At 39.8% G+C, this 288358-nt stretch overlaps 2 protein-coding genes across 2 annotated transcripts; both read right to left on the minus strand.

Annotated features, from left to right (window-relative positions):
* Positions 1-23775: 23775 nt before the first annotated feature.
* Positions 23776-197640, minus strand: zmat4 (zinc finger matrin-type 4). Its single transcript, XM_011479572.3, has 7 exons — positions 197272-197640; positions 164910-165011; positions 133543-133632; positions 109607-109763; positions 81763-81993; positions 47320-47416; positions 23776-24896 (listed from the first exon to the last, which is right to left on the minus strand). Exons 1-7 carry the CDS (start codon positions 197482-197484, stop codon positions 24869-24871), a joined length of 918 nt encoding a protein of 305 aa, XP_011477874.2. The 5' UTR covers positions 197485-197640; the 3' UTR covers positions 23776-24868.
* A 50878-nt stretch (positions 197641-248518) lies between these two features.
* On the minus strand, positions 248519-262439 carry sfrp1 (secreted frizzled related protein 1; the record flags this gene model as incomplete). The annotated part of the gene is given in 3 exon segments (NM_001104837.1): positions 248519-249887; positions 257474-257554; positions 261879-262439. Coding segments are annotated over 3 exon segments (921 nt in total). The 3' UTR covers positions 248519-249561.
* Between the last annotated feature and the right edge of the window lie 25919 nt (positions 262440-288358).

Genomic DNA, 288358 nt, shown 5'->3' on the forward strand with positions numbered 1-288358 from the left:
TAGATTGGAAAGACCTAGAGGGTAGTGGGATACAAACGAGCACCCACCCCATTACCACTTAGGATTTAAGTTTCAGTGGACCAAAACAATTATGGTTTTTATAGTGCACACAGCATCTTCATAGTTACTCTTCAAACAAAAAAACAGTCTCATGGAGACAAAAAAAAAAAAACAACGAAGGCAAACCTTTCCCAGAACATGTCGGACAAACCTTACACCTATCCGCTGTCAGAGGATAGCTGTCAACAACTCATAGTTGACGCATTCACTCATCCTCAATATTTGATAGTCCAGATTCTACAGAATTTAAGACCCACATTGAAACCCAGTGACCATCAAAGCACACACTGAGTAACAAAAGTTAACAAACATTTGCCATCCACATAAGATGATTTAGGGGAAGAGTAACCAAATCAAATCAAATGAATGGGTCCGATTCAAACTTCTTTACAATGTCAATTGCTGTTAAAAACAGGGAAAGAACAAACCTTGAGACGTGTGGTCAGCCATCTAAAAATTATTATAACAACAGTGATTGGTTTGTTAGAATTATGGACTGGGCTCTGCACTATTTCCTTGTACATTTAGCTGCTCCTTAATTTGTACTTAAGTAGGTTCGACCCTTGAAAAAATTGATTTCAATATATCCAGAAATTCTTTTCTTTTTTTGCATCTAATTATGATCAAGTTCAAAGAAACAAATTATTTGCATGTACATTTGCAACAAAAGAAAGAACTAGAAGTAAATGAACTTTAAGATTCTATATGGTTTTTATTTAAGGCAATGATGACTAAATACATTTTTTCTAATGATCAAACGGCTGAAGCTGACATGCCTGTGAAAACTTCGCAACTGTACTTAGAAATGTACAAGTGGTGCATAGACAAAAATCTGTGCAAAAATGTTTAGGACTTCCATTGATTGATCATGGCCTATTACTTTTGATTAAATCAGTTAATTGGAGTCCCCTTGACTTCCACCGTCTCTCAAATAGCAGCATAGAATCATTAAAGTATATTTGGTAAACAGTTGGATGCAGTTTTCAAGTGAACTGTGTTGGAAAAAATGATTTGTTGATCAAGATGCATAGCATGGTGCACTTTAGCAATTTCATGTAATCCTTTATATCAAAAAGGTAAAACTGACTATTTCTTACAGCTGTATGTGGCATAATCATCCCAAATGAATTGTAATTGTAGTAGCAGAACAAGTTGCAATAGATAGACATTATTTCCTGGTAAACTGACAAAGCCTCTGGCTAAACAAACAGTTACATGTGTTCAGCAGATTCGATTCTGGCAAACTCATTATGATCCACTGGCAGTTTTCTGCATTTCTGAAAGAATCTGACAGGAATCCAGACAACCACTTGACAAATTGCTGGAGACACGTCTGATGAGCAGAAACAAATGATTTGCAGCTAAAGGTCAGCCTCCTGCTGCCTTTGCGTGCCATGATAATCATCTTGAAGGATTCACTGATGGTCTGTTTTCAAGCTCAATAGGGTATTGAGATTGGGTGCAATTTAGAGGGCAATCATACTGCTGCCCTTTACAGAAACATTAATTATGAATAGTCTGTATTTGTCACCAAATTAATGAAAGTCTGAAGGTGATGTTTTCCAGGGAGCATGGTATGAGCTTTTGAAGACTGCAAACAATAATACATTTATTACAACACGTGTTTTATTGTATTATATTGATAGATTTAAATAATAAGATTAAGATCAACTTTATTAATCCCCATTGGGAAATTCAGTAAAATAGCCATCCAATACTTTTGTCCATTTGCATTACCTAACAATTTATTAGCTTTTCGCGTGCGTTCTTAAACAAAACTGCAGAGCTGTTCAGACTCCAACAAAGCTGTGATGACCAGTCACGATGTTAGGCCGATCACAAAATTCAAGAAAACAATTAAATGGTTTTCTATTAACGGAAAATGTCAGCATTCATAAATAAGATTGAAGAACAACATTATTTTTTTATATAAGAAGCAAAGAGCAGTAGCTTTTTTTTTAGCCCCTTGTTTACCTCATGATACCCAGATAGCTCACAGATATGATACATAATATATATATATATATATATATATATATATATATATATATATATATATATATATATATATATGTATATATATATATATATATATATATATATATATACTTTTTAAATCTTTTTTGCTTTTGGAAATGGTGCCAGAATCGCATACATTGTGCACCATTTAAAACAGTGGCAAAAAATGTCTGGCTCAGAAGTTATGTTCATAGACTAATAGGAGAAATACAACTTTAACTTTTTGTTTAATCTAAGCAATATAGATTTTCAGTTTAAAAACTGAACATAAATCCATCGATGTAGTCAAGGTGCTGCTGCTTATGTCTGAGTAAAGGACTAACCAATCACAATGGTGTCTCCGCCTTGTCTGGTTTGATTGACAGATAGACTCATTCTCCTGAAAAAGCTCTTCCTGAAATAAATAAGTCATTCTGAAAAACAGCAACATGAAATAAAAACAAAGCTACGTTGGAAAATATTGATTTTGAAATCCGAGGTTCTGAAAAAAGACGTAGAATTATAATAATAATCCACATGATTAAAAATGAATATTTAAAAATGCTTTTTTACAATAATGAACAGGTTTCTAAAACAAAATGAAATATATTGAATAATATAATGGCAAATTTAAAAACTGTGTGCAGGTTTTTCCCAATTTTATGATCTTTTTATATATTTATGAGCAATTTATTGGTTGATTTGTGTATTTGCATGAGGTCATATATATTTACTTAATTAAATATTTATTTATTTAATTATGAACAGTATAGGACTCCATAAAATACATGTGTGTGTGTATATATATATATATATATATATATATATATATATATATATATATATATATACACACACACATAGAGACTAAAATACTTTTCATAAACATGGGGTTATGAACAAATAATACATTACTTTGTTTATGTACTGATAATTAAAAACTACACAGTAAGGTCACACAAAGATACTTTAGTATTATCCGCTGAGGCGTTTTATTACAAAAACAAAAAGCAGTGACTATCGTATGTCATTTTCGCCTGTAAACCGTGCAATGGTGGGAGCATGGCTTTTAAGCCTGCTGGCTCCGTGAAGAGCGAATGCCATGGAAAGGGGGGGGACTACGGGGGGGGGGACTATGGAGCAGCTGGAGACACACGGGCCACAACACTCCAGTCGTCCGGAGTGGTCTTTTGCTGGGTACTTGACGTGCCGTGGGGCAAGTAGCGACTTTCTGATGACAGCATTTGTGCTCGGTGTATTTAAACAGTGATGTATGTATCAGAGGGTGTTCAATTGTCCGTTCTGCATGTCAATCAAGTCCCATATTTCTCGGTGAGGATTTTGATTCGCTGACTGATTTTTTAGAATTACTCTTTCAATTTTTTGGTTATTTCAGTCAGACAACTCTTGCAGCAAGAAATATTTATTTGACATTTTCCACATTCTTTAAGTTGGCATTCACATATTTTCGTTTGGCATAAGGCTCCGTTCAATTCCATGAGAAATTTCCATAACACTTTCGGGTAACAAAACCCCCCCTTTACGGAGCCCACAGTTGGAAGCCGGGGAGGAGGGTGGGGCGAAGAATGAGCGCTGAAGGTAAGAAAGAGAATGAACGACTGCGCACCTGGGCTTAAATAGGACGCTGAGCAGGTGAGTTAATTGACTGAACCGCCCTAGGGTATTTACCTGTAAAAACACTGCAGCGAGTATCTGCCCGAAATACGATAAATCGTCATTTCAGTCAGACAACTCTTGCAGTAAGAAATATTTATTTGACATTTTCCACATTCTTTAAGTTGGCATTCACATATTTTCGTTTGGCATAAGGCTCCGTTCAATTCCATGAGAAATTTCCATAACACTTTCGGGTAACAAAACCCCCAACACTAAAATCATCCAGAAGAAGAAAAATCTGAATGTATAATCAGTATGTAATAAAATGGGGTGTGTTTTCGGCAGCATTCCATTTTCATTTCATTTCCCAGTATGACTGCTATGTGTGACCCGGCACCATTGACCGTTTGGGCCGCCCCCGTTCGAGTACAGCGCCACGAAGGGAACATGCTATCTAGTGGATCTGCTATGTGTGTCCCGGCACCATTGACCGTTTGGGCCGCCCCCGTTCGAGTACAGCGCCACGAAGGGAACATGCTATCTAGTGGATCTGCTATGTGTGACCCGGCACCATTGACCGTTTGGGCCGCCCCGTTCGAGTACAGTGCCACGAAGGGAACATGCTAACTAGTGGATCTGCTATGTGTGACCCGGCACCATTTACCGTTGGGCCGCCCCCGTTCGAGTACAGCGCCACGAAGGGAACATGCTATCTAGTGGATTTGCTATGTGTGACCCGGCACCATTGACCGTTGGGCCGCCCCCGTTCGAGTACAGCGCCACGAAGGGGACATGCTATCTAATGGATCTACTATGTGTGACCCGGCACCATTGACCGTTGGGCCGCTCCCATTCGAGTACAGCGCCACGAAGGGAGCATACTATCTTGTGGATCTGCTATGTGTGACCCGGCACCATTGACCGTTGGGCCGCTCCCGTTCGTGGAAACCACTAGGGGAACATACTATCTGAAAGAGAGAGGGAAAGAAATAAAAGGGGAGCCAACATAAGCATTACTCATACCTGATCTTAGAACGTAAGCTCACGTCCACAAACGCTGTGCGGAACTATAATTTAAACCGCCCAAAACAACCCGTATGAGACACTAACTTAACATCCAATCCAAAGCTTCCGATGGCGTATTATGACATGCTTAACAGCCATTATTCAAACTTCTATTAAACTAAGAACAAGCTTGATGGCCATAACTTCTTCCATTTTGGCAACTATATATATATATATATATATATATATACACGCGCTTAAGTAACATCCATTATTTCGAAGCTCCCAACGACAGTACCACGAACGAGCTTAATAGCCATAATTTTCTCCATTTGGCATATCAATTATAAGCGCTCAAGGAACATCCATTTAATTGAGGTTCCATCCATATATTAATAACGAGTTCAACGCCCATAATTACTATGCTACATTGGCATACTATAAACAAAAGAACTTAAGAATCAGATTCGAGCTCGCGCATACTATGATACAACTTAGAACATCCTAAATTTTGAGGCTTCCACCTGGCTATAATTTTCTTTTAACATCTATAATCGAATAATTTACATTCATTCTGCGGTTGACATTGATTAATTAATTCAGTCAGAAGTGTCATTGGAACGCAGAGGAGGTCCACCGCTCCGTCACTTTCAGTGCAGCAATAGGTACGTCGAGCAGTCATCGTTGCAGCACCAGATCAAGGAATGCATGGGTGACATCATTTCCTGGAAACGGAGAAGCTGATCGGGGCGTAGGGGTTCGCAGGCTCAGGATGCGATGCATAGATAAAAACAAAGCAGTATTAGTCTTGACAAGAATATATAAATAACCCAGAAACTGATCAGTTTCAAAATGGTTGAGATAAATTAAATAACAGTGCTTTTAAAGAACAAATCTGAGAAGTGAAATTTAGTAGATAGTTAAGGTAAAGACCCATTGTGGATTTATCGCACCCTAGAAACCACCATAATTACAAGTTCCGACAGTGAAATGATAGTGAAATATATAACCTGCACGAAATCTTAACACCAATTTTTTATATAATCAAATGATAAGAAAAGTAAACTTTGACAGTTTCAGAGGGACGCACCTTCAGGAGGCCAATCGAGGAGTAGGTGATGGGAAGAGTAGCCAAGGAGATTTGTAGATGAGGAAGGTCAACATCCCACGTAGCAAAGGATTACAGCTCAGTTGGATTTTATATTAGTGGTTCTCAAATTGGTGGACAACAAAGTACAGACTACTAAAATTTTAATTAGCCAAGGGCGTCTGAATACTGCAAAAGAGAACTTGAGAGCCATGAGGGATCATAGGTTTTGATAGTATTTTTGCTAGACTGAACCTTAAGCATTTAGAGGCGGAGTAAAACAAGACTCTAAATGGGGATGCATCTAGCAGAGTGTCATCTGCTTAAGCAAGGCAGACAGAAGACTGACTTGTGGACACAAGATTTAACACTTGAACTAAGCTTGAGAGCGCACGTGATATATTTCCTACGTTCAGGGTAGAAGTTGCTCAAGGTGTTATTTAAACATTAACCAAGTCAACCGATGACACAATACTATCATTCAATATTGAAACAGCCTTAATATAATCTCCAAGGATTAAATAACCGGACGACCCCTTAAAATCATTAGAGCTGTGGATTCTGGCGGCCGGACAAACACAAACCACTCTTCTTAAATCCTTTTCCCCCAAACCAGTAGGCGCAGACTCAGAAGAACAAGTGGAGGGAGCCTGAAGACACAACAGTCATCACAAAACCACTCCAGGCATAGAGAGGGAAAGATCAAACGCAAAACACGAAAATCCAGAACAGGAACACGTGGCCCAGGATCGAACTACCCAGAACAAGAACACAAGATGAACGGATGACCATAGGACCAAAGCTACAGCAAATGTCAGGTGGCCCAATCATTGACAAATCATATTCAACCAAAATTTGAATAAACGACATGCTGCACAAAAGCTAGAGATGACATAATGGGGAGAGACAAGCATCGATGAACCACCCAAATCCATAGAAGAAAAATAAATCCGGACGGGTGGAGGACCATACATTATAGATAACGTGGAAACCCAGATTTGAAAATAAAGTTTTTCCACAGAGATTCAAAAGACCAGGGATACAGAGGAAAGTTGGCCACCAAGAAATCATCAATAACATGCAAAAATGAAGGGCACCCATCGCCTACAAATATCCAGTACAGGGCGATAATAAAGTCGATTTTATGAGGACTGCCACGACAGCGGAAAGGTAAACCGACAAACACCTCGAGCGCCAACTGAAGGCCAAGAGACGCTACTGAGAGGCATAGAGGCAGAAAAGTGAGACCATCAGTGAGAGTCATCCTCAGCCTTATATCGCGTTCGGAGGAAATTCGTGGAGACAGCATGGGGAAAATATGAAGAAAATATACACCAATCCTGAAGGCGCATGGGGAACCAGGCCACTGATGCCCAGAAGATTAACTGCGAGGCGCTAGCAGGTCCAGATCAAGTCACGTCAACCTGAACACTTCCTAGGGGCCACCCTCAGTGGCGGCTTTGAAAACGATGCCCCGGAAGAATCCATCACATAGCCCCCACAAACCTCCAACCAAACTAGAGAGAGAATAACAAATTAACTGTCCAGCCGAGAAAACAAGGCCGCGACGAGACTAACACACTCACTAATGCGGCCGACGCAAGTCCCTGAAGCCAGGGCAGGACCCACTGGGGTACACAGAGCGGGGAAAAACAAGCGGAGCAGAACCAGATGCAGAATGCGCGGGGGGCAACGAACGACAATCGCTGAGTGAATAAAATGAGCCATAGACGCTGCATAAGAGAGACCAATCATAGGGGAAAATGTCCACAGAGCAGAGACGGGTCCAAGAGAGACTGATTCACATTCTAACTAACCAGCAGCTACAACAACGAAGAAAATAAACAGAAGAACCGCCATAATAATAAAGCCAGCATTAAATTAAAGATAATCAAGATTCACACTCAGCTCCCAAAGAACAAAACAGCAACAGAAAACAAATGCTAAAAGCCACGATAAATTCAGCCAGCATGAGAAACCTGTCCGAACGAGGACTGCCAGCCTTCACAACCACAGAAAGGACCTCACAACCCCTGAAAAAACAACCGGATGACGCAGAACTACGCAGCAGAAAAGGAATCAGAAGTGCAACATGAAGGACCCGGAGACAAAACTACAATTCCCAGGGTCCTTAGGGGCGTGACGTCACCGAAGTAAACAGGAAGCAAAACGCAGCCTTAGAAAACTACACGGGGAAAGAACTGCATGCCGCTCACCGCAGAAAGTCGGCTGACCACGGCAGATGAGAAGACCCGGACTGCTCCTGATCAGGGGCCACGGACATCCCAAACATCGCGGAAAGCACACTCCCCGCAGATGCACGCGACCGCGGCGAAACGAACGCGCTGTGCGCCGTCAGCCGCCCGCTGATCACCGCAAAACAGGAGAGCAGACGCGGCGAAACGAAAACCCCACATCATAAAAAATGGGGATCATCCATCCGAAGAACGGTGGGAACACAGCAAGACGCCGAAAGAGACGGAGACCCGCGGGCACTGAGACCGGCGAAGAATGAGCGCTGAAGGTAAGAAAGAGAATGAACGACTGCGCACCTGGGCTTAAATAGGACGCTGAGCAGGTGAGTTAATTGACTGAACCGCCCTAGGGTATTTACCTGTAAAAACACTGCAGCGAGTATCTGCCCGAAATACGATAAATCGTCATTTATTTTTGCTACCCTCATTTCTTTGAAGATCGAACAATCGATCCCAATCGACGTAATGAGCATCCTTGGTCAAAACTATAACAATAAGCACTCGGAGTATGAACATGTATGCTAGGGTAGTACATTTGTGCCAATAATTGTTTTATACCTTTCTAGCCTGGGCTAGATGAACTGCTTTAATAAACTCCTGAGTTGCTTTGGCTGTATGTTTCTAGCAAGTTAGCCTATTGCTAACTTGTGTATCTCAATGAATCAATTGATATCTTTAAGCCTTTTAGCTTATCACTTTTAAATTAAAAAGTTTTTCGATGATGATAAATAAGCCAGCCAGCTAGTACAGCTAATGTTTTAGCACTTAATGAAATGTGAAGAATGTGTTATATTACTGTCATTTGTCTTCAGTTGCTGATTTGTTGTTCTGAAATTGAATATAGTGCAATTTGTGCTATATATACTTTTTATAAACTGTGTGTACACCTAGAACAGAATATATGTTAGCTTACTTGTTATGGGTTTTATGTTAACATGAGATATATTGAGACTTTGCTCCTGTTAGCCAGGCCAGGTCCAGGATGGTGAGCTAGACCCTAGGAACCTAAACCCAGTTCACTCCACTCAAATGTGGAGGAAACATTTTGCACACCCAAGTGTCAATATTTTTCTTTATTTTTTCAAATGGCAGTGTCTATGTTGTTTATTTAGAGAATCTTTATGTTTATTTTGGTACCTCACATTGTCTCTAAGTAATGCCTTCCTAGAGCCAGCCTGTCAGCTTGAGCTAGAAGTCAATAATTTGAAGTTTGTCATCAAAATGCAATTTTTAACACCGTGCTGGTTCTTTAACCGTACAGATGAAGACAGATGGTATTTACGTTTGGTTAACTGCAACATTATGGCTGAAGATATCCAAACATGTGTTGATGAAAATACCATTCAATGTTGTGTCTCATCAGTGAAGCAGTGCTACCAAGAGCACACTGGTGGAAGTGGGTTGATGAACAGACAGATAAATCCTAACATGCATGAATTTCCACTTAATACTTTGGTGGACTTTAACCATCCAACCATGAAAATTGGATGAGACGGTCTGTTAATCTATTTCCCAACAGTAAATGACAGATGATAAGAAGTGCAAACCACATCAAACTCTGATTTAATCTTCTTGTTATCCAAAAATCAAATTCCCATGGTTATGGAGGAGGAAAACAGCAGTGACATATCCAACTTTTCCAGTCACCAATGCAGGGGGGATGTCTCATTCATAAAATTTCTAACCTCTGTATGTTGAAGTGTTAGTAAATGATTGGATTCATTTGGGAAAATCAACAGCAAAATTAAATATGATGGACTGCAGCCATGTCCAAGTTGCACCTTACCTGTTTACTGTTCACAGCAAATATGTATTTTAGAGTTTCTTACAATTTTTTTTACGTAACCATGATATTTTTAGGAGCTAAATAACCAGTACACAGCCTTTTGGCCTCTACACACAGGCAGGCCTGGCTTGGTTGACGCCCTGGGCGAAACACTGGACGGCAAACTTAGAGCACCCGAGACTCCACGTTAGTAACAGATTCTCTGCCCTCAGCAACACACCTGCTGAACCCTAAACTCTGGTTATCGGCTCTTTTGTTAGACACATGGAGCTCCCAGTGGCTATAGTCAGGTGTTATCCGGGGGCCAGAGTTGGGAAACTTTAGGATGTTGGCCCAGAGTAAGTCCAAGTTCCGTGGAGTTGTGATTTACGCAGGTGTAATGATGCCCGACGGAGACAATCAGAGGTTCTCAGGTTAAACATAGCTTCGGTGTGTAAACTTCCTAAGTCGATGTCAGACACTGTAATTTTCTCTGGTCCCCTGCCGAACTTAGTCAGTCATGAAATGTACAGCCGCTTTTCATCACTTTACCGCTGGCTTTCTAGATGATGCCCACAAAATGGCATTGGTTTTGTGGATAATTGGAGCGCGTATTGGGGAAAGCCCGGTCTCATACGGAGAGATGGCATCCATCCTACTCTGGACGGTGCCGCTCTTCTTTCTGGGAACATTTCTGCTAGCCTTAGTCGTGCAGCCTGACAACCCAGAGACGAGACCCGGGCAGAGAGCAGCAGTTTAAAACTCTCCTCTGAGCCTCCCTTGGTGCTGGTGCAAAACCCTTGCAGGGAAAGTCAAGCAGTTCCTAGCTTTAACTTATGTGCTGAAAGGCAAGTGAAAGGAGTGAGACACAGAAACCTTATTCAATTCAATTTTATTTGTATAGCCCAAAATCACAACAACAGTGGTCTCGAGAAAAACACAATCCATGTCAGATAACAGAAGGACCAAGAAGTCAGTTAATAGTACAAACACTTTGAACTATACAGACCACAGACTTACATTTTTGAAACATTTTCAATTGGTGATTATATTAAGGAAAAAATGTGCATACGTTAAAAAAGGTTTGAAAATAGTGACAGACACCAGTCCTCTCAATAACAACAGGCATAATTAAGATGTGATTAAATGTGGTTTATTAAACATTAGATCAATTTCCTCTAAGTCTCTCTTAGTCAATGAGTTACTTTATGATAACAAACTTAGACTACTAGCCTTAACAGAAACTTGGCTCCAACAGGATGACTTTGTTGGACTGAATGAAACAACCCCCCCAGTTATAATAACTATCAGAAATGCAGGATTTCAGGGAAAGAAGGTGGTTTGGCAGTAATATCACAGTCTAACTTACTTCTCAGCCCTAAAGTCAAACATGTATATAACTCCTTTGAAATCATCATATTGTCCATAAATAACCCAAACAGGAAGACTCAAAAACCTGTTTTATTCATAATTATTTATCGCCCCCCCGGTCCGTATTCAGAATTTTTAACTGAGTTTTTGTTAGACTTCCTATCGACTAGTGTTTTAGATTCTGATCAAACTCTAATAATAGGGGATTTTAATATTCATGTTGATGACCCCAGTGACTTTTTAGGAAATGCTTTTGCAGCTTTATTAGAACATGTTGGTTTCACCCAAAATGTAAATGAACCCACTCACTGTCACAAGCACACCCTGGACCTTGTTTTAACCCATGGTATAGAAATTAGCCAGCTGAGTGTCCTTCCTCATAACCCCATCATTTCTGATCACTTTCTAATTACCTTCCAGGCTACTGCCCCAGTGAACAAAAAACAGCTTTGAAGAACATTATCGGACCCTTCTGAGTCTGAGTTTAAACTCATAGTTCAACCAATACTTAGTAACATTCTGAGCAAATACTCTGAGACCAGCTCCAATAGCATCCGTCCTAGTATAAATGACCTGTTTGTTAATAATGCCTTACAAGCCCTCAGGTGTTTGCCTGCCTGAAATCTAAGCTTGTTAAACAAAACCGTGTAGCACCGTGGTTTGACGCTGAAACACGTTCTCTTAAACATGTAACCCGTAAACTGGAAAGAGAATGGCGCCCCTCCGGTTCAGAGCAGTCTCTGAGTCCCTGGAAACATAGACTATTTAATTATATTTAAAAAAAAGCTCTGCATAGAGCTAGAACCCAGTACTATTCAACATTAATATCAGAGAATGGAAATAATCCAAAATTTCTTTTTAGAACGATTGCTAGAGTAACTCGCAGTCAGAGCTCAGTAGAAACACATACTGTAATTTCCGGATTATAAGTCACTACTTTTGTCACACGCTTTCATCCCTGCCTTTTTATTTAATGAAGCGGCTAATTTATGCCTTTTTTTTTCTTTTAATGCATTTTTTTCTAACGACCACTAGGGGCGCTCAAGCAGAAAGGGTAAGAGTGAGACAGGGGGAAAACGTTATATGTGTCGAGGAAAACGCAAGTTTAATGTAAAATCCTGCTTTGTGAATGAATAGCACGAACAGACCCACATCATGGAAAATGTAAGAAGAAATGCATATGAAGCAGCTTTCAAGTTAAAAGCAGTGTGAAAAAATCCACCATCACCAACGGGTTTTGAAAAACCGGTCTTCTGTGTGACGGAGAGGACAGCGCAAGCTCAGGAGTGAATTTGCCTCAGGATGAGAAAGATACTGACAGCGACAACGAAGGAGAGACTGAGAGAGTGTGTGGCCAAGAATGTCTGACGCTATTCCAATCCGACACTAAGGGGGAAGTTTGCCATGGTTTCCCCAGCTTCAAGCTGGGGAAACTATGGTGCATCGGGGTTCTGTCTTCTATTCTCGTCTACTTCTACTTTCCTTCTCTCCTCTATTCTTGATCATTATTTATCATTTATTTCACTATGCCTCTGTTTGGTGCAGTGCAATTCATGAACTGTCCCTCTTTAAGCAGGGACAGTACATGTTTTAAGCACTGTTTTAAGCACACGCAATAAAAACATGTGCCTCCAGATTCCAGTTGGATTCCAGTTGGCTCATCCATGCTCCTGTACCTAACCGTGTACCTCGTCTCTGGCTTGCCTCTACTACTGCTCCTACACCTGGTTGTGGATCCTGTCTCTATCTCGTCTCGCGCTCCCAGCCGTCCCCCAACTTCAACTGGATGAAGATCATTTGCTGGACTTTAAATATGTAGTTGTAGAGTTTGATAAGTTAATTCTTCTCTATCAGTTCTGGTTCATTGCCTGTCCGTCCTGGGGGAGGATCCCTTCTTCATGTGGGCACCCCTGAGGTTTCTTCATTTTTTCCAGATTCCGTTTTTATTAGGAGTTTTTCCTTACCATGAAGGAGGGTCTAAGGGCAGGGATGCCCAGTTTAGTTTAGTCTGTTTAGTTAAAGCTTAGTATTATCCTATTGAATTCTATGCATTTATGATACTTTTTGATTGTATGTTTAACTTACAATTACCGGTACAAACCCCATTGAGACGACTGTTGTTGTGAATTTGGGCTATATAAATAAAATTGAATTGAATTGAACTGTCTCCAGAATTCTTAGTGCACTTCATATCCCAGTAACCCCAGCGCACAGTTTCTGGATGCCACACACCTGACTTTCATTTACAATCACTGAGTGTGAAGTATTGTGTGCCACTCTACCTGCATTACCGAACATTATAGCCAGACCTGATCTTCTGATCTCCTGACCCTGTTTCATTTTCGACTTAGTTTACCCCTGCCCCGACTCTCGTTGGGATCCTGACTATTCTTGTCGTTTCTCTGATGCTCCCATGCTTGTTTTTGACCCCTGCCTGACCCTGACCCTTTGTGAACTTTTTGCTGAGCTAAAAAACCTGCTGCTATTGAAACCAGTTGTCTGCCTGTTCTTGTGACTGCAATTGAAAAACTTGATTTAAGACTCAAACTGGACTGCAATTTTTGTTTCAATTATAAGAATGTTATTTTAAAGTTCAATACGTGTTGAGGTTAGGCTGGCGTTCATTTTCATCATTTAGGAAACAAAAATGTACATTTCTTTTCTATGATTAGGTGCTAGTTTTAGATTTTATGAATAGTTATTAAGATAGACCAACTTAACCTAAGATCAAATTCTCTTTTTGTACACATTTTGTTCTATTAGTCATTTCCACTTATTACACTAGTTTTTTTTGTCACTTTAATCAAAATGAACCACAATTAGGTACATACAAACTCAAAAAAATACTTTTTGCTTAACACTTGTAAAATATACTTATTATTGTGCTGTATAACACTTAATTTGAAGTAATTCTTTTTTTTTTTAACTTGTCCTGTCCAACAGCTGGGCAAATAGATGACAACTGAAGGCCACTTGTGTTGGACATATTTTACTTTAACAACAGGGGTTATGAATCTTCTGACAAACCAGAGGTATGTCTGAATAAACCCTTTTTGTAATCGAGGCCAAACTTTATTCATTTTAATCGTATTTGAAAATCTTTTGTGTTGGACCGGACGGAAAAGGAAAGGAGGGAAGAAGACAGAGGGATATTAGAGAGGCGGGGGTAGGAAGGTGATGGGGGGTGGGGGGGTGGGGGTGCTAAACCAGGAAGCAGCATAAGACAACAAGTTTCTGGATGTTTATCATTACAGTAAGGTTCAGATGTAATACAAATTTAGAAGGGGTGGGGCCTGTCCCCACACACAGATTCAAATGAATGTTATAAACATATCTGTTGGCTGGAAAAATGTCTGCATGCCAACATGTACACAATACAAACACTGTTCCCACTGTGCGTTCAAACCAACTAGTGTGAGATATTTCATTATAAAAGAGTAGCTCGTTTGTGGATGTAGTGAAGAGGAGCTTGACGGTTGTTGGTGAGCACAAAAAAAAGTGCAGAAAAACGAGATAGATCGAGGTGGTTGATTTGCTGTGGTGACCCCTAAAGGGAGTTGCTGAAAGACAAAGAACACTGAAGATAAACTGTAGAGATATGTGGTATCTTTCACTTAGATAAGCTATTAGAAGGAAATACAGATAGAGTGGATAGAGTGGAGGGAGAGTGGATCAGACAAGAACAGTTCTGACGTTGCAGTGTTTATTAGTGGGCTGTGGTAGGCACCAAAAAAAAAGCAACCTTAGGTTTTTTAGAAAAGTTACTTTTGACTTCCCCCATTTTTTTCTTAAACATTAGAAGTGACTGATCAGGTTTAGGAAGGATAAACATTAGAAGGGCTTAAGTGGTGTCGACACTTTGTGGTGTAACAATTAATGGATCAAGACATCATTACAGTCACAAACACTTTGAATTTCGCAAAGACATGTGACCATCCAGCGTGGTAGGATGTTCTAATAATATTCCGTTTGTATTATTTTTATGTGGAATGTAGCCTAAGTCAGGGTCCCATTGTGCTGGTCAAGCCAAGAAAAATACGGGGGGGGGGCACAAAGGGCATCCAACGTAAAATCTTTGCCAAACCAAACATGCGAATCAAAGCCATTATATCCATACCAGGTTGGTCGAGGCCAAAGTTGACAACATCCGCCACCGGTGCTGAACACCAACAGGGTCCCGGTGGAGATTGTACTGCTGTTGGTCAAAGGAGAGGGGGAAGTGGAGACTAGAGACTTTGAATGTTGGAACTATGACAGGAAAAGGTAGAGAGTTAGTTGACATAATGCAGAGGAGGAAGGTAGACATACTGTGTGTCCAGGAGACCAGGTGGAAAGGTAGCAAGGAAAAGAAGTATTATTTTGATTTGGACAAAAAACAGTGGGCTGAACTTTAAGAAACTAAAATGTGAACGGATTTATTATCAATTCTTGTTTACTGGTTGGTCTGTATATTATATTCATTTAACACTTTTATCTTGCAAGAAATCCAAGGAATCTGGAAAATCACCTGCACTGTTCAGTACCCAGGTATTTATCTCTGAGTCACACTTGTTGAATTTTTGGCTCAAGATGTCCTAGATGAGCTCAGTGAATCGGATTGTTCTATTCTTTCTCTTTCGGCTTTTCCCATCAGGGGTCGCCACAGCGAATCATCCTTTTCCACCTCACTCTATCATGAACATCTTCTACCCTAACGTTAGCCAACTTCATGTCCTCTGTTAAGACATCCATGTATCTCCTCTTTGGCCGTCCTCTTGCCCTCCTGCCAGGCAGCTCCATCTCCAACATCCTTCTACCAATATATCCACTATCCCTCCTCTGAACATGTCCAAACCATCTCAGTCTGGCTTCTCTGACTTTGTCGCTAACACAGGCAACATGAGCCGTCCCTCTGATGTACTCGTTCCTTATCCTGTCTAACCTGGTCACTCCTAAGGAGAACCTCAACATCTTCATCTCTGCTACCTCCATCTCAGCCTCTTGTCTCTGTCTCACTGCTACCGTCTCTAACCCATAGAGCAGAGCTGGTCTCACCACTGTCTTGTACACCTTTCCTTTGAGTCTTGCTGGCACTCTTCTGTCACACAACACTCCTGACACTTTCCTCCAACCGCTCCAACCTGCCTGCACTCGCCTCTTCACCTCTTTTCCACAATCCCCATCACACTGAACTGTTGACCCCAAGTACTTAAACTCCTGCACCTTCTTCACCTCAGTCCCCTGTAACCTAACGCTTCTACCTTGATCCCTCTCGTTCAGACACGGATTGACACGGATTGAATCGGATTATTCTATATGAACTAATATCGACTATGAATCGGATCGGCAACCACAAATTATGATATGAACTGAATCATTGTTAAAATGAATCATTATAACTCTATCTACTATGCTTTGGTCTATAATTTTGGTTTGTGTTAGGTCATACAATCGTGTGTACATAAATCTTCCTAAATTTTAAAGTTTATTTGTAAAATGTGTTTGTTTCCGCTGCCCAATTCCTGGTAGTAAGAGGGCAACGATGAGCATAGGTCAGTCTATGTAGCTTGTTCGCGTTAAGGGGGGTTTGATTGAGGTGTTGACCACATACTGATACTCTGCGGGTCTTCTAGCCATTCGTGGCATTTTGTCTGGCTGAGCAGGTTAGATGGAGGTTCATTTGTCATGACAGAGTATGATGCATTGCAGACCCTAAGCACTCAACTTCAGACAAGTAGCTTTCTGTATCTCACAAAAGTGCATAACTACAAAACACAAATCAAATCAAATCGAACTTTATTTATAAAGCACTTTTCATATACAAATATAACACAAAGTGCTTTACATTAAAACACAACAAAATATAAAAACAAGCATTGACGATTTAAAAATAAATAAAATAAAAATAAATAAATAAATAGGGCCCCCCTCCCCGTACCTAGCCCCCCACTCCTTTCACACCTCCCACCCCCTAAGTGATGGCAAAGGACAATGAGAAATAGGCTGAGCACAAAAACAGGATGCTGGAAACGCTAATAATTGGAACCTCCCCCTCCGTGAACAGCCGCATAGACAGCCAAATGCAGCTTCACAGGCGGGGACCGCTCCTCCACAGCTAAGTGGTGATGCAGGTCCCCATCTAGAGCCGCAGTGGCTGAACAGCAGCCGACCCAGAGGGAGAGGTTCCAGCTGAGGAAGCACCAGAAATAAAAATGAATAAAAATGAGAATAAACAAGTAAACCTATTGATAAAAACAATAAAACATTAAAATAAGGTAAATTAAAATAACGCGTTAAAATCAGATTCAAGTTCATAAAATAAGATAAAATGGATGAATAAATAAATAAAATAAAAAGTACATATAAATAAATAACTGAATAAATACATAAAAGTAGTAAAAAATTAGCTAAAAGCCAGGTTAAAAAGATGGGTCTTGAGCCTTTTCTTAAAAGCATTAATGCTCTCTGCGGCTCTCAGGTCCTCCGGCAGACTGTTCCATAAACGGGGACCATAGTGCTGAAATGCAGCCTCCCCATAGGTTTTAGTTTTTACAGTTGGAATGGTTAACAGACCAGTGCCAGAGGATCTCAGGGTCCGCGAGGGTTCATATCTTACTAAAAGATCGGATAAATAAGAAGGCGCAAGACCGTTAAGACATTTAAAAACTGTTAAAAGTATCTTAAAATCAATCCTGAAGCATATGGGGAGCCAATGCAGGGATTTTAAAATTGGGGTGATGTGAGCTCACCTCCTGGTCTTTGTAAGAACTCGTGCAGCAGAGTTCTGGAGAAGCTGAAGGTTCCTAATGTTGGTTTTTGGAAGACCAGAAAGCAGGGCGTTACAGTAATCAACTTTACTCATGATAAAAGCATGCATTAGCATCTCCATATTAGCAAGAGCGAGCAGTGGGCGGATTTTAGCCAGATTTTTGAGATGATAAAAACCAGTTTTAACCACCTGTTTCATATGGGGGATAAAAAGTAACTTAGAGTCGAAGATAACACCCAGGTTTCTGATTGTTTCTGAATGACTTAATGAAAGTTCCTGTAGCTTCAGAAACTGTTTCTCCCTCTTGGCTTCAGGGCCGATAACTAAAATTTACGTTTTGTCCTGGTTGAGCTGCAGAAAATTATTTGCCATCCATAATTTTACATCTAAAATACAGTTAAAAAGTGCTTCTATTGGTCTTGTGTCATCAGGAGACATAGCTATGTACAGCTGAGTATCATCAGCATAGCTATGAAAGCTGATGTTGTGGGTTCTGATGACATTCCCCAGAGGAAGCATGTAAATGTTAAAAAGCAACGGCCCAAGGATGGAACCTTGAGGCACACCACAATTAATTTCATGGACCCCAGAGAAGTGTGTGTCCATGCTTACCATAAAGTTTCTCTCCATGAGATACGATTCGAACCACTTGAGAACAGTCCCTGAAAGGCCAAGACTTTTAAGTCTGTTTACAAGGATCAGGTGATCAACAGTATCAAAAGCTGCGCTTAGATCTAGCAGAACTAGTACTGAGATCTGACCTGAATCCAAGGCACATCTGACATCATTAACGATTTTTAACAAGGCTGTCTCTGTGCTGTGGTTCGTCCTAAAACCAGACTGGTTTATCTCAAAAATGTTGTTTTGTAAGAGAATCTCATTCAGCTGAATAAAAACAAGTTTTTCTAAAACCTTGCTTAACAATGGCAAGTTGGACACAGGTCTGTAGTTATTAAAAACTGAAGGGTCTAAATTAGTTTTCTTGAGTAATGGTTTCCCCACTGCAGTCTTATAGGCAGCAGGAAAAATACCTGTCTGTAGAGAGGAGTTCATGATAATTAAAATCTCACTCTCAAAAGACCTGTAAAAGGATTTAAAAAGTGATGTAGGGATGGGGTCTAAAAAACAAGTTGTTAGATTAACTTGGGAGAAAACTCGACCAAGTGTTGCAGCTTCAACCAGGTCAAAACTGTCCAGTGCTTCCTCAGGTAAAATCAAGCCATCATTTCCAATAAAAAGGCTTTTCTGTCCTTTTATGATGTTCACTCTGACAGAATCGACCTTGCTCCTGAAGTGGTCTGCAAATTCCTCACACAATGAGGCAGAGGCTGGCATTGTGTTTTTGTTTGCATTTGAGTTGATCATTGTGGTGAAAAGGACTCTGGGGTTATTTTTATTTACAGAAATGATGTTAGCAAAATATGAATTTCTGGTCTGTTTTACGGTTTGATTATATAGTTTTAGCTGGTTTGGTATAATTGATAGTTTATTTCAAGTTTGTGTTTTCTCCAAAGTCTTTCGGCAGATCTACAACGTCTCTTCAATTGTTTAATTTCCTCAGTTCTCCAAGGGGGTGTGGCTTTGATTCTTATCTTTTTAGACGTCAGTGGAGCTACTGAGTCGAGACTGGATTTTAATTTACCGTTAAAATTTTCAACGAGTAGATCACAGGGGGCCGGCAAGACAAGCGGAGAGTAGGAGCGAACAGATGTAATAAACTTTTCGACCACTTCAGGAGTCAAGTAGCGTTTCTTCACCGTTCTCACAGAGGTCTCTTGCCTTCTAAAACCAGTGATGTTAAAAAGCACACAGTAATGGTCAGATACAGCCAGGTCCCCAACAGCGGACACACTGGTAGGTAAACCATGACTGATGACGAGGTCAAGAGTGTGCCCCCTGTTGTGAGTCGGCTGCATGACGTGTTTAAAATCAAGAGAGGAGAGCAAGTCCAAGAACTGAGTGGTGCAATAGTCCGACTTCCCATCTATATGCAGGTTAAAATCACCAGTTATTAAAATCATGTTAAAGGAAGTGTGGACAGATGCTAAAAACTCCGAAAACTGTGATGCATAAAACTGGAGGGCTGTTAAAAACAAAGGCGTGATGTTCAAAGCTGGGGTATTCATCCAATGTTATCTGCTTTACTGCAAAGGAGTTGGACATTATAGATGCAGTACCCCCACCCTTTTTGCCCTCCCTGGTTGAAAAAACAAAGCTAAAGTTAGGTGGAGAGGCCTCTGTGAGAACAGTAGATGCATCCGTGCTCAGCCATGTTTCAGTTGAAAAGAGTCCATCAATTTTATAATCATGGATAAAATCATTTATGATAAATGTTTTGTTGGACAACGACCGAATATTCAAAAGTGCCATGTTAAAAGAGGGGGGTAGAGTGGTTGTGGAAGCTGCTTCCTCAGGTTTTGGTGCTTCCTTTAGTGGACGAAGCCATAAAATATTTGCTTTTCTCCCAGCACTTCCCCTCATGGAAGACCTGTCTGTAATAATGGTCTTAATGGGATAGACTGGGGGGGCTGCAGGTCGTGGCAAGGAAGCACTGTCAATCGAAGCAGTTTTTTGGGGAATGTGGGGGGGTGATACCACATCCAGTCAGTCACTTCCACAGACCGATGTCTGCACGGATGAGGAGGAGGTCTGGACTGGTGTGGGCATTATGGGGGCCGGTGATGTCTGGACAGAGTGTCTGATGTTGGCAGCTAAAATATTGCTGCCCAGTGGGCTGGGGTGAATCCCATCAGTTTTATAGAATGACACACATGACAATAAAGATGAAGCGAAATAACAAAAATTAAAAAGAACACATCCCAATTTCTGTTGTTTCACGTGTCTTTTATTCTCTGACAAAAAACAAAGAAACAAAGAACCCGAAGCACAAAGGAAGAGGAGGGTGTATGAAAGCTGAACATTATGCAATGTAGAGGAAACAGCTAATCAATCCAGAGCATGAGCAGAGATGTTATCACTCAAGATAGGCAAAGCAATTTACACAAGGATTTTTGTCTTTTTTGCTTGCAATAACAAATCATGCCTGCACATTAAAATTGCAATATTACTATTAAAAAACACACATTTCTATAAATTAATGCTATTGTAAGTCTTCACCATAAACTGGCAGCTTTGACATCAGCCAGCAATAGTATTTTCAGGTTTCTGTCCATAACGTCTTAACAACGACTGACTATGTTCAAGTGATTCCAGCTGTCACAAACAAAAAGGTCTCTGCAGAGAGAAATGCTTTTATGACACGGCCAGAGCTAAATTGTGATCAAAAACACGTTTGCAGTTGACACGACAGAAAATGACAGTAAATAAAAGCACATCCACTGTAAACATTTATCAGTCACAAATTAGCCCAACCAACAACAGTAATATATTGATAATTTATCTCTTTGCTTATACTGTATTTCTCAGTTATACCATACCGCCGTTTAAGCCAGTCATTAACATGGCGTGTACAAATGAAAAGTGCTACATAAGCTTCAGGTAATAAATAAAGCTGAGTTACCCTTTTATTTACCCTACAATGTCAAAATTCAACCATGAACCATTTCAGTTATAATCACACCTTTCTGCCATCACATTCTACAATGCTCAATTCTACAATGTTTTCAGAAAATGTTGATCACTCTACAGCAGTATATTTTTTTCACAAGACAGTTATACACCTCCCTGAGATAAAGACCACACTGAAAGGAAAGCCTAAACTGTCATGCTACGTTCACACTGGGCTCAAAACTCATGTTCAAGCAACTACTTTCAATGAAAAGTCTTCGTAAATGCAAGTTAATGCAGCTTTCTGGCCTCCGCGTTCAGAACTCTTGCGTTCACGCATCGCTATGCAAGTTTTAAGTCCGTTTTCTTGTTCTAGTTACAAAAACACTCAGTGATTGGGCATGCATCAGAAGTTAGACCAGTTGAATTTTGACCATTCAGGGACCCAGATTTGGTCGTAATGCATGGAATTGCAGACTGTTAGAAAATTGATAGAGAATAGAGAAATAAATAATTGGCCCGAATCGACCCGAATAGAACTGTGAAATAAAAAGCTTAGAGCAATGAGATTTGCACCACTTCGATATTTTGTAGCAAAGCTTTTTCCAACTATGAGTACATGTGCTAGTATCAGGTAGACAGTCCAATGTGATAACGTTATGCTGAAAGCACATTCAAATACCCACGTTCAGCATGTTCTTGAGTGCGCCACACATGCCCAATCTGTACGTAGCATCAGTCTGAGATGCAGTACCCAGAAATGTTACGACTTTTTGTAAAGTTTGTGAAAGAGAAAACATCTGCTAATATTTTGCCATTTATATTTTAGCATGTTTTTTCTTCAGTCCAGTTTTTACAGTTTTGTATTTAATTTCATCAACAAAGTTTTTTTCTAGTCTAAGACTGCATCAGTCACCATGATGTTGGAGGTTGGTATAAGTGAAATGCATTCAGATCAAGCTTTTGAACTGCAGGTCACATTTAGCAAAACAGCCTGAGGGCTTTGCCCAAGGACACATCAACAAGGATACTCACAAGGCTAACAGTTGAACTGGGGACCTTATTAACAGCTCCATCTGTAGCTACTACCACCCCCAATGTTTTGCATTCAAATCAACGGGCGGTGTGGTCAAACATTGGGCAAGCCTTCCACCTCAGTTGAATCTTTGATTCTGTGCATCACTTTAAACCTTTATCTGTGTGTCAGGGACTTGTACTTTTATATTATTGACTTTGGTGCCCATAGCTCTGTGTTTGGAATGTGAGGTGTTAGGTGTAGAATTATTGATTGTGGTCTGAGGGAAACCAGCGGATGACTGTCATTCTGTATGGGATTGTGTCACGTACCGTTGGGTCATGTACAACACAGAGGGTGAGGTGTATTGTGAGCCAGATGGATGACTGATAAAGTGCTTTGGGAATTAACTGAATAAATAATGAATCTTGAGGCTAGAGCAAGCCATATGTTTCCTGTAGTGCTGACAAATGCAGGTATTCGTACTTCTTGTCTTTTTCATTGCAGCTTTCTTGCGTATCTAGCTGTTTCAGGTTGCAGAGTATTTTTAAATGAGAATCTGAGGATGTCAAATGGCTTGAGAGTGACTTAACTTTTTTACAGTAATGGGTGTCCAGCTGGAAATGGCTTTAAAATTTAGAAAGAGCTACTTGTACGTCTAGGTAAGAGTTTGTTGGTCTGAAAGCTTTTGTCACTTTTATTTTTGTTGCACAACAGTTATCTTTAAAGTCCCACTCCAATCGTCTTTTGATCTATTTTGAAGTGTTCCCAGTGGTCTTTTAATTATGGTTATGCCGTGATTAGGCAAAATAATAATAAAAAACTGTCCTCTTCTAGGACATAGTTTCTGCAGAGCGGCAGTACTTCATCAGAATTTACCCACTGACTTGTGGGCGAGACCGTTGGCGCGAAGCTGCCCCCCCGAAGCAGAGCACGGAGCTTGTGGCCCACCCAGTGTATTTTCCAAGTCACAAATAATATCTTTTTCGAACATTTTTTGTTTGCTCTTGATATACAAGAATTTGAATAAATGAATAGTCAGAAATGCTATATTAAGCTTAATTTTCTTAATATGTTCTCCATCATAGAACATATCAAAAACACCAAAAACATGAGTTGGTCTTTAACCTTTGTGCTATCCTAGGTACTTTAACATTGGGAGTTGGGTCATCTAGACCCCACAAGACAGTGCACTGAACCTTTTATCATCAATGATTTGTGATTTTCACTGGTTTCCCTGAATTACATGAAATCCTTTTCACCTTTATCCACCTTTGTCATGATAGGGAAAACACGTCAATGTAAGGGTGGGGGTCTTAGGATAGCACAAGGGTTAAAGACATTGTTAATAATATTAATCTAATTTTTTTTTTTTTACTTCTTGTCCAGCACGCATATGTAGTGCTTAAATGAACTAAAATGGAAGGAATTCTTAAATTCTTTAAGTTTACTACCTTTTGTTCTTGTTTCAATCCAAAATCTCAATGATATGCACAAAGCTGACCTACATCTGGAAGAGAAAATTAGTTATGGTGATGTTTTTTTCTATGTGGTTCATCTTCTGTAAAGCTACTGTCACTGACTTTGACTAAGAAAGGACTAAGAAAAATGTTTAAAAAAACATATTCTGAAATCTGTTCATCAGGAATGTTTCAGCTGTGTTTCTGTGAATATGCAGACAAACTATTTTTGCAAGACAAACTAACAGCTTTAGTTGTACATTTTTAGTTCACTTTTTGGGTGGTGGAGCTAACTTTAGACAAAACTTTTAAAGCAAAGAAAGGGTTCAGCCACTGTCATTATTGCTATTAATCTATTTTATGCAGAAAGGGCATTTAGGTCCAGTTGAAAATGTGTTACATAAAAAAAATCCAAGCGGTGTGTACCATGCAAAAATAATAAACAAAGAGAGTTATGTTGCTATGTCAAGAATCAATGTAGGTATAATCACAAAAAATATGCACCATTTCATTTAGGAGTAGGCAAACAGTGTTTAAATCAAATGTAAGCATTATAATTCCTAACATTCCTGTGAAATAAAATAGAATTCAAACCATGCATTTGTAAAAAAATAAATAAAAAGGCAGCTGTGTATCAGATCCAGTTTTGAATGCTCTTAAACTATTTCTATAAGAGAGGAAACACGGATCACAGCTGTAGATTAATGTCACAGATCAACTATGGAAGGGTGATGGCAATGTGGAAGAACTGTCGATTTTCGTCAAATGTGAGATCTGATGTCATGCTGGAGTGTTCAGAACAAATTTCTTTATTTCCCTGCTTGTCAGGGTGGCCGACACCACTAAAGTCAAATGATGGAGCGAAAAAAGGGGTTGAAGAGATGCTGAGAAGAGCAGAGGCAAAAAAGCAGGGCAAGCTGCTGACAGCTTGTCTGACATCAATCCAGAAGTTGTTGTATTTTATTGACACCGTCCCATGCTCACTGGACACATATCTGGTTCTTCAGGCTGGTGGAGAAGAAGAAGACAAAGAAACATATTGTTAATTCTTGACTCTTGTTTCTACGAGTACTGCAGTTTCAGCACTTACGCAGAAACTGAATGAATGTTTGAAAGAAAAAAAAAGAACAGTGTAGTCAGTAAAATGGTCTCAATTTCTGTCTTGAAAGACAATCTGATTAAGATTTTTTTCAATAGTAAAATAATCATAGTTTAAGAAAAAATGTTTTAGAGACTATAATTTGTTTCTAAAAATTAAAATTCTTGGTAAGACTGTACCCCCCCCCCCCCCCCCATTGGTGTTTTTGCTTATTTAAAGAGGATGTTTTACATTTTAAGAATTTTTGACTGAAGTCAACCAGTTTTCTTTACACGAGTGCAGCCTCTTCCTCACAGTTTACACAGCTTGCACACCTCTGCTAAGACAGATCAAAATTCCCCCCTATATCTTGCAACTAACAGTCATATTTTTACATTTCACATGTGATACCAAAAAAACAAAACAGTAATTTGGGAAGTTTGACAGGGATGAGCTACTTTTACCAAACTGCATTCCCCAAAGCTAATGGTTTCATACAAATACATTTTTGGTAAGATTCATTAATCGTGACCTTTAAATAATTAATAATGCTAGTTAATCAATTTTTATCAGACCTAATATTTTTTGTGAAAATTCTAATTTTGAGGTATTTTCACTTACATTTGTGACATTGTGGTACAGTAAAACATCAAATACCATAACACATATGTTGGCATAGACATCCTATTCCACAGTTAACAATCCAACACTCTGCATTGCTTTAGGAAAACGAACATCTTGTAGGGCTTTATCTACAAAATAGATAGTAGCTATTGAGTTATGTCTTTGTTTCGGGTTAATTCTGTCGTGATTCTCTTTTGTTCCTTTGCTATTACAACAAAGTTGCTCATTGATGACATCACACAGTAGTGACGAGCGCGCACTGTTTACAGGAACCATGTCTACGAAATAATTTCAAATAAAACGTTCATGCAAGTAGACAGGTGGACCTTTGTTTTTATACTTGAGAACACGACAATAGCTGTAGATTAAAAACAAGATTACCAAGAGTTTAAAAAAATAACTCGCTAATTTGGCTGTAATTAATTAATTGCGACTAATGCAATATTTTTACACCCCTGCAATAAGCATCAAAAGTAAATATACTGTTTTTCTAAATTAAGGAGATTTGTAGGAAATAAATGAACACTAACTGTGGTTAAAATTAACTACAGTTACAATTTCTATTTAGCTGTTTTAAAAATATAAGTATTTGTTTATTTTATTTCTTCTGCCAGAGTGTCTAAGTTTTTTGGTCAGAGGGGAGTTAGAATCAGTTTCATTATTTCAAAGCAAGCGAAAAGGTCTTTTCATTTGTCAACCTTCCAGTGGAAACCCACTTTCAAGTGAGTGATTTTTTAAAGAGGAAAATCTCATGCCTTTCATTAAAATCTTAAACTGACATAGGTGATTGATGCGTTTCCAATCGTTCTGCTGTGTATCTTATCAGCAAAAATGTCACAGGACTTCCCTCCGAGGTACCAACTGCAGAACCTTTGGAAACATTCAGAAAATGATGACCTTTAGAAAAACTTTTCTGCTGCATGAACAAATAGCTCCAGCTGAATGACTGCATTGAGAGCAAATCCAATTCTTCTATTTCTCACAGTGGCTGTAGCGAAACAACCCTGAAGGGAACAGCTCTCTTAGCATGCAGGTGATTAGTTTCAGCACTCTTATCCAGAACTATAATCTTTTACCCTTAACATGAAGTACCACGAAGCTAAAACAAAATGTTGTATAATCATATCAACAATTTATGTTCTACATCCATATTTTTTAAAATTATAAGAAGCATGTTGTGATGTCCTTAGCGTCTTTTTAATTTAAAATGAAGCAACGTTTCGTTGTTTCTCCTGACACCTGCTGTCACAGTCTGATTCCTAATCTCGGTTGCTTGTGACTGATCAGCCTTTCGTGTATTTCAGATGATTTCCCTTTATTTATTTAATATCTCACAACTGTTGCTGTCATCTGTCTGCGGCTTTAACCTCAGATGCACTTCTATAAAACGGTGACATCAACGCCCAGGCGGTGTGGACAATGACAAAAACCTACTTTCTGTTTCCCAGCACAGATGGAGACTAATCCAGCAGAATCTTCTCTTCTATTCCGGTGGGAGAAAGTTCTGACTGTGTGATCAAGTGGAGGAAACATGACTGTTGTTTATTTTTTGTGTCAATCCGCTTAGGATGACTGTGCAAAGAGAACGGCTCTGGTCCTCATGTGATGTCAGCAAAGTAATCCAGGACTGCAATAAAAAAGGAACATCCCAACTTTTAGCTCGTTATAAAAACAAAGCAGGTGTGCTGAACTATCTTTCAGGCTTTCTTTCCTGGAGTTTAACATGGTCAAATGCACACAAGAACATGCAAACCTGTACGCTGGCTGCTTTTTTGCAATACTTGAATTTGTACTGTTGAACAATGCCTTATGTGCATGGATTAGTAAATAGTATATGTGTTAAAAATATGAGAATAAAATAATAGTTTCTTATTAGGGTTAATATATCAATTAAATTCTTGACTTTTGTGTTTTAGATTCTTTGCTTTGTTTCAGTTTTAAAAAGTTTTCTTTTTTTTGTGGTAGTATTCCACTGGTGTGTGAGGATGTAAAAAACTCACCAAAGACACCATCACATTTTTTTTTCCATGTTTTGATTAACCTTGTACAAGAATATTCTTTTTTGTGTGTAAAATAAATAAAAATCAAAGTTAAATAACAGTAGCGCTAAAAACAGACATAACTTCACAAACAAAGAACCAGATTGGAGCAAAAACGCTTTTAGTCAGCCACCAATTATGCAAGTTGTCCACTTTTGTTTGTCCAATTTTTCCCAATTCGGGTTGATTTATTTTGACAGCACATTCAATGGTGAAATCTATCTTTAAACCCAGATGACTTGTGAGTTCGGCTGAGTTTTGCAAGATCAGATTTCTAATCAGGTCGTCAAACTTAATAGAATTGTAAACCAGGTCATCGTGAATTAATCGTCTAGGTTTTAAAATAAACTCTGCAGTTTATCCAATCAGTGCCTTTAGTGTAAGTACATCATTTGGACTTTTTATTTTAGTTATATATATATTTGTAATTATCAGTCAAATTAAACATTCCTCACTTGTATACTTATATACACAAAATTGCAGTTTCTTATATGCATTCAAATTATGCTTTTTTTGCAGACTGCTTAAGTCTGGTGCAACTTCGGGAGTGTTTGTATTTCAACCAAAGTTCAGCAGTTCTTGTCTTTGTGTTTTGGTGAATGTTGGAAAAGTAAACCCATAGGAATAACAGAAACAGGTTTAAGCAGTTTCACAAATGCCGATGAATGCCATGAGATGGATGGATCTGTGTCAATGTGTCTTACAGAGCTCTTTTGTAGAAACTTAATATTGACCAGCTTGAGTTGCATCTGTGCAAAAAGAGACAGAAATAGATTTTTGTAAGATTGAAGATATGCACATTTGATTCATTTTCTTCAAAATGTTTGGGAAGGTATTTTCTTCAAAGGTGTATACCTCTGTGAAGAAGGATTACTTTTAGGTAAGTTATTAAGCCTTACTCTCAATTGCCCTCACAGGTGAATATGGGCTGTCCACAGGCGAAAAATGGGCAAACCTGTGACGAGGCCCGCAGGAAAAAGCAAGATCCTGGGTTCCTTGGTGAGCTCGTAGAGTGAAAATGTTCATGCACATTTTTTGTTATGGACATGCTGCAGGTGTCAGATCGTAGCAAACACTTCGATAACATGCAAGGGTAACGTAAAGATGAAGTAGGTGAGATCCAGACGTGTCATACGAATTTCTCACACAAAGCAAGGTCCATAAACACATGGATGACTGAGTCTGGTGTGGATGTACTTGACTGGCCTGCACAGGGTCCTGACCTGAACCCGATAGAACACCTTTGGGATGAATTAGAGTGGAGACTGAGAGCCAGGCCTTCTTCACCAACATCCGTGTGTGACCTCACCAATGCGCTTTTGAAAGAATGGTAAAAAAAATCCTAGAAACACACTCCTCAACTTTGTGGACAGCCTCCCCAGAAGAGTTGAAGCTGTGATAGCTGCAAAAGGTGGATCAACATCATGTTGAACTCTATGGGTTAGGAATGGGGTGGCACTTCAGTTCATACGTTAGTCAATGCAGGTGAGCAAATACTTTTGGTAATATAATGTATCTGACACATTTTTGGTTAACATCCTGAGCAAAAGATTCACTCAGCCAATTTTAAGACATATTACTTTTAAGCTACACTTCCCAGCAACTAAATCTTTTTATTTGGTCTAGAAATCTTTGACAGTGTCTGTCTTTACATTAAAGGCCAATTCCTAGTTAGCAAGAAGATTGAGTACAGCCCTATATTTTTGCAGCTAGAAGGCCCTGGTTAAAAAACTGCCTTGGTTCTTTGTGTCTGGAGTTTGCATGTTCTCCTTGTGCAACTTTCTACCACAGTCTTAAAATATGCTTCATAGGTTTATCGATGACACTAAATTGTTCATGTGTATAAATATGAGTGTGTGCAGTTGTCTGACTTCGCGTTGCCCTGCAATAGATTGACAAACCATCCAGGGTGTGCCTTTGCCCTTGTGTTATTGGGTAGACTCCAAAAACTCTGTGACCCTTAACAGGAATAAGCACATTCAGAAAATTGATAGAAATATTTCATAATATTCTGAAATATTTTAAGTCCCCTTCGATGAAAATCATTTCATTTTTGCATTTGTGAGTATTTCTCCTTTTGAATTGCAATCATTCAAATTGTCGCGAAGATGCTCTTTTTAAATTGTTGGCTCATTGTCATATCACAACGGCCCAGTATCCCATCGCATGAGCTCCCTGATTTGCCCCGTCCAGCATTCACATTAGCTCAGGTGCAGCAGAAAAGAAGATAGCAGATTGCTGCATTCCCCGCACACATTTTAAGTGGGTCAAACGCTGGATTTTGTTGTTGGGCCCTCGTATTTAAAATTAAACTTAGTGTTAAAGTCCCATGAACTGGCACGCACCTAGCTGTGTAAAATGTGTGCTCTCTCTGACCAAGTTTGAAGGCTTGCTGTCCTGCATTAACCAGAGAGGGTCAAAATAAAAATAACATTAAAATCAGGAGACCTTTTTTATTATTGCGTTGATGAAAATAAGAAAAAATATCATAAAGTTCTGCTAGTCTCCTGGGAGCCGGCATAATGTTCGCGATAGCTCCAGCTCCAACGGCCCTGCGGCAGACTGTTCAGGGTGTACCCGCGATTTGGTTCAGATGGGTATCAAATGGCACCGCTCAGATCGCATCATGTATGATGCTAAATGCAGCTTGCAGCAAGGGGGGGTTGATCAAGGGAGGAGCTACTCAGCTCAGCACCTATGGCCACGCCCATGTAGGGGAGATTTTGGAAACAGAGGCTTCAGATAAACATGAAATATGGCTTTTTAAGACCTTTAGGTTGTGGGATTTTGGTTAAAAACGTCATAATCATACTTAAAACAAAGCTGGGATTATTTTTACAAATATAAAAAAAATCGTCAAAGGGGGGCTATTAGGGAAAGGTTGTTTTTGATCAAGCTACCTCCACGCTGTTCAAGACTAGGAGGTGTCTTATTATCCACTCTGTAACTCGAGTACATTTCACAGTTGCACGGCCTCCATTGGCCCAAAGCACCAAAACAAACAGACTTTCTCATCTGCTTGATCACAGCCACCCTGGTATATACACATTCATTCAGAATGTGACAAATAGTGTCAGCACATTTCTGTAATGAAGCATTTTTTTACCCAGAAATAATCCTCAAGCCTACGTTCTACATGGACATTTTAAAGCCCTTTGAAGTTAATTCCCTTGTCATGGTAAATAGCCGCGCCGGCTGCAAATGATTTTCTGTGGGATACAGTCACCTGCTTGGAATTATTTCTCCCTACAAAAGCAGAATATTGCGAAGACTTCGTTTTTAAAAATTGCCACGCATAAAACTTTGCTACCATTATTTGTGGGTGAGGAGGACATCACGCTAGGTTTATAAAGCTGTTATTTTATAATAACATCTTTTATTATATATAATATAATATATGTTATATATATAACATATTTTATTATCTGTCAATACGTACGCTAAAACGCTAACGACCGACCGGTGCAGAATCAAAGATGGGCGGGGCTTTTTTCGTCACCTGTGTGAAAGCAAAGTCTAAAGGCCTGTTCACACCGGGACGAATTTCGCCGGCGATTTTCGCCGACGTTTAACGCCTCGTGACTAAACAAAGGGCACCAATGAGAGTGTGCACACCGACGCGTAAAAACGCCACGCGTCAAAAAAAAAACGCCTCGGGTTCGTTTTTTTTTTTCGACGCGTCGCGTCGAAATCTACTCGACCAATGAGAATGGCGCTTTTGCTCACGTGTCTGGAGCTTCTGAAGTTACAGTAAAACACAACTTGGGGGCGCTCAAACACAAAACTGCCTTGCTGAGCACACATACCAGCGAAGAAGATAGACGCCAAGTAGCGTCTACACAGCCGCGAAGCAATAATGACGGACATTCTAAAACATCCCCGAACCAAGTACCAGTTGGAGCTACTGGTGCTTGAAATATTCATGTTTTCTTTGTTTGATTCTGACAAGCGTGTAAATACTTGCTCTCTTCTTCTGAGTGAAAAGCGACTTTAAGAAGCGTAAAGTTGCGCAGCGCCACCTTGTGTACAGGAGTATTTCTGTTTTACATTAAGCGCCATCTAATGTCAGGGAATGAAATTGCATGTTCACTCCACTCATCGTCAGCGAAAATCGCCTGGGTGTGAACACAAAAAACGTGGCGAAAAACGCTGGCGAATAACGCCTGGCGAATATTCGTCCCGGTGTGTACGGGCCTTAAGAGGCCATTCAATTGGCTGAAAGTGAGCACGCCTGTTTTGCTGATGAGTTTGATTGACAGATTCATTAGCCAATGGTGACATTAGTTTACCTGCCCATCTTTGATTCATAATCAAAGATGGGCAGGTTAGCGTGTTAGCTTTAACATGGCTCCTGTAGGTTTATTGTCTTCGTTCTTCAAAAATCACTGGCTTGTGCAACTTTCTTGTGGACTTTGAAGCAAGGCAACCGTGGTTGGATGCAGTTGCAGTGAATGCAGAGAACTGTCTCCTGGTGATGGGATTTGCAATGAATGTTTCACTCAGGATAGATGTTAATACTTTATCCTTATTAGCTATGATGCTAGAGTCATCCAACACCAGTATATATGTTTTAAAAAAAATATTTTTCTGAATTAAATTATTATATATCTTTTACAGAACGATTTGTGTATGTTTAGTCTGTTTTAATGTCATAAAGTTCTTTTTACAATCTTTATGCTTTGTGGTTGTTTGTGGTAAAAAACGTCCACACTTTAGATGAGGTGCTGCAAAACAATTAATAAACTATTAACAAAGTTAATTAATACATTTGTAAAGCTTATAAGCAGTTTAGTAATATGGATTTAGAAGACAATGGTCTGACTTTAGATGTTAATAAATCTTATTAACACTTTCAGGTATTTGCAAGACATCTATAATGCTAATAAATATCCTACTAGCATCTGACACATTAATAAAGCCTATTAATTTGTTAAGTTAGTTAATAAAATTTACTAAGCTTATGAACACTTAGGCTTGTGTGAGACATCTATAATGCTAATAAATATCTTACTAGAACCCCAAACAATAATAATACTTCTTAATTTGTTAACAAAGGTTGTTAATAAATCTTATTAAGCTTATTAACACTGACACATTTGTAAGGCACCTATAATATCAGTAAATGCATCATTAACATCTTGAAAACATCCTAATAATAATGCTAGTAAATGTGTTAACTAAGTAATTTAATAAACCTTATTAGACTTATTGTACTAATAAATGTCTTACTAACACCCTATAAATTCATTTATAATGCTTGTTAATGTGTTAACAAAGCTTGTTAAGGAATCTTAATATAAAGTGTTACCGACAACTGGACTGAGCGAGTGTAATGTCACCCATGGAAATGACTTACAAGTCAAATTTGTCTGAGTTAACATTTCTACGGCAACCATTCTCTTCAATCAGGAGTAAGCTTGTTGGAAGTCCACACCCCTTCCACTGGAAGCAGGCTGCTTGAGAGAATCTGTCAATCAAATGTTTTAAATGTTTAAACGTTTGATGGAGGGGGCGGCGGGGACCACAAAGTTTCATTGAGGCATCTGATTGGCCAGTTTATACCTTGAATACCTTACATTAAATAAAAAATGTGTGTGTGTGTGTGGGGGGGTAGTATTATCAAAAGCATGTTAAAAAAAGGTAATAAGAATGATTATTCCTGACTAATATGATAAATAATAACATATATTTCTTAACAGAAGTCTATAGGATTTTGGCTTCTTTGGTGCTAGCAGGTACTTTCTATTTGAAACGCCAGGGGGGACGAATCACTCAGTTCAGTTCTCAAATTCAGTCAATGGCAATAACAACCAAATGTTCAAATGTTGTTTAGGCTTTTAGGACTGCAGACCCCTCTTTGTTCCTTCCCGCTTCCTTCTGCCTGTGTGTATTAACAGCAAAAGTTTTGGAGTTTTTCCAGCAATCCTGGAAAATTGAGTAACCTAAAATGTAGGACATCATGTCAATTTGTGGAACTAGGTAAATAGGACAAAAGCTGTACAGTCTCACTCAGAAATAATTAATAATGTAATCCTATACATACATCATCATTACAACAAAACACTAAAGAAAGTGAAAGCATTTATGCAAAAAGCATTAAACTGAGGATTGGTTTTCAATATTTGAAAAACGTGTAATAATAGGGAAAGGAGAAAGCTTTTTTTCTCTGGATGGAACTGAAAACTAAAGCATGTACTCGCTCTACCACTGTGTTTTTGGACCTTCTTCAGCAGTGATAGGTTAAATCCAGTAACATGCATTGGCAAGAACAAAAAGAGTAAATAACTGATTGTTCTCCAGTGAAAAGCAGAGAAATATAAAAAGAAAAAGAAAGTTGGAATAGAGCCCGGAAAGACAAAAAGCAGGACAACATGAGGAAGAGAAAAGAAGGTGAAGTGAAAGGCATTGCCCCACTGACAATTGCTTCCTCTAAGATATTCATGTGCACAAGGGAATTAATTAGAGGCTTGATGATTGGGAAAAGTGAGGCTGAATTATGAATGCCCTGACAATGTTTCTTTAATTTTGCTTCTTATGTGTTTTTTCTTTCCAAAATCACGAGTATTATTGTGTCTGTGGAATAATATCAATTTACTGAATGGTGCCTTGGAAAATTGCCCTGCAGTCAGTATAGACAAGATCCTCTGCAATGTTCCGATTGGATGTTGCTGGAAATCCAAAGCCACTACACTGTAGTTTAGTGCTCAAATAATGCGGGGCATCCTTAATTGTCTTTCTTCTGCTTTACATTTTTTGTTTTTCTTGAAATGCACTAAGCACAATCAATATTTAACCTCTCTATGACCTTAAAACCAACAGGTACACCACACTATTTTCCACAGATGAGATCAATTCCCACAGCTTGTTTTTGTCTTTTTCCAGGAGGACTTTGTTTTTACAGTTATGATGACTCAGCGGGCTACGGGAGCAGAATTCTATCATTTGTCTCAGTTCAGGCACAAATTTCATCCTGCTGAGTTTCTAAAGCACAAATGTAAATAGTGCTTTTGGAGTTTCCCACTGTGACAGCATGGTGTTAATGTTCATATCAGGGTCAGAGCTATGGGGGATACAAGGGGGACAGCCCCCCCAACACTTGCCTGCCAATTTTTGAGTCAATACTAGTAACATTATAAACAAAGACTACGAAATCATCAATTCAAGCTTCTTCAAGGCTTTGCAAAAATAACAAAGGGCAAATTTTTCGTTGAAATCTCTTAAAATTTCAAGATCTTTCAAGAATTTCTACAAGTTATGTGATATATTTTTTAATTACGACTTTTAAGTCGTAAATGTACGAGAAAGAAAGTCATAGCTGTTATATTATGAGATTTTAAGTCGTAAATTTACGAGTTTTTATCTTGTAGATTTACAAGTTTTTTCTCGTAAATTTACGAGAAAAAAGTCATAGATTAACGAGGAAAAAACACCAAAGTTTTCCATTTATCGGAGCCTATGTGCAGCCTTTTGTGAAGCTTTATTACGAGAAAAGAACTCTTAAATTTACTAGATTAAAGTCGAAGTGAGCATACAGTGCAGCAGCAGGTGAACGCCGCGCAGCAGCAGAGCAGACCGACTAAACTCAGTTGAACAGGTGAGCTGAATGTTTAGTGATTACGTTCCAAATGTTTCATAGCTCATTTGTTTGATTTACGATTTATTAATGTTTTATTTATTGATGGGTGGTTTGCAGGATCTCTGCAGCCCGATGAAGCCATCAGTATCCCTGCACCTGTCCACTTTAAATCTTTCTTCCTCCACCAAAGACAAGATCTCGATGTCAGTCTGATGCTTCCTTCTGAGAAGGAGCACTTTTTGTCAATTTCAACGTTGTAATGCTAATATAACAGACTATCGTCATTCCTCTTTATTGTTTTATGTTAGAACGGGACGTTTCATCTGGAGGAGGGGGCGTATGTAACACTGTTTACTTCTGCATTGGTGTTCGGATGACAGGTTCATTACGTAAGGTGACAAATGAACTTTAGGTTATGTGAATGATAAGGAAAATAAAGGCTGCAGCGATCCTCTACACCCAAACGTGTCTCTGAGCTCCTTATTTTACAAATAAAACTCCCCTTTACTGACACCGAACCCCAGAAAGCCGGCTTCACTGATAATAATCTGATTTTGAGTCTGCAAAAGGTTCAGAATCCCTTAGTTTTTAAAACCTATCCGGAAAATTTGTTACTTAAAATCTCGTAATTTTATTTATGTATTTATTTATTTATTTTGTTGGCCCTAAAACTCTCTGGTATTATAGAATTGCTGTTTAAATATTAATAATAACTGTTTGAAATACACATTTTTGATCCTTTGATTTGTAATGGACTTCCACTCTGCTGTTTTCCTTTGCGGCCCTTCCAAAGTTTTCTGACCCCTGCAGCCTCTAACGTCAAACGATTCATATTGAAATCCCAATATCAGATGACTGATAGTCTGGTAACCTATAGTGATAAAATGTGTACATTTTTTCATTTAGGAAAAATAAAATGCTTGTGTGTTATAGATGAACTCTGTTTAATATGTCAGTGTTTGGGCATGTTCAGGGAAGAGACAGAGATCATCTGGAGAAAAGCATCCTAAGGCTAGACCTGTCAGGAAGGATTAGTAGAGGAAGACCAAAAAGGTTTCATAGGACAACATTAGGTTTGTATGAGCGAGGAGACAGAGGATAGAGTTAGAGGGAGATGGACAATCTGCTGTGGTTACATTTAAAGGAAGCAGTCGAAAGACAAAAAAAGGATTTTCATTTAAAAAAAAAAAACTTTTCGATTTCCCAGAAGGATGTACGTTTTCTGCAACCACCTGCACATACAGGTACAGTCCAGAAAGTAGCGTAAATCCCCTCTCTTAAGTAATTCATAGGAGGTGATTGCTCCTTGTTGCTTCCACCATCACATATAGGAACATGGTGGTATTTCCTCTCACTGTGTGTGTTGGTAACAAAATGTAAAGTTTCAGTCTTTTTGCAAGTATGAGGTGGAAAGTGCGTTACCATTGACATCACAGTTGTGTTTGTGTTCGTACTTCAAAAACAACAGTTGAACTTGAAGAGATGAAGCTTTGATATGACCTTAGGAAAAGCTTCATTGCTCATTGGCTGTGGCACTATCATCCGTACCACACCCACCACCTGATGTACAACTCACGTAAAGCAAAAAAAATGTGTATTTATCAAGGGGGAAGAGTGGAACTAGTATGTATACGTATCATTGTTCAAATGTAAAAACACCATCAGAGAAAAAAAAGTGTGGTTAGTGTAAAAAGGTTATAGCATTAACAGTATTGTGCTGAAAGGTACATTGGGGTTAAGGTACAGGAAGTCAATCTGAGTTAGTGAGAATCTGGCTGGGAGGAGTTACTTGATGATGAGATGGGATCCATTGATTCGCTGGGCTTGCAACTTAATTCTTTTAGATATAAAACTCTACCTGAACAACTATCACCAGTAATTGTTATTGTCACCACAAAAATCAAACCAAACTGTAAGAATTTGTGAATAATCATAAAACAAAATGTGGAAATTATCTGTTTTTTTATATTTGTCAATTTTTCAACACTGGTTTGTTGCAATGGATCTTTTACAATTTGAAAGCCTTTTAATGGTGACAATAGGTCTGATGTTCGAGGGAACAAATAGAAAGCCTCTTGGTCTGTAGTATAAAGCAATTTTGAACTGCTTGAACGTGCGTTGCAGAGAGCGGCTAGCTTCAGTCTGGCTGAGTGCAGTATGTCTTGAAGTGATATGACAGAGAACGATGCCATATCATCCTGCAACCCCTGACTGCAGACCTGTGGCAGATATGAACCCAATTGGGCATTGGTCTGGAAGCTCCTGTGAGCCCCTGAAGTTCAAATGGGAGTCTTTTGTGACAGCAAAGTTAACAGTTTATCAGTGTCAGAGAAAAGTTGTTGTTTTTTGTTGTTTTGTTTTTTTAATTTATAAATGTATACCCGCTCATACCTCACATGCATGTTCCTAACAAACATTGCGCCAAACTAGACACAGAATTTCTTTACACATCTTTTGCTTCCTGACAGGATCCTGGTCACCTCCCACACCTACCGGTTGACAATCTGCTCACCTGCTCCCTATCATCTCATCAGCCTGCACCCTTTATCTGGGCTACCACACCCTTAAACCAATGTCAGTCCGTCTGCTTCCTGTGGTAGAGTAAACTCACCCATGTTAAGCTCTCAGGCCAAGCTTTATGCCAAGTGTACCCCATCTGCATCTGCAGCTCTGCGTTTTGCCTTTACAAGAATTCCTACCAACCTCGTCTCCACCACCTTCAACCACTCATCATACCACAGGAAACCAATTAAGGCTCCAAATCTTCTGTCATCGCAGTTTCCACCAGACCAGCAGCTCATCTGCTGGTCTCCATCACCTACCAAAGCCACGCAAATTGAAATCTAGAACCCTCCACCGCTACTGGGACTCAATAAAACAGCTATCAACTCACTACAGTCTCTGTCCTGCTTCTGGGTCTGCCCCTTTCCAACATAACACTTCTCCTAAGAAAATATCTCATATAAAGTGAATTGTAAAGAAAATTCAAGGGAAAATGTGAATTGTAGTTCCTAAAAGTCAAGGTCAGATATTCCTTTGACTAAAAATGTTATGCAAAAGAACTGTTTGTAAAAAGCAAAACCTATTTAAAAAGAAAATCATTATTCTTACCAAATTTCAGAGTTAATTCTAAGAGAACTGCCCCTCAATTGAGTCTGCATCAAATAATGTGACTTGAAATTAAATTACACAACAGATAAACTGTATATAATTTATGCCGAAAATCAACAGATTCTGTGATCACCAGCTCATTTTAATGGATAGAAAGCCAGAAGGAAATGTGGTTTGTGGCATGCTGCCCCATGAATCTTATTAAATCCAGTTTAAAGTTGTTTGGGTGGGATGAAAAAAAAAAAAACACTTTACATGTGCAGTGTTGATTGTACAGGAATTAATTGAATTGGAGGTGTGTAGGGATATACAAATGGATCTGTCCAAATCATCACATGAAGTGTGTCTGAGGTTGTCCAGCCAATCAACAAGTTGGCTCTAACCTGGAGGTGCAACAAATGGACAGACTGAGGAATAAATTTAAGTCAGAGAATGTATTGCTTCAGGTCTCAGTGGAGAATTGGCACACTCTACGAGGAAGGCTGCTGTGTCTGTTGGCAGGGTTTCCAGTCAGATTTGTCCTCCTTCCACTCAACTCACATTAACTATATATTTCAGTGGCATGGCATGGGGCGCTCTGTGAGTCAGAGCAAGCACCCTGCAAGCACCGTGTCATCCACCGAGTCAGTGACACTGGACAGAAATTGGCAATGAAACCGAGACAAAAGAGGCCTGCATATTTTTAGACATGCCTAACAGCTGCCAGTGTTGGTTAGGGGGATAAAAACAAGACATTGGAAGAAACGTCAACCCAAAAAAACATGTTAATCAGGTAAAAAATCCTTTCAAAGAACAAGATAATGGTTCTTTAAGCTTTAGAACATGTTAGGTGATTTTTTTTTCTTTTGTTCCCTAATGCTTGAGTTTATTTTGTTCTGTTCGCTTTGGATTTTCTTTAACTAAAGTCATTAAAAGCAGCACAGATGAACAGAATAATACTTAACATGTTTTGCCATTTCAAGTAGATCAAACACTGAAGACATGTCACAAGTGACATGGTTACACTTCTTTTGTGGACACGGTGGTAGGTTAAGTGTCAAGCTCCATGTTGCTGGATTCTGGAATATGTCACAAATGTCTACTTTATTTTACATGCAGCACTGTCAGGGCTACATAAGCCCTGTTATAACAAAATATGTTTATGCTTCTTACTATGTCTATGTTATTATGTGTCTCAGAGTTAAAACCTCAAATTTCTGTAGTATAAAAGATCTCCCAGGACTAGAATTTCAGAAAAAAGCGGTCTGTGCCTTTTTGTCCCAAATGTTTGAGGATATATTGTCAACAAAAAGTAATGTTACATTTTTTCAATCCACAGGTCTCATGCATCGTTCTGTAGAGAAGTGTAAGTTAAATATTAAAAGCCAAAGCAATCCAATTAAATATATAAGGAACTGACAGTACAAATCTTTTAAGTGGAAAAATATCCACACAGGAAAACATCAACACAGAAGAACCTGTGTAGGATCCCAGCAGCCTTTTAAATATGTACATCTGTAAGCATACATCTTTGACTGTATACATCTAGACTGATTACTCACAAAATTGTCTTTGATGGATTTTTTTTTTCTGGGTAAGATGATGGTTCAATTATTGGGCTGTTAGCTTGAGCTGACCTATTGATTGCAGCAAAGTCAGCTTACTACATAGACCTCCAGTGCTCTGATCACAGTATTGAAATAAATGAAAAGTAAAAAACGTAGTGTCAGTTACATATGCTGAAATGTGGTATATGTTGCCACAAACCAGGATCAAGTTTATTTTTTATTAGCAATTTGCCTTAAAAATATAAAGTACCTAAAAAGGAACTATGCCCAAAATCTGTTAATGTCAGTAATTGTCAATAATTAGTCATGACTGGCCTTACGAGTAGACATTGGGTGTCTGCGGACAAAAAATGGGCAAACCTGTACAGGGCATGCAGGCGGCTCAGACGAAATATCAGAGCCATAGACTGCTTGGTGAATCCCATCAACAGGTCGTAGCAAACACTTAAACATTAAATGTAAGGGTGAAGAAGAAGAGGCGGAAGCACATTGTGAGGATTTGTCTTTTTTTTAACCCCCCTGAAACCTTCAGTGCTGTTCAGTTCTGTTTCAGAATTAAGGAAATTAGAGTGTAGATTCAGTTTTGTTTATAAAGTTATATCTATAGTAAAGCCTGTAAACCTTGTTACTGACTCTTTGAAATTCTATATAATAATCGAATCCCAGTAAGATACCACAAAAAAAAAAGAGCAGCAATGATTACTACTTGAAAACACCATTGATCGACCAATTGATTGTTGCCTTTCCTTTGCCTGGTCAGTCTTGAAGAGAACAAAGAAACACAGAGAGAGGACTCCCGCGGTTCTCCTGATCCACTGCATAAATGGCATCTCTTCTTCCCTCTCTACAGTAACAACCATGACATCCTGGGTTAATCTTTAGGTCCCATGCAACTAAAATGTGTTCTTTCTCCTGTTTTCTTCAGTTAAAGAGGACAAAGTGCATTTTGCTTTGAAGACTCTCACAAATGAGAGTGCGACAGAAATTTCAGTGAAGGAACTGTGCCTAAATTCAAGAAGTCTGTTAGATTTGTAGGCTATGCACGATAAAAGGAACCATCAAAAACATTGCAGGTTCTCATTTTAATGTCTAGACAACACCACTAATTGGTATGGTTGTTTTGTACAAATAATTTATGTCCTGTAAGGTAAAGGATTTGAATTTTTTTATCGATTGACTGACCTCATGCCCTGCAGCACTGCCTGAAGCATGAGTTTTTTTATGGAGTCCATCATATGAATGTAACCCAATCAGAGCCGCAACCTTATCCACAAACACCATCTAACAACAAACACCTCAACCTGTCCACACAAGTAAAATACAGCTATTGGGAAATTAAACCTCAGATATGAACATTAGTTAAGCAAGAAAACATATTTTTAACTTTGGTAATATTAAAAGTGGATTAGATGGTCCAGACTTCGTACACACAGAGCCACATTGTGTTGAATTAACTTTGATTTTTTTAAACATTTTAAACCTAGATTAAAATACCTAACAGATGAAATATAAACACACAGTTTATTTAACTGCAAAGGAAAAACAGCAATGTAAATGTACCCAATCTAAACCAGGGGTCCCCAAATCCAGGCCTCGAGGGCCAATGTCCTACATGTTTTCCTACCAACCTGCCATCGAAGCTCCTTATCGGCTGAACACACCGGATCAAGGTAATCAGCAGCAAATAAGGTAGGGTTTCTGGAAAACCAGCAGGACACCGGCCCTCGAGACCTGGATTTGGGGAACCCTGCTCTTAACACCAAGAAAAGGTAATCATGTTGACAGGAGGTTGCTTTTTTTGATTATGTAACAAATTTATGTCCAGAGCAAAGTCCTGTTCCAGTCGAAACCGTGCCGTGAGAGTAAGACTACTCAGCTGTCTTCATTGGAGTTTTCAACTACATGTCAGCTTTTCTGGTTGTACTTGCTCTTAAACCAAAGAAACATAACAGCTGGTCATGACTGCAAAGCTTAGGGAATAATCCTTTGGGCTGAATCATAATAATCAATGTCTTGCAAGTGTTTTGTTGTAAAAAAAATAGTACTGAAAAGTTATTCATAGCATCTTTAAAGAGAGCTTGTTTGCTTTGGTTGATTGTTTGGATAAAATCGCAGCCCATGACTTCTGTCAAAAACTAAAAAGTCCCTTTTTTGTACCTTCATATCTTTGTAAACACAGCCATGCTTGTCATCAGGGACAATTTAACTAAGGTTTAACATGTTTTTTGTCAAGCAAAATGGCTCATATTAAGTGATTTTCCCATCAGTGTTCTGCAAGTTACATCCAAACTGTAATACAAGTAATTTTTTAATATAATTTAAAACTAATTCCTTGTCCTATAAGATTACTTTTTTTGGAAATGTAATCCTTCAGTTTCTTTTTCATACCTGTGGAAGCTGAATCTAAAGTGAAAAATGCACCACAAGGTTTTGCACATTGAGATTAAGGGTAATATGCTCACATTTTTTATACCACATGGTTTCGCTGGGTTAAATAATTAAATTTTTTGTGGTAAGTCTGTTGCATGACACAAAAATACTGCTCAAATTTAATCAGTTTCCTTTGTTACCGTTAAAATTTGGTTTTTGTAATTTTAAACCAACACACGCAAGAAGCACACACTTCTGCTATCCACACCAGCGGATAGTTTCAGACCCAGAAAAGGTGGAAAACAGCCCGCATTCTGGGCTGTTTTCCACTTCGCTCTGTTGGCCTGTTGGCATTCCAGAGGGTCGGAAGAGGGGTGAAGGCAGGCTCCTTCGTTGTCCAGATAGATATACAGACAGACAGGCAGACAGACAGATAGATAGATAGAGTACTTTATTAATCCCGAGGGAACTTGCATATCCATCCATTGCTACTCAACTACACAAACATTCAATAGAAGTTTAAAAAGTGCATGAGTAATAAATAGTCATAAAATCATAAAATAATCACACTCACTAAAAATAGAATAAAAAAATAAAAATATAAGAGCAATAAAAACAAAATAAAAGTAAATAAAAGCATAAAAGTGGTAAAAAGTAGATGCCCTTTTAGTGACTCCTCCTCATGCCCCCTCCCCTCCCAGCGGTATTTAACAGTCTAATTGCACTCGGTGCAAAGGACTTCCTGACTCTTTCTGTGGAGCATATCAGAGAGCGAAAGCGGTCGCTGAATGCACTCCTCTGGTCACTGAAGAGTCCATGTAGGGGATGACCAGCGTTCTTCGCTCTGCCACCACCTCCACTGTCTCCAGGCTCCGCCCCACCACACAGCCTGCCCTCCTAGTCAGACGATTCCGTTTTTTATGTCATTTTTGTTCGCGCACCCCCCCAACACCCCACCACATAAGACAGGGCACTTAAAACAATAGACTGATAGAACATAAAAAGGAGATCTGAGCATACGTTAAAAGAGGCAAGTCTTTTTACAAAGTACAACCTGCTCTTCCCCTTTCTGTAAATGGAGTCCATGTTTGCCGACCAGTTCAGCTTCTTGTCCAGGAGGACTCCAAGGTATTTGTAGCTATCCACTACCTCCACCTCTACTCCAGCAATGAGGATGGGCTGAACCGCAGCAGGTGTTCGTCGGAAGTCCAGCACCATCTCCTTTGTTTTGGATGTGTTCAGGTGGAGGCAGTTTCGTTGGCTCCAGTGCACAAAGTCCTCAACCAGCTGTCTGTCCTCCCCCTCCTCACCCTCTTTGATACATGCCACAATTGCTGCGTCATCCGAGAACTTTTGAATGTGGCATGCATCATAGTTGTAGTGGAAGTCAGTGGTGTAGAGGGTAAAGAGGAGAGGTGAGAGCACTGTGCCCTGTGGAGCCCCCGTGCTGCCAGTCAGCATGGAGGTACTGCAACTCCCCATTCTGACAAATTGTGGCCTGTTTGTCATATAGTCCGTTATCCATGACGCCAGTTGGAAGTTCATACCAAAGGAGAGGAGCTTCTGCTGGAGAAGGAGGGGCTGGTTTGTATTAAAAGTGCTGGAGAAGTCAAAAAAGAGCATTCTCACAGCACAGCCCCCTGTGTCCAGGTAGGAGAGGGCCCGATGTAGAAGATAGAGGACGGCGTCCTCAACTCCTACTTTTGGTTGATAGGCGAACTGGAGAGGGTCCTCATCCTCTGCACCTGGGGTCGCAGGCGCTGCAAAACCAGTCGCTCCAGCATCTTCATGACATGAGAGGTGAGGGCAACCGGCCTGCAGTCGTTCAGCTCACTGGGGCGACTTTTCTTGGGCACAGGATCGATGCATGACGTTTTCCACAGTGATGGGACCTTACCCAGCTGCAGGCTCAGGTTATAGGCCTGCTGTAGGGGTTCTCCCAGTTCTGCAGCGCAGGCCTTAAGGAGCCGTGGACTCACTCGGTCTGGGCCAGCTGCCTTCCTGGGGTGGAGCCGTCTCAGCTCCCTGCTCACTTTATCCGCAGTGATGGAAAAGGGGTGATCATCGGGATTTGATGACTGAGATGGGTGTAAAGAGCGGGCAGCAGGAGGGGGAGCAGAAGCAAGATGGTTGGGGAGATCGGTGGGGCACTGCAGCACCGGGGAGCAGGCAGCATGGGGTGTAGCCTGGGGGGAGCTGAACCGGTTGAAGAAAACATTGAGATCATCGACTCTCTCCTGACTGCCACTTGTCGCACTGCCCTCTTTTTTTGCTGCATCCAGTCATAGCCTTCATGGTGTTCCAGACCTCACGCAGGTTGTTTTCCTTCAACTTCTGCTCTAGCTTCCTCCCGTGTGCTTCTTTGGCCTCCTTCATGCAGACTTTTAGTTCCTGTTGGACCTTTCTCATCTCCTCCTGATCCTTGCTCCTGAAAGCCCTCTTCTTTCTGTTCAGAACTGCCTTAACTTCACTGTTCACCCAGGGTTTGTTGTTTGAGAAGCTCCTGACAGTTCTGAAAGGCACCACCAAGTCCACACAGAAGTTCATATAGTCTGTCATGCAGCCCACAGCTACCTCAATAGCCGCGTTTACATGGGCAAAAGTAATCGGAAAGAACGCCTGATCGGAAAGAAAATGCGTCATGTAAACGCGCCATTCGGAATACTCTGCCCCGGTCAGACTCGTCTGGATCAGAATTTCTTTCCAATCGAGATAGGTGGGTTATACCGATCGTTTATCCGATCGTGGAGCATGTAAACGGTCATTCCGATCGTGTGTCACTACTCCTCTGGTTTACGTAACGTCACGCATAGATGGTGTTTCGCTGAGAGAAAGCTTTAGAGCGCATACAGGACCGACCAGCTGCTCTGCGGATGCCCCGTGAAAAGCGCCGCTCCGCTCTCGCCCCGCTGGCTCTTCGCCTCTCTTTCACCCCTCACGAGGGAGATGCGGGGAAGGAGCGCTTCGTGCCCCCCGACGCTCACTCGGGTCCACTGGCACCCAAGTGAGCAGAGGAGCTGGATTAATAACTTCGTGTCTGAGGGGAGGAAGATGCTTGTTACGTGTGCGTTTTTTGTTTTGTTATGTGTGGGAGAATTCAGACTGCGAGCCGTCCCGCTGCTCTGGGTTGCGGCTGCTGGACTCAGGAGAGCCGTCAGCTCACGCAGCGAGTTTGGGGAAACAGAAATAAATGTCGCCCAGTCCTTAGAAACTGTTCAAACAATCACGTGGATTTGTGTTTCCAGTTGTGACCCGACAAAATAAAGACTGATGTTATTCCCATACATTTACGTGCAGCGAAGATGCAGATTGCAGGGTTTCATGGTCCTGGATTTTGTGTCCATCAGGCTAATGTTGTTAGCCTGTGTTTATAGCCTGTCCTAACCCTTCTTCCAGCACTGATCACACGGATTAAATAAAACGATGAGCGAACAGGCGCTTCATACTATTCATGACATTAATAAAAGCACGTTTGGAAGATCGTCTCGTATATTACCGAGCTGCTGCATAAAATAAATGTCTGTGGCAGCTGTTTGTTTAGAACGGGACCTATTTCCTCATCCAGGAGTTTTTAACACTACTGCGCATGCCCAAATGATTCATTCCGACCGAAAGTTGAGCCATGGGAACGTTTGTTCTAATCGGAAAAAGGTTTTCTGATCCCATGTGCACGGGTGAATTTTAACCCGACCATTGATCCGATCAAGATATTCTGCCCATGTAATCGCGGCTAATGTCATCCCCATGAGACCCAATCAGTTCATTCCAGTCCGTGCACCCGAAGCAGCCTCTGAGGGCCTCCTGAGCTCCAGCAGGCCATCTCCTGACCTGTCTGATGGTGGCCGCCTGCCTCTTCACAAGAAGGGTGTAGCTAGGCTGCAGGTGTATGAGGTTGCGGTCAGATTTTCCAAGGGGGGGGGTAGCTGAGTATGCTTCCAGAGTGTTTGCATACAGAAGATCAATAGTTCTGTTATTTCGAGTGGGGCAGTCGACATATTGGTGAAAGGTGGGCAGAGTGGTTTCCAGGGATACGTGGTTAAAATCTCTAGAAATAATCATGAACGCCCCTGGGTGCTTGGACTGCAGTTCTGTGGTTGTGTTGTATATTGTCTCCGCTCTCGGAGGAATGTAAACACAGAGCGCGATGACGTGGGAAAACTCACGTAGAATGTAATAGGGTCCGATGCCCACCACTAGCAGCTCCAGATTACGGTCGCAGATCGCCTTTTTGACGGTCAGATGATTCGGGTGACACCATCGTCTGTTGGCATGCAGGATGAGGCCACCCCCCTTGCTCTTCCCGCTGGAGTCTGGGTTGCGGTCTGCTCTCACGGTGGTAAAGCCGGGCAGATCCACGTTAAAATCCAGCACATAGCTGGTTAGCCATGTCTCGGTGAAGATAAGGAGGCTGCTCTCCGTGTAGCAGTGTTGTGTCCTGATCAGTCCAGTAAGCTCGTCCGTCTTGTTGGACAGGGCGTAAACATTTCCCATAATGACGGAGGGGATGAATGGTTTGAAACGCCGCCGCTTAGCCGCCTTAGCCTTCAGCTTCGCCTTGTGTTTGCAACCAGCTCGGCATCCCCGGTATTTCCGCCTAAGCTCCGATGGAATAACATGACGGATTCCGGGGTTTTTATGTTTCCTGAGCATCAGTGGTTCATTCCTAAGATAAACTATTCTACTAATGCTGGCTTGCATTAGTAGATGGAAAAGTCTCAAATGTACAAACATTCACACACAGAGCAACGGATGTACAGCCTCGCGCAGGCACAATCCAGTCTGTGTGCACAAATTTTGTATTTGTGCATTTATTTCTAATTGACAGTTATCTTACCCCATATTTAACCCTTCTATCCAACACCTTCATCAACCAATTTTATTTAACTGAACTTGACTTGGAGTCTGCTATTTATCCACATGCAGGAAGTACCACAGGTTTATGATTTAAGTTGAGTTATTGTATTCTTGTTTTTAATATTTTTACAGGACCTTTCTGGGTGATGACATTTGACATTTAAAAAATGGGGCAGTTAAGGTTGTTGAAAATGTATGGCATGTTGTGTTCAGTGCCTTCTGATCTACTTACTTGTTTTGGTGCTTTGAGCCCTGCAGATGTGCATGGTACTGCGCCACAGAGTTGAGCGTGACACTGCAAACTTCACAAGTGTAGCTTTTTTTCAGTCCTGGAATCAAACAAAAACACATACATTGATATGAGATTTGCAGGAGGGTTTATGGCACACCGCTCACTTTTTCAGAGGAGTGACATTTTCAGCTCAAACTATGAAAATATGACTTGCAGTTCTGTGTTCTTGCATACGTTGGTGGGGTCAGTCAACCTGTGGCTAATCTCCAGCTAGTTCAAAATGCTGGTGGATGAATCTTAACCAGCTCTTCTAAATGCAAGCGCATATCATTCACTTTGTTTCAATTGCTCCCTGTCTATTCAGGAGGCTGAATCCAGTGTGGGGCCTTAGGCAAGACCCTTCGTGCTACTGCCTACCTACCACAAAGGGACCCTGGCCTGGGTCTCCCTGTGCTGGTCCCCAGCCTGCAGAAAATACCGGATTGTGGAAGGAATAGCATCCAGCGTGAAAATGTTTTCCAAACCAAATGTGTGGATCAGTGAAAGCCGATTCACTGTGGAGACCCCTGAGTGGATATGTCTAAAGGGAACAACAACTTTCTAAGTGACCTGAGTCCTTTTATACCTCACTGAGCTTAAACACCAGTACACCACTGCTCAAAAACCCAGGTCAGCAGGGCAGATCCTTCTGAGTGTCCTCAAATCTAAGCGTGAACGACCGTCCAATAAACATTATACTGACATCTTCTGATTTTAAATTAAACTTTCAATTTTTTTTCAATTTTCAATCTGGCCACTAAAACCTGGGCTTGATATAGATAGATAGATAGATAGATAGATAGATAGATAGATAGATAGATAGATAGATAGATAGATAGATAGATAGATAGATAGATAGATAGATAGATAGATAGATAGATAGATAGATAGATAGATAGATAGATAGATAGATAGATAGATAGATAGATAGATAGATAGATAGATAGATAGATAGATAGATAGATAGATAGATAGATAGATAGATAGATAGATAGATATTTATTTTTGGTTTTAATATTTTTTACAGCCATCATAAATATATTGCATCTATAAATTAAGTATGTACTGTAGTTTTATTTTGCATTTTATAATGTATTTTATTGTTTGTTAATCTGGTGTTTTGATGGTCAAATGCTTTATCAACAAAGAAATAAAATGAGTTGGACGACCATAATGCAAAACTTTTCCACAGGTATCTTACAGATTTTGATAAAAAAAACTGTAAAAGCACATACACATCCAGAATGCATTTAGACAATGTCTGACATATTTTGCAATATACTTAGTCTAATGCAGTGTTTTTCAACCAGTGTGCCGCGGCACACAGATGGTCAGGTGTGCCGTGGGAAATTGCCCTCATTAACTGATCTAAAAACATTTTCCATCTCCATGATATCAGTTCTGTGTTCATCCAAACAGGCCCTGATAAAACACTGAGTAGTTAGGAATATGAAAGATCATTAAATTCTTTTTTCTTTGTGTTTATTTGATTCTATTAAAGACATTTTGATAAGAATGGCGGTACCGCGATTTAGCCGTAGCTTTAGACGTTTTCGGAAAACTGTCCACCAATCATTCTTGAAGGCCCAATCACACGTCATCAGTCTGACCAATCAGAAGTGGTTCAAGTCTTCACTTCCTTTTTCAGATTCTGCTCATGAAGTCTCTCAGTTCCAACAAGAATAACATCTAACGCTCGTATTTAGCAGTGTAGCTTTCCACAGAATCTGGTATCAATAGTCTTTGTGGCGTTCGGCCGCTATTTGCACTACATCTCCCATGACGCATTGGGTTAAAGTGACAGCGTCTCAGCGCACAATGAGTTGTTACGCGTCTTGAAACCACAACAAACACACATCAAACAGTTTTTAAATCTTTTATCTTTACTTTTGTTACATCTTTTAGTAAAAACAGCTGCAGCTTCCAGCTTTTTCTGTCACAATAATCACAAAAATGCGCGTGAGATTGCGGAGGGGCTTTAGATCAATACAGACTATGAGTTTTTTTTTTTTTTTTTTTTTTTTGGGATGCTGGTGTGCCGCGGGATTTTTGTCAAGGTTAAAGTGTGCCGTGGCTCAAAAAAGGTTGAAAAACACTGGTCTAATGTATATGTTTTTTGTGCCTTTTCATAATTGATAGTAGTGAGGCATTGGGCCTTTTACAGTATAGTGGCAATATTTGCATCGATCATTAATTGCATTATTCAAAATGTAGATTCTCAGTTGTTACATGCAACATTTTAACCAATTTTCTCATTATAAAAAATACAGATTGTCGAGCTTTAAGGTGGTGGGGAAAGCCTCCCAGAGGCCTTTAGGAATTGTATTCATTTAGTGTCGATAAAAGCAAATAGGAGGCAATGTTTCTGATCACGCTCTGACATCCCCTTGAGTGTAATTGGTGTCATGAGTCTGTGCCTCGCTGGGACACATTATGTTCTCTCTGCGTAATCGTCATCATTTTGTACTAATCTCGTTTTGGGATGAAAAATGGCCATCTTCATTGATTTCACAATTAAGTTAGCTCCTACATAAATATGCCTTGCAGCAAAAGGCCAGGAGAAAATAAATGTCACTGAGCACTCATTTAATCACATTTACATATCCCCCCCCCCATATTAAATTTCCCCCATGAATAAATGTTTACCAAAATGTGTCACATAAGATTGAGCTGTTAAAAACTTTGAAAGTGGTTATTTGACTTTTTCAGGGCTGTGACAGGTTGTGGGGGACATCTGCAGTGAGCTATCTATTCACACCTCAAATGTTGGTGTCAGCTGTTTCCTTTCTGTTGTTTTGATTGAACACTAGCTTCCCCCTTCACTTCCTTGCTGATAAGTTGTGCAATAACAGCTCTGTCAGTCAGCTACTAGTAGGATGGAGACTTGAATTTCACAGTGGCATCCTCAGATGCAGTTAAAGGCTAAATTCAATGTTTTACTTGAGACACCAGTCTGCTTAAAAAAAAATAATAATAATTTGAGAGGCTGCTTTACAAACAACCTTTGAAAGAGCGCCATATTATACCCCAGCTCCAGTATCTATTACTGCAGCCACATAGGGCCCTTTCCTCATGATGCTGCAATGCAAGAGCAATGAAGCACTGGGAACCCCTCAGGCATCTGCAGTTCTTCCCTTCCATCACCTTTACTACCTGTTCTCAAAGGCATTGCAGATGAGTCATTGAAAACTGGTTTGTTGAGATGAGAAAAAAGACAGCCAGCTCAGGGGAGAATGCAAAAGAAGAAAAATGTGCACTGCAGTCTCATCTATTTGGATTAGTCTGGAATTTGAAGTTCGTTCCTTCACAAAAAAGAAAAAAAATAGTAACAGGTTGTGGAGCTGATGAATGTGGAGAAAACCCTCTTCTTTTTAAAATTTTATTTTAGGAAGGGAGGGTCGAAAAATAAAGAACATGCCACTCACTATACTGTTAGATCTGGTAACTTCAGCTTAGCTGCTCATTCTCTTTTAAGTTTAAGGACACACTCCAATGAAAATTGTGTTTTTGGTTTTTTTAACATGTTCTTGTGGCATTTTCTCACGTTGGAGGACATACAATATGTATGTATTAAACTTAAAACTGCATTTCTTAGTATGTCTTCATTCAAATCGCGGTGAATCAGGGGCAGACAAACAAATGACTTTTAAAAGAGCTTGTAGCACTGACATAGGCTACAGTCGGCAGCCCGCAAACTCCCTGCTCTGTTTCATTCTGATGCACTTGCATACAAACAGATCCATGAATGTCTTTTATTTTCCTTGTCTGAGCAGATATCAGGCTCAAAACTTTACAGCTGTCTATCTCCGATATGGTTTTCCATTATTGTTGCATCGGTTATGTTAGTTTGGGAGTGTGAGGGGCTGCAAGCTGGGGGGGGGGTATAAACAGATGGATGACAGGAAATGGGATGGACATACTCCATGTCAATAAGTTCCACCCACAGCTCAGAAGCAAATTTCTGTTAAACTCCTGGCGCTCTGCAGAAACCTTATCCTGAAAACTAACACAGGTTTTTAAAATTGTGTCTAAAAATGGCAAAATCATAATTAAAAGACCACTGGGACTGCTTTTAAAATAGATCAAAAGATGATCTGTGTGGGAATTGAAACCATGTTATATTTAAAGCGGCTGGGTAGCTCGGTTGGTAAGGTGAGAGGCTACAATGCAGGAATCCAGGGTTCAATTCCCAGAGGGGGATAAACAATGGTACCGGGTCAATTACCATATCAATAGCGAGCAATGAGCATCCCCCAGTGAGCCTCAGGCAAGACCCTTAACGCTACTGCCTCCCAAGCGCGGTTAGGCTGCAGCTCACCGCTCCCCCAGGGGATGGGTCAAAAAGCAGAGAAGAATTTCCCCATTGTAGGATCAATAAAAGTATCTATAATAGTAAAATAATAATAGTGATCCTAAAAAAATAGTTTTGATTCTGAGATAGTAAACTTGAAGGGCCAAGATCATTTAAAAAAATACAACCCCAAAGCGGTATTTTACTCCATTCACACGTTTCTGAATATTCCTCTAAAGCTCTGCATTCTGAGCACCAGCCCCTCCCAATCCACAAAAATGACAGGGTCCTCACATTCATACTTGTGAGTGTGGGGGAACTGCCCCTTCCAGGATATCTGCACTGCCAGTACTGCCCCCAGACTAACACACACCCACTTTCATTTTGTATGCACAACATGCAGATCCATCTTAGGAAAGGCTCAGATGTTCTCTGTCTTCAGGGGGCAAAACACAGTCAGGCTGCAGAGGCCGGCTCTAGGTTGATGTCATGAAATGGGCAGCACAGATCAACACGTCTTACTTCCTGGAAGGAAAATGACCTGCAAAAATAACCTGTATTTCATTCTTAAAATCGTTTTTTAGCTTGCCAGGAGGGGAATGAAGGAATGAACAATGGTAATGGAGCAATTACCATATCAATAGCAAGCAATTAACATCACCCAGTAAGGGTCCTTGGGCAAGACCCTTAACGCTGCTGCCTCCCGAGCGCGACTCGTCTGCAGCTCACCGCTCCCCCAGTGGATGGGTCAAATGCGGATGACAAATTCCACACACTTAGGTGTGTGACAGATAATGGAACTTTACTTTACTTTGTTTTACTTTAAATATGGCTATAGTTTACTCTTAACCCTTGTGCTATCTTAGATGACCCCACCCTTACATTGACGTGTTCTCCCTACCATGACAAAGGTGGATAAAGGTGGAAAGATTTCATGTAATCCATGGACACCAGTGAAGATCACAAATCATTGAAGAAAAAAAGGTTCAGCACACTGTGTAGTGGGTCTAGATGACCCAACTCCCAATGTTAAAGTGCCTAGGATAGCACAAGGGTTAAAGGCTTAAGATAGCATGATAAAGACCATTTAATTAAAATGCAAATGTGATAAGAGAGACAAACAAATAATTAGTATAAAGATCTTTATGGAAAAATAGTTTCTTCAGATTTGGACGTCACTCCTACTTGATGACGTCATCACTAGTCAGCGGTCAGCTCCAGTAGCGCGGAGCTGCTTACCCTCGGATATACATAAGAACTTCGGTTTTATAACTTTAGAAGGTTCATACTAAAACAAAAAGTCATTGCTTACATTTAAATGTTACCTTCTGTGCTTCAGAGCACACCCACTAAAGACATGTGCGATGCAGAACACCCTCGTGGTGGAGGGCTTGGCATCCCTACGCCGCGAGGGTAAGCCCTTAAAAAAACTATTTTGGACAACCCTGCACCTCTAAATGGCCCTACAATTGGAGGGGTAGGGAGAAGCCGTAGGGGTTGGGGAGGAATTCGGATTCAAACGAAGTTGGCAGTTATATGCTAAACAGTGTCACCAACTCAGATAACATCCCAATCCAATCATCCAGTTTATCAATAACTGTTTGGATTTCAATGGAACAAGGGGTTATGTCCAGATTTGCAATTGCAAAAACCATTTTCTGTTCTGGAAAATCATGAAAGCTTTTACACATTCCTCTAATAAATCCAAACCTGCAGACAGCAGTGCATAAATGCATGTGGTTTGTTCTCCATCAGCTCTCTACCCTAACAAACAAGAAAGGAATAGGCAGAAATAGGAGAGGTAAGGGGGGAAAGGAGTGAGATGAAGATGTGCTCCTGGCAGAGCAGAGGTGGAACATTGAAAACGTTCTCTTGTGGATAACCTTGTATTTCACACAAGGTTTAAGCAAAGAGTGAAGCAGTGCACAAAGGCGCATAGCCATCTTTTTCTGTGAATATTTTCTTTTTAAATGCTGACATTTCTTCAGCTTTTTATGCAATTTCTTTTGTGTAGAGGCAGCAACAACACAAGTATTTAATCATCTATTGTTTCCAGTATGGTGATTTATTTAATCAACAATCACAAAGACTTAAATGCTAGATAAATCTTTTATTGTATTAGTGAATACAAAGGCTAGTTCCAACAAAGGGGACTTTACTGCAATGGATGGAGTCAGTCAATACAGAGAGAGAGCTGAGATTTAGACTTTGTCAGAGAAAGGCTTTAGGCAATTGTCAGGCTTAGAAAATTGACAATTTGAAAATTTGTTTTGGTGTTGTCATTTTACTTCTGCAGGTCTTACATATGGTCTCTATGCATACATACCTATCCCACTTTAAACCTTACATTTTATGTTTCTATTTCAACTGTAATGTATGCTATTTTTTATATTCCATTAATTTTTTATAGATTGATAGAGCAGCTTTGTTGGTGGTTATGTTTTTCCTACTATTCATCTTCATCCACAACATCCACATCTCTTAGTCAAATCTATACTCAAACTCACCCCTACAATGTTTAGATGGCGGACAGTTGTATATAGCATTTCACTGGATGTTATGCTTCGTATGTCTTATATATCTGACTAATAAACATTAAATCTAAATTTGAAATGTTGTCAATCACAAGCTAAGCCAGGCACCATGAACCATCAATGGCCAGCCATGTTTGCTCCAACTGAATCCCATGTAACGTGGGGAACCTAGCATCAGACTACTTGAAGAGTAAATAAGCAATGGCAACTAGAAATGGTAGAACTTTTATGTCAAAATTAAAGCCAACAAATAACAGAAAACCCCATGACTGTTGTGAAGGTAATAGAATGATCCTTGTTTTTAAAAAATGTCATTGCTGTAGTTTTAGCAAAGCAAAAAATATATATATATTTTTGAAAAATATAAACATCTACATAGCACTTTGATCCCATTTAAGTGACCTTGCAATTGTTAATTTTTGATTTTTGTTTTTCAAGTACCATCGCTTTGAAAAACAAAAATCATATGGAAGAGAAAACAAGAGACTTAACACGTTAAAACGTCCATCCATCCATTATTTCATCCATCCATCCATCCATCCATCCATCCATCCATCCATCCATCCATCCAAAGATGGACCCATCCACAGTTGAATTAGATATGTCAATTTTAGTATTTTGTTTTTTAATCAAGTCTTTACTGCCCATTTTTATAACAGAACTAATTCAAATGATTATAAAAACACTTGTGTAAGTATGAATGTTTATTTGCAATCTTTGGCAGTTGGTACTGATACAGTTACCTACATGCTTTTACAAATTAGAATATTTAGAACCATTCTACAGATTAGATTTGAATTATTTTGTGTATTGTATCATAGCTGAAGCTAATGCTGAATATTTCAGTTCAATCACAGCTAAACAGAACATTGTAACTGCTGCTTCACCTGATCATTGACCCACTAGTTAGCCACCAATTGGAGGAAGGGAAGTTTCTCATTGTTCTGCTATAAATATCTTGTTGTCTTTCAGTTAATTGAGCTCTATTACCTAGAGCTGCTGGGAGGGAACATGTTGGCACTATGACGGATCAGCAGTGCAACCGTTTGTGTGTATACTGTTTATTAGCAGGAAAATGTTCCAGCGTTCATGCTAAATTAACCAGCAGCCATCTGGCCCTCTCAGATGGCTTAAGCAGCACATTCCATCTCTGGCTGCAGCAGTTTGAAACAGCATGTGCTAATTCTGAATCTGCAAGAGTTACAAGAGTAGATAATTACTGCTTTGGCAAGTGACTTCCACAAAAAAGTCGTCACTAAAGATTAATTTCTTCCCTATAAGCAAAACCAACTAACCAACCACACAAACAAACAAAAATCTGGTGTGCCCTTTAAATCATCTGGAGGACTGGTCTGTTTGTTACTGGACAAATCCCACTGGAAGTTGCTTCATCTGTAAGATTCTATCAATGGCGCAATAAGATATTTTGCAACTAGACAGATGTCACTGCAGGGAGAAGCCCCTTCAGCTTGGTGTTATAAATTGAAGCTCTTCATGGCAATAAACCTCACACAAAAGTGAAGTCTTGCTAAAATACACATTACTTCTTTGCACATATTTAAAACAGCAACTCTCAAAAAGAGTACAGTGCATTTACTGTTTGTTACAAATAATTTACACAGCTTCCTTAGAGTTTCCTTAGAAATTTGGTAATGTATTTTGTCTTTATCACTAACTGACAAACTGCTCCTACAGGTTTATTTATCACCACCATATGTAAAAAACTAAAGCCAGATTATTTATGCAAAGAAAATAGTACTTTCCTACAGATTGGTCGTGGTCCAAGTTAGCAACAACAGTACTTTCAGGGCATTCACATGGTACATTTTATGGAATTTATTGGGTACTTACAGGGTATTTACATGGTACATTTTTAAGGGGACTTACTGGGTACTTACATGGTACTTTTATGTGTCTCCTTTCGGTACCTACATGGTACTAGCTGTGTATTTATGTGGTACAATTTGGTTCACACTTATGTGGTATATAGTGGGTATTTATAATGTACTTACTGGGTATTTACATGTTGTGCAACGGTGTCTTTTGTGGTACTTACAACATGTAAGAACAAGGTAAATACAAATAAAGTACCGATTTTGGGATGTGGTCGCATGCTCAACTGTCTCGGCTGACACTGCAGCTCAAACCACACTAATCCAGACCTTTATATCCTTAAAAAAGGACAAAACAACATGCACTGCTTAGACTTTGTTAGCACTGATCCTGTCACAACAGTGCGGGAGTATAGCTGGGTACTTACTGCACTAGGGTTTGTTCTACCCTTGATGGTGGTGTTTATTTGAAAGCAAGAAGGCTGGCAGAAGTGCCGAATCCATCCATCTCTTGCAGGAGCCGGGCACAGAATCTGATTGTATTTATTGTGGTGGTTTTTGCCATGTGTTTTCTACCGTATCACATTTTGTGTGTGCTGTGGATAGAAACACAATATAATGCAAAGACACAATGTACCAACACAACAATGTACAGCAATCACATTATACAAGCAGCATACATCATCTTCAGGCCCTTGGCTGCAGTCAACACATTTTTTAACCTGGCATTGTGCACTCTGGCAGGAAATAAGTTCCAGAGAGCCTTCTGGAGTGTTTTTTTGTTGGCAATGTTGGCTCATCAAGGTTAGGTCTGTGCTCCACCTGATTATTGTTAACAAGGAAGGGACCAGCATAGCTGATCCTTGACTGATACAGACTCAAGAATACAAACAATGTAACAGATTACACTTTATTAAATTCAGTTTTACTTTGTTACTGAGTCAAACATGCTCCCTTTAGTGGCTGTGAAATATTTTTAAATTTTTTCAAGTCTTGGATCCCTGTGAGAAATATCTTTCTCCCCATTTATTTTCATCACATTGTTTGCAGCTATACAAAAAGTACTCATAAAAAAAAAAACAAAATAAATAAGTATTTGAAAAAAAACGGTCCAATAACAGGTGCAATCAATCAGGCAAATGTTTATGAGGATTAGTGCGGTACATGTGGTTTTCTTAGCTTTGGTTCTTTAAGTTCTGTATTCAGGATATGTTGTATAAATTCCTTTTTTATGCTCCTGGGCTTCCCCCATGTTCAGCAAAGGTTCAGGTTTTGCTTAAGTTCAAGTAAGGTTTTTGTCATATTTTAAGGTAATTTATTAACATAATTTTATGTACACTTGTGGATGTCTTTTGCACTTGTGTAGTTCAAAAATACCAGTTTTAGTGACAGTTTTTTTATCTGTTAAAAGACGCGGATGTTGATGTCTGATTTTTAGCTTTTTTCAATGGTTCCTACACCAAATCAAGTGTACAAATAAAGTGTAAAGAGGCAGCAGATATTTGACAGAGGATAAAGAGTAACTTTATCCTCAAAGGTTAAGGGAAACTGGAAGCTATAAATATATACTTTAGCCTTGTCTATGAAAATGTTGTCTGACAGTAAACCAGTATTTTTCAAAGTTTATGGGTTCATTAATACGACGGAGTATTACGGCCACCAAAAAAAAAAAAAAAAAGTAAAATTACGAGTTTTTATCTCGTAAATTTAGGAGACCAAAACTCGTAATTTTACTTTTTTTTTTTTCTTTGGTGGCCCTAAAACTCCGTCATACATTAAGATTGTCGATTGTCGATTCATCAACATCAAAAACATGACATCAATAATGGCCAAAACAATGATCAACTACGTAGTTCATGTGGAAAACATAATTTATACATTAAAACATGCAAATCATGGTAACCATCCCTTAATTTACATAAATACATTTAAGCTGGGCTATTTTATAGTAATATAAAATTTCAAAGATTTATGTCCTCAATCCAATGACTTTACTATTAAAATGAGTTTCAAAGATGGACCAAAATACTTTATTTTTAAGTTTTCTCAACATCATTTGACACCTTCTATGAGTTTGCACAAATTACCTTATTTCCAACATGACTTGCATTGGGAGTTTACTTGTAATGATGCAAGAAGTGCACCATGTGGAAAAATCCTACTCCTGCTGAATATATTGCATAGTAAGTACGTAATTACATTGGCGTGCTTCATTGACCAAGATAATATAGTATTTTGACTAAAGCATGCCATAAACATTTCATTAAAACTTTGCGAAATTTTTATTTGTAAAGAAAGTCCATGATTTTGCCTCTCAAAAACTAAGCTACAATATTCCTTAAGATTTAAACAAAACATTTATGCAGTAACACTCCTATCAAAACCTCTAAAACAGTAAAAATATTCACAGGGGGGTGATGCTGTAGTATCGCGAGACCCAGCGAGACGAGTGTGGTGAGTCGACTTGGCGGTGCGTAAGCATTTGAACAAACATTTTCGATCTTGTTTCATTTTTCCGCCATATTAAAATATTTCCTGCTAACTAACACAACCTGTTAAGAGTATTAAGCTTCTGTCAGCCTGGAGGACCTGGAGAATTTCATTGACGAGTGTTTTAATACCTGCAACATGGTGAAGCCCAGAACCGCCACCACCACCCCCTCCGCCAAGCGTGAACGGCCTGAGGACTCTCCCGGGGCTGTGTCCTCTCCGGGCAGCGGAATGAGCGATATCCTGGATTCGATTGACAAAAAGCTCTCCAGCTTTGATGGCCGCCTCAATTTGCTGGAGATCCTCCATAGAGAATTTCAAGGTCTGCGGGAGTCTCTGGAATTCAGCCAGCAGCAGGTGCGGGAGCTCGCAGCGGAGAACCAGGCCCTCAGAGAGACCGTGAAGACCCTGAGCAATGACACCGCCCGTCTCTCCGAGGAGAACCGATCCATAAAGGAAACCCTCCTGGATCTTCAGTCGAGGAGCATGAGGGACAATCTAGTGGTCGCGGGGGTTCCAGAGGAGGTAGGAGAAGACCCCGAGGCCACCGTCAGATCCTTTTTACAGGTCCACCTGAAGCTCCCCAAGGAGGAGGTGCAGAAGATCTCCTTCCACAGGGTTCACCGCCTCGGAGGAAGAAGGTCCGACCACCAGCGCCCGCGTCCTATTGTGGCTAAATTCGAACATTTCAAACAGAAGGAGTTGGTGAAGGGCCGCGGACGGGAACTGAGAGGCACGCATTACAGCGTTAATGACCAGTTCCCGGCAGAAATCCTCCGTAGAAGGAAGATCCTGTTCCCGCTGAGGAGGAAGCATCTTGCTGCTGGTTCGAGAGCGATTGTGGCCGTTGACAAACTTTACGTGGACGGCCGGCTGTTCCGGGACCCGGAGATCACCCCCTGGCTGTGCTGAAGGCTTTCAGATCCGCGCTGAGAACATCTGCGCTGCCCAGAAGAAACCCGCTAAACTTACTTCAATGAATGGAAAACCGGATCATCAATAATCCACACCTCGATCGCAGGAAAACAGTCTTTTTTTTTTCTTCGTCACCTCAGTCCCACTGATGTTTCTATTGTTGTTTTGTTGTTGTTTTCGTTTTCCCTTCTATCTCTTTTTTTCTTTCCTTTACTCTCCCCCCCCTCTCCCCCCTCATTATATGTAAATCACCTGGAAGCAACTCATCCTCGGTAAGTATTTATTTATGCACGGAACGGGCGCGCGCACACACAAGCGCACACAGGGGCGTGCACATGCGATCCCGCACACACACGCCGACATACTGCAATCACCTCACACAGGCTCTCATAGGACGCACGCGACACGCAGCTCACATAGCCAGAAAACGTTCACGCGCACAGCGCTTCTCAATGCGGGCACGCGCACACGGACTGGTACACAAGCACTACTTAGCTTTACACCTTTTCAGTCAGAGCAGTTATGAACAGTCTTAACATCGTTAGCTGGAATGTGCGTGGACTTGGCTCTGAGCCAAAGAGACTGAAAGTGTTAAATCACCTGGATGGTCTAAAAGCAGATATAGCTCTACTGCAGGAGACCCATTTATCAAATTCTTTGGATCACCTTATGTGCTGCTTACAATTTCCAGTTATATACTCTGCCAGTTACAACTCCAAACAACGAGGAGTTGCTGTTTTAATTAATAAAAATCTTAATTTTACTCATAAGGATACAGTTACTGACCCAGAAGGCAGATTTGTAATCATTAATATATCCATTCAGAATAAGGACTTTTGTATAGTGAGTATTTATGGTCCTAATGTTGACGACTCTTCCTTCTTTCACAGATTCTTCACCTCACTCTCAGTTCACTCTGACTCCACAATCATTATAGGAGGAGACTTCAACCTTGTTTTGGACCCTGAACTTGACAGACTCAGCACAGCAGCAAATCAGCGTACATGGCGATCTGCAAGTATTCTAAAGCAGTACATGAATGATCTGGGTCTCTGCGACGCGTGGCGCTCATGTCACCCAAACACTAAAGGGTTCACCTTTTTTTCTCCAGTTCACTATTCACACTCCCGTTTAGACTATTTATTAATCAGTAACTCTCTTTTAAAAAATATTCAAAGCTCCAATATCCATCCAATTATTATCAGTGATCATGCACCAGTCTCTGTAAACATTTCTAGGGAAAAATCCATACCCTCTGGTACAACCTGGAGGTTTAATACGTCTCTGTTAAAGGACCAGGAATTTCTTGAATTCTTTAAAAAAGAGTGGGCAACCTTCTTAGACTTCAACAATACTCCAGACATCCCACCGTGCGTTCTTTGGGAAACAGCAAAGGCAGTCATGAGAGGGAAAATCATTTCTTATTCAACGCACAAAAAACGCAAAGAGAAAGCAGATTTATTAGAATTAGAAAATAAAATCAAAACCCTGGAGACTGCTTATGCTGCTTCTGCACAGGAACACATTCTGAGAGATCTGAAAAATTTAAAGCTGCAGTTAAATGACATCATTAATAAACAAACACAATTTCAAATACAAAGGCTACGACTTGAAAGATTTGAAAACTCTAATAAATCTGGCAAATTTCTGGCTAATCAGCTTAAAATTAACAGAGAAAAATCATCAATCACCTCTATTATGGACCAAACAGGAAATGTCACCCATGACCCGGTCAAAATTAATAACGCATTTGAAAACTTTTATAAAAACCTGTACACACCGCAGATCAATCCGTCAGAGCAAAGTATTGACTCATTTCTTAATAATGTAAACCTACCCAGGCTAAATGAGGATCAAATCACAAACTTAGATTCTCCGCTCTCGCCGTCTGAACTTCATGAAGCTCTGTTACTTATGCCCAATGGTAAAGCACCAGGGCCTGACGGCTTTCCTGCTGAGTTTTATAAAGAATTCTGGGAACAACTGGCACCAACATTTTATAAAACTGTCACATCTATTAATGAGAGCCAATCAATGCCACCTAACATGAACTCAGCCAACATAATTCTTCTTCTAAAACCAGACAAAGATCCCACTAGTCCTTCAAGCTATCGCCCTATTTCTCTAATCAATGCAGATGTAAAAATTATCTGCAAAGCACTAGCACAGAGAATAGAAAAAATCACTCCTCACATAATTCACTTCGACCAGACTGGATTCATCAAAGGCAGACACTCGGATGATAATGTCCGTAGACTAGTTAATATAATAGACTTTGCCACCATTAAAAACCAGGAAATGACGGTACTATCGCTGGATGCTGAAAAAGCCTTTGACAGAGTTAATTGGAAGTTCCTTATTGCTGCCCTCCAGAAGTTTGGTTTTGGAGAAGCATTCATCAATTGGATCAAAATATTATATCACAACCCCAATGCATCAGTTAGAACTAATAAACAGACCTCAAACAGGTTTTTTCTTGGAAGAGGAACCAGACAGGGCTGCCCACTCTCTCCTTCTCTTTTTGCTATATTCATTGAGCCTTTAGCTGCAGCAATAAGACAGAATGAGAGCATTATAGGAATAAAAACCAAACACAGCCATCATAAAATTAGTCTTTATGCGGATGACATATTACTGTTTTTAAGGAATTTACATTCTGTAAATGAAACAGCAATGATCATAAATGAATTCTCCTCCATATCAGACTATTCCATTAATTGGAATAAGTCTGTTTTATTACCACTCAACAGGAATATGGAACAAAAACTCACAATTCCAGTTAAAACAGGAAATATCAAATATCTGGGTATCTACTTTTCCCCCAAACTATCAGAACTGGTGCAGCTAAACCACACCCCATTACTGAAAAGCATACAGGACGATCTAACACGCTGGACCAACCTGCCTTTGTCCCTTATGGGCAAGGTAGCCACGGTTAAAATGAAAATCTTACCCAAGGTTAATTATCTCTTCTCAATGATTCCCACACAACCGCCATTAAAATGGTTCAAAACATTAGACTCATCCATATCAAGCTTTCTATGGAACAACAAACCTGCAAGAATTAGTCTAAAAACTTTAAAATCTGCAAAAAACTGTGGAGGATTAGAATTACCTAACTTCCACAAATACTTTCTTGCAAATAGATTACAATACATCTTAAAATGGTTAAAAAATAATCCAGAAACCAACTCATGGTTAGACTTGGAACAGGCGTTATGTGGAAAGATCAACCTGTCACAGCTACCATTTATTAGCCAAACAGTTAAAAAACAGGATTGTTTCAAAAGCATTAATATAAATGCCACCTTAACAGCCTGGTGGGAATTTCTCAAAATATCAAAATCATCAATTCAACCGTGCAAAATGACACCCATCTGGAACAACCCGGACATCCTTATTAACAAAAAAATGATTCACTTCCCAGCTTGGCATGCAGGGGGCATAAAACAACTAGAGCACGTAATTATTGATAGAAGATTCATAACCCCCCAGGAACTTCAAGACAAACATGGAATAAATAACTTCTTGGAATATCAGCAACTTAAATCAAGTATTACTAAAAAGTATAAAATTAAAGACGACGATTTAAAGCTACCAGATGTAGTTACCACTCTGATTAATTTTTCAATGAATAGAACTCTCTCCAAAATATACAAACTTTTATGTAATTTAGATAACAATATTGCCCTTCCAACAAAAAAATGGGATGCAGATTTGAGCATCAGCACAGATGAAAGCTTCTGGTCAGAACTTTGTCTAAACACCTTTAAACTGACAAAAAGTCCAAATCTGCAGCTAATCCATCTCAAAACTCTTCACAAAATTTACTACACTGGACAGAGGATGTTCAAGATGGGTCTCAGTAACTCAGACATTTGCGAGCACTGTGATAATAATCTACCCGACAGCTACATGCACGCACTGTGGTTCTGCACTCCTGTCCAGGCTCTCTGGCAGCAGGTATGTGCCGATTTATCAGTCTGGCTTAAGGTTTCAATCACTGCCTCACCGTCACTTTGTGTGCTTGGTGACATGAGTGCCATCGATATAGAAGAAGGATTAGCATCTATCATTTTCATAACTCTTTGTATTGCCAAAAAAACTATTTTAATAAATTGGAAAAACAAGAAAAATATAAACATAAGTCAACACAGAAATCTGCTGTTTGATCATATCAGCTTGGAAAAAATGTCAGCCCAAAGCTCAAGTAACTTTGAAAGAATTCAGTCTCTCTGGTCTCCTGTGGTTGACTCCATGACTTAGGGGGTGGGGGGCTTGGTCGTCGCTGCTCCTTGCCCTTCTGCCGTGGTTTGGGGTGGGGGTCGGGGCTTCCGGTGCCTGGCGGGGGCGGTGGGGGGCTCCGTTGGTCGGGGGTCGGGTCCGGTGCCTGGGTGGGGCGGGCTGGGGCGCTGCGTGGTCCTCTGGGCTTGGGTGTGGGGGTGCGTGGTGGGGGGGTGGGGTGGTGGTCTGGCTTGGCTTGGGGGGGTGGTCCCTTTGCCTGTGCTGGGGGGGGTTGGCGGGGGGCCCTGCTCGGGTGGGGGGGGCCCAGCGGCGCCGGATGGGCTGCCCATCTGCACCTGGGGCTGGGATCGGCCCTTCCCTGGCTCTGGGACGGGACGGGACCACCCTCTCGGGGCCCCCGGTCGCTCTGGGTGTCACCCGCTTCGGCTGCGGGGTCTGGGGTGGGGTGGGGTGGGGGGCTTGTCGGCCCTGTCCTGTGGGGGGGCGTTCTGGGGGGGAGGGGGGGCCCATTATTAGTACGGGTCGGGGGGGCTAGCGGGTCGGGGTCTCCGCTGAGGCAATCAGTGGTTGCCTCGGCCGGTTGGCCTCCTCGGTCCCGTCGAGGCCTGACCAGAGCTCTTCTAGGGCCGGCGTCTGGGGGTGGGGGCCTGGGCTTGCTCCGGGGGGGGGCGACGCTTTCTGGCTCCTCTCTCTCTGTGTGGGGTGGGTGGTGCCGGGCCTGGGGTGTCGGCGCCTCCGGGGGTGGGCCCCTGGGCTGGGTGGCCCTGGCCCCTTTGCTGGGGGTGGGCTGGGGGACGGCTGTTTGACCACCGGGGGACAGTCTACCAGCTGTCCCCAACTTACCCCCTTCCTTATATAACCTCATATTAGGGTGAGGGGGTGGGGGGTCTAGCCTGCGATGCGCCTTGGGGGGGGGCTACTTGGGAGTGGCCCCCCTCCTATGGTTGCCGTATGGAGTGGGCCCCCCCTCTTTCGGTTTTATTTGCACCTTAGACATGTAGGGTCCTTGGTAGGGGGGGTGCTTGGACATCACTGCAAGCAAGCAGCAGATGTCCTCCTGGCACCCTACCCGCCAATTTTAACCGCACCTTAGACATTTAGGGCCCCTTGGTGTGGAGGGTGAGGGGACATCACTGTGAGTAATCAGGAGATGTCCCCTTAGTGCCCTACTCGCCAATTTTAACTGCACCCCCCTTAGTACACACACCCCTCCCCCTTCAATATATACATTCAAACATAAACACACACACATGCACACAAACACCCTCTCAAACACCCATACACGCACACACATTTTACAAAGAAGGTGGGACCTGGGTCCATCTGTCCCCTACCCCTTCCCTGGTGGGGGGTGCGGGCCCCTTGGCGATGGCGGCCGTGTCCCTTGGGTGCCGGCTCCCTGGGCCCGGCGGTGCTCTCTCCGCACGGTGGGGGGGTTCATATTACACCTGAGCCGGGGGTGTTCGTGTCCCTGGGGGGTGGGTCCTGGTCCTTGCCCCTGGGCGCTGGGCCCCGCCAAACTTCCAACATGGCCGAGCCTGGTCGGGCCATATTTATAACATCCCTTGTGGGCCGCCCTTTTTTCCCCGGGGTTCCCCCCTCCTGGGCGGGGGCGGCGGGCCCCTGCCTTGCTCCTACCTGGACCAACCGTGGGCCGGGTGGGTGGCTGCCTGGAGTGCGGAGCGGGTCTCCCTTGGGGGGTCCTGGCTCGTACCTGGGGTCGGGGCGGGGGGATGCCCGGAACTCCTGGGTGGTGGTGGGGTGCTCGTCTGGGGCTGTGGGCGTCCCTCTCCGGTGGGGCCCTGTGTTGGGCTCTTCCGGCGCGGCGGGGGGCTGCTTTCCTGGCTGGGCTGGGGCGGCGCTCTCTTTCCCTCTGCGCCTCCCTGCTCTCTGGCTCTGGGGGCCTCGCGGCGGTCCGGCTGGCCCTGGCCTGGGTGGCGGTCTTGGTCGCCCGGGGGGCGGTTGTTCCCTGCCTGTTCCCGTGTGGCGTTGGGGGAATTCCGGCTGCCGCTGCTGCTGCGGCGGGGGTATGGGTGTGGGGGTGGCTGGGCGCTCCTCCTCCTTCTTTTCACATTCCACCATCCATTTTAGAAGAACATAAACACTCACCTGAGCACAGGTGTTAGCTCACCTTTGCACTAATAGTTTGCATGATTGAATGAATGAAAGATTTCACACTAGTTGGTTTAAAGGCATAGGTATGCGTTCGTGAACACTATCTGTTTTGTGTGCATGTTGACATGTGGACATTTTTGCGGCTAGCAGGTGTGTTGATAATATTTGAGTGTGTGTGAACAGGCCCCGCCCTTTTTGTACTACATTTGAACCGTACCGTAACGATAAACAACCAGTAAACCTGTCTGCTCTATGCTGCTTCATGGTCTTACCCCCCTTCCCCTCCTATTATCACCCTCCTACCCCCCCCTCTCTCTAACGTCCCTCTCTCTTCTTCCCCTCTTTCCTTTTCCGTCCGGTCCAACACCAAAGATTTTCAAACATTATTGAAATTAATAAATTTTGGCCTCAATTACAAAAGGGGTTTATTCAGACATACCTTTGGTTTGTCTGAAGATGAATAACCCCTCTTGTTAAAATAAAATATGTCCAACACAAGAGGCCCTCAGCTCTCATCTGTTTGCCTAGCTGTTGGACAGGACAAGTTAAAAAAGAAAAAAAATAAAATAAATAAATAAATAAATAAAACAGTAAAAATATAATTCAACTTAAATCCCAAAGGTTAAGAATTAGATTCAATTTCATTCTAAATGAGAGCCACTGCATGTTAGATAGAGGTCAGGAGGCCACACAGTTTGGTAATGAACATACAGATAATCATTTTTCTTTATAAGAGCATTGCCTTTTGTCACGGTTTCCTGCACTGGATAGTGGATGAAAATACCCAACTCCAAAAGACTGACTGGAGTGATAAGACAGGCTGCAGCTTTTGACTTAGTCCTGAAGGTTTGTGCTACAACTGGCACAATTTGTTCATTACAAACAATCTGATAAGGTATGAATAAATCATCATTTATCCATTCTGGTTATCTCCAAACGTGTGGTGCCGGCAACACACGTCCAGTCTAAAAACAGCATGCACCAAGTCAGATTCTGCATGAAATTATTTGTACATTTTTCTTTTAAGTTTCAAGAGGACTTATTACTCACAAATATGTGATTTGTCCAAAGTCACACATCTGTGCACACAAATTCATGAGAAATTATAGCCATTTAAATGTGTTGCAGTAAGATTTCACGCAAGGAAAAAACTGCAGATTAAATAATGTGGAGAGCAGGCTTTAGCGAGATACAAATGGCCCACCCTTTGTTCAAACAATCTGGAACTTTACATTAAAGCAGTTATTAAAAAATACTCTCCTTTTTGCTTCCTTTTGAAGATCATCTCAGTGTAATTTGCCCATCTCTAGATCTGCCATCAAAGCAGTAATAGATCTATTTTATTGTCTGAGGGAGCACTAAATATAAAAACACAGCTGGGAGTCACAGCTTGAGAATACTGGCTTGAAAGCAATTGTTGGAAAAAAGTGGAGAAAGAAGAGAGACAACACTCTATCACACCTAACAGAAATGAATCTTTCATTAAAGACTGCAATTGAGCCTATAAAAACCCACAATGGTTCCACCGGGATATTTACGGAGCCTGTGACCTGACATGGGTAAAAAATGATAAAATCGTTCCCATGAATTAGGATTTCATTAGTATTTTCTTCCTACGAAATAGTAATCCGTTCCCACGAAATACGGTATTTTCTGCACTATAAGGCACATTGGATTATAAGGCACACCTTCAATGAATGGCTTAAATTAAAACAGTTTTCATATATAGAGCACACCGCATTATAAGGCGCACAGAATAGAAACTACTGTAGTGGCTGGGGTTGCGTTGTGCATCCACTAGATGTAGCTGCACTAAAAGGAATGTCAACAAAACAGTGAAATAAATCAGTGTGTGAAACTTTATTACAAGAATACAATCAAAATTCTGACAACTCTGTTCACTCCCAAAACAACTGGAAAGTTTTCTTTAGGTACAGTCTATAGAAAATAACCATAGGTGGAAGGTTCTGGCCATTAGCCTGGCATGCGAGAACTACAGGGAAGGATGACGTCTCATTCCCTGTGGTGCGTATATTCACCGTACCAGTCCCCGTTTTCTCCACAATGCCGTTCACAGGAGTGAGTGGAACCTTGTCAGTGTTGTTGATGTGCTCTTGTTTTTGTAGTATGCGCGGACAGAGGCCAGCTTTTCTTGGTAATCTTTTGGCAGTTACTGCTAGACAGTAGTTCGTGTGCGGTCATAAAGCAAAAGCACCAAGAAGGACTGCCTCTAAAATCACTGATGTTCATGTCGCTAGCTAGCGCTGTTGCCTTCATTCAAATAGTGACTGTAGAGATGCCTCTACTTCCTGCTCTCTGTTCAACAACCCACTGTTCGAGTTTGTCCTCCAACCGTGGCCATCTAACTTTGTTCCCTCGAAAACTGTGTTAAGTCATCTTTACTTGGCACAGGTCATCTTTTTGCTTCCTCCACTTCCATACCATTGATTCATTAATGTTGAATTCTCTCGCTGCTGCTCTATTCCCATGTTCTACTGCGTGACTGATAGCCTTGAGTTTGAATTCTGTGTCGTGAGCATGTCTCTTGAAAGGTGCCATATTGGGGTCTTTATACTGTAGCGGACTGATTTGGACTGTGTGGTTGTTTGGGTTCCATTCTAGGTTCCGGAGTTCATTGAACGCAGTGGCAGTGACGCCGCTTGGCCTTCAGTTCTGTCACTCAGCCTATTGTTGGGGGTTTGGGCTAACAGGGTTCAGCTATTGGCCCAATAAGGGAAATGGAAGGGCTGGGAAGATTTACAAGTTTTTAGGCAAGCTGGATGGCAATTATTAAATAGTAGTTTGTTCCTATGGAATAATTACATTTTTCCCGCAGGATAATTGAATTGTTCCCTCAAAATATTATTTCGTTCGAACAAAGAAGTATTTAAAATGAAGAAAATATTACAAGTTTTTTTTCTTTGCGTGAACCGGCTTTCTGGCTAGCCCGAATTTTGTGAAAATGAAGCGAATGTTCTCATCTCAAAGTTTCACTTTGCAAAATGTGTAATTATCCTGCAATCACCAATAACCAATAAATCATTTGTGTGAATAAACACAAACCAACTCACGCGATAAGTCATTCCAAAAACACAGCTGTGAACAATACTTTGATTTACAGCAGCAGATACCTTCACATTTATGTCTGTGTAAATCTCATTACAATGCATGGAAAACACAGATGATGTTTAGAAATTTACAAAGCTCTACAGAAGCATCAGTAATCCGTCTCCATGTTTGGGTTTATGAAATATCTACTGGTATGGTGAGCTCCACTCCCACTGCAAAGGTCGCTTTCTGACGCTACTTCCATGTCTCTGTGACCCACATTAGTTTGAGAGGGGAACAGAAAACAAAGAAGAATCAAACTAGGGGATCTTGTTATTATTGTCTCAATGAAAATCGGAACAAGTTTATAAGTCTCAGGAGGAGATATTGAACAGACTGGATTGTTATCTACCTTTAGTGCTTTTAAGTGCCCGCTGACCAAAAATAATAAACCTTTTAACCCTTGTGCTATCTTGTGGGGTCTAGATGACCCCACCCTTACATTGAGGTGTTCTCCCTACCATGAGAAAGGTAGATATAGGTGAAGAGGATTTCATGTAATCCATGGACACCAGTGAGGATCACAAATCATTAAAGAAAAAAGGTTCAGCGCACTGTCTTGTGGGGTCTAGATGACCCCACTCCTAATGTTAAAGTGCCTTGGATAGCACAAGGGTTAACAACTGAACAATGCTTAAAAAACAGACTGACCAGTAAAACTACAAGAGAGCTGTTAAGTTTGCAACTATTGCATGAATGGCACAGAAAGGCTGATAAAACTGGAGCAAAGTTGCTCTGCAAAAATGTTCTTTTTTAACTGTTACTATGGAGATATGCACTCAAAGTAACACACAATAGAGCTGGATATTTTGGGGGTTAGCTTTCTCCTATTGTAGTAATGCCACATTCAGTGGATCCATTGTTCCGTTTATTCATATTCTGTCAATATCTCAGACATCTCCCCCTCTGGTCACTGAAGTGAATGGTCTCCAGAGTTCTGAATGCACTTCATCTCCCAGCAACCCCAGCGCACAGTTTCTTAATGCCACACACCTGACTTTCATTTGAAAATCACTTACAGTATGCTTAAGCACTGTACTGAGCCTCACTCAGTGTACAGTATTGTTTGTGTCACTCCTTTTTCTAAGACGTTCTGTACTTAGAAACAGTGGCACAGATGTGTTGAATGCCTTTTGTGGCATTTAGCGGATGCTTTTCGTGTATTTATCTGATAGCAAAGCAAATACAGCCACAGCTTCCAGATTGTCAAAGGTTAGTATGTCACCACACTCTGAGGCTTCACAGCAAACCACAGACAGAATTTGCAACAGTTTCTGATATACTTTACAGCGGCAAAGGTTTTGAAATTTCTTACCCCATGTTGGTGAAATTTTAAGCGTATCTAAAAAGTATCAATTAATCTCCCTCAACTGTCTTGGGTATCTTAAAGAATTCTTAGTTTAGTTTTTGAGGTGTATAAAAGTGACCATTCTAAATCGCAAGATGTTACAAATCCTTATCCTCAAAAATTGTGTTTATGGTGATTTTAACATGTTCTAGTGGAATTTTCTGAAGATGGAGGACATATGTATAGAAAATGAAGCCTAAAATTGCATTTCTGAGTATTTCTTTATTCAAATTGTTGTGAGTTCGGAGAAGTAAAGATGCTCGTAGGTGTGATGTTGGTGCTACGTTCGGCGGCCCACAAGCTCCCTGCTCTGCTCTATTGTGATGCGTCCACTTGCAGACAAAAAGATCCATGTAAGTATTTGTACATGAATCATGTACATCTGGCTGAAAACTTTATGGCTGTATAGCTCCAATATTGCTCACCATTTTTGTTGCATCGGTAAAGTTTGGTTGGGGTTGCAAAGGCCAAAGTAGCAGGAGACTGTAACAGAAAGATGACAGTAAGAGGGGACGGTCTAAGAGGTTAATTTCTGATGAACTACTGCCGCTCTGCAGAAACTTTGCCCTACAAAACAACACAGATTTTGGATAAAAATCATCATTAAAAAGCCAAAAATAGATCAAAGGATGATCAGAGTTGTTTTTTAAACTCTTGCACTTGATGTCTTGTATACATAAATTGTTTTTCTTTTGCGGTATGTGATGTAAGCAGTGCAGCATATTGACAAATCTGACTCATGTAAATCATTCTACATCAAACAATTACATTGGCAGAACAGACAGACCCTAATAACGTGGTACCTTTGCTAACACAACCTAAGAACATTTAATTAAGACCATAGAAACTATTGCTAAAGAAAAGTGTAATTTCCCGGTTTAAATTTTAAGTGAAAACAATATTTTACAAAGTTTAAATAAACTAGATTTCACGGTTTTAGTTTCCTTGCTTTTGTGTTCTGGTTCTCTTTTTTTGTTCTGTCATGTTTTGAGTTCAGTTTCCTGTTTTATTTTGAAAGGTTTCCTGTTATGTTGTTTCGAGTTTTACTTTTGGTCCCCATCTGCCCTCATTGTTGTCACCTGTGTCTCGTTTGTATGTATTTAAGTCCTGTCTTTTCCTCCCTCCTGTGCTTGTCCATAGTCTTAGGTCTCTGTTCCTGTGGTTTTTCCAAGTATTTTACTAGTTTGGCTTGCTGCTTATGCAGTGGTTTTGGTTTCAGGGTTTATAGTTATTTATTAATGATCTTGCTCATCTGGAACTCCTGCCTCATCCTCTCTGCATCTGGGTACTCCCTCAACCCCCACCCCACCCCTCACGTAACACAAGAATCACATGGTGTTTGGATGTTTCTGCAAATCGTAAATGATGATATGGATACGGTAGTGTCTAGACTTCTAAAGGTATGTTTATACAGTTGGGAACAAAAAACTAAAACCAGACGATAACAAGGACAAGCCAAAAGCAAGGTAAACAGGTCTAACTTTCATCCCAAATGATGGCCAGTCTGTCAGAGAAATACAAGTCAGGAGGCAACTCATAATGAGCCAGTTGAAAAAACTGTTCTTTATTTCCAGACAACAGGAAGCTGGTTGCTTATGTTACTGTTTCCTGGAGCAGAAACAAACAGCCATGTCAAAGAAACAGACTTAGAGTGATAGCACAGACCGCGGCTTACAGTTGATCATCTTGAAAAGACAGAGCTGTCTGTCAAATCTAATATTTCATATCAACAGAACAGGGAGGATAACTCGTCGTCACATAACTGTGCTGCACTTATGCAACAGAGTCACAGTTTAAACACCAAAGAAACTGTAATGAGCGAATTCTATATTTCTAAGCTTTCTAATCACAAAGGAAGATTAAGGTGGAAAACTGCTTTCAACCGTTTTGCATATGTTTGCAACAAAATATTATGCACTGCAATATGACACAAACCCTTACTGACAATTTATTAAACCAACACAGGAAATGAATAAAACAGTTTCACAACTACATAAGAGAAAACTAATAAAATGCTGAGCAAGAGGCCTGTCTTTTACTAGTAAAGTAAGGATTGGTGCTTCTGCTGCAAGAGCATCGCATTTAGGGTGAACAATATACTTGATGCTTTTTTTTTTAAATAACGTACTAAAATCCAGTGTTATGGTATCAGCTATTCCTCTGGAGTAATCAGCAGCAGCATATGATCTCCCTGCTGCAGCATTATAAGCAGAAAGCACTTCACTCCTTTGCAAGATTGATGCTGCCTTCCTTAAAGATATCTTTAGTTTCAAACACATTTGTTGTTGTAACTGCTGAGAAAAAAAGTACTTAAAACTTATTTTTTGTTGTTGTTGTAAATTTGCTTCTTGCTAACTGGAGTCATGACTGCATGGTGAACTGACATAGAAATATATTCTGTGCTGGGTTGTTGTGCTTACAAGGCCATATCATGCGTTTTCTTAGGCCTTTCTGAGATACCGGCTTTCGCTTCTTGTGGGTGCCGCACATTTCATGACAGAGACCTAGAGTTGAACTGTGCAGCGTGTCTGCGTCTTACCCACAAAAACAAACTTCGAACCGACACATTTGCAAAGGTGGATGTTCATATTGCGCATATAAAATGAAAGTGTTTAGCTGATCATTGCTAGTGATCAGCTAAACTGTGTGTGCGTGTGCGCTAGCCTGGGGGCAGTGCTGGAAGTACAGACTCTTCCTGGAAAGGGCTGTTGTGATGTCAGATTGTATAAGAGCCCACTAATTTTTGCGGATTGGGAGGGGCTAAGCGCAGGTTTTTAGAGCAATTTTTAAAAAGTGTGAATGGATCAAAATACTGCTTTGGGGTTTCTTTTTGTAAGGAATTGACATTGTAATACACTTAAAAGCTCAAAAAGTTGATTTTTGCATGGTATTTGCCCTTTAAAGTTACAGTATGTCTACACTTGCACAGTCTGATAGTGTACACTTTGAAGGCCATTAACCCGCTCATACCATGGTCACTTACAAAAGAAATAAATATTCAATCAGTTTTTAGTACTTTATTTTTACCAGTGCAGACTACTTGGGTGCCCGCCACAAGCCATTGCGCAGCTCTGCATCTCTTCAGTTCGCCAGCTAATAAGAGGTCTTTCACTCCAAAAGCGCAGACTATTTCGGTACTGCGGCAAATGTGTGTTGTTATATCCACCCGCATGTGACGATGTACTGGCTCGTCAGCGTTGAGTCCAAAAAAACCACAACAGCACCACTTACCGGCCCCTCCAAGCGTTAACCATTTTAAATAAGTGTCACTCACTTGACCTGGTTAAATGTATATGGTTTCTCATTCAAGCTCGGGTCCTCTACCAGAGGCCTGGGAGCTTGAGGGTCCTGCTCAGTATCTTAGCTGTTCCTAGCACTGCGCTTTTCTGGACTGAGAGGTCTGAGGTCTTTCCAGGTATCTGTTGTAGCCACTCCTCCAGCTTGGGGGTTACTGCCATGAGTGCTCCAATTACCACAGGCACCACTGTCACCTTCACTTTCCAGGCTTTCTCCAGTTCTTCTCTGAGTCCCTGGTATTTCTCCAGTTTCTCATGTTCCTTCTTCCTGATGTTTCCATCGCTTGGCACTGCCACATCCACCACAACGGCTTTCCTCTGTTCTTTATCCACCACTACAATGTCTGGTTGGTTTGCCATTACCATCCGATCAGTCTGGATCTGGAAGTCCCACAGGATCTTTGTCCTCTCATTCTCTACCACCTTCGGAGGTGTTTCCCATTTTGACCTTGGGGTTTCCAGTTCATATTGTGCACACATGTTCCTGTATATTATTCCAGCCACTTGATTGTGGCGCTCCATGTATGCTTTACCTGCCAGCATCTTACATCCTGCAGTTATGTGCTGGATTGTTTCAGGGGCCTCTTTGCACAGCCTACACCTTGGGTCTTGTCTGGTGTGGTAGATCTGAGCCTCTATTGCTCTGGTACTCAGGGCTTGTTCCTGAGCTGCCAGGATGAGCGCTTCAGTACTGTCCTGTAGGCCAGCCCTTTCTAGCCATTGGTAGGACTTCTTGATATCAGCCACTTCAGTTATGGTCCGGTGGTACATCCCATGCAGGGGTTTGTCCTCCCATGAGGATCTGTCCTCCAGCACTGTGTCCTCTGCTCTCCATTGCCTGAGACATTCACTGAGCACACTGTCAGTTGGGGCCTTGAGCTTGATGTATTCATGCATCTTGGATGTTTCATCCTGGATAGTGGCTTCTACGCTCACTAGTCCTCGGCCTCCATCCTTGCGGCTAGCATACAGTCTCAGTGTGCTGGATTTGGGATGGAACCCTCCATGCATGGTGAGGAGCTTTCGTGTTTTAACATCCGTGGTCTGTATCTCTTCCTTTGGCCATCTTATTATTCCTGCAGGGTATCTGATAACTGGCAGTGCGTAGCTGTTTATTGCCCGGGTCTTATTTTTGCCATTGAGCTGGCTTCTCAGGACTTGCCTTACTCGTTGGAGGTATTTAGCTGTTGCAGCTTTCCTTGTTGCCTGCTCCAGGTTGCCATTTGCCTGGGGAATTCCAAGGTACTTGTAACTGTCCTCGATGTCTGTTATTGTTCCATCTGGGAGTGAGACCCCTCCTGTGTGGAGTACCTTGCCTCTCTTTGTCACCATCTGGCTGCATTTCTCGAGCCCGAATGACATCCCAATGTCAGTACTGTAGATCCTGGTGGTGTGGATCAGGGAGTCAATGTCACGCTCGCTCTTAGCATATAGCTTGATGTCATCCATGTAGAGGAGGTGACTGATGTTGGCCCCATTTCTGAGTCGGTATCCATAGCCAGTCTTGTTGATTATTTGGCTGAGGGGGTTCAGACCTATGCAGAACAGCAGTGGGGACAGAGGTCTTTCCAGGTATCTGTTGTAGCCACTCCTCCAGCTTGGGAGTTCTTCTCTAAGTCCCTGGTATTTCTCCAGTTACTCATGTTCCTTCTTCCTAATGTTTCCATCGCTTTATCCACCAGTTTAAATGAACAAGATCTGGTTCCAGATCCACCAATCTGGTTGGTTCGCCATTACCATCTTGTCAGTCTGTATCTGGAAGTCCCACAGGATCTTTGCTCTCTCATTCTCTACCACTTTCTGAGGTGTTTCACATTTTGACACTGGGTTTTCTCTGCACACATGTTCCTGTGTATTATTCCAGCCACTTGGTTGTGGCGCTTCATGTATGTATTTGCAAAATAAACAAAAAAAACGACCAAATGCTATAATTCTAAACAAAAATTTAATTAAAAACTAAATGCAGTTTTACATGTATCAACTTAAGGACATTCAATAACTGCAACCTCTCCCTATGTATTATACGATTATTTTAGGCTGTTTAAAATATTTCATATTTGCAAATGCAAAACATTACAGTCCTGTTTAAAGTATATTATATTTCTCTACTAATAAATATTTCCAGTATACTTTAAACATAAAGGAAATGTGATAGAGGGGATTATTCGAACAGCAGAGGATTTTTGCTTAACATCTTTAAAGATGATAAGATATGATAAGATAAAGAGTAAAGATGGTAACAACTGAATGAGAATCTTTCTTTTTTTCAATTTTCCCACTCTTACTTATACAGACGTCTGTGAAAAATGTTCTCTTTGCCAATTTTTTCACATCTTTTCATTTGGGCTACAAGTTTGATGCATATCAGTACCGTTTTACCCCTGGAGGCATGCATGTATAATAAAATGTCTCATAGCTGTCCCAGCTTTTACTGTACGTCATTGTTCCCATTCTCTCAGGTTTTTTTCTTTTTGTCATCGCTGCAGTTCTATTCACACGTGAAACTGTATGCAAAAGTCCTGCTCTATGGGAGATGTTGAATATTTCATCATACGGGCGGATTCAGAGTCAGATTGCACATTCTCTTTTCAAGTTCAGAGGTATGTGAGGACATAAAGGGAGGTCAGAAGGAGGGTAGTGTCATCAACGTATTGCTCAAGGAATACATGGAGGAAAGAGTGCAGAAAAATGGAAATGCCTCTCCTTCTTCTGCTCTTCCTCCCCGCTCTGCTGTGCTCCCAATCGTCTCTCCACAGGCTCAGACTGCTGCTCTTGCCTGATAGGATGATTTGCTACTTCATTACCAACTGATAATCACCAGCCAGAAATACTCATTATTCCAAGTGCTGAACGTTGCAGCTTAGCGTGCTGACATTCTTCAGACTCCCCATCATGAAAAAAAAAAAATGAAGTCAATGTTATAATTACACATTTAGCTGTTTTGTACAAATAAACTAATCTCCAATCTGAAACTATTGTATGACAGATCAGCATTATGCCGAACCCAGTAGCCAACTGTAACAAAAATAGAGCAAAAAAGGATAACTTAAGGCTTCAGTCACATGGTTACCATTAGTGATGCAGCGACACACTTTCTTCAAAATTTAGTTCAAACTTTGATCTTTGGGACACAGTGTTGTTTGGTTTTGATTTGAATTTTGTCCATTACAAAACATTAAAAAAAAAGTTTCTAAAAATATATATATTTTGTATTTGCTAATAAGCACGTTACAATACAAATAAAGACTTTCAGTTGGCTCATACTAAGCCTGGCTTAATGTAATATAACAATAAATAAGAAATAAATTTAAAATCTAACACAATTCGCACTTGACTCTTTAAACGTAGACCTAATGGTATCCAGTAGGGATGCCACAATTTATTTTCTCAACGATTTGGTTTAATGCAACATGCAGTTCGGGTTTGAATCCAGAATTGTGGCATCCCTACTAGGGTTGCACGATATGAGGAAACTCGCGATGTACGATATCAATGATCAATATTGTGATGACGATATAACTTGCGATAAATGTACAACAAGCAAAAACAACAAAAACATTTTCTTTGCACTGCAAGTTTAATTTAAATAAGAGTCAAAATACCATAAATTATTCTCCAAATGACCCTCGTCTAATCAGGAGGGCATCATTTAACATGAGAGCTCCATCTGATTGGTCAAATGCATAAAGGGATTTATTCAATTCATTAAACTGTTCAAGTTGCCATAAGATTGTATCAACACTTTTAAGGTTTACCATTTACTGCCATTTTCGCTGACTTCTGTGATATGGATATTGCACAACTTGAAATCGCATTGACGATAAATTTGTGAATAATTGTGTAGGTCTAATCCCTATTTACGAGGAAATTTTTTCAAACCCATTCAAATAAAATCAAACTGTACAGCACTTTTCTAACTCATATTGCTAAACGTGCTTTACACATAAACATGAATTTTAAAAAGCAAAATTCCCACTTGAAAGATCAATAGGCTTTGTTTTTTTGTAGATTACATTACCAATCACTTTTTTCATTCAGAACTTGTGGCTGTAAGATTTTTTTAATTGATCAAATTCATACAGGAACCTGATGCTTTTCTTTAAACCTCACCAAGGAGAACCCACATTTATGATTGTCAATTTCTTTTGGTTTCTTGTTTGCATGACTGTGAAATTCACGAAGGGTCATGCGTAGTTAGACACCCCAAGATAAAGGCAGAGTTTTTTTGAGAGTTAAGTTGCATTGTTACTTTTTTATGTGTTACGTAGTGTCTGCACTATGAGGTGCACTTATTTATTAATTTTTTTAAACTGGTTTGCCCTCTAGCACATACGACATGAAGGTCCTGGTTTAAATACAGGCTGGGACCTTTTTATGTGGAGTTTGCTTGTTAATGCACATGTTTAGATCAAGCTAAACATGTGCAAGATGATGATAAAATAGCTGACCACAACTCTAAAAATTTTAAAAAATAGATTTATAGAAGAATTTCTCATTTTTCTGATTGTTCTGGAGTTTTACTTTGTTTAATATCTCCACTTCCGTATTCTTTATCTAGCATGAAATATTTAATTCTACTACTTAAAACCAAGCAAAAATGCACCTTTTAGTGCTGCCAAATTTTCTGCCCTGCCTGTCATTTATCTTTTAGGCCACTTTTATTTGAAATGTAGATCTATAAATGTCCTGCATGTATCCAGACCAGCTAGAGACGGCATTGAGAAGACACATTTTATGTAAATTTCAGTCTGGACTCAAAAGATTCTGTTTATTGTGGTGAATATTTCCTGGTCTGACTGGCATCTAGAAATTGTGCAGTAAAGATTTGTCTGCTCTTAAAACTTAATGATCCCGGGAGGCTGAGAGTGCATTGACAATATGGGAAGGAAGTCAAACAGCTACCGGAATAGCTTGACTGCTTTTTCAGAAGTGTAACAGGGGCAAAGACTTCATGTCAAAATCTTACAACTATGACTGCAAGGATGAGTGAGATGCGCATCCTGCTGGTGCCCTTGAAAGTTTAATGTTAATTCTTTTGATAATCATATTTTTAACTGTATTCCAATGCCTCACATAAACAATCAGTAAAAAATGTGCAGAGAAAGAGTGTGAATGTTTCCTTAAACATGTGGGCTGGTGTGTACCAGTTCTCTTATCTTGAGATATTATAGACATTCTGGGTGATTAAAAAATGTTAAATAAAGCTCATTTAACCCTTGTGCTATCTTAGATGACCCCACCCTTACATTGACGTGTTCTTCCTACCAGGACAAAGGTGGATAAAGGTGGAAAGATTTCATGTAATCCATGGACACCAGTGAAGATCACAAATCATTGAAGAAAAAAGGTTCGGTCTAGTGGGTCTAGATGACCCAAGTCCCAATCTTAAAGTGCCTAGCACAAGGGTTAAATGCAACAAACAAAAATTATTAGCCCATAGTTTTACTATATTTCAGCAAAAGTTCACAAAGTTTCCTTCTGAAACATCCCTTTGATCTTTGCTCCCTTTTCCAAAAGCCATCCATCCGTCTCCATCTAACCTTGTCCTCTGCCTCCACCTCACTCACACCATCTACCCTCACAGGCTCCTTCTCTACACCTTTGGCTACTTTTGAAACTCTCCCCAAAGTCACTTCTTCTTTGTCTTTCAGCTGCTCCCTTTAGAGGTTGTCGCAACAAATCATCTGCCTCCATCTAATCCTATCCTCTGCATCCATGTACCTCCTTATTTTTGTCTGTCCTCCGAAAATATCCAAGCAGTTTAATCTGGCTTCTGTGGATGTATCTCTAAAATATCTTACATGAGTTTTTCCTCTAATGGATTCATTCCAGATCCTATCCGTCCCAGTCACTCCCAAAGAGAACCTCAACACCTTCGTTTCTTACCTCCAGTCGGCACCAGAACACCTTTCCACTTTTCCTCAGACATCATTAAGGTTTTGTTAAACATTGCATTCAGAAGCTCTACTGCTACCTCTCCTAAATACTTGCAGACATCCTCAAGTATGCTGTCAGGATAAACTGCCTCTCCCCTCTTCATCTTTTTTTTAATGTCTTTTCCATGTCACTAACTACTTTCTGCTCCACAGCAGCCACCTCTTTTACTCTTTGCTATCTGGCATTGTCTTCAATCATCAGCTCTTCAAAGTTCTCCTTCCATACTTCCATACCTTGTGGTACCCATTAAACGTTTCCATTTCTGTTCTTCATCAAACTAGTCAGATGCATAGATCTATCTCTCCCTCCTTTGTGTTCAACCTGTCCTACAAGTCCTCATACATCCAATGTTTGGCCTTTGTCACTTCATTCTGCATTTTTCTATGCTTCCCATTTTGTACTTTCAGTGTCACACTTATCTGCACCCAACATTTTCCACCTTATACACTCCTGAATATTTTCCATCCGCCCCCAAGACTTTTTATCTGTTTTCCTAATTCCAGATGACACACCATGTAACTTTATTCCAGTTTCCCTTTCGTTGCGGTTGTCCATTAATCCAGGAGAACCACCTGATCTTCCAAAACGTTTTTGGACTCCTCCCTAAAAGCCACACAGCATTCTTTTTTTTTCTCAACTTCCAACATCTGTTCCTCTGATCTGCTCTTCCTTTTCTCTCTACATCTTCCTCAAAGACAGAGTCCTGCTACACAAAAGCACCCTATGCTGTCTGGCTACACCCTCCCCAGCCATGACGTTGGAGTCACTGATCTTCTCCAGATTAAAATGTCAGCACAAGATGTAATCAACTTGTGTTGAGTCCGCGGCCATCTGTTATTCTGCATTCTGTTTCTGTGCACGAAACTTACCTCACTTCTTTGTCACCTGCCACTGTTTCCTTCACCCAAATGTGCATTAAAATCTGCCAAATCTCTGCTCTTTATCCTCTAGACCAGTGTTTTTCAACCAGTGTGCCGCGGCACACTAGTGTGCCGTGGGAGATGGTCAAGTGTGCCGTGGGAAATTGTCCTCATTACCTGATTTAAAGACATTTTCCATCTCCAGGATTTCAGTTCTTTGTTCATCCAAACAGGTCCTGATAAAACACTAAGAAATTAGTTATATGAAAGATCATAAAATACTTTTTTCTTCGTGTTTATTTGATTCTATTAAAAACATTTTGATAAGAATGACTTTCTGAAAAGTCCCGCCCCTTTAACTGTCTCCACCAATCATTCTTGGATTTTTAATCACATGTCATCAGTCTGACCAATCAGAAGTGGTTAAAGTCTTCACTTCCTTGCTCTGAATTCTGCTGATAAAGTCGCTCAGTTCTAACAAAAATACAAGCTAAAGCTCGTCTTTAGCGGTGTAACTTTCCACAGAATCCGGTGTCAGACCGTGGAACAAGTGAACAAAACAATGAAGCTCAGAGACTCTAGTCTTTCTGGTTTCAGCTGATTATTTAACTACATCTCCCATGATGCATTGGGTTAAAAGTGACAGCGTGAGCGTGTCGGCGCACAACGAGTCTCTCCTCTTAACGTCTTGAAACAACAGCGAACACAAATCAAAAAGTTTTTAAATCTTCTAACTTAGCTTTTATTACATCTATTAGCAAAAACAGCTGCAACTCCCAGCTTTTTCTGCCACAATTATCACAAAAATGCATGTGAGATCATGGAGGGACTGTGGATCAATACATACTGTTTTTATCCTTTTTTTTTTTTTTTTTTTTTTTTTAATGCTGGTGTGCCGCGGGATTTTTGTTGAGGTTTAAGTGTGCCGTGGCTCAAAAAAGGTTGAAAAACACTGCTCTAGACGTACCCTGATGCCTCCAGAATTTCTCCTTCTCCTCTCACTCATCTACCTGGCTTGCCTAAATATGGACACCATTCACATCACACCTTCAACCTCTATTCCTCTTTCCATCCACACCATGCTAAAACAGCCTAAACCTGCTCCCAATCTACATGCCTTGCTTGCTTTCCATCTGGTCTTGCTGTCTACCTTTCTTCTTTCCACTGCATTGAACAGCTTTCAAAGTCTAGACATTTAAAGTTCCTACTCTGAGTCCTAAACTCCTGTCATTCCTTTTCTTTGAAAAGGACATTGAATGCTCTTCCTGACACAATCCTCTGCATTCAGACCTAGACATGATAGCAATGGCTTGTACCCCCATATTGGCTGCATACAGTCACTCCCTAAAGTCACTGAAATCTTCAACAACAAAAAGCTGCAAAATTCTGAGCAAATGATTGCTTAAGTCAATTCCTAAAACGATCCTTCGTACCTTTCATCTCTCCCATGTCCAGGGTTTTGCCTAGCTGTTCCAACAGATCTGCTCTGGCTGCGTTTTTCTTGTGCTTCTTGCCATCGTAATGTTGTTGAGCCATGCCAGGATTGTTGAACCAGGCGTTGCATAGTTGACAGTAGCGATCTGAGTCTCTGCGCTGCCGCGGGGAGGTCATGGGAGATGTTTCTGGAGAGCTCTTAGGATACGGACTAGGATTGGGAGAAGCCTCTGAGGAAATGTAAAACAGAAACATACAGCATCAGTTATTTAAACTTTACTGCATAGTTTTCTTTGAGGTTTTATCATCTGCAAAGTAAAAGTAATATTTTTTTGTTTATCTGTTGGTACAGAAACCTATGGGTGTGGCAACTATGAAACCTACTTCACAAAGGGAGATAGAAAAGAAAAAAAAAGTCAAGAAAGTCATAAATTATATGCACAGAAAACCTATGAAATACCTGTTATATAAGAAGTATTTGTAAAAACAAAAACAAAGATAATACTAGCGTGAACTGTGCTGAAAATATTCCAACTTAGACACAAAGCAATGTAATTAGCTTTGGTCAGTATCAATATAGTGCTAGCCGTTCGTCTGCTGGCAAAGGCCTTAAATAACAAGCTGTTATGCCCATTTATTGCCTGACAAAGACGAGCTAAATTCTTCTTGGCAAACAAAAAAAAGAGCCTACTCTTCTCGGGCTGCCCAATTGCGCTTTCATGCATGGATGAAAATTAAATAGACCAAATGAGGATTGGCCTGCCTCCTCTGTGCAAAATGGCCTATCAGCTTGGTCAGTGTAACAGATCAGCGCTCAGCTCTACCCAAGTTAACATTTAGTGTTGTCCCATTACGTCCCATTACACTAGTCAACATTTTAAAAACAGCAGCTCAGTTGAGAAATACAAGGGGCGAGATATATGGAACTTTTGCAGATAGCACTTGGCTTACATAAGCCTTTGTATTTGTAAGTCAGCTGCTCTTACAAATAGACCAAATGCGCATTGTCAGACTCAATGTAATCCCTTTTCTGACTATGATAAAAAGGTCAAAGGTCAACTTAACAACATTCATGGAGCTATAAAGAACTAATGCCTTACTAAAGAAAAGTGACAGAATAATCATGGATCCAAGTCCCTAACAACCCTATTTATAGGCACAAAGACGGTCATTTTCCCCCCCAAGAGATTTTGGGAAGGATCCTAAACCTTTCCGAGAATGAAGAAAGAAAAGGGATGATATAGAGAAGACTGCTGCACAAAAGGAGCAAACAATTTCCTGGTTGAGGTGCAAAGAAAGCGCGCAAAAAATTAGAAGAAACTGTTTGAAGATGGATATTTGATAAGGAGGTTGATACTGCTTTAAGGAGAAAAGAAACATTTTCTAACTATAATATTATACAGTTTAGTTCTCATCATTTCAATAATTCCTGAAATGTTCATCTGGTTTATTCGAAATATTAGTTGTTATAGCATTGATTTTACCCATGAAGTGTTCTGCAAAGTCCTCACATGCAGCATTAAATAATTGCATGGGGGACTTGTAGGTATCGGGTGGCACCTCAGTTCCTATGTGAGTCAAGGCAAGTGAGCAAATTATTTTGGTAATATAGTGTATTTAGACTACAAAGGGAGCAAAGGGTTGTCTATCATAATACTTGCAGTGAATTGTTATGTGCATTGAGTTTAGTCATGCTTTGGGCTCCATGTGCATACAGTTGGACTTCTATTTTAGCTGGTATCTTATACAGGACTTGAAGAACAAAAAATAATAATGTTTACTATTGTATTGCTAAAATGGTGAGTAGAAGGTGATTCTGTGATTCAGTTGCAAACAGTTATCTAAGTTCAAAGGATAGCAATTCATAGAAAGAAATGTTTTTTGACCAAAGTATATAGTTTTCTTTAATGGCATGTTGCATTCCTTTATCTGAACGTCATTGGCCTTTCTAATGATGTAATTTTGCACTAAAAGAAGGGTCCTCTTGGCTTTATGTCTTTCTTTTTTTTTGTAAAAAACAAAACAAAAACCTGATTAATCAATAATAGTTGTTTCATCAATAAAGCTGTGTTATTGCAGCTGACTGTCTGGTATCTCTGATAAGCCAGAAGGTGCATAAAGGAATAAAAGCCTTTCTCCTCTGTTTAATACATCATTAAATCATATTGTTTAACACTGCTCTGTGCTTTCAAAGAAGGCTCAGCTTAGTTCAGAATTAGGCAGTTACTATCACCAAGAGGCTGATGGTTTCTGCTCGATGAGGCAGCAGCAGAGCAAAGGACACTTTAGACTCTGAAAATGCTTTTGTGGATCTTCATCCTAAAGTTTTTATACAACTAGTATAATGAAATCCACAAAGATACACTACATCCCACAAAATTAAATAGATGCTATTGAGCATGAGCGATGAGACCATTTGCTGAGGACCCACAGTATTGTTTTAGTCTGAAATCAGAGGTTATAGCTTCTCAAGAGAATTAATTGTCTTTATCCTGCTGGTTTACATTGCAAATAGAGAAAATATTGAATGAAATCACCACATGAGCTTCAAATTTCCATCCCCCCCTATTTCCTATTTAGTGAGTACGGAGCCCGTGTCCTGACATGGAAAAAATAAAATATATCTTGTTCCCACAAATTAATATTCCGTTCCCATGAAATAATATTTCGTTCCCTCACAATAATTAGTTTGTGCGAACGAAATAATTATTAACGTTATAAGTCATTCATAAACATAGATATGCTCTCCGTCCTGCCTCAAAAGCCACTTTTAGCTGTATTTCCGTGTCCCTGTGACCCACATTCGTTCAAGAAAGGAAAAAGAAAAAGAAAAATGTCTACCGGCCAGCCAGCTGCCCGAATGCCTTCACATTCTGTCTGTGTGCGTGTCTCATTACATTGCATGGAAGACATGGATGATGTTTAGAGATCAAATGTATTTATTTTAAAAAGCACAAAAGCATCGGTAATCACGTTTTCATGTTGGGTTCATTCACATCCCGGTACGGTCTCTGTCCTGCTGCAAAAGCCACTTTCTGCCCCTACGGCCGTGTCTCTGTGACCCACATTCGTTCAAGAGGGGGAAAATAAAAACAAGAATGATCCTTTTTATTATTGTCTATTTATTAACATCCAAAGGCTACATGCTACATATCCCACCATGCATCACACATATCCCATAATACATGTCGACCAATCACCGTGGCCCTGTAACTGTGATGCGTTCATAGACAATAGGACAAATGATAGGCTATGTAGCATGTAGCCTACTAGCCTTTGGATGTAAAGCGACTTCTAACAAGTATGATGCTTTTGTAGAGCTTTTTAAAATAAATAAATCTGATCTCTAAACATCCTCTGTGCCTTCCATGCAATGTAATGAGACACACACAGAAAGAAATGTGAAAGTATCTGCTGTGAATCCAACTATTGTGCACATCCGTGTTTATGAAGCTAAGTCCGGTAGACGAAGCAGGAAGCTTGGGCATCCTAAATCTTATGATATTCTTCTGATCTTCATCGAGACAATACTATATCATTATTGTTTTTATTTTTCCCCTCTTGAAAGAATGTGGGTCACAGGGACACGGAAGTTACAGCAGAAAGCGGCTTTTGCAGCCGAATGGACGGAGACCGTACCAGGATGTGAATGAACCCAGACATGAAAACGTGATTACCTATGCTTTTGTACTTTTTAAAATAAATAAAGCTGATCTCTAAACATCCTCTGTCTTCAATGCAATGTAATTAGACACACACAGACAGAAATGTGAAGGTATCTGCTACACATCCAAATTTTGTTCACATCTGTGTTTATAAAGCTAGCCGGTAGGCGAAGCAGCAATCCGTGTTTATGAATGACTTATGACGTAAATAATTATCTCGTTCGCACAAATTAATTATGTCGTGGGAACGGAATATTATTTTGTGGGAACAAGATAATATATAGTTCACACAACTTAATTATTTTGTGGGATCGAGATATTATTTTGTGGGAACGGGATCTATTTTATTTTTTCCATGTCAGGACAAGTGAAGTGAAATATTCTTGTTAAATACAAATTTGTGACGACTGATACATTTGTAAATAAACTTGACAAATGTTAAGTAGACTGTGCTCAAGTCTTTGTTGCCCATAGCAGTGTTTTTCAACCAGTGTGCCGCGGCACACTAGTGTGCCGTGGGAGATGGTCAAGTGTGCCTTGGGAAATTGCCCTCATTAACTGATCTAAAAACATTTCCCATCTCCAGGATTTCAGTTCTTTGTTCATCCCAACAGGCCCCGATAAAACACTAAGAAATTGGGAATATGAAAGATCATAAAATACTTTTTTCTTTGTGTTTATTTGATTCTATTAAATACATTTTGATAAGGATGACGATACCGCGATTTAGCCACAGCTTTAGCTATGTTAGGAAATGTTCCGCCCCTTTAACTGTCTCCACCAATCATTCTTGGGATCTTAATCACATGTCATCAGTCTGACCAATCAGAAGTGGTTAAAGTCTTCACTTCCTTGTTCTGAATTCTGCTGAAAAAGTCTCTCAGTTCTAAGAAAAATACCAGCTAAAGCTCGTCTTTAGCGGTGTAGCTTTCCACAGAATCCGATGTCGAACTGTGGAAAAAGTGAACAAAACAATGAAGCTCAGAGACGCTAGTCTGTCTGCGTTCGGCGGATAATTGAATTACATCTCCCATGATGCATTTGGTTATTAAAGTGACAGTGTGAGCGTCTGGGTGCACGACTATCTCCTCTTAACGTCGTGAAACCACAACGACCACAAATCAAACAGTTTTTAAATCTTTTAACTTAACTTTTATTACATCTTTAAAAAACAGCTGCCACCATTTTTTCTGCCACAATTATCACAAAAATGCATGTGAGATCATGAAGGGACTGTGGATCAATACAGACCGAGTTTCTCCTTTTTTCTTTTTTTTTTTTGAATGCCGGTGTGCCGCGGGATTTTTGTCGAGGTTGAAGTGTGCCGTGGCTCAAAAAAGGTTGAAAAACACTGGCCTATAGATCATGTACAGCTTGTTGACTATTAATTCCTTGTCTAAAACAAATTTAAAAAAAATAATACTTAAATGCTTTTTTACACTTTCATACCCTGAGAACATGAAGGATACCAGGAGGTTAACCCTTTGACACTGGAGCTGTCCCCAGTGACATTTAAAAACCACAATGCTCTCTGAGATACCGCAAATCTTTGATCTTCACATCATCAACATAAATCAGCTGATTCTGACACAGAGAAAAGTGGTTTTGCACCAATATGAAACACCCTACAAAGTATTGAAAAACGACTCGGAGCAGCATTTTTTTCCAACAGAACCAACTAATTTACGTGGATTGCGTGAGCACTTCACTGCTGTATGGTGTAACACTTCAGCGCAAGGCTGCTTTTCTCCACTGGAATCTGCTGGAATTACATTATTTGTGTGAATGGTTATAGAGTTTCAGTAGCTGAAAATGTAATCCTAGGGACACGTTAACATGCAGTATCAATGCTTGAAATCAAAATGGCAGCTTTTTCAATAAGCGGACAGCTGTTTGATCTTATTAGCTGAAGCTGTCTTGTGTATTATAATATGTTTAAAAATTAAAATCATCTAAGTTTAGATGTGTGGAAGATGTGGACATGTGCCTCTCCACTCTTAGACAGAAAGAAGGACAAAGACAGAAGAGTCAGAGTGGCTGCAAGTCATGCCTTTAGGAACGCAAAGGGTGTCAAACTCCAGAAGGCTGGTATCACGCTGGTATTTCTAATTTCCCTGGATTAGGTGTACTCTGCCAATAAAAAGCTACAAAGGCCAGGTTAGTTGGGAACACACAGGACACTGGCCCTTAAGACCTGGAATTTGACACCTGCTGCTAGTAACTTTAAAAAAAAAAAGGGGGGAGGGGGTTGCCCTTCCTCTCTGTGCACCTTTCATTGGATTTCTCCCCTTCTCATACATGATAGCATACGTCAGTGTTTTGGTTGCTAACATGTTACTGTTTTGTTTTTAAACTGCAGTTAATTTTTCCAATAACTCTTGTCCGCTTCAAGTCCTTTTTTCACCCTTCTGATTTGCTTTATGTCTCCCTGAGCAATCAGCATCCAGCAAGCCACCTAAGATGATCTGTATTTGTTCTTCGTCTTTACGCTTTCGTAATTGCCGGCTCGTTGGGGTTCTATCTGTACCTCACAGCCTTATCTTGCAAGTTCAGTATTCATGTTGCCAATGCTTTTATTTTTTCTAGACTTTTTTTAACCTCCAAAGATTTTTAACCTCCAAATTGTCAATTAGCTCTGTGCGTTGGCTTTTACATGGCTAACCACCCTTTTTCCTATATTCCAAGCTTATGCCATCGCATAGTAAGTTCCGGACCTGTGCTTTTTGTCGCTTTTTCTATCTTTGAACACACTTTAACAACACCCCTGCTGCAGGGATTATTGGATTTAACTTTTATTCAGATGTCAATATACACTCTATCCACCGATAGAGTGGGATGTTAGAGATGGGGGATAAGGGGTTAAGATGGGGAGAAAGTCCATAATACAGAGTCATAACATTATAGGTCCCTGCCTGCCAGGGCAAAGCACACAAGAGAATGCCAAGAGTGTGCAAAGCAGTAATCAAATCAAAAGGTGGCTACTATGAAGAACCTACAATAAGACATATTTTCTGTTGTTTCACACTTTTTTTGTTATGTATATAATTCCACATGTGTTAATTCATAGTTTTGATGTCTTCAGTGTTAATCTACAATTTTCAGTTACACTGAAGGCAGATTCATGTTAATCTCCATTAACATGTGTTATCTATCTCTATCTCTATTTTTTATTTATTTCTTTACTAGTGCTTTACCCAACCCTTAGAAAGGCTGTTTACTGGGGAGACGGTTTCAGAAACTTGCAGACAGTTTTTGTGGTTTCCCAATATTTGTTTAGTGATTTATAAAAGACTGCAGTCAGGTTCCATCTTCCTTTCACGTTTTGACCTTGAGCAGTTCATATTCAAAACGGATCGCTTCCAGTAGAAGGTTCTAAGTCATCCCATTTCAAAGGTCAGTCTCTTATGAGATTCATGCCTGTGGGTTCTTCTCCCTTTGTCCCTCTCCAGCAAACCTCAATCCTGATGTTGGACCAAACAGGCATGCCATAACAATGGCCCTAAAGGAGTGATGCCACTGTCTTGAAGGAACTAAAAATCATTTTTTTATTTTCACAGGTCACAAAAATCTAGAATGCTTACCTCTCAAGTCAGTCAAGTTTACTACTTTTTTTTAACAGTTTGTATTTATCACTTGTCTTTAAGGCAGAAAGTAAAAATCTTAAATCCAGGGCCCGGTTCCATTTGCATTAACAACTCCGAGGCCCCTGATCCTTCCTCTGCCCTGCCTGATTCGATACACTGTTGTAGACCTGGAGGGTGGGAACAATCAGGTCATGCTTAAAGTTTCTGTTCCAGATTCATGTCCAGCGGGCTGTTTGCATGTTCCAGATCCTCTCAGATCTCGACTGCTTTACTGGTGTCACGCCTCACCGCTACGGTGCCACCTGCTGAGCCTCTCTCACAACTCTGATTTTTGTTTTTTTAAAAATCCGGTCGTCTTCACTTTAAGCAGATGGCTAAGAGTATGTGTCAGTCTGCCTTCATTGTGCTCTCGTCAATCCCAGTTGCCTACACGGATTGATCCCAAATTGTTTTGAATTTTGTCACAGGTCACCAAGATTCCGATGGAGACACTAATTATTCTCAATGTTACTGACAGGTTCTCTAAACTGGTGCAATTCATTCTCTTCCCAAATTTTTATCTGCTAAGCAGACGGTGGCCTCAAGGTCTACCTCAGGATACAGTATCCAATCAAGAAAACTGTTTCCTGCCAAATTCTGAGGCAAGATGAGTGATTAGGTGGGAAAATATGAAGAGACTCATGTTCAGTCATCCTAGTACCAAGTACCACTCAAAAAAAGAAAAGAAAAACTATCTGAGACCAGTCAAAGTTGTTATGAATAGAAAAGGAAACATGACCATTCAAATGTTTCTGTAACCAGGCAGTAAAACCAAAACGATGTACAAATATTTACTTTGACTGAAAAAGTTAAATCTGATGCCAGCTTCCATCTGATTTTAAAATCTTAAAAACATGATATCAAAGTATTCTGAAGATTAGACTGTCATGTCTTTTTACCATAAAAGTCAAAGTGAGAGAAGAGTGCTGTGTATTGTTTCAATGTTATCTACAGCTAAATTGAAAAAAAACAAAACAAAAACATTTACCATGTTTTTTTGGCATTTGTCTGATGATGTGGGACATATATTAAGAAATTTAACCTCAAAGTTTAATTTCTGAGTATCTCTTTTTACAAATTGTGATAAATCTGATGCAGCAGTAAAAACGCATTTTGAAAAAATCTTGTAGCTGTGATGTACAAGCTACAACAGCAAGCCACAAGCTCCCTGCTCCGCGTTATTCAGATACACTTATAGACAAATAGATCCATGTAGGTCTTCATTTTCCTCGTCCCAGCTACCTTCTGACTCAAAACTGTACAGCTCTAATATTGCTCGGAATTGAATGTTGGGTTGGCGTTTTGAGGGTCTGAAAGCTAGCGATAGTGTATAAACAGATGGATGACATGAAGTAGGGGCGGCTTACTCCATGCCAACAGTCCCGCCCAGACGGGAATTTCTAATGAAATACTGCTGCTCCTTTTTTACCGCACATCACACGACATTCTACATATTCATATTGTATTTCTAATGTTTAAATTGTTACAGAGACAGTGCACATATGTTTAAATATATAGATAAGTGTTAATATGTACACTGCATCTATGTGTGTTTTTTTTTTTTTATCTGTTATTTTGTTTTAGGAGGCCACAAAGGTTAATGCCAATTAATTGTTGTACATAGATAAAATATAGCAACAATGCTTCTTATTACTTTCTAATAGCTGTTTCACATTTTTTTTTTCTGCTTTAAGTTTTTTTTTTCTTTTAGAATTTTTGCAAGTGTGACGGAAAGTGTGACAGAAATATGTAAGGAGAATTTTGAAAAGCTGATGAACATGGGGAAAAACGGGGAACATGTTGGAGAGCACTGAGTGGAAGACTGTGGTGAGAGTTGTTGGTTTGGGGGTGACGAGGATGAAAAGGACCAGGAACTGATGCATCAAAGGGAAGACCTAAGAGGAAGTTTATGCATGTAGTTAAGGAGGACATGAGGATAGTTGGTGTGGAGGACGATAACATCATAATAATAATTTTGATTACAATAGGGATTAGATGGTTGCTGTGGCGACCTCTGGAGGGAAAAGCCAAAAAACAAATAACAATATTGCGAATGTAATTGGGGGTCCTCTTGTCGCCACGTCATTTAAATATAAAAGCTTTATGATGCTGTATGGCATGGGCCACAGCATTAAAATAATTTCACACTTCTTTAAAGTGACTCATTTGGTCCCATCCTTCAACTAAGGCCTTTGCAAAGTCATTTCAGATCAATTAGTGATTGTTGTTTTTTTCTGGAAGATGCACACCCTTGTCAACAGATAAGCTACACTTCAAAAGGCAGCTTCGCATAAACAGCTCTATTTCCACAGTGATGCAAAAACATTTCATGAATTATACAGCAGCATTTGTTTGTGCTTTACCAAGAAAAAAGCAAGTTGAGAGGTGCATTTTTTTAACTTTATGCTTTTTCAGCTCTTGTGCATCTGTCACAGACCAGCCGGTTTAGGCCTGAAATATCTGTACACCTTTAACCCTTGTGCTATCCCATGACCCCAGCCTTACATTAACGTGTTGTCCTTACCATGACAAAGGTGGATAAAGGTGAAGAGGATTTCATGTAATCCATGGACACCAGTGAAGATCAGAAATCATTGAAGAAAAAAGGTTTAGCGCACTGTCTAGTGGGTCTAGATGACACAACTCCCAATGTCAAAGTGCCTAGGATAGCACAAGGGTTAAGATTAAATGCACACTATTGGAAACTATTTACAAACCTGTAATAAAATAAATTGTGGATATCTGTCTTTGTTAGCTCTCAAGGTTGATGTTAACACTCCCTCTGCTGTTATCCAACCACAGTCCTTTTTTAATGTTATTCTCTGTGTTAATGAAAGTTTGCTATCATACCGTATAAGAATGCAGAAGCATACAAACAAACTTGTAACAAAGAATTTCATTTTTATGTTGGAGATGCTGTTTCTTATACTAGCGTCCTATGAGGCTAGACCTGCATCACAGATGGCATGTAAAGTGTTTTCCACACTAGATTTTGCACCTCATCATAAGGCGCATTGAAACAAAAGAGGCAGAGAAAAGTCTGTTAGTCAAACTTTAGTCAGACAGAAAAAAAACAACCTCTGACTGTTAGTCAGACTTTAAAAACTGTGTTCACAGAAACTCTAGAGCTTGTTTGTGACATACTACATGTTAGCCACGTTAGAAGTAGCGTTCAAATTTTTACAATACCTGTAACTCCCAGGCTTGTTTGCGACACGTGAAATCACAAACTGATACAGCTAAAACAAATGTCACTATGACTACGAAAACTCCCCACATTAATAGTATCACATAAAAAAAAATACAGTCTGACACCACTACACTACACTAAACGAGTTGCCGTCTTTACAATAATAACAATGCTTGGCCAGAAAGAAGTCAGTGAGTGCACCTCATTAATGAGTGGGGAGTTAGAGCACGGTACGACACTGTGAAGGAATTTGTTTTATTATTATCATTGTTTAAATGTATTTCTTTAAATGTTAACTCAGATTGACCTTTTTACCTCTTCTGAAAACAGTTCTGTGTGTTTGGTCATCTGCTTCTCATGCCCAGCCAGGAACAGGGGGGTTTACGACACACTGTCCTGAGCTGATAAGGGATACTGTTTGAAGTTAGAATCCAACCAAAAGGGTCATTTGACGACACCCCCTGATGAACTTTTTGTCTTTGTCTTGAATTGTTACCTCCCACTTGTGTTCTTAATAAAAGGTGCACAGGGAGAGGCAGACCTTTGAGAAGAGCAGCGTGTTGGTTGTCTTCTGTCACACTGGCTTCTTCTCCCTCGTGCATGAGAAACTTGATTCTTGTTGTGGTTTGTTGTTTATAATTGTGTTTTTCTTTAATGTCTAGATGCATTTATCTGACAGACACCATCACCTGAAAGACACACCTGTGCTCCCTTTAAATTGCACCTGCACCTCTCTATGACCCTCCACAGTCCATGACAACCCCAAAACCCTGCAGCACCCGTACAGGTCAACCCCCGTACAGATGCATTTGACTAAGGCAGTGGTGTCAAACTCATTTTCACCGAGGGCCTCGTCAGCATAGTGGTTGTCCTCAAAGGGCCAGATATAACTTATACATGTAACTAAATATAATAAAAAATGAATGTAACTACTCCTTAATGTTAAATAACTCATTATTTATTTATTATAACTTTTTAAAGTGACAATTACAGCTGCATAGAAAACATATGTTTGCTTGTTACTCTAACATAAATCCTTTTACATTTGATTCTGACAGGTTAGGTTATATGGACAGTGTTTAAGTTCTAATGTACAGTTGCCCAATCCGATATTTCAAGTTAGATTCCCCCCTAGATATGAATAAATACACACCAGTTTTTATTTTAAGAGATTACAAACTTTAATGCTTTCGAGGGCTACATACAGTGACATGGTGGGCAACATTTGGCCCGCGGGCCTTGACTTTGACACATGTGGACTAGGGCATTAGAAATATTGTGGAGAGGAAACATCTAACATGAACCACTAAATCTCTCCGATGTATTCATCCTGATCTTCTCAATTAAGGACAACAAAGGTCCATCAAAAACACTTTCATAGATGTTTTGCACTTTTTTCACATTCAACTAGAATTTGAATAGATATGGACTTCACTGTAGAAAGCAATACTTTGTGAATGAATCAGCCACTCACAATAAATGTTACTCAGTCGGTGCAAAAGATGTGTGGCGGCAATAACAGCTGGTTAATTAAAACTGGTGATTAAATTATTGAAGGGGAAATAAAAAAGGTGGCAGAGCAGCATTGTGACAGCATGCAGCTATGATTAATATAACAACATGCATTGTAAAACACAAATGCTAAAACACTCAAGCATGCAATGCTTCTCATAAAGACTAATGTGATGACATATCAGAAAAATGAAATTAGGTCCAGAGAACTGTTTGCTACAACACTGTGTTTTCATTGTTTTGCATTAGCTGCAGCACAGTACAAAAGCACTTCTTATGTATGAAACTGGAAGAAAAATTGTAGCTCAAATGAAAAACAGAGAATCAATAGCTAGTTTAGAATAACAGGAAAACTAAATTTATTGCTAAGATTCTTAAAGTTGAACTATTTTCCAAAGTTTTGAGGTCAAAAGTAAAGCCCAAAAACTGGGTACTAAGTAAAGTAAAGCAGATTCCCCACAAGCCTACAAATGTTTATAGATTTGTTATTGTGTAATGATCATCTAATGTTGTGCTTGTAGGCCAGAACATGGAAATATGCAATTTGTATACCTTCATGTACCTGACATTTGAAAAAGAATCTCATCTAGTGCAAAATATTGCAACAGAATTAGGTTTGACTGAAATGGCAAACAGATGCATGTTAGTTCTGCTTAAATAAGATTGTTTCTAAGCTCACAGAAGACAGAAAAAGATACAGATTATTGCAATCTTTGTTTGATGAAAACTTCAAACAGTATTAAAGTTGTAAATCACCACTATCAATTCTATGGGAACTAGATTTTTTAGGATTAAATGCATTTTGCTTGCAGGCAGAAACAAGAATTGGTCCCAAAAGTCAGAGAGCTCAAGAGATGATGTCGACCAGTCCGCTGCCGTTACTTATGTAGAAATCAATAGTCCAGGCCTGCAGGGTGTCTTGGATTTATCTTCCTGACATCATCTGTTTTTGTCCAAAGTGAGTTCCTGAACAACAGAGAGAGTCTGATTTACCACAGAAAGGTTTATTTTAAGTTTTTAGTGCTATTCTTTTAGCTTGAGTATGGGGTATTTACTAAACAGAAGCACAATTAACATTTTATTGATAAACTAGGAGTTTTATGTACAGAAGTACTTATAGACAAAGTGTATACTGTATTTTCTGTTATAGGTGAAAAAGAGGTCTGTGTTGTTGCTGAAGTTTACTGGGTGTCAGAGTAATTGATAGTTGTTCAGGTCGTTTTGGCTGAGATGTGCTGCTTCTGTTCTGAGCCATTTGCCACAGATGGCATCCTTAATGGTTGTGTGTCACTGACATTTGGAAACAAGAAGAAACAGAGCTGTGCAGAGTCTGAACACCACATCACAGGTTGCAATCGGAGTCATTTTAAAGTAGAGTGGGAAAGGAAAAACTCTGAAGTTCCCTCCACACAAAGAAAATTGTTTTGGTTTTTTTAAGGCACAATTCTGCCCCAAAGGTCATACTGTCTTATAATTGTTCCTCCACTGCAATGATCAAATTCTGCAGTGTTTATATGCTGTCTCATAAAATATGTTATTTTTGCAACAAGACATGGGCAAAAATAAACAAAAGGCTACCGAAGTGAAGCTGGTCTCAATCATACTTTTGTAAAGATGTGTTTCATCAAGGATCCCAAAAATGTAAAGTTTCCTTTTTGAGTTACAAAGCAAAAAAAAAAAAAAAACTGCAGTGAAAACTGACAACATTTCCAGTTTGGTATCAAGCTCTGTTTCTGTCACTGCCTGAGGGCTTAAACATTTCACTAGGCCAAAACAGGTTTTTGGAGAGAGGGAAATCAATGCAGAAAAAAACAGAGCCTACAGGTGGATGTCAGAATGTGAATGCAGCACATGAAGCAACAAAGGTAAAACATTGCAGTAGCAGAGGATCTATTGCAGCGGTGCAAGATTTTAACTTTGAATCAGAATTTCAGAACCGGCATCATGTTTGACTAAACGTATTTCACTCAAGGGCTTTCCAATGTTCCCCTTGGCTTTTAAAAATAAAAAAAAAAATAAAAAATCTCCCACCCTTGACTTTAATGTGCAAATTATGTTCCAAGACTGCAGCAGTAAAAGGAACCAATTCCTTGTGTGTCTTAATCCTCGGTTTTTACTCAAACATCACTTCAAAAATGAGATTTGTGTGACAACCTGCTGTTTCCACAGTGCTGCTTTAAGCAGCGGCGGAGATTGCAATAACACAGGGTAAATTCCACGCGGCCCAACAATCCATGAGCTCAGATAATACAAGTATTAAAATGCAGGCTCTTATCAGTCAACAGAAAGCTTTTAGCAAACATAATGAAATGTTGTAGTGAGAGCCCAAAGTCGGACTCAAAGCTGTGAAGTGCATACAAATGACATGATCACACAAGGAGCAAAACAAGCTGCAGTAAACAAGACTGCAAGCTGAGCTCTCAACATGGGTGCTTCCCCCCAACATCTCAGGATGAAAAACAATCAAAAACACCAAAAACGGGTTTGCTGCAATTTTTTTTTACACTGTTACCACCTTGACCTTTACTTATTATTCTTACAACTGCAGATTTGTAATGAGATTAAAAGTGAGCAGCTGTAACCGGTAATACCAGCCGGTTGCAGTCGGCCTGAGGAAACAGTACCGGCTGATTAAAACTCAAAACTAGCAAGAAAAACAAGAGCCAGATGCATGAAACCCTTTGTGTTTTACACTCCATGCACAAAAGCTGTGCATACAGTACAGATTATTCTTGCAAGATTTTAGGAGTCTAATGCATGCAAGGTTTTCTTAATGTGCTTTTCTGATCAATTAAATCAGAATCTATAGCTTTTTTTCTTGCTGTTTAGGGTCTTCTGGAAACAACAGATGAAACCCATCAGATGGATCTATGCAACCTCCAGAAGACATGCAGCAGTATATGTTAAAGTCCCATCAGTTGTCACACAGCTGGTTGTGTGAAATTAGCTCTCCTCGTATTGTCAGCAGCAGACACAGGCGTGCTCAGGAACCATTTGGTGCTTTAACCCTCAAATCCAACCCACTAATGCCAAGGGTGAAGCAGGGAGGCAATTGGTCACATAATTAGCCTTTGGGACAAATGTAGATTTGAACCCACAACCCCCACCCTACTAGTCTATTGCACAATTTAACACAGTTTATTTTTGAAGTGCCACTTCACAAGCAAGGTTATCTCAAGGGGCTTCAGAAAAGATGAAAAACATCAAATCGAACTAAATAAATATGGATTGTGAAATTTAAATGATCTATGTCCAGTTCATTCCACTATGGTCAGATTGTCTTTAATAATTGCCCACATAATGGCCCAAAGATTACATCATTCATTCATCTAATCTAATCAAAGGGCATTCAGTGTAAACCTCGTAAGTGCAACAAAAGGCAAAAGTGGTGAAGAAAACTTCCTCTGAATGAAAGAAATGGACGAAACCTCCAGCAAAACCAGACGGGGGCTGTGGGTGGAGGTGTGGGGGGTTGTAGCAGGGGGGCACAGGAGCACGGAGAATGCAAGCTCCAACCCAGCCAGAAAAATAGCCCTCCCACCACGCCAGGGGGCCCAGCTCAGGGCCCAATCCATCGGAGAGCCCCTCAGCTCCAGAAAAGCAGCCTACCACCACTCAGGAGTCCTGAGCATCCCAACTAGATCCATGTACACTTCATTTTCCCTGTTTGAGCATCTGGTTCAAAACGGTACGGCTGGATGGGGACATTTTTGTTGCACAGCTAATGTTAGGTTGTGTGGTTGAGGGGCTGTAAGCTAGCAGGAGAGTGTGCAAACAACACTCAGTTATGGGGGGTGGGGGGTACTGATGAACCACTGCCGCTCTGCAGAAACTATGTCCTAGAAAATGACAGGTTTTATGTTCATGCCTAAAAACAGCATTTGTGAATGTGTCATAAGATGATTGGAATGGGACTTTAACAACCTCAAAACTCCTAGATGACGTTACAAAAAAGTACTACTGATGAGGTACAACTGATGCCTGCAGCAATTACAGTTAACTTGGCACCACTGGAAAGCTTTGTCAGTAAAATAATAACAAACAAAAAAACTACAGTATTTTGCTTTTAACTAGCAGTCCATACAGAGAAGCTAAAGTTGGCAAAACCTGATGCTTTGTAGCAAATTTAATTAAAAGTATATGCAGCTTTGTCAGAAAACCTTTTGATTTTCTGGAGATGTTTTAGAATGGCATAAGATATGTAGCATTCTAGCCTTGAAGTAACTATTGCATTAACTAATGTCTCTTTGTCACTCCAACACAGGATGTTGTTGATTTAGAAATATTGTGAAGATGAAAGATGGGAGTTCTAGAAAATGTATCAATGTGAGAAAAAATGTTAAGCGCTCTTCAAAAATGACTCCAAGGTTATTGAAGGAGACTAAATCAATGCCATCCAGTTTGATTCCCTTACTTTTTAGTTGTATCTGAAGTGCCCAGGTTCAAGAACAGCAACCACTGTGTTTACTAAAAGAACATTAGCATTCATCCAAGCCTTTAAATCTGCTTGACGTTTTATAAACTGGGTGACATATTAAGGCTCAATAGATTAGTATAGCTGTGCATCATTGTTCATGTCCATATGGGAAATCTAAAACATGCTTGAAAGATTAAGCTGGTCTAGCAATGCCTCTGTGTCTTCCTGGAAAATCTAAAAGACAGGCAGGGAAGCGGGAAGTCTGCATCTTTACTTGGACCGCATTTTGTAACCCATTCTCAGACAACAAGATATTAGTGGAGGAATGTAATATTTACGGGAGCAGTAGAGATATATAATTAATCACTCTGCAAAAAAACCCATCACAACATTGGGATGCTTCTGTTCTTATTCCTCTAGTCAAGGAGGACAAAAGAATAGTTTGTATTTGTCCCACAAGGACATGGGAAACTACTTTACCAGCAACAACTGTCAACTGTTTCACTTACAATGTGTGTTTTTTACTCATTCAGCACATATTTTTGTGCTGATGATTACAAAGTTAAGTGACTTGAGAAGATTAAGTGATAAAAATACACGAAAACACAATACAATAAAAAAAAACTGCAAAATGCCTATTTTGCCTATTTTTCTGCTTAACTTGGAAGAAAGCTTTGGAAACAATAAACACCTCTTCAACCTATTTCCAAAGGAACTGGAATGTAGTTTGTCATGTGCAGTTTAACTATCTAGCTTAGAGACACAAGAAAGACACACAAAGAAAATGTGTGTTTTCTTTCAAAAGGCATGACGATGGGGGAACATTTCACCAAGGTGTAAAACCGCAGTATTATTTTACTGCCATTCTTGTTCAGGTCTACAATCTTGTCCCTGGTGTCCTTTGACAGCTATTTGGTCTTGGTGGAGACCAAGAGTGTGCACAGGTGTCTTTTATGCAGATAACCAGTGACATTAATATGGGTAAACTAGTGGAGAATAAAAGAGCTTCCCTAAAGTAGAAGTAACACGTCCGTGAGGAAAAGATATGTTGCTTGTTTAAAAGAACTGGATCAGGGGTGTCAAACTCAATCGCACAAGGGGCCAAAATAAAACAAAAATCTTAAATTGGGGGATGAACAGATACAATACTCCTTTAAGACACTAAAACTGAATTTTTTAACTTTTAAAAAATAACTTTTTTTAAACAAAAATATGGATACAGGCAGGAATATTTTTCGAGAATAAATCAACTTAAACCCTAAATAACTTTGAATATTTTGCTCCTCATAAAAATATATTCCATCAAAATTATACAAGTTAGAAATAAAGTAAACGTTAAAAGAAAAAAACACTAAAACTTCTTTATTTGTATGTCATTTAATATTACAGTTGGGGGAAGCTCTGTTGTTGAGGAAAACATACATTCTTGCGATCATAGAGTTATCCGCTGTTAAAAAGGCTCGGACAGTCATAAAAGAGACATATCTGTCAGGAAATGCTACCGGCAGCATGATAGGCATCTAACAACCAGTGGTCAACAGAATTAAAAAATATTAAAAAAAACGATGCTCTTTGTTTTGTTTTTTACTAACCATGTTGCTCAACTGATACCAAATAAAAGAAAGTTTCTACCACAGATATGCTGATGCCAACAGGCCAGTGGTTTGAGTTCCATAAAAACATATTCTTTCCCAAACATTCCGTTGGCAGTGATCCATCCAAAGGTTCAGATGAGACTACTTTAAATGGCTCAGCATATTTTAGATCTCATGTTTGTCTTTTTATCCTTTTTTCTTCTTCAGGTTGGGGAGATGACAAGACTTATATCCACATTATCATTGAGAAAAGCCTGAATTGTTGCAGATCCCAGGATTGGACTGCCCCTTAGCTTCTACAGCTCCCTGACAGAGCCTCCACAGCTGAGGCTAGTCAGAGCTCAGGCAAGTGTGATGATTAGACTTTATAACATACAGGAAAGCTTCTCTGATTTATGAGCTACTTGAGCTTGCCAGCATAAGTGTACATAATGCTGCTGGTTTAAATGTTTAGTGTGACGCAGATGCTGATGCAGATAAAAACGAATTCGAGACGCTTTAAAATTTTATCAGTGCAAAATTCACCACCTCAATGTCTCTCATAAATGTTTCCTTTATATAAGGGTCCTAACTTTTGCAATAACAGTGGTGTATGCCTATTTTAGGTATCCTTTTAAAAGAATGAAAAGCTTTTAAACAAGGCCCTTCATCTTTCTCTAAAGGCACAGCAGCCCATCATTCCAATTTACAACCCCAGGCACACATTGCTCATGTATGATTTAGAAGCAGTTCAATGAAAGGGGAATGTTGTTGTCTGGAAAGAAAAGTATGGCTTACAAAGTCCTCAGAACTGATAGTGAAGGCAGGGCAGGTTGAGGACACAAAGTGAAAATATATACAGATATTAGGTTTCCAAAAACCATTTGACTAACCAGCTACATGTGTCCGTCTGCAGCAAGTCAGCATCTGAGTTTGTTAAAAATTTTCAAGCAAATTCATTATTTTTTTCTTCTCTTTCCTTTAAAAAAGGAAAATGGTTGATTTGAAGTCTAGACCCAATTCTCTTCAGATTGTAATCAGCAAAGAATTTAGTTCCAGGGGACACTGGTAAACTGATTAACTCTAAGAAAATTCCTCTTTACTTCTTTATTGGTTAAGACAATTTAATGTAAAAAATAGGAAAAGATAATAGCAAAAAAAATCATATCAATAATAACTGGTAATGGTCAATGGGAAGAAAAATATGACTGTGAAGGAAATTGTTTTATTATTATCATTGCTTAAATGTATTTGGTGAAATGTATGTTTAAATGTTAACTCAGATTCACCTTTTTACCTCTTCTAAAAACAGTTGTGTGTTTGTTCATCTGCTTCTCATCCCCAGCTAAGAGGGCGTTTTACGACACACTGTCCTCAGCTGATAAGGGATACTGTTTGAACTTAGAATCCAACCAAAAGGGTCATTTGACGACACCCCCTAATGAACTTTTTCTCTTTGTCTTGAAAATGTTACCTCCTTCTTGTGTTCTTAATAAAAGCAGCACGAGGAGAGGCAGACCTTTGAGAAGAGAAGCGTGGTAGACGTTTTCTGTCACTCTTGCTCCTCTCCCTCGTGCATGAGAAACTTGATTCTTGTTGTGGTTTGTTGTTTATAATTGTGTTTTTCTTTAATGTCTAGATGCATTTATCTGACAATGACAGATCTTATTAAAAATGGGAACAACAAGACCATTGACTGTTTATGAGAATTGCACTGAGTAAATTAGATGTAACCCAGATAAAATGACTTACTCTCGTTCCAAAAAAAAAAAAAAGTCGATTCAGTCGCCATTTTTTTCTCGATACAGACACCGCCATGTTGGAGCAAGACTACATCAGCAGTGATGGGTTGGAGTCAGTCTGAATCGATGTTTCTATGGCAATCACTTTTGCCAATCAGGAGCGAGCTCGTTGGAAGACCACACCCCTACCACTTGAACGCGGGCTCGAGAGAATCTGTCAGTCAAACGTCATGAACATTAGGTGTTAGGGGCTAGAGCCACTACATGACTTTGAGGCATATGATTGGCCAGTTTATAACTTAAATGGCTTGCAATAAATAAATAAAAAAAATAGGATAAGCAAGTACATGTTTATAAAAAAAAAGGTTGTGGAGCGAGAATGGTTATTTTGACAAATAAAATGACTGAGTAGTAGCTGTTTTTTTCTCAATAAAAGTCTATGGGATTTTGGCTTCTTGGAGCTGACAGGTACTTCCTGTTTGGAGCGTGGAGCGGGGTGTATAGTTAGTGGAAAAGACCAAAGGGAATTATTTAGAAGGACACGGATGTGATTCAATATTCAATACAGAGATGTCCCTGGAGACATTTAAATAACAGACGGTCTTTGACCCATCATAACTCTGTGACAGTGATCAACATGAATCAGCTGAGTTTGATTTGGAGAAAAGTGGCTTTTCACATTGGCTGCATATTAACTATTTATTTATTTACTTACTATTTAACGTAATGTGTTGCAGAATGAGGCAAAGTCGCTTTTCTCTGCATAAGAATGTGTTGAGATAAATTTACGACGTAAGCATTTGAATACTGTAAAGCAGTGGTGTCAAACTCATTTTCACCAAAGGCCACATCAGCATAGTGGTTGACCTCAAAAGGCCAGATATAACTTATACATGTAAATAAATGTTAAAGAAAAATAAACGTAACTACTCCTTATTGTTAAATAACTCATTTATTTATTATAACTTTTTAAAGTGACAATTACAGTTGCATAGAAAACATATGTTTGCTTGTTACTCTAGCATAAATCCTTATACATTTGATTCTGTCAGGTTAGGTTATATGGACAGGGTTTAAGTCCTAATGTATAGTTGCCCAATCCAATATTTCAAGTCTGATTCCCCCTAGATATGAATAAATACACATCAATTTTTTTTTTATTCTAAGAAATTAAAAACGTATATGCTCTCGCGGGTCTTTGAGTTTGACACATGTGCTGTAAAGTGTGGTATATCAACACAAATTTGCTTTTCTGCACTTCAGAATCTGCTGAAATTATGTCAATTGTGTTTAATGGTTGAAGAGTTACCGAAGTTGAAAGAAAATACAGGTATTGTAAATACGCCAACGCTTTTAACATGGCTAATGTTCCTAATCTGGCTAATGTGTAGCATGGTAAAAAGAAACATGTAGAATTATTGTGAAGACAGTTAATAAAGTCTGACTGACTGACTGAATTACTACCTCTTTTGTTTCGCTTAATGCGCACCTTCTTGTTCAGTGCGCCTTACATACAATATTAGGACGGAAATAGACCTTTCATTGACGGTGCACCTTAAAAGCCGATCCACCCTATAGTGTGGAAAATAAGGTACCTCTTTTATGGTATTTATATATATTTCAGTCAGACAACTCTTGCAGAAGAACATTTATTTCACAACATCTTTAGGATGACATTCACAATTTGATTCACAACTTCGTTTTGGCATAAGGCTCCGTTCAATTCCTTGAGACAATTATTTTTCCATACACTTTCGGGTAACAACCCCCGTAACGGAGCCCACAGGTGGAAGCCGGGGAGGAGGGAGGGGCAAAGAATGAGCGCTGAAGGTAAGAGAGAATGAACAATTGTACACCTGACTTAAATAGGACGCTAAGCAGGTGGGTTAATTAACAGACCCGCCCTAGGGGAGTAAACTGCAATTCTGCCGAGTGTCTGCCCGAAATGCGACGAGTCGCTTATTTCAGTCAGACAACTCTTGCAGAAGAACATTTATTTCACAACATCTTTAGGATGACATTCACAATTTGATTCACAACTTCGTTTTGGCATAAGGCTCCGTTCAATTCCTTGAGACAATTATTTTTCCATACACTTTCGGGTAACAACCCCCAACACCAAGATCATCCAGAAGAAGAAGAAAATGTAAATGTATAATGTATAATCAGTGTGTAAATAAGATGAGGTGTGTTTTCGGCAGCATTCCATTTTCACTTCATTTCATTTCATTTCATTTCATTTTCCAGTATGACTGCTATGTGTTTACCCGGCACCATTGACCGTTTGGCCGCTCCCTTCGAGAACCACTCTACGAAGGGAACATGCTATCTAGTGTATCTGCTATGTGTTTACCCGGCACCATTAACCGTTTGGCCGCTCCCTTCGAGAACCACTCTACGAAGGGAACATACTATCTAGTGTATCTGCTATGTGTTTACCCGGCACCATTGACCGTTTGGCCGCTCCCTTCGAGAACCACTCTACGAAGGGAACATGCTATCTAGTGTATCTGCTATGTGTTTACCCGGCACCATTGACCGTTTGGCCGCTCCCTTCGAGAACCACTCTACGAAGGGAACATGCTATCTAGTGTATCTGCTATGTGTTTACCCGGCACCATTGACCGTTTGGCCGCTCCCTTCGAGAACCACTCTACGAAGGGAACATTCTATCTAGTGTATCTGCTATGTGTTTACCCGGCACCATTGACCGTTTGGCCGCTCCCTTCGAGAACCACTCTACGAAGGGAACATGCTATCTAGTGTATCTGCTATGTGTTTACCCGGCACCATTGACCGTTTGGCCGCTCCCTTCGAGAACCACTCTACGAAGGGAACATGCTATCTAGTGTATCTGCTATGTGTTTACCCGGCACCATTGACCGTTGGGCCGCTCCCGTTCACCAGGGGAGCATACTATCTGAAGAGAGAGAGAGAAAAAGAAGACTGGAGGGGAGCCAACAAGATTACACAACCTGATTCAATTTAAACACCATGCATTTTATACTCATCATTCGCGGCTTCTACTTGAGGGAGGACTTCTCTTAAGATAATTATTTTCCTTACGCTTTAGGGTAACAAAAACCCCCAACGCCAAGATCATCCAGAAGAGAAAATGTGAATGTATAATCAGTGTGTAAATAAGATGAGGTGTGTTTTCGGCTGCATTCCATTTTCACTTCACTTCATTTCATTTTCCAGTATGACTGCTATGTGTTTACCCGGTACCATTGACCGTTGGGCCGCTTCCTTCGAGAACCACTCTACGAAGGGAACATGCTATCTAGTGTATCTGCTATGTGTTTACCCGGCACCATTGACCGTTTGGCCGATCCCTTCGAGAACCACTCTACGAAGGGAACATGCTATCTAGTGTATCTGCTATGTGTTTACCCGGCACCATTGACCGTTTGGGTCGCTCCCTTCGAGAACCACTCTACGAAGGGAACATGCTATCTAGTGTATCTGCTATGTGTTTACCCGGCACCATTGACCGTTTGGCCGCTCCCGTTCGAGAACCACTCTACGAAGGGAACATGCTATCTAGTGTACCTGCTATGTGTTTACCCGGCACCATTGACCGTTTGGCCGCTCCCTTCGAGAACCACTCTACGAAGGGAACATGCTATCTAGTGTATCTGCTATGTGTTTACCCCGGCACCATTGACCGTTGGGCCGCTCCCGTTCGAGAACCACTCTACGAAGGGAACATGCTATCTAGTGTATCTGCTATGTGTTTACCCCGGCACCATTGACCGTTGGGCCGCTCCCATTCACCAGGGGAGCATACTACCTCAAAGAGAGAGGGAAAGAAATGAAATGGGAGCCGACATAAGAAGTACTCCTACCTGATCTTAGAACGTAAAGCCCACGTCCGCAAAACGCTGGCGGAACTATAATTCTAGCCGCCATGGACGACCCTAGGATGACACAAACTTACATCCAATACAATGCTCCCGATGACATCCTATGCCATGAATGAAATAACCCCATATTTGAAGCTTCCATCACATACTATGACGGGGTTAACGGCCATAAACATTTCATCTGGCATAATATTCACACAAGCTTAGTAAAATCCATTATTCTAAGCTGCCATCACACTATGACGGGCTCGACGCCATTATATACACATCATGCATGCTACTAACGCAGGCTTAATAACTGCCATTATTACGAACTCCAACGACAATACCACAACGAGCTTAACGGCCACAAAGTTTTCTCCCATTTGGCATACCAATTAAAATGACTGAATTGATACAACTTAGAGCAACCTAAATTTTGAGGCTTCCACCTGACAAATAATTTTCTTTCAACATTTATAATCCAAGAATTTCACACTCATTCTGCAGCTGACATAGATTGATTCAAGCCAGAAGTGTCCTTGGAACGCAGAGGAGGTCCACCACCCCTTCACTTTCAGTGCAGCAATAGGTACGTTGAGCAGTCATCGTTGCAGCACCAGATCAGGGAATGCATGGGTGACATCATTTCCTGGAAACGGAGAAGCTGATCGGGGCGTGAGGGTTCGCAGGCTCAGGATGCGATGCATAGATAAAAAACAAAGCAGTATTAGTCTTGACAAGAATATATAAACAACCCAGAAACTGATCAGTTTCAAAATGATTGAGATAAATTAAATAACAGTGCTTTTTAAAAACAAATCTGAGAAAGTGAAATTTAGTAGATAGTTAAGGTAAAGACCCATTGTGGATTTATCGCACCCTAGAAACCACCATAATTACAAATTCCAACAGTGAAATAATAGTGAAATATATGACCTGCACGGAATCTTAACACCAATTTTTTGTTTTATATATTCCAATGATAAAGTAACCTTTGACAGTTTCAGAGGGACGCACCTTCAGGAGGCCATCGAGGAGTAGGAGTAGTAGATGGGAAGAGTAGCCAAGGAGATTTGTAGATGAGGAAGGTCAACATCCCACGTAGCAGAGGATTACAGCTCGGCTGGATTTGATGCCTTGTATATGATATTAATGGTTCTCAAATTTTTTATTTAGCCAAGGGCGACTGAATACTGCAAAAGAGAACTTGAGAGCCATGAGGGATCATGGTTTTGATATTATTTTTGCTAGACTGAACCTTAAGCATTCAGAGGCGGAGTATAACAAGCCTCCAAATGGGGATGCATCTAGCAGAGTGCCATCTGCTTAGAAAAGTCAGACCGAAGACTGACTTGTGGACACAAGATTTAACTCTTGAACTAAGCTTGAGAGCGCAAGTGATATATTTCCTATGGTCAGGGTAGAAGTTGCTCAAAGTGTTAATTAACCAAGTCAACCGATGACACAATACTATCATTCAATATTGAAACAGCCTTAATATAATCTCCAAGGATGAAATAACCGGACGACCCCTTAAGAACCATCAGAGCTGTAGATTCTGGCGGCCGGTCAAACACAAACCACTCTTCTTAAATCCTTTTCCCCCAAACCAGAAGGCGCAGACACAGGAGAACAAGTGGAGGAAGCCTGAAGACACAACATTCATCACAAAACCACTCCAGGCATAGAGAGGGAAAGATCAAACGCAAAACACGAAAATCCAGAACAGGAACACGCGGCCCAGGATCGAACTACCCCCAGCCGAGAAAACAAGGCCGCGACGAGACCGACACACTCACTAATGCGGCCGACGCAAGTCCCTGAGGACAGGGCAGGACCCACTGGGGTACACAGAGCAGGGAAAAACAGGCGGAGCAGAACGTGCGGGGCAATGAATGAGGATCGCTGAGTGAATAAAATGAGCCATAGACGCTGCATAAGAGAGACCAATCATAAGGGAAAATGTCCATAGCGCAGAGACGGGTCCAAGAGACACTGATTCACATTCCAACTAACCAGCAGCTACAACAACGAAGAAAACAAACAGAAGAACCGCCATAATAATAAAGCCAGCATCAAATTAAAGACAATCAAGATGTACACATAGCTCCCAAAGAACAAAACAGCAATAGAAAATAAATGCTAAAAGCCACGATAAATTCAGCCAGCATGAGAAACCTGTCCAAACGAGGACTGCCAGCCTTCACAACCACAGAAAGGACCCCACAACCCCTGAAAAAAAAAAATAAATAAAACAACCGGATGACGCAGAACTACGCAGCAGAAAAAGAATCAGAAGTGCATCATAAAGGACCCGAAAAAAACTACAACTCCCAGGGTCCTTAGGGGCGTGACGTCACCGAAGTAAACAGGAAGCGAGACGCAGCCATAGAAAACTACATGGGAAAAGTACCGCACGACGCTCACCGTGGATAATTGGGGTGACCACGGCAGACGAGAAGACCCGACTACTCCTGATCGGGGGGCACGGACATCCCGAACATTGCGGAAAGCACACCCCCTGCAGATGCACGCGACCGCGGCGAAACGAACGCGCTGTGCGCCGTCAGCCGCCCGCGGATCGGCAGCCGCCCGCGGAGCGGAGGAGAAATTAAGGAGAGCAGACGCGGCGAAACCAAAACCCCACATCAGAAAGATGGGGATCATCCTTCCCAAGGACGGGGGAACATGGCAAGACGCCAAAAGAGAAGGAGACCCGCGGGCTCGGAGACCGGCGAAGAATGAGCGCTGAAGGTAAGAGAGAATGAACAATTGTACACCTGACTTAAATAGGACGCTAAGCAGGTGGGTTAATTAACAGACCCGCCCTAGGGGAGTAAACTGCAATTCTGCCGAGTGTCTGCCCGAAATGCGACGAGTCGCTTATTACTATTTCTTTATGAAAGTAACTTAATAAACAAACAAACAGAATAAGTTGTTAAAGCAAGTGACTGCAAAAACCTCTCAGCACTGTTTCTCTCGAATACCTTTAAGTAGATTAACTTCTTGGGCTCCTGCAATGTTTCTTGCTAATCCTCACATGACATTTCCGCAGAGTATGTGACATTTTACCATTGACTGTAAAAACAATGGATAGCTCAACCCCTCCCTTCTCGTGTTCCTAAATAGGCGCTGCCATGTTGAAACAGTGATTGGTCCAAGTCGCTCTGAGTCATCGTATCTATGGCTACTACTGTCACCATTGCCATAGATACAATGACTAAGGGCGACTTGGACCAATCACTATTGACTGGTTTCAACATGCAGCGCCCATATCAGGAAGCAAAGGTGTGGGATTTTGCCGACCCTGGGAGTATTTCGGGCAGGCAACTCAAGCAGTGCGGTTAGGTGGTTACTCCTCCCTGCAGGCAGTTCAGTCTAATCAACTCACCTGTTCAGCGTCCTACTTAAGTTCCAGGTCCTCTTTTACCATTTCCGTAAACTCTGCGTTAATCACCACACCCTCCTCCCCGGCTTCCACCTGTGAGCTCTGTTAGGGGTAGTTTAATACCCAAAGTTTTCTATGGGTTCTTTGTTTTATGTATCTGAACGGAGCCTTATACCAAACTAAAAGAAATATGGAATAAATCTTCTTTACTGCATGAGTTGTCTGACTGAAGTAAGGCATTTTCTATAGGTGATATCACACCTCGATTCGTCCATTGTTTTTACTGTCTATGCATTTGACACCAATATCTCACACCACTATTCCACGCAAATATAGATAAAAAACAAATAAAAAAAACAAGCACTCAGTAATTTAGAAAAACAATTTGCTATTGGGTAAAACCTGAAGCTAATGACTCATTTCCTCACAGCAGAGACATATGTTTCTTTTATAATTACAGTCAAGGTTTCGTGCCAGTATTCCTTGTGTGGGGGGTAATGAGGTGGACTTCTCAATAGGCGGAGCGGAAAGGACAAAGGGGTGGGTTGGTTTAAACTCAATATTTTTTATTCTGTTTGTTAGTTTTTACCTGTAAAGTGCTTTCAGCTGTTTAAAGCATAAAAAGCCCTTTTTTTATATAAAGAAAGCTTGACTGGATTTCTAAACAATCAGAAGAATTTTCACCAGAGCCGATATCCAGTCAGAGCTTTAAAATGTAATGAAATCTGCTGTGAGGTTTGACTCCATTTGGCACTCCTACAACATATTTAAACGACAAATGCATGAGGCATCCTACCTCTTGTTCCACAATAATTTCTTTCTACAAAACAAATCACTTTGACTGCATAAACAATGCTTTAGATTTCTTTTTAAATGTAATTTACCTTTGGCTGTGATGGCAGGCTGCTCTCCCAGTAGTAATTTTAGCCTCTTGGCGTGTATTTTACCCTGGTAGTGTGACTGCGCCACCACTGCTGAGGTGAAGGACATGTTACACAATGTGCAGCATTTATTCTTGTCCACGTCACTCTCATCACTGCCCTGAAAGAAAAATACAAAAGAAAGAAGCAGATTTTGAATGGATGATGCATCAGTCCATCCACAGATTTAGTGGGTTTGTGAGAGCTTTTATAACGTGTTCCTTTCAAAAACGGCTCCATCTTCACCTCAACCACTTTAGAACCATTTAAAGGGCATCCATCAAGACTTGATGCAAATGAAGTTGATGTTGTGTCAAGGAGGTTCTGCGAGATTGACCCTCTATTTGTATATGTTGAATCAAAACACCATTATGCCTGGAGGACACATAAAGCCGTGTCCAATGACAAGGTTTGGGTTTTTTCTGCGTTTTGACAAAGATGAAAGAGGAAAAAGTGACTTGCAAGGCAGGCTGAGTTAATGTAGGGGTGCTAGTCATCCTTTTATTCTAATTTGATTTTGAATACCCCCTGTTATAAAGCTGAGTTTTCATGTCATATCAGTTTAACTGACTCACTTTAAAATGAAGGAAGATGATGGCCCGTTTACTTGCATGATACAATGACCTCTAACAAACAGTTCCTCTATACCAGCGGTCTGCAACCTGAGGCTCTGGAGCTATATGTGGCTCTTTGACCCTTCCTTTGTGGCTCTCTGGTCGAAGAATGATTTGAAAATGTTGAAAGGCAACACATTTTTTTTTGACTATGCGAGACATCCACTGAAACAAAACTATCAGATGAGTCAAACTCTATTCAACTCATTCACAAACAGTTGAAGTACAGTTGACACCCATAATGTACCAATAATGCTCCAACAATCCATCAAGTGGTGCGCCTTTGTAGTTTACCAAGGTCAAACAAGTGTCAATAATCCTTTTAAGCACCTTCAGCAGCTTGGCTTTGTTATCCATTAAAGACAAGGAGCGCACGCCTTTTACTTGGACAGCACTAACTGACCCCCTGCGCCTTGCACTTGCAGAAAAAAATGTGTGTGGACATCTTCGCCGTACAGGCTCACCGAGTGATCTACAACTTTGATATTTCAAAGTCCCATTTTTCACCTGCAGAAAGCCCATATCCACCTGTAGGGGCAGTTGTGACTAATGCTTGCGATTTTCACAAAGCAGCTAAGACATATTTTTGAGGTGCTTTGAATCAATGGCTGATTTTAGTTTATAATGAGGCAACGTAAAGCACTTTGTTATTTCATCTATGAAAGGTGCAGCATAAATAAAACTTAAGGTGAAGCCTAATACATTTTTTATTGGCAGAGAGAACAGACACAAATGACCATATCTCAAGATCATTAAACAATTCTGAAATTTCACAACTTTCAATTGTACTTGGAGCAGTGTGAAATACTAAATCAATAGTTAAGGCAACGCTTTTTCCTATTTTATGCAGAATATAAATGCTGTATTCATGTGTAATGCATATTTAATTTCACCAAGTGTTTAAAATAAAACCTTATTCCCCCAATCAAAATGAATAATGGGGATGTGATTTACTAGCATTGTTGAAGACAGGATTGATGGAATTTGGACGACAGGAGAGCGGAGGACAAATGCAACCTTCAGGGATAAATACTCATTAAGAATGCCTAATAATTGCCAGAATATAAAGTCTGCCAGTTGGCACTCTGCTTTAGGCCCTTTAAACACTAATTGCTCTCAAAGGATCAATTGGTGGCTTCACTTGTACTCAATTACACTCAGTAGCTCTCAGTCTCCTTCCATTGGCTCACAGAAGAATTCTTGTATTTAGTGCATTAGTCTTGGTGTTTTTCAGGGAGCCGTTCTTTATTTTCTAGCAGACAAAGCTAAATAAAGTAGCCTCTTATTGCTTAACGCCAAATGTGGATAGTAAACAAGTAAAATAATTAAAGTACTCTTGACTTAAGTTAAATGAGAAACTTTACTGCACTTATTTTTTTCTCCTAAAAGGTTAAAATTTTACTCCACTGCACTCAAAAAACAAATTATGTCCTTTAGACTCTCGTGCAAACTGAATAATGCAGTTGTTGTAAGTTGTCTTTCTTTTCTTTCCTTTTTTTTCTCTTGAACAGGCATGAGAGAGTAAGAAACAGAATTTCTATTCGTTGTATGTGATGCACATGTGAAGAATCGACAATAACGTTGTCAGATAAATGCATCTAGACATTAAAGAAAAACACAATTATAAACAACAAACCACAACAAGAATCAAGTTTCTCATGCACGAGGGAGAGGAGCAAATGTGTTGGAAAAGGTCCACCACGTTTCTCTTCTCCAAGGTCTGCCTCTCCCTGTGCACCTTTTATTAAGAACACAAGAAGGAGGTAACATTTTCAAGACAAAGAGGAAAAGTTCATTAGGGGGTGTCGTATAATGACCCATTTGGTTGGATTCTAACTTCAAACAGTGTCCCTTATCAGCTGAGGACAGTGTGTCGTAAACCCCTCATCCTGGGTGGGAGATGAGAAGCAGATGAACAAACACACAACTGTTTTCAGAAGAGGTAAAAAGGTCAATCTGAGTTAACATTTAAACATACATTTAACCAAATACATTTAAGCAATGATAATAATAAAACAAATTCCTTCACAAACGTTGACTTTGACTTGTGTGTGTAGGGCAAAAAGCTTATTAGAAATAATTTTTAAAAAGTAATCAAGTAACTGAGATTTCTCCTGCTTGCATCTTGACTTCTGTTAAATATGCAATATTGAGGCTTAAAACCAACTGTATTTCCATTTGATGGTGTTGTCATACTTGTGCAGTATGAAACAAAGTTTGGGCATTTTTAAACAATATTTTAAAATTTTCAAAAAAATTTTGAAAGTTCTAAATTTTTTTCTGGGTTGTGACTTCTCCAAATGCCAGTGGTGCTATTCAAGCTTACAATCTGGTTTTTTGTTTATTTTAAGATGTTCCTCATTTGACCCCATGCGCTTTTCTGTTCCTAAATCCAGTTTTGAACCATCTTCAATTGTCAGTCTGCTTCCTTCCTGTGCCATTCAATGCACAAGGTATCATGTTGTTCTATTCCTGATTTAGAAAAATTGTCATAAGGAAACACACAAAGTAAATTCTATTTGAACAAATTTGATTTTTTTTTTTGATACTATTATTATTTATGGATTTGATAAATGGTGTGCATTTGCAAAAGTATCAATTACACCGAGTAAAGGGGTGCTTTAATATATAAATGTGCTTCCTCCCACTACTTTTCAAGTAAATAATTTTACTCTTTTTGGCAAAATTCACATTTAATGGATCCAGCATGTAATGAATTGACTAATCTGTTACAATGGAATATGTCTGATTTGTGTGTGTAGGAAAAACACTGTATATGCTGTTATGAGGACCTGAAAGAATGTTTCTGAAGACCTAACGAGCTTTTGTAAATGTGAAAACCTTTTTTTACAGCTATAAATTATGTTTACAATTATTCAAAGAATCTTTACAAAAAAAAAAAATGTTTTACTCAAAGACAAATCGATGTTACAAAAATCCAAAGTTATGTTGCACTTGGATTTGTTTTTTACTGATCTCCAACTTTTGTTTGCAGATCCCAAACTTACATGCATGGACATCATTCCACAACCACATTAAAGGATTACAGCTCCACACGCAGTTCTCCAGATCATTTTCTTTCCTTTTAATCCCAAGCCTGGGTGTCAAACCTTAAATGTGAGTGGGCTAACATCATAAGCTGCAGGATGATGCAACACTGTCTCTTAGTGGTGGGTGGTCTTACACTTAATGATAAACTGAGTTTAGTCATCTCAAAGCTCAAAGTGGAATCACTGCTCTGCACCACTGAAGCCAGCTGAGGTAAATTAGGCATCTGTTTACATCAACTCTTTGCATTATACATATAGAAATGTCTTGATGCTCTCAAATGGGGTTTAAAAAGTAAAAATCTGAATTTGAATTCAGAATGCTGAAATTTCTATTGAGCTTAAAAAAAGGCTAAGAATGTTTAACACAAGCCGTTTCAACTCTTTAGGTGTTGGCTTGTTAGCATTAATAAAAAAGTATTCAATAAAAAAATAAAAATTGCGGCAGTAAAGTTTACATCCACTCTTAATGTTAGACAAGCTCTTTTTCTCTGTGGTTGCTTATGGGAAGAAACATACGGTAAACATACAGTTTTTATGTGGAAAAACTGTTAGTTATTTTTAGACTTAAAAAAAAAATGTTATTCAGCTTATTCCTTCCAAGCTTGTTGTTTATTTCCCTGTTAGAAACCGAGGGGGTATTTAAACTGGAAAAGTCCATTGGTCTGGATCGAGTTCTAAAGATGACTAAAGATCTCTTCATTCATTGGCCAGTAATTAGGAGCGTGGGGCAGTGGGACAGTTCACTTTTTCAAACTTTATATTTCGCTGACCAATTTTGAGTGTCTGTATCAACCTGAGGCACAACACTTGACTTCTTACTTTGGTACGGCGGAGTCATCCTGCAAGTCTGCTGAAGAGACAACCACCAAGGAGCTACGCTGATGAGTGTTTATGACATGTGGATTTTCAGGAAAACAGTGTGAGAAGCAACGTGTATCTTGTTAAAAGTTGTTTTTATGAGCTTCTATTCAACCGACCAAATTTCAATGGGTCGCTGTGTCCTTTCGCTGATCCGTGTTTATCCAACGCTCTCTGTTTACGTCCCATAATGCCCGATTGGGTGGCCGTTTTGGCCGAGTTGTTCCGCTCAGAAAACAGAGCCTGTTCAGACTGAGGAAACTCAGAGAAAACCAGACCTCAGCCCGACTGGATTGGAAACCAACCAAGACCACCTCAACAGATGGCTCAGAGAGCAGTTCCTGGTCCCAGACCAAGGTCCACTTGGGTGTTTTCAGACAAAAAATTTGTTCTGATTTATTGAGGGAAACAAACTGGTTCACCTTGAGCGAACAAAATGTGTGTCTAATCTGAATACACCCTAAATAATGGGAAAAAGATCAGGCTAAGTATTACAGTACCCAGACAAACATAATTGCACAGATAAATACACAAACTCGGGTATATAAGGTATATGTTTTTGTTTGTTTGTTTGTTTGTGAGTTCTTTTTGGAAAATAAAATAGACTGATATAAAAAACAACTGGCAAATGGGTTGAGTAGGTCCTTGCAAAATGAAAAAAAAAATTAGAAGTTTTTTATTTAAATAGTTTTGAATTTTAAGCAAATAATCCAATTTCTTTAGTCAACTTTCAATATACTGGGTGTTTACTTAAAACTAAAAGCTCTAGCAAGCTTCCAGTTCCACTTTTCCATTCGTTCATTAACAAACTAAAAGATTTTAGAACGATTAGATAATTATTTCAAAATGTTCTCAATAATCAGCTTTAAAATAGGCCTAAATGCTACTATCACAAATAAAGTCATGCAGCTAAAACAGTTAACAACTGCATAGAAAAATGTAGAAATTCACTTATGCTTGGTCTGTTTGACATGTAGAGATGTCAAAAGGCTTACAAAAGCATTATCATTTAATTCACTGAGTCAAAACAGTGTCTGCTGACTAAAAGGCAAACTATGACAGATTTTATTCCGCTGTGACTTGTTTGCTTACTTTGGAAGCTTTTTCATGAAGCGCAGCTGCTGCTTTCATCCAGGTGGAATTTCAATCTGTGTCCAAAGAACAGACTGTTTTTATCCCAGTGTTCTGTACCTGATAACACCAGATGAAGGTCAAGTGACCCAAACTAAATAGACGCTTGTTCATGCCTGTCATACAATTTACACGGTTCTCGCAATGGCTGGTAATTATCCAGTTTACAGTTTTTCACAGAAAATATGACTCAGAGGCTTAAAGTAGAAGATAAATTCCCTTTGAAGATGTGGCATATTCCCCACATTTGTGTGTTTTTCCGTGTTTTATCCGTGCAGGTCTTTGACTTATGAACAAAAATTAGTCTTACGAAAAAGCCATGTGTATTAGGTCTCACTTTAAGAGCTACATCCAGCTTTCTAATAAAACATGTGTTTAATAAGGCAATACAAACAAATAATTTAGCTTTTTTTCCCCCTTTTTCTGTTAGTTTAGATCGAGAGATGAGGTTGGCATCTCTTCACTGTGTTGTTGGGGGTCTTATTACAGCTGTGCAGCATTGAATGAAGTTCAGGGACAAACTGTTTAGATTAACAAATTAACTGCTACATTCAGTTATTGCTTATATTCATCAGATAGTGCTTTATGTTTGCAAAGTAAAAAAGCTCACCCAAACTTTCATCCAGGCCAAACCAACAGACAGTGTTTCAAATGTGAACATGGTTCTTGGTTGGCCTGAAAATGAACTCTTGAGTATTTTAGAGTCTTTATTGTGCTACGGTTTACCTGCCTTCACCCAACAGTAGCTGGGAAAAGCTCCGGAAATACTGCTGCCCCGAAAGGGTTACGGCGGGTTCAGAAACTGTTCAGGAGGAGAACTATTGGACCAATCCACCACATTAGTTGTGTATTTTACCCGCTGATCGAAACATTAAAAACTTCACGTGGCCAAGGTTGAGTGATTCACGCCCAGGGCGACCTCACCAAAGTTGAAATATCTGAGCTCTGGCAGCAGCCCGAGCTCAGATATCGCGCCGCAGAATCTCAGATCACGTCTGTCCCTTGGAGTTAACATTGAAACTGGCTGCTTTAGCCATGCGTATGGATGTGATCGCAGCTTTAACTGCTGGATTTGCTTAATCAGTTTGGTCTGATTCAGTCTTTGGTTTGTTCCTAAGTGAAACAAAAGGATTTTTTGTTTTCCTGAGCACCACATTTATGCTGCAAATAGACAAGAGTCTTGAAAAACAAAAAGGCTAAATGAGCTCCAACGTTCCCTGACCTGGGGTAAAAGGCATATATGCCATAGCTAAGAAAGAATGGTGGCAACAGAACTGAACTATATGATCAAAGCCAAATAGACAAATCAAGACCCTGTGTTACAATATTGGACTTCAGCAACCTGAATGTGAATCCGACTCTGTTGATAGCACGGCATTCTACAAAATATATATTTTTCATTAACTGTCAATCGACTGTGTTCTTATAGTGACAAGAATGTAAACAGTTGTGCATGTAAATATCCACATTTTATTAATTGTTATATGAAATTAGGCAAATGTATTTCCCAAACATTAGTCCTAACCCAACCACGATTATTAGCTCAATATTTTTAATATGAATGGTTAAAAGCTCAAAGCGTTTTTCAGTATAATATATTTACCATATTAAATATTTAATGTTATACATTTGTATTGAAAGATTGTTTCCAAATTATTAAAATATTTTTATGGAGGGACCTTTTTTCCGAAATGATTAAGTTGATATGCACAGAATGTCATATTAATTTGATTTACTTTAAAATGTCAAGAAAAAAATGCAACGTTTAATATGAATAATTGAATCATATAAAACTGATGAAAATATAATTAATTTTCAAACTTTTTATGCATCTACAGTTGCATTTTATTCTTTGCATTATTTGTGCAATGAAAGCCATAAGGATAATGAAAAAGTAAATACAGTAAACTATAGTTAAAAAACACACATATATATATATATATATATATATATATATATATATATATATATATATATATATATATATATATATATATATATATATATATATATTGTATCGCTTCAATCAGAGACAGCACATAACAGCAATGCCCTGTGACTGGTCTCTCTGAGAAAAATACAAAGCAACCTCCCTGAACAGAATCCAGTAACCATCACAGTGGCAGACATCCAAGAAAGAGTCTCAGGTATGAAGAACTGGACAGCACCGGGCCCTGACATGATACATGCCTACTGGCTAAAGAAGCTTACTGCACTCCACGAGCGCCTGGCAGCACAAATGAACCAGCTGCTAATAGATGGGACTCACCCCGAATGGCTAACGGAAGGGCGAACGATCCTGATCCAGAAGGATCCCTCAAAGGGTGCAGTCCCATCCAACTACCGGCCAATAACCTGTCTCTCCACAACATGGAAGCTCATGTCAGGCATCATTGCAACCAAGATAAATAGGCACATGGATCAATTCATGAGCAACACACAGAAGGGCATTGGTAGAGACTCCAGAGGAGCCAAACACCAACTCCTGGTTGACAGAACAGTCGCTCAAGACTGCAAGTCACGACACACCAACCTGTGCACAGCCTGGATTGATTACAAGAAGGCCTATGACTCAATGCCACACACATGGATCACTGAATGCTTGAAGCTGTAAAACATCAACAGGACTCTAAGAGCCTTCATAGGAAATTCGATGAAGCTGTGGAAAACCACCCTTGAAGCCAATGGGAAGCCACTTGCACGAGTGTCCATCAAATGTGGGATATACCAAGGTGATTCTCTGTCCCCACTGCTGTTCTGCATAGGTCTGAACCCCCTCAGCCAAATAATCAACAAGACTGGCTATGGATACCGACTCAGAAATGGGGCCAACATCAGTCACCTCCTATACATGGATGACATCAAGCTATATGCTAAGAGTGAGCGTGACATTGACTGCCTGATCCACACCACCAAGATCTACAGTACTGACATCGGGATGTCATTCGGGCTCGAGAAATGCAGCCGGATGGTGACAAAGAGAGGCAAGGTAGTCCACACAGGAGGGGTCTCACTCCCAGAAGGAACAATAGCAGACATCGAGGACAGTTACAAGTACCTTGGAATTCCGCAGGGTAATGGCAACCTGGAGCAGGCAACAAGGAAAGCTGCAACAGCTAAATACCTCCAACGAGTAAGGCAAGTCCTGAGAAGCCAGCTCAATGGCAAAAATAAGACCCGGGCAATAAACAGCTACGCACTGCCAGTTATCAGATACCCTGCAGGAATAATAAGATGGCCAAAGGAAGAGATACGGACCACGGATGTTCCAGATCCAGACTGATAGGATGGTAATGGCGAACCAACCAGACATTGTAGTGGTGGATAAAGAACAGAGGAAAGCCGTTGTGGTGGATATGGCAGTGCCAAGCGATGGAAACATCAGGAAGAAGGAACATGAGAAACTGGAGAAATACCAGGGACTCAGAGAAGAACTGGAGAAAGCATGGAAAGTGAAGGTGACAGTGGTGCCTGTGGTAATTGGAGCACTCGGGGCAGTAACCCCCAAGCTGGAGGAGTGGCTACAACAGATACCTGGAAAGACCTCAGACCTCTCAGTCCAGAAAAGCGCAGCGCTAGGAACAGCTAAGATACTGCGCTGGACCCTCAAACTCCCAGGCCTCTGGTAGAGGACCCGTGCTTGGAGGAGAAACCACCCGCGGAGGGTGAGAGGGGCGTTTTTATTTATTTATATACATATATATATGTATATACATATATATATATATATATATATATATATATATATATATATATATATATATATATATATATATATATATATGATTATTTTGTAAAAGCATTATATTTGTAAAATATAATGCTACTTATTAATTTAAGTTTGCTGTAATTTAATATTTGTTTTCTTTGTTTTTGAATATAATTATAAATGAATCATGAAGAAAATCTGGTTAAAACACTTTTTGTTTTTTTGTTTTTGTGATTCAACAGGATAAAGACCAGAATAGAATTAGAAAGGGAAAAAAAAGAGTCTGACAAGTTTTTCTACCTGTCTGCAATTGTCAGGCTTAGACAGTAATATTTATTTCCAGCCCCGGGGGAAAGAAAAGAAGGAGGGGGGGGACTCACGATCCAAATGCATGAGGTTTCCGCTCTCAGGAGTAGAAGAATGTTCTGCTTTATCTGCGATTGCCATTCCTTCAGTCATGAGCAGATCTCTATCACAGCCGGGTAGGTGCACCCGTCAGTTCAGAGTATTTATTAGAAAAAATGTTTTTAAACTCATGTCAGAGTGCACACATGTTTGAAAAGGAAAGGTAGTAAAATAAACAAGTCTGATAACACTCGGGCACAGGACCACTTTAGTTCTTACTAATCCATAACATTGCATTAAAATCTATTAGGTAATTTAAAAGTGAATAACAATGATGTACTGTGAAAACAGATGCTTCCCCAAGATGCTTTTGTGGGATCTGAAGCCGATCACCACTACGTGTGTGAGGGAAGAATAAAACCACAGCTCATCCTCCCACAGTGTGCGATAACAGAGAGACTGCTGCACTCTGACTCATTCTAACACACATGGGCACTCCACAATCGGTCGCACACTCAAAGCCCCTCCTTCCGTCCTTGGTTTCGTCCTTCACTAATTCTTTGCACACACGTGTAGAAACCACAGCAGCAACAGCACATCCACTTTTCCCCTTCTCTCTGCTTCTCTTTACTGTTGTATAACCAGGAGATGAGGCACCACGTAAAACAGGAAAGATCCATAATTTCATGGTTAATTAAAACAGTGTGATTGAGGAACTAATTACAGGGAAATGTAATTAATGTAGAGGTGTAGGTGTGTTCCAACACACTGGCAATCAAAATATAAAAAAAAAGAGTGACAGAAATGCTTGCTGTAAAGAAGCTATGTTGTATTTTTAGGTGGTGTAGTTGAAAAGACTCTACACTTTCCATTTTTTGTTGTTGTTTCAAATTATATCATCTACCTTCTGTAAACCCATCAGTGATCAAGGCATGCATGAACAAATTGTTTCCTGTTTTTGTTGCATGCGATTTGAACACAGCAGAGGGAAATCACAGCTCCACGTTGGCATTAAGAACTGCTGTCCTGTACTTCGTTAAATATGTAACTGTTGGAAGCTGAAGGAATGTGGATGGTGGTGGTGGCGGGCGGGGGGGGGGGGTCTCCCTATTCATGTGAAGCATAGTAAAATAATCTTTTTGATTTGCAAGCAGTAATTTCTCTTTGCTGTCGGCTCGGTGCTGCACATTTTCATCTCGCTTTAAGTAAAGCAGTGTGTACTTGCCTTCCTGCATTTGCAAAGTAATAAGCGCATGCCATGTGATTTCCTCCTGCATCACACTGGTGTTGTTTCCTTTTCTCACTGCATCACAAATGCAACAACATGCCTTGTGCTGTCTCTGTCAAGGATGCAGCTTTTTCTTTCTAGTAGTGATGCTCAAGAGCTGCACCGATCTTTGAGGGGAAAGCTATGGGGTTGCTGGGAACCAAGGCATCGGTCAGCACCGCACAATGCCTGGGATAAATTATGAGGTCACGGAGCACCCAGTACTTGGCTCATGTTCCCTAAGGGATCAAATGAAAGTAGGACAGAAAGCTCAGGGTATCACAACAAAAACAACAAGAAAAATGAAAGGAACTTGCTCTGAACAAGGTCTTGGACATCAGCATGTAGTGCTGCCAAGCAGAGCAGAGAGGAAAGCCCTTAGCAAGGCTCTGCAGCACACTACACGTGTTGACAAACTAATAGTTCCCCAATAGAAACCTACAAAGCCCTCCAGGAGCCAGTGGTTAAAAAGAAAAAAAAATCTGATAAACCGTGCATATGAATTACTAAATGGTGCTCTCAAATTGCTAAACCATGTGCACAGATTAATCAATTGTGCTTGTACTGTTGCGCAATCGTCCGTGCACGCACATTGCAGGTGCATGTCTCAGAGCAGCCGGACTCGTAGCTACTGTTTGCAGGAAGGGGAGGATACTTTGTTGCACAGTGTGTGCAAAGGAGGAGACCTCGGACCGCAGTCCGTTCACCTGTCCTGCGTGAGCGGGCTGATGGACTCAGAAGAACCGTGTCTCCTGGGAGATTTGTATCTCCAGACAGAGGACGGGCTTTGGGGCGGGCGGAGGCAACTTTTGAATGAACAGTCCTGAGAAACTGTGCAAACAATCATGTGAATTTGTGTTTACCAGTCAGGTCAAGAGAAAACAAAGGCTGATGGTTATTCCAGTTCAAATTCATGTGGGTTGTGGGTTTGATTCCTGCCTTGCCCGCCCATGTGTCGAAGTGTCTTTGGCCAGGACACTGAACCCCTACTTGCCTCTGGTTGGCGCCAGTGTTTGGAATGTGTGTGTGAATGGGTCTGTGACTGTAAAGCACTTTGAGCCATTGAAGAAGCGCTGTATAAGTATACATCTTTTACCATTTACAATGCATTCCAAATTATTAAGCAAATGCTGTTTTTTCTAAATACTCAATGCAAATGACGGTCATGTGTTGAACAAACCTCCTAAATATAACAGTATTTTATTTTCTTCAAAAATAAAAATCTTCGAATACAGTGTTCCACGTTATTACGCACAACAGAGTTCCACAACATTTGATAGGTTCTAAGGAACTGAAATCGGTAATTAGTTGAATTTGCTGCAGTCGTATTTACTTTATTTCCAATCAAAAACATTTCTCATTTTGTAGCAGCTTCACAATTCTTGCATCCATTGAACTTGTGGGTTTTTGGAGTTTCTGCCTGAATTTCTTTGCAGGATGTCAGAATAGCATGTCAGAGCTGCTGTTTGGATGTGAACTGCCTCCCACCTTCATAGATATTTTGCTTAAGGATGCTCCAAAGATTTTCAAAAGGGATAAGGTCAGGGGGGATGGGGGCCACACCATCAGTTTATCTCCTTTTATGCCCATAGCAGCCAATCATGCAGAGGTATTCCTTTCAGCATGAGATGGGGCATTGTCGTGCATGAAGAAGATTTTTAGTTCCTTTCTTTCACTCAGACACTGTACCCTCTGGACCTTTGCACATTCTCCTTGCAATGAGAGCTTTTCCTCATTAAGCACGGAATAACACACCAACTCTATAGGGTAGCATTTCAAATCTATACATTCTTTCTAACTTGAATTTGGATGTCTTTTGGATGGAATATGGAATAGTTTACAGTGGTGGGCAAAACAACTTATTGTTGGAGAAGTGACGAAGACATCATAAACATCTTTCAGCTGGAGATTTACATTTCATGTCCTTGGAAAGATGCAGCTGCTTTTGCCTTTATTTGTGTACTTTGGTCTATATCTATAACTATTCCGGAATAGAGCGATGCTTATGTTCTCCTGTTTTTGGAATAAAACAAAATTCAGATGTGATCTTAGGCACCCTTTTCTAGGGAAACAACTTAAAGGTGATCTATCAGACTTATTTATGTGCAAAAAACAATTATTTTATTGAAAACAATTAAATAAACAAAGGCGGGTATACAGCTATTTTTTCCGTGGTACTAGTCTACCTTTTTTTTTTTTTACTACTGAATCAAAATGTGTTGGATATAAAATCAAAGCCAAAGACTGAACTTGTCCTTAGCCTCTCGCCATAGTAACTGCTGGAGCATTTTTCTGTTCCTGTGTGCTCTCTATTCATTTCATTGACTTGGTGTTTGTACCTGCTGAATAAAATGTGTGTAGTGGAGCACCATGAATGCAATCTGCTTGATATTGCTCAAGGAGAGGTTCAGGCAATGAAGCATAACATTGCAATCACTTCTTGTTCAGTTGAGCCTGGAGGACACCTGTGCCATCTCCAACATCCTTTTCACATCTCTCAATCTGCTAAGACCGCTAGAGGCCTGATTTAATCAAAAGTGGCAGTAGGGTAAACTATTGGGCAAACAGCAGAAACAACAAGGTAAATAAAGAAGGCTGCTATATGAATAAACAGAAACATAACTGCATAAAAAATACTAGTGTGCAATAGCAGGTGAAAAATATTATAGAAAAGTAAAAAAAAAAAAAAAAAAGAATATGACCGTCCGTAGAAGACTTAAGTGAACTTGTTATATCAGTTTCTAAAGATAAGTAAAGTTGCTCAAGTTGAAACTGTTTGTTGTCCGAAAATGTAATGTTAACACAATGGCAACACACGGGCAAACATTTTTTCTTAAAAAGTTCATATAATAAAGTTCATGAGAACTACTTACTGAGTACATTTCTGCTGAGGGGACCAAATGGTAACCCAGACAAGAAATGGGCTGTATAACACAGAAAGGGCACTCAGACCATTGTAACTGGACCAAACTTAAAGCCCCACTCCAATGGTGTTTTTAACATATTCTTGTAGCAATTTTCCTATCATGGAGGAGATACATGCATAAAGAATTGAGCATTATGGGTTAATTGATAACCCTAAATTGGTGAGGCTGTGAGTGTGTAAGTGTGTGATTGTGTGGCCCTGCGATAAGCAGGCGACTTGTCCAGGGGTGTACCCCGCCTTTGCCCAACTGTAGCCAGGTAAGGCTCTGGCAACCCCGTGACCCCAGAGGGGATGAAGTGGGTAAAAATATGTATGGATAGAGGTTAAAAGCAGCATTTCTAAGTATTTCTTTATTTAAATCGTGCCGGAGCAGAAAAAAAATGCTGATGGAATAAACTTGTAGATGTGACGAAGGACCCACAACGGGAAGCCACAGGTTCTCCACCTGCAGACAAATGGATCTATGCACGTCCTTGTTTTCTTCACTCGATTGACCTGGCACCTGGCTTAAAACGGACGATGACTCCATATTGCTCACCATTTTTGTTGTGAGCTTGGGTTGTGATGGGCTGTAAGTTAGCAGGAGAGTGTAAACAAAGGAATGGTGGGAAATCCGCGTAGGCTTACTCCACGCCCACAGTCCCACCCACAACTCAGAGGTGAATTTCTTTCTAATGAACTCCTGCCACTCTGCAGAAATTATATCCTAGAAAACAACACAGTTTTTTTTTTTTTGTAAAAAAAAACAGCATAATTAAAATTGTCTGTCTGCAATACTTTTACATTTTTTCTGTTCTTACTGTCATCTGTCTGGAGACTGATGGTAGAGGTTCCTGTCCAGGATGCTTTGAAAGGTCAAAACATCTCCAAGACAGTTTCTGGACTAAAAGACTAAATGGAAATCACCTTCCTAGAGTGTGGTTTCAGTTGTTTTTTTTTTTAATTCAATTGTATTGTATCATTCCTGAGTAGTATGCATTTCCATGATCCACTGTCATTTAACACCCTGACACTTTTTTATGCCAATCTGAAATCTGATCAAGATCTGTCTTTTGCTGGTTTCTACATCTCATGCTGTGTACACTGTTGAACATGGCGTGCAGAACCATTTTTAACAGCAGGACTGTTTTCTCCCTCAACACCAATTTTTTTTTGCTATCAGGAGATGCTGTTACATGGATTATTATTATTATTAATTCATTCATTCATTTATTTTACTGGACTGTTTCTCATGGACTATTTTTAGATTACCTCTCTGAATTTTGCAGATTTTGTCTCCAATCACATTTATTGTGATTGCATGCTGGCTTGTCTGCATGCTTGCCAAGTTGAAACCCATTCCTGTCATCATAAACACAGCTATCGTGTCTTTCTGAAGTATTCCATCCTACATAAAATCAAACTTTCCTCCTGGCTTTCTCCTTTGGGGTGTCCATCTGTAAACCCCACAGAACAACCTGACTAAACAGAACTCCAGCATAGCTCAGGAGTGGTAGTTTCAGGCTACAATGCTGACAGATCTCAAGTAGAAAAGGACATTTTTAAACAATACTTAAACAAACTCTGTTTAAATAAAAGAGTGATTGTTTTATTTATTGATTTACGCCTACTGTAAGTAAATCAATAAATAAAACTGCCAAAATGTATTCCTTTCCTATTACTGCTGTGACAACCTGTCTTAAATATCCAATACAATTACATTTTATTTATATAGCCCAATATTTACAACAATAGTCAGGCTTCATGTCAGTAATTGTGTAATAAACATGAATCATGAAGAACATAAAGTCATAGAATTCAATAGCTGATTGCTAAATTAAACTAAACACACTAAACTGAGCATCCCTGCGATTAGACCCTCCTTCGCGGTAAAGAAGGAACATGTTATGGAACCATCGAGAAATGTTCATTTTAGCAAGTTTTGACAAAAACCTTGCATGATCCAGGATGTCTTTATACATGTCTGCAATTATCTATATCTCTTTACAAGGAAATACAGAAAACATTTAAATTGGTAAAACTACAGCCACTAAACAACAGCTTTTATTTTACTCACTAATTTTTTAACAACAGTCAAAAAACATAATCATACATTCTCATGTCATCTGTTTGTCACAAATACCACATTAACCAGAATCCAATTGCTGAAACGCTTTTATGTTCAACCCTTGAAGGAGGAACGTACTACGCTACTCATGCCCCTCCCCATCCACATGAGAACAGGTTATCAGAGCGACTAGCATGACCAGCAGCGTGTACAGTTGTCAGATGCCATCAGCTCAACTAGGTCCAGACGTCGGACTGTGGCAGGCCATACGCACTCCCACAGTGTCTGGAGGCAGTACTGCTCAGAGTATTTTTAGATCACGCCACCTTATAGGCGCAGTGCGGTCGCATCACATCTGTGTAGTTTAAGTGTAGCTCTCTTCCATCAAGGTTATGTGCCCTTTTAACAAGGACCTAAGGTCAGTCTAAAGGCCCAGCATTGATTTATTGTGACAGTTTTAAAAACATAAATAAAACAATGTGTGAAACTTGTCTTGTTTGGATCAAAATTGTATCCATTGAGCCAAAACCTGCTAGATTAAAAACATCTATTTATAGTTCTATAAATAAAACATATTCATTTTGCACAAATATTTAACTCTGCAGTATAATGAGATCTCATAATTTAGATATGGAGTCTATGAATGAGTCAGAGGTTACCAAACATTACCTGTATGTCCAATACAAGGATATGGAAGAGCTTTTAAGCCAGAAGTCTCATTGGAGTAAATGTTATTCAAAGGGCTGGTGTCACGGTTCAATTAAATAAGCAACTGGCATCTAAAATGGCATTTACTGTCAATGTCATAAAAAAAGGTACACAAAATTATTTAGTAATTGTAAGCCAAGACATACAAATATGACACATTTTCTCTACTCTGCTCATGTCTTTATGGAGAGATGTAGGCTGTCTGCTGGCAAAAAATGTGCAAATCTGTACAGAGCATGCAGGAAGGTCTAAGATCAAGGTCTAATATCGCTTAGGGAGCCCGCAGGGCAAAAATGTTTATGCACTTTTTTTTCATTGGTATGTCGGAGGTTGTAGTGAATACTTAAAAAAGATGTGAGAGTAATGGGGTGTATCTGTCTGAGACAAGTCGTTAATCGAATTGAATCAACCTAAACCGTTGTAAAATTGTTTCAAAATAAAATATATTGACAATACTGGAAAGTAGCATTTGGATTGAGACATGGTAAGTTTATTAAAAAGTTATTAAAAAGTTCCATCACAACAAACAACATACAGGTGAAGGCAGCAAAAAATTATCAAGCTATCTTTCTAGTCCAATGAAACACTGAATTTTGCTAAGACATGCGACTATACAGTGTGGTAGAATGTTCTAATAATGTTCTGTGTGTATGAATTTTAGCAATAGAAATTTTGAATTTTTGGCTAAAGATGTCCTGGAGGTCAGTGAAACGGATTGTTCAAAATGAACCAATATTGTCTGAATTGGATCAGCAGCCACAAATTGTGATATGAATCAGAGCAAATCGTTACACCCCTTTAGGACAATGTAGCCCTAAGGATATTTATCTATTCTTCAACTTGAAAACAACAACACCAACAAAATGAACATTATCCATGTCCTGTTGTCTTACCTTACCAAAGTAGTGATCTACTGTCATTTTTCTTATTAAATAGCTTTGCCAAAATCTGAGTAATATTGTGATGGATGGGAACAAAGCTATATAGTGCAAGCTTTTTTAATAAAAAACATTCAACATACTGAGTAGAATTGACCTATAATGTGATATTTACCTTTTTTAAGAATAAAATCCATTCAAACCATTGACTTTAGCATTTACTTGCTAAATTTGCTTGCTTTGGTTTATTAGTGTGTGGCATGTACCATATGTTTGCATGTAAGAATGGTCTTTGTACAATCTTGTATTTGGTTTTATAGAAATTACAAGACTGTCAAACAAATCAAAGTAAAATCTATTTTAGCTCTGAGGTTAAAGCACAGGGTTATGCATGTGTTGATGTAATACTCTTTATGTTGCACTGGTCCTTTAAGAGACACATCCAATGCTCCCGGATGAGAGTCCGGTGTGTGAGAAGCTCTAGTGAGGAGCGTGAGATTTATTTTTCTTTGTTTCAATTACGCCTCAGGGGACAGCAGGGTCATTAAGTCTTTTACGTTTGCTAAATACAACACATTCTCTTGAGTACATTCATCCCTCCATGTGATCATTGTGTGGATGAGTAACGTTTTGGTCTTAGGTTTGTGAAGCAAGTAACCAAGTCATGTTTCTCCCCTATTAGCATTGATTAATTTTTTAGAAGATAGTTATGGACTCCTAGTTATTTTGTTTTACAGAGGAAAATATGCATAGACGTTTATCCTAGAGTTCCATGAGGGTGTCGTGCACTTTGCTTAATAAAATCAAAGTGAATAGTATCAGGCATAATTATGTAAAACTTCTTATTTTCCTTTCGTCTTTTTCATTTAAGAAAAAAGTTTTTGGGTTTTAGATTCGCACAAATCAGCTTCCTCCATCTAACCCTGTCTTCTGCATCCTCTACTCTAACTCCACTTTCCTTCATGTCTTCGTTCACTGCATCCATAAACCTGATCCTTGGTCTTCCTCTAGACCTCTTGCCTGGCAGCTCTAGACTCAGCATCATTCTACTTATAGATTCACTGTCTCTCACCTGGACACGTCTGAACCATCTCAGTCTGGCCTCTCAGACTTTATATCCAAAACCTCTAATATGTGCTGTCTCTCTGATCCTAGCCATCCTGGTCACTCCCAAAGAGAACCTCAGCATCTTCATCTCCGCTACCTCCAGCTCTGCTTCCCGTATTTTTCTCAGTGGCACTGGCTCTAGGGCTGAACAACATGGCTGGTCTCACCATAGTTTTGTACTACTTTCCTTTTATTTGGGCTGAAACCGACACTTTTTCAACCCATTCCAACCTGCCTGCACTCACTTCTTCACTTCACTTCTTCACTTAGTCTGGACTGTTGACCCTAGATACTTAAAATCCCCCACCTTCTTTATTTCTTCTCCCTGTAACCTTACTCTTCCACTTGGATCCTTTTCACTCACACATGTACTTTGTCTTTCTGCAGATAACATTAATTCCTCTCCTTTCCAGGGTAAACCTCCACCTCTCTAGCTTCTCCTCCACCTGTTGCCTGCTCTCGCTACAAATCACATTATCGTCTGCAATCATCATAGTCCATGGTGATTCCTGTCTAACCTCATCTGTCAGTCTGTCCATCCCTATTGCAAACAGGAATCGGCTCAGAGCTGATCCCTGATGTAAATCCCACCTCCACCTTGATCTCCTTTGTCACCCCTACAGCACACCTCAGCACTGTCTTACAGCCCTCATACATGTGCCGCACAGCTCTAACATACTTCTCTGTCACTCCAGACTCCCTCATACGATACTACAGTTCCTCTCTGCTCAGTTCCCCATAAGCCCGATTCTCTAGATCTACAAAGACACAGTGACCTTCTATGACCTTCTCTTCTGATTATGTAAAACTAATAATCCAATATAGTATAGAGTCCTGTGACACAAGAATACATTTTGACCATTTGTAAGATAGGAAGTCAAGTTATAAGTTGTGTGTTTCCTCACCTTTTATCAAGAGAACAGTAAAGTGTGTTAGAATGTGGGTCATTGTTACATAATGTGTTAAGTGTGTGCTATGAACTGTAAGCTGTTGACGTCATATTACATTTGTTTTACAGCATGAAAGGCTATGTTTTTTTGGAAAACCCTCTCTGGCAAACAGGGCCCAATCTCAATTAAGTTAAGACTCAAGCAGATGGGTTTTCCCCAACGAAGCAGATTCCTTCCACAGTCGTAAATAAACTAACATACAGTTTCATGTAACGAAAGATACAAGAAGAGAATAACTCACTTTTAATTTAAGTGAGAAAGAGGGTTGTGTACTATTTGAATGGTGTATTCATTTGTAGTTCAGCTTTCATTTGTGTATATGAGAGTCAATTCATAAATTAGCATTTAAATACAAATATATTTTCCTTCGTTTTCCCTGCTTGACTGTTTAATTACTCTAAACTATACGTTTTTCTCTCATTTGCATTGTGTTTGTATAAAATCTTTTAAAAAAGTGAATTACTGTAAAAAGTGGCATAATCCTTTCTTTGATTGGGTCAAATGTCAACTTTAAACTTTGTAAAGCAGTGTTTTTCAACCAGTGAGTTGCAGTACCCTAGTGTCCCATGAGAGATGATCAGGGGTACCGTTATAAATTACTCAATTCCGCTTAAAACATTTACCACTGTAAGGATATCTGCTCTGTGTTCATCCAGACAGGTCCAGGTTTCTCACTGAGCAGTTAGGATTATGAAAGAATATAAACTACTTTTCAAGACACCTTGATAAGAATGATTGCACTGTGATTTTGCAGCAACTTTGGCCAAATGCTCTTGTTTTGGAAAAAGTCTGAATTATCCTTGGAGGTTTAATCATATAACTCATCAATCTACGCAATCAGATGTGGTTAACTTCCAGTTTCAACAAAAACAAAAACAGCTACAGATTGCGTTTAGCGGTGTTGCTTCCTGCAGGATCTGGTGTCAGATCCTGTAAAAAAGGGCATAATATAATGAGGCTCAGAGACATGAGTCTGTCTTGCATCAGCGCCACCGTTTGTTCACTACATCTCTCAAGGTTCATTGGGTTAAAGTGACAGCATTTCTTGTGCTACTGGAAGCTGTCATAAAGCAAAACAAATACTTAAAAGAACAGTCTTTCCTTACTGCTAATATTCTTCACAAAAGCAGAGGTAATCAGTTTTGTTCTCCTTCAAGGTTTGTGTTGGAGCACCAACGAAATATGGACAACCAGAGATTCCAGTGTTTGGTCCAAAAATGCATGCAAGATCCTGGAGGAACTGGTACATTATGAATACAGACAACAGATTTTCTCTTTTCCTACATTTGCAGTTGCTGGAGTGCCTTGTCATTGAAAACACTGATGTGAAAAACAGTAAATCTAATCTGTATAATTGCATGAAAACATACAAATAAGATACTTGGATTTATTGAGATGCTGTACGACACATATTGCTCTAAATCTGTTTGTGTAATGTTGCTCTACACTTTATTGCATTAACCAAAGCCTCGATTTTCAAAAAATAATAAGACTTTGTCACTGAAAAATTCTCACCTTTTAAAATGAGAGTGTAAATGGTGTAACCCAGAACACTAAAACAGTAAACCTTTTTAAAACAAATAGGTGAAACCTGTTCATTTACGTATTGTCCCTATAGTATAGTATAGTATAGTACAGTATAGTACAGTACAGTACAGTACAGTACAGTACAGTACAGTATAGTATAGTATAGTGTAGTATAGTGTAGTATGGTATATAATAATATAATATAGTCTTAAAATTTGGAACCAAAACAGCTCTAAGGAGCTTTTTGAAGCACAAGATCAAATTTTCTATTTTGAACATTGGTGGAACAGCCAACCAACTGTGTCCTTCTGTTGTTGGTTGTAAAAAATAAATCACTTTTCCTATCACATAGAAGCCCACTAAATCTATTGCTTCTGGGTGGATCCAGTGTCTCCTCCTGTTGGATTGGTAGGTCCTTGTAGCGAGGGCTGGTTTGAGTTTATTGAAACTTTGAAAATGTCATTACAAACAATAATCTCCTGCAGTAAAGACATAAGCAGATTGATGTTTGAATGCAATCAATACATGCTCTCGATAAAATATGTGACTTATTGAAAACTTAAGATAATAATTATAATTGTGTCTTTTATAAACAACAGCATAAAATTGGTCTCCCTTCCCATAAATAAAGACTTTTTCTTCAACTTGAGCTCAAGCAAACAATTAGCCCAGTTTAAAAAATATACAATCACATGTCAGTATTCCCTCCCTACTCCCTAACAACTAAAAACTATATTGTGTGGGACTATCTAGTGCCCTGGATTTTTAAAGCAAATCGGACACCATGCTCAATACTTTTTTTTTTTTTAAACGGCAAATATGATGTCACTGATTTCACAAAGTAAAAATATAAAAAATGCAAAAAAATTTGAAGACTATTTCTGAATGCACTGTGTTCTGATGATAAAAACTTTGATGTTTTATTTAAAATATACATCAAAATACTTTTTTTTTCACAAAAATTGTTCAAATGACTTGTGGTCTATACCAAACTAGTGAGCATGGATCCCCAGTGGTTTTCTGCAGAGACTTTTAAGGAAATTTTCTAGGGCACTGGATTGTGGAGTAGTAGATTCATACAGCACTACAATATGTGGAACACACTATATAGTGCACTATGTAGTGAGCAGTGAAGGAATTCGGACACAACGTATGCAGTTGTTGTATGCAACCTTGTGTTGTTTTTGTTAATGTTTCCTTCGTTTAAGTAGACTTTAAAAAAGGCTGATCCGTTTCCTGTTACTCCTTCACATTGCTTTTTCAAAAATCAATATTGGCCCACAAAAATAAATAAATACATACATTGTACTTGTTCCCTTTTACTATTTTTGACAAAAACACACAGTCACTGATCCTAACAGCCAAAGATTGCTTTCATGAACTATTTGAAGTACAGGACAAAAAGGCAAGATAATTTGACATCCTACCTGTCACAACCCTATGTTAAAACAAGATGACCGAAGGCCTTTTGCTGTTCACGTTCCTGTTTGTGATGCCACATAAAAAAAAAACAGATTTGTGTGAAAGCCAATTTCCCCACTGTCACAGCCAACAGCAGCCATAACAAAGCAAAGCCAAACTCTGCCTGACAGCCACAAGCACTGCGCTAACAGCTTTGACACCGAGAGCAGATAGAATGACACTAATGGCCATACAAAAGACAAAAATGAGCTGCCTTTACCTCAAAATGATTACAGATTTTAAATCCCTGTATTTCATCGGTGTATTTTAGATGCCATTTGCTAACAATCCAAACCTGCAGCTACATCATTATTTTTTAAATGGATGGATTTTTGAAGATAGTCGTCTCAGAAAAAGAAGAAAAAGAATTACACCTGTCAAAAAAGCTCAGAGATTATAAACTTTCATATTGAGAAAAAAACAGATGGGTGTTGATACATACAGGTTAATATGTACTGTATGTGTGTAGGTTTTTGATGCCAACAATAAGTATGTTTGTAATATCTGAGTCAGGGTTACTACACTTTTTTAGCAATGGTTTTCCATATGTTTTCCAAATCCTTTGCATAAAGTTTCACAGAATTTCAAAAACCAAGTCAGTATTTATGATATCCGTTATGTTTTAAAGAAAAAAACTTGAATCTCAAGTTCTTTAAACTTCTTGATGGTTAGAAAAGTACTTGAGTAATCACTAAGAAAAAAGAAAATTGGAAACAAATTAGAGGTGTGATGCAGAGAAACCAGAATAAGTAGTATTTTTGTGTCCCTTTACATGTTTCAGTCTAGTTTAGAAATCCAGATTTTAAATCAGTGGATCTGAAACTTCATAAGAACACCCCTTGGCTTTAGAAATAATGTTCGCAACTATAAGAACAGTTATGCCAATCTAGAACACAAAAGCTATTTTTTTATTTTTTAATTCCTGGTTGTAAAACAGCTTTTATCCATCAGAGAAAGACATGCTGCATAATTGTCTGTCAAAAATGAGATGTGCTTTCAAGACACGTCAGAGAGGAGTAGGGGGCCGGATCCATCAATATATGGCTTTGTCTTCAATGAAAAGCTGGTGTCTCCTGGCATCTAACCACAGTACCACAACAGTCCCATTGTCCCCCAGTCTAGAAATGTATCACTGCTGTGTGTCAGCTGCTGTGGTGCATGCAGGGGGGTGGGGTGAGGTCACAGAAGGGTCAAAACGCAGAAAAATCCATTAACAATAAAGGTTTCCTGCAGCCGTGGCCTCAGGTTTCTATGTTTTACAGTGGTTACACAGAGGGTATTGACACACACATCAGGATTGGAGGAAACCTCGCGGGACTCACATTGTCTGTTCGGAGCTTCTTGGCCGGGCAGCCACCATCCACAGGATGCAGCATGTAGTACAGCCTCACTTTGTTGGCGTGTTTCCGACTCTGAGAGACAAAAGAGGTGAAATCCATTTAACGTCCTGCAGGAAGTATGAACTGCTTTTGGTTCAGCGTCAATTATGCATTCATGTGTTCTACTATGTGTTTCATTTAAAGTGAAAACTCACAGATTTGCATTTTTCAGCCCCTGAGCAGTGAGCGCTTTTATGAGGAAAACACCCCCTAAAATGTATGAAAAATCACTATCCAATTAAATTGTTATAATCCAGCTCATTGGAATTTAGACCTAACCACATTTAACAAGAGGCTCAGTAAAAGTGGACATAGTTGAACGTGTCCAACAGCAGCAACTATGTTGAATGCTTTCTTCTTTGTGGCTACTGAAAAATAAATTGCATTTTAAAAAAATGTGTTTCGTTTTTCTTATTATTATAGATAATCTTCTACGTAAAAAACGATTAGGAAACTTTTATCTTGCAAGCACTGAATGTGACAACGGTTAAAAGGTGCAGATAAATTTATTTTATTTTATTTTTAAAGTTTTAACAATGAAAATGCAGCAGATTGCATGAAGCTATTTGGGGGTAATGTAAATACAATTGTCTATAATTGAAAAACTAAACTACACTGATTTTGCTGAAACAGAATCCCTGCAACTGTTTACTTACCAAACTGTTTGCTCTCTTTGCCAGTGTGACGATCATGGACTTTAGTTTGCTTTTATCAGTGATATTTCTCGGTTTAAGTCTTGTTCTGTTTTGAGTGGTGTCCCCCTGTCACAGTCACACAAGGTTCAAGTCCTCTGTGTATTTACGTGTCTAGTTTTTAGGTCATCCTTGTCACGTTTTCTATTTTTTCACCTTTTGTTGCTCCCTAGTTTTTGCTCACGTTCATTTACTAAAAGTTTGTTTCTGTCACCAAGGCTGGTGGTTTCCTGCATTTCGGGCCCTCCACCACTGGTTCCTGACAGCCAAGATTTACTGCACATTTGCCTCCATACTGTATATCCGGATCAAGTAAAAATAAGTTTAGTATACAGCTTAAAAACAAGACCATAGTCAGTTGTCTTCAAAGCCTTTTCAACACCTGGGCAGAAGAGTTTAAAGCTTCAGTAGTTACTTGTGAATTAAAATGTATGAAGCTGGCATTGCAAAGAAGAATGAATAACTATCTAATTTATTTTGATTATAATTTGTTAACTTTAGTGAAAATAAAATCTGGAAAGGGATTTCTTGCATGTACAAATAAAGAAGTAAGAAAAAAAGCTAAAAGTCAGCTCCAAAAAAGGTGTTTCTATTGACCCATAACAGATTTCTTCACTCATTAAAAATGTAATAAATAATACTTTATTTTAATCAAAGATAATGACTCTGCAGTCATATCAAATAACCATAATGTTTTAGCAGGTTCTTAATATTCTGGACAATCATATTTTCATTGTATTGTGTTTAAAACAGTATTAGTTCAGTGTTTTTTCAGTCATTACCCACCGAATTTTTGAAAATGAAAAGACAGAGACAAAGCAGTAGCTTGAATTAATAAACTCGAACATATGATTTTATGCTATAGTTAACTCTAAAAACACAACAATGCAGCAACAGATTTTTTCGCCCTTTCAAATGTGCATTCCAGCTTTTAATGCTTCTAATGTCCCATTGCATTTATGCAAATGAAGTGTGCTCTGCTGATCCATGGAACTGGACTGAATTAATTATTGGGGCTTGGTTCACTTATTAGCAGAAGCTAATCAATCTATTAATAACAGATAGTAGATCAATGACAGGAAAGAGACAAAATTCTATGCAGGAAAGTGATTTATGGCGAGATCTTTTAGAGTTGAACAAGAATGATTCGTCATTAGTAAGAACTGAGATTTCTCGTGATAATATAAAATAATTTAGTTATGGAATGTTTAGCATGGAAGCATGTTTTATTGCTTTCACTGTTTTCTGTCAGGCTGAAGGATGAAAAGGTAATAGTATTTTCTTTTATACTGTCAAAAAATACTATTTTGAATCCTTTCTGGTCAAAGATGCAAAAGTGAAGCAGAGAAAAATGATTTTCCTTTGCTCCTTATTTCCCAGAAAATAAACAATTCCTAATATGCCAACTCAAAACATTTCTAAAAACAATAAAAGCAACGTATCAGATTAAATTTTTTTTACTCCAATCATTTCTTTTCTGTTGGCATAGAAATAACATATTGGCATTGAAGTGACATTTCTCTCATACAAACAAGAGAAAACAAGGAGGAAGGATTTCTATTCCAAGAATATTAGTCCTTCAACTTATAGAGGTGTAGCAAAAGAATAACAATTGACAATCAAATTTTTTTTCCTGACCTAATGCTCAAATAGCATGAAGGAAATAGATAAACCAGATTTGCAGCAGTAAACTGCTGTGATCAAACAACAAGCTCTTTAACCCGTAAGCAATCATAGTCTTTATGACTTATTATCACAGTAATAACTTCCACTTTACCTACAATTATGTCATTTTTGGACCAAATACTGAAAAAGAAGCTGTTGGAGATTTCTGTATAAACAAAACACCACAAAAAGTGACTTTTTTTTTGCTAATATCCATTTCAGGTACAAAACATCATAGGCGCAGATAGAATAATAATAAACATTGCACAAACAATATAGAAGTTTTTGCGATTAGGGCCTCCTATGTCTTTCTTTGTATTTTGTGTTTACCTACACACTGGTCACGTGTTTTAGGGCTTATTCCTTTCCTTTGAGGGCTTTTTGAACCATTTTGAGGTTTTTTTTCAGTCGTTGCAAAAACAACATGGTCCTTGCAGTCCTTGACTGCTGCGGGCCATAATAATAAATGTAAAGTGCTTTCATGAGCTATTCTAAAAGCAGAATGACCAAACACCCCTTTTTATTTCTGAAGATGGGGTTCTTAAAATAGGAGCTACACGGGTTAAGGACAACAGGTTTGTTCAACCGCCTCCCTTTAAAATGTAATAACAAAGGTATGCATTCGGAAAGCTGGATCCATCATGTGGGCGTTTTCATCTTGGCTTCTGAATGTTCTAGTGCTAACGCACATCTCCGTACAACCAGACAAGCTCGCTGATCCACTGTCTATCAGCTCAAAGCACACAAAAGTTAAACAATAATTTGGTTTAGATTTAAAAATATAGTTAAACATGAACAAAATAGTATTAATAATGTCAGGTGTCGAGGTCGTCCTCGCACACCTGCCTGAGGTTCTAGTCACTCGCGCCTGTTATGCATCCAATTAGACTGCCTTTATTAGCCCATCACGCCCTCCAGCCATTGTTGGTTCGTCTGTTTTCTCTCTATGGAAGAAACCACCAGATCACTGCTGGTTGAAGCCAAGTCAAGCCAGGCTGAACCAAGCCAAGCCAAGCAAAACCAAAACGAGCCAATCCAAGCAAAACCCAGCCAAGCAAAACCAAGCAAAGCAAATCCAAACCAAGCTAAGTCAAGCCTCGTCTGATTCTTTCTGGATTCAACTCCTCAATGCCATCATAGAACTTCTCTGGATGTACTGCCAGTTGCTTCTCCTGAAGATCTGCCATTCCCTTTTCCTCTTTCAATAAACTGCTCATCTTCTAACCTTATCACGGTCTGCATTTGGGTCCAGCTTATTCGTAACCTGACTATAGTAAAATTGAAACACACTCAGTGCTTTAAAAAGTTGATGACATCATAATTGATGACAATTGCAAAATGACTGAGGAGTTGTTTAAAGTTATTGCAAAATTTTAGCTTAAACGCTACCAGAGTTCAGATGACTCCATTTAATTAGGATTCAATTGACAAAACACACCTGAAATTATTATGATAGCACAGAAAGTCAGGGACAGTGAAATTAGATTATTTATGGCACAATATACAGATCTTACCACATCATTAAGCACAAAAGGGTGACAAATATCAAATTTAAATATCTAAAAAAATTTGTGTGTTAATAAATCTAATGTTTACCCACCAAAGGATATGTCATCACAGACCCACTCAAAAGAAAATAGTGTTTATGGTATTTTTAACATATTCTTGTGGCATCTTCCTCATAATGGAGGACATATAAAAGAAAATTAAGCTTCAAATTGTATTTCTGAATGTATTTTTTTCTTTTTTTTTCATTCAAATCTTAGAGGATCTGGACACGAAACTGGACAGGCCATTTATACAGCTTCACTCAGCAAACTTGCTGATGGAAAATAAATTCTGGAACAATCAAAAATGTGGATTGCAGTCTTTTGCTCATTATCCTTGAAATAGGAAGCATGGACACTGCTTTGCAGCAGATTATTGGTTTTATTAAGATATCATTTAATAACAATCCATTTCGACACATCACTTTATATTTGTGCTGTAGCCTTAAATCCTATACAGCTCAGCAAATATTTATAACACCAAAAATCAAATGTTTGAAGAGTTCGAGCTAATGTTTGTAGTTTGCAAAAGTTTTTGTAAACCAAGCAGTTTTGATTATAAAAAAAAAACACACACACACAGAATACACCCAAAAGGTTGGATGGTAGACAGGAGATTTGAAAAACTTACCTATTTTTTTCAAAAAGTGGTAACTATTTCAGACTGAGTGGTGAATTAAAAGGTTTTCTTAAGCATAAATTTGATACTAGATATTTCCAATTTAGGCTATTTGGATCTATAGTGTTTTTTGTTCACCATTCGTCATATACGTACCTTCAGGGGTCACAACAGCAAATCAACTTTCACTGATTGGAATAGATGGTTTAGCAGAGAAGTTTATGCCAGATGCTCTTCCTGACAGAACCCTGTATTTTATCTGGGCTGGGGACAGGGAGACCCAGACTTGGCCTTAAGCCGGGGATCATATCTGAGCCTGGGGTGGCCATATTCCCTGTGGAACTGGTTCTGGTCCTTGCGTCTTAGCGCTAGTCGGTCCATCTTTACCACTCTCATAGGGGGACCCCCACTCCTTTTGGGCAGGGGGGAGTTGGCCCTGCCTTGTTTTCTACTGGACTCTCCGCTGGCGGGTGGTTGCCTGGAGTGCGGAGTGAATCTCCCTTGGGGGGCCCTGGTTCGTGCCTGGGGTGGTGAACTCCTGGGTGGTGATGGGTTGCCTATCTGGGGTCGGGGACACTCTCTGGCAGATAAGACCTTGTGCTAGGCCCCCAACACAGTTTAAACAATGACGTGCGGTCAGAGCGCTGACTGTAAGGGCGGAGAAAAGGCTGCTGATGAGGCAAGCCTCGCCAGCAGGGGGCAGACGTGAGTTCCCAGATGCTTTGTAGCTACACTGTTGCAGTAGAAACAGAACAGACTAAGGAAGTCTTTCTCCAGCTCAGCATAGACTCATTAAACTAAAGGAAAATAAGGAAGCCTTTTCCAACAGATCATAGAGCTTTTTGTGGGGGAGGATCGGTGCATGGACTCAAAAAGTATGGTTTTCAACTTTTGTTTTTTAAAAATAACATGGGAGTAAGTGGAAAAAAATGTAAGTATTTGAAAATAAATTTTAGGTCTATAAATAATTATTTTTGATCATTTTTTAAAGACAACATTTGATATTACTGATGAAAGCTCCAGAATTTGAAGTTGGAATAATACCAGAAATAGTTACTGAGGGTCAAAATGAAATGTGTGCTGAACACATCTTTATACTTTAATTTGTTTACACTACATTTGAATAATTTATATACAAGAAGAGTGTTCTATCCATGTCTATGAAAGAAATATTCTCTGTGGGACAAAAATGTTATTGTGTGTATCTTATATGCTGTTACCTGCTGTTGCATGAATGGGGAAATATTCAGTTCTTGCAATTGTAAAATCTGACTCCAGAGGAGTCGGTGTCTCACCAGCCACCAACCTCACCGCACGTCACTGGTCTGTAGGTATACGTATGTGTGAGCTGTATTTGTATTGTGTACATGTTGACCTAATTGTCTGTGAAGATTTTTAACGCCAACAAGGATGTCTGTAACATTTGAGTGTGTCTGTGAACAGTAGGGTTGGGCGATGTCCCGTAAATTGGCCGTTGACGATGTTTGCTGTCAACCATCGGGATGGACGATGACATCGTGGGGGAGGGGGGTATTTTTACATGTTTCGTTCTTATATAACTGCATCTCTAAAAGAAGTAGTCCGCTCTTCACTAGTGAAGTGGACCGGCGGAGCGCGGACTTACAGCTTTGTGTTTGAGGGGAAGGGGGGGGGGGGGGTGCTTTGTTACATGAGCGCTATGTGTGGGAGATTTAAGACTGCGATCCGTCCCGCAGCTCTAGGGGTACAAGCAACCGAACTCAGAACCGGGTCTAAAAGTGTGTGTCTGAGCACAGCTCGGATCGTCAGCACACACAGCGGTTTGAGCTTCAAAGCAGAAATGTCGCTCAGTCCTTAGAAAACATTCAAACAATCACGCGGATTTGTGTTTCCAGTCGTGTCCCGACTAAATAAAGGCTGATGTTATTCTTACATGTTTACGTGCAGCCAGCAAGCAGCACCACCCAAAGCTAATGTTGTTAGCCCGTGTTAGCATACTGCTAATCCTGGCTTCGTTCAGAAAAAGCACTGACCACACGGATTAAAATTCAAATGATGAGCGAACAGGTGTTTCATAATAACCGTAACATTATTAAAAGCACGTTTAGAAGATCATCTCGTATTTTACCGAGCTGACATGTCAATGTATATAGCCGCTCGGCGCTGTTTAACATTGTTTTGTATTGAATTGTTACATTCAATAAAGTTTGAAAAAAAAAGCCGCTCGGCGGAATTCGTATCCTTCCGGTTTTCAAACCCTACTGCGCATGTGCGAATGATTTATTCCGACGGAAAGTGTGACCTTAGTGAACGTTTTTATATTCTGAAAACATTTTTCTGGGCCCATGTACACAGTTGGATTCTAATCCAACCATTGATCCGATCAAGATATTTTGTACATGTAACCGCGGCTTATGGTGTCGACGCGCAACGTGGCGGGGGCGTGGCATCACGATGGTGGTCTCTCCATCGGGATGTCAGTCACCCATCACGATGGACGATGATATCGTCAATCGGCACAACCCTAGTGAACAGGCCCCGCCCTTTTGAGTAACATCTACATTTGACAGCAACAGGTTGCCGTGTTTGTAATTCTAGCCCTTCATACTTTTAAATCATCATCTAACCTCTTCAACGTCCCCTCTTATTTTTTTCTCACTTTTATTTTGTACCGTATTTTCCGGACTATAAGTCGCCCTGTTTTTCATAGTTTGGCAAGGGGTGCGACTTATACTCCGCAGCGACTTATATTAGGAATAAATTGAAATAAATACATTGTTAACCCTCCTGTTATGTTCATTTGTGAGAAACAGAGATGATGTTCCTGGCTAAATTTGATGTATGAGGTATGTTAAGTGTTAAGAGTATGTTAAGTGACTCAGAGAATCAGCAAACCTTTTTTTACAATAAGATCTTGAAGGCTAAAAACATAATATTCTATTTTCCAATGATTTCATAGATTCAGAAATGCAATAAAAATGACAACTGTTTCTACAAATACAGGATGAAAACAGAGTATTAGTTGGCCAATGATGCTTCGTGAAAGGAATAAATAAATAAGTATGAGAAAGAATTACTGTGAAATTATTAGATAAACAGTCTGCTATGATTATGTTATATGAGTTTGTGCAAGTTATTATATCTTGGTCTCAGATTTTGTCAAATAAATTTCCCGTCAAAATGCGACTTATAGTCCAGTGCGACTTATCTGTGTTTTTTTCTACTTTATAATGCATTTTTGGGCTGGTGCGACTTATACTCTGCAGCGACTTATAGTCCGGAAAATATGGTAATTTTATCCCCCATCGCTAACATCCCACTCCACTTTTCAGCCTTCTCTATTTCCTTTTCCGTCCAACAAGAAATGCATACAAACATTATTAAAAAATAAAGTTTAGCCTGAAATGCAAAAGGGGTTTATACAACTAGACACCTTGTGTGTTTGAAGATTCATAACCCCGATCTCACAGTGAAATATGTCCAACACAGTTTATTTGCTCAGCTCCTGGACAAGAAAGGTAGAAAAAAAAAGTGGACTCATGCTATGCGTAAACAAGTTGCAACAGTAAAAACAATGGTCCCACTCCAGTGTTAGGGGTTAAAGAATAGACAAGGGGGCCACTCAAATATCATGATCTCTTGTCTGTCCAGAATAGTACACATTCAGTAGAGTTGCAGTAACGAAGCCCAGCGGTAGAATTTTCGCAGAAGTGGTTTTATGGAAATGCACAAATAAGTATCACCAGGTCCAACTGTGTGGTGAAGATCCTGTAAAAATGTGAAACTACAGAATTAAAACTATTCGTCTTTGCTTCACAGTCAAGTGTAGTTGATGGCTGATACTGAAATTTATTTCTAGAAATTACTATTCATTGCAGAGGGAGAAAGTTATGGGACTTTTTGATAGATACTTTAATTTTTTCAAATCTTTGAGCAGCTAATTAAAAAAAACAGAAACGTGTCATAATTCAAGTTGAAAAAGGTTTCGCTCCCACCTTGTATTTTTTGTTTTTTTTATAAAGGACAGTGGACTAGGTAATGCTCCTACTGAAACAAGCATTTATCATACAATGCACACCCTTGAAACGAAAAATGGTGCATGATCAAGTGGGACAGACCCATCCATCAACCAAACTTATATCCACAATGTAAGGTAAGGCAGAAAGTCGGCTCAACATCTCTGTGTTCAAATCATTGTCCTGTCCTCTAGTATTTGTCAGACAAAACAGCCCATTCTACAATGGATACTAACATCCCCTCAGCCAGCTCATATCAGGATAAGCAAAGCCATTAATCACAGCCAACAATCACACTCAGTGTCCAGACACTGACAGTTTTTCATTCTTCTTTTTTGACAGCATAATGATATGATGATATCTCCAACAGGCATGGCACCAAATTTAACTCATTTAGCAGCTGCAATGATTTCTTTGGAGAGTCTCTAGTTAAATTCCCACCAAGTTAAATTCCACCTCAAAGAAAGGTATAAGGTTGTTTCAAAACTTGAGTTTTGAAAGACGGCAAGTTTGGTTTCTGCTCTGCACAGCAAGTGTCAAAAAATCCTTTGGCAAGCCAATGAACTCCTGATCTGGCTAGCCATCAGTAGCTGCGTTTACATGGACAAAAGTAATCGGAAAGAACGCCTGATCGGAAGAAAAATCCGTCATGTAAACACGGCGTTCGGAATACTCTGCCCCGATCAGACTCGATCGGATCAAAATTTCTTTCCGATCAAGATAGGTGGGTTATGCCGATTGTTTATCCGATCGTGTTGCAAGTAAACAGTTCATTCCGATCATGTGTCACTACTGCTCTGGTTTAACGTCATGCATAGAAGGTGTGGTGCTTCAGAGAAAGCTTTGGAACGCATACGGGACTTATTATAGCTTTGTGTTTGCGGACAGGGCGGTGGTTACGTGTGCGCTCCGGGGGGGAGGCTTCCGACCCACCGCTCTGGATGAGCGGCTGCCGGACTCAGGAGAACTGTGTCTCCGAGCAGAGCTCGGACCACCAGCTCACACAGCAGCTTTGGGGCAGTGTGTGAGCTTTTCAAAGCAGCAATCAATCATCAATCAATCAAACTTTATTTATAAAGCCCTTTTCATATGAAAGAATAACACAAAGTGCTTTACATTAAAACAAAATAAATAATATAAAAACAAGCATAAAGAAGAAAATAAACAATCACAAAAAAAATAAAAAATAGGGCCCCCCCCCCCGTCCCTAAAGCAACCCCCCACTTCTTAAACATCTCCCACCCCCTAATTGATGGGGAAAGACAATGAGTATTGAGAAATAAGAAATAGGCTGAGCACGAAAAAGCTGATACGGTAATTGGAACCTCCCTCTCTGTAAACAGCTGCATAGCTAGCCAAATGCAGCATCACAGGCGGGGACCGCTCCACCACAGCTAAGAGTTGATGCAGGTCCCCATCCAGAGCCGCAGAGACTGAACAGCATCCGACCCAGAGGGAGAGGTCCAACTGAGGAAGAAAAATAAATAAATAAAAAATAAAAAAAAGAATGAAAAAAATAAAAGAGAATGAAGCTGTAAACATATTGATAAAGCAATAAACAATAAAACATTGACATAAGATACATTAAAATTAAAATAACACATTAAAATCTAGTGTAAGTTCATAAAACAAGATAAAATGAATAAATAAAAATAACCAAATACAGAAATAAATAGTGGTAGTAAAAAATTAGCTGAAAGCCAAGTTAAAAAGATGGGTCTTTAGCCTTTTCTTGAAAACGTCAATGCTCTCTGCGGCTCTCAGGTCCTCTGGGAGACTGTTCCATAAATGGGGGCCATAGTGTTGAAACGATTCTTCTCCGTATGTTTTGGTTTTTACAGTCGGAATGGTTAACAGACCAGTGCCAGAGGATCTCAGGGTCCGCGAGGTTCATATCTTACTAAAAGATCTGATAAATAAGACTGCGCAAGACCTTTAAGACATTTAAAAACAGTTCAAAGTATTTTAAAAAAGAAATGCAGCTCAGTCCTTAGAAACCGTTGAAACAATCACGTGGATTTGTGTTTCCAGTCGTGTCCCAACAAAATAAAAGGGTAATGATGTTATTCCCACATATTTACGTGCAGCCAAGATGCAAATTATTTGCAGATTGTTAGGGCGTGTTAGCCTTCTCCCAACCCTGGCTTCTTCCGGCTCCGTTCTTCCACAAAAAAAAAGCACTGACCACACGGATTAAAAGTAAAATGATGAGCGAACAGGCGCTTCATAATATTCATAACATTAATAAAAGCACATTTAGAAGATCATCTCATATATGACTGAGCTGCTGCATAAATGCATATGGCCGCTCACTTTGTTTACAGTGGGACTCATTTCCTCTTCCGGTATTTTCAACACTACTGCGCATCCCCAAATGATTTATTCAGACTCAAAGTGTGACCATGTGAACGTTCGTTCTAATCAGAAAAAAGTTTTTCTTGGCCCATGTACACAGTTGAATTCTAATTCGATCATTGATCCGATCAAGATATTTTGCCCATGTAACCGCGGCTAGTGTGTGAATGGGGAAATTAAATTGCAACTGTTAACCCACAAACACACAGAGCACAGTGTTCAAGAGTGTTCTTGAACGTGCATTTAGTTCATGGTATTCGACTGTCGCTACCCGATACTAGCGCATGTTTGCCACCTATGATTGGTGTGAAATGTTGAAGTAGTGCAAATCTTGCTCCAGGCTTTTTCTTTCCCAGCTTCACTCCTTTATGAAAGACTTGGTCTCACATAATTCTGGCTGGCACCAACCGCAATTAATAATTTCTCCTCTATGATCAATTTTCAAATGGGTGGCACTTCTGTGAGTTAAGGGGAAAGCAACGCCCATCCATACCAACTACCAAATCCAAGTCCCTCAATGGTCAAAGTTCAATTTGGTTTAACGTTCAATGTAAGTTCAATGGATGCACATTTTGTACACAGAGCCCAAAATTGTCTCAGAAATGTGCGCAGCTACACGTAAACGTGCGAGTTTAGAACAAGGAAGCCCGAATCATGCATTTACACATTTACAAAGACTTTTTAATTGAAAATGGCCACTTCAACACACATTGTGCGCACATAAGTGCTTCACCAACAAATGCTATGGGCTTTAAAGAAGATATCTTGCAATCTAAAAATGTGATCAATGGTAATGTATAAGTGCTGAAAAGAATATACTCAGAAGCCAGAGCTCTATCTCTCCCTCTGGTCGCCGTCAGAAACCAGAGGGGGATGCCACACACCTGACTTTCATTTACAATCACTCACAGTATACTTAAGCACTGCTCGGAGCCTCACCATCTGACACGCTCCAGATTAATGCCAGCAAGACAAAAGACATGATCGTTGAACTTTGAAGGAAGTCACATCCTGTTTAACTGGTGCACATCCAGGAAAAACAGACAGTTGGCTCTTCTAGGTACCTGGGTGTTCACTTCAATGGCTACGTTCACACTGCAGGGCTTAATGCTCAATTTCGATTTTTTGAAAAAATCCGATTTTTTTTGCAAGGCTGTTCACATTTCCAACTAGAAGGAGCTGCATTTCCAGAAGAAAATGCAGGGTTGAATGCTGTATTGCTGAATGAAAGCAGAAATATGATGAAAAAGCTGAACATTGTAAAAGTAGAATGTCTAAAATGGGTCAAACATTGTAGAAGGAGTTAAGCATGAAAGCTGAAATAGTTGAAAAAATGGCTGAACTGTCCTGGAAAATCCTGGAATATTTTGAAAAGTTAAAGGACCAAAAGTCAAAGGTGAACATTGTAAAAGTAGAATGACCAAAACAGGTCAAAATTTGTAGACGGAGTTAAGCATGAAAGCTGTAATTGTTGAAAAAATGGATGTCCTGTTGAAAATTTGAAGATGATGCTAAAATGGCTAAAAGTGCTAGCATCAACATCATCAACTGACTCAAAAAAACACATTGTTTGAGAGAATCATATTGGTAAAAGCTACATGTTATAAGTTGATAGAAAAACAACTTTTTTCAAAATGGTGGCTTTTCTATTGATTTTATCTCCATAGCAACCATTTTATGTTTGGGTCGCCTGGGGATGATGAACAAATCGACGTCAGTTTCAGACAAAACGGAAAAAGTAAACCTTTGGACGTCTTTAGCAACGAAGTTAGTTTGCTAACCACGCCCACATTCCATATATGTCCAGATCCAGTGAATTTCAATATGTTCAGTTCCAGGCATGGATGAAGTTTATTACAATATTTGCTTCAGATTTTGTCATGAAATGGCCACCAAACAGTAGGTTGTGTCGACATCCCATAATGATTTATAAACGTATTTTATAGTCCAAAGCCTTGTGATCAATTTAATGTTTGAGCGGTGTCTGTAGCTAAAGGCATGTTGAAGATACAATGGTTGAAAGAACCAAAGGTTTTCGAGGATTCTCAATGTATTTAAATGGAGCAAAAATCTTGGAAAATCCTGGAAAATCCTGGAAGATCTTGAAAAGTTGAAGGATTTCAAGGGCCAAAAGTCAAAGCTGGAATAAGTTGAAAGAGATGAAAATTTTAATAGTTGAATAGTTGAAAAAATTTTGAGGTGTCCGAACGGGGTCTTGAACTGGCAACCTCTTGTACCACAACTTCCCAATGTATTTTAATAGGGCAAAAATTCCCAGAAAACCTGAAATATCTTAAAAAGTTGAAGGATTTGAAAAACCAAAAGTCATAGCAGGAATAAGCTGGAAGAGCTAAACGTTTTAAAAGTTGAATGGTTAAAATACCTTAAAAATTGAAGATGGAGTTAAGTGCCGAAAAACGGCGGAAGATAGCATAAGAGGAAAACAAAGGGTTGAATGCTTTATAGCATTTATAGCATTCAACCAACTAGAAGGAGCTGCATTTCCAGAAGAAAATGCAGGGTTGAATGCTGTACTGCTGAATGAAAGCTGAATTAGCTGAAGAAATGGCTGAACTGTACTGGAAGAACCATGAAAAGTTAAAGGTGCAAAAGTCCTAGCAGGAATAAGCTGAAAAGTTGAACATTGTAATAGTACAATGGCTAAAATAGGTCAAAGTTTGTAGAAGGAGTTAAGCATTAAAGCTGAAATTGTTGAAAAAATGGCTGAATTGTTGAAAATGTGAAGATGTTGCTAATATGGCTAAAAGTGTTAGCACTGAAATCAGCATCATCAACTGACTAAAAAAATGGCGGCCTTTCTATTAATTTTATCTCCATAGCAACCATTTTATGTTTGGGTCGCCTGGGGATGACGAACAAATCGACGTCAGTTTCAGACAAATTGGAAAAAGTTAACCCTTGGATGTCCTTAGCAACGAAGTTTGTTTGCTAACCACGCCCACATTCCTTATATGTCCAGATCCATTGAATTTCAATATGTTTAGTTCTAGCCATGGATTAAGTTTTTTGCAATATTTGCTTCAGATTTTGTCAAAAAATGGCTTTCAAACTGTAGGTAGTGTTGCCATCCCATAATAATTGCAAAATTTATGTTGAAATCCAAAGCCTTGTGAACATTTAAATGTTTGAACGGTGTCTCTAGCTGAAAGCATGTTGAAGTTACAATGGTTAGAAGAAACAAAGGTTTTCAAGGATTATCCTTGTATTTAAATGGAGCATAACTCCTGGAAAATCCTGGAATATCTTAAAAGGTTCAAGGATTTGAAGGACCAAAAGTTATGGCAGAAAGGATTAAGCTGAACGATCTGAACATTGTAATAGTAAAATGATTAAAATAGCTAAAAACTGAAGTTTTAAATCGCCTCACATTTAGGCTGAAAATGGCCGCCAAACCATAGTTGGTGTTGCCATCCCATAATAATTCCAAAACTTATATTAAAGTCCAAAGTCCTGTGAGCAGTTTAATGTTTGAACGGTGTTTCTAGCCAAAGGCATGTTGAAGTTATTATGGTTGAAAGAAACAAAGGTTTCAAGGATTCTCTATGTATTTTAATGGAGCAGAAATCTTGAAAAACCCTGGAAAAACCTTGAAATATCTTGAAAAGTTGAAGGATTTGAAGGGCCAAAGTTCATAGCTGAAATAAAGTGAAATAGTTAAAGATTTTAATAATTTTATGGTTGAAAATTTTGAAGTGTCCGAACCGGGTGTCGAACCGGGCGCCTCATGCACCATAACTTCCCCATGTATTTTAATAGGGCAAAAAAATCCCGGAAAACCTGGAATATCTTAAAAAGTTGAAGGAATTGAAAAACCAAAAGTCATAGCATTAATAAGCTGAAAGAGCTGAACATTTTAAAAGTTGAATGGTTAAAATAGGTTAAAAATTGTAGAAGGAGTTAAGTGTCGAAAAACGGCGGAAGATAGCATAAGAGGAAAACAAAGGGTTGAATGCTATACAGCATTCAACCAATTAATTGCAAATTTTTGTGGTCTCCTGTGTGACCGTGAAATAACCCAGAAGTGACCTGCATGCGCAGAAGAGTACTCAACAGGGAACGAGGTCACTCGGTCCCCCGCGCCTCTGACCACGGTCGGAAAGGGGGAAAACAAAGTCATTGTGGGAAAGGTTCAACACCACACTTGGCCATTTCGCTGGAAATATTTGGTTGAATGCTGTAAAGCATTCAACCCTTTGTTTTTCTCTTATGCTATCTTCCGCCGTTTTTCGGCACTTAACTCCTACAATTTTTAACCTATTTTAACCATTCAACTTTTAAAATGTTCAGCTCTTTCAGCTTATTAATGCTATGACTTTTGGTTTTTCAAATCCTTTAACTTTTTAAGATATTCCAGGTTTTCCGGGATTTTTTGCCCTATTAAAATGCATAGGGAAGTTATGGTGCATGAGGTGCCCGGTTCGACACCTCTTTCGGACACTTCAAAATTTTCAACCATAAATTATTAAAATCTTTAACTATTTCACTTTATTTCAGCTATGAATTTTGGCCCTTCAAATCCTTCAACTTTTCAAGATATTCCAGGATTTTCCAGGGTTTTCCAAGATTTCTGCTCCATTAAAATACATAGAGAATCCTTGAAACCTTTGTTTCTTTCAACCAATATAACTTCAACATGCCTTTAGTTCGAGACACCGTTCAATCATTAAACTGCTCGCAAGACTTTGGACTTCAATATAAGTTTTGAAATTATTATGGGATGGAAACACCAACTACGCTTTGGTGGCCATTTTGTGCTTAAATGTGTGGCGATTTTAAACTTCAGTTTTTACCTATTTTAAGGATTCCACTATTAAAATGTTCAAGTTTTTAAGCTTAATCCTTTCTGCTATAACTTTTGGTCCTTCAAATCTTTGAACCTTTCAAGATATTCCAGGATATTCCAGGATTTTCCAGGAGTTATGCTCCATTTAAATACAAGGATAATCCTTGAAAACCTTTGTTTCTTTTAACCATTGTAACTTCAACATGCTTTTGGCTAGAGACACCGTTCAAACATTTAAATGTTCACAAGGCTTTGGACTTCAACATAGATTTTGCAATTATTATGGGATGGCAACACTACCTACAGTTTGAAAGCCATTTTTGACAAAATCTGAAGCAAATATTGCAAAAAACTTCATCTATGCCTGGAACTGAACATATTGAAATTCACTGGATCTGGACAAATAACGAATGTGGGCGTGGTTAGAAAACAAACTTTGTTGCTAAGCACGTCCAAAGGTTAATTTTTCCAATTTGTCTGAAACTGACGTCGATTTGTTTGTCATCCCCAGGCGACCCAAACATAAAATGGTAGCTATGGAGATGAAATTAATAGAAAAGCCGCCATTTTGAAAAAAGTGGATTTTCTATCAACTTAGAACATGTAGCTTTTACCAATATGATACTCTCAAACAATGTGTTTTTTTGAGTCAGTTGATGATGCTGATTCCAATGCTAGTGCTTTTAGCCATTTTAGGAACATCTTCACATTTTCAACATTTCAGCCATTTTTTCAACAATTTCAGCTTTAGTGCTTAACTCCTTCTACAAACTTTGACCTATTTTAGCCATTCTACTATTACAATGTTCAACTTTTTCATCTTATTCCTGCTAGGACTTTTGCACCTTTAACTTTTCAAGGTTTTTCCAGTACAGTTCAGCCATTTCTTCAGCTAATTCAGCTTTCATTCAGCAGTACAGCATTCAACCCTGCATTTTCTTCTGGAAATGCAGCTCATTCTAGTTACAATACAAATGCAAGTTCGACTCCATCTGTGTTAATTTCAGGGCAATTTTGATACACTATTCAAGAGTTAATGCAACATCTGGAAAACACAATTTCTTTGTGAGTTTAGGTAAAAATTCTTGCAAAATTTTAATTTAGATTAATTTACAGTAATGTTAGCTTGTGGTTGTGAGGAGCTGTAAGCTAGGAGGACAGATAAACAGATAGCTCAGGTATGGTGACAGGAATTGGGGTGGGGGCTGCTGTGTGTCAATAGCACAATTCAGAAGCGAATTTCTAATGCACTCCTGCCACTATGCAGAACCATGTCTAAGATAATGACACAAGTTTTGGATTTCCGTAAAAACAGCATAATTTTAAAAGAACACTGGGAGCGCTCCTAAAATAGATCAAAAGATGTTTGGAGTGGGAACAAGCGACCAAGACAACACCTATTTTACAAGGCCGTGTTTTTTGTGGTCAATTTTGCCAGTAAACAATATTTACAATTAGGCTAGATTTCAAAGATGTAGATACAAATTTCAATGTATAGTGTAGGATTTAAACAATAAACAACCTTATATAATTCTATGTTTCTAAAATTTTTCTAAGATTCTAAAATCTTGGGCCCTGGAAATTTTCCAGAAGTCTCTGCGAAAAACAAGCGTGCGTCGATGCTCACAAGATCGGCGAATATAGACCACAATGCATTGCATCGGAATATCTTTTACCTAGAACATTTATTTAAAATGTATCTTTTTGATAAACAATTAACATCGTTATCTTCAGAAGACAGTGGACTCATAAATGATGGTTGCTAAATGCTCATATTAATTAAATTTTAACTTCATGAAATCGATGAAGTCATATCCACTGTTTAAAAAAAAAAAAAAAGTAGTGAGCATGATGCGGATGCAGAAGCGATTGTGTGTTCAAATCTTACCTTACGACCAAAAAACAAGCTTCACACACATTTAATTTGGACTTACTTTGCTTTTGTACCTCACAGGATGGAACACACATGAAGAGAAAATGAAGATGGAAGTAATACAGCAGAATTCAAACCCTGCTCAACTTTATTAGCTCATCCTAAAATAGCTTTTTTAGCATTTCATGGACTAATCCTCTCCCCGTCAGAAGGATCCTAGGCTTTTTTCAGCTTATTTAATCATCTTTCAGGAGCAGGCAGAACCAATTCACCTATTTTCCTCTCTCAGTTTGCGATTTCAAAGGGTGGACTTACAGCTGATTTCACAGAACTATTTCTATTAATATCCTTTTTTCCCTTCCCCCAGTTTTCCTGTGAGACAAGCTGATAATTAATCCGGGTAAGCCCCATTGAATAAATGTAAACTAAATAAAAGGACTATGCACCACAGCTATAATGTTTTTGCTTACACAAGAGGATGCTTTGTGCTAACTGGTTTAGAAGCTTTTTATTACATTCTTCTTAAGTGTAGAATCATTATTGCATGGCTCTGTGACAGGTATCTAAAGGCATTACTTCTTATGTTCTTTTATGTTCGCTCTCCTAATCATAATCAGATGGTGATGACATTCCACTTTTTCTTGGAACAGTGTTTCAAATGTCTTTGATTTAAGTCAAAAAAAGAGAAAAATGCAGGAGTCTTGTACATCCCATAAACACGGACAAGGAAAATGTCTGAAAGGGTAGTTTAAGAGCAGTTTTAACATCACACATCCAGATACACACAAGATCACCTGTTACCCCAGCCCAGATTTACCCACCCCCACTATGGGATGCAGGTAGAATATCAGGGCGGGCAAGTCGGAGTGTGCTGAGAGTTTTGGGTGTCATATCCCTCCAAGCCTTTGAAATGCTTTGAAAATCATGCTATCATCATATCAGTTCATTTATCCATATATCAATGTTTTTCGTTTGATCTATTTGATATGTCTTATAAGTTTTATGTTGAATGCTCTTCCTGACACTATCCTCTGCATTTACCGGACTTGGGACAGACAAAAGCAGGACACTGATTTGTGCCATGTTGAGGCTGCATTTATCTTTTGTCTGTGCTTACTTTTATTTTTTGCTTTTTTGTATTTTAATTAATTTTTTTATTGGCATGTTTGTTGTTTTTGTGTGTGTTTCTTTTGTGTCTTTCAAGACATTTAGAGGGATCCAATTAAACAACTACAACTATTAATAAAACTCACAAACTCTTAAATTACAAGAAATATAGTCAAGTAAAATCCTGTAAAATATTTGTCTTTAAACATTTTAAAAATATGACAGTGCAAAATGGCTAGGTTCTAAAATAAGTAAATGTATTTAATGCAAAGGTGTCCTTTTTGTGCATGTTTAGAGTAAAAAAATATGCCTAGATGTAGCTTATATGGCCAGCAGTGAGTGACTGTGTTTTACATCTCCTCATCTTCTAAAATCAATGGGTAAAGGTCAAGCCAGCAGAGATGGAAAAATGGAGATTAGCTCATCAATAGTTGGCACAATTCTCCCATACGCCCACATGTTACCATGGATGTAACTGCTTTGGCTTAGAGAAAATGTTGATTTAAATCCCTGCTCAGGTTATCTTAGCAACAGGAAAGCTGAAAAAGTTCAGAAAATACACCAATATTGTCTGGGCTGTTTAGGGGCTGAGGGAAGAATACTGTAGCATAAATCAGACATCAAGCCCTTCCACTACCTCCTTTTCATATTTGTTATCTTTATCTTTATGTTTTTTCATCTTTGTGTTGGACTTCCTGTGACGTCATTTCCGGGTGAGCTATTCCCAGTGCTAGTTGTGTGACTGCTGTCCTCTTGTTTGGCATTAGCCTTACTACTATTGCTTACTCTAAGGGTTATCTGGGTTAATATTCACATCTAGTACCTTTTATTAGCTAATTCACCACTGTTAAACCGCTTTCTGTTCACTTTTCTCATTTTGCTAAATAAACCACTTCTCTTTACTTAAACACCGCTAGCCTTAGCTTAGAACCTAGTATGGCCACCACCACTCCTTCCGCCTCTCCTCCTCTCTCCTGCCCCATGTGCCATATGTTTAGTGATGATCCTGCCTCCTTTAGTGAAGATAGGGGTAGGTGTGTTAAGTGTAGTCTTGTGTTAGACTTGGAGGCCAGGCTGGAGCAGTTAGAAGCGCGGCTCCGCACAGTGGAAGCTAAGCCGGCTAGCCAGGTCGTTACTCGTAGCGCGGGCCGCGCTACCAGGGCTAACTTAGCTAGCACCCCAGCGCCCTCCCAACAGCCGGGAGACAGTCAGGGGTTTGTACCGGTTGGGAGGAAACATAGTGCTAAACGCAAAAACTTAGAGCACCCGAGACTCCACGTTAGTAATAGGTTCTCCCCCCTCAGCGACACACCCGCTGAACACTCAACTCTGGTTATAGGCTCTTCTGAAGTTAGAAACGTGGAGCTCCCAGCGGCTACAGTCAGGTGTTATCCGGGGGCCAGAGTTGGTGACATCGAGGGGAACCTTAGGATGTTAGCTCAGAATAAGTCCAGGTTCCGTCGAGTCGTGATTCACGCAGGCGGTAATGATGCCCGACGGAGACAGTCAGAGGTGGTTAAGTTAAACGTAACTTCGGTGTGTAAACTGGCTAAGACGATGTCCGACACTGTAATTTTCTCTGGTCCCCTGCCGAACTTAGTCAGTGATGAAATGTACAGCCGCTTTTCATCATTTAACCGCTGGCTTTCTAGATGGTGCCCAGAAAACGGCGTTGTTTTTGTGGATAACTGGAGCGCGTTTTGGGGGAAGCCCGGTCTCATGCGGAGAGACGGCGTCCATCCCACCCGGGACGGTGCCGCTCTTCTTTCTAGAAACATTTCTGCTAGCCTTAGTCTGTTAACCTGACAATCCAGAGACGAGACCCGGGCGCAGAGCAGCAGTGTAAAACGCTCCTCTGAGCCTCCCTTAGGGTTAGTGCCGGTGCAAAACCCATGCAGGGAAAGTCAAGCAGGTCCGAGCTTTAGCTTATGTGCTGAAAGACAAATGAAAGGAGCGCGTCATAGAAACTTAAAAGTGACAGACAGCAGTTCTCACAAGCAGAATTATGTCATTAAATGCGGTTTATTAAACATTCGATCCATTTCCTCCAAGTCCCTCTTAGTCAACGAGTTAATTACTGATAACAATCTTAGTCTTTTAGCCTTAACAGAAACTTGGCTCCATCAGGATGACTATGTTAGATTGAATGAAGCAACCCCCCCCACTTATGCTAACTATCAGAAATCCAGGATTTCAGGGAAAGGAGGTGGTTTGGCAGTAATATCACAGTCTAGCTTACTTCTCAGCCCTAAAGTTAAAAATGCTTATAATTCATTTGAAAGCATAATATTGTCTTTAAGTCACCCAAACAGGAAAACTCGAAAACCTGTTTTACTCATAATTATTTATCGCCCCCCCGGCCCATATTTAGAATTTTTAACTGAGTTTTCCGTCTTCCTATCGACTATTGTCTTAGATTCTGATCAAATTATAATATTAGGGGATTTTAATATTCATGTTGATGACCCCAGTGACTGCCTAGGAAAGGCTTTTGCAGCTTTATTAGATGATGTTGGTTTCACCCAAAGTGTGAATGAACCCACTCACTGTCATAAGCACACCCTGGACCTTGTTCTAACCCATGGGATAGAGATCAGCCAGCTGAGTGTCCTTCCTCTTAACCCCATCATTTCTGATCACTTTCTGATTACCTTCCAGTTTACACTGGAACATCCTTCTGTCCCAGTGAATAAGAAACAACTTAGAAGAACCTTAACTGACCGTTCTGTGTCTGAGTTTAAACACACAGTTCAGCCAGTACTTAGTGATATTCTGAGAAAATACTCTGAGACCAGCTCCCATAGTATCAGTCCTAGTATAAATGACCACTTTGTTAATGATGCCTTACAAGCCCTCAGGAGTACACTCGATGTTGTTGCCCCCTTGAAACCTAAGTTCGTCAGACAAAACCGAGTAGCACCGTGGTTTAACGCTGAAACTCGTTCTCTTAAACGAGAAACCCGTAAGTTGGAAAGAGAATGGCGCCGCTCCGGTTCAGAGCAGTCTCTGGATATCTGGAAACATAGCCTATTAAATTATAAAAAAGCTCTGCGTAGAGCTAGAAGCCAGTACTATTCAACCTTAATATCAGAGAATGGAAACAATCCAAGATTTCTTTTTAGCACTATAGCTAAATTAACTCGCAGTCAGAGCTCAGTAGAACCACATGTTCCTGTTTCTCTCAGCTCTGATGATTTTCTTACATTTTTCGATAGTAAAATCTCAAATATTAGACATAAGTTAAATCAAGTTATTCCTATTATCAGCCCAGAACAGGCTGAAGCGGTAGAAATGGAGGCATCCATAGAAACCTCTGTAACATTAGACTGCTTCACTGCTGTGGATCAAGCGGAAATAACATCAATTATTACGTCCTCCAAATCCTCAACGTGTCTGTTAGACCCAATTCCCACTAGACTTTTTAAAGAAACTTTTCCCCTAATTAATGATCCCATATTAACAATGATAAATGCCTCTCTGGAAACGGGTTACGTGCCACAGTCTTTTAAATATGCAGTTGTTAAACCTCTTCTGAAAAAGCCCAGTTTGGATCCTAGCATCTTGGCCAACTATAGACCGATATCAAACCTGCCCTTTATTTCTAAAATCCTAGAAAGAGTTGTAGTTAAGCAGCTTTACTGCCACCTACAGGACAACAGCCACTTTGAAGACTTTCAGTCGGGGTTTAGACCTCACCACAGTACGGAAACTGCACTAGTTAGAGTCTCTAATGACTTGTTATTGGCCTCAGAAAAGGGACTACTTTCTATTCTGGTCCTGTTGGACCTCAGTGCTGCCTTTGACACTATCGACCACGGTATTTTACTCCATAGATTAGAGCAGGACATAGGGATCAGAGGATCTGCTCTCCAGTGGTTTAAATCCTATCTGTCTGATAGGTATCAGTTCGTTAATGTAAATGGCCATTCCTCTCAGTGCACTCGAGTCAACTATGGAGTCCCACAGGGCTCAGTCTTGGGACCGATCCTGTTTACGCTTTATATGTTACCCCTAGGAAACATAATCAGGAAACACAGCATTAATTTTCATTGTTATGCCGACGATACGCAGTTGTATTTATCCATGAAGCCTGACCAGAATGACCAGATAGAGAAACTGAACGCCTGCATCAGTGACATCAAGACCTGGATGACAATTAATTACCTCCTCTTGAACCCAGAAAAAACTGAGGTCATTATACTTGGTCCTAAAAACCTCAGAGATGCTCTGTCTGCTCAGATAGTCTCCCTGGATGGCATAAGTATAGCCCCTAATTCCACAGTTAGAAACCTTGGGGTTTTACTTGACCAGGATTTATCATTTAAGGCTCACATATCTCAGGCATGTAGAACTGCCTTTTTTCACCTGCGAAATATTGCTAAGATCAGAAATATACTTTCTAAGAGTGATGCTGAAAAACTCATCCATGCATTTGTTACGTCGAGGCTGGATTACTGTAACTCCTTGTTAGCAGCGTGTCCTAAGAGTTCCTTAAGAAGTCTCCAGCTTGTTCAGAACGCAGCTGCTAGATTGTTAGCTGGAACCAGCAGAAGAGATCACATCACTCCTGTGTTAGTTTCGCTCCATTGGCTCCCAGTTGATTCTAGAATTAAGTTCAAGATCCTCCTGTTAACCTATAAGGCCTTACATGGAATGGCCCCGTCCTATATTAAGGACCTCATAGTCCCTTACCAACCAATCAGAACACTTCGCTCGCAAAATGCAGGACTGCTTGTGGTTCCTAGAATTAGTAAAAGTACGGTTGGAGGTAGAGCGTTTAGCCACCAAGCCCCTGTCTTATGGAATAAACTCCCAGCTCATGTAAGAGAGGCCGACTCAGTTTCTACATTCAAAGCTAGACTGAAAACTTTCCTCTTTGGACAGGCTTATTGTCAGACTAGCTAGTATTCAGAGATTATTTAACTTAATGTTAGTTTGTTTAAATTAAACTTAATAATAACTATTTCTTTTAAAAGGCTGCTAGAAGTTGAAGCTGGGGTAACTATGGTGCACTGGGGTTCTGTCCTCTTTCCTTTTTTACTTCTACCCTTCCTCTCCTCTATTCTTGATCATAATTTATCATTTAGTTCTCCATGCCTCTGTTTGGTGCAGTGCGATTCATGTATTGTCCCTCTTTTCCTCTCCCCTCCTGGGGAGTGGGAGTGCTTCCAGACTCCAGTTGGCTCATCCGTGCTCCAGTTCCTGACCGTTTACCTCGCCTTTGCTCCTGCTCCTACACCTGGCTGTGGATCCTGCCTCTGGCTCATCTCTGGCTCGTCTCTGCTCTGTACCTGACCGAGTACCTCGTCTCTGCTCCTGCTCCTACACCTGGCTGTGGTTCCTGTCTCCGGCTCGACTCGCGCCTTTGACTGTCCCCACAACCACGGCTGGATGAAGCTCGTCTGCTGGACTTTTATATATGTAGTTGTAGATTTAGATAAGTTAATTCTTCTCTAAGATTTCTGGTAAATCGCCTGTCCGTCCTGGGGGAGGATCCCTCCTTCATGTGGGCACCCCTGAGGTTTCTTCGTTTTTTCCGGAATCCGGTTTTTTTGGGAGTTTTTCCTTACCGCGAAGGGGGGTCTAAGGGCAGGGATGCCAGTATAGCTTAGTCAGTTTGTTAGTTCATTTTAGTATTTTTCTATTGAACTCTTTGTATTCGTGATCCTTTTGATTTCATGTTTTACTTCGAAGCCCATCGAGACGACTGTTGTCGTGATTTTGGGCTATACAAATAAAATTGAATTGAATTGAATCTATCACATACAGTAGTCAAAGAGTCTAATGGAGCCATTTGTGACATTTTAAAGTAAACTTTATTTTCCTCACTTAAAGCCATTGACTGTATAGGAATACTAGACTGAGCGAGTGTGACGTCACCAATAACATGCAAGGGTAAAAAGTAATTGTGAAGGAAGTGAGACACAAGCAATATTTTATTTTTTCAACACCCCTAAAATTCTGAAAATTGTACAATGCTCATAAGGGGTCACTATTTACACTTTACTAACAACTAGGGTCTGGAGTGTGGCGTCACCACAGCGTCACCCATACGTCATAAGTGCATGCAACTTGCATTGGCCTTAAAAATATTTAGCAACACACTTATGACACGCACAACAATCAATATGTGTTCTTTTAAACAAACCACAAGGGAGCTGAAAGACACACCGGCACTCCCCTTATGATGCACCCAAACCGGCTGCCTCTCTCTATGACCTGCCACGGGTCTGAACAATCCAAAAACTCACGACAACACTCATATGGGGCAACGCCAGTTTGGGTTCATGTGACCACACCTTAAAAATGTTTTTGATTATTTACAGGGTGACAGTTGACTATTATTCATGACTGGGAACGTAATACACTGAAAATACATCTGTTGGTTTCTATCCTGCAAATCAGCGTGAACATTTCGGTGATTATAGTTTTATTGTAAGAAACCCTTTGGTTCTTGAAGTATAGACAACATGTCTGAATATGGGTAAACTCCCAGAAAACACCTTGGTTTGTGAGTATTCAGTGGTCAGTTTTGATTTTGGTTGTCTAGTAAAGAAGCAGGCTTGAAATGGTCTGTCTTGTGTGGATGATTCGCAGCAAGGCAGCCCATCTAGAGAATCTGCAGTGCACATACAGACTGGTACAAATGGGAAGAGACAGAGGAATGAATTAACATGAGCCGCTCAATCCTTTGAACTGGGAACGGCAGGCCGCTCTGATTTTCTCTGCAGGGTAGAGCTGCCTCACATCTGTTTGAAAATGAGGTTTAAAGATCACCAACATTTTACAGTTTCTATCGTCAACTAAGAACTGCTTTGAGTTGGAGAGTAAAAAATTTAACAGGATGCTCACTAGATCTGTGTTGCCACACTGATGCGGGTTAGATTGGCCCTCTTTTTATGTTTCTTGTAAAGAGCAAAGAGGCGGTAACCCCTTGAGGCCAACAAGGCTCTTCGCTAAAAGAATTCGGGCTGGTATTTATAGAAAAACAGACAATCTTTGCTGTTCTTTTCTAGTAAAATATGGTTTCCTTGAAGGTCCTACAACACTTGTAGCATAGAAACAAATGCACAATGTTTTCAGAAGGTATGCTAGCATTTTACGGTCTAAGAGAAATGCCACTCTCAAACCATGATACATGGTGCCCTACGTTCAGATAAGAGATTCTTCAAGATAAAAAAGAAATACTGGTCTCTACCCCCCACTGTGCTCTGTACTCACTGGATTTCAACTGACCACCATACACCAGGCTGATCTTGTGAATGGATAAAAAAGACCCAGTGGAAGATTTATTGTCTTTAGTTTATAGTCCCACTCCAATCACCTTGTGAGACACTGAGAAAGTGTCTCCAGTGTTCTTTTAATTCTGATTATGCTGTTTTCAGACATAGAAATAAAAAAACCTATATGGTTTTCTAGGACATAGTTTCTGCAGAGCAGCAGTAGTTCATTAGAAATTCCCCTCTCAGTTGTGGGCAGGACTGTTGGCATGCAGCGATCCTGCCTTTGTTTCCCATCATTCCTTTGTTTACACTCTCTCCCGATAGCTTATAGCCCCTCACAACCCCAACCTTAGATTACTGGTGCAATAAAAATAGTGAGCAATATTGGAGCTATCCAGCCTTACAGTTTTGAGCCAGACGAAGCTCAGACGAAGAAAATGAAAACCTGCATGCATCTGCAACTGAATGTATTGGAATGGAGCAGATCAGGGAGCTTGAGGCCCGCCGATTGAAAATTTTACGTCACACCTACAAGCTTTTTCAAACTGCATTTTTTTCATTTGGATTTACAACAGTTTGAAAAAAGCATTACTCAATAATGCAAGTTCAATCTTAATTTTCTACAGACATCTCCCTTGTCATGAGAAAAATGCTAAGAGTGCGTGACGAAAAAACACAGTTTTCATTGAAGTGGGTTACTTTGTTACTTCCTACAGAAGTAACAAAGTACATTCTAGAAGCAAAAAGAAAACCTGATAAGCAAAGCCTAGAATTATTCAGTCGAAGTAATGTATCAGGACATGCTTGTTAATATATATATATACATATTACGGAGCCCGTGTCCTGACAAGGAAAAAATAAAATGTATCTTGTTCCCACAAATTAATATGTTGTTCCAACAAATTAATATTCCGTTCCCACGAAATAATATTTCGTTCCCTCCAAATAATTAACTTGTGCTGACGAAATATATAATTTGTGCGAATTATTATTATTATTAATTATTCACGTCATAAGTCATTCATAAACACGGATATGCTGTCCTTCCTGCCGCAAAAGCCGCTTTCAGCAGTAACCTCCGTGTCTCTCTGACCCACATTCGTAAATGAAAGAAAAAACAAGAATGATCAATTTATTATTGCCAGGACTTGTCTTTTATTAACACACTCATTAGCAGTCGCTTAACATTTGAAGGCTACATGCTGCGTATCCCATCATGCATCACACATATCCCAAAATGCATCTCGACCAATCACCGTTACCCTGTAACTGTGATGCGTTCAAAGACAATAGGACAAATGATAGGCTACGTAGCTTGTAGCCTACTAGCCTTCGGATGCAAAGCGACTTCTAATTAGTATAATAATAAAAGACAAGTCCTGGATATTATTATTCCTATTCGAACCTAAACTACAATATCCCATACCGTAGCTGGCTGTCCGTCTACCGGCCAGCCAGCTGCCCGAACGGCGGCATGACAAGCAAAAGATTTCTGCGGCAGAGCTAGGAGCTATGTCCGGTGAATGGCTATGGTATGGAACTGCTCTCACTGATAGATTACCTATTGGGCTTCAGACAGCAGATACAGTAGTTCTTTGATCTAAAATCCTGCTCTGACCTCTGCCCTACAATGTTTTATACCCTTTCATCAAGATCTCTGTTCAAGTGCTCTGTCAAAAAGAAATTACATTAGTCATGACACTACTTCACATTTTGATCTAATGCCAAAGTTTAATTTCTACATAAAAAACCTCTAGTTTACAGCGCTCTTCTCAAGTGAGAATGATGAGAAAACTTTTTTACTTTTACAAATCATTTTCAGAGGCACATAAAAGCGCTTTGTGTGAATTTCATGATAAATTGAAAACGTTTGATTTGATTCATAATTTAATTCTGTAAATGAATTGTTTGAGTGATTTAAAGGAAGTTTATGAAAGTCTTTATCTACAGTATACATTAAGAGCTAGGACTTGACAAAGAAAAATAAAAACTTGTCTAGGACTGCACAGGTTTAAGAGCTAACTCAAGGTGAATAAAACATAAAACATACCTGCAAAGCTAGGCTGATCCTGATCCAGAAAAACATCATTGTATAAACATTAGCCCAAAAATGTTTGAAAAAAATCTGTTATGTGCAGATTTAGTAGTTTTAGAAGGTCTTTCTTGTTCTTCTTGTCTTTGTCACATGGCCCAAGCATGTACTGATATGTCAGCAACTAACTGCTAAAAGACTTTTCAGATGTCCTCTACCTCAGAAGGCAACAGGCCAAGTGCTGTATTTAAAATTCAGCATTCAATGACAAAATAAATATTTGATCTCCATCAATGCAGCCACTTATTCTGCCTGGTGCAACGTTCCCAAGAACAAAGAGGATCTCCAGTTAGTCATAAACAGTCGAAGCCTCTTTAAATAGCATTTTACAGCTGCACAGTGAGTACAATGCCCTACAGGAAACACACTGGGATTTCTCATGAATACCCAAAAAAATGAAATGCAAAGCCATGCACATTTCTAATGACAAAACACTAATTCAAGAACACTTTCTTTTACTTCAACAGTTTCTACTGAAGCAAGAGAAAAGTAATAACTTTGCACATCTGGCTCAAGGCCTTCACCAAGTTCTTTTAGTAACCACTCAAACTAATTGTCCACACAAGTCTCTTCAGCTCTTTCTGCAGCAGATGTCTGACCCAGCAGGCCAGCAGACAGACTTTCTGGTGTTTCTACGAGGAACAACACTAAGGAAGTCATGATCTGTAGAGAGAATGCTTCACTATCTGAAGGCCCAAAACAAATTTAAAAACAAAAAAAGGCATTTTTTTTCGGTTGGGGTTGACTAGTTGTTTGGGGAGGAAAAGACTGTCACAGATGTGATGTAAGTGAACAGAATTTAAATTATATGTCAAATTATTAAGAAAGTCTTTGTCGAAACATAAAGTATTTAGATATTATGTGGTGGGAGTTCCAAAATAACAAAAAAATGACTGATTTAACAATTTGATTTGCACTGGCCTCATAAAATGCTTCTGCAGCCACATGCTTCCTCTTCCTCCTCCACCTTTCTGTTCATCCTCTCCACTCCAATGTATTCGATCTATCCTTTACACAGTCTATGCCAAAAAAAGAGTTCATGCTCATCAACAAATTCTCTTTTTCCCAATAGAGATTAGGTCTCATCTGGTTGAACAGACTTCATCTTTAGTCTTTAGTGTATTAAACCCAACTGTACTTTATTCCATTGAAATAAGTACTGTCACATGTGGAACACAAAGTGCTCTACAGCCTATTTTAGGTAAACTGTTAGTTAGCATTTCATATCCTAATTTTTAATTAAATTTTACACACAAAAAACACAGTGTTTTATTTTCCAGAAAATGCATAGATTACTTTGCAACACATTTATTTTCCATTTAAAAAAAATGAAACAATAAAATTTGAACATTAGTTATTTTTGTTTTGTTTTCAAGATTAAGACAAAAAGGACTATGATTACCTTAACGCAGCAAGCAAACACCATTCATCAGTAAAAACAAAATATTCCTTAATTTTTTTAATTTAAATTTGTAGTTTTTTTAAGACATTACATTGTCCTCCACACTGAAAGCCGTTTCAAGCTGTTGCTTTATACAATTTGTACATATTTCAAGGGTGAAACTGGTCATATGTGAACGTAAAAGTTGTGGTTAGGTTCTTTACTTGAAATTTTCACAGATGTATCACGAAGAACCACATTAAAACCACAGAAGAAGTACAAATAAACCATGCAAAGAACTCGTACACCGGCGGTTCATTGAATTTCTTCACTTTTACAAACTTTGACACTGGGCAGAAATCACATGATGTCAGCACCAGGGTCAGGAACGCCGAGACAGTCTACTGGAAGGGGGGGTGGCACCCCCGAGACCCGCAGTTGTATGAAGGGATTTTTCTGCCACCACATTGCAAACAAAACTTTCAAAGTTAATGTAAGTAACCACATCGAGGCCTTTCCAGTAGACCCATATGCCATTCACAAGTACAGATAAAAACAGATGGTTGGGTCAGGAAGGACATTTCTCATAAAACTGAAGCCAAATGATCTGTAAATCACAGGTAAATTGGCTCTGACAACCATGCCAGAAGGAAAAACAAAAGTAGCTTTTTTATTCTACTACATCTGTCAGGAATATTACTTAGAATTCCCACATTATTAGCCGTAGAGTTGCGGTCTTTCCCTACACTTCATTCTAAACTACCTGTTACTACCATTTACAGGTTCAGATAATTATATATGTATGCAACAAAACAGGCAGTCTGTGTTTCATTAAAAATATGAACCTAACTACTCGTCCACAGTTGAATGCATCAGAATGGAAAGGAGCAGGGAACTCGCGCCAAACTGCATTTATTTTTTTTTCTGCTCATGATTTGAAAAAAGAAATGCTCTTAATATTCTTAATTTTCGTTAAATATTTCCTCCAAAATGTAACAAATCTCTTGTTTTTGGGTCTTTAAAGTTTCAAAGGTTTGGCACCACAACACGTTCAAGTTTTCCTTTAATTTACAGAGATTGTTGTGATAAATCCAAAAAAAATGGAACTGAGATTCAAAGCTTGATCAACCTCTCTTGCACATAACCAGCTTTAAATTGATAATCTGTTTGCTCTTCCCTGGAAAGAGTCTTTTTGCTGTTTCTAGGAAAGCGTATTTTTGTGTTGCTGAACACACAATTTCTCAGTCTTAGGTAACTGTGCCTTATTTTGTTATTTCTGACAGTTTAAAACTTACTTTTGCATCATTTCAAGATTTTTCTTGGATTTTACCACCTTGAACTGGAACATAGTGTATAACTGGGATAGTTGTGGTATTCTAATACTTTTGATGTGTAAATGTATGCACCCGCTCTCTCTCACACTGTAACTGTAAATGCCCCCCAGGCTTCATGAAATAACAGATGATTCACCATACAGGAAATACAAACCTGAAACTGCTCTCACTGATAGATTTCCTATTGCGCTTCAGACAGCAGATAGTTCTTCGATCTAAAAGCCTGCTCTGACCTCTGCCCTACAATGTTTATACCCTTTCATCAATATCTTTGTTAAAGTGCTCTGTCAAAAAGAAATTACGTTAGTCATGACACTGCTTGACATTTGGATCTTAAAAAATGAAGCAATAATACTGTTCAAATAATTATCTGAGGTAAAATGTCAAAGTTAATTTCTACTTCGAAAATCCCTAGTTTATAGCACTCCTCTCAAGTGAGATATAATGAGGAAATAACTGAGAACACAGGTGTGTTGTGTGTTTCCCGACAGCTGCAGGCTTCAGGTGCTGAGATCAGCCCAAAGGCTCTGGAGGAAGAGCGGTGTCAAGTGAGATAGTAGCTCCACAGGAGCTGTGTAGTGCATCAGGGCCTGAGTGATGTAACGTTTGGGGGGTGACTTCACCTCATAATGGGCAACCCTCTGGGACTCAGAGATGAGCTGAGCACTGCACACTTTGCAGTAGCTGTCTGTGAAAAGCCCTTGATCCACTTCTGTTGACTTCATCTGGAGAAAGAGAAAAACACAGACAAGATAAGAAGCCAGGGAGAAATGAGCCAACAGAAAAGAGTGGAAACTGGAACTGCGTTCTGTTATGCCTGTAAAGTCAGGAAAACGATACTGCAACTCAACACACACCATGAAACAAAACAATAATTTTAATATCAATGTCTTAGTCTCAATGTTGCCAATTAATATTTCATTACTTGGAGCATTTAGCGACAGATGCTAAACATCTTTGTGCAAAACACCCAACAAAGACTTCAGGCACAAAGCCAAACTTGTATTGAAGGCTTAAGGGATGAAACCAAAACTACAATTGACCATAAATAAATAAAACAATAACAGGGGATGACATTGACAGCTTTTCTCAAGTAATTTTTAAAAGACATGTGGCCTTTGTGATGTGTGTAAGCAGATATTCAAAGGAGCTACAAAGGACTACGGTGCAACACCTGGGCCATCTCTGCCTTCTATTACTAATTCAGCTCAGCTCCCATCATGGGCTCACATTTCATATTTGAAAGCAGTCAGGCTCAACTCTCCCCATTAATCAGGGACGTATTCATCTGAAGGAGCAGGGAAGATGTGAACTCAGTTCATTAGTTTGCATCAAATTTATGCAAACTGTTTAAATTGACAATAAACATATAAAAAACAACTTTGAAAATGAAAAGTAGGTTTATGTGGTTTGTTTTGGTCAGTAAGAATTCTTGGACATAGAAAAAGCTACAAAAAACAAGCTACAACAAGATTTCAATCAACCTTATAAATAGCCTACTAGCTGGAATATCCGAGACTAGACACCTAAAGATTACTGACAGAAATGTCTTTAATTGCAGTAAATCCTGAAAAGTATGTTTCATCTTTTTCTTACTTCATGGCCTTTGGATTGGTAAATAAATTATACCTGCTGTGGTTTGGGGAAACTTCCCACTCACACTTATTCACCTTTAGGCTACAGGTGCTGTAAATAATAAATAAGAGAGGCATGAACAGCACCCAGGAACAGGAAAATGAATAAAATGGAGGAATTTTAAGCTTTTGTTTTGGTGAATAAGCAACTTTTTCTTTCACTTGTTTACAAAGTTGTAGCTAGTATAAAAAATGGCATGTTGCATTCAATGACTTCACAAAAGAATTAATCTTTAGCTCGTCTTCAATTCTGCACTTTAATTCACACCCTTTTTTTAACCATAGTGCATCTTTTAATCTGGAGCGTTTGGATTAATTCTAGTTGTTTACTAATGTCAAATCGATTTTGAGAGCAGCACCGCAGGGAGCTCTGTCAAAAATGTTTGGTTGGGTGTTATTATGAATACACTAACGAGGCTAGCGTGTGTCGGTGTCGGACTGTTTTTTTTTTCTGTGCGTTTAACAAGTTTAAGAGATAGCATAGCCACAATAACGTTTTTTTTTACTTGTTCCAAACAAGGTTGGGAGTTACAGGTATTGTGAATATGCTAACCCATGTAACGTAGCTAACATGTAGCATGTTGAACTGTGTTTTCTTTTTTTGTACATGTATCTAACAGGTTGTTGTGAACACAGTCACAGTAACATTTATTTTAGCGATATAAGTCTGTTTTTTTTCCTTGTTGCAAAGAAGGATGAGTTGCAGGTATGTGTACTCAGTTAAGTCTGACTGACCATCATTGCGGCAGACTAAGAGGTAGTTGACTTGACTGAGTTTGAATGGAGTCAAGGCTTTGGAAGTGGAGCCAGAAGAGAGGCGTATAATGATATCTCTGACTTTATTGTCTCACTTAATCTGCCTCATAGTTCGGTGCACCTTATATGCAGCATAAATTCAAAAATAGACTATTCATTGATGGTGCGCCTTATAATCTGCCCTATAGTTGGGAAAATACTACACCTGTTTTTGATAGACCCATTGATCAGGTTTGATAGAAGTAGGATTTTGAATGTGCCCATGGTACCTTCTGCGTTTTGACATCCAGGAAGAACTGTTCAAGCATCTGGTGTAAGCAGCCAAAGGGCTGTTCTTGTTTCCCTCATTAAAGTTATGTTATATGTATTGAGTAGACCTTATTGCACAGCATCAGAATTAACTGAGGGTGTGACACAGTTTTTATGACAGGATTATGCTGTGTATTTAGTAGTCTCTTTAAAAAAAAATTGCATTCAAAAAGAAAGTTTTGTTAGTTAGTTCAGTGTTATAGGTCTGCAGGGTTACTCGTTTTTCCTGGAATTTCCAATAGCAGAATGGGAAACACAAGTTTCATTGCTTGTTTTGTTGATCCAACTTCTAGTTTAGGTTTGGGAGGCGTTCAACCTCCCCACCTTAGAAGACCCACTCTGATGAAAATTGTGTTTTCAAAGTGTTCTTGTGGCAATATTTTAATGATGGAAGACATATATAAAGAAAATTAAGATTGGGGGTTTAGTCAGACTGGGAAAATTATTTGGTCTGGACTGAGTCTGTTTAATTTGGTCTGTAGACTGCTGTCAAGCGGACTTTCCTGTTTGGAACCAAAGCTTTAAAACAAAACCATGTGACTAAAGATCTCTTCACTCATTGGCCAGGAGTTACGAGGGCAGGGCAAAACAACTAGACAGCGGTGTTAAAATAAACTTTCTAACAAAAAAACAGTTGGACTTTTTTCTGTTTGATAACATGACAATCATTGCTTTACATTTGTCCACGGCTCATCAGTTCCTTCATTCCTAGTGTGTTCACATCACGTGACGATCAGCTACGGTGGCTGTTTTGGTCCAGTTATTCCCCTCTCAGGATTGTATTCAGACCAAGGCTCAGTCCGATTGGAAATAAACCAGAACCACCTCAAAAGATCGGTGCTAGAGCGATTCCTAGTCCCGGACCAGGGTCCGCTTGGGTGTATTCAGACTGAAAATTTTGTCCGGATTATCTGGGGGGAAACGAACTCTGATTCACTTGAAACAAACCAAATGTGTCCAGTGTAGATACACGCTAACATTGTATCATTGTGAATCAGGAGCAGACAACTCAGAGGTGAATTTCTAATAAACTCCTGCAGCTCTGCAGAAACTATGTCCTAAAAAATGACTGTTTTTTTTTATTTTTTTTTATGAAAGACTCATTGACTACTTTTTTATGTTGGCATAAAACGGCATCATCATAATTAAAGACCACTGGGAACGATTTTAAAACACATCAAAAGATAATCTGAGTGGGAATTTTTTTCAGAGTAATGGATGGAAACAGCAACAATTTGCTTAGCATTTATAATGTACTTACTCACTGTCCCTTCTGGGAGTGCCCTATCCATTGGAAAGTCAAGCAGCAGGTGATTATCGTGAGTTTACTGTTTGAACAGTGTTTCCAAACGACCTTGAATGTTCTCAGTGAGTTACTCAGCAAAATGAGAACATTCATCACCAACAGCAGACATATTAACAATATGGCATTTAAATGAAAGCTTTAAAAGTGGGTCACCCCAAACCACAAAGATAGCTATTCACCTATTCTCTCCCCACATTTCTGACTATACAATACACCCTTAACCCTTGTGCTATCCAAGGCACTTTAACATTCGGAGTGGGGTCATCTGGACCCCACAAGACAATGTGCTCAATCTTTTGTCCTGGTAGGGGTAACACGTCAATGTAAGGGTGGGGTCATCTGGACCCCATAAAGCACAAGGGTTAAAGTGTGGTCACTGAAACCTGCATACTGTTATCATAATTTGTGCAATTTAAAAACACCAAGCAACAATTTTAACAGGCATGACAAATATTTACATTGAGAACTGTAGAGGTAATACTTGCATGACAAAGCAGGCACCTGTGGCTTTAAAGTCAGTGAAGAGTGCAAAAACATAATAAATACATTCATGTAGTAGGGTTTTACCGCATTATTTAAAAACAAAAAAGATATAGCAAAGCAACATTCAAGCTGAGTCATTTAGACTTTAGTTTTGGTTGCCAGTCACGGTGTCATGAGCATCTTTTCGAACCAGCAGAATGGCTTTCAGCTTGCAGTTTCTTTTCATTTTGTGCATTTAGTGTCACTCTCTAGAGACAAACATTAACTCATAGCAAAAAAAGCACTCTGAGTCGCTCCACTTCTGTTCACTGACGTCCAGCACCCCTCAGGTCACAGCAGGACTGATGGGACGAGGCAAAACATTGCAGGATCAGCGCTGCCTGCAGAGAAAGAGCTCCGAAAAAGAAGACTATAAATTAATCAGTAATGCCACTCTCCTCCACAGCTATGTAATCAGTTGGTAGCAGCTTTGTTTCCTGTTTAGATTGGGAAGAGAAAACAACAGAAACCAGAGACTTCAAGAGTTCTATCAGCTTGTGTTAACAGTGGAGCTGCTTCCTTGTTCTACTGGGCTCACATATGCTAGGAATTAATGATTTATCATCCTAATTTCTGTGGCATCAGTAGCATTATTTGTAGCAGGGGTACAAAAAAATAAAGCCCTATCTCGTAGATTTTCTAAAATACCAAGAAAAATGCTTTTATTACTGTTTTAATGTTCTTTTCCGTCGCAGCTTAAGATAAAAATATTTTTTTTCCTACAATGTGTACTAAAATAAACAGAATCTACAAATATACATTAGAACATATATGTTCTAATAGTAGATTCATTATGTAAGATGATCGTGATGCGAGATGCTTTAGACTTCTATGGGAATCCAGGTCACTGCGAAAAATCATTATATTTAGGAAAAAATGATGACAGACCAGTCTTAAGTACAGGAAAAACTAGTAAAAAAATTTCAAACAAAATTAGACAAACAAACATATTCATCTTGTTAGGCTTTCTCCCCAACACCTTTATGCTTTTCTTTAAAATGTTTGTGCTTGTCATAGAAAGCTGCTGCCAACAAGTGGCCGGGTGTAAACGTTTCCATGTGCCAGGAGAGTTTTGTATCTAAGAAGCTAAGACACTTTTCTGTATTTTGTGCCAGAGGAAATATAAACCTGTCCAGCTTCGTAAACTCAGCGGTGTCCCGTCCCTTACAGACAGTGCACCATCCCAATCAGAAGTGAAGTCAAACCATCATAGACATACAGTCTGATACAAGATGCAAATTTGTTTAGCAAGACATGTTTGTTATGCAGGTCATTCATTCTACAGGGCGTTCATTGTGTGAGGTACAATTGTACTTCACATCTCAGTGATGAACAACAATTCTTCAAATGATGGTTGTATTTATTGTCAGGAGTTCTCTACAGCTGGCCACTTAAAGACATTTGCTCTTCCGCCAAAATAACTAAAACCACCCAAGAATGGCTAAAAGCAAAACACTGGACTGTTCTGAAATTACCTTTTATGAGATCTGTGGTTTAAAAACTATTGAAAATCTGTCAATGGGACTGGAAAAACGCCATCTAAGACACCGTTTAAGCTGAGACAATTGGAGCAGTTTGCTTTCTGATGGTATGTTCACACCGGGCATGTGATGCATCTTCTTGAATGTGCTCAAAGCGCATTCTTGCGTTTAGCATAAGGTTTTCACTTGATTGTCGCCACCCGATTCTAGCACACGTCTGCCACCTTCAGTTGCAAGAGGCTTAGTGTGAAATGTTGAAGCAGTGCAAATCTCACAAATCTTGCTCCTGCTTTTTCTGCCACAGCTTCATTCCGCTATATGAAAGACCTGGGGCCTCATTTATAAATGTTGCGTACGCACAAAAGAAGGCGTACGCCACTCTCTACGCAATAGTTGAGATTTATAAAACGCAAACTTGACGGGAAAATGTGCGGTCCTCCACGCAAGCTCTGACCCAGGCGTACGCACAAAAACGGGTGAAATGAGAAATGGCGACACCGTCGGCAGATGGAAGAAACACGTGAAAGTGACAGTGTGTGCCAAATCGTGCTGGCATGTGCTGTGCTACACAATGTGGCACAGCTTAAAAACGTGCCTCTACCCCCTGGCGCTGATTGCTGTGTTGGCCCCGACCCTGAACCCCATCCCCACGCATTTGAGCCATTTGCTGCTGCTGTGCGCCAGCGTTTGGAAGTGATGCGTCGCTTGTAAAGAAAAAGAAGTGTGGAAAATATTATTTATTTAAGAATTCCCTCATCGTGCAGTTTATTTCAGTCAGGGCGATCTTGATTTCGCCCAACTCCTTGGCCACCTCTCTGATTGAACTACTGACTTCCCTCTGCATTTCAAGGACTGCATCGGTGAGGACGCGTCCACTGCTGGAGGGTTGAGAGCCGCGTGCCGTGGAGACGCTGGGGCTCAGCTGCAGCATCGTAACCACTGGCCCCGCTGGAACACCCAGCAACTAAAATAAAATTGTTCTATATTAATAATCTGTAATTGTGTAGCCTGCATACATGTGACTTGACTGCATTCATTTGAATTATTTCTCTTACCTGTGTCAGCCTGACCCTGGCGCGTCGGCGTCCCCTCCGTCTCAGTCAGGTGACTGAGGCGGAGGAGGACGCCGATAAGGGGGACTTAATAGGGATTCCCCAATAATAGCGGCCAGTTTCTCATCAAGAGGGGTCAGCTCCGGTCCCCCCCCCACCCCCACCCCCCCACGTGGCGGACACACTCTGCCGATGCAGCGCTAGACGTTTTTTTGCCTCGACTTTGATGTCCGATCATTTCTTTCATTTCTTTTTTATTTCGGCCACGTCCGAGGTTGTGAGGCTACAGCATTTTCGGCGTCTGCCACCGTTTGCCGCTCACGTGCCTTTTTGGCATTAGTAATGCCCACACTGTGCCCCAAACAACACTTTTCTCCTCTTTTCCACCTCGCCAACGATAACTTCTACTTCACATTGAGTGAAGTTACGTTTTTTTGATTTCCTCTCGGTGTTTGCCATGATTTAGCAAGCCATGAATATTAATTTGTGGGCGTTTCACGGACTATTTATGGGCAACTATGGGCGTGTCATGTAGCCGCAAAAGCTGCGCTGCATTTAGAATCGGTTGTGATTTATAAAGGGAAAGATGCGTAGGATGTGCGTGCGCACGGTTTTATAAATCCGAATATTTCTGTGCGTACGCACGTCCTATGTTTCATCCGTACGCCACTTCTGACGCAAATCCTACGCAAAGTTTTATAAATGAGGCCCCTGATGTCATACGTTTCTGACCGGGTACAAACCGCAAATATTAATTTCTCATTCATGATAAGTTTTCAAACAGTTGGCTCTATACATCACTACCAAATCTAAGGCCCTGATTGGTCAAAGTTTTAACCTGGTTTACACACATTCAATGGTCGTGCATTTTGTATGCAGAGCCTAAAAACGTTGGTAGAAATTTGGATCTCATGAACGGGAGTGTTTTGAACGCAGAGGCCTGAAACACAGATTTATGCGCATTTACATAGACTCTCCATTGAAAGTGGTCACTTGAACTGCCATGGGGCGGTTTGAACGTAAATACATGTTGACAAGTGCAAGTGTCTGATTGACAGTTTGGAAAACTGTTCAGCTGCACTGATTCCTCAAAAGGTTGTACAAAAAATATGCAATGTCTGGTTCCATTGCTTGATCTTCGATAACTTTAGATTAAAATTAATTTTTTAATTTTCAAGCTTTTTGGGGGTTCTTGTAAGTTTTTCCTGCATTAGCAAAGGAAAACCAACACTTGTGTTGGCAGTGTTAGAGTTAAATCTAAGTGGGTGGAGGTGTAGCTGTCCTTATAAACTTTCAGGAGGGAAGATTTCACATTTTCTTTAAATATTTTAGCTATTTACTAGATGTAGGGGTTACTATATAAACGCAATTTACATTTTAATACAATTTTAAGAATCAGAAATGTAGAACCCAAAGAGCAGGGCGCTAGATTGGAAAGCACAAAATCAAAAACTAAGAAATAAACTTAAACATGAAGAAACTGTGAACCAAGAGAGAAACAGAAAGGGTGAAGAGAGCAGATGACCTGACGAACAGGAAGACCAGAAAACCAGACATTTAAATACAGCTTTGAATCTGATTGATGAGCAGCATTTGTGTCCAGTTTGTTCCTTTAACAAACTGACATGGACAAATCAAATCAACCTTCCACACAGAAGAAGACTCCCAATAAATATGACTTTGCTATCAGCATCTAGTCTTCAAAAATGACTAAATGCTTTGAAAATTTTCATCATTTATTTTATTTATATTAAAATGCATCTGCTATTAAGCAAGTGGTGCCCACTGATTTATTAGAAAATAGCCAAGTGTTATGAGTCATGATCTAAGCACCAAAAACAGCTTCAGGTTTAATGATTGACTGTTTGTCTAAACTGTAATCATCAATTTCTGAGACGAAACTGTGGTTTCTTGTGGCAGCTTGATGTCATTCTGGGATTCCGGTGAAGTATTAATTTTAGGGACTCATTTGCTCTGTTTCTGTTGCAAATGATTATATGTCAGAGGTTGACAGGTATAGGAGGTGCCAAAATTAGATCAGTAAAAACAAGGCAGAATTTGAAATTCCTTCTCCCTGAACATAGATTGGTTAACCCATATTATATTATACCATTCATTCATCTATTAATCATCCATCATCTACTGTTCATCTGCAGCCGGATTCCAGAGGCAGCAGTCTAAGCAGAGATACCAAGACCTCCATATTCACAGTAACTCCTTCCGGTCCTTCTGGGGGAACGTTAAGGTGCTCACAGGTCAGGATGTCTCTCCAGTGTCCTAAGTCTTTCCTGGGGCCTCCCCTCAGTGGGGCATATCCAGATTACCTTTTCAAGAAGGTGTTGAGGAGGCGTCTAAAGAAGATACCCGAGCCACTGCAAATTACTTCACCAAATGTAAAGGAGCTACTGCAAGCTTCTCCCAACTGAAACAGCACCTCACCTCATTTTTAAGGACCCCACACTGAGGAGGAAACTCATTTCAGCTGCTATATCTGGAATCTTGATTTTCCTCAGTGGACTCAAACTGGAACCCCTGCCTATAAACTCTGTCCCTGACTGCACGGCAGTGGTGCAAAGGCTTGTCACCTAAAACAGCCCCAAAATAACTGCAGACTTGAGGAATTCTGGGTGAACCTTTGACACCCCAATGTCTCGGCACCACGAGCTTTGAGATTACCTCTATGACTTCAGCTTTGGTAAATGATGGGCTCATTCCTGAACTCCCACCTGTATTTTTTTATAGTATTTCAAAAGTAGGCTACTAAAAAAAAATTAGTAACAATACCAGCAGAAATCCTAATGTTTTTGCAAAAACAATGTTTTCTCATGTTTCAATATAAAAACAAGCAAGAAAGTGGCAGAGCTGTGAGAAGCTAGAAGGTCAGACATGAGAAAGGATATGCAAAAAAAAAGTTGAAGTTTAATTTGTTAATGAACCTCCCTGAAGAAAAGTGTATTCACACCGACTTTTACAAAGTGTGAAACAAACAGAACAACCATCATTCAATAGATACGAGCCACTATGTCACGGTGGAGGGTGGCTCGAGAGCCGGTTGGACCCAGATGCAGAGGCGGAGACATGAGGATCAGGGCTAGTGGGTTTAATTCACAAAACAAAAAGCGCTGCAGAGCAGGATGTCAGAACAAAAACAAAAACTCACCGTGGCGTGACAAGAAACATGGAACATGGCATGACATGAACACCAGACAGGAATAATGGACCAACACAGGGGGAAGGCAGAGACAAGACTTATATACAGACAGGGCAGACAAGACACAGGTGAACACGATTAGGGCAGATGGGGACCAAAGGAAGTAAAACTCAAGAAACATGACAAGACAGGAAACCTTTCAAAATAAAACAGGAAACAGAACCAAACAAGACAGGACAAGAACTAAAGCGAAAAACAAGACACAACAAACTGAAACCATGACAGTACCCCCCCCCTCAAGGAACCGCTCCGAGGTTCCAAAAAGTCACTTGAGGGGGGGATGCCCGGAGGACAAACTTCGACGGGCAACATAGTTCAAAGAGTCCGGAGGACGGCCGGGGGGCCGCGCCGTCCGGCGAGGCAGGTCTGGAGGACGGCCGGGGGGGCCGAGCGGTCCGGCGAGGCAGGTCGGGCATGGAGTCGTCGGGCGTGGAGTCGGGCGTGTAGTCAGGCTCTGGCGGGTCGGGCCAGCAGTCAGGCTCTGGCGGGTCGGGCCAGCAGTCAGGCTCTGGCGGGTCGGGCCAGCAGTCAGGCTCTGGCGGGTCGGGCCAGCAGTCAGGCTCTGGCGGGTCGGGCCAGCAGTCAGGCTCTGGCGGGTCGGGCCAGCAGTCAGGCTCTGGCGGGTCGGGCGTGGAGCCGGCTGGAGGGTCAGGCATGCCCCTGGAAGCGGTGACCTGTCGGGGTGCAGGCGGCACCCCCCTGGGAGCCGGGACGGGTCGGGGCGCAGGCGGCACCCCCCTGGGAGCCGGGACGGGTCGGGGTGCGTCCGGGACCACCACCGGAACATGACGGGGATGGGGTGCATCCGGCACCACCACTGGAAAGGGATGTGGTGCGTGCCGGACCACCTCTGGAACAGGAAGGGGACGGCGGGGACGACGGCGACGACGACCCCCACTCAGGGCAAGACAGCTCCCAGTAAAGTCCTGGTGGCTCCCACTCCAGGGATATGAGGCAAACTGGGCCTGGTCAAACACCCAGTATTCCCTGGTCCGCTCTGCTTCTTGGCAGAAAGCCTCAAGCATCTGCATGTCCCGCTCTGCTGGGTCCAGAAAATTGGGTCGGTCCATTCTGTCACGGTGGAGGGTGGCTCGAGAGCCGGTTGGACCCAGATGCAGAGGCGGAGACATGAGGATCAGGGCTAGTGGATTTAATTCACAAAAAAACAAAAAGCGCTGCAGAGCAGGATGTCAGAACAAAAACAAAAACTCACTGTGGCGTGACGAGAAACATGGAACATGGCATGACATGAACACCAGACAGGAATAATGGACCAACACAGGGGGAAGGCAGAGACAAGACTTATATACAGACAGGGCAGACAAGACACAGGTGAACACGATTAGGGCAGATGGGGACCAAAGGAAGTAAAACTCAAGAAACATGACAAGACAGGAAACCTTTCAAAATAAAACAGGAAACAGAACCAAACAAGAAAGGACAAGAACTAAAGCGAAAAACAAGACACAACAAACTGAAACCATGACACACTATTTCATTTCCGTGTGTTGACGTGGTACACCATTATAGTATAACGCTCACTTAGTGACTGACCAGCAGGCTGATCTTTTTTCTGCAGCAAGCCTGATCAACATTTTCTCAGAACCACCAATGCCTTGGAGGCTTATTTAGCTATAGCTTCAAACAAATCAAAAGTCAAATCTGTCCATGTAGTGTCATTATACAAATGCAATACATGGAAATAAAATGCTTTCCACAAAAGGTTATTGTGCAAGCCACCTAGTTCCCCAGGTTTATGAACTGTTAGGTTAGGAATCTGTATCACAGTAGAAAATATGTATTTTAAACAGCAAATTGGACACTGAACACTTGTTAGAAGCACATTTGCTGCAAAGTTACACTGTGCCAATATTGGAGATGTACCAAGAGCAATAATGAGCCACAGATGAACTGCTTGTATCTATTTTTTAATGCACTCAATATCATTTTCCCCCTATTTAACACTGAATATAAAAAAGCAAACAACAGGTAATGTGCTAAAAAGATGACATTCTTTGGCTGCCTTTATTGTTGATTGATAATTGTATATGGACCTATGCAAATCAAGAATTATGTACATAGCATCACAGTTATACAAATGTTCTGCCAAGAACTGAAATGTGTGACTAACCAGTGCCTGTGGCCTTCCTGTCATGGAGCCAGGTCCAAATATATGCAAAAGAGAAGAATTACATGTAAAATAAGTAAGTACCCCCAGTCCAGAAAGATTCACTAACATTTGTATGTCATTTTTTCAGGATGTGTAGGTTAAAATAAGCCTAACACACACACACATGCACATCCTCACACTAAAAGAGGACACTTAAACACTATCTTTCATTTGAGTCTTCAGTATTTCTAAAAAAATAACTAACAGTAAATATCCTAATATAATAGGTGCAATATTTCAGTACATGTTTTTATAGTTTTATTCTTGGAAAATGTAAAAACTATACACTATATCCTATTGTTGTTATTGAGTGGATACTAAATGTGTGTGTGTGTGTGTGTGTGGGTGGGGGGGGTAAATTGGTGTGGGCTCTGTAATCTGCAGAGTGCTCCTAACCATTCCTCTATAGTGCAGAAAGCAGGGCCAAAAAGCTTTCAAGTTAAATACTTATATGATTATATCATAACAATTGCAATTTAAAAAAAAAAATCAAAAGTAGAAAAAAATAGTCTTTACCTCAGCCTATGAAACCTATTCAAAAGCAAAGGCAACATTGTTTGCAAGTTATGACGTTTTTCTTGTCTATTACATGTTGTGCTACCTCAACTCTACAAGACAAGACCTTGAACACGCTGAATGTGAGTTCTTAAACATAATTTCTCATTTCTCTCTTGTGAAGTTGGTGCTTCCATAAATTAATAAGAATGCTACCCATAAGTCACTACCAAATCAGAGTCCCCGATTAGTCAAAGTTCAGCTAGTTCAACTTTCAACGTGCGTTCAATGGTGGTGCGTGTTGAGCCCAAAACTGACCTAAAACTTGCATAGGGTTGCGTGAACGCGATAGTTTTGAATGTAGAAGCCCGAAACATGCATGTACACACGTTTACATAGACTACATTGGAGGTGGCCCTTTGAAAATGCGCTGCCGAGCCCAGTGTAAAACCTAGCTTAACAGTCACAGTCCCATTCACCAATTCACAAACTAGTGGCAGCTTGACGTCGATCCATAACCACCAGGTCTTGCCCAGGGACACTTCAACACATGGGCGGGCAAGGCAGAAACCAAACCTGTGATCTTCTAAACAGAGGCCGACCGCACCACCTCTGCACTATGACTGCTCTATAGTTTGTTTATAAACCTTCTGAGTAAAACTGTGTAAAAATGATTTAGTGCAAATCAATTTTTGGCATAAATAACAGTTTTGGGCAAAAATACCTTTCATATATCTAATGTGATGCTCTGTATCTGGAACCAAGTTGCATTGGAAACTATTTGAGGAGGAATATTCATCTGCCCCCACCTGCCTCAGGTCTTAGGAGGAAAGAAAAGAAGAGCTGTTGTCTCTTCAGAGGTTCTGTCAGCCAACTACTCCGCCTTTTGTAACTACAGGCAGCATTCCAATGAGACCTGTTTGTCGATTTTATCAGGTTTGCACTTTTAGGCATAAATATGTTAATCTACGTGATAAGGTAAAGCTGTAAAATGAGATCAAACACTTCAACGAGACAAAAGTAAAGCTTTGTCTTATCATTTATTTTTGTATTTAAACACATATTTGTGCATCTTAAAAAAAATGATGCAGTCCTTTTTCCCAAACCAAAAATACCTTGAAAGAATGTCAAAATAAATCAAAGTGATTGCCTATAAAAGCAGTCCATTAGAGCAAAGATAAAATCACGTCTGCAAATATCTGTCAGAACTGAAGGTTGAGAGTCAGTAAATGTTTCTGTGTCCTCCCTGTCATTACTCTTTGTGAAAGTGGTCTGTTTCACGTCTTTTTATAGCAGGCTAAATGCTAAACTGAGTTAAAATCGGATCCCTGACTCTACTAAAGTCCATGTTGTGTCTGGGCCACGCCAGTTCTCAGAATGGGAATCGGGAGCTGAACATCAACTTTAACCAAAACGAAGATTACAGAAACAAAGAAATCTTTCCGTTTTTGAGAAAACGTCAATTGTTTGTTGTATAAAAAATGAAAAATTTGATATAAAGAAAACACCAACCTTTCCTTTAAACATGATATTTTTTATGGCTTTAACCTCCGAGAGGATTCTTACCCGAGACATGACAAGACATTAACATGAATTTATTTATGATTTTATTGAATTTATTTATCTGTCTGTCCATCTAAACTCTTTTTAATTAATATCTCACTTACATTACTAACACGTTTCCCCACTGGGGTCAATTTGACCCCAGGGATATTTGCCTCCAGAAAATGTTTATATATAATTGTTAACCAAGTCTTTGTGTCAGGCACATGTTTATTTGTTGAATACATAAATAATCCCTTGATAATGAAACAGATCAGCGAGTTGACCTGTTCTCTAGCGCCACCATCAGAAAAAACGTTTAAATTAGAATTAATATATCTTGAAAGGTTTTCATACAAATTTTCTCAAATTTACTGACAACATTGATGGCCACAAGAGTTTGAACCCTATTGGTTTTGGTGATGATATGACCTTTGCTATAGCGCCACCATCGGGTCAAACATTCGGTTTTAGAGCTAGTGTATCTTGAATATCTTTCATCCAAATATTTTCTAATTTGGGGTGCAGAGTCATGACCCACAAAATGAAGCATATTGACTGATGTTGTTGATCCCCCCCCCCCTTCCCTTTTATAAACATATTCATTTTCCTATTTGTATCTTCTTTTTTTGTAACATATCTGTGGTGGGTAACTATAAAGTCTCACTCACCCCTCCTGTTTTGTTATCCGGGATTGGGACCAGCAGGTGTGAGTACAGTAGGTCAGACACACACACACACCTTCTTGCCCATGATGCGGGAAAGTTCCCATGAGAATATTGTTTCCCCCTTCCCTAATGTCACGTTAGCACCAGAAATGGAAAATTATGGTCCCTCTCCTTACTTCAACAACAAGGTAGACGAGCTGCTAAGAGTGTGTTCCACCAGACATGCAGTCAGTTGTTGAAGGCAAAGTCATCATTTGAGCTCTTCATAAAACCATCAATTGCAAATAGTTTACTCAAAAGGTTAAAAAAAAATGGTGCATACTTATGTAGCGCTTTCTACCTTCCTTGAAGGCCCAAAGCAATTTACAGTCAGTCTGCTGAATGGCACCAACTGGCACCAACCTTCCACCAGAGGCAAGTGGGGTTCAGTGTCCCACCCAAGGACACTTCGACACATAGGCGGGCAAGGCGGGAATCGAACCCACCCTCTTCTGAAACAAGGTCGACCACCCTACCATTGCACCACGGCCGCCATTGAGATGATCATTTAAGAGGGAAAGTGTAGTTGGAAAGACTTGGATTTGATCAACTCACAAGACTACATTGGCTTCCTCATTAGTTCACAAGTTCAAGTTGTTTCCCACATGCCCACACCACGAGAAGTATCAAAGGTAAATGGTAATGGTAAATGGCGTATACTTATATAGCGCTTTCTACCTTCTTTCGAAGGCCCAAAGCACTTTACAGTCACTGTCCCATTCACCCATGCACACACTCATTCACACACTGGCGGCGGCTCCGCTGCCGAACACTGGCGCCAACCTCCCACCAGAGGCAAGGTGGGGTTCAGTGTCTTGCCCAAGGACACCTCGACACATGAGGTGTGCAATCTTACGATCATGGGTCGACCGCCCTACCACTGCACCACGGCCGCCCAGGTCTCATGGGAATAGTTGTTTTCCCCACCCCCCTGTTATGTATCAACTCAAAAGTATCAACTCTGGACCTGCAGGTGTGGGGATGTTAGGTCACAAACACAGCAGACAAGTTTTACACAGCTAAAACAGCCTGGGGTCAAATTGACCCCAAAGGAACACTAATGTATGCGATATCTGTTTATTACATTGAAAAAAATATCATCATGATAATTTTATGCTTAATAAGTTGTCTCCATCAAATTAGGAAAAGTCATGAAATATGAAGTAAAAGCAAAGAAGTTAACTATTATTTTTTGAATGACAATTGGGGTCATATTGACCCCAAGCATAACAGGAGGGTTAAGAATGAAGTTAATTATCACCTCTTTAGCTTTACAAAACCTGCAATATTTCTTTAAAAACACTGTATTAACAGAGGCTGCTGGTGTGGAGTCCTCTCAGTTCTGAGTACAGTAACCTTCAGCAGTGAAGTGCAGGGCAGTTCAAAGAAGACTGATGACTTCACATGGAAGGAGACATAATCAATCATAAAGGGGAATATGGTTATTAATTAATCTTCAGGTACTACAAGTAGTAAAACTGGTAATTAATCAAAGTTTCTGCATGAATTAGTGTAATGCAAAAGAGAGAGCAGCCGGGTAGCTTTGCCTTTTAGCTTTTTTCACAAAAAACTGATCAAACAATCTGCAGCACTACGTTCTGAGGCCAGCAAGTACAGTTTCCAGTCTGCACAATTCACTGCACACAGATAAAAATATTGACACCAACATGTCTATTAAATCAAGCAGATTATTATCAACAGTGTTTAAATAGAATACAAAGCGCAAAAATGAATTAACAAATTGGAGGGATAGAGGCTGGACATTTAAATGACTGTTGTAAGGCTGCAGGTTTAATTGAAAACTAGTGAGCTAAATGTCGGTAGAGCATGAACAATAGAATAGCCCAGCAGACTCCAATAGACATGGCTGTGCCTAAAACAGTGAGATTAGGTATTTTGGTCATTATCAATTTTCCCTCAAAGTAAGTTTTTTTCAAAAGAAAAAAAAAAAAGACCATAGGTATTTAAAACAAAAATAAAGGTATGCAAGTAAGCGTAAAAAACTGATTAAAAATGGTAAATTTATAGATCATTATCTAAAAAAGAAAGTTGTGGCTATGAATTGTTCGTCTTAGAATTTAAAATGTTTGCAAAAAGTTGGATTTATATCAAAAAGTTTTTGGTTTTGGTTTTTTAATTTAGCCTAAAAATAGTATAAACATAATAAAAAGACCTCTGGATACACTTTTAAAATAGATCAAAAGAGGATCGGAGTGGGGCTTCAAAAAATATATAAATCTTTTTTTTAACTTGGCAAAAGTTATATCGACTTTACTGTGTGCTACATGTCTTGGAATTGCTTTAAACATTCAGAAGTCTTTTTTAAACTATTGCAACAAGAAGACCATGGCCCATAGTCTTACCCACTACCTCAGTGTTTTTCAACCTTTTTTGAGCCACGGCACACTTTAACCTCGACAAAAATCCCGCGGCACACCAGCATCCAAAAAAAAAAGATGAGCTTTAGCTAGTATTTTTGTTAGAACTGAGCAACTTTATCAGCAGAATTAAGAACAAGGAAGTGAAGACTTTAACCACTTCTGATTGGTCAGACTGATGACATGTGATTAAGCCTTCAAGAATGATTGGCGGAGACAGTTAAAGGGGCGGGACTTTTCCTTACACAGTTATAGCTGCCGCTAAATCGCGGTACCGTGATTCTTATCAAAATGTCTTTAATAGAATTAACACACACATTAACACAAATAAACACAAAGAAAAAGTAATTTTAAGATCTTTTATATTCCTAACTACTCAGTGTTTTATCAGGGCCTGTTTGGATGAACAAAGAGTTGATTTCCTGGAGATGGAAAATATTTTTAGATCAGTTAATGAGGGCAATTTCTCCAAGGCGCACTTGACCATCTCCCACGGCACACTAGTGTGCCGCGGCACACTGGTTGAAAAACACTGCACTACCTGGTGTGTTTTGGTGCACCAATTTCTGCCCCAATCACATATCCTGTTATTATTTCAACAATCCTTTTATACTTGTATGGTGTACAAGCTGATGTTTTGGGGCTTCCCTTGCAAGCATAATAATTCTCTGGAATTCTCGTTGTTCTTCTGCCATCATTGGATGCATTCTTTATAATTAATGAGAGGTTTTTAAAGTTCAAAATAGGGAATCAGCTCAGATTAAAAAACAGCATTTTCTTTCTTTCTTTTCTCTTTCATCATTGGGCTCCCATTGACTTGCATCCTTTAGTCCCATTACACATGTCAAAACACTTTATTTGTCCATCGCAACTTTCTTTCAGCAAAAAAGTCATAAAAAAAACAGAAAGCTCCTGTTCTGGTTGTTCCTGGGCTTTAAAATCCCTCAGAAATGAACACAACACAAAGAGGAATGTTTTGGGGCCTTGTTTTCTTTTGTTAGAAAAAATTGTCATGTTTAACATCTTTAAAAATTGGTTAAGTGCTGTTACAAAGACTAAAAATATATATTTGAAGACAGAAAAATATAATATATTTGTGCAAAACATGTTTTCAGCTGTTATTTTTCCTCACATGTTCAAACAATTTTCACATAACTTCCTATACAGTAAAAACCTCCTTCCTTGCTGTTAGAAAGCACAACATTATTCCACTAATTATGTTTCCTGATATAAAAAGAATGAAAATTTTACAACCACAACTCAATACAGAAAAAAGATGACTGAAGAAAGTATGCCGACACAACCCCATCTAACTCAGACAGCACTGCTCATTTTCTCATGACTTTTTAAAATGATATAAAATTTGTTATTATGTCACTTTTTTCATGTCTGAATGACTGTTTAATTGCATTTCTTTTCTATGTGAAAGCTCAGAATTCCTATTCATTCATATAATACCCATAGTTAGAGTGCAGTCAAGAGAAGCAGTCTTAGTCATTGTGAGTTATTTGTTTTGCTGTTATTTGAGTAGAAATTATTTTAAATATTGGAAAGAGTATGTTCATGTGAAATAATACACATCATCACTGAAGATGAAGAGGCTGGAAGCAAAAAAGTGGTTTCAAATAAATGTTATAAAGTCAGCAGCTTTCTTGGTCAAAAACATTTATTTGAGTTCACTTTCCTAAGTTTTTCATTGTTTTTTTTGTCTTGAAGTTGAGTCATGGTGTCTGGACTTAAGTAGAATCAGAATTCTTTTATTGTCACATGTACAGCTTTTACACTGACATACGAAATGTGTTCCAGTACAACCCGTACAAGATCAGGCATACAAAAAATACACACATACAGTTCAGAGTTGACTGAGGTGCAGCAGTGATACACACCGCGCACCTTGTTTAGGGTGGGTGTAGATGGGTTATGAATGGGGGGGGGGGCATTGGTGACAAAAAAAAAGTCGTATCTCACTGTGATACAATGTGCAGATACAAGAAAAAAACTACAACATTTAAACACAAATGCACATTTTCACACAAACAACACGGTACACGAGGTTCAGTGGGTGGGAGGGTGGGGTGTCCCCCTGTGATACACTCCGAGCGCAGAAGAGCGCTTCTCCAGGCAGTGCTCACTGGGGGGGGGGGGGGGGGTTAGTTGTCTATAGCAACTCAAAGTTTGAAACGCACTACTTTTCTTTTACTGGACATTCACGTTGTACTTAACCTTTTTATCACACAGCACAGGATCAAGTATCACTTAAAAACTTGCATAAAAATATTTCTGAAAGCATTCGGACCATTTTTGATTATTGAACATAACTGTAAACCGTAAGCTCCCCATTAGCTATTACAGTGACGTTACAGTGACATCTATTACAGCCTCACCTGTCATAATCATGATTAAATAGAAAAAGGTAAATTGAGTAAGTAGTGTAGCGACCCGGGGGCTAGCGCTGCCTTCAGCCCCAAAGGCTCATGGGAAGTGGGGAGCTTTAAGGTGAAACCTTGAGTCAGAGGGTTGTGTACTGAAGTGACCTCCATGCTGTTTGGGAGTGCTGGAATAAATGGACTAGATGCTCAAAAGGAAACTTTGCCTCTCTTCTTGTTTATTTCTGCTTAAGACTGACTGGGATCGTGCAGTGTATGGGACACGGTCAGCTGAAATAAACAAGAAGAGAGGCAAAGTCTCCTTTTGAGCATCTAGCAGTGGAGTGGAAACGCCAGGTGAGGCTCTGAAGCGCTATGCCTCATGTCTGACGGCAGGACTCAATGTTAACAGAGACGTGCGGTGAGAATGTTGCTGTAGGCCCGCAGAAAAGGCTTTAGGTGAGGCGAGCCTCGCCAGCAGGGGGCAGATGTGAGCTGAAAGCTGCTTTGTAGCTACACTGGTGCTGTAGAAACAAAACAGACAGGACTTCTTTATCCATCGAGAGGGAGAGACTCATTAAACTAAAGGAAAATAAAGAAGACTTTTCCAACAGATCGTGGAGCTTTTTGTGGATAAGGAGCAGCACACGGACTCATAAAGTAAGGAAAAACGTTTTCCAATTTTTGTTTTTTGAAAACAAAAATTCAGAATTTGAAGTTGGAAAAATACCAGAAATAGTTACTGAGGGTCAAAATGAAACGTGTGCTGAACACATCTGTATACTTTAATTTGTTTACAGTACATATGAATATTTTTTACAAAAGAAGAGTGTTCTATCCGTCTATAAAATAAATATTCTCTGTAGGACAAATATTTTCTTGTGTGTATTTTATATGCTGTTAGCTGCGGTTTGATGAATGGTGAAATATTCAGTTCGTGCAATTTTAAATCTCATTCCAGAGGAGTCAGTGCCTCACCAGCCATCAACCTCACCGCACGTCACTGGTCTATTTCCCTATCAAAACCAGCATTTATCAAGTCAATTACTGACTATGACTGTGAACACAAGCGTCCCAATCTATTAGGAACAAGTATACATTTCAAAAAATAAAGTATATCTGAAAACAGTCATAACAATATTGTAAGATTTTTATAATATAGGATCGATAGCGATACCCTCAAATTATGCAAATATCAGCCGATACCGATACTGGGACCGATAGATTGCCCATCCCTAATTTTACCATTCTTGTAAAGAATCTGCACAAGGTTTTGGGGTGGATCATAAACTTTTCTGAGAATGGCGCAAGCAGATGGATGATATCGAGAAGACTGCTGCAGAAGAAGGAGCAAACTATTTCCTGGTGGAAGTGCAAAGAAAGCAAGCGACGAATTAGAAGAAACAGTTTGAACATGGATTACTGAGCAAAGACAAAAAGGTGTCCATCTCCAGGCAAATGATCCGCATGACGGCGGAGAAAAATGAACCTGCAGGAGCCATCACCATTCTGTCTGTGATGGATTAACCGCCAGTCTCCAATAGATGTTTGTCTCTAATAAACACCAAGCTAGTTTTTTGGAATAAATGCCGGGCAGAAATAAAGCCAGAGACAGAGCCCCATAGATCGAGTCGTCTTACTTCCGAGTAGCAAAAAAGTTCATAACTCATATTTCATAATTAATTTGTTCTTTAGTGTCAAAAGTAATATATGATCATTTATATGGATATAGTTCACTCTGAAAGACTTAAGAAAAGCATGGTTCAGGCCCTTTAAAGGAAAACTTGTTGTTGAACTTGACTGTTTCCACGTTTTTACCTGATTATGGATGTATGGCAGTGGCAATTTCTTGCATAAACGGAGCTATACACTAGGGAGGTAAAACATATAGATCTGTATAAAAAAATGGATGAAGCACTGGAAATAAAAGCAGTATCTGTTGACAACCACAGATACAAACAAGAATTCATTAATAAAAACATATAAAATCAATTGGGATGTAAATAATCGGTTGACCCATAAAGGATAACCCCTATATGGGTGCCGGAGAGAAGCTGCTTTATCTTGAGGGGAGCGCAGGTGTGTCTTGCAGTTTTCGTGTGGCTCATAGGACCACCTTAAGGGGCGTCATGAAAATGGAACATCAATCAATGATCTTAAATTTTAAGCGGGCTACATACGTGTCCCATTCAGATTTGCCAATTTTTCACCCGAAGATACGAGATTTTCTTTTTTCTTGTCTTTGAATTTAGCGTAATTTTATCCATCCTGAAGTTATAATTTTCTTTTTGTCATTTTCTGATTTTCTTTTATCACAAAGTAAACCAGTAATCAGTAAAACATATTGGGTATGAAATCACCACAAAGTTGTGGTATGACTTAATCATAAATTTGGGGTTATCTGGTGCTAAGATTTCCATTTATTTTTACCTAAAGGTTAAATTTAACTTTCAGTGTAAAATATAAAATGCTAAAAATGAGAAGCAATTTGTAAATTATAGCAACGTTTAACTATAAAAACGACTAAGACAATTGAAAGAGAATACGTTTTTTTCACATTTTAGGGCTCCTTTGTTAATAGAAAAATCATTCCACAAAATAGATTGATTTTTAGGCGCTTTGATGATCATAGTTTAGCATTTGTTCATTTTTTTCTCCAAATAGCTCCTCAGTTTCCACATTTATCCTGATTTTACGTGACTCTGCAAGCAAAACAGGCTTTTCTGAGCCTACCACCACAAAAAGAATCAATCACTGATATCAGCATTTCTCAATGTATGGGTCTTGAGTACCGTCTACAGACCAAATGCTGACAGTAATCAATAATTTGCAATCATCAGGGATGGGAGGCACCCAGTGCAGCTTTCAGTAGCAAGAAATGGAGTGTAAACTCATCAAGAGGAGAAATCTCTAGGTGGAAAATATTCCATTGGAAAGTCACAAAGCTGTAGCAACTGATACCATCCTTGTGTGTTTTTTTTTTTCTAGAATTTCTTTAATTAAACTCTGACTAAATTTTGTTTACATGTTCTTCTTAATCTTCATTATCTTTTTCATCATCTAGTCTCCCTTGAACGTGTCTGTGTTAATCACCGTTTCGGTCACTCTCCAAAAATGGATTACTCCTCCACTTTGTTGCGAGAAATTAGTCATATTCCCCAAACAAAGTTTTGTGTGTAGCCTGATTAAAAGTTGAGCAGGTCGTCCAATGACTGAAAGGTCGACGGTTCGATCCCCCTTCTCCCCCCAGTCAATTGCTGTTGTGTCCTTGGGCAAGACACTCCACCCTCCCTGCCTCCAGTGTGGCTCCACTGGTGTGTGAATGCGCATGAATGTCCCGGTGATGGTCAGAGGGACCATAGGTTCAAACTGGCAGCCACGCCTCTGTCAGTCTGCCCCAGGGCAGCTGTGGCTACATTAGTAGTTACCATCACCAAGTATGACTAATGACTAATGACACATTGTAAGCGCTTTGAGCGTCTGGAAAAGTGCAGATAAATCTGATTAATCATTATTATTATTATTATCCAGCAGACTCTTCTTAAATGAGTGGCTAACCCAAAAGTAAAATGGGCAATTGGGTAGTAGGGGCACAAGATATGTAAGGGCCCTAGACCCTGGACACAATTTTCCGATTAACCCTTATGCTATCCTTTGACACCACCCTTACATTGACGTGTTCCCCCTTCCATGACAAAGGTGGATGAAGGTGAAGAGGATTTCATGTAATCCACGGACACCAGTGAGGTTCACAAATCATTGAAGAAAGAAGGTTCAGCGCACTGTCTAGTGGGTCTAGATGACCCAACTCCCAATGTTAAAGTGTCTAGGATAGCACAAGTGTTAATCACGCTGCTTTTCCTGAAGAGGTGCGATGGACTTGCAGGGCATCTACAGATGTAATGAATGAATGATGGAGATCACTTCAGATGATGTGGCCGCTGCAGCTTTAAGACAGTCAGTAGCACATACAGCCTTTTACTCTGAAAGAGTAAATAGTGTGCTTTGTAGTAAAAACGTTACCAATGCAAGGTGAGCAGGGGCAAAACCACTGACACCACACCTCCTCTGCATTCTGGGAGATGTATTATGGTGTGTCATGGCTGCCATTAATTGAACAAGCGCAACGATAACTGAGCGAGTGTATTCACAAACTGAGTGAGCGAACCTTACAACTCCACAACCGCAATTCTAACCAAGCGACCCTGCATTTTACAACTGCACGGTTGCAATCCCAACTAAGCAGAGCTCCTGCGCACTCAATGCACTCTTGCGCAGTCGATTGGTTTGCGAGCATTGTTCAGGGGGGGTTTTTGTCATTGGAGGCGGTGTTCAGGGGATTGCTTATCACTTGGGGACGGTAACCTTTCTGGTTGATTTGATTGGCCGAAATTAGCAAGTTAAACCCGGCGAGGGCAGCGGGGTGGGACTTTCATTTTTCAGAGGCTTTAATAGAAAAAACTGGCTGATGTAACGTGGATTAAAACGTTAACAAATGGCCAAGAACAAGGTAAGAAAGTGCAGCGGGTTTTTTTGTGCTGTAAGTTTTTCTCATGTGAAAATCACTTCATTAGGTAAATGTATGTACACTAGTTAGCCCGACTAACAATGCTCGGGCTAACTAACAATGGAGCAGCATCTCACCCATGTAGTATAAAATGAATCTTCGTTTTACTGATTAATTTTTAATTATTGGTTTTACATTTTGCTTCATTTATAATCATTTTGTATTTTTTTTGTATGTTTATACATTGTTGTTGTGGAGCAGGAAGTAGCAGAGATTGGAAAGTATGAGGTTAGGAAGTCTCTGAAAAGAATGAAGAGCGGAAAGGCCGTTGGTCCTGATGACGTACCTGTGGAGGTATGGAAGTGCTTAGGAGAGACAGCAGTGGAATTTCTAACGAGTTTGTTCAATAGGATTTTAGAGAGTGAGAAGATGCCGGAGGAGAAGCGTTCTGGTCCCGATCTTTAAGGAAAAGGGTGACACGCAGAACTGCAGCAACTATGGAGGAATAAAGTTGATGAGCCACACAATGAAGCTGTGGGAAAGAGTAGTGGAAGCCAGGCTTAGGAAGAAGGTGGAGATTTGTGAGCAGCAGTATGGTTTCATGCCCCATAAGAGCACCACTGATGCCATTTTTGCTTTGAGAATGTTGATGGAAAAGTACAGAGATGGTCAGAAGGAGCTGCATTGTGTGTTCGTATATTTAGAGAAGGCGTATGACAGGGTGCCGAAGGAGGAGCTGTGATACTGTATGAGGTCGTCTTGAGTGGCAGAGAAGTATGTCAGAGTAGTTCAGGACATGTATGAGAGAAGTATGACGGTGGTGAGATGTGCTGTAGGTCAGACAGAGGAGTTCAAGGTGGAGGTGGGACTACACCAAGGATCAGCTTTGAGTCCCTTTTTGTTTGCTATGCTGATGGACAGGCTGACAGACGAGGTAAGACAGGAATCTCCCTGGACAATGATGTTTGCGAATGACATTGTAATTTGCAGTGAGAGTAGAGAGCAGGTGGAGGAACAGCTAGAGAGGTGGAGGTTTGCTCTGGAAAGAAGAGGCATGAAGGTCAGTCGTAGTAAGACAGAATACATGTGTCTGAACGAGAGGGATCAAGGTAAAAGCGTTAGGCTACAGGGGGCTGAGGTGAAGAAGGTGCAGGAGTTTAAGTACTTGGGGTCAACAGTTCAGTGTGACTGGGAGTGTGGAAAAGAGGTGAAGAGGCGAGTGCAGGCAGGTTGGAGCGGTTGGAGGAAAGTGTCAGGAGTGTTGCGTGACAGAAGAGTGTCAGCAAGACTCAAAGGAAAGGTGTACAAGACAGAGGTGAGACCAGCTCTGCTCTATGGGTTAGAGACGGTAACAGTGAGACAGAGACAAGAGGCTGATATGGAGGTAGCGGAGATGAAGATGTTGAGGTTCTCCTTAGGAGTGACCAGGTTAGACAGGATAAGGAACGAGTCCATCAGAGGACGGCTCATGTTGCCTGTGTTAGCGACAAAGTCAGAGAAGCCAGACTGAGATGGTTTGGACATGTTCAGAGGAGGGATAGTGGATATATTGGTAGAAGGATGTTGGAGATGGAGCTGCCCGGCAGGAGGGCAAGAGGACGGCCAAAGAGGAGATATATGGATGTCTTAACAGAGGACATGAAGTTAGCTAATGTTAGGGTAGAAGATGTTCATGATAGAGTGAGGTGGAAAAGGATGATTCGCTGTGGTGACCCCTGATGGGAAAAGCTGAAAGAGAAAGAAGATACATACAGTTATATCTGCTTGCTTGTTAGTTACATAGGTGTCTTGCTTAACTTTTGATTTCTGTTCCCCCCCGATCATCTTCCTAGGTCTTACAGATCTGAAAGAGGTAAAGCTTATGTAATGAATGAAAATAGATCAACATTAGATCAACAACAGTCAAAGATGCATTAAGAAAGTTTTTATCAAAGGATATAAATTATGTAAAATGATACTCATTTAACATAACACAAAATGGTAGTTCCTGCTATACTATTTCACATTACTAAATGTAAAAAACATAGAAAGCACTGCTAGTGAGGATTTTCCATGGTTGCAGTTGTGAAAACGTTGACTCCCCTCTAAAGGCCGTGCCACACAGCCACTACGTACATTTAGGCATGGATGAAAATTGGTCATACGTGAAAATAAATGGAAAAAGAGAGAAAAGTTGTGGTCGTTAAGTGAAATTTTCACAGATGTATCACAGATGTATCACAAATGAACAACGTTAAAACCATGGAAAAAATACGAATAAACCACACAAAGAACACATAACGTAAAACACGTGCGTGTTTATTGTGTTGTTTATATGCAATTCATTAGTGATTTGTGTGTCAGTTATGTAATTTTAACGTGATATGTGCACTGTATATGTTATACATTGTTATACATTATACATTGTTATACATTGGTGGCATTTAGGTGAAGAGTCCGTTAGACATACGTGATATGGTCGTGGAAAGCCACAGATTTGCCTATGCATCTCGTAAAAATTTCGTAAAAAAGAACAAGTTGTTCTGGATCGATTTTAGGACATTTATTCTGATCAAATCAGTTGTTTAAAAGGAACTAAACTGAAAGTGCAACATTTGCATAATTATTACGTATAAACTATGTTAGACACACCTTAACTGCATAATTCTCAACCGGCCAAAAATTTTGATCAGGTGGAAAACCAAATTTACATAAAGACCCTTCAACCGAAACTCTCGACGGACATCTGCGAACATAGACGAATACTGAACACAAGAAACACTTATGAATCACGTAGATCACGCATATACCAGGAAAGAGCGAAATATCATAGACGCAAAATGTACATACTGGCTGTGCACATGGCCTTAAAAAAAGCTGAGTTGTTATTAACAGTCACATTGACTTCTGTGACAAATGTATGGGGATTTTTTTAAGGTTCATTGTTCTTTGTACTGAAGAGATCTGTCAGGCACCTATTAAGTATTCTCATTATTTATATAGAAAATACCAGCTCTGTGGTGTCTGTTTCTTCACTGAAACCTGTGAATTCCACCCAAACAGTTACTGCAATAATCAGCTGCATTTTGTCCAGCTGCTGCTCTGGGGCATAAGAGACCCCCCTCCCCCAGGGAGAGGAGTGAGGGAGGGAGGTTGGCCACTGACTAAGTGAGGCTCTGCACTCACACATCAGAGAGAGCTTTCTATCTCTGGGTCATTTGTGCTGATCCACCTCCCATTGTGTATCTATCAGTCGGCTATTTTGGCTCTGGGAAAGCAAAGGCAAGCCAACTTGTCATCACATCCCTTTGGGTCAAAATAATAGGCTGTTGCTATGTGTTAGCAGCTAAATGGACCTTTCTCATGCAGTGGATCTGAGCTGAATCCACACATCTGTTGAGAGACAACATTAGCACTCATATGGTATAAAAAGCTTGTGCTTCTCAAATAGAGAGTGTTCTGCCAGGGTAGATATTCAGGGCAAATGTTAAGTAACATTACAATTGCCACAAAAAGATGCATTCAGTTCATCACGAAGAAGGCAATCTAACATCAAGAGAAAACTTGGGCCATTTTCAACAGGAAGCCTGTTGCATTACAGTGAAGCTTGAGCTAAAGCATAGTTTCTGCAGAGCGGCATTAGTTCATTAGTGTTACGGAAAGACAGGCAGACGGCTGGTTCCATGTGCAGCAGTCGGATTGACAGAGCAGGAGTCTGACCCGACTATAAGTCCGTAGAGCTAAGGCAGGGCCGGGCAGCCAGAGGTCAAACCAGAGCACCGCAGTTTCACAGCACAGGCTTCGGTAATCGAGGTTATAGCCGTGGGTCGGCTGAACCTCGGCAGGTGGCAGACAAACAAGTCAGGTTCCGGAGTCGGTGCAGAATCAAGGTCAGCTCTGTGTGCTGCTTAAGTCTCAGACTGATTACTGCGGCGTCCCAGGTGGATGACTGTTGATGGGATCCAGGTGGGAGATGTAGTGAGTCAATAATGGTGGGGTGGCTCCCGCTGGTGACCAAGAGGGGGTGACAGAGCTCTGACTCCTGACGATTCGAAATTCACCCCGAGTTGTGGGCGGAACTGTTTGCGTGGAGAAAGCCCACCCCCACTTCCCGTCACTCCTCTGTTTAAACGCTCTACCACCAGCAACTTAACAAAAATAGTGGGTTTTGAGCCAGATGCCAGCTCAGACAAAGAAAACAAAGATGTACGAGGATCTGTTTGTCTCTACAATGGCTGAATGGCTCAGTTGGTTGTAGGACTGGTGCACAGGAAACCTTGGTGCCATTCCCTTTAGCATTGAGCTAAAATGAATCCAGTGTGGGTCCCTTTGTACCCATTTGGGTCTCCCTGTGCCTTGAAAATACAGGGTTGTTTCAAGAAGGGCAACCTGCAGAAAAAACTTTGCCGAACCACCTGTGGCAACCCCTGATGGAATGTAACAAAAGGTGAATGACAACATGGATCTATTGGTCTACAAGTTGATGCATCAGAATGGAGCTTGAGCCCCGCCGAGTGTATTTTCTACATCACAAACACAATCTTTTTCAAACAGCATTTTAGTCGTCTGCTCCTCATTCGCAACAATTTGTATAAATACTCAGAAATACAATTTTAAGATTAATTTCAATATTAAATGTCCCTTATTATCAGAAACACGCCGGAACAACATATTAAAAAACTAAAAACTAGAGGTTTATTTAAGATCGTTTTTAAAAACCTCTAATAAATTGCAGTGGCTCACTCATGAACATGTTTGTGCATGAATGTTCCTGAGGGGGGGCAATAAACATGCATTTCTCCACCAGTCAGGACTTCGAACAACTTTTGTGAAAAGTCGAGGCAACAGTGGAACAATAGAGATTTAGTATAAATACCAGGGAAAGTTCACTCTAATTTGAGTATTTTATTGTAATTTTGAGCCAATAAATAGCATCATTTCTTTTTGTTTTCTGCAAAGCAGTGTCTGTCTCCTGTAAAATTTAATGTGCTCAATTCTGTTCTTGAGCTCTTTGTCATTGTGTGTTTCATTTATGAAACAAACAAACCAAAAAACAACAGCCCTGTCTCAGTTGACCTTATACAGACGAAATAATAGAGACAGAAGAAAAAACAAGTGCACTGTGAAGAAAATGAAAAGCAGCACAGAAACAGCAATTTCAACTTTACCAAAGCAAACAATTATTGATGACATGAAAGCGCTCACTTTCAAAGCCTCCTATTTATAGACACTATGCACAAGTTATACACAGCAGGCAGATAAATCTTTAAAACATTTGAGGGACTTTAGGAATAGAACAGTGAATCTGGGATGTAAAGTTGATCGTGGTTATTTTACAAGTATACCTATTTATGCACATCTTTTGAATGTGTAAGAACAAATGACAAAAAAAAACGTTCTTTTTACTTAAAGCCTTTCCATATATTTGCATTTACTTTGGGCTTGTTCCGATCAATTATTTTGTGCTTCTAAAAATGAGTTAAAAAGAGGTACTTCTGTTATCTGTTATGTATTTATCAAGATTTTATCTACAAAAAAGTCCTTCCCAAACTAATAAATTCATCAAAAAGAAGGGTTTAATAGAATCTGAAGGTATGACGGAAAAACACCAGTGGTGATATCACAATGTCCCATTTAATGGTGTAAGCCACAGCCAGATGCTTCAAAGCAAATGCAGTTTAATACCTGAACGTCAGCAAATAAAAGCTTCAGTAAAAGCAGGTCTGAATGTCTGCTGCTCTCCGCTGTGTGCGAGTACAATGTCATGGAGGACAAACATCTGCAATGACCTTGGAAAAGTCATTATTGCTGGTAAACCACAATGCAAACGCTGAAAAGGACAAGTGGGGAAGCACTGCAATGGTCTATTTCAAATGCTGATTTCAAAACCGCAAAAATACTACGATGTCACAACCAGTAAGAACAATCAATCAATCAATCAATCAATCAATCAATCAATCAATCAATAACACGCATAACAGCGGAACTAAATTTTAAACAACTAAATCACAAACTGAATGACTTCAAACCTTACCAAGCGACATTTGAAACTGGAAAAAAAAAAGAAGGAACCCCTCCCTGCTTGTCGAGTGTGAACACCATGAGCTAAGCGCCCAATCAAGAACCTGCATTCAGCATCAAATGCCCGGTGTGTCCGTAGCTCCGAAAGTTTGAAACTGTAGACTAAAGTTTTGATTTGTTTTGTTTTTTTGACATTTGATGGCCTTTTCATTACTTTTGATTGAAGATAAATATTAACAAAATAGGGGACTGTGCTCCCCCCATACTGCCTATAACCCTGGGTTCACACTGCTTCCAGTCCATCTAGCTATGGCAGTGGACTCACATTGGTTACAGATGGCTGCAGTCCTGCTTTTGTGGTTATCCTTGTAAAAGGGATGTTGAGTATAATAACGTATGGGGCGGTTCTGGACCTCTGAGATCAGCCTCTCGTCGTCCATGGTGTTAAATGAATGATATGACGCTTTACTACACACTTTGTGACCCCGTCTCAGTGGAAATGACATAATGTTTACACCAAGGTCAACACATAGCGAGTACAGAGGAAAATGGGTTTTATTTTGAAAAATAAAACATGAGTTCTGGTTTAGGTTGTTTCATTTGTCCCAATTTCCCTTAAAAAGTGCCCTGGCTCCCTCCGGTGCCCGGCCAAACTTTGGAGCCAGCAAAACCAATTTGGAGCGCCGGAGATGCCGGATGGGACTGGGTGTAGTGTGAGCCCAGGGTTAATACTGGTAACCTTACACATTAATGTTGTGGGGAGGACTGAACCTGCAACCCGCTCAACCTGAACCACATTGTTAAAACTTTAGCTTTGTTTTATGTCTCACTAAGGCCTGCCTTAATCACTTTTTCAGCTCTACTTGTACAATTTCCTGCTGATTAGGAGAACTGGGTGTTCTCAGGGTCTGATTGACGTGAACACACCTGATCCATATAATAAGCATCAAGAGAGCAGGAATAGCTGGAAAACAAAAGCTCCACAGTTAGATACCCTATATTGGCGAAAAATACAGAAGGCCTGTACAATGAATCGCAAATTTATCATAATCGCGATATCAAGCTGTCCAATACGCATATTGCAAAAGTCGTCATAAATTGAAAAAATAATCTTTTACCAGCTTGAAGTATTGAACAAATGAAATAAATCCCTTCATCCATTTGACCAATCGGGTGGCCCCCTTTGACTTGGGTCATTTGGAGTATAATTTAAGTTATGTTGACTCTTACTTAAATTAAATTGTTGCAGTGAAATTATGTATTTAGTTTTTGTTTGTTTTTTGCTATTTGTTAACTTATCGTAAGTTATATCGTCATTGCAATACATATTGATATTGATCACTAATATTGCAAATCGCAATATTAGCGGCGATGGCAGCCCTGAAAAACAGTTTTCAAACAAATGTCTTCAATAGGTATCATAGTGGCATAGTTAGAAATGTCTCCGCATAAAAAGAGGTTCTATTTTCTGACTGGTTGTTTCTTCTCAGAGAACATGCATGTGGCTTTAAGGTGGACTGGTGATTGGGCACATGCTGTTTTTATTTTTATTTTTTTATTTTTATTTAAAAGACTTAGAATAACAATTATCTGCCAATTCTCCAGCAGGGAACATCTGTGGGTTTGTTGCCTTTTTATTATTTGCCTGTCAGAACAAAACAACATTTGTTGAGTAAATTCATTTGACCTGATTAAATCTTTACAATCTATTTTGCTTTTTAAATAAAATACGCATAATTAAACGATACTCAAACACTGATGATGGTGATCATCTTCCGCCTATTTTGCGAAGGATGTGCGCACCAGGTGCAATCTTTTGCGCTTTTGCGCATATGCAGAGAAATTCAGCTTCCTTGCCGTCAGTCCCTTTTTTCTTCTGAATACACCACAGACAGCGTGATCTCCACACATGACGTATATCCTGCAAGAACCAAACGGACTTTAAGCAGGTCACCTCTTTAAACTCCAACAGACAGAGGCGTGTTCCTCCTCAAATGTCACCTTCAGAGGAAAGTATTTCTCCTGCATGCAGAAATATTATAGAGAAATGTGGTGTTTAGTATCCTGGCTGCCTGGGAAGTCCTAAACTTTATCCGGAGATTGTGGTTTGTTAGGGCAGCTGGGCGTCCCAGAGGATCATGATGAGGAGTTTTCACTGCGCTCTGGGAATCAAAGTTAAGCCTTTGACGTGCCCTTCTTCCTGACAGACTGAGTTCGACTTGCACTGGTCTGTTGCAGCAGAGGAACCCCTGTCAGAATCCCCACGGGGCATCCCCGATCTTCCACGCACGAGCCGGGAGGTCAACCGCCACCGTTTAGGCTCGCCGCTTACTTTTGAGCCCCGCTTCCGCTGCGCTCCCAGCGGCCATGCGCAACAAGAATCTCGGCGGAGTGAGACGTCAATCAGCATGCACCGCGACAGGCATGCCTTCTGCAGAGAGGCACCTCTGCGTGCGCGCACAGCTTCTGCTTTGGCTTCACAGAGAATTCAAAAGGAAACAGGCACGAAACAGGATCACGCGCAAAGGGGAAATGGAGAATGGATGTACCTGTAACTCCACACTGTAGCTCTGACAGACGTGCGTCGGGAACACTGCCAGCTGATTTTGCACTTGGAGGGAAATAGTATAATCCATTAACCGGAAAGATGCTGAAGTGAGACAGACTGCGCGTGAGCCGCGTCTGCTGCTGCTGCTGCTGCTGGTAGCGGCACTACACTGTAGTACAATCTGCCGCCTCTCTCCGCCCCGCCGCGCTCCCATTGGCTGCGCCGCCGCCGCACATCAGCCGTGGCCAGAAGACCTGAAGCCGACGGCGGCAGCTGTCATCTGCCAGGATCACCTGCAGACCGTTCCCACTGAGCCCCAGCAGAGGGGAGCCAGGATGGATGCAGAGCAGAGGACAGCTGAAACACTGACAGCAATACTACCAAAACAGTCTTTCAGATGCTCAGAATCCGGCTTTGATGAAAGTTTAAAGATATCTTAATCCACAGTACAGGACTGCGTTATGTAAGACTTACTTCGATCATCTTTTGATCTATTTTCAAATAGTTCCCAGTGGTCTTTTAATTATGATTATTCTGTTTTTAAGCGAAACTGAGAAATTTCAATGTGTTGTAATTTCTGCAGAGCGGCAAAAGTTCACCTTTGACTTATTATGAAGCAACCCCGCCCCCCTTCCCCTTCCCTGAGAGCTCGAGCAGGGCGCTTGTGGCACCTGGGGTATTCTCTGTTATAATTACAATCTTTTTCCAACAGCATTATTTTCCTCTGCCCTCGATTCACAAAGATTTAAATAAAGAAATACCGGTACTCAGAAATGCAAGTTTGAACTTAATTTTCTTTATATGTGTCCTCCATCATCAGATAAATGCTACAAGAACATGTTAAAAATCACCATTTTAATCAGAGTGGGGTTTTAAGCTGTCCGGAAACTTTTGACCAGTCAGAGGCTTTAACTTTAGGATTTAAACTGTTTTTAGATCCCCTGTCTGTCACTACCAGTCTTTTGTAGATATTTTCAAAATAAATCAACCTGATCTCTCAATGTCATCCTTGTCTTCCGTGTGTTACAGTCAACGCTTCAGTGTAGTGATGAGGCTAAAAACTTTACGATATCTTCTCCCAGACTCGACCTGAGCGTTTACTTTATAAACACATTTTTGGCCAAGTTTTCAGGATCAAATTTGTTGTGCATCAACAGAGGCAGCAGATGCAAATTTGACTCATGAATCACGTTCGGTGTGAACGCAGCATTACGCTGGATTTGGTGGATTTGTACAGAAATGTCTTTTTTTCTCCCAAAAATCCAATTTATACTCTGGAGCAAGTTATATATGTTTGGTTTTTTTTCTTCTGTATTATGCATTTTTTTGGCTCCTTCAACTTATACCGTATTTTCCGGACTATAAGTCGCCCTTTTTTTCATAGTTTGCCAAGGGGTGCAACTTATACTCCGCAGCGACTTATATTAGAAATAAATTGAAATAAATACATTGTTAACCCTCCTGTTATGTTCATTTGTGAGGAACAGAGATGATGTTCCTGGGTCAATTTGATGTATGAGGTATGTTAAGTGTTAAGAGTATGTTAAGTGACTCAGAGAATCAGCAAACTTTTTTTACAGTAAGATCTTGAAGGCTAAGAACATAATATTCTATATTCCAATGATTTCATAGATTCAAAAATGCAATAAAAATGACAACTGTTTCTACAAATACAGGATGAAAACAGAGTATTAGTTCGCCAATGATGCTTCATGAAAGGAATAAATAAATAAGTATGAGAAAGAATTACTGTGAAATTATTAGATAACCAGTCTGCTATGATTGTGTCATATGAGGTTGTGCGTCATATGAGGTTGTGCAAGTTATTAGTTCTTGGTAATACTCCAGTGCGACTTATACTCTGGAAAATACAGTAATCATAATTAAAACACCATTGGGAACGTTTTAAAAATAGATCAAAAGTTGATCAGAGTGGGTCTTTAAAGAGCAAAAGCATAGAGGAATTGACAATCAGCACAAGAGACGGGCAGCCACAGAAATATCTTAAAGGCACAGCTTGTGTTGTTCAACCTCATCACTCCTCTCAGCAAAATGTAGTACACTGGAGGTTTATTTTTTAAGTGTACTTGAGTATTAGTATAGCAAATATGCTGTAGACCATCTACGTATAGTGTTGGAATTATACTAACTTAGTACCTCTTCGGAACGTTTTAAGTAAACTGCCTTCCTTTTAGTATTGACTAAATTATTATATTATTGTATTGTATTTGTGTAGTACACTTAAGTAAACTCCTGTAAAACAAAAATATAGATATATATCCAACATTTTTATTTGTATTTTTTAAATTATACAATGGGCTGCACGGTGGGGCAGTGGTTAGCGCTCTTGCCTCACAGCAAGAAGGCCTTTTGTTCAAGTCCCAGCTGGGGGACCTGGACCAGAACATCAATGGGGGCCCTTTCTGTGTGGGTTTCCTCCGGGGACTCCGGCTTCCTCCCACCGTCCAAAAAACATGCTTCGTAGGTTCATTGGTCACTCCATATTGTCCCTAGGTGTGAATGTGAGAGTGCATGGGTGTGTGATATGTGTGATATGTGTGACCCTGCGACAGACTGGCGAGCTGTCCAGGGTGCCCCTGCCTTCGCCCACAAGTGGCCGGGATAGGCTCCAGCAGCCCCGTGACCCCAAAAGGGACAAACGGAAGAAGATGAATGAATGAATATACAATGTTATTTTCCAAGAATAATTTAGGTTTTTGAGTGTTTATTTTCCTCAAGAATCATTGGCAGTTTTCAAAAATGCATGCTCTGAAGTCATTTTTGTTTTAATTAAGTAAAACAATATTTAGTCTAGTCTAGACAGGTAAGTCAATATTTAGGCTAGTCTGCAGCTCACCGCTCCCCCCAGGGGATGGGTCAAAATGCAGAGAAGAATTTCATCCATTGTGGGATAAATAAAGTATCAATTGTTATTATTTATCCGTGCAGTAATCTATTCTGTAGAGGTAAACTGAACAATAAATTAATCTAAAGCTTTAGGTTGGGCTCACGCTACCATCATGCTGCCCTTAGTAACGCACATTCAAGCGACCACTTCCGATAAAAAAAGATGTAAAAACACAAAAATGCACGCTTTGGACATTTTCGTTCAGAACTCACGTGGTCAAGTTTCTAAAACCGTTTTAAGGCCCAATGGACAAAATTTGCAGCAAGTTTGACCAATCAGGGGCTCCGATTTAGTTGGGATGTATGGATGGTGTCCCTTTTCATTCAGGGTCCCTTTTTATTCAACTGTTTGAAAATTGATCCTGGAGGAGAATTAAGATTAGCTAGATTTGCACCTCTTTGATATTTTACAAAAAGTCTCTTCTAACTGCAAATGGTGGACATGCGTTAGTAAGTAATAGAAAAAATTGGAGAAGAAGCCCCTCCCTGCATGTCCAGTGTGAACCCGATGGATTAAAAGAGTGTTCAAGAACCCATGTTTAGGGTGTCCCTGTGTGTCACATCCCCGGTGTGAATGTAGCTTCATTGATCTATTTCTGACTGTCCTTTGAGATTCGACTTTGCAAAACAATAACTATGCAAAAGTAGCTGTTTTGTAGTTGATTGGTTCATAGTGGGAACAAAACAACAAAGAAAAATCAGTGAGCCAAAATCTTTGATGTGCCCTTGAATGCAGTGTCCACTGTCTACATGGTTAGAAATGGACTGTCTTGACAATGTTTGCATGAGGAACCATTCCTATTTCCATATTCAGGAGTTACGTGAAGACTGCAGGTACACAACTGACTCCTTCAAGCTAACAAAATCTAATCTGACCACCCACATAACCTCCAAGTGAAAGAGAGCACTGGCCTCACCAGCACGCCACCCTTCAGTCTCTGAAGAGCTCTCCTTTGATCACAGCTGCATGTTGGCCACTGAACGGAGCTATGGGCTGAGAAATTGTGTCAGCCCCAGATGATCCATTTTTGTTCCATTTATGGATCCTTTGCTACTTATGCACAGCTTTGCAAGAGAATATATTCATGATATGCATTACGGAGGAGTGGTTGTCATTGAGCATGGAATAGAATTTTCCCTGTTTTACATAATTTCTAAAACTGGATTCCCACCTCCTTGAAAGACTTTGTATATTAGCTATGTTTGCATCACTGCACCTTTAATTTCATACAAGATTGCAGTTTCATTAAAACTAAAGAACAAGCATAACTACTTAAGAACTGTTAATTGTAGGTCATCCCTAAAAACTGAAGATTTGTGGATAAAATAAACTTTATTTCACCTGGTTCTCTGGGATGCAGAAACCTTCTGTTTACACAGTTCAGCAAGTATTAATCCCACCATCATTCAATCTCTGGTAGCTCATAGCAACTAGAATCATAGCACAAGACTGTCCTCACAAGAACATTAAATAAAGAAAAGTCCACTACTGCTCATTTTGCATTGTTTTTCTTTGCAAATTATCTGATAGAAACAAATTGAAAGACAAAAACGAAGTCAGTTAATCAGCTATACTAGAAGGCTCAATCTTTTAAACCTATAAAGTACATTTGCTTTATTTTAGAGAAATATACATTCTTTCTCTCAGCAAACATTTCATTTAACCACTACTAATCCACTTAACATTCCATCTAACAAAGTAAACAAAATTTGAATAAACTTCTTATCTATAATTTTTGGTTATAACCAGCCTGTTAACTCACCTGAATGCTTCAGATGAGAAGTTCACATTTCTTTCAGGTCTGTGAGCTCATCTTTTCATCTGTTTCTGTGACCGCAGAAGTCTATAAAAACTACTTTAAGATTGATTTACTATCAATTAAAAGAAACAAAATATTTTAAATCTAATGTGGCTAGACAAATTAATTTGGGTATTTTACTTCTGAGTAATGTTTGTCTTCTCTAAGAGGTTAATGTGAAGTTCCTGGATTAAAAAAAACACAATAAAATCAAAAAACCCAAATGTTCCCCCATCCCCATCCCTTGGTGGGGAGGGTGATTGGACATCACTGTGAGTAATCAGGAGATGTCCTGTCAGTGCCTTACCCGCCAATTTCAACTGCACCGCCTTAGTACACACACCCTTTACCCCTCAAAATATACACTCCAACACAAACACACATATATGCACACACACACTCTCACAAACACACACACATGCATTTCAAAAGGAAGGTGGGACCTCGGACCATCTGTCCCATACCTCATCCCTGGTAGTGATTTCTGGGATTTAACTTTGGCTTTTGTTTCACTTAATGCACCTCACTGTCGGAGCGCCTAAACCAGGGGTGTCAAACTCATTTTGGTTCGGGGGCCACATTCAACCCGTCTGATCTCAAGTGGGCCGGACCAGTAGCGTAAAGGCAAAATAAAGATTTATTCTTGTTTTATTTCCCAATTGGAAAACATGCCTCAACCAACATGGTAGCCTAATCATTTCTTATTACACATTCATTCACAGAGGCCAATGGATCTTAAATAACATTAATTTCACATTAAAAAATATTGGTTTATTCAATTTTATACAGACTGAATATTTTAAATCTGACACTGAAGCAATCCTGATAATAAATTCAAGAGGGGCTACAGAAAAAAAATGAAACACCTTCCTAAAATGTATACGTCCAAACGATGACAAAATTACACTAAATTAAACTTGCAAACATTTGTGAACATAAGAGTTTGGAGTTAACCTCCTTTCTCTCCTGAAACTTCACCAGACCGTTAATATCACGATCCAAATCCTGTGCAGAAACACATTTACTGTCATTCAAGTGTGCAAAACACAATGAAATGTCCATTATTATTATCATTCATTATTATAAGAATCTTTTCCTGGTTTCTGCCTAAATTTTGTGGCAACACCTGCCTTCTTCCTGCCCTTTGATGGAGCGCCATCAGTGACCAAAATTACTTAATGTGACCAGGTCACTCCAACATTGTCCAGCACAGTAAATAGAGTGCTGACTATGTCATCAGTAGTTGTGGTGTTCATCAACTCCAGAAACTCCACCATGATGGTCTCTTCAACACCTCTAATAAATATGCACAGCTGTACATATCTGTGATGTTGGGGCTTTCATCAATAGTGACTGAAAACACAACAAATGACTGGATTCCTTCATATGGCTGCCCATGTTTCCTCAGAGATGTTGGATCTGGAGTCGTAATTCTTGACAGACTCATGTTTAAGGTCGACTGCTTTTTGGGAACAAGACTTCTGCAGCCTTCAGCATTTTTCAATAAGTTCACCATCAGAAAATGGATTGGATGTTTGCTCCAACTTGTTTACAATAAGGTAGCTAGCTGTCACTGCTCCATCACTGACGTCACGGCTGCAGTAAATCCAGATGGTTATTTATCGGTCCAGCTAATAGTTGCTAAATCTTTTTTTTCTTAACTGCAAATGGTGTACCTTTTCTTTGTGGACAGTCTCATAGTGGAGCTGAATGTTATATTCTTGGAGAACCTGTTGAAGACATATGAAGCATGCAGGTTTGCATTAAGCTCCGTGAACAAATGAAACGCTTTCCATTTTCTCAGGACTTCACTTCAACATTTTTTTTCTTTTTGACAACTTTTTGGTCATTAGGGTGTCACTACTGATCATTCTAATAGCAACGAAACAATGGTGAGGCTCAAAGGGAACCTAACCACTGCCTACCCAGACACAGGGCTGTTAGGTTTCGTTTTTGGCACATGCAGAGTTGTGTTGTTTCACCTGTTAAGCTTTTCCTTTTCTCCCCCTAGTGGCAGAATTGCGCATTTAGGTTATTTCTTTAAAAAATCATAACCCGCCACAGGAATGGACTAGAAACTTGCTTTCCTTTTTAAACATCCTTATGATTTTTACTCTTCATGTATGGGCCGGACTAAACCACTTGGTGGGCCGTATGTTTGACACCCCTGGCCTAAACAAAATTCCGAGCTCTGAAGCAGCTTTTTGTCTGTCTCATGCTTCTATTTCAAAGCCTTTTTTTTTTGCAATGATCCATTCTGTAGCAAGAAGATATCCATCATGCCAAAAGGCCACACTGAAATTTAAACAAAAACTACAATAAGCTCTCTGAATTGGTGTTGTCTCAGGTCACTCTGATGTTCAGACAGAGGAGACAACACACTGAGAGCTGGCATGCAGCAGTGGAGCCAGAAAATCCTGACATGTGAAATATGAGCATCACTGATGAAGGTAACAGAGGGATAGGCAAACAGGGTCCTCTCTGTCCCACTCACACAGACATACATACTGTGTAACTCAACTGCCTTTCACTAATTTCCCTTCCTTCTTTGCTCACATCAGAATCCAGGACATATTTAGTCTTTTGTCACGTTTCATTTGTCTACAAAGAGCAAAAAAAAAAAAAAAAAAAAAAAAGCAAACACTTGTAATTCTGACCTCTAATCATGCAGAATGAGTCAAATTTCATGCAGAGATTCTAAACTGTGACTGCAGGCCCTTTGAAAATTATAGCTAATAAAAGACCAAGACTTTGTGTAAGATATGGATCCAGGCTTGGTAAACAAAAGAACCCCATTTTAGACTTTTCAGAATAGGATGACAGCAGATGTCCTTGGGAAGGCTTTTTTTTTTCTCTGTAGACAAAGTATCAGACTAAAATGAAACATTCAATTCATTGTTTTTTTTTTGTTTTTAACTTGTCCTGTCCAACAGCTAGGCAGGCAGATGAGAGCTGAGGGCCTCTTGTGTTGGACATATTTTACTTTAACAAGAGGGGTTATTAATCTTCAGACAAACCAAAGGTGTGACTGAACAAACCCCTTTTGTAATTGAGGCCAAACTTTATTCATTTCAACCATGATTGAAAATCTTTGGTGTTGGACCGGACGGAAAAGGAAAGAAGGGAAGAAGAGGGAGGGATGTCAGAGGGGGGGGAATAGTGAGAGGGGGGGGGTAAGACCATGAAGCAGCATAGAGCAGACAGGTTTACTGGTTGTTTATCGTTACGGTACAGTTCAAATGTAGTACAAAAAGGGCGGGGCCTCTTCACACACACTCAAATATTATCAACACACCTGCTAGCTGCAAGAAATGTTCACATGTCAACATGTACACAAAACAGATAGTGTTCACACACGCATACTTATGCCTTTAAACCAACTAGTGTGAAATCTTTCATTCATTCAATCATGCAAACTACAAGTGCAAAGGTGAGCTAACACCTGTGCTCAGGTGAGTGTTTATGTTCTTCTAAAATGGATGGTGGAATGTGAAAAGAAGGAGGAGGAGCGCCCAGCCACCCCCACACCCAGACCCCCGCCGCAGCAGCAGCGGCAGCCGGAATTCCCCCAACGCCACACGGGAACAGGCAGGGAACAACCGCCCCCCGGGCGACCAAGACCGCCACCCAGGCCAGGGCCAGCAGGACCGCCGCGAGGCCCCCAGAGCCAGAGAGCAGGGAGGCGCGGAGGGAAAGAGAGCGCCACCCCAGCCCAGCCAGGAAAGCAGCCCCCCCGCCGCGCCGGAAGAGCCCAACGCAGGGCCCCACCGGAGAAGGACGCCCACAGCCCCAGACGAGCACCCCACCACCACCCAGGAGTTCCGGGCATCCCCCCGCCCCAACCCCAGGTACGAGCCAGGACCCCCCAAGGGAGACCCGCTCCGCACTCCAGGCAGCCACCCACCCGGCCCACGGTTGGTCTAGGGAGGAGCAAGGCAGGGGCCCCCCGCCCCCGCCCAGGAGGGGGGAACCCCGGGGAAGAAACATTCAATTCAGACATATTCACAGAATATTCTTCAAACACAGATAACCCTCAACATTTTTTGTCTTCATTTAAATGGCAATGTAATTTGCATTCAGCAGCACAGTTTTAAAATGCTGTTTGCTGCAGAAAGGAGTTGGAGTCTAAGTGGAGAAAACGCGTTACTGAAACTATAAAAAGTGAATCCACTTGTCACCTAAAATTGCGTTCTCTTCCCCTGAAGTTGCAGCGCTTTCACAAACCTCCCCTCCTGTGGTGTGGATTATTGACGGTCTGTTTGTTTTTAGACAAATGTATTGGAAGAAAAAAAGAAAAAACACAATATTTTTCTACTCTCCAAACCTGCAATCATCTGTTTCACTGGTGACACACCTGTGTTGTTCCTCATGGCACTTTTCTTCCCCTTTTCTCTTTTAGGATAACATAATTGAATGCAGTCCTGCATTAACTGTTCCTTTTCCATAGAAGTTACATGATAATAATCCAACATTGTTTTCCTTGGTAGCCCTTGTCTTCCTTCAGGGGTCACAGAAGAGTTTCATCCCATCACAGGCTGATAGCTTGTCTTTTGTGGACCTCCAATAAATACAAGATACCCCTGAGTCTATTGTTTCCCAGGTCAAAGGAACAATGATAAAGTAAAATGGCCACCACTGGTTGATCGGTTCAACAGCTGCCTCACCTGTCAGCCAATGCTTGCTAGAATTGATTTGTGGCCCTGAGTGGGAATCATTATAAAAAATAAAAAAAAGACTTAAAAAATAATCGGGTTGGTGTCTATCCTCTGATGATCTCATGCCTGTTATTGACCCCTACCTGCCTGGCCCTGATTTAGTTTTGTGAACTCTTACCTGAGTTAATAAACCTGCTGCATTTGGATCCAGCCGTCTGCCCTTTTCTTGTGACAGTTATCATACAACTTCTCCGGAAAAGTAACAGTTCATGCAGGAATGCATTCAGGAAGAAAAGTGCCATGAGGAACAACACAGGTGTGCCACCAGTGACACAGATGTTTGCAGGTTTGGAGAGTAGAAAAATATTCTGGTGTTTTTTTTTTCTTTTGTTCTACCAATGCATTTTTCTGAACAAAGGGACAAACATCCACACCACAGGAGAGGAGGTTTGTGACAGAGCTGCAACTTCAGGGGGAGAGAATGGAATTTTAAGGGACAAGTGGATTTACGCTTTATAGTTTCAGTTAAAGTGTTTTCTCATCCTAAATTCTGACTACTTTCTGCAGCTAACAGCATTTTCAAACTGTGCTCCTGATTTCAAAATAAATTGTCATTTCAGTCAAACAATTTCAGTGGTGGTTAGTGGTTACTGAAAAAGCCCTGGTTCAAATCCCAGCTGAGACATTTCTGGGTAGAGTTTCTTGGTGAATGTGTGGGTTTTCACCAGGGACTATAGCCTTCTCCCACAGTCAAAAGCATGCTTCATAGGTTAACCCTTGTGCTATCCTAGGCACTTTAACGTTGGGAGTTGGGTCATCTAGACCCACTAGACAGTGCTCTGAACCTTTTTTCTTCAATGATTTGTGATCTTCACTGGTGTACATGGATTACATGAAATCTTTCCACCTTTATCCACCTTTGTCATGCTAGGGAGAACACGTCAATGTAAGGGTGGGGTCATCTGAGATTGCACAAGGGTTAATTAGTATATCTAAATTGTCCCTAGGTGTGCATGTGAGTGTGTGGCCCTGCAACAGACTGGCGACCTATTTAGGGTGTACCCCACCTTTGCCCAAGAGTAGCTTGGTTGGCTCCAGCAACCCCGTAACCCCAAAAGCAATCAAGTTGGTTCTGAAAATGGATGGATGGATGGATGGATGGATGGATGGATGGATGGATGGATGGATGGATGATGGGTTTCTAACATTGTTACAGCCCCTAGTGGCTCAAAAGAAGTGATGGTAAACTACCTTTAAGGGTCGCCACATTGAAACATTTATTCATTTCAGATCCTATCCCAGCTCTGCTTCCTGCCTCTTTCGCAGAGTCTCTAAACCAACTGAATGGCTGCTCTCACCACAGTCTTCTACACATTTCCTTTCATTCGTGGCACTCTTTGGCCAAACATCAAACTTGACACCTCCTTCTACCTATTCTAACCTGCTTGCACATGCCTCTTCGCAGTTTTCCGTCAGTCTCCATTGCTCTTAATAGTTGAGCCTAAATTATCAAAGTCCTCCATCTTCTTCATCTCTGATCCCTGGAAACTCATTGTTCCACTTGAGTCACTCGTAGTCTCATATACACACAATTTTTCAACCCAGCTTTTATTGATTTCTTAGTCTAGTATCAAGATGCAATGATCCACCTGCTCTACCTTTGACTAAATGGGTCATTTTAGATATGTGTCTGCAACTTAGCTTTCTTCTTCAGCCGTTAGCTTTGGCAGCTTAAGCACATACACAGTCCTGTGATATGTGAGTTCTCTAACCTTAAGTGTAGCCTTCCTTGTCTGCTTCCATCAAGAGGGCCGACAGCTCAAAACCTCTCCAAAAGTTTACCCAAACTCCTGAAGAAAAATCTGTCCACACAGCAAGTCTGTCAGTGCACTTTGATTTTGTGCTTGTTGTAAAAGATGCTGTTAGGTCTCTTGTGGGCTTTTGCTCCAGTCTAATCTCCAAAAATAACTGAAATTAAGTCACAGTTAGAAACTGATACATTTTAGGCCCCTGTGCCTTCACATTTCTCATCACTCCACAAGCAATTTCCACACAAAATATTAAGCAATAATATATTTTTTTTTTATGATAAAAATCCAACACTAAAGCCGATGACTTGGGTTGTTGATCTGTCAAAACTTTGGTTGCCCTTTCTTTTTGTCAGTTGCATCTGTTCAGGATTAAATTAAAGTATAAATTCTGTTTTTCAACAAATTTCACAATTCTTCATTTAAAGCCCAAAGTTACAGGAGTTAAAGGAGCTACAGTTCATTCATAAAAAGGTTAATGCAGTGGCAGCTATGACTTTTTAGTAGAGAATCCCAACGGGGTTCATTTCTCAGACCAAAGGCAGATCTATCAGCCAAATGTTTTTCAATTCTGGGTCACCCCACTCTCACCAAGTGCCCTGTTGAGATACTGTACTGTATTGTTGAATCAGTGTGTGCAAGTGTTAGTGGGTTGAAAGTGCTTAAAGTGAAAATAGGTGGAGACACTCTATAGGGCCAAATTGTACAAGATTTGAATCCGTTTTTACCAGCTTGGTCCTCAATCTCCTCTGCCGTTGATGTTTTCTGTTTTGTTTGTTATAATGACACAATCGTTTGAATCAAGTGTAGCAGGGCAGGAAACTAGAGAAACCATAGAGAGAATTGGGAAATACTGTCTAAAAAATGCAGGTCTTGTGATAGAAAATTCAGCACACATCTCATTAGAAAATTGTCACATATGGTAATCATATATAAAGATCTGAGGACAGTACAACATTGTTAAGTACGGTACTTGATTGAATTGGTTGGTGCATCATCTTCCCAACACACAAGGCAATTTTGCACATGCATTGCCATTCAGAGACAACTCTGGTTTGAGTAGAACAATTACGGCTGCATGAAAAACAAACACATATTACTAATACACGTGTCTGCCGTAAATCATTGTATTTTCATTGCAAGTGGCTAAAGACCAAGCAGGAGTAGCTTTGATTCAGTCAAATGCAATGGCTTTTGATGGATTAATCTTTAAATTAGATAGGTAAGTCTGACTTTCCAAAGCTGTAAAAAGAATCTGCAATTAATTCTACAGTAGTCAACAATTAATGCATTGAGAATCTGTTGAGTTTGTTATGGTAAGTTTATTATGCCTTTTAACCTGATCTGTATCCTGTCATTGGGTGAACGACATTTCACACCATAAACAAATCACCAGAAGATCAGAGGAGCAACAAGTTATCCTTCATTAATCTCAACATTTCATCTATTATTAGTAAAGACACAGATGTAGCCATACTCAGCTGAGCTTTTCAGTGGTTTGAGAGACCCACAATCTCAGACTAAAATACTGTTAAACTGCAAGCCTCATCAGATCAACAGATCTGAGCCAATGAACCATGAATAGTGGACTGTCGTCCCATCTCAGCCCTGTAATGAGAAGAGACTCCAAATCTAAGGAATCTCTGTGTTCCCAATTAGGAAGCTAGCAGCTTCAGTCACAGAGCTGCAACTCTGCTCTGCTGCAGGGATATGTGCTGCCCTATAGTCTTGTTTGGTATTCAATACAAAGCTTTACTTAAGTTTCTACTAATTTGTAGTTGTGGAATCTTTGGGGGTAGAAAAAAGAACAAAAACAGAAGTTCCTAACTGCAAGCAGCAAGCACATTGATTCTCTTTTCATGAAAATGTGTAGAGATGGCTTTCTGTTTAGGATGGGGAGGGCTGGAGTCTAACCCAGCTGCCATTTGACAGTTCATGTGGAAACATTCATGCTGTGGGGTGACTGTGCCAAATTCCACGTATGCATCACTAAACCCCAAATTTATCCCGACTCCTGTTTGAAAATATCCATCCACAAATCAGCTGTTTCTGTGACTGAGTTCATGCTAAAAAAAAGCATGTTCTGGGACAAATGTGTACATGAACAAAACATGCAAGCTTTCAACAGTTTGTATTATTTGCAAACATGGTCAACTTGAGTCCATTAAAATGAGCAAAAGAGCTGAAGTCCAATCTCATCTAGAATTTCCGTTTTTCTGTAATGCCTGTGCTTCTTCAATACATCTTCCAACAGTAATACTGTCCTTTGCTGAGGATTAACTTTTTTCATGCTTTTTAACTAATTTAACTACTTTGTTTTCATTTTTGTTAATTTTCTACTATTAAAGTCTATTTCAATAAGGAGCGATCTTAAAAGATTTATTAGTGAAACAGGAACTGAGCATGAATAGTCAGCAGTCTTTGGCAGCTGGTCTCTGGGCCGGAAACATCTTGCATGTTTGTGAGGACCTTGGACCATGTAAAGAGAACCCAGAGCCCAGACGATAAAGATCGAGCCGAATCGAAAAGCCAGGAGAAGAAATTTGGGTCTAAACTATGAATATGAGATAACTTATGTGCAATTATTCCAACAAAGAACGAGGAGGTGGGCTGGCCAAATTCTGGAATGCGGGCAAACAAACTTCAATAAATGTAAAGGCAGGAATTCGATTGTGTTTGGCTGTGAGGAAAGTGAGCATTTTAGCTATTGGCCCAGCGTGAAGACCAACTGAGTGACGTATGAGTAATGAATAAGCAACCCAGCATACTCGAAGATGAGGTAGATCCTCCTCATGGCCGGCCCTCCATATACGCGAATCACGCTGCGTATATGGAGGGCACCACCAGGGCCCCGAAGTGGCGGGAAAAAAAAGAAAAAAAAGGCCCAAATCTGGCAACCCATTTCATACGACTTCAGTATGAACGTGCACTCTAAATATTGTGCAGAAGAATGTTGGTTACAACACACCTAAACCCATCTGGCAACCCGATTAATGACAATACGCCACTCCTAGCAACAATTGGTCAACCTCATTGCGTCTGAGGCATAGTGTGCATTTACAAGCGACCACAAGAGAACATCATGCCAAAGAGACTTTATCCATCTGGCGCTGACAAAAGAAAGAAGAAGAAAAAAGATGAAGAACTTAAAAATCAATAATCCATCCATCCATCTTCCTCCGCTTATCCGGGACCGGGTCGCGGGGGCAGCAGACTGAGCAGAGATGCCCAGACTTCCCTCACCCCAGCCACTTCCTCCAGCTCCTCTGGGGGGACCCCGAGACGTTCCCAGGCCAGCCGAGAGACGTAGTCTCTCCAGCGTGTCCTGGGTCTTCCCCGGGGCCTCCGCCCAGTGGGACATGCCCGGAACACCTCTCCAGGGAGGCGTCCAGGAGGCATCCGAACTAGATGCCCGAGCCACCTCAACTGGCTCCTTTCGATGTGGAGGAGAAGCGGTTCTACTCCGAGCTCTCCGCGGGTGACCGAGCTTCTCACCCTATCTCTAAGGGAGCGCCCAGCCACCCTGCGGAGGAAGCTCATTTCAGCCGCTTGTATTCGGGACCTCGTTCTTTCGGTCATGACCCATAGCTCATGACCATAGGTGAGTACTGGAACGTAGATCGACCGGTAAATTGAGAGCTTTGCTTTTCGGCTCAGCTCTCTCTTCACCACGACGGACCGATAGAGCGACCGCATAACTACGGACGCTGCTCCGATCCGCCTGTCAATCTCACGCTCCGATTTTCCCTCACTCGTGAACAAGATCCCAAGATATTTAAACTCCTCCACCTGGGGCAAGGACACTCCACCGACCGAGAGATGGCAAACTACCTTTCTCCGGTCAAGGACCATGGCCTCAGATTTAGCGGTGCTGACCCTCATCCCAGCCGCTTCACACTCGGCCGCAAACCGCCCCAATGCACGCTGGAGGTCCCGGTTCGATGAAGCCAACAGGACAACATCATCTGCAAAAAGCAGAGAGGAAATCCTGTGGTCCCCAAACCAGATCCCTTCCGGCCCCTGGCTGCGCCTAGAAATTCTGTCCATAAAAACTATGAACAGAACCGGTGATAGAGGGCAGCCCTGCCGGAGTCCAACGTGGACCGGGAACAGGTCTGACTTACTGCCGGCTATGCGGACCAAGCTCCTACTCCGGTCATACAGAGACCGGACAGCCCTCAGTAAGGCTCCCCGGACCCCATACTCCCAGAGCACCCCCCACAGGATGCCACGGGGGACGCGGTCGAACGCCTTCTCCAAATCCACAAAACACATATGGACTGGATGGGCGAACTCCCACAAACCCTCCAGCACCCTAGATAGGGTGTAGAGCTGGTCCACTGTTCCACGACCAGGACGGAAACCGCACTGTTGTTCCTGAATCCGAGGTTCGACTATCGGACGGACTCTCCTCTCCAGTACCCTGGCATAGACTTTCCCCGGGAGGCTGAGGAGTGTAATTCCCCTATGGTTGGAACACACCCTCCGGTCCCCCTTCTTAAAGAGGGGAACCACCACCCCTGTCTGCCAGTCCAGTGGTACGGTTCCCGACCGCCACGCGATGCTGCAGAGACGTGTCAGCCAAGACACTCCCACAGCATCCAGAGACTTGAGGTGCTCAGGGCGGACTTCATCCACCCCCGGGGCCTTGCCACCGAGGAGCTCGTTGACTACCTCAGTGACTTCAGCCCGGGTAATGGACAGCCCCACCCCAAAATCCTCACTCTCCACTTCTTCAAAAGAAGGCGTGTCAGTGGGATTGAGGAGATCCTCGAAGTACTCCTTCCACCGCCCGACAATGTCCCCAGTCGAAGTCAACAGCTCCCCACCTGCACTGAAAACGGTGCCTGTGGAGAACTGCTTTCCCCTCCTGAGTCGTCGGATGGTTTGCCAGAATTTCTTCGAGGCCAACCGATAGTCCTTCTCCATGGCCTCACCGAACTCCTCCCAGGACCGAGTTTTCGCCTCCGCAACAGTCCGGGCCGCAGCTCGCTTAGACTGCCGGTACCTGTCAGCTGCCTCTGGAGTCCCGCAGGCCAGCCAGGCCTGGTAGGACTCCTTCTTCAGCTTGACGGCATCCCTTACTTCCGGTGTCCACCACCGGGTTCTGGGGTTACCGCCGCGACAGGCACCAGAGACCTTGCGACCACAGCTCCGAGCAGCAGCAGAGACAATGGAGGTGGAAAACATGGTCCACTCGGACTCAATGTCCCCAACCTCCCCCGGTACCTGTTTGAAGTTCTCCCGGATGTGGGAGTTAAAGACTTCCCTGACGGAGGGCTCAGCCAGACGTTCCCAGCAGACCCTCACAGTGCGTTTGGGTCTTCCAAGTCTTTCCGGCCTCCTTCCCCGCCAGCGAATCCAACTCACCACCAGGTAGTGATCGGTGGACAGCTCCGCCCCTCTCTTCACCCGAGTGTCCAAGACACAGGGCCGAAGGTCACCTGAAACAACTACAAAGTCGATCATCGACCTCCTGCCTAGGGCGCCCTGATGCCAGGTGTACTGATGGACACCCTTGTGCTCGAACATGGTGTTCGTTATGGACAAACTATGACGAGCACAGAAGTCCAATAACAAAACACCACTCGGGTTCAGATCAGGGGGGGCGTTCCTACCAATCACACCCCTCCAGGTGCCACTGTCATTGCCCACGTGGGCATTGAAGTCCCCCAGGAAGACAATGGAGTCCCCCGTTGGGGCACTTTCCAGTACCCCTTCGAGAGACACCAAGAAGGCCTGGTACTCCGAACTGCTGTTCGGCCCGTAAGCCGAAACCACAGTTAGAGACCTGTCCCCCACCCGGAGGCGGAGGGACATGACCCTCTCGTCCACCGGGGTGAACTCCAACACTTGGCGGCTGAGTTGGGGGCTCACGAGTAAGCCTACGCCAGCCCGCCGCCTCTCACCTTGGGCAACTCCAGAGTGGTAGAGAGTCCAACCCCTCTCTAAGGACTGAGTTTCAGAGCCCAGGCTATGTGTGGAGGTGAGCCCGACTATATCTAGACGGTATCTCTCAACCTCTCGCACCAGCTCAGGCTCCTTCCCTCCCAGAGAGGTGACATTCCATGTCCCAAAAGCCAGGTTCCATGATCGGGGTTTGGGCCGCCGAGGCACCCGCCCTCGACTGCCACCCAAACCACATTGCACCGGCCCCTTTTGAGGTCTCCTACGGGTGGTGGGCCCATGGGAGAGTGGTCCCACGTCGCTCCTTCGGGCTGTGCCCGACCGGGACCCGTGGGAAGAGCCCCGGCCACCAGGCGCTCGCCTCCGAGCCCCGACCCTGGGCCTGGCTCCAGAGTGGGGCCCCGGTGACGCCAATCCGGGCGACGTAATCGGGTCCTCGTTGTTTCTTTTCATCAGGGGTTTCTGAAAAATCAATAACAAGGTAAAATTGTAGGATGTTGGAGCCATATTTTTACATTATCCTGCCTTTCTGTGCAGCTGCGCGATTTACGTAAAATACTTACGATTCGAGGTAAAGTTTGCACATAAATGACCCCATTTGTCGTGATTTCCAATGTAAACTTGAAAATAATTCTGATATCCAAGTTTCCAAGATGAAGTCGGACATGATCTTCCAAAACGGCGGAGAGCAAAGAAAAGTAAATCATGATAATGGTATATGGTGGCTAAATGTTTTAACTGACGTTATCGTTTAATTGTTTTGCTAAGACATAGTTAGTGCGTTCTGCATTTTCCAGTTTATGTCAGTATAAAAACTGCTGTTACTCTGTTATATCAGGTAATCTTTTTCAAGAATGAGTGTGCCTTAAAATATGCATTAGCATGAAATATGGAGAATTAAATCTGCCAAATAAAAATAAGAAATAAATGTTCTCATTTATAAATGACAAACAAAATAAATGTACTAATTTTAAAATTATGAAAATACAAAATAATAGATAAAGGAGTGTATAAATGCTTCAAATTGTTGTTCACATTTAGTATTTATAAATGGGTACATTTATTTCGTATTTGTATTTGGCAGTTTTGGTTTTACATATTGATGATGTTTTGCACAGTTCCCCACGTCCCACGTTTAACAACATTCCTTAGTGATGGCGAGTTACTACACCTGCAGTGAAAACAATGCTGTGAAAGGTCAACTGCTGCATAGTTAATGGCTACATAGTAAATAGTAATAAATTGTAATTATAAAGAAATAGTAAGTTAAGTCTATTGGCATTAAATAGGCTCTTCACGCTTCTACTGATAATAATGTAATGCATTCCTTTTTGGCTGTGCAATCAAAAAGTATTGGAGGTGGTGCAGCATCCACATTACAAGATGTCACAGACAGTAATCTCAGATAATACAGTGTCTTCATAACCCCTTTTTTCATAAAACGGCAGCTGAAGAGTATGGAGTCCCAAACTGTTCCGAATTAAATAATTAAATATGACCATGTGCAAATACAAAAACAATAAATCTCTCATAAATATATAAAAAGATCATAAAATTGTGAAAAACCTGCACACAGATTTTAAATGAGAAATTATGTTATTAGTAGTATTCTGCTATAGTTATTTTATTAGCTTTATTTTTTGCTGCAGAAGAAACTCCTGGCACCACATCATCTGTTGAAAGGGAAAACGTTGATGCTGCTGCTGGTAAGTTTAATTCTAGCCAATATGGAACCTATATCAAACTTGTCAGGGCCGGCCCTGATCTTCCTTATTGAAATTGTGCCAAAACAGCATCAATTCTGCCTGTTTTGTAGTTGTTACTGGACTGCTCGATGCTGACAACCTATGTCAGGTGTGATCAGCCAATCAGGATGTGGAATTACTTTAGTTAGCTAATCAGCAGCAAGCTGGTCACAGAGGACTGGAAAACAGACAGTGTTGAGGCTCTTGAGGACCGAGGTTAGCCAGCCCTGAAATAGGGTTTGAGATGCTAATAACTAGATAAATAGGTCATTCATAATGCCGAATGTGTTCTAATTTAGGTTTGTTCTGTTTTATTTACAGAAATTGTTTAGAAAATGATTTGACCTTTTTTTTTTTAGCCTTAAAATAAAACTGTCCATTCATCCATCTGTCTATCTGTCCTTCCTTCTTTCAATCTTCAGAACCTGCTGAATCCCTTTTGGGGTCACATTGTTTCTGTAGCCTATCCATGCTACAGTTGGGCAAAGGCAGGGTTTACCCCTAAATGGGTCACCAGCCTGTCACAGGGCCACACAATCACATATGCTCTCATGTAAAGACAATTTAGAATCATTAATTCATCTAAAAAGCATGTTTTAGGAATTTTAAGGAAGCCAGGGATCCCAGAGAAAGCCTACAAATGCACAGGGAGAGCATGCATTCTCCACACAGAAAGGCCCCAGCTGGGAATTGAACCTGGGCCCTCTCGCAGTGAGGTGAGAGCGCTAACCACTACCCCACCCTGCAGCCTGTAACTGATACATACACAAGGCAAATCTGTAGCCAGGGTGAAGTGGAGAAATTACTCAGCTGGTGGTTTCTGTGATCCATCAGGAAGAAAGCTTCAATGCACAATTATGGTAATGCCCCTGCAGCAATCCACACTCACCTAATCAGTAGGAATTAAAATGCCAACGCTGAGTGAATGACTGCACAAACAGCTCTGATTTTCAGCTACCATGCAAGCTGTCCTGCATGTCTTCCAAGAATCTGGAGCTGACAGTTAAAGGTGTGTTGAATGTTGTCAGTGGTTACGATCCATAAGTAGGTTGTGAGCTGCAGGAGAAGGATGGAGGAGTGGAGGATCACTGGTCATAAAAGGGATAAAGGCCAGAGGAGCAAGCGGCAAAAAGAGGGGTTCTGTGTGATTTTTAGGGAGAACTTAAAACACTCTTTGGGAGATCAGGAGGCTCTTTCAGATGACTGAACATCTACAGCTAAAGTGGGGGAGGAAGGTAGTTGGTGTGTCATCCGGAATGAGTACATAGGGAGATCTGGTGTTGGAATGATGAAGATCAGGACTGTGTTAGGGGGAAAAGGTTGGCTAAAAAAAGTGGGACTATGAGAAGAAAGAAAATAGACAAATTTGGAAAAATGGAAGGAGAACTTTGAAGAGCTGATCAGGTTTTCAGAGTAACAAGAATAGATAGGATAATGAATAAATATACCAGACAGACATGTGAGATATTTTGGAATTAAATGCAGGGAAGCAATTTGTTTGCAAAGGAATGCAGGAAAAAGACAAAAAGTACCATAGAGAAAGTTCGTGGATGAAATGAAGAAGGACATGAAGGTGGCTGGTATGAAGATGCAGAGGGTTAGGATTCGATGGTGGACAATTTGTTATGGTTATGACCTCTAAAATGGAGAAGTAAAAAAAATGGTTGTAAATGGTTGTCCAAACTCCTCCATGTTGCCTTCATCCTTGATTTTGCTATCTCTATGTTGTACCTCAAGCATGTCCAAAGTCCGGCCCAAGGGCCAAATAATTTCCACCGGCCCGCAGGCTCTGAAAATCAATAATAAACTTACTTGACCTTCACAGCTTTAAAGTACAACCATTGTAAAAGCATTCCTGATCGTCTTTGAATTATGATTGTGCTGTTTTTTAGGCATAATCAAAAATCCTGTGTTGTTTTCTAGGACATAGTTTCTGTAGAGCAGCAGAAGTTCATCAGAAATTTCCCCTCAGAGTTGTGGGCGGCACTGTTGGCACAGAGTATGCCGAGACTCATTTCCCATCATACAGAATCTTTGTTTATATTCTCTCCTGCTAGCTTACAGCCCCTCACAACCCCAACCTAACATTAGCGGTGCAACAAAAATGGTGAGCAATGCTGGAGCTATCAATTTTTCTGAGTGAACAGATACACAGCATTTTGAGCAGCACAGGATTCATACTGTCCCAATTATTAAAAAACAACATGCAATATGTAAGGAAAAAAAAGCAAGAAAGCTGTAGGTAGGCCCTATGGCACAGATGTTGTAGGTCTTCTCACCTCATTGCACTTTGATGTACAGTTAATCACCTCCCAACTTAAACAGAAAAATCATTTAATTCAACAAGGTTAGATTATTTATTCATTGAACCTCAAAGCATGTGCACATTTCTTTTTTTCTTTTATTGCTGGCGGAGTAACAAAATTACAAGTAGTTTCCCTATTAAAGCCTGCTGAATGTGAGAAAATGAACTGATGTACAGTGCACTTTATTGTTCATTACTAATTAGTTAGCTACAAGGCAAATTCACAATTGACCTACAATTTTAAGCTCATCCTCAGATCCTTAACTGAAATAATAAGAAATACGCGAAGAAAGGGATTAGAAGTAACTATTTTATTTCCCTTTTTTCACATCTTATCTCTCATTGACTTAATTTTTTAAATATAGTATCTTTGCTGGCGGCACAGTGATGCAGTGGTTGGTTTGTTGCATGGATGCATCACAGTGAAAAGGCCTCAGTTCTAATCCCAGTTGGGACCTTTTTGTGTGGAGTTTGAAAGTTCTCCCCATGCATGCTCCAGGCACTCCAGTTTCCTCCTACAATCCAATAGCATGCTTCATAGGTTAATTGATTACTCTCCCTAGGTGTGACTGTGAGTGTGTGACTGTGTGGCCCTGTGACAAGGTGGTAATCTACCCCACCTTCACCCAACAGTAACCAGATTAAACTCTGGCAGCCCCATGGACCCAAAAGGGACACAGTGGGTTAATAATTGTATGGATAGTGTATTTGCACTTGTGAATAGCTTCACAATATTAGAAAAATATAAAAGACCCACTCAAATAAAATTTGTGTTTTTAAAATGTTCCTGTAGCATTTTTCTCTCGATAGAGGACATATATAAAGTATTTAAATCTTAACTTTGCATTGCTGAGAACGTCTTTATTCGTACAGTTGTGAATCATTATTGTGCTACAGTCAGTAGACCAAGCAGACCCTGCTCCGCTCCATTACAATGCATCCACTTGCAGAAGACTAGATCCATGTTCGTCTTTGTTTTTCTTGTCCGAGCTCGCATCTGGCTCAAAACAGCTGAACAGCTCCAACATTGCTAGCTTTTTATGTTGCACCGCTAATGTTGGGTTGGGGATGTGAGGGGCTGTAAGCTAGCAGAAGAGCAGGAGAGCGTGTAAACAGCCAAATGATGGGAAATGGGAACCACCATACTTTGCGCCATGTAGTCCGGCCCACAACTCCGAGGTAAGTTTCTGATTAACTCCTGCAAGCTAATGTTATGGTTCTTCCCCTTGCAAGCATAATTATGATAATTATGACAAGATTTTTTCAATGTTAAATGTTCATTGCCATGTCAAGTTGTCTTAATCTCCATCATAATAATTTATATCCTAATATTATCGTGATTCTGTCTCATTAGTATTTTTAGAAAATCAGTTTTTATGCCTTTCGTCCTTCCCTCTTTCAATTAAAAATAGTTTAAGGTAACACTCTACCAGCATCTTTTTTTGATTGGTTAATTTAAGTGACACTAAAAACTCCATCATTAAAATTAACACAAGCTGGGTTGTTTTTGACCCAACTCTGAGGTTAAAAAGCAAATAACTTTTGCTGGGTTGCTTTAACTAAGGAAGAAAAAAACTGAAGAAAAAACATAAATTGGGTTAAAACAAAACCACTGTAACCCTAAAACTTGGTATATTTCCTTAAAGTAACCCCAAAAACCTTTGCAAACATTCTAAATTATTTCAGTTGTGCCAACTGGTTTTGGAGGTTCCACCAGTCTATCCACAGAAACACAAATGTACAGAAATTTGTAAAACACTAAAAAAACGGGACTATAAATTGTTCTATAGCTTTAGATTAGACAGTTTAACCAGGTCTCCTGCTAGACATCTCTATAATTATTTTTTCAATCTTTGATTTAAAATAGATTAAAAACAGCAGCCAGCCAGAAAAATGGAAAACACTTCCCCATACTTTTACTACAAACACAACTATGACCTACTCTGTTGCAAAAAAGTGACATGATACACGTAGAATTATTGGTTTCTAGCAAATTCTTGGCCACTTCGGCAGAACTTCAGAAGTTCTGCCGATATAAATTTGTTTTATTCATAAAGCCGTGCAAGCTGCTCGGTAGCACAGTGGTTAGCGCCCCTTACCCACTGTCCTGGCTCAAGTCCTGACTGGGGGACCTCAAACAGAACACCATCAAGGGACCCTTCTTTGTGAAGTTTACATGTTCTTCCCGTTCATACGTGGGTTTTTTCCGGGGACCCTGGCTTTCTCCCACCGTCCACACCCCAGGAGTGAATGTGGGCATGCATAGTTGTGTGTTTGTGGCCCTGCGACAGACTGGCGACCTGTCCAGGGTGTATTCTGCCTTTGCCCACAAGTGGCCGGGATAAGCTCCAGTGACCCCGTGACCCTGAAAGGGACAAAACAGCTTGGAAGAAGAATGAAAGAACAAAGCGGTGCAAACATTCCAAACGATTTCAGTTGTGCTTCGAAACGGGAAAAACAAACTGCATCCATCACAGCCTGGCAAAAATATTCTTTGAGAATGACAAGCAGTTGTCGTCCTACAGTCCCAACAACACAACATTTGAACATCTTGACAGAAACCTTTTTAAAACTGAATAAACGGTAGAATATTCAGCCAAGCCAACAGCTTAATCCTCCACCACACATCACATTCCCACTTCCTGTGACTTGCTTAACCTGCCAACCAAAGCTGTTGCATTGCAACAAAGCAAACACTCCTATTACTCTTCAACTTTATCCCAGGTCATTGTGATTTTGCAGATGTCTGCTCAAACTGCAAGTTTGGGGTTCTTGTTTCATGTTCTTCATTTCACACCAAAATGATGAGTCTTAAGCTGCGGTGGGCTAAAAGCACATTCAGGAATGTGCTAAAAACTCTTGTACGGCTTTTCTCACTGAAAAAGCAGGGGAAGGGATTCTTCTTCTCTTTCTTTTGCTACTGTTTACTGGCACATGTCAGCCACCTGCAGTTGGATGAGGCTTGGTGTAAAATGTTAAAGTGGTGCAAATTTCGGGAATCTTACTTGAGTTTCATTTCAACATATGAAAGACTGGGTTTCATAAAATCGCAGCACCAACAGCAATTATTAATTACTCCTTCATGATCAATTTTCAAACGGTTGGCACCTACATGAATTTAAAAGGGACCCCATCTATTTATCCCTACTAAATCTGAGCCCCCGATTGGTCAGAGTTCAACCTGGTTTAACATTCAATGCACTTTCATTGCCCGTACGTTTTGTGCGTAGAGCCTGAAAACGGTTGTAGAAACTTGTGTAGAAACTTGTGTAGCAACGCGTAAAGGCTGAAGTTTTGCATGCAGAAGCCCATTTACACATTTTTGCATAAAGTCTTTATTGAAAGTAGCTGCTTGAACGCGCATTGCAGACGGTGGTGTGAATGTAGCTTAACCCTTGTGCTATCTTGTGGGGTCCAGATGAGCCCACTCCCGATGTTAACATGCCTTGGAGGCACGTTAACGTTGGGAGTGGGGTCATCTAGACCCCACAAGAGAGTGCACTGACCCTTTTTTCTTCAATGATTTTTGATCTTCACTGGTGTCCATTTATTACATAAAATCATCTCCACCTTTATTCACCTTTGTCATGATAGGGAGAAAACGTCAATATAAGGTTGAGGTCATCTGGACCCCATAAGATAGAACAAGGGTTAAAGGACTCCCAGCTCTTATTGACTGGGAGATTATAGATAGATGAGTGGCTGTACTGCTGTGGAGGTAGAGAAAATCTCATTAAGAAAAAATATAAATATTATTTTTGTTTTATGGATTTGGAGCTTTGGGAATTTTGCGGTTAAAAACACACACTTGGGATTTTATATCAATTACTGTGATAACCCACATTATTGATGTACTGACATATTTCTAGGAACACATTATGTTATGTTGCTCTGTTAGGCTCAGTGTAATCGACCAGGTGCCATCACTTTAACTGATGATGGAGCTAAGCTTTGAAAGCCATTTGACATGAAACATTGTCCACATATTTTGCATGGCGGTATGATGACTAATGTTTGGTTCTCTCATTTGAACGCGTTCTGAGTGCACTGTGGGAGTGTTCATTGATTTATAGAAAAAAAGAGTCTCAAACCAAATTAAAGTTTGTCTTACATATGCAAAGTATGCAAAAACCTATTTTTATATAGACAAAAACTGTCCTAAAATAGTCTATAATGGTTTGTACCCATGAGCATATTTTCTGTTTTTTTACCTATAGTGGGACCTTTTTTTTTAAAGCAGTGCGACCGCCTTTTACCTGAAATCACCTCCAGTTTATCACCTGACCCAACTTGGCTGTAGAAAAAACAACAACAGGGGGTTAAAGCTCAGAGATTGTTCCAGGCACAGCAGCACTCTGCCAATCCCTGAACTCAAGGCAGACAACTGAGGCAGAAAGGGGAAATCAGCCCAGTTCTTCAACACAACAGAGGGCTTTTCTGTTCCTATCAGCATCATACTCCTTCAATTCGTTTGATTAGAGTTTTTGCCGCAGATGAGATGCCCCAGATCACAGAAAGCAGTCACTTTTCACTGCCCTACAGCTCTGGCGGTATTGGACCACCTTGGTTCAGTGTGGGTCAGACATCCACTGACAGGTTGCAGCAGGCAGACTGGTTAACATTTCATAACTCTGATACAATTTATGTGATGGTAAATGTAAAAGGTTGGGAGAATTGATCAGATTGGAGCCTAGAAGGCTTGTCAAGAAGAATCCTGTTATGTGATGCTGAATTGTTCAAATATAGAAGTGAATCTTCTGCTGCTCCTGAGATTTTCCTTCACTGAGAACAATTACTTCAATTTATTTTAGACAGTTAAGATATAAAGGAGATATGCAAAAAAAGTACATTTTTTACAACCTTTTACAGCTTAAGCCCTAAATAGAAGCATTTTTGCATGAATTACTATTAGTTTAGAATTCTGCATCATTGTTAAATAAAATACTGCACATAAAGTATGTGAACCCTGTGGTTACAGTGACCAGCTTCACACAGAAATACACAAAAACAAACTAAGAGTGAAACAGCTTTCTGCAGGTGCATTTTTCGAGAGCTTTTTTGGCATGTGCATTGCCCAGATAATTAACAAAATAAAATAATGTTGTGTATGTGTGCCCTAGGGGGAGCCGGTTTAGCTCGTGCTGGTTTGGGTCGCCCTCCGTCCGTGAAACCAGGGTTCAACTCCGGGCTGCTCCCTGTTCCCTTCTCTACCTCTGTGCCAGTCCCAAGCCCAGTTGCTTTGAGAGGGTTGCATCAGGAAGGGCATCCGGCGTAAAACATTGCCAAGTTTACCATGCGACTCATTCGCTGTGGCGACCCCTGATGGGAAAAGGGAAACAAACATGTGTGCCCTAGCTGCATTGTCTTTGCTAAGATGAAGGAAAATCAATAGAGACCGTTTAAAATGTTGAGAAGTTGCAGTAGTTGTCAATGAGGCTTTGGTGTCTCATAAGTCTTTTTTTGTGCTCCAGACCTTGAGCAGGTATCACTCTCATAAAGCTAAACTTCTGACTGCATATGAGGCCAGAAGAAGAGACATTGTGCATTCAGCACCTTGGTGCTGACGCATATTGTTGTGTAGTTTTTCAAGCATTTTTTCACTTCGAATTTTTTTGGGAAAGTTGTTTACAAGATGGAATATTATGGAGAAAAATTTGACTCACTGGAATTGTGTGTGCATGTCTTGATTAGTAACTCCTACAGTAGGTACCATGAATGAAGGGTGATCTTTCTTATGGTGAATGAAAAAACGTTTGTTTTGATTATAGGTTCTTGGGTAAGGTAATCAGCTGGTGGGTCACATGTTTGTGGGGGGTGACATTAACTGACTTTAACTCACCTGTGGGTTTCCCTGTGTAAGATGGAATGGGGGGGGTGAGCTGGGTTGTTGACAGCATTATACGCACTATACACTTTTTATTCATTGTTTTTTCTCTTTTTTGATCACAATATAATAAGTGGATTTATTTACCTTCATTCTTCATTATTAAAACTTAAAAAAAAAACTTTGTTATGCTTGATGGTTTTTGAGCGCGTCATTCAATACCCGGACCCAGCGTCAGCCTCTCAGTCGCTACACATACAATACATTTTGTGTGTTGTGTTTTGTCCACCAGGTCCTTCTCAACACAAAGGAAGCAGAGAGGCGCTGCCTGCTATCACTGTGATTGGGGACCAGTTCTCGGGAAAGAGGCGCTGTCAGCTGATGCTGCTGAGACGGAGCAGTGAGTTCTAAAATAACATTAAAAACAAAGAAAAACGGAAATTTAAAAACTTGCATTTAGACTTTTTTTTAATTTTATTTTAATTATCAGAGCTTATCTGTGTAACCGTTGTGCAATATTATGGGGTCTAGATGACATTGACACAGATTACATTGACGTGTTCTCCCTACCATGACAAGATAGATAGATAGATAGATAGATAGATAGATAGATAGATAGATAGATAGATAGATAGATAGATAGATAGATAGATAGATAGATAGATAGATAGATAGATAGATAGATAGATAGATAGATAGATAGATAGATAGATAGATAGATAGATAGATAGATAGATAGATAGATAGATAGATAGATAGATAGATAGATAGATAGATAGATAGATAGATAGATAGATAGATAGATAGATAGATAGATAGATAGATAGATAGATAGATGACTTTATTAATTCCACAATGGGGAAATTTCATTTATCTGTGGCAGCAAAAACGACATTCAAAAATAATCTATATAATATAACATCAAAAAAGGACATCACAAATGACATTCATATTAAATAATTAAAAATTATTGTTAAAATTATTATCAAAAATGAGATTCTTATTAAATAAATAAATAAATAAATAAATAAATAAATAAATAAATAAATAAATAAATAAATAAATAAATAAATAAATAAATAAATAAATACAGCTGCAAATGTGTATAAAACATGTGGTCTGCAAAACATGTGCTCAACTGTAAAAAAACATGCAGATTTTTTTTTTTTTTCAAATACAGAAATAAGTAATGAAGTTCAAACCAAAAACAAACAACTGTTCAGGAAACAAAAAAAATGAAAATTGAAACACAACAACTACAACAAAAGAAAAATAAATAAATGAGTGAATGAAAAAAAAACCCTGGGACTGTGGAGTGTCACTGTAACATGGTCTTGTACAGTATGATGGCTGTGGGGAGGAATGACCTGCGGTAACGCTCCTTCTTGCACTGTGGGTGTATGTATTAACCTTAGCTATCCAGACTATCTCAAACAATATCTAACTCCTTTTCAGTCTTCTTATAATTTACGTCATGCAGATCAAATTTTTTTTGCTGTTCCAAGAGTTAAAAAACAAATTGGAAAATATTCATTTAATTATAAGGCACCCTCCGACTGGAACAATCTTCCTCCATCCATTCACTCTTTAACCTCATTCTTTGCATTTAAAAATGCCTGTTTAGTTCATCTTCAACACTCATGTAACTGTTTTTGATTTAATTTGATTTATTTTCTGCCTTTTATTTATTATCTTATTTCCTTACCTTAAATTAATTACTAGTAGGTGCATTAAATGCCTATGTTTGTGTGTGTGGGTGTGTGTGTGTGTGCCTGCCTGTTGTCTTGTAAATTTTAAGTTCTTTTTCGTCTTGTTTTGATATATGTAAAACTTGCTCATCTGTATCTGTCGGTTATTTATTTGCTTGTTTTGTTGTATTTTGAGGACTCCCTTGAAAACGAGATGACACATCTCAAGGGGCTTATCCTCTAAACAAATAAATTGAAATTGAAATTGAAAATTGTAACAGTCTTGTGCTGAAGGAGCTGGTCAGCGCCTCTACAGTTTGGTGCAACGGGTGGGAGGGGTTATCCATGATGGATGGTAGCCTAGCTAACATCCTCCTGTCCGCCACCTCCTCTATGGACTCAAGTGTGCAGCCCCGGACAGAGCCGGCCTTCTTAACCAGTTTGTTAAGCCTCCTCATGTCTCTGCCTGTACTGCCACCCGCCCAGCACAGAACTCCATAAAGGACCACTGAGGCCACCACAGTGTCGTAAAAGGTCCTCAGCAGCTGTCTGCACACGCCGAACGACCTCAGTCTGAACCCTGGATGTTCACCGGTGACTGTGATGGTGAGGACCTCCTGAAGTCCAGGACCAGCTCCTTTGTCTTGCAGGTGTTTAGCAGCAGGTGGTTAATTTTACACCAGCCAACAAAGTCAGAGATGACCCACCTGTACTCCAGCTCGTCCCCCCCTGATACACAGCCCACAATGGCAGTGTCATCTGAGAACTTCTGCAGATGACAGTGGTGGGAGTCGTAGGTGAAGTCTGATGTGTACAGGGTGAACAGGAATGGGGAGAGCACAGTCCCTTGAGATGCCCCCGTGCCCCAGACCACCACATCAGACACACAGTCACGCGAGGTAGTTGATGGTCCAAGCAACCAGATGTTGGTTGCTGCAACCTCCAGCTTCCTCCTCAGCAGTGATGGCTGGATGGTGTTGAAAGCACTGGAGAAATCAAAAAACATGACTCTCACAGTGCTCCTAGGGGCCTCCAGGTGAGACAGGGCCCGATGCTGCAGGTATATGATGGCGTCATCCACCCCGATGCCTGGTCGATTTGCAAACTGCAGCGGGTCCAGTGCTGAGCTCACCTGGGTGCGAAGATGGCTGAGGATGATCCTCTCCGTCTTCATCAGGTGGGAGGTTAAGGCGACAGGTCTAAAGTGGTTCGGTTCCGTAGGACGAGGTACCTTTGGAACCGGGACCAGGCAGGAAGTCCTCCAGAGGGCTGGTACCTTCTCCAGTCTGAGGCTCAATTTAAATATGAACATCATCACCTCACAGAGCTGGTCAAAGGTGGATAAAGGTGGAAAGATTTCATGTAATCCATGGACACCAGTGAAGATCAAAAATCATTGAAGAAAAAAGGTTTAGCGCACTGTCTAGTGGGTCTAGATGACCCAACTCCCAATGTTAGAGTGCCTAGGATTGCACATAATTGTTTGGTTTTGCCATATATTTCACAGTGGCTGATAAGAAAACTCCGATGACCCAGCATTGTAGCAGCATTTCAATACATCCTCCACTCACAAATCTGTAGTTGTGAAAGAAGACAACCCGTCATGCACTTGCGCGTTATTGGGGTTTTGTGCTTGTGTATTGGCTTATTGGTGCGGAACATTTGAATGCCATTCATAGTTAGTTTTAAGCTGGTCAAAGTTCACGTTGTGCATGCTTGTATTTGTACCTTTTTGATATTTGAGTGTATCCCACAGTTACGTACAAAATGTATTGTACCAGTTACAAATCAAGAATTACACTCACACTTATCCAAAGTAGTGCACAAACAGGCAGACACAATTGACAAATCAAGAATTATGTGCACATAATTAGTCTATTTTCTCTCCATGGAATAATTCTATGTAAAATACAGTCTTTCTCTTTTGTCGGGCTTTTCTGTTTTTGCAAGCATTTTGTCTTGGAATGGAGCTTACGCAACAGTTTTGCTGTGGGCTGCAAACTGAACAGTTCCCCCTCAATCACAGGATTGATGACTGGATGGGATTTTTGTGCCTTCCATAACTGCTGTTCTGGTATGAGGCGGATGAACACAACGGCTCACTAAGGTTCTGCTGGAACTGGCTTAGATGCATTTTCAAATGACCGTAATGTGAGGGTCTGTTTCTGTGCTCAAAGGTCTTTCTTTTGAAATATGGTATCTTATCCTGATCCGAGAGGGAAACCAAGAAGTGACCACCTTAACAATTCATAATAACTTGAATTTGAGCGATAGGCCGGCAATCAGGATACTTTTTTACATCTCTACAGTCTACGCACAGCCGCAGTGTGCCATCATTTTTTTAATGCACAGAGCAGTGGGAGTTTATTTGCATGAGCTAATCGCACATGGATGGGTTACTGTGCAATTATGGGGCAAAAAGTATTTGTTTGTTGTACTTGTGTATTTGGTTGCAACTATTTTTATACCAGTAGTTCTTCAAAGTCACCTTTAGTGACCTTTCCTTTTCTGATCGTTCCTCGGTTTGGACTTTCTAAAGGTCTACATGGACTTTAAGTTCCGTAACTTTGTCTCTGTCAGTGACAACAGTTCTGACATGATTTCCTTCTCCAACTCTGAGCGGGATTGTTGGGTTGGAGTAAGCCTGCCCCCACATCCCCTTATCCATCTGTTTACATGTTCTCCCGCTAGCTTGCAGCCCCTCACCTCCCTCACCCAACAATACTGGTTCAACAAAAATGGCGGCAATGACAATTAAAAAAAAGAGCAAAGAAAAAACAGCATGACATTTTAAAAACCAAAACAAAATTTCAGAAACCAAAACGTGAAAAAACAAAATACATTTCAAAAAACAAAACAGAATGAAATGTTACAAAACTAAACACAATAAGAAACCAGAAAAGGTAGGAACTATGCTTTGTTGATTGGATGAGGATATCCAGTATTGCTTCACGCCAAACAACTTTCCATTGAAATGATAAATAACATAATTTAAATATTAATTTTCTTTATATATGTCCAACTTACTCAGAAAAATGCTACAAAACATGTTGAAAACACCAAAAACATGATTTTATTGGAGTGGGTCTTTTACAAATGATAGGAATTAAGTTTTCCAAAAACATTATTGAACATAAGTTTCACCATGTAACTTTGCATATATTTAGTATTTCAAAATGAAGCACTATAAACACATTTACACTTGCTACAGCCCATAGTTTCTACTAAAAACTATTTTACAGATAAAAAACTTATTTTTATTGAATTCAAAAAATGATTTGCCCTAAATAGATTATTTGTGTTCATTTTTTATTCATGCATAAGGCATGCTTTTAACGCTAAAATGAGAACAATTTCCTTGCCTCCAGTGTTACTTCCAATTCCTTTACTGTAGATTTCTTCAGCTTCCTCTGTCTTGAAGCTTCTTATTTTGCTCTCTATCTTTAGGTTTTTCCTTCCACTAGTTGAGTGTATTTATAACTGGGAAGCTTTCCGCTGGGAGCAGTGTAACTGAACCAAAACAATAAAGCTGGAGATCATAAAACGGAAGAGAAAAACGAGCATAGCTAAGGGGAGCTTAACTGTAATATTAAATCCTCTAGTAAACCTTTCAGTGCTTGTCACACATTAGTTTGTGATTTTATTCCTTGAAAACATGCATTGTTTCGTTAATACCCATTTGAAGTACCAGTAGTATCATTCTTAGGCACAGTGTTGTGTTCTTATTGCTTCCAATCTAATAAATACTGATCCACAAAAGCAGCGTCTTAAATGCCCTTTTGTTCTCATTCCAGTCCGACACAGGAGTTATCATGTTTAATAGCGGGGCGCAGAGATCCCACAGCTGATCATTTGAGCATCACTCAGTACAATGCCTTTTTTTTTAGTGGATGAGTGGCTCTCTGGGGACAATCCAATTGGTAAAAGAGGGGAAGGCACACTGTTCCCGTGAAGCAATGGATCAATTGTTCACGGCTGAACATCCCATCAATCAATGGGGTGCCCAGGACAGGAGGCGTGGTGACAGCATTTAGCCTCATTCATGACTGTGAATGAACCCTGGGAACATCCACCTTCTGCCGCACCTGTTTTTGCCCAAGTGTACTTTTTTCAGGAAAGGGCCATTATACCTGGAGGGCATTACAGATCCAAAAGCACCTGCACTACTGTTGAAGAACATCGCCCTCTTCTGGTAGTTTGGCATTAAAAGCACATGTTGGTGCTTTTTCAGAAATGGAGAAAAGCTGTGACCTGAGATTGTGTCCTTTTAATTATGATTATTCTCGTGATTATTTAAGGCAAAATAAAAAAAAGAAAGACCTGTGTCATTTTCTAAGACATTGTTTCTGCAGAGAGACAGTAGTTCAACAGAAATTTGCCTCTAAATTGTGGCCGAACTGTTGGCTCAGAGTAAGCCCACCCCCATTTCCCATTAGTCATTTGTTTACATGCTCTTCAGCAAGCTTACAGCCACTCACAACCCCCAACCTAACATTATTGGTGCAACAAAAATGGCAAGCAATATTGGAGCTGTCCAACTGTATAGTTTTGATCCAGATGCCAGCTCAGATGCAGAGAAGGAGGACATACTTTATATGGATCTATTTGTCAGAAGAAATTATAAAAACAAAACAAAGATGCCAAAACCCTTTTCAGCAAGGAGAGAAACAGGGAATTCATGGGAAGTGTAAAGAAACTAAAGATATTCTGCTGTGTTCCAGTTCCTAAAACTGTCTTCCATCTGACCTGAACCACAACAGAACTGTTGCCCCATAATCAAATGTCATGAATATCTTGGAGAGATTCCTAAAAGTCAGGTTTATAAAGCAAACAAGCAGCTTTCAGCACCCATTGCAGTCTGCTTATCACTATAAATTACATCAAGCAGCTGAATATCTGAAAACTTGGAGGTTTCTGCATCGTTTTTAGCCTTTCAGTTTTTGCTTGTACATACCTAACAGAAAACACCAGAGGGAGCCCCATGTCCACATGTCAGCGTTCTGAGCAGAATCAGATGAAGCATTACTGTCATCAGTTATCTGCATGGATTTTCCCTTTTATGATCATCACTACAGGATTTGGACAAAAGAGTGTCAGTTACTATTCAAGGACTGTAACCCTTGTGCTATCCTAGCCACTTTAACGTTGGGAGTTGGGTCATCTAGACCCACTAGACAGTGTGCTGAACCTTTTTTCTTCAATGATTTGTGATCTTCACTGGTGTCCATGGATTACATGAAATCTTTCCACCTTTGTCATGGTAGGGAGAACACGTTAATGCAAGGGTGGGGTCATCTAGGAAAGCACAAGGGTTAAGAAAATTTTTAATAAAAAAAATAAATGTGTCTAGAATGCAGTTAGGATTTCACTGAAATTCATTGTAAATTTCCTTGTAAGCAGTTTCACACTTAAATCATTGTTATGGAAAAACAATGTCAGTGACTAGACCTACAGTTTTGTTCTATCTTTGCTAAACTTGATTTTAAGTAATCATACTCATTACTTTCTTATGGTATTTTTTTAAGTATAAAGAAACCACAAAAAGCAAACCTATTTTTCTTCATTGAATAAAAATCTATTAGTCTTTTTCTGTTTTTTACAAGTATGTGACCATATAAGCTGCTTTCTGATTTGTCAGTCTGATTTGACCAAACGTAAAACCAGTGGCTTCTTTTAACTTTACAACGTAGTATTTTGTTTTCTTTTCTTTTTTTGGTGGCGCAGTGGTTACTGCTCTTGCCTCACAGCAAGAAGACCCCAGCTCTGGTCCCCTGAAACAGAAGTCCAATGGGGGACCTTTCTGTGTGGAGTTTGCATGTTCTCCCCGTACAGGAACTCCTGCTTCCCCCCACCGTCCAAAAACATCTCTAATGAGAGTCTTGGAGGAAATGTGGAGTCCAACAGAGATGAGATTCCCTTTGGAGACCCCAGAGTTTTAGGGAAGAATAGTTCTTGGAATTTTAACTATCTGAGTTTTAGCTTGAAAATTAACTTTGGCCGGACTCCCAAGAAAGTTGTCCTTCCTTAGTTTGTCTGAATTTTACTGGTATCCCAACGGAATGATTAAACTGTCTTGTAAATACCTGATTACTTCTATTTTTAATCTAAATTTAGTGTAATGTGCTCCTCAATTCTCGGTCAGGGTTAGGGCCAGATCACCATTTTTAAGACCTCAGTTCTAAAAATAAATAATTATACAAAAATATATATAAGGTAATATTCTTATTAAATATCAACTGTGGAGAATAATCTCCATGTAGACCTACCATAGCTAAAGCTTTAAGAGGATAGCACACACAAATTACATTAAAAAATGCGACACTCACCTGAGCACAGGTGTTAGCTCACCTTTGCACTAATAGTTTGCGTGATTGATTGAATGAAATATTTCACACTAGTTGGCTTGAAGGCACAAGTATGCATGTGTGAACACTATCTGTATTGTGTACATGTTGACACGTGGACATTTTTGCAGCTAGCAGGTGTGTTTATAACATTTGAGTGTGTGTGTGGACAGGCCCCGCCCTTTGAGATTTGTATTATATCTGAACCTTACCGAAATGATAAACATCCCATGTTGCTTTATGCTGCTTCATGGTTTTATCCCCCCCCCATGATTGCCCTCCTATCCCCCCCTAATATCCCTCTCTCTTCTTCCCTTCTTTCTTTTTTCGTCCGGTCCAACACAAAAGATTTTCAAATATGATTAAAATGAATAAAGTTTGGCCCTGATTACAAAAGGGGTTTATTCAGACATACCTCTGGTTTGTCTGAAGATTCATAACCCCTGTTGTTAAAGTAAAATATGTCTAACACAAGAGGCCTTCAGCTCTCATCTGTCTGCCCAGCTGTTGGACAGGACAAGTTTAAAAAAGAAAATCAGACTCCCTGATTGGTTGAAGTTCAACTGGTTTAACTTGCAACGTGTGTTCAATGGCTGCCTGTTTTGAACGTAGAGCCCAAAAATGATCTTAAAAATCTGCGTAGCTACGTGTAAACCTGAGTTTTAGAGGCCTGAAATGCTCATTTACGTGTTTACATGACTTTAAAGGTCACTTAAAGTGCGTTACCATGGGCAACTAAATCATTGACTAAGAATAAGGTGACATTGTGATAAAGAGGTAACATCTCTAATCAGCTGCATCAGTGTTAAAGAGATCGCCCCAAAAAGTCTTCATAGTAGCATTTAAGATTGCACTGACTGAAGAAAAGGAAAGATCCTCTAAGTCAATCGCAAACACAATATCTCTGTCAAACTTTTCCAACTAATATTGTCCTGGTTTTCCAGTGGACCTATGAGGACAAATGACATTTCAAGAAGCATTCTGTGCCTCTGAGCTGCTTAGAAATAGAATTTGGAACAAGGGATGACATGGAATTTGGATTAATCAAAAAGGCTTTGAACCATTTGATTGAATTCACCGACATCTGAGAAAATCATACTTATAATGTCAACATAGTTAGAAGAAGAAAAACAGTCAGCCCGTACCTGAACAATATGGCTAATAACAAAACTTTAGCTTTAGCTTCTGTTTGCTTCTCATCTGGACATTTTGAAAAATAGACTGAAATCAAAACTTGTCTTTGTGTGTTTTTTAGTAAAGAGTGAAAGGATCCTGTCACTGCAGTTTCAGGTTTGCAACATGATGTCATTTATATCTACATAGATTACTGGGGTAATGTGAACAGGAAATGTCTCTGAACTTCTATCTAACTTGATCATGACCTGAAGAAAGGTTTGCAGGTAGTGGACAGAATGAGAAACTAAACGGTTGCACACGGGCATTACTGTTAGCTGCATAACTCAACTGCAGGCTGTTGTAGAGAACTAACATCTGCAGACAATCTACACCTAATCCAGTTTATTCCTGTTATTTTGATTCAAAGGCAGATAGGCAACTTTGCACACTTCCATTATATGTGTGAATAATTTAGGATTTCATGTTAGATGTGTGATCATCCAATATGATCCTGTGGCGGCCGTGGTGCAGTGGCCGGGAGGTCGACCTCTGATCCCAGGTTCGGATCAGATTCAGATTCGGTTCCCACCTTGTCGACGGGTCCTTGGGCAAGACACTTTAACTCCCTCCTGTCACCTTGCCAGTATCCAGCAGCAGAGGCGCCACCAGTGTGTGAATGGATGAATGGGACTGTGACTGTGTGGGCCTTCGAGGTCGGTAGAAAAGTGCTTCACAAGTATACGCCATTTACCATTAAGCTTGTTAAATAAATTGAGTGGTATAAAATTTTAAACCTTTTTTTATTAATTAAGTAACACTTTAAGCTCCATGTGAAATTCCTCCATCCATATTCTAAGCCGGCTCAGCCCTTTTCAGGGTCACTGAATTCCTGAAAAGGTTGCTTAGCAAGCGACGGTCAGGCAAAATTGGGGTACACCCTGGATAGATCGCCAGTCCATCACATGCTGCTCCATTTCAATTCCAAGCAAAAAGTCAAAATTCTATATGTAGAGCCCGAAAACCGTGGTTAAAAAAATAGTTGCTTAGTGACATCTGAACATAAGACTTTTGTATGCAGAAGCTCGGAACACACATTTACACGTGTCTACATAGACTTTTCATTGAAAGGGGTCACTTGAACAAATGTTGCTGCGGGCAGTGTTAACATATCTTAGGATAGGTTTAAAAAAAAGATTTTAAAAAATGAATGCTGGAAATTTTAACAATTTTAGGTGTTTTTTTACCCAAAAGATAAAAACAAAATCAAACCAAACAAAAATAATTTGAGTTTGTTGGGGTTCAGCTGGTAAAAATAAAAGAATTCTTGATTGCAGCAACTTTTGTATAAATTAGCACTTGGGTTAAGATCAGAAATGGAAATAAAGTTTTTCTCAGAAATGGTTAAATCAAAGTTGGCTTGGTTCTTCTGTTTGTAGATAAAGGAGAAAAACATTCAGCAAAAACTCTAAACTTTACTTAGGCCAGAAAACAAGTTGGCATAGAGTTGGAAATTTGATCATCAGAGTTTAAATGCATCCATTCGTCTGACATTTAACTTTGCTTTTATTTCAAAACCAAACAGCCCATTTTTCAACATGCCTTTAATCTAATTCTGTGCTGGAAAATGTGTGTTGTTTTTTTTTCTAAAGCATGACTTAATGCTTGACTTCTTGGCGGAATTGAAGAAGCCTGCTGTCACTCTGACAGAATCTTATCTGCTAGGTATACAACAGCCTGGAGTCTTTCTCAATCACTTTGTTTTTAAGGTTTGTCGTGCAATTGAAATGACTAAAATGTACCTTTTGAGATGTCAACAAATATCCGTTAGTGCTCCTTCATTTGAATTCAAAGAAATTATTATAAAACAGAAATTGCCGTGGAACTAGAAATTTATTTAAAACAAGAAAAATACCAAAAAAATAAGATAAAATGGAATCCCTAAAGGGTACGTAGAAGTAAAGAAAACATTAGCAGTGGTTTATAGCTGAAGTATCCAGCTTTAATAACATACATTTAGGTATTTAGGAATTTACGTACATTTAGGGAGTAGACAAATGAATTTATCTGCTTTTTTTTAAAGTTTTTTTAAATAAAATTACAAATAACTCATTTCCTGCCTATTTTGTGCATTTTGAGTTTTTTTGCTATTGGTTCTATTGCAAACAGAACCTAATTTAAAGGCCTAATTACTTGTGGTTTAACCATCTTTTTTTCTTCTCCTTCTCATGAACAAAGGGTCACAGACTTGAAGGATCTCAGAAAGCTGTACCATGCAGCTTTCAAAGAACAACTTGTACAAATAAACTAGATGATGAAAGTCAGTTTCATTAAAATGCAACTTCAATTTCCAAATGAGCCTTTTGCAAATAAAACTAAGTATGGGCAGAATCATGAAGTGGGAGGTCTGTGTGGGGATCTGAAAACTAACATGTCTTACCAACCAACAGCAGGAAGCAGACAAACGTATCTCCACACCTCACACTGCTGAAGATGAGTGCAGAAGACTTTACAATGCACAGACATGACTTCCACGTGGGTGTACAAGAGTGCATGTGTCAGCTTGTGCACACTCTCGCATTAAAACAGAGGCCCTGCGGAGAATCTTCTGTTTGTTTCCCTTAAGTGAGCTATATAAACTGACAGATCTGGAAAAATCCTCCTACTGCAATATTAAACTGACAAAAAATTTACGAGTGTTTTCCCAACTGCCTGTGATTTCAAGTTTACTTAATCAAAGCATAGAGAAATCGATTCGGTCACATGCAATTTTAGACTTTAATATGATGCATATTTTAATAACTTCAATACACTGAAATCTGATCCTGTGGAAGATGAACAAAGCAACTGTTTACAGTTAGGCAGCTGTGCATGTGAGCGCCCAACTTTTTGACCAAATCACACATGACGTTTTCATAACACTTTAAAATTCATGTATTTGAAAATCAGAAGTAAAAGTTGGATATAGTTTCCACCAGCTCGTCTACATGTGGGGTTAGATTATTGTCAAAATGAAACAAACGCTCACAGACAAATAGGCACATAAAAAAAAAAGAAAAAATGTGAATGGAACATTCGGTTTTACGTTTGATATGTCTGTTTCAGATATGACTTTTCTCTGTTTCAGATATGACTTTTCTCTGTTTCAGATATGACTTTTCTCTGTTTCAGATATGACTTTTCTCTGTTTCAGATATGACTTTTCTCTGTTTCGTTACACTTTTTTTTAATTACATAATTTCTGTTTTGCCTTAAATATGAAATTTACCCTGTTAAGTTACCATCAAAAATATGTCCCAGGATCACAGGCATGTATATTAATCAAGTTTGAAACCTCGATTCAAACAAGGTGGTGATGCGTTCTGACTTCCAATAGACAGAACGAAAGGAATGAAAAAACCTCCCTGCAATGGAGGACATTCAGGCACTGCTGAAAGTATAAACCACTTTGTCTATCAGCATTCGTTTCATTTTGACAGATATCTTACCGCATGTTTCTGTCTTAAAAGTGTTGAGAGCGTGCAGAGTTTTGATTTTTAGAAGATCTAACCCTCAGAAAGTCAGTCCTTACAATTTTAACCTGTGTGTGTCTAAGTAAGGTTTTTTGATTTGGGATACATATTTAAAAACAAATTTCCAACTATATTCAGAAAAATTTAAGGATCTATTTTTCTGTTTAATTGATATAGGAAATAATATAAATGTGATCATGAATAATTTAATATAAAAATAATAAAAGATAAAAAATTTGACTTTTTATAGAATTGTAAAATTGAGTTGTAAAATTCCCTCAAGTTTGACTATTTCATTACTTCCTTTTGCTTTTGTTGCATACTTTACAAGGGTTTTTGCTAAATCAGTATGTTTATTTTAAGCTAGCTATTCAGTAGTTTTCTTTTTCATGCAATACATTTCCAGCTGTAGAGAGATATTTACAGATTACCTCTATCTCAGGGTTGCTGTTTAGCAAGGAAAATTTATTGAGTAAATGGATTCAGGTCAAAATAGTCAAGCCGGCTTTAATATACTGCAAAACCAATAATCCCAGGTCTGGAAATAACCAAAGCTGTGAGCTCTCAAACACTTGAAGGGGCCACTGCACATCCAGTTATTCACTGTAAAAAAAAAAGATAAGTGTGTAAGGCATATACCCTTTGGTCATGTTTAAAAAAAAAAAAAAGTAGTTAAGCTAAGTAAAACATGAAAAAGCTCAAATGAAGTACGTTAGTTGCTGCCAGAGAAAGGAGTTGATGTGAATCTGCAGTCAGGAGGTAATTATTTGTTTCAGAGACTCTCTGATCTTTCAGGTTTTTCCAAAACATTTTGTGCCAGGAAAACTAAATGTGTACCTGTTAGTGGAGGAAAATTCCCCATAAAACTGTCTTCTTTTGCAAAAATATATGATGAAAAGATAATAAAAAGGCAGTCACAGTTGCTACTCATTTAAAGCCAACCTAGAACACTTTCACCGTAATGTTTTAATGTTAAAAGACATAAAGAAACTGCTGTCTTTAATCTACTTTGAATACAGAATCGAATGTTTTTTTTTACTGCATTTTCTGACAATGGTTTACATTGAGTCTTTTTCTAACAAATCTTTTAATTTGAAATGTTTTTAAAATAACTGTAAATATTAACCCCTTCACACAATACTAGCAATTTAGAAACAAAGAATTTAGTCCCACACTAAATTTAACATCACCTTTACTGGAAAAAAACCTGAAGAATATTTTTTCATATAATTGCAAATAATTCCAGGCAATTCATGTGTCAATTAAAAAAAATCTCAATCTACGTATCTATCCTTTTTTTCCAGCATATTGACTATAAAAAATAAATAAACAAATAATAATCATACTTATCTGAAGTGTTATTTTGACCACATTCTACAGTCTTTTTAAAATTCTGACACACAAATGAACCCCTCCAGCATTTGTCCTCCTCTAAAAACACTTATTTGGTCAAATTGGGCATTTTAATGTCTAGCATTAAAATTCTTTGTCAGTTGGATGTTTATATTAAAATTGATATAAAATTGATATTTGCAAGGGATTTGCCCTGAACAGATTAAAAAATCCTGATAATCTGTAGGAAAGCGTAAATGAAAGAGTGGACTGGAAAACAATACAAAGCAAGCTTTTATTATGAAATATTACGTACTTGATGTAAGTTTACACAGTGATGTACAAAGATTTAATATTTGGAAGTATTATAATACAGTAGAGAACTGGAAGTTAGTGAACTCTTTCCCAGATTACAGTGTGGTATAATGGCATCATCTATGCAGGTGGGTTAACTCTTCCTTGAAGCTTCCCTAAGCTCTCTAGGTAAGAGCTGCTGCTTGTGGCTTTTTGGTGAACAACCAATGCAAAAGTCAAACTGCAATGTCTACAGAGAACCCAGCACTTTAAATAAATGAAATACAAAATACGTTTCTTTTTCTTTTCTTTTTTTTTGTCATGGGTATTTTTGGAGCCAGGAGATTCTCCTCATAATTTACTCTCTTTTTTTAATTATAAGATTTTAAATTCTAAATCACAGATTAACCTGAGATTAAAGGCATCACCAAAAACCTGAAAGTTTGATTTGGGGATTTCCTTTTCAATCTTTAAGGTCAGAACAAAAAAACTCCAAATTTTAGCATTGTGACCCGCCTATGGAACAGTCTCCCTGAGGATGTGAGGGCTTCATCAACTGTGGAGGTTTTTAGGAAAAAAATCCAAACTCCTCTTTTTAGTTTAAAGTTATTTGTACATGTCCACATGTTTTATTTTGATTTTATGGACAGTCATTTTTTTGTAAAATGTGTGTTGGGTATTTTTTTACTATGAATAATATTTTTACCATTATTTCTGTTATTTATTAATTTATGTAAAGCACTTTGAGGTGTTCTGTAGCAGGAAAAGCACTCGATAAATAAAGTTTAATATGAATTTAAAACTGTGACCGAAGGAATTGGAATTTAGTTATAATATAGCTACAGATAAATAAATATTTAGAATATTTATCTTTGTTTTCAAAGTTGCATTTAATAAGTAAAATAGTAAAAATACACATCAGGGAAAGACAGCAACCCTCAGCAATCATTTATCCCAAAATGTTTTAAGCCCGGGTCCTCCAAAGTTGATCCAGGTGCTGCAGCACTACTTAAAATAACTTGTTTTACCGGCAAGCCTTCATGGTTTTTAATGACAGTCATAAATTCTCTTTGTTCTAACCACGTTTTTACAGCGTGTGGCCTTTCACGTGTGATTGACGGCCGGTGAAGTGCATCTGAAACGCAGCAGCCATATTGACATTGGCACTGCCGTCCGTCCCATCCTCACGCAGGTCCACAGGCGAAGAAGATCAGCCCCTCGCCATGTTTTTTAAGGAGGAAGAGGTTTTTACGGCTTGCTGAAAGCTGTAAACCTGAGCTGGGGTCAACCGAGTATCCAGCACCACTATGAGCTTCACCCTGCAATTTAAATACAGCAAATTCTCCATTTCTGATTGATCGTGACAATCCAAAGAAATTCCACATATCCGTAAGGATCTACTGCAGGTTTCCTCCTACTGAACTCCATTGAGTAACAGGAATCTTGCACGCAAAATTTATAAAGGGATCTGGTCCAAAACTGCAGGAGTTTAGTTACTGGAACTGCAAACCTTCAGTGACATCACCCTCTTAAAACTAATGGCTACTATTCAAAAACATATGGCTGTAGGCCACATGTGGAGCTTTCCTCCCTAATATACACACACACCTTCCCCTGCTCCCTTGTGGATCAGTGTGAGCAAGAAAACAATTGCTCCTCTGTTTGATTTTTCGTAAAGGTTTGTTCCGACCACTTTTAGTGGTAGCTTTAGTTATTTATTACTGAATACTGCAACCTCCACTCAGATGAAGTGATAATAATGCATCAGAAGGCTGATGTGAGTAATCTGTTAATTTAGCTGTAAATTTATGCAAATAATTTAACTCTTGTGTCGACCTGCTCCTCTTCTGGGATCCTGCATAAAATGCCAGCATTGTGTAACCTGAGGTTTAACAGCAAATCAGGTTAAAATCCATTTTGAGCTGACCCCCCCAGGCAGCAGCTGTATTGTAGAATTTTGAATTTTCAACACTTGTTTAAAAAGGACATTTTGTGGAGCTTAAAAGAAAATCCTCTAAAATAAGATTTAGATGTTCTCCGCTGGTTGGTACATGGTTATACCAATAAGTACGGTAAAAAATCCTGAAAGCTTTGAAAGCATGTGGTCTTTTAAAGAACCTCTAAGGCCTCTAAAGAAGATTCATAAAACGAAACATTTGGATCTGGTAAAAAGAAAAAAAAAGAAAAAAGAACAAAAAATTATAACAATTGCTGCCAAATTTTTGTGCTGGAAGTGTTTATAAAACTATTTTTTTCCCCAATTCCCAATGTTATTTTGCAAATTAAAATAACAGCTGGGTCCAAACCTCCTGAGGGGAGAAATGTAGAAAGGAAGAGGAGGTAATTAGTGCCTTTTGTGGTATGAAGCTAATGCCCAGAGTGATGTCAGAAGTTTACAAGTGTTAGTCAAGTTCTTTTTCAAAACATGTGAAACAACATTTGTTTTCATTTGCTTCAACAATCGCCCCTATAAGTTTTGGAGTTTCATAAACCATGTATCACAAGTTGATAAGGTTATCGGAAACAGAAGGGTCTAATGTCCATTCCCCCATGGTGGTCAAATAAAATAAATAAATAAATGAATGCCCTTCTCATCCTTCTGCGGGTGGTTTCTCACCCAAGCTTTGGTCCTCTACCAGAGGCCTGGGAGCTTGAGGGTCCTGCGCAGCATCTTATGTAACCCGGATCAGTGCCCCACTTAAAGTAACCCCCTCACCTACCTGCTCACAAGTGCAAAGCTTGATGCCACCAGTTATAGATGGTTGTCTTCTTTGTCCACTTTCGATTTTAAAATCGTGTATAGGTTTACCCAACATCATGTCAACAGTGACCAGTCCACCATTGATCAAGCCATCACCAGAGCCATATGTGACCGTCACATGATATTCAATACTCTCTCGCTCTCGTGTTGTCCATCTCCCACAATGTGAACAGTTTGCCAGATGGATTTACAAATGATACTCAATTCGCGGCTCCTGCACTTCCCCCGGTTTTCACCTCGGATCTCACAGCTACAGCCTGCTGACCATACAATCCAGCATGTCAATGACCAGCTTGAACACGGACACATGCCACCACCAGCTGTAAAAGACCAACTCCCTGACCTGCCTTTCCTTCTAAGAGAAGTAAACAAAACAAAACACCCTAGAACCCAACCAGATCGCCTTCAATGTGCAAATCCTGGGAAACCAATATTGAAAAGCATCCAATTGCTTCTGCATGGATTGAGCTTTGCATTTTTAACTTGCCCTTCAGGTGTGTTAGCTGTTCCTAACACTGCACTTTTCTGGACTGAGAGGTCTGAGGTCTTTCCAGGGATCTGCTGTAGCCACTCCTCCAGCTTGGGAGTTATTGCCCCGAGTGCTCCAGTTACCACGGGCACCACTGTCACCTTGACCTTCTGTGCTTTCTCCAGTTCTTCTACGACATCCCAATATCAGTGCTGTAGATCCTGGTGGTGTGGATCAGGGAGTCACGGTGCAGAAGTAGAACGGTCAACCGTTGATCGGAAGATCGCAGGTTCAGTTCCCGCCATGTGTCAAAATGATCCTGAACTGTAGTTATTGGTTGGTGCCAGTGTTTGATCAAGGAACTGCCACCTGTGTCTGTGTGTGAATGGGAGTATGACTGTAAAGAGCTTTAGACTTTCTAAGAATGTAAAAAGCTATTTATGCATGCGCTAATATGTACTTTTCTTCATTCATTTTTGAACAAACTTGATTACCAAAAGAGCGGGAATATTTTTGTAAATACCTTGTAATTTCTCCATGGACTTCAAGTGGCCAATTTACAAATATGCATTTTCTCAACACATTGTTTTTTACTGACTGATGAGCTGTAATGGGTATCAATGGGCAAATAAATTGCTTTATCGTCAGATCAACAATCTGTCCAGATGTTATCTATCATACTAAATTTTCTACCTGTGGGATTGACTTCTTCTGGAGAAGGCAATGGACTTTTTTTATTGACTCAGAGACTTAGAGGTGCCAATTGCTATCCCAACTTCTCAGCACTGTAAACCACCGTGCAAGCCAAAATGACTGAGATTCTTGCAGGCAGACCAAACGGTTGTCAGCTTTGTTGTATCTTGTTGCTTGTGTAAATTAACTGAGTAGTTTCCAGGCAATGCATATCAAGCAACCAAAGCAGGACCTCATTAGTTAGAGATTTTCATTGGGAGGCTGTTGTTGCAGAGAACATCTTGGGATCATAATTCTAAATCTTGGTCTGGGCTCTTTGAAGACCTCTGAGAATGTTGACGAGAAAGGAAAATTTACATCTAAGATATGTTGATCCAGCCCAAAACCATTACCAAAGCCAGATGGGTGAGATGTGGGTCTACTTAAATGTCAAGCCTTTTATTTACTTTTTTAAATGATAGATTTGTTTTTTCAATGTATACAATTTTATGAATGTTGTACTTATGACTCCAAAACAATAAAAAACATTAAAGAAAAACCTTTGTAAGTTTTATATTATAAGAATTATAAATATTGGCTTTGCAGAGACATTGTCAAAGACTTCTCTGATTGGAGACTCTGTCCATTCATTGTGGAGACGCTGCTGACAGCCAGCTACTTTGTAAAAACAAATTTCTTTCAAATCTGTCAGTTGATTAGACTGTTTATGTTTTGATTAAGAAAGCATAATCCCCAACAATTAGAATGTCATCCTCAAAGTGTACATCTCTAGATTAGTATTTACGTGCTACATACCAAGACACCAACAGCCTGCAAAACCAGAATCCAAAGGCATCCAGACTTCTTTCACAACTTTCATGTTTAAAAAGATCTTCTGATGTGGTGATCAACCAACATCATGGCTGATTTTCCAAAAGCGTGAAATTGTTAGTCTGAGGCAGATTTGCTTGAAAAAACAATGAAAACTGAAGCTGACAGCTTGGGCAGCCTCCTGTTACCCTTTAGTTTTGTTGCCCTATCACATGCAGGAAGTAAAAGTGGGCTTTAAAATAAGAAGAAAGAAAAAAAGATCATGGATGGCTAAAAGCTAATAAAGTGTTCCATGACCTCAAGTGTGTACTGCTAACAGACAGTTCTTGGTTACACATAACCTATTTTAACTGTTCAAATAAGAAACTTTCAGATTTAAGTATCATTTTCCACCCAAGCATTTTAGCTGGATTGGCTGACACTGCACTATAATTATTTGATAAAAGCATTTTGCAGCTCGGAAACTGCCAAGCTTTTGTGGGTGGATTACATGCACACACATGCACTCACACACGTACAAACAGACCTTTATTCTGGTTGTGTGTGGCTGTTTCCAAGACAACAGGAATTTGTCAGTGTTTCCAAAGATGTTTGGAACAATATAAGTTTGTATGTTTGTGAAGGATCCTCAGTGGCTTACATCAAGGTGGATACTGGGATTTAAATGTCATTTTATTACTGATAAGTTGGCATTATATATATTACATTACATAGTGCTATGCCTGTATAAGAGTTTAGTGTTTTACTTATACTTGACACAATCCATGTAGAATCCAACTCAACATTCTCACATAAGCCATCTATCAATGTTCAACCACATTTTTGTGTGTTGACATGAATGGAATTTAATATTTTCTAAATTCAATTATGTTTGTTCCACATTTTACTACACTGACCAAAAATATAAAAGCAACACTTTTGTTATTGCTCCCATTTTTTATGGTATGAATTCAAGGATGTGAAACATTTTCCACATACACAAAATAACCACTTCTCTGAAATATTGTTCACAAATCTGTCTAAATCGGTGAAAGTGAGCACTTCTCCTTTGCCAAGACAATCCATCCCACCTCACAGGTGTGCCATATCAAGATGCTGATTAGACAGCATGATTATTGCACAGGTGTGCCTTAGACTGGCCACAAGAAAAGGCCACTCTGAAATCTTCAGTTTTGTTTTATTGAGGGGGTCAGGGGACTCAGACAACCACTCAGTATCTGGTGTGACCACCATTTGCCTCATGAAGTGCGACACATCTCCTTCGCATAGAGTTGATCAGGTTGTCTATTGCGGCCTGTGGAATGTTGGTCCACTCTTCTTCAATGGCTGTGCGAAGTTGCTGGATATTGGCAGGAACTGGAACACGCTGTCGTATACGCCGATCCAGAGCATCCCAAACATGCTCAATGGGTGACATGTCCGGTGAGTATGCTGGCCATGCAAGAACTGGGATGTTTTCAGCTTCCAAGAATTGTGTACAGATCCTTGCAACATGGGGCTGTGCATTATCATGCTGCAACATGAGGTGATGTTGTTGGATGTACGGCACAACAATGGGCCCCAGGATCTCGTCACGGTATCTCTGTGCATTCAAAATGCCATCAATGAAATGCACCTGTGTTTTTGCCCATACCCTAACCCCACCACCACCATGGGCTACTCAATCCACAACATTGACATCAGAAAACCGCTCACCCACACAACGCCACACACGCTGTCTGCAATCTGCCCTAAACAGTGTAAACCGGGATTCATCCGTGAAGAGAACACCTCTCCAACGTACTAGATGCCATCGCATGTGAGCATTTGCTCACTCAAGTCGGTTACGACGACGAACTGGAGTGAGGTCGAGACCTCGATGAGGACGACGAGCATGCAGATGAGATTCCCTGAGACAGTTTCTGACAGTTTGTGCAGAAATTCTGTGGTTATGCAAAACGATTGTTTCAGCAGCTGTCCGAGTGGCTGGTCTCAGACGATCTTTATTTTTATTTATTTAACCTTTATTTACCCAGGAATTGTCCCATTGAGATTAAGAATCTCTTTTTCGAGGGAGTCCTGGCTAGGGGGGAAACAATAAATTACATTTACAATAAAAATGTCAACATATTGGAGGTGGACATGCTGGATGTGGAGGTCTTGGGCTCATGTGGTTACACGTGGTCTGCAGTTGTGAGGCCGGTTGGATGTGCTGCCAAATTCTAGGAAACGTCTTTGGAGACGGCTTATGGTGGAGAAATGGACATTCAATTCCCTAGCAACAGCTCTGGAGGACATTCCTTCTATCAGCATGCTAATTGCACGTTCCCTCAAAACTTGCCACATCTGTGGCATTGTGCTGTGCGATACAACTGAAGATTTCAGAGTGGCCTTCTCTTGTGACCAGTCTAAGGCACACCTGTGCAATAATCATGCTGTTTAATCAGCATCTTGATATGGCACACCTGTGAGGTGGGATGGATTGTCTTGGCAAAGGAGAAGTGCTCACTATCACAGATTTAGACAGATTTGTGAACAATATTTCAGAGAACTGGTTGTTTTGTGTATGTGGAAAATGTTTCACATCTTTGAGTTCATACCATAAAAAATGGGAGCAATAACAAAAGTGTTGCATTTATATTTTTGGTCAGTGTAAGTTAGACTGGATGTGGCTTGAAAACGTTTCTTGTAAAAGGAAGCCTAAGGCCGAATCAGAATTCTGCCCCCACCCCTATTCCATTCCTGGGTTCGAACTAGATCTGTCTAACTGTCTAAGGCAGAATCAAATTGACTGATGCCATTAAAAATTTGCTTTTAAAATGAGATAAATCAGTTGGAAGTTGGAAAATACCATATGGATTGAGACACGGTAAGTTTTTACTATAACGTGAAAACAAAAAGTGCATCACAGAGGACAACACACATGATAACAGCAGAAAATGATCACTTCATCATTCCAGTCCAATGTGTGGAAACACTTTGAATTTGGCAAAGATGTGACCATATAGTGTGGTAGAATGTTCTAATAATGTGGGATTATTTTGTGTGGGGTAAACTTTAGAAAACTAAAATGTGAACGGATTTGACATTAGTTCTTGTTTACTTGTTTGTACACATATGTCATTTACACTTGATTATCCTGCAAGAAATACAAGGAATCTTCACCTGCACTGTTCAGTCTGCAGGTACTGAGTCCCACTGGTTGAACCTTTGACTAAAAATATCCTAAATTGATCTTAGGTCAGTGAAATGGATTGTTTAGAATCAATGAAAATTAAAAGTGAATTGAATCGGCGTCCACAAAAAATGAATCGAATTTTGTTAAAATGAACTGTTACTCCCATAGCGGCTGATGTTGCCATACGGTGCCCTTTACGCAGCCCTCCAGTTGTTAGTGAGGTGGGCACACTGGCACCTTCCTGACTGTGCTCTAGGTCAACTGTCCCCAACCTTTTTCGCACTACGGACCGGTATAATGTCAGGCAGGACTTTCACGGACCAGCCCTGTAACTCTTGTGCTATCCTAGGCACTTTAACATTGGGAGTTGGGTCATCTAGACCCACTAGAAAGTGCGCTGAACCTTTTATCTTCAATGATTTGTGATCTTCACTGGTGTCCATGGATTACATGAAATCTTTCCACCTTTATCCACCTTTGTCATGGTAGGGAGAACACGTTAATGCAAGGGTGGGGTCATCTAAGATAGCACAAGGGTTAAATGTGGTGGACAAATAGTGTAGCAACGCTACGATAAAGGAGGCAGAGACACATAATAACTCGCACTTTGAGCTTTTATTTTGACATGCATAACATTGTACATCGCACAGGTGTCATCATCCTTTCCCCTTCCCACACTCATGGTGCAATAAAGAAGCAAACACAACAGGAGGAAATAACTGGCCTCAACACTTCCAGGTCGCTATGATAACGTTTAAACGTGCCTTCAAAACAAGATACACTGCAAATACCAAGTGTATGAAAAATCCGACTCACCACAATGCTAAATGGTGAGTGGGAATCTCCCGTTGGGATAAATCCCAATTTTAAGCAGGACTCCTGATACTGTCTAAATGTAGCTTTCTTTTTTTTGGAAGTCGAAGGCTCCTCTTCTGTCTCCCAGCTGGGCCTTTATGACAAAGAAACTTTCCAAAGACGTTGTTTTTTTTTTACTCATTTTGCGCACTCCAGGGTTTTATTTTAGCGGTAACCTATCACGTGACCAAGAAGAGCACCTTGGCCTGCGTCAATAGTAACAGATGTAACAGAGAATCTTTCAGATTCCGAAATAAATAAAACAAAAGCAATAAAAGTTGCTTTATTTTTTCTTTGCAGCCCGGTACCAAATGACCCTAGGACTGGTACCGGTCCGCGGCCCAGGGGTTGGGGACCGCTGCTCTAGGTAGTACATGCAGGACGCCCATAGGAAACCCACACAAACTACACTCTAATTGTCTAATTTCCTCATTTCTAACAGCCCGGCTGCACACAAGGGGCACATAATGAGCACACACTTATCACAGTACTAATGGGCTACTGGCACAGTGCGTAGGAAATGGGGAGGTGTTGAAAAAACGGAAAATCCATATGACGTGCCAGCGTCTCAACTTCTTCACCACTACTTACCTGTATGTGTTTTCTACGACCTGTCGTCCGCAGCATCCCCATAGGGAATAATGCACATGAACATTTTGGTTAACACCCAGCACCTAGCCTAGGTAGTTGTGACTTAGGCTGAAAGTGTGCAAAACATTTTAAGGGCAACAACGAAAAAAAATCTGCGATTTTAGTCGTAATCCGATGCTCTTTAGAAACTGTTCCAGTCAATGCGTGTCTGTCCCCTGACACTGCTTTTTACTTTAATTTGGCACAGGAATCAAGCATCCCACATCTATCATACTTATTCTCTTTCTGCAATACTTTCGGACATCTGAGAACATGGACAACAGTAAATTGTGGATATGATTGATACAACTATTTCAAAAGATATATGTAAAAACGTGATATCAATTAGTTCAATAAGACAAAATAACAAAAAAAGAATGTTTTAAAAAATGTTGGGTTCCATTTTTAACTTGAAGCAATAATAATAATAAAACAGAATTTTTCAGGATACCACTCCTTGTGACAATTCATTCAGGGTTGGTCACTATTAATGTTTTTATGGATTTTGTATAAAATAGGACTTCCTGTTACAGGTAATGTTATCCCTTACTGCTGATACAATGGAAAATATTTCCCTGAGTCTCAGAAATAGGCAAAATTATATAATAATTGAGTAAAATATATTGAACTGTGACACAAGTTTGGTTTTCCACATTTATGTTAACTTTATATGTACAGACAACAAGCAACAATGAACAACTGACATTTCAATGTGAGACAAAACAGTGCTCAAACAGACCAACAAGCAGAAAATGTCACAACACAAAATGGATATAAAAAAACAATGTGATACACTTTGCAATTTTAAAGATGCATGCATTTAATCTTATCCATGGCAATTCAGGCAATAACAAAGTAGTAAAAAGAAAATAAACATATTCAGATTGAGAAAACTGCCAACCAACCCTGCAACACCATCCTTTGATGCAGCCTGCTGGTTTTCATACAGGACTTGTTTGGAAAAGCTGGTAGTGCAATATTTTACAAATACTCATGGGAAGCACTGCCCCATACCCTCTGTGTAGCTTTTAAAGCTGAAGAGCTCTTTAATTAAGAGTATTTCATGTCACCCGAAAGATATTTTTGATGAGTCTTCTGCATTTAATAAGCAAAGGGGTCACTAGCATAAAAAAACTGTGGAGCCGTGTATAAAACAATATTAGGCAATTTTTTTCTCTTCTGATATTTATTCATCTTTTGCAGGAAAAGCCAGCACAAACTAAACTTTCTATCCTTAATCATAAATTTATGCTAGTAAGCTACTGGCTTTAATACAAGCAAGCTTTATATATTGCTTATATAAATGGAAGTTGTGTTTTCTTTTCCCACTTGTACAAAAACATGAAAAAAAACGTTTTTTCTTCAAGAATGACCAATTAATCCTCTAATTTGTTAACAGGAAGAGTCAAACAAATCTATATGATAGCCAATGTGTACCTATACTTCAACGACAAATACAATTTTACATTTGTTATTTATATTTCAGTCTGAATAAGTAAAATAAAAATGTAAAACTCATATCTGTAGTATCATCATCCCTAAAATTAAACTTTGGACTTTCAAAAATATATTTGTACATATGTAGCGATATATTGAGACAAAACACAATAGAAAGAAAGTTTGTCGTTGCTTGTGCAAGTTCATAAGTATAACAAAGCAACCAGTTGAAGCCATAGGTCTTTTTTACTTGAAAACATTTTCAAAGGCGGGACATTTGTAGTTCTTAAGTTTTTTCATGATTTTTTTGAACTCCTTGCTGGACTTGTCCCACTTGTGGATCCCTGTGAGGAGGAATTGCTTGTCTACTTTGCGACCCATGATGAGGTACTGGTTTTCCAGGTTCTCCAGCTGCTGGCAGGGACAGTTTGCACCGTTCTTCAGGTACAAAGTGAGCTTCTTCAAGTCCCTCTTCTTTAGATTCCCTTGTTTCACCATCCTCTTCCTCCTCTGCAGGATCACCTTACGGTCCATATTTTCTTGCTTCACTTCCTTGATCTTGGCTTTCAAAGCTATGGTGGGGATGCAAACACACACACACACACACACACACAAAGAAGAAGACACTAATAAAAATCAAGTCACAGCATGTTCGAGTCATTTCATCAAGAATAAGTCAGGCTGCCAGTGTGACTATCTCTATTAGGGAGTTCTCCTCCAGCTTAACAGAAAATACTTTAGGCATGCATTTCTTCCACTTGACTCACACCTGATACCCTCTAATTGAGCAACATTCACATTGAATGACTCAAACCAATTTAAGGCCGGGCTTTGCAGCCACAAATTCATACTCCGTTTTTTTAGTGGTGGAACTTGACAGTCAGAAAGTCTCCCCTTTGTTTAAATGGTGTTTTTTTTTTTGTTTTACTTGACTAAAATCCTACCTGAGAAGCTAGCAACCAAACTAAACAGACAAACAAACAATGACTTGAGCTTGGAAAGGGAGTTGGAACTTTCTCTCTATGAAACGTCTAGCACTTATGTTATTTTACTCTGAATTACAGGTTATGATCTAGATGTCCCAAAAAAAACCTTGTTTCACCTCATTTCCTCATCTGAATGGGGTCTGCAGTCTACCTTTGGTGGTGCACGCTTTGTTATAAAAAAACAGTAACTTATGTTTACATAATGGAAATCCTGATGTTCCAGCTATGTTTTTGACAATATTAAAACAACTTCAAATATCTGGTGAGAGTATAGATATTAGACACAGTATTAAGACAAATTAAGGTCATGGCTAATGTGCTAAAATGTCACGAAAATGTAATTCTATTCATATATATTGTTTTTCCTTGTATTTTTTAAGTTCTTGAGCACAGTCTCATCTGATTTACTTTCACAAAAAAGGTGACAAAACTTCCACCTTTGAGTCCAACTGAAACATCTCCTGTTGCTGTATTAAGAGTGCACATGGTAGGGATTAAACGTTTTCCCCTCATTAAAACACTCCATGAAGAAACTTTTTGTCCTTAGAAATCAAAACTGGCAGTCCTTGCAATTAGTGAGTCAAGGCGGAGAAGGCGGGCCCCCTCCTAAAAAGTCTTCATCTTGATAATCCTTCCATTCATGACCATCCTGTGATGTTATGAACAATTGCATATTGTGTTTTTTTCCAGGGTTTAGTCACATCCACATATGCTAAGAATTTCACATTAAATATTGCTCAGCAAATCTTTTATAAAGTCATGCAATAATTATGAAATTAGACCATTCATTGATAGTGCGCCTTATAATCTAATGCAGAAACGACGGTATACACATCTTTAGTATGTTATTAAAAAGTGGGCATTAAAAAAAACTCAACTATTTTACAACGTTGCTATCATCCAAACTATAATGATCCAAATACAAAAATGCCTTGTCAATCCTAGCACGAAAACAAAGTAGAATAATGTAAAGTTCTCTAGAACCATTAAAAGATTTTCTTAGATGGTCTGGACTATCAAGTCAAGATCTCCTGTCTGTCTAGTACTAGCCTTATAATGGTAGAAGATCAATATACCAGTAATATACTTAACCATAGTTTAAAAAGAAAAAAACATCATTCTACCTTCTTTTGGACAATTTACTAAAGCCCTATCTCAGTCTGAGTTCCAGATCAATCCACAACACTGAGCCATCCTTCCTGATCTACTGGGTCAGTTTTCTTTGGCTATGGTGCTTATTTCCTCTCAAGAGGAAGATAAATTTGTTAAACTGTTAAGCCCTTTTTTAAATACCAAAATAAACATGTTGGTCTGCAATGTCAACCTCACCGATCTACAGCAGCAAATGTGAGTATCGTGTTTGTTCAACGGTTCGCTCCAATTCCGCGCTAATTATCTTTGCAGGTCCAGGTGCCCAGACAGAAGCCTCTGGATCCCACTGTGTCATAAAGCTCTGCTCCCAGTGGAAAAATAATTAATAGAAACACAGTAGTTTGGCAACAAAACCTTCATAGACTTCCTGAGATTTAATAGGAGGTGCTGCCATTTTTGGAAGAATGGGCTCCTAGAAACCCTTAGGCACAAAGAGAAAATACTGTAGGAACAAAGTGTTAAGTGGGATGGACTGTAAGTGTTTTACACGATGAATGCTGTAATTAGTGCATAAATGAACGCTACTGCAGGTCCTTCATCCCAGCTGCCATCAGGCTGTTCAACCTCAGCCTAAGCAAATAATTTTAGTTTTAATTTTTTATTCCACTGTACAAAAAATGTATATATACAGATGACTATATTCCTGCACATCTGTTTCCCTGTTTATTATTTCAGAAGACTGTTATTTTTGTATATATTGTTTCAAAAATGTGTATTTGTTAATTACTGTCTGTACATACTTGTGCCAAACTACATGCTACTGTGACAAGGAAATTTCCCATTCGTGGGATTAATAAACAAATCTAATCTAATCTAATTTTGGTAGAATTAGGGGGTGCCTGCCCCGAATTCAGACTCTAACTAAACAAAAGCACTTTTCCTGCTGCAGTCTCTGCTTAATGGGATTTATCATATTTTCTGCACTATAAGGCACACTAAAAAGCCTTGTGTTTTTTTTCCCCCCAAAAACGAGCATCTTAAATAGCCTAGATGGATTCATTCTGGTTGTGCTTACTGATGTTGAAACAATTTTGAGAGGTACATGGCAGTCTGTCAAAAGGCGGCTAACATTTAGCGGTGTCGGACTAGGTTTTTTATATTTTCGTGATACTAACAATGTTGGGAGTTAGCACAGTCACACTAGCTGGATGGATCTGTTTTTTTTTTTACATATTGCAAATAAGGTTGGGTGATATTGAAAATGTGCTAAATTGGCTAACCCGAATTCCCACCCTAATCCCTAACTACTAAAAACCTATATAGTGTGGGACTATGTAGTACACTGGATTTATTTTAAAGCAATTTGAAAACCATGCTCACTACTTTTTTCTTTTTTACGGCGAATATGATGTAATCGATTTCACGAAGTGAAAATCTAAATGATATGAGTGTGATGATCATTTAGGAATCCACTGTCTTTTGAAGATAAATTCAATTCAATTCAATTCAATTTTATTTGTATAGCCCAAAATCACAACAACAGTCATCTCGATGGGCTTCGAAGTGAAACATGAACTCAAAAGGATCGTGAATACAAAGAGTGCAATAGTAAAATACTAAAATGAACTAACAAACTGACTAAGCTATACTGGCATCCCTGCCCTTAGACCCCCCTTCGCGGTAAGGAAAAACTCCCAAAAAACCGGATTCCGGAAAAACGAAGAAACCTCAGGGGTGCCCACATGAAGGAGGGATCCTCCCCCAGGACGGACAGGCGATTTACCAGAACTCTTAGAGAAGAATTAACTTATCTAACTCTACAACTACATATATAAAGTCCAGCAGACGAGCTTCATCCAGCCGTGATTGGGGGGACAGTCAAAGGCGCGAGTCGAGCCGGAGACAGGAACCACAGCCAGGTGTAGGAGCAGGAGCAGAGACGTGGTACTCAGTCAGGTACAGAGCAGAGACGAGCTAGAGATGAGCCAGAGGCAGGATCCACAGCCAGGTGTAGGAGCGGGAGCAAAGGCAAGGTAAATGGTCAGGAACTGGAGCACGGATGAACCAACTGGAGTCTGGAAGCACTCCCACTCGCCAGGATAAACAGGTTAACACAAATACATTTTTTTTGGCAAAAATTGTTTCAATGCAATGCATTGTGGTCTATATTGTTGTTGTTGTTGAGTTGCAAGGTATGTCCGAATTCCCACTCTAACCCCTATCTAGTGCACTATGTAGTGCGTTCACCATTTGTAGTGCTGTCCGAATCTACAATTCCAAAATCGAGTGCCCTGGAAATTTCCCAGAAGTCTCTGCGAAAAACCAGAGTGCATCAATGCTCACTAGATCAGCGAATATAGACCACAATGCATTGTGTCGGAATATTTTTTACCAAAAAAATTTACTTATATAAATTTTTTTGATAAATTATTTTTACAGTTTTTTTAAGACAGTGGACTTATAAATAATCATTGTAAAACGCTCATTTTACTTAGATTTTAACTTCGTGAAATCGATGATGTCATATCCGCCGTTTAAAAAAAAACAAACAAGTAGTGAGTATGGTGTCCGAATTGCTTTTAAAATTCACGGCACTACATAGTGCCGCACTATATCGTTGTTTACCAGTTAGGGGTTAGGGTGGGAATTCGGACACAACCTTATTTTTAGGACTTACTAATAAGGTTGAGAGTTAGCATAGTCACAGTAATGTTTGTTGTAGGGGTATCAGTCTGGGGTTTTTTGTGTGTTGCAAACAAGGTTGGGTGTTATTGTAAATAGCTAGTGTGGCTAACATGTACCAGTGTCGGACTGTCATTTTTTTTTTACACGATATTAACAAAGTTGGAAATTGGCGTACTCACAGGAAGGTTTGTTTTAGCGGTATGAATCTGTGTTTTTACATGTTGCAAACAAGGTTGGAAGTTAGATGTATTGTGAATTTGCTAATGTGTAGCGTGTTACAAACAAATTCTTGAGATAGGGTGAACGCAGGTAATAAAATCTGACTGACTGACGGGATGGACTTATCTCTAACTCTTTTTTATTTCTCGCTTAATGCAGCTTATAGTTGGGTGCGTCATAACCCTTGTGGTGTCTTGTGAGGTCCATATGACATAATTCTGAAAATAAACCCTTTATTGACGGGGAGCCTTATAATTGCTTTTTCGCTCTAAAGTACAGAAAATACAGTGTGTTGGATAAATGGCAACAAAAAAAATCTATTGAAATCTAATAAAAATTTACAGAGAGTAGTTCTTTTGCTGGTCCTCACAAGTAACAGTGCTTTTTATAGATGAAAAAAATCCCAGCTTAGTGCCAGAGTGAAGAAATTTAACGCATGATTTGTCTGCATATAAATGGAGACCTTGGTGCAAGTCACCAAGCTGGTCTTTAAGGCTCCTTGTACTTTTCCATCCAAACATTTCACAGAGAACAGCAACCTAACAGCGACCTATCTTATCTTCTTTTAGGAGTCCTCTCCAAACAAAACAAAAAGTCGTGTCTGCAAACATGAATTTAAAACACAGACTCCCTAACGTGCCTTTACTTACCATCTACTTTTGGCCAAGTCAAAACCAGCAGAAAACAATCAGTATGATGGCTTTATCTCTTCTTGATTTGATAGAACATAGCATGATTAAAGCCAGATCCTTGTTTGTTTTTTTAAATTCGACATATTTTCCTTTTCTCAAGATAAAATTCTGGTTTGGCCACTGTAGATTATATTTAAAACTACAGTTCTCTCTCCAGAACAAAAACAGAAATTTCCAGAAAGAACAGCAAGCATATCTTGTTCACTGCCTGTGGTGAAAGTACTGTGTCAGGCTGTTCATCAGTGGCTTTTTCCACCATAATCTACTCACATTAAGGTAAATTCAATGTCTGATGCCTTCCAGAGCGGGTCACTCCCCTGTAGGGTTAAAACTGCAATATGAGCAGCGCAGTGTCACTTTTCAGCTAGTTAGGGATTGTATGACAAGAAAGCAAAACAACATCTGTCTAAATCCAAGATGAAACAAGCCAACACTGTGCCCTCTGCTTTTGGCAGAAGTGAGTCTCTTCACCGCAGTGTAAACAGCACGGCGATTCCTTAAACAAATGTAACCTTAAACTCTTCCCGAGAAGCGGTGGGGAGTCTGTTCTCAATGTGCATTCAGTTCATGTTTGGACGGCACGGCACCTGGAACTGAAGTTTTCTCGTCTTTTGAGCTTTTTAAATAATTGTCTGTTCAAACATAACTAAGTCTCTAAAGCGTCCTGCAAAGACAGGTGGCAAACTAAATTGTTAGTATTTAGTTACATGATTTCTGAGTCTTAAGATCATTTCTATGTAACCTTTTCTTGCAAAGGAAGTTAACTTCAGTAACTCCTGCATGGAGCTCCTTTCTCATCATATTACTTCATGTCCTACTTATCGTGTTTGCTTATAAATCCTGTTGTTTGGATGTTTCTCCTACATTTAACTCCATGAAATTCTTTGTTTTACAAACCTGACACAACAAATAACTTCATTAAAACTATATCACTCCAATGTTTATGGAACTTCACATGTTACGTTCTAATTCTTCATAACAAAACATTTAAATGTTTTGTTAAGATTTTGAAGCTTTTTTTGCAGCATAACACCTTCAAATTTAGAATATATTTTTTAAGCCAAAGTCAAAACTAAATTGAAAACTGGCATCATATACTGGGATTTTTATATTTTTTATTGTACTTTAAAGATTTTGCATGAGGTTTCAATGTGTCTTGTATTCTAGTTATGATTAATAACAATAATAATTTATAATTAAGAATAATTATATATATATATATATATATATATATATATATATATATATATATATATATATATATATATATATATATATATATATATATATATATATATATATATATTGTTTTTCCAATTAAGTCACAGTTAATCATCCAATGTTTGGTATACCTTCTCAATGTAAAGATGTGTATCTCTTGTTTGTCATTTTTGTTTTTTTGTTGCTTGAAATAAACTATTCCATATTCAAAATTTTGCATGAGGTTTAGGCAGCATACCTAAAATTTGATTTTTTTTTTACGTTTCTTTATACCAGAAAAGGTCAAATTAAAATAATTCCGTGTTGCGGAATGCTATTTATTGTGATTATGTATTAAATGTTAAAATATAAACAATTATGCAATTTGACAGCTGTAACCCAGCTGATCCAAAGGCTAATAAGGCATTTAGTACTAAAGCAAATTTGAACTATTTCTATTTAGGTATGTGTTTTTGAGTCAAACTTTTATCTCTCTCTTGGTCAAGATACATCAGACCTGTACCACTCTTAAGCGTTTACAAACAATCATCATTTCAAAAAGCAGGGGTGGGATTATTGAAGTTTGCTTCCTCCGACTCCCTTTCAAGGAATCTATTGAACTCCTTTTGCCAATTTTAATATTCAATAGTTTCAGTGTGGCATGAAATATATGCAAAAGGGAAAATATATTTACTTATGATTAAGAATAATAATTTAATTATTTACTAGTGTATGTGGACGTATGCATATTTTCCAATCCTTTTTTTTGGCTATCCTATGTTTAATGCATATATGTATAGATACAAATTTATGTTGTTTTTCTTGTTTTTGTATCATTTCTGCTTTGAATGCTTGAAATAAAACATTTCCAACCCAATCCAAAAACAATTAGGACAATTAGAAATGTTATTTTATAGTTTTAAAAAATGAGGAGACACTCCTTTCTACAAGAACTCTGAGACTAAAATAATTTAATTTTTCTGCAGCCACAAAATCTAGAACAACTCTATTTGTGAAGCGCAAAACATCGTCATCAACCCAACCAGATAGTCCGGTCCTTTTAAACAAATAGCTGATTTAAAGCGGAACTTTTTTTTTTGTGGCAAAATATAAACCATATGTGGTCAAAGACATGTTGTACTTGTATCTAAACACAAAAAGAAACACTGACAGAAAACCCCATGTTTGTTAGAATTGAAAGTCATTTTTTAAACTAAGGATGGAAGACAAAATATCATTTTTAAATCAGCCTTTTGTGTTGAGTGTGCTTGGGAGGATGCTTACCAAACTCACTGGCACAAATATTCTCCAGCATGGCGTCGTTTTTGATTTCATTGTCACATGGGGGGCAGGCAGGAGAGTGACCTGCAGACAGAGAATAAAACAAAGAACGCGGGATAGTGACCGGGGTGTAAAGAATAATCAATCAATCAACGAATCCATTTATAGTGCTGCTATTTAACCACATTGATCAGTCTGGGGAAAGCTTTTAATTAAAACAAATTGACCTACACCATTGTACCAATGTCCCTGGGTTCCTTAAAAGGCAGTTTTACATAAAATGGATTATATAATAACATTGTTATTAAATGATAAAAAATGATTATACCGAATTAAAAAATACCATTTGGATTCAAGTACGGTAGGTTTATTTTACTATAACAAAAAATGATGAATTGTATCACAGCCGACAACACACGTGATGGAAGCAAAAACTGATCAGTCCATCATTCCAGTCCCATGTATGAATAATATACATGAATAATAATAATGAATTTGGCAAAGACATGTGACCACACAGTGTGCTAGAACGTTCTAATAATGATTCTCTTTGGATTATTTGGATGTGGAAAAACAAGAGTGAGCTGAACTTTCGGAAACTAAAATGTAAAAGGAATTAACATGAATTCTTCTTTACTAGTTTGCACACATATTTAATTTACACTTGATTATCTTGCAAGATGTTCAGTTCCCCGGTATTTCTCTCTAAGTCACACTGGTTTGGCTAAAGATGTTCTGGATCGATTTTAGGTCAGTGAATCAGATCAAATCCGATTGTTCAAAATGAACCAATTATCAACTAAAAATCATATCAACAACCACCAATCATGATATGAATCGAGTCGTTGTTGAAAATGAATCATTACACACCTTATAGTAACATATCCAACAGATTTTTATCAAATTAAAGTCATATGTTTGGATACAAAAATGAAATGAAATTGAGAAATAAATGAAATATTCATTTAATACATTTCTACTATAATCTTTACACTAGTAACAGATATCTGTGAGCAAAGATCCAGTCTGATCTCTGCTGTTAGCTGCTTTTGGACTTTAAGAACTTCTTCATTGGTCTTTTAACGATTGGAAGAACGTCTGGTCATTTATTGTCTGCACTCCACAGGAACTGCAGCCACTTGCAGTTAATAGAGGTGCTTAATGTGTTCTTTTAATAAGTCTACGTCAATGAAGAATTTCTGAGCACACGGGCAAACCATCCATGACCATTATATGACCCATGTACAGTGTCTTAAAAAAAAATACCAAGTGCATTTCTTTCTCTCAAACAATCCCTTTTGACTGATGTTTTTGGTGGACAGGGGGTGCAGAGCAGATCATGAACTCTCTGGAGTAAAGGTGACGCCTGAGATTCATTGAGTCACTATGTGACACGAGGTGGATGATGAGCTTTAACGGTCTTTTAGGCACAGATTGCTCACTCTGAGCTAAGTTCATCACAAATGAAACAAAGCCCATGAAGAATATCGTCCATGCAGTCTCCAAACCTTCTTTACGAACTGCATGGTGTGACTTTTCGTTCATGAGTTTTGTGTGTTTAGGTGACCCGACCTCGGTGAGGAATGTCTTCAGCTTTTATAGCCAGCTGTAACTAAGAAGGGCAGTAAACACGTTTCCTATCCCTCTAAATTACAACATTTTTAGAACATTCTATGTGTACACAAAGAAAAAGAATTGGAAAGAGAAACCGGAAATATGTTGATATTTGAATGTTCTCACAGTTCAGGCTGTTTTGACACCAAAAATATGAGCCAAAATGTGTTTTTGCAGAGAAGTAATTCAGCCGAGGCATATCTGTTGGGGGTTTACAAAGCAAGTTTTGTTGTCCGTAACGGCAAATGATCACTCTATCCAAGAATCCGATCTTTTCCAAGCAAACTTGGACCTTCTGTTAAAGTTTCAGGGTCAGGCACATTTCTTCAGTATTCTCCAATATGAAATCAACGGTGAGTTTGGTTCTGTCCGTCACAATCAAGTGGAAAGCAAAGGGAAAATCATATACTTTTTTTTAAAGCATGTTTAGCATAAGCTTGTGAAACTAACACCTGGGTGCAACAAGTACAGAGTATTTTTTTTGGACTACAAGTCAACTTTTACTAAACAAAACACAGGACCGAGAACGGGCGTTTCAAATCATAATTCCGGAATATATAACAATAGGACACTGAATATCTGCACAATTCACTACTGTGACACGTTGATGATTATTTAGTCGTACTGATAGGAGGAATCTAGTATATTAGGGTAACATATGAACATCATTTTTTATTATTATAGCATGAAGAACATGCTCAAAGGTCAACTGAACTCCATGTCACTAAAATCTGTTGAATTCTTCATCGTCTGTGTCACTTTGGAACAGTTCCGCCAGGATAACACTGAGCAGAACTTCTTCTTCTGCGTTGCTGTAAGTAGCAACGCAGATTCACACACCTACAGTGCCCTCTAGTGGTTGTTGCTATTTTTTTTGTAAAAAAATAATAATAATAAATCTCATATGAGTCAGATCTAACTATAATTCGCACCAACGGCCAAACTATGCAAAATGCGACTTATACTCCAAAAAGTACTGAATTTGAAAACAAACACTATCCAGAGTTATGAGTCTCTTTGCCTTCTTTCCCTTATTTCCAGCATAACCTGCATTCACTCATGAATAAGGACAATTCTGGCTTCAGTTTGCCTTCATCAACCTGATAATCATAATATCAACTTTTCTGGTTAACAGATACCAAAAAGGAAACTTGCTTTCAACAAAATGATCCTCAACAAGTCAATGGGAGAGTGTTGACTGTATTTACCACTGGCATTGACAAATAATAGCAGGTGACATCTGGGAGTGCAGAGCTCTGTGTGGTCCTCCACCCCCCCCCCCCCCACACACACACACACACACACTGGGGAGAAAAGCTTGGTGCCCTTAGCTTCAAAAGCATCCACCTACGTCCTATACACACACACACACAAGAAAAAAAGTCTACGCCCCAACAACAGCTACAGTCACCTCTCTGTAAACACTTTAATTTCCTCAGACCCTCCATTTACGTCCCACATGTTCAACAAAAGCTACCTTTAAGAGGTGAATTAATGGCCTCGGATTGACAGACAAGTAAGTTGATGACGTGACGATAGAAATTCCCCTCAGATTTATGGTTAAAGGTGAATGAGGTGGTTGTACTTTCCCCGTGCCATGCTGTGCACCTTAAAAAGGCTCCTCAACACAGCCAAATCAGTCAAACTCTTAAACCAAATGTATTTGGAATGGCCCCAAGTTTTATACTGTAAAGGCGTTGTTGTTTTTCTCTTTTCCCAAAGTGTCTGGTGTTTTTTATTTATTTATTTCTTGGTCCAAGTAGTATTAAAGCAGTGAGAGGTGAGGCCGCATTTTTTTTCTGGATTGAGCTCCTTACTGATGCTACATGAGGTGTCTACTGTGTCTCTGTATCATGGCGATGGGCAGTGGAGCAATAGCTGTTTTCCAGTCCAGACCAAATATACAGAATCCTGAGTTTCTGTTTTTCAGATGTTCCTCTTTCTTCAGATTGCATCAATTTGAGATGAGATGTGATAAAGGCAGGTATTTGGGTTTTTGTCTTCTTCTGGTTAGACTTATTTTCCCTATATTGTCCACCATCTCAGCAAACACCTTGAAATAAATGACTACCATCCGTTAAAAAAACAAACAAAAAAAAACATCAGTCAAAAGCAAGCATCTGTGCATTCATGCTAAGGCAGAGTTTATGTATGAGTAGATCTGGGAGGTTGGGGGAGGGGGTGTAATGGGATTTGGGTTTGCCTCATGGCTGAAAAGTATCCCCCAAAAGGTTATATTTACTTTGCCTGTCCTGGGATTTGCATCTGCAAACACTCTTTTACCCCTGAAACAACATTCTCAGACCCATAAGGGTGTCAATGTTTGGACAGTGGCAAAAGTTATTTGAGTTTGTTTTCTCAACAAGATACTTGGGCTTTTTTCGTATTTATACGTATTTATTTTTTAAATTTAGCAAAAAAGAGAAAAAAAATAATTACAAAAATCCTGAATTTGTCAAGGCAAAAAAAAAATCTAAAGTGTTGAATATGGGGACATTTTCTCAAATTAAAAGAAGTACGTTATATTTTTGACTTCAAATTTTCAAAATTAAAGAAGGCTGTTTCATCCCGAAGTGTCTCTAATTTGCGGAGAAATCTTTTCAAACTTGGTATTTAACCATCCTGTTGGTAATTAAAACCTGGTTTGCTGAAATTCAAATGTAAATCTAAAACAAATGTGATCTATTTGACTCACCAGCATAGTTTGTAGAATATCAAAATACTTTAAAAAAACATGTTTAAGTGTTAAATCAGACTTAAATAAATTACTGAACTAATTAAGAAGGTTTGTTACCTGAGGGCCAGGTAGCCTCTGTGGCGTTCGGCTGCGTAACGGCAATGCAAACACCGTCTTGGGGGAACTTGTCACAAGTGAGCATCTCCGGCCAGGGGAACCCGAACGCCTCCATGATGGGGCTGCAGCCGTCGCGCACAGTCTCGCACAGCCAGCGGCACGGGTAGATCGGCCGCTCCATGCAGACGGGCGCGAAGAGCGCGCAGAGGAAAACTTGCGTGTCCTTGTGGCAATTCTTGTGCACCAGCGGAACCCAGCTGCTGGCCTGCTGCTTCACTTCGGCCATGGTCTCGTGCTCCAGCAGGTTGGGCAGCAGCATTTGGGTGTAGCCCACGGTGTGACAGAGCCGCAGGTCGTCCGGAATGTCGACACACTGGGGAGCTTTGCCGTAGCCTCGCCCGCCGTTGTAAGAGCCCGCAGCCCAGGTGTACTCATACTCTGATGCTCCACATGTGACAGCCAAAAGGAGAACCAGCTGGGTCCACCTCCTGAACAGCACCGAAGCAGAGCCCATGTTCTCTGTCTGTGTTTGTAGGAACCTCGACTGGAAACTGCAGTGCACCCGAACCCTCACCTAATGAGGGAATTCAAGTTTGCAGCAACAAAAAAAAAAAAAAAAAAGGGGGGGGGGGGGGGTGCCTTTCAGGACGCTCTCCTGCTGCGCTCCTCCAATGCGCAGTAGGTCTGTGGAGGTGAAGCGCACTGCATGCGCTGAACTCTGAAACAACAGCAGACCGAGGCGCCCGCTGCGGCCAATCAGAGCGCGTCTGCGCCTTTTGGCGCTCCGCTGTCAGTCAGCGCGCTTTAATTACCCGGTGCGTAAAAACCCTCCAGGAGGTTCCCCACTCCTGCCTTCTCCCCCCTATTTTGCATATCATTAAAAGATCAAAAGGAGTAAATAATGGACTGTAGCCTTTCACAGGATTCAGTTCCTCAATGAATTTTAAAGGTCAAGCTGGAAGACATTTCTCTACTCAGCTTCTTCAACTGCTGATGAAATTGGGAAATGCTGGTTACTTTTCTGCTGACTTCTTCTATATCACCTTCAACACTTTAAGAGCCATTAGGGTCAATATCTTACTGACTACAACCCAGTAGGAGCCACAAAGTCTTATTTCACCCTTTTAGAAAAAGAAAACAATGATTGATTTATGTTACTGTAATTATTATGAGAAATACAAATTAAATATTGTTTTTGCATCAGTAAAACATAACCCCTTTTTTTTCTTCAAAATATGAAATAGTTTATAACTTTTGTCAGAGCATCACATGACTTCCTTTCAAAATACAGTACACCCTGTGTCACACAGGATCATCTCAATCCAGTTAATGTAGAAATTTTCAAATTCAAACAACTTTAATTATCCCAGAGGGGCAATTCTTTTCAAGGAGCGCATGGTAGCTTTTAAAAATAATTTACATCACATAGACGCATTAAAAACAAAACTTTACATTAGAATTCCTCGATACGAGGAAAAGCACAATAGTACCCAATAAAAACAAAAATAGCATAAAGTTATGACACATACTATAAAGCTATTATTTAAAGTTATAATTATAGTGTAATCTCAGCAGTGATTTAAAAAAGTGCATATCTGCCAGAAAATGGTAAATCTGGCAAACCAAAATAAAATCAAAACTAATTATTGGACCTTTCATGTGTTTTTTAACCCTAAGGTGAAGTTTAAATCCTTAAATTTGATCAAAAATTGAAAATCCACCTTATTATCAGGTGCAGCTTTATTCTAATTGTGCTTATTAATCTCCAATTGATTTTTAAAAAATGTTTTAGATCAACTTGTGAAATGTTTCTAAATGAGTTTAATAAAATATGGGTAAGTTTACTTTCTTTTACAATGTACACGGTTTTTACTTTAAAGGACGTTGTTTTTTTTTTTTATTAAAAACTTTTTTTTTTCTTTACCCAGAGAGACATAGTGGAGGTGAAAAAGAGCCACATGTGGCCAAGCCGCAGGTTGGAGACCCTTAATCTACATCAGTCCAGTCCAGATGACCCAGATGTGTAAAAATACTCTCAGACATAGAGGATCCTTTGTGATTCTGTGAGATTATTAATGGGAAATCTTAGAGAAGATGTGTCTCTTCTTCCAAAACGTCAATAGTTTGCTTTAATTATTGTGGAGAAAGAGAAAATAGGCTGCATTGTTTTAATTCATCTGTTTTTTAAAGTCATGTTCACATTAGTTTGAAAGGAGTAAATTAAAAATGCTACTGTTGTGTCAGCAGTTTGATTTAAACAGAGTATGAAATAAAATGGAAATGACTTTAGTGTTTAGATCAGTTTCACACGTCTATGCATCAATATTATATATTGTTTTTAGTTGTTTTATTAACTGAAAGAATATTTTCAACCCCATTATTGTTAAGAACTTTATAAAGGTCTGCCTTTGTTTTTACAGTCTTTTCAACATTTCAAGGATGATGAAAATGTAAATGGATACAGTTTAGTAACAGAAAAATTGACTTTTATTCTGACCTTTCATCTCATAACATTAAGCCTCAGAAAATGAATGTGGCTTAATGTGGCTCTTCTACCCCTCTATTATGGCTTTCCAGGAAAATAAAAATAGTTTTTAATTTTCAAAAGTTACTGTAAAATATAAAGTAAGTAAGCAGTAAAGTAAAAGAAAGATAAAGGACGCCAACTCAAATTGTATGCAACTCATTCACAAACAATTGAAGGCCAGTACGAGGTTCTTGATTACAGTTCCCATAATGCACCAACAAACCATCAAGTGGTGCTGCTCCATTACCAAAGTCCTACTGAAACATTTTGACATATTTTTAAGAGCTGTTTACCACAGAAAAAGAAATTTGAGGTCAGTGAATATTTCTATTTTTGAACAACTTCAAGGATTTAAAGTCTGCAGTATGGTGAAATAAATATAGAAGAGAACATTTAATTTTATTTAGTTAAATTGGTGGTATTTCTGGCTTTAATGTACCACAAATGGTAAAATAAACTTTTTAAATTATTTCTACTGACATTACACTGTATAATACTAATTGGCTACAGTGACATGACCATAAGTTGTCTTTTATTGTGAAAGGAAGTCATGTGAACCTCTGTCAAGAGTTGTAAACTATTTTTTAAAAAAAGGCTTTATATTTATGTTTTATTTATGCCAAAAAACAACATTTTTATTCATATTTATCATGATAGTAACATTAGCATAAATGCAAGTGTTTTCTTTTTCTGAAGGGTGAAATAAGACTTCATGGCTCCTACTGGGTTGCAGTGAAAAATTAACCCGAATGTCTCTTTAAGCAATGAAAGTTGCAGAGCCCTGCACAACGGGATGTAACAGACCTCTTGCTTTAATATCATCAAACGAATGGGGAAAATCTTTTATTTATATAAAAGAGCTTCTTCTAAAGTTTGCTGGTGGTTTTGTTTTCTACACAATCGTGAAATTTTTAGTCAAATCCAAGCATCAGTTGGAAAACACAATATCCTCTTAATTATCCGCATGAAAGCCTTAATACATCAGCACTTCTTCTTAAATAAATCCGATTGTGCAACACATTTTAAGGATTTCTGTGCAACCATGTTTCTACTGTGATACCACAGATTTAAGCAAACTTTTATCATTGCTCAAATCATTTTATTCAGAGGGAAGATGATAAAAGGGCTAAAAAAATATTAGGGAATATTGGGAATTATGTAAATTCATATTCAAATAAATTACAAAAAATCACATTCTTATAACCACTGTTGGAATTTCCTTTCTTATTTTCTAGAACTGTAATTTTTTGTAAATATGTGACCATTTTGACCTGTACATACTATCCTGCCCTATTTCTATCTGTAATGCTGCTGCAACATTTGGATTTCTCCATTGCAGAACAAATATAGGATTATATCATCTTGGGAATTCAAGCTTCTTTAGTTGAAAAAGCTTATCAAATTATTGTATATCTGTTTTTAATGCTTTGACAGCCTGCTCAAATTTTTTTTAAAAATAATTTTGTAATGGTTGGTTGTTAAAGAGTTTATTTGCCGCTTGACTGCAAACAAATCCTGAGAGATTCTGTTTTATAATTTGCAATTGTTCATATATTATCTACTTAAGGGGTACAATTCACAAATACTGTGAAAATCCATCAGTAAAAGAAAAAAAAGATTTAATTGTGAAAAAGAGTTTCATTGTTTCTTCAAAGGAGCTGAGAATTGCAAAGGGACTGTTTCTGATATGTTCTTTTTTTTTTCTTGACTTAATGCATCTATATATCTTACCACAGCAAACCTTGAAACCAATTTAAGAGAGCTGCTCCTGTGGTTAACTCACTCTGAGAGACGGATTTCTTGGGTCCATTATCTTATCAAAAAGTAACTGCTTGGTCCAATATTTGTATTTGTTGTGTTTGCACAAGCTGTTGTTGGGGAAGCTCCTTATCCAAGTAAATTACCACAGAATAAAGCCAATTTGCTGAACCACAGATGTCCATCTTCTTCCAAATGCAACCCGGTCCAACAGACTTGGAGTTTTAAACGTCCTTTTATTTACACAGAAGACTATTTACATGCCATCAACAGTAAAAGAGGAAACTCCTAATTTGATTTTAAGTGTGGATGCAGCAATGTCAGGGGTCCTGCAATGTTAAATAAATGGTTTCTCCAGCTGTCTGTTGCAGCCCCTCTCTATTTTACTTTTTCCCCCTCAGTAACAACTACACTAATGTATCATTTCATTCGGATGCCTAAGTAAACCACTGCAAATCCAGTAAAAAAAAGTAAAAATGCAAATTTCAACAAAGCTTCTTAACTAAAGACTGGAAATGTTGCACCATACTGTTTATGAGATAAATGAAACAATAACTGAGGCTTCTGGGCCACAATCGACATACCAAAGTGGTGATGCATGTCAAAACAAAGGCCAACTAAGTGTCTAAAACGTTTTAAAGACAGCAGTCCGTTTACGTTTAAAATGAATGAGGATAGTTTAATGAGAGCTTACATCCTCTTCACACACTCATTTATGGGTTCATGGCGTCCAAAAGCAATTTTAGCTTCTAGTTTTTGGAGAAAACTCCACATTTTTAAAAAGGTTAATACTTTATTCCCTTTCAAAAGGCCTGGTTTTGCTCAGCTGCAAAGAAAATGTCTCTTATTTGGAGTCATGTACTCTTTAAATCACCGGCGGGTCAATGGCGAGCCAAAAGCTCCAGTGAGACAGAAATGCAAAAATGGAAAATCTGCTGCAGAGATATAAAGAAAAACGTTTCCAAACACATGAGCAGATTTGAGCTTTTAAACATAAATGTCCCAAACTTTCTTTCCAGCTTTTTTTGGAGAATAATTGACTAATGCAGAAGTTAAATAATTAGAATTTAAATCTTGTGCAAATTCGATCAGCTTCGATCTATTTGAATAGCATTCCCAGTGGTCTTGCATTCATTATTATACTGTTTATAAGCAAAGTAAAAAAAACTTGTGTTGTTTTCTACGAGATAGTTTCTGCAGAGCGGCAGCAGTTCATCAGAAATTTTCCTCTCAGTTGTGCCCGGAACCGTTCGCTTGGAGCAACCCCAACCTGTTGCAACCCCCCCTTCACCTCCCCCTTACTGAAAGCTCTCAGTTTACAGGCTCTCCCGCTAGCTTACAGCCCCTCTCACCAGCCGAGTGGGCTTGTGGTGAAGTGCCCGCCCTGCGACTGGAAGATCGAAACTTTAAATCCAGGCCAAGTCATACAAAAAGACTCTAAAAATGGCTCCATGCTTGACACTCAACATTAAGGGGTTGGATTGGGGGTTGAACACCCGAGCGGCTGTGTCTGCTTACTGTTCCTTCAGGGGATGAGAACAAATAAAGTGGCATCCACTTCTATGTGATCGTTGTACCAGAAAACGAAGCTCACAATTCATTGGTCAATCTTTGTTCCAATGAGGTCCAGAATACAAGCATCCAAAATGAGCTGCCTTCACTGTGTGGCTGCCTGGGCCCTCCCTTAGAGATAGGGTGAGGAGTCGGTCACCTGGAGGTAGAGCCGCTGCTCTCCACCATCCACAGAAGCCAACTAAGGTGACTCAGCCGTCTGCTCCCCGATGATGAGCGAAAGAATATGGATGGATGTTTTGTTGTCATAATAAATGTTCACAAATCAAGACTAATGCAGATTTGTATGTTTTTGTGCATTTTTTTGAGCAGATGCTGGACTTTATTGTGGTCTAGATTTACTGCAGACACACAATGAGCGCCCCAGACCAGACAAATGCCTTGTTGTCATGTTTGGAAGATGTTGGTCATGATTGCAGTTACAAAAGAAATGCTAAATAAAATTATTGTGTTCTCTGAGGGTTGCACTTAAAGGAAAACAGTACATTTCTCTGGTCCAGGAACCTGTTCTTGAGAATTGAGAATGGCACCAGAGAAATTCCAATAACCACAAAAAAAGAACTGTCTTTTGGTGTCCTAGATTCTGGTGTTGAATGAATGATGCGACTACACCCTTTCAAAAAAAAGGAGCCACCTTTAGAGGGATTAGTCTATGGTTAACGTGGCACAAGATGTGAGAGGAGACTACCACCTTTTATATAGGACCATGTTAAAAATTAAAAAAAGGTTATTTATCAACTTATTGCACCAGAATTCATCCCTACATTTTGATTTGATTTTTGATTTGAAATGGTTTATTTCAAGCAATCAAACAAGAATAATACACAAAAACAATACAATCATCAGTTATACATTCATAAAATGACATTGAATGTGTGTGTGTGTATTTTAATAATGGTTATAATTACAGGTATTATCCAAACTAAGTAAGTAAATAATCAGCCTCTGTCAAAGTTCCACGGTGGAAAAACTGACGTTTGTCTTTGTTCCTTCTCTTCCGGTTCAAAGCATAAACATCCTTCCCTTGTGTCCCCCCCCGTGTGCTGCTCCTGCATGGAACGGGGGCGTCAACCCTTATGACACAGAAAAACGAAATACAGGAGTCTAATAACAGACAACAAGGCAGTGAATGTGCTTATTTTTTAAGTAAATTTCTACTAAAGAAAATAGTAGACACACAGTTGTTACACTGTTTGCTCAGGATGGTTGAAAACTTTTAACGCCCACAATCAGTCAGGATTATTTCAGAAAGAAGATAAAGACACAGGTGAGCAGACCTGAGAGTAGGAACATTTAGTTCTTTCATTTTTATTCAAACCTCTAAAAACACTTGAGACTGAGATTAAACAAAGCACGACAAAGAACACAATCCTCACAGCATGACCTGTATCTGCAACATGATTCAAACTGCATTCCATCTCACACTTTTAATAGTGTACTAAAGTGACCAACTCTGTTTCTAATTCATCTCTCAGATAACCTAAAAGTTGGCCAGCATGATGGAAAAATAAAGGTGAAATCCTGTGTTTAGGAAACCAGTTCAAGGGGAGCAAGACTCATGGGTTTGAAGAAACAGTTGATGCTGTTTTATCATGGTGTAGATAGAAAGAGGAGCAAACCTGAAGGACTTTGCCAAGAATGTCCTCATGGTGATAGGAGTGTCAGAGTAGTAAGTTTGAAGCTGGAAACTGAAGATATGATGTCCAAGAGGTGGAAGTGGAAGAGACAATAGAACAGTGCAGACAGAAGTGCAGGGCAATGCAACACAAGGTGAAGGTAAGGCCAAACAAAGGACATCTGAGCACTTGTGTGGCTGGATGGATTCAATAATGGCAAAAGTAGATCTGTATAAGTTGGCAAAGCAAAGAAAGCAAAGAAACAGATGTGCAGCCGGTTAGAGTGATCAAGGACACGGATGTAAATGTGTTGACAGGTTCCACAAGTGTGATCAAAATAAGGAATAAGAGCTTCAAAGAGCGGATGAATGAGGAAATGTCAGAGATTAGAAGAGGTGTCTGTTGTGGAGCAGAAAGTAGCCAAGATCAGTAAAGATGAAGTGAGGATGACATTGTAGAGGATGAAGAGTAGAAAGGCAGTTGTTCAGGACAGCATACTTGTGGAGGTGTGGAAGTGTTTAGGAGAGGTGGTTGTAGAGTGTCTAGCTGGACTGTTTAACAAGATCTTGGAAATTGAGAAGAGGTTCAAGGAAAGACGAGAAGTTGATTTCTAAGAAGAGGGGAGACGTGCCTGAGTTGTCCGAGATGGAAGTCTGTGTTGTGGAAACTAAAGAAGGAAAAACTGATGAGTCACACAATAAAGGGAAAGACCAGTAAAAGCTAGGTGTGTGTCGAAAGTGAGATTTTGTGAGCAACAGTATGGTTTCATGCAGAGACAAAGTATATCTCATTTACAATGCATGGAAGATTTTTCCACACTATTTATTGTAAAGAGCTCAACAAAAGATCATTTAAAGACTCTCCCAGTACGGTGCGGTTCACCATCCACTGCAGGAGCTCCGTCTACACCCCAGTCTCATCCTAAAATGTGTAGTAGCTACGTTTGTCCACAGCGACATCTCCTTCTCCAGTTTGACGACTTGATGGAGAGAAAAAATGAAAAATGAAAAAAAATTATGGGAATTTTTTATGGTTGTCTTGACACAAATTAGAAAAATGTCATAAAGTTCATGAGGAGAACAATCAGATTCTCCCCTGTGTTAGTTTTGGACTCCACCCGCTGATCGCGTTATTGAATGTGCCCAAAGCTGAGTCCCTAATGCCTGTTCTTTGTTAAAGCTTGGATTTTTGAATTCTAGATAGTCAAACCGCGCTGCTACCGGAGTGCCCATTGCTCAAATTGCTCTGTAGATCCTCAGATTTCATCTGCACATTGACTTAACATTGAAATTGGATGCCCCTGCTGTGGAAATACAAATTCCTTTTTTAGTGTAAACACAGCATAAGAATAATTGGACAAGTTTGAAGGACAGTGGTTGGGTTGCTTAAACGATGTTGAGGTTGGAGCTACCAGGCAAGGGGCTAGAGGTTTATGTTTGTAGATGTAGTCAAAGAAGACAAGAGGACAGTTGGTGTAAGTGACAGGAATGTAGACAACAAGATTCAACAGAAGGAATGCCTTAGGCACAAGTGCCCTTACAGGTGGACACAGGCTGTCTGCGGGTGAAAAACTAGCAAACCTTTATGTGGCACACAGGTGACCCACACGGAAAATCAAAGTCCTAGACCGCTTGGTGAGTGAAATTGTTATGGACTTTTTCTACGGGCAGCACCCGTATGGGTCAACACCCCACTAAAGTTTTTATTCTTGCCAAAGTTATTTAGTCTCTTTGACCTCGTCCTTTAAACAGGTGGAAGTTTAAAAAAAAAACACTTACAATTTTACTTTATTTTTATGAGCAGAGCTTTTTTCAAGATTAAATTAGTCCTGCTGTTTTACTAGTTTAAACTGTGTCGGTTTTCACAACTTTGTTTACTCACTGTCATCATTAGTCTAAAGACATGCAGGTGCTCCTGAGCCACTGAGTTTTCATTTCTCAGCTTCTTTAGCCACAGATGGGACATTCAGTTGGCACTGAAACACAATAAGGTGTAAATGTACACTTCCTTTTGACCAAGTGGAATTTGCACACTGTTACACATCTATTGATTAACTGACACAACACATTTACACAGTAGGGGGGAGGGGGTTCTTTAACTAAACCAATAGTTTAGCAATAATGGTGCAGTGTCTTGAAAGGACACTTTACCATGTGACCAGCTGGGAGACGACTGCTCCACCTCCAAACCACTTCTGCTCTGCTAAGTGGAACTGTTAAAAGACCATGACCACAAAGAGCTCATTCATTATTATTCTCTACACATCATCTGTTTTTTTCCAAAATTGGTAAACTGTGAAGAAAGTAAACATGCACTTAAAGAAAATCAACATACGGACAAATTAGACAGATCCCAAAATCTAGTCTTTTTTTTTTCATACTTTCTGGTCTCTCTTTTGTAAATAGTCTTTAAACCATAACGCCTTATTTGTTTACATTTCTGCATTTTTGCTTTTTATATTATTGTTTTTATATTTTTCTATTCTCTCTTATATTTACTGCTGGGGTAATGCGCAAATTTCCCATGTGTGGGATCAACAAAGTGCTTCTGATTCTGATTCAATACAAAATCAAGAAAGAGAGGGAGGTCTGAAGTTTGCCTCCCAAGCTACTTTCACATCACGGCACAGACATTTAACTGATCACTTTCAATGAAAAGTCTGTGTCAATGCACGTAAATGGCAATGGTTTTAGGCTTGTACCTTCATAACTCTCCCGTTCATGCACGTTTCTAAGGCCGTTTTCAGGCCCTACATACAAAACGCTGGTCCATTGAAGACAGTTTGAAAGTTAAACCAGGTCAAACCTTGACCAATCAGGGACAGATTTGGCAGTGACGTGTCAATGGCCTCCCTTTTAATTCTTGGGTGGCAACTGCTTGAAAATGGATAGTGAAAGAGGAGAAGAAGAAGCCCCTCCTTGCTTGTCCAGTGTGAATACCGTGGGCTAGACTTCATGATGTGGATGGGTGTCAAGTGTCCGTTGTGAACATGGCATCAGATGTGACTTTTAGTAAACTGCAACTATCACTCAAAGTGGCAATTTGTGACAGTTAAGCGCAGATTAGGAGACTGAAAGTAAGAAAAAAAAGACTGGCTGTTTCTTGAGTTTAACATTGTGTCTGTGTGCTACAGACTCAGACCAAAATGCCTGTTGCTGGGAAAACAGCAGCACTTCTCTGTCGGAGGGAAAGCTGTTGCTGGGCCACAAAGTCTCACACTGAGGCCTTTCATTGTAGGCCATGAAGCATTATGCCTTACCAATATATCATCTTCTGCAAGCTCTCATCAAAATTCTTCCTCCAATGATTTAGAGTCCACTTTATTGCTCAGTTTGCCATTACTCTTTATGTTAAAGATTTCAAATGGAGGAAGGATGTTTTCTTGTAACATTATTTTATGATCAGTGAGGCTCTTCTGAGTAAAAACACTGGAACATGAATGCAGACACAGTGTTATGAACTGTTTCTTTTAGTATATTGAACACTTTTATGCACCTGTTTTCCAAGAACAAGCCAGAGATCCCACATCAAATGTTTACCAAAGAAATGTCTTTGTTCTTTAATATGGATACTGGAAAAAATATCTAGGCAGAAAGATGAGCAGTTGGATCCCTTCCTGATTTCTCGTGCTCATATATCAGCAGCTGTTCTGTGACTGCATTAGTTACCCTTTACATCATAACTAATATTGTGTTTTTTAACCTGCTAGCCACCAGTCCTCAAGAAACTCGTGATAAATAACAATTTTTAAAGCTCTCGAATACTAGAACCAGAATTTAAGAGATGGTGTGCTGCTGTAGGCATGTGGTTAGAAAAGAGGGACTTCAACTAAACACCATCCATCTGTATATAATTACACCAACGTGATTTCAGCACCTGCAATGCTTCATTTATCTTCATACTCACTCAGCAAGAGACTTAATCAGCAAAAGTGTCCAAAAATTAGAGTTGTGTTAAGATGAATTTGCATTTTGGTGTGAATGAACAAAGGGGAATATTCGTACCAGTTTTTAAAGTTGTTAAGGTTCACATCATAATCTATTGAGTGTTAAGCTTTAAGTCCAAAGCTTCCTGCAAGAGTGAGCAGGCTGATGCTGTTAATTTGAATGTCACTGCAGTAATCTTCCAGTGACTTCTATAAATCTTTAGGAATTTAGATCAAGTCTGGCTTTTCAATGCCAAATATCCACGTCTTAATCTGGACCGCATCATATATGGACTTCTGATGTCAAAGCAATTTTGACCGGTGGTCTGTCAAAATGTTTGATTGGGTGTTATTGTAAATACGCTATCGCAGCTCAGCAGTGTCAGTCTGTGGTTTCTTTTTACATTGTTATTGGACGTTAGCGTAGTCAGACTAACATTTGTTTTTGCTGCCTGATTTTTACGTCTTCCAAACAAGGCTGGGAGTTGCAGGTTTGGTAAATATGCTGACACTGCTAACATGGCTAACGTATAGCGTGTTATAAACAAGTTTTAGAATTACTGTGGACGCAGTTTATAAGGTCGGACTTACAGACTTATCTCTGAATCTTTAGTCTTTCTTTAATCCAAGGTGCCTTATATAAGTTCAAGAATAGAAAATTAATTGACGGTGAACCTTATAATTCAGTGTGGCCTACAGGGCGGAAAATAAGGTAATTGATCCAAGAAATAACATTATCAGTACACACTGTTGTGTTTCCATTAGGCAAGATAAGTCACTGTTGAACCTCATTTTCGATCTCATCCTCCTACTGTTGGCCTTGTCTTCACATATAAACATTGTTACTAAAGAATACAGATCTAATGAGCAGCGATTAGGCGTCTGCTTAGCACAGCTTTTTCTGTAGCTATCCATCTTTTTCCAGCTTTCCCTAAGGTAGGCAAACATTTGAGCAAAAGCAGTCAACTTGTCAAATGGACTGTGTATTGCTGTGGGGACAGAGACGTAGCACCGGTTTTTCACACACATATACACTCGCACCAGCTATGCAAGCTCCACCATGAAGCCAGCAGTTCTTCTGAGGGAAAGCAGGACCCACATGGTGTTCTGGTGAACATTAACATACATAAACATTACAATTAATGACTCCATGTGACAGCACAAGCTTAATGTTCCCCTGCCATGACCTCCCAATAACATGCTTGGAGTCATTTATCACTGCATCGATCATTTCCCCTCCTTCACGATGAGGCGAAGGTTGAAAAAGCACCGGGCAACATAATCCAAGTGCAGCTGCACTTGCCTTGCTTTCGCACACAGTTCTCTACCTCCAGCGCTATGCTCTGGAATACATTTAAGTCTGGGATTCTCCTCTTCTAATTCCCACTAAAAGATAGAAAACATGACCGTTAAGAATAACTTTTCAAACACAAATAAAAATAAGCATCATTTTTTGCTAAAAGGGGGTCTGTCCCATGCTGATGACACAGCCCCAGTGGGACCCCAATCTTAATCTGCCAGTCCAGGATTGAACCTCTTATTCAGGAGATACTTTTCAGTTTTTGTCATGGAACAGTAGATGAGCTCTACACCTAAAGGCCATGTCACACAGCCACCACGTACAGTATATTTTGCGCATTTTCCTCATATTAAATTTTGTTCTCTCGTGATACATATGATAAACATAATTCTTAAGTGTTTCTTGCATCTTGCATCCTGAGCAAGAGCATCCTGACCAGCTGCATCACCGTGTGGTACGGAGCCTGCACCGAGTCCTGCCGGAAGACTCTGCAGCACATTGTAAAAACAGCTGACAAGATCATCGGTGTCCCTCTCACTGGCCTCCCGGACATTTATCACTCTCGCCTCACCCGCACAGCCATCAGGATTGCAGGTGACCCATCACATCCATCCCCGAGACACTTCACCCTGCTGCCATCAGGGAGGAGACTGTAAAGTCTCCAGGCCAGACCAGCAGACTCAAGTACAGTTTCCTCCATTAAACATTAAGGAAACTCAACTCCCTCCAAGCCCTCCCCCCTCCGCCCCCTCCACTCTCTGCTACAAACTTAACTAAAAAAACTTTTCCACCTTCATCAGAACATCCTCTTCATCAAAGACTGCCATTATTGACTCATCTATTTACTATTCTTAGCACTTTTGTCACTTTAAACTTTCACTTTTACCATCTCATTGCTCTTTTGCACTATTTAGATTGCTGTTATTCTTTTTATTATAATTGTTATTTTATAAGCTGCTTGCACTATGGGGTGAGAGGAATGTAATTCTATCCGTGCTGTATGTCATGTGTATGCAGCATATTTGACAATAAAGCTGACTTTGACTTCACTTTTTTTCTTACTTTGGCATTCGTCGTTTGTCAATGTGAGCAAATGTCTGTCTAGGGTTTAACCAACGGGTCTTTACGTGAATTCGGTTTTGAGCTGCTGAAAATTTTGGGTCGATTGAAAATTACGCAGTTTGTTGTTGTTTATACGCAGTTATTACGTCAATCGGGATGGTAGCGGGAGCCAACAAATTAGTCTCAGTCGCAAATGAAACGGCTTTCAGCCTGAGAGTTTCAGTGTGGCTCTTTAGAGTGAACGACAAGAACGACTCCTATATGCGGGCTCAGCGCAAACAGGCGGCGTGGTTGTGTTTGAGCTGAGTGGGGGAGCACCCACGGGGTGGGGGGGTTATCAGAAGCACCAGGTGCAAAAAGAACTGCAGCGACACAAAAATGTAAAGTAAAGAAAATGAGTGACACCAAGTTAAGAATTTAAACCAAGAACCATTAAACCTTTATTGATAATCCATAGGAAGAGTGTAAAGTCTGCAGGAAATTTATTCCACCTTCATATTTTGTACATTTTATCTGGAAGGAATAAATAACAAATGACAAAACAACCTGGAGAGCCATTGGGAGCTGAAAGAGACAGTTCTTTTTAGTGACCCGATTAAATAAGAGCCGGATCTCTAAGAAGAGCCAGAATTCCCATCATTACAACCATTGAGAACTTCCTCTTTCGGCTTTTCCCATCAGGGGTCGCCACAGCGAACAAGTCGCATGGTAAACTTGGCAATGTTTTACGCCGGATGCCCTTCCTGACGCAACCTTCTCAAAGCAACCGGGCTTGGGACCGGCACAGAGGTAGAGAAGGGATTACAACCATTGAGAACAACGGCAAAAAAAGTAAAGGCGGAATCTTTTTTTATACAATGTAACTCAATTGAAAATATAACTACTGTACACTACTCAGAATGTTACCCATCAGTGTTCTTAGTCACAAGTTTCCCACTTTAATCTAAAGTGCAGCGATCATAAATCGATGGCAGCGATAAAACCTCCTTCAAGTTCAACGACAGAAAAAAATGATATCCAGGGAAGAGTCAGGATGAAAAAACTCCTCTGTTAAGTTAAGAGAGCTGGTAGGGAAGTCAAATGGAATAGAAACAATCCTGAGAGTTGAGTGTGATGTTCATGCAACGTCATATGCATCCTGTAATTAAAAATTACAGTGTAATTTGACTTACAAATAAAAACCCAGAAATGTTGCTTTAAAATTACAATAACATTTAATGTTTTGCACAATGACTAAAAAAAATATAAGGGAGCTGGATCATTTTGAGCAGGAGTGGGACAGAAGTGGGAGTCAGATTTCCAGGAGCGGGATGAGACAGAATTATTCTTTAAACTTTGATCTGGGAGCGGGACGGGACAGGAGTGAAAAATCCACTCCTGTGTCATCCTCTAACTCAGACTGACTTGGACCAATCACTGCCTAGTGATGCTGTCTGGCTCCAACATGATGGAATCCATATCGTGGAAAAATGCTGACTGAATTCACTTGGTTTGGTTGGAGCTGGAAGTAAACCATTGTCTATGAGTGACATCACACTTGCTATGTTCAGTTCTCTTGAACAGTGTATAAAACTACCTCAATTAATCAGTGATTGTTGCCTTTTTCCCTCTAAAGGTTTCCACAGTTAATCTTCCACTTGGTTTTTAGTATCCTTCTCACTCATAACAACCACTCCTATGTTTTCCATGAAAACGTCCATGAACTTCCTCTTTCCTCATCTAAACCACATCTCCTATATATTTATCCTGTCATTGGCTCCTCAGAAACAAAGACACAATGCAGCTCCCTCTCACCTTCTCTGTGTTTTTCTCCAGGAGCATACTATAGCAAATATTACATCTGTGGTTCTCTTTCTCTGCATGAAACCATATTGTTACTCACAAGTTCTATTCTCAGCCAACATGTTGGGAAAGAGTAACTTTATTGAGTGACTCATCAGCTTTTTTCCTCAGCAGTTCCAGAATTCTACACGTCCCCCTTAAAAAGTTGAACCAGAGCACTTCTCCATTACTCAGGCATTCTTGCACTCAAGATCTTATTAAACAGTTGAGTCAGAAACTCTACTGCCAGAGCTCTCCTTGTGACGGGAGGAATAACTCAAACCCCGGTGCACAGAGACATCAGGCTTTAAAAGATGCTTTTCAAATTTCTACTTCCATTTTTCCATCACACTCGTGGAACCTGTCAACACATTTTGATCATTGTCCTTAGCTTGTGGCCTACCTATTATTATGCGTAACAACCACAAGCTTTTCAAACAGCCTTTTTTCACCTGCTCATGATTCACAACTATTTGAATATAGAAATACACAGCAGACACACAGATTTAATCTTAATTTTCTTTTTCATATAATCTCTATCATAAGAAAAATCCAACAAGAACATGTTAAAAACACAATTTTCCTGGGAGCTGGTCTTTAAATATGCTGTTGGAGGAGAAGTGTTTAGCACTCTGCTTTGATCAACATTGAACTTTTTGTATTTTGCAGCTTTTATTGTGTGACATAAATGAACATAAATGTAAATATTTGTTCTTGGCTTAATGTATCTTAACTGCAGTAGATTTAAGAGAAACATTTCTCAGTACCGCGACCATGGTGACAAACTAATGTTTCGCATTTTCTTGAAAAATGCCTCTGTGCATCCAAAGGCCAGATGGACAGAGGCAAAGAGGGTGCAATTCCCAGAAGCCCAGTTCCCAGCCCCTTTAAAACCATGGGAAAGCCAGCCCAGTGAGCACGGGTCAGGTCAACCTTGTCTCCTCGCCTGACTGTCAGAATAACAGTACTTTCCCTTCAGCTTCCTGCGCTGTCCATCAGAGCGGGCTTCTCCGAGTTGTGACACAGAAGGGTGGAAAAGCAAATTAAATCAAACATGGGTGAGTAGCTGCAGAACAAATGCCCCGTCAGCATTTCTCAAGGAAAAGGCCTTTTTTTTCTAATGCAGGGGTGTTCACTGTAGGTTTTGGTTTGAAACTTTAAAGAAAAGAGACCCGTAACACGTTGTGTCTTCAGCTGACCAATCTAGGGGTAGCAAGACAAACACTGGCCCAATTCAGTGCCTCTTTATTAACTGGGGATGGCCTAAACCTCAGGGTCAGACACATAATGTGGCCCCTGACCCCCTGGTTAACGTCTCCCCATGATTACCATTACCCATCAGCCTCCTGCCTTCCCCCATCCAAAGACAATGCAACAATTTGTCTTTTCAATTGTCTGTCAGTCAATCTCTTCCAGGGCTTTTCAGTGGGCGTATATGGTTTCTCTTTTTCATTCATATTTATTTATTTATCTTGCTTGAAGAAGTGGGGGAAGTCTGGCCCAAGAAACAGGCAGTCTTTGTTTGGGCTGGTTTCACATGGATATAAACCACCCCCTCACTGCCACCCTGTGTCCACGGCCCTCCACTCTCGCTCCCCTTTTCCTTCTGACTTTTACCCCCCTGTGAATTTGTTTTGAGGAAACAGTTGCCTAACCAAGAGTTTTTGTTACACAACATTTCCAGACCTGTTGGCAATCAATAAAATGTTTCTGGTTATGGACCATTGTAGGGATTTTCTACTGGTCATAAAATTCTCATCTGTGTCTTCAGTTGTCCAGTTTTTCTCCAGATAAATCTAACTTTTCAAATTTAAAACATTGAGTATAATAAAACAATCTGAAACACACTTAAGCACAGCATTTAAACGAGGCATGATTCATCAAGGATATTTTCATGTTATTTTCAGTTCATGCTTCTCTTTTTTATTGCACTAGCTGAAGCAGTGCTAAATAAATGCTTTTATTGCAAAGTGGGGCAAAAAACTATTTATTCAGCCACCAGTTATGCAAGTTTTCCCACTTAAAAATATGTTAGTCCTGTAATTACCATCATAGCTCAAATATGAGAGACAAAATGAGAAGAAAATTTCCAGAAAATCACATTGTCTGATTTTCAAATAATTTATTTACAAATTATGGTGGAAAATAAGTATTTGCTCAATAACCAAAGTTCAACTCAATACTTTGTGATACACCCTTTGTTGGGAAATGACAGCGGTCAAACATTTTCTGTAAGTCTTCAGTAGGTTCTCAGAAATTGTTGCTGCAATGTTGGCCCATTCTTCCTTGCACTTTCTGGATTTTTTTTCTCATTTTGTCTCTCATTGTTGAGACATACCTATGATAAAAATTACAGACCTCTCATCTTTTTCAGTTGGAGAACTTGCACAATTGGTGGCTGACTAAATACTTTTTGCCCCACTCTATCAGGGCAAATCATGAATGATTCTTCAAAATTTGAAGCCCAAGGCAGCTGCTGGTCTTTACTGTGCTTTAAGAAATTTGGCATAAACTGTATGGGCTAAAAAGCCACGTTCACACCGCCTTCTGCAATCTACGTTCAAGAAACCACTTTCAATGAAAAGTCTTTGTAAAAGAGCATAAATGTATGGAAGCGATTGTGGAGCATAATTAAAAATAAAAGTCAAAACCAGAAATGCTTTTTCATTTTCTAAATGAAACTGCATTTTTTGACTCAAAATGAAAATGAAAAAGCAATCCTTCAAAATGCTTTTTCATTGTCTTCTTCAACACTGCTTTTTCTGTCACCTAATTAAAATGATGAAGAAAATGGTATTTGACATTTCATTTTCAAAAAGTTCTCTGGTAAATGTGTAGCAAAATTCAATTAGAAATGTCTAATTTGACAATTCAAATGAATAAACAGAAATGCTTTTTCATTTTCAAAATGTAACTGCATCAAATGACTCAAAATTAAAATGAAAAATCAATACTTTAAAATGCTTTTTCATTTTCAACTTAAAAACCGCTTATTCTGTGTCATAACTATAACGAAAATGCAAAGAGGGGATTGCATTTGCATTTTCACATCCACCGTGCGAATAATGTCGCATAATTCAATTGGACTTAGCATTTCCAGAGTGGAGGCGGGGCGATGACGGCAGTGCTATCTCCGTCTGTCCGGCTGCTAACAGACACAGACAGAGTAGGAGCAGTGTGGACAGGCATGTAGTCTTGTGTTAGCGACAGAGTAGGTGGCTTTGTGACGTTTATGCTCTCCTGATGATTGTACAGTTTCTCGGGACTTCGTAGCAGCATTTCCGCCTTATGCGGTCAGGAGTTTGGGACCACAGCCTATTTCGGAAGCCCCGCTGTCCGCAGCCGGATGCACCAGCTAGGCCTCGGATGGAGCATGGGGCCATAGTTCGAAGCTTCTCCCTTGGACTAGCTTTGTCTTCGGACGGCGCTAAACCCGGATCTTCACTGGTGTCCATGGATTACATGAAATCCTCTTCACCTTTATCCACCTTTGTCATGCTAGGGAGAACACGTCAACGTAAGGATGGGGTCATCTGGACCCCATAGGATAACACAAGGGATAAACCAGGATGAGCTTTGACCAATCAGGGACACGCATTCAGTAGTGACGTATGGATGGTGTCCCCTTTAATTCATGGATGTGGCAACTGTTTGAAAATTAATCATGTAGGTGAAATTAATAATTGCTGTTTGTGCCTGGCTGGAATTGTATGACATCAAGTTTTTCATATTTCGGTATAGAGCTGTGAAAGAAAACGTTTGGAGCAAGATTAAGGAGATTTTCACCGCTTCAACATTTCACACCAAGTCTTTTACAACTGTAGGTGATGGGCATGTGCTAATTAACAGTAGGAAAAGAAAAAGAAGAAGGAGCCCCTCCCTGCTCGTCCAGAGTAAAGACAGTGGGATAAATGCACGTTCATTAATCCAAGTTTAGTGCATTCTTGAACACAAGCCTGATGTACATAGTTAAAGCAAAAAAGTCGCTATGAGCCCTTCAGGAGCTGATCCATGTTTCGCATCAATAAGCAGTCACATCACACAATCACTTGTTTCCCATAGATGGCTCAGCATTCCAGCGCAATGCAATAAAAGCCAAAGGAACGAGAACACATTTCAGTCTTCAACTCGGTGATGTCACATGGTTTTGGAGGGATAAACACAATCAGTCTTCCAGACAACTCGGTTTGCGCAACTCGCTCTTTGTGATTGTCTGTGGGTTTTTTTTATGGAGCTTATAATTACAACAGTGTCAGAAGGGAGATCTGTACAAAGACTGTGGTTTTCTTTGATCAGTCGAATTTGTCTCCTCGGAAAAGACTAACAGTTTGTGCAAGTGGTTGAAGTTAGTGGAAGCAAAAACAGAGCTTGGAGAAGCTTTGACTACATTTTGAGTGTTGCCTCTGAGCTGTCCTTCACTCCTGATGAATAACTAATGAGTGGTTAAAACATTAGGATATTGAGGGTAAACTGAGGCCGACTTAAACGGAACCTCTGCCAGCAGAGATTCCCCAGTGGCCAATGTATTCCCGCTGGTTGATTTAAGCTTCAGTGACAAGACAAGACAGCCACAGCAGAAAACAAATCCCCTTTGCCAGGATGTGTAAAAACAAACCTTTTCACTTTTTCTAGCAACCATTGTCCTACAAAAACACAGTTGATGAAAAATGATTCCAGTGAGATTTTCAGACAAGAAAAAGTCGTCAAAGATTGTTTGCTGTTTTACTGGCAGACTTTTTGTAAAACATCTGTGTTTTTGATCCATTTTCCAGGCTGTGTGTTGATCCAATGCGATTTGCGGAGTTTGCCAGTGTCGTGAGTGGAAATGTTTTCCACTTCCTGCTCCTGTTTTGTTTTATTTCTTTAGTCTGCTGGAGCATTTTTCATTTTGGAGGGTTTATTCTTTGGAGATGTCACCTTCAATTTATCCTCCAATCAATGCCAGTGTTTAAAAGTCTGTCGTAAACTCCTTACCTATGTTTATTAAGTCATAACGCTATTAGACTCATAAATTGTTAAAGTGTGATTTTTAAAACTCTATAGATTTTACTTTTACAGTCATTCATATCCCAGAAACATTGAGACTGGGATTTTTTTATTCGCCTGTAGTGAATGTTTCTGTCTTTCACTCTCTTTTTCCTCTTTCTGGTGCGGACAAGGTAGTAATTGCCATTAACTTGGTGCTTTTACCTTCAAGGCTTTACAGATCCCACTCACCTCAAGCTACAATTACGTGTAGAACTGCCACTGTGCGATGGGGAGGCATTGGTAGAATGCCGCCGCCCGATTTTTTTTAAATACAGTTTTTGGCGCGGTCATATATGCAGACGGCGGCAGACCAGTGGCAGTCCATGATCAATTTTTAAACGGCACTTCCGAAAATTAAAAATGAAACTACCCAGACGTCACTACCAAAGCCGAGCCCCTGATTGGTCAAAGTCTGACCTGGTTTAACTTTCAACCTGCATTTCAACTTGCCTAGGGATGCGTGAACGCAACCATTTTGAATGCGGAAGCCCAGAAATATGCATTTTTGTGCATTAACATAGACTTTTCATTGAAAGTAGTCACTTAAACGTGCTATGCTGTGACCGGTGTAAACGTTAGCATAAAACTACAATATAGAGTTTCTTATAAACATGCGTTTTCCTAAAAGACATTAGTGGAAGCCTAATTTTTTGATCTCATGGGTTTGCAAGTTTTTATCAATTTCCAGATCACGGATTTTTGCGGCAACAAAAAATTCAGTTAAGGGAAACAGGTTAACATGTTAATGCCATCTAACAGCATTATTTCTCACGTTACAGAAAGGCCACAGAAGTTTGTGACAGGGTAAAGGCCTGTTCACACCGGGACGAATTTCGCCGGTGATTTTCGCCGACGTTTAACGCCTCGTGACTAAACAAAGGGCACCAATGAGAGTGTGCACACCGACGCGAAAAAACGCCACGCGCTAAAGCGTCAAAAAAAAAACCCGCCTCGGGTTCGTTTTTTTTTTTCGACGCGTCGCGTCGAAATCTATTCGACCAATGAGAATGGCGCTTTTGCACACGTGTCTGGAGCTAAGTTACAGTAAAACACAACTTGGGGGCGCTCAAACACAAAACTGCCTTGCTGAGCACACATACCAGCGAAGAAGATAGACGCCAAGTAGCGTCTACACAGCAGCGAAGAAATAATGACAGACATTCTAAAATATCCCCTTACCAAGTACCAGTTGGAGCTACTGGTGCTTGAAATATTCATGTTTTCTTTTTATGATTCTGACTAGCGCGTAAATACTTGCTCTCTTCTTCTGAGTGAAAAGCGACTTTAAGGATCGTAAAGTTGCGCAGCGCCACCTTGTGTACAGGAGTATTTCTGTTTACATTAAGCGCCATCTAATGTCAGGGAATGAAATTGCATGTTCGCTCGGCTCACCGTCAGCGAAAATCGCCTGGGTGTGAACACAAAAAACGTGGCGAAAAACGCTGGCGAATATTCGTCCCGGTGTGTACGGGCCTTAACACTAATTTGTGAAACACAGGGCTGGCAATATTGTCAAAGTAAGATTTTGGGATTCCAGGGCTTTCACTTGAGGAAATAGCACTCAACACAGTTACACAGCTGTGTTAGACTAATGCCTGGAGAATGATTTAAACAGCTTTGACCACAAAATATGAAGAAAGTTTGGCTTTTAAGACCTGTAGAAGTCTGGGTTTTTCTCAGTTCTTCACTCTCTTTGATTGAAACTGAGTAGCAAAGAGCTTCTTTGCAGAGCACAGTGAATCACAGGATGACACTTTAAATCAGTACTTTTAACCACACCACTTTTGTCTTTGTATTTAATGTCTCGAGCTCGGCATGCTGACGAAAAATAAAATGTTGGCTGTTTTAGTGAAGGAACATTTCCATGGCTGATGCTGTGCAGGAATGTCTCGATATACAGACTTATACTTGTCATAATGTGGAAAGACATGTGCACATGTCCAAATAAACAGTAGGGTTGTGTTTTTGATGGTATAAAACTGTCTTAACTAAGAGGTATGATTAATGTGTCTCAGACTGCTGACTGAAATATGAGGTAATCCGACGCGCAGATCCCAGCCCAAGCATGCCCAGCACCGTGATCAGAAATTTTCAATGGAATTCTGCCCACTTGGTGTTAGATTTTGCCCCACAAAGTAGGATTTGCAGTTATTATTTTGACATTAGAAGCAAATTATTTCATACCCATTTCAGTTTTTCGTGTTCTCGTGTGTGTGAGGATTTATGTGACTTTTTTTCTAACATAGCTGAGCTCTAGATGATGCTTTACCCAGGGGATACATCTGTTCAAAACACATAAAAGACGACCTAAACAGGATACTAAACAGCCAATAAATATTTAGAGCCATGCTAGCTTCTCTTTAAATCCTGAGAGAAGTTGGTAAACTTGGATGGGTGTTGTTAACCAAATCTTACGAGTTAGTTATGTAGAGTTGAAGTAATGATCTCATGTCATTAATGTAATTATTTAAGGGAGCATTAAAGATCCCTGAGTCTTAGAGCAGCTGGATGGCTGAGTTGGCTGCGTGGACTGGCACATGAGTCTGGGTCTCGGTGTGCAGGCCGCTAGCCGGATAAAATACACGTGTCAGGAAGGGTATTTAGCATAAAAATCTCTGCCAAACCACCTGTGCAAATCAACCAGTGAGAGCTGATTCACTGTGGCGACCCCTGAAGGGAAAAGGTGAACGGCAACATTACCGGTACATATCCCTGAGTGGTACATGTAACTTATGTGTGACCAAACCATTAAATACGGTGGCCGAGAGGTATAAAACATATTTACATTTAAGATAAAACAGCAACAAATCCCAGTGCAAATACACAAAATCTGAAACACAACAACAAGTCACAGAATAAATGACTGAGTCCTAAAACACAACAGCAATCACGAAACACAACAGCAAACCAAGAAACCAATCACAGAGTCCTGAAACACAACAGCAATCACGAAACACAACAGCAAACCAAGAAACAAATCACAGAGTCCTGAGACGCAATGGCAATCAAGAAACACAACAGCAAATCACAAAACACAACAGCAATCACGAAACACAACAGCAAACTAAGAAACAAATTACAGAGTCCTGAAACAGAACAGCAATCACGAAACACAACAGCAATCATGAAACACAACAGCAATCACGAAACACAACAGCAATCATGAAACACAACAGCAATCCCGAAACACAACAGCAAACTAAGAAACAAATTACAGAGTCCTGAAACACAACAGCAAACCACGAAACACAACAGCAAATCACGGAACACAACAGCAAACCAAAAAACACAACAGCAAACCACGAAACACAACAGCAAATCACGGAACACAACAGCAAACCAAAAACACAACAGCAAATCATGAAACACAACAGCAAATCACAGAACACATTACCAAATACCAAATCACAAAAAGCAATCCCGCTAATGATCAAATCCTAAAAAAAACAACGAAAATGGAGACATGGCTTCTAACAGAAAGGAACATAACATAAAACCAATCGTTCATGATTTTTTTAAAGTGACTTATTACTGTTTTCTTTATGTGGACATTAAAAATACATAGAACAGTCCAAAAGCATTTTTTTTTAAATAGTATCACAACAATAGAAATTACAACAATGTTTAGCATGGAAAAAGTTTTTGCGTCTTTTCCGGTATTAAGGTATTTCTGTTAAACAGCTGGCCGACAAGTGCAAAACCGACTGTAGAAGATGGAGACAAAATTAACAAAAGCAAGCAGCTGCGTTAATTTTGCTTTTTGGAAACACTGCTTGAATGTTTCTCAAGCACTCTGCAACAGACTAGGAGGCTGTCCAGGGTGTACCCACCCTTGGCCAGACAACAGCTGATTAGGCTGCAGAATTATCGTGAGACCACACAGGAAAAAGCTAGTCTAGAAAATGAATGAAAATTGAGAAAATTAAGCCAAGTGTGAAAGGCTTAATAATGACCTGTGCCGCCTTGAAACAAGAAATCCAATAATGGTTTGGAAAGCCAGATTACCTTTACAGAACTTGTGTGATTTCATTTAAATAGTTTCATATTTCAACAAAGTGTTGGACAGTAAACACTTCAGTGCTGCAAATGCGATTTTTGACCTTTAACACTTTCCAGTTGCTGGGTCTACAGTGTTGGTCCTTATCTTTAGTTGTAGAGGTGTCATCCCAAATTTGACAGTCTGTAATTAAACTGTATTTGAGACACGCCTTAGCCAAGTGAAAAAAAAAAGTATTCTTTTATTTCAATTCATATACTTAAAGCTTTGGGACTTTGGAGGTTAGATTGAAGCATGGTTCCCCACATGTACTGTGCAGGTATGAACCTCTTGGCCTTTGACTGGGGATGAGCATTTAAATTTTGTGCGACTTTTTTGACAAACACATCTAGAAAATCATACGTGGATATCAGGCCAGTACCACTGGATTGGCAAACCGCAGCGGTTACAGACAGAAGGGGCTCTGAGAGTATGACATGGATGACCAGCTGGTGAGGGCTGGTTGATCCTCATACCAACAGAGCAGGAGGTTGGTAGGTGATAAGCCAAACTCATTTCCATTTCCTGCTGGACTCCACCCATTCTGGGCATGTTTGGGTTGCAGCTGGTTGTTAACTTTTGGGGACAGAACATTAAAACTGAAAGCCACATTGCAAAGAATGGCTTTGGGAGCCATAAAGTGAAATCTTTTAAAATTATTTTTATTTTAACAATATTTTTATGTGGTGACAAAGCCTTTTAATTAAAAAAAGGCTTCAATTTGCATCCCTTGCAGAGCTTTTTCCTTGGATGAGTGATCCAGCTGTAGTTTCTCTGTCTATAAATAGCAGAATGGGACAGAGTTTGCCATCTCAGAGCTGTTTTTGTTTCCACAAGAGAACCACTTCTTCAATAGCACTTGGGGTAGTAGTAAATCCATTGTCATGAGCTGTTAACCAACTTGAGTTGTAAATGACAGGCCCAAATGGGGCTCATTAGAGGTACTCCCCACAGTGGCCCTTCAAGAAGATAGGAGAATCAACGGTCTGTTCTCCTTTTGCCTGGAGGAAAAGAAGCAAAGTCTGAAAGATATAGCTGGACGCCATAGCCTCTTTCATTTATGAACTTTTTTTTTCTTCCTTAACCTTCAGTAGTCCCTGAACTCACCGGTGAGTTTGTCAACCACATCAGCTATTTACAATGACGCAGCAAAGAAACCGACCCCCCCATTGGCATTGTTTTCATGCAGATTATGACATGGAAGTTTCAAAACACTTTTAGCTTTGACGTTTTTTGTTAAAAACAAACACAAGTGGGATGACACAGAATAGTGATATGCCTTGGAATAAATCTGGGGACCTTAATATATAATTCAATTGAGCTTCGCCTGTTTTTTATATTACTTTGACTTTGTCTTTGCTTTGTTTGTGGATTTATACATCTTGGATCTTTTAATAAGAAATATAAAAACTTTTGATCTCATTTATTGTGAGTATTGTAATTAAAACAATGGCATAATTTAACAGTCAGAATTGAGATTTTTAGACAGTTCATTGTGGAATTATTTTGTAATATAAACAAAAATATATCCATAAAAAAAGAAGTTGCAGTTCTACTAAAAAGTTGTATATTAAGCTTTGCCAGTACTTTTTTTGTTTTCTTTAAAAGCTTGTAAATTTGGAATCAAAGCATTGGATTTAGAAATTATTTTGTAAATGTGCAAAGTAAAAAGCATAGTACATCAGAATTATTTTATTTGAAGTATACTTGAGTATAAATGCAAGTATAGCAAGTATGCTATACCATCTACGTGGTGTGTAGGACGAATATCAACTGAATACTTCTTTAAACTACATCGTAACATTTTAAGTTAACAATATATACTCTAGATATTT

The sequence above is a fragment of the Oryzias latipes genome, chromosome 9, assembly GCF_002234675.1.
Source record: "Oryzias latipes chromosome 9, ASM223467v1".
NCBI lineage: Eukaryota > Metazoa > Chordata > Actinopteri > Beloniformes > Adrianichthyidae > Oryzias > Oryzias latipes.

What these genes read in the sequence shown, in the direction of transcription:
- zmat4 (XM_011479572.3), bottom strand. Translation starts at nt 197,484, where the DNA reads ATGGGAGCGCGGCGGGGCGGAGAGAGGCGGCAGATTGTACTACAGTGT. An exon ending in GCTACAGTGTGGAGTTACAG is followed by an intron (nt 165,012 to 197,271) that starts GTACATCCATTC and finishes CTCTTTCTCCAG; the next exon opens with ATGAAGTCAACAGAAGTGGA. An exon ending in AGAAGCTCCGAACAGACAAT is followed by an intron (nt 109,764 to 133,542) that starts GTGAGTCCCGCG and finishes TTTTTCTTTCAG; the next exon opens with GGCAGTGATGAGAGTGACGT.